At 40.6% G+C, this 288,358-nt stretch overlaps 1 protein-coding gene across 2 annotated transcripts; it reads right to left on the reverse strand.

The window, feature by feature from the left end:
• Positions 1 to 85,969: 85,969 nt before the first annotated feature.
• IRX5 (iroquois homeobox 5) lies at positions 85,970 to 88,858 on the reverse strand. Of its 2 annotated transcripts, none has more exons than XM_062500122.1 (3): positions 88,604 to 88,858; positions 86,964 to 87,369; positions 85,970 to 86,736 (listed from the first exon to the last, which is right to left on the reverse strand). In XM_062500122.1, exons 1-3 carry the CDS (start codon positions 88,850 to 88,852, stop codon positions 85,970 to 85,972), a joined length of 1,422 nt encoding a protein of 473 aa, XP_062356106.1. In that variant the 5' UTR covers positions 88,853 to 88,858. The 2 variants fall into 2 exon arrangements, with proteins under 2 accessions (XP_062356106.1, XP_062356104.1); XM_062500120.1 differs by having other exon boundaries at positions 85,970 to 86,733; positions 88,604 to 88,852.
• Between the last annotated feature and the right edge of the window lie 199,500 nt (positions 88,859 to 288,358).

The following is a 288,358-nucleotide window of genomic DNA, read 5'->3' on the forward strand; positions in this document are numbered from 1 at the left end:
TGAGAAGGAAAGGTACAAGAGCTGGGCTTTCAGTGAGGTTGGTTGCTAAGACTTTGGCAAGTGCAGGCAAGCTGAGATCGTGTTATCGTTTCGCACAGTGTGGTAAATGTTTTAGGCTTAAATTGTAGAGATCATTATCTGCAAGTTGAAAATACTTGTTGATATGCCCTCACTGAATGGACATGTCTGCATTGAAGTACAAAACAACCCTCCTGTATTATCTCCAACTTTGAAGGTGAATGAAAAGGTGAATAATCTATTGGACTAGCAGTAGTTTAGAAACTATGATACATGTAGTTTATGGGAAATAAAAAGTGAGTTTCTTTGTGTGTAGTGACCTTGGACAATTAGGCAATTCAGTATGATTCATATTGTAATGGAGAATTTCTTAGTTTTTTGAGGAAATCAGGTATGGACATCTGCCATCCAGTAAAGGAACAGGAAAGGACATCAACCCATAGCTGTTGTTAATGAGTTTCACCCACTGGTATTTCAGAAAGTTCGTTTGACAGAACTTACAGAAGTCCAATGCTGGCAGTTTTCAGAGGCCTCTGTGAAGATGAGTCATGCACCACATTGGTGCTGGACTAGCATGAGCAAGCTTGCACTCAGCACAAGAGAGCAGGTGCAGAAATGTGAATCCAGGTGTCATTCCCCTCTCCATGTAGCAAAGGGACTTCTTTGGTGGACTAGGGAAAAAAACTGAGCTCTGTCTTCAGTGTCAGTTTGAATCCTATTTTTGTTTCCTGACATTTTGCTGTCGTGTTCTGTAGCATGCTGTGTGATTTTACTGGGCTCGTGAAATGTACATACTCCGACTTAAAAATCTGCATGTTTCCATCTGTACCCTGAGGATATTTCAAAAGGGGGGATTCAGAAACTGGGGAAGAAAGGTTTCATGAATTTTGAAAACTTTTTCCTTTAAGTGCTTTTTTTACACTTGAGTGACACTTACGAATTACTTACACCATCCACTGTAATTTAATGTGTTACACAATAAAGAGTATCTGCTGTTCTTTGTGTATTACAGTACCAATGCTTTCCTTATCTATTTTTCCCAGCTTGCCATTTAGTGCAGTAGAGGTTCTGTCATGTGATATTGCTCTGCACAGAGGGAAGTTGGAGAGCCCTGCACACTGCTTTACTCCACTGGTAAGCACTCAGAGGATTTGCTTTGGTCATAAATGCAGTTTCACAATGTGCCTCTCTCCTCTCTCCTGCATGTTGAACATGGCATTTCAACAACTGAAAATTCAGTGGTTGGCAGCTGAATCAGAATTCGAATTAATAGCTTGTGTATTTGTTTGGAATATTTTCAGCCCCAATGCTGATTTGTAGGCATTTCAAACTACACTCACTTGTAAATGCATGTGTGCAATTTTTGTTAACATCAGGGACGGCATCATTTGCATGCTGAGTGAATGGGTAGATTGTATTTCTTGTTTTCTAGATTTTACTGTCTTCACACAAGCTTGGTGTAGTATTTTTCACACTCTCAGAAACCTTTGCAAAATTAGGAGCAGTTGCTCCATAAATATTCATGTTTTATACTGCTGTATGTGTACTATGAAAACACCCAAACTGTTGTATTACAGACCATACCTGCATACATCAGTTACCTAACTCCTACCCTGTGGCTCTGTACCTGTTTTTCTATTCTTCTGTAATACTCTGCAAGGGGAAAGTAAAGTAAGGAATATCTCAGGGTAGATTCAGGCTACAGGGCAGAGTCATTGTTAAGAGATTAAGAGATTGATTTTGATTTGTCCTTTATCTTTGCTTTTGCTCGGTGGTTCATTCCATCTTCATATAGTTAGCTAAAACAGTTTTCTATCTGTATTTGGAAAGGAGTCGAGGCACACAATTTTTTAGTGGTGTGATATAATAAAAATCCATTTCTTATGTCCTTGCAATACTTGAGCAATTAAATTTTCCTTCTGCCCTCTCACCCTGTAATTTTCCAGTGCCTTTAACTTCAGGTATAGGTTTGGGCCCCTTTCCAGGACCTGGACTCCTCAGTAATGGGTGTGATTTGTCTTATGTGGGAATCCTGAATAAAATTACCAATAACATACTTACATTCAATTAAATGTTTCAACATACACATCATTTAGCCTCTCAGTAGGGAAATGCTCTCTGCCACGTTCAAGGGATGGTAATCAATACATGCTCACTAGTAACATGCCTGAAAATATCAAAACACTATAAGGAGCTAGGTGATGTAGATGACTTTGTCTTAGTAAATTGTAGTCTGAGAGCTTCACTTAGCCCTAATCAATTCCTGTCCCTGCTGTTCAAAGGCAGACTGTTGAGTGCTTTAGTTGCTTCTGACTCAGTGTCAGAAATCAAGAAGTGCAGCTTTTTTGGGAGAAAAGCAATCCGGATGCAATCAGAAATGAGCAGGACACTTTGTCCCATTGAGACAGCATTGAGAATAAAAGTTCCACTGAGAGAAAAAGAATCACAGTCAGGTCCAGGGGTGAACTAAATGGGTGTTTTTACCTCCTGAAATGTCATACACTGACACGGTAACACTCAAAACAAGCAACTCAATCAGCCTTTTCACAGAAGGGAAGCTTCAGATCTGTACATGCCTATCAAGGAGATGTGTAAGGTGACCTGTGATTCTGGCAAGTTGTTCTGTGCAGGAAAACACTGAGCTTAGGCTGTGGAAAAGTTGTGAGTGCCAGGGGAGCCCGGACAGGGCCTACAGGGCATCCCTCGAGCCCCTTCACTCTGCAGAAGGGTAGGCAGGTGGGAAAAAGGGAAAATGTCTCATCTATGTGTGTTTACAGTCGACGTGCTGAAGGCAGCATGGAGCAATAGGCAGCTAAGAGAGGTGACAGCAGCATTTGTCCAGTCTTTAACCAGTCTGACCCATTAATGCTGCATGTAGGCACCCTTTAGCTTTTGTGTGATTTTCTTTTAGATTTGGAGGTAAGGCTGCACTTGCATTTGAACACTGGATATATTTGAGTTGAAACATGGGTATAGGCCAGCCTACAAAATACCAGATAGATATTGCCCAGTCAATGTCATGTGAATAATTTGATTAATGCCTGCTTCTTTCCCTAATAAATTGGTCTCCTGCCTCCCAGTGAGCAGGTAAGGAGTGAACATAAAGTTGCTTTTATGGCTGGAATAAAATGACTAAGATGACAAATGTGGGTGAGGATCTGCCAGAGTTCACAAAAGAGACAGAGCCTACCAACCTGATTTCCTTAGTTGTGAATACTGAAGTCAGACAAATGTATAATGCATCCAGCTCTCTCTAACATTTATGTGCATCCTCTGTGCTGGGACTACACTCCAGGATTTTGAAGCTTATCCAGTAGCTGCTCTATTTCTGTTTGTTTAGCACTTGCTAAAGAGGAGCTCAGTAGCAACAGGATGAATTACAACTTTTGCCCTGGGAAAGAAACAGAAAAAACAAAAACATAACCAAATCAGTAGAAAGCCTTTTGTAATAAACATTATTTTATTAAGGAAAGATCAAAAAATATCAGATCTGGGTATCTTGTTCTGTACAAATTGAAGTGTGACCTGAGAAAAGTGCAGTTTTGTAAAAGTTTGTTAAAGTTTTGTAAAAGTTTGTTAAAGTAGATGCGTGCAGGAATGGCTTGAAACAAATTAATGGATGGAAAACTAAGCATGTAGAGAAATAAAAAACAAAACAAAGGTTTAAACATTGTGTATGACAAATACTACTACTGCAGAATGAAGCAGACTTTGCAGACTTTAGTGTTTTATAATATGTCCAACTATAAATCTCTAAGAAAATATATAATTTCTCCTTTCATGCCCTCCCTTCATTTTCCTCTTTTCTTTCCCTAGATCTCAGTGATACTTACTTTGGGGGAAGAGCCCGGATTTAGACCCATTAATTAAGGGTTTCACAGTTTGCTCCACTTGCCATTTCAGGAGGCTGCATTAACATCCCACCTGGCAGTGTTGTTTACAAGCAATTTTGCAACCTTTCCATTCTGCTCCCTTATTTTTGTTAGGCGTAGTGTAATGATGCCATATGACATTTTGAGTCTGAATTGATATTCTCTGTGGTATCTCCTCAGGCCTGTTATGCTTTGGGTGTTTGCATTGCCTGTTCAGACACCCACGCACAGTGTGGTTATTTTCATTTGTGACTGAATGCAAGCTGTACGCCAGATGTCACAGGAATATGTTTAGAGCTTCCATTGATCTCTTAACTACAAATAATCATTATAGCTGCAAAACAAATAGTGGATCAAAACTGTGGGAACGTGGCCCAGAAGATGCTGCTCACTTTTCCTTCTGAAATGCATGATGTGCAGGCTGAAGGTATAATATATAAATGTCTGGAAGGATTCTAGCAAGAAGTCAAGACAGGAAAACATTAGGCAAGAACTGATTGGGAAAAATTAGCTTCCTGTCTTTCTTTTAAAGAAAAGGATAAGAGAAAGGCATAGGCAGCCATGGGAAAGTTGGTTGGCTTGTGGGAGTCCTCAGTGCTCTCTAAATCCCCTACTGTAGCTTTGACTAAACACAAGGGTTTGCTTCTCAGTGCTGCTGCTTTGCAAAAATTGCACAGTTTGCCTGTTCTACTCCAGAGATGGTTGCATCCCATGTAAAGAGTTTGAGGAATTTATAGACCTGTCCCATGTTCTGTGGGAATTACATGTAAAACTTGTTCTTAGGCAGTTGCGTAATTGCAGGTACTGGTGAGCAAGGCATGGTTTGGAAGCAGAGAAGTAAATGAGATATCGAGATGAGTTAGCTATTTGCTGGGAGAAAAATGGGCTTGGGAGGAAAGTTATTTGAATTTTTTAATCAAAATTATATTAGATTGCAGCACCCAGGTTGCAACGTCTTGCATCTCTGCACTCCTTGGCCTTACTTAGACAAAAGGAAAATTTACAAGATCTTGTCAAGTTTGAATGCTGTTTTTGTGGGAAGAAAGGTAATCCAATGCTTCCATGAAAATTCTGGTTCACCTCTTTTCCTTGCACAGCTTCCTTGGGTGTAATCCTGGGCAAGTCACTGGGGGCTCGTCTGTGCCCATAGTGGGGATGGAGCTGTCTCTTGCACTGCTCCTCAGCATGGAGTCAAGCCCTGCTGAGAGTCTGATTTCATAAAGAGCCCATCTTGAACCCAGCCAGGCTCGTGTCTGTGAGCATGAGCTGTCACAGCTGCGTGTTGCCACAGAGGATGGGGTTAGGTCAGTGTCAGCTTGGGGAGTCTGCCCTTGTGCTGCTTCAAACAATTCACTCCATCTTTAATGTCTCCCTGCTTTGGTCTTCCCTCTGAAAAATAAAAAATTGCACTTCTTCCAGGAGGTCTGGATAAATGCATTGACAGGTTATGGTGCAGGTAGCCACTGCAGTACTGGGCAATTATTTATATATCTAAGGGTTTTAGATGTAGGCAATTGCTCACTGGAACTTGTCCCTTACAGAAATGCTTTCAGGTCCTTCCTAGCAGAAGATCTGATGTTCCTTAGTGGTGGTTTATGTGTTTTAAATAATTGTTCACAATGATTCCTATCCAGAAGAAATATGTGGGCTATAAGCAGCCTTATCTGGCAGCAGTGTGCAGGGGAGCACACAGTCCTTGACCCTGCCAGCTCTGTGCTGCTGGCCAAGCCCTTTCTGCAGCAGTGGTGTGACTGCTAATGGTGACAGTGGTGTATCAGTAGCACTGCTCTGTCTTTGAAAAGTGGGGGAAGTGTTTATTCTGGAGTTCATTCTATCATATCATAATTGGTTTGGGATAATTATTGAATGTGCACAAGAGCAGCCCTTTTTTTTCCCACTGCAAATGAACTGTGGTTGGTGTCGCGCTATTTTGGTTTTGTTTTCTGCTTAACATTCCTCTGTAAGTGCAGCTCCTCTGAGGCTTGAAGTGAGACAAAACTGAACCAAAGTGACTTTGTTTTCTCTGTGTAAGAGGATGGACACTGAGTGATAATGACATATTTTGCATGTGAGCAGCAGGTGCGAGACCAAGTGTCTACTGTGGATTAAAGTAAATATGGGTTTTTTTTCTATATTTAACTGATATGTGACAAAGAAACAATGTTTAAATGTCACTTTCCATGGGCTTTTTGTGTGTCTGTAATTATACATTCTAATGTGCCAAGTAGCTACTCACTGAAGTTCAAATTTACATAGTAAAGTTGTGCATAACAAGGCAAACAAGATACAGTCTAGCATTCATCTCCATGCATCTGGGCTGCCTCCACCCAGCAGTTACACTACCAACAAATGAATGTTTTCTGCTTTCTTGAGTTCACATAAATAGCTGTAAATTCCTATAATTAACTATGATAAGTCACTCCCCACTATTAAAACAAAGACGTGTTTGTTTATCAGTCATACTTGCATCCACCACTCTTAACATTACAGTGTGGACTGATGTTTTTTCACTGTGTTAAACAAAGCAGAAATATTCCTGTTGGGCAATGCCAGAGTCCCAGGAGCAGCCTCAAAAGCAGCAGCAGCAGGCTGTTGCCTGCTGAATGCTCCATTTCTCTGCTGAAGGCTGTTTCCTTTCCTTTCTGCTCCAAAGACTGGAGGGTTAGGTGGAGAGTTGTGGCTTTGGGAAGCAAGGCACAGCTTGGAAACAGTGAAGTAAAGGCAACTGAGATATAGAGTTAGGTCCTAAGACTGTCTGATTTTCCACGTAACAGGCCTACATTTAGTCATAGGTGTTTTGTAGCAGAGCTGCTCCCAACTTTGCTGCCTAAATTATTTTTTTTTCTGATATTCAACTAGATTGTGATTTATCACAACTAAGTAGGGATATAAAAAATACTTGTGACACTTTTCCTCTGAAATCTGAATTGGGTTTTGGGCAGGATTTTGAGGTGGTTTTGTGAGCTATTTTGTTTGGATTTTTGGGGGGTTTTTGAGGCTAGAGACACCACATGTTCCCCAAAAACTCAATTTTCTTCCCACTTCTATTTTTGTTTTTTAAGCCTGCTCTCAGGGCCCAGTGGAAAGTCTGCTTCACTTAATTCTTATAGACATGAGAACACCTGCTGCATTTTGGGGCTGTGCTCAGGGTGCCTCTCCTATGACAAGATTTTTTTTTTTTTCCACAGCTCTCAATGTCTCAGAAGCAAGACATTGTAAGACATGCTGACCACAGAATTAAATTATGTACCCAAATAACAACTTCCATGATATACTAAAAAGGCAGAGCTAAGACAGTAGGAAATATAACAGTGACAGTTTTGTTTTGTCTAAATTTTCCATGAACAAGTATTTAATAAGTTATGTCAAATTGGGATGCTGTTCATAGATCTCTCTCTGCATGGAAATAAGATCCATGGGCCACAGATTACATGGGAGTGGATGTGCAGTAGTGGCAGGATGCTGGTAGTCAGAAATTGAGGTCATTCTGTGCTCTGGCATCTCTATACCATCTTCTTCCAGCATGTGGGCCTGTAAGTTGTATTATGAATACAGTAAAAGATTTGCTCTCTAAAGACAACAGCTATAACCCAGAACTTTGTGTCTGCTGGATGGAAGAGGTTAATAATTGACCATCTCAAATAGGAAGGGTACTCGGAAAGTGCCTTGTGAAATTTGGGGCCACTAATGGCTTAGTGGCTGCTAATCATGAAAAAAGTACCGAAAAAATTTCCTTTTGGCTGGTTTCTTTGGATAGTAAAAATAAGTATTTCCCTTCATACTTTAAAGCAGACTATGTGTAGCTGCTTCTTTTCTTATGGATTTTGTTATACATAATTACCATGCATGAACAGCACGGCACATGGATTATACAGCAAATTCTGTTTTAGCCATGCAAACTCCCAGTGACACTGTGGGCTCTAACAGCTGGGAAGATGTGATTACAGACTTTCATGTTACTATTGGGTGCCTTAAAGACTGCTAAAGCTTGTTCCCAGGTCAGCAGAGCTAGCACATACTAGCTAAGGCTTCACTAAAACAAAGAAATAGAAGATTTTCTGTGAAAAATAGAGGAAAAAAAAAAACCCATCAAGTTTATTATAATGCTGAAAAAGTTAATTCTTTAATCTTCACCCCAAACCAAGGCACAAGCCACTCCTAGATTCCCAGACTGTCCTTATTGCTTGGCCTCTTGTGAAGTTATTAGTATCATGTTTACACTGATATTTACAGGCTCCAGAACTAGTCCTGGCCTCACTGTATTTGTTAAGTACTGTGTATAATGTGTGGCAAGAGACGTAACATGTTGTAGCATTTTGAATACAGACAAAAGGGTAGAAGATGATTCCTCATTTCACATTGAGAAACTGAGGCACAGGGAGATGTGGTGACTTGCCCCAAAAAGACTCCATCCACCAGGGATTGTTGCTTCTCATGCTGGAAGGGTGTCTGGGGTGCAATCACTTGTTGCTGGGCTTTTACATCCTGTAATGGGCAGAGTCAGTGTGTGGAGCTCAGCCTCGAGCTGACTACTTTGTTTTTAAATAGAGCTTATCTTCCTGAAATAAATGCAGTCTCCTCTCTCACTTTTCTCTAAGCAACATGTTGATGGATCAATGGAACATCTCAGCTCAAAACTCTGTCCTTGGATAAAAGCAGCCAAAGGGGTTGTTTAGAATTTCTGCCTTTTATTTTAAGTCCTGGTTTCATATTCTTTCCTGGAGGGAGGATGGAAACAAAACAGTTTGGGAACATGAGATTTTTTCTCCTCTGAACTCTAAGTTTGCCCTGAGACCAGCCTATTTTGCATGAGCTCAGTGCAGCTGTAAAAGGAAGAACTAAGGAAAAGGCCAACAAATATAGCAAGTATAGCAAAAACCCACTTAAAATCTTACAACTCAGAATACCACAGAGCCTTATTTGTCTGTATTCGTGTTCTTTTTAATGGAACCCCTTGCATCCAATTCTCCTTGCATTTCTATTAATCTTTGTGATTTTCCCTAATGATCTTGTTATAAAGACATCACATCACATGGCACAAGGACAATGCACATAAAAAGTTAAGAATGCATTTAACTACCAGCCATTGATTAGTGTGCTTGATGAGCTTAAATACTACCTGGGAAAGGCTTTCTATCAAATACAATTGGCTGCAAATGCATTAAGCTTAATGAAAGTCAAGATTTGGGTTTATATGAATATTTTTTTCTAAGAGGAGGTGCCCTTGCCATGACAATATGAGCACTTGCTATCCAGCCTCCTGCCTCAGTGGGAAGGGGTGGCAAATGGCAATGTGTGTGACTCCCCCCTCCCCCCCGAGCTCAGCCCCAATTCCCATTCCACTTAGTTTGCTATAAATCAGTAGAAATACCACTGGTGTCAGTGAAATTAAACAGGTCCTGATAGTTCTTGTGATCTGCTGATGCAGAGGAAATGAAAGATACCTGTTGTTGAGGTCTGGGAAAATGTGAATCTGAAGGACCAGCCGGAGATTTTGGGAAGGGAAAGCTGCCTGGTATTCTGTAGATCATTGGGTTCAGCAGCAGAATCAGGAACAGAGACTGAGTGCTAATAAAAAGCTTCACCAGACCTTCCCAGGAGTTCAGGAGAGATGTGTGTAGAGTGTCAGATGCTCCATGCTAAGCACAGAGAGCACTGTGTGCTGAGAGAAGGATTTTGTCCTTCCCATGACCACTCTGTTGTGACAGGGAGATAAGCTACAGCCTGCTAAGAGTGCATATGAAACCTTGGTGCAGAGTAGGAGCGTGCTGCAAACCCAGATACTGGCCTGCCATGGGCAGGCTCCAAGTACACAGAGCCAACCCCGTAGCTGCAGTTTAGCCACCAGAGCCTGCTCCTTTCCCTGTCTTTAGAGACACAATTCCAGAAGGGCTCCAGAAGCTGCAACATGTGAATCCACTGTCACCTCTTCCTGACTGTAGTGCTGTCTTTGTCTTCCAAACTTGTTCTTTTCTACTCTGCAGACTCATTTAATTTACGGTAGTTTGAATACTGGTTACCACATGTATTTTGTTTGGCACAGTTTTTTCCAAAACTTTTCCATAAAACTAAAAATATAACACACTGAATAAACCACTCCATTACCCAAAGAGAAGAACTTATTACTGAAACTCAGGAAGGTATATTGAGAGGTATTAATTTTAACTTCAGCTTCTGTCATAAAATTCTGAAAAACAAAAAAATCTGGAACATGCAATTAAAATAATTGTAGGTGTGTGGATGCCTGCCTCCAAGCAAAGAATTTAATAATACATTAAAACCCTTATTTTTGATTCTAGCAAAATATACAATTATAGCCATACAAGCTGCCATTGCATCACTTCTTGGCTTCGTGGAGGAAACTTCACCTACTGCTATTTCTACTACATGCCAAGATATTATTACAATTCTTACTTATTTTAACAGGGCAATGTGTTCTCCAGTACACTGAACTGAAAATGACACACACTTTCCTAGTAAGATGGTATTTACTATTGATTTATCTTGCCCTAGAGAGTTCTGGTTAGCATTCCAGTGATAATTGACCCTACTTTATTTAACTCTTTCAGAAGTGCATTTTTATTCCCAGTAGTGCCTTGATACTAGAAGGCATTGAAATGCTAGTTCAGACAATAAATTTGCAAATGTCTGATTCACACTGTATTCATAATTTTCAAGATTTATAAGAAAAAAGAGAAGTCTTGGGATATGATTAATTAGCTCATTAAAGTAACAGGGATTGTTCAGATCTAGATTAGGAAGAATTGTCGTCTAAGCTTTCTTAGTACCACCTTTGTTATACTGCAAGCTTACAATTAGTGAGCTTTTCAAATTAATAATCTTCCAGAAGGATGCTAACAGGCATCTTTCAAACTATACCTCTTCCAGTGTAAACAGTTACCACTGCCTACTCCAGAAGAGGTATTGTTCTTCATATTCCAACAGATGCTGTGTAAATGAACAGTCTCGTACTACTCTCTTCCATGGAAGGTTCTTCTGCCATCTCACCAAGATCCCTGCTTGCCCTGAAGCCATTTAGATTGCATCAGACAGAGACATGAAAGACAGCACCTCTGCCTACAAACTGTGCTTTGCCAAGAAGACTTGAAACTCTTAAAATACAATTTGAAATATTCCCATTTCAAAAACATGAGTTAAGAAGAGCTTCCAAAACAATAACAGTCTTGTGATGGTAACTCAGTGTGCTTGGTCTTTATTGTGGAACGACCACCAGTTTGGGTAATTTACTGCAGAGATGGGACAATATGCATCCCCTGCTTTGACCTAAAGGATGTTAGGAAGATGAAATAGAAAATACAGCATTTACTTGTGGCATCAAAAAAAGCCTTTATTGTTTAATATTTTTTTTGGATATGACAGTTCTTAATGTTGTTCTTTCTCTGAACTTCCTTTTTACAAGGACTGTATAACCATTTCTGAGCATTTGAGCGTCCTAGAAACAATGCCACAAGTGATGTTGCAACCTCAGGGCCTCCCTCTATAATTTTGTCCTCACAAGTGGACATGTGTAGGGTTCAGAACTCCCTAAGAGTCTTTCTTGGTTGACTTAGTCTGGAGAGAAGTACCTATAAGACTTGATCTGTAAATGTGTGTGAATACAGGTAGTTGTGCACATCTTCACCTCTAGTCATCTGTGTGTGGGCAAGTAACTCAGAAAACTCTTCCCCTGGGCTTGGGGCTGAGGAGTGCACCACAGCCCAGCTGAGTGCTCAGGCCTGGCACCAGTACCTGGCATCCAGGAATGCCCATCCCTGCAGTGCAGCTCCTGTTCTCTGCTCCAACCACTCTCCCCACCTTTCCTTGAATACTTTGGTATCTCCTGCTTCTGGCACGCAAAAAATCGCATCCACATCCTCCTTTAACTTGCCCCATTGCCACTGCTCCTTGCTAGGTTTTGGAAATGCTGACTTCCAAATTATTTAGATTATTGATTCCTTTAGAAATCGCCCTGGTAAAGGTGATGTTTCTGTCACAGTTGTTTCTGTTTTGTATGTTGGCAGATCAAGGCATGAGTGTGATTTTATTCCTGCTGTGCCCTTCCACACCTGGAACCACATCTGGATGAGTTTGGATGAGCACTAAAAACTTAGAGGATTTTACTCTTTATATGAATATGCTGGTCCCAGGCTCTTAAACACTGTAGAAGTAAGTCTAGGTCTTGACTCCCAACAGAAAGATTAGACATATGTATGTACTTACTTGTATGTAAGTCATTTGAGTGTGGAATATTTATACACAGACCACTTTTTTCAAAGGTCTAGTATCATCCCATTCTTTGGAGACTGTGGAGCATTCACCCTGCTTGAGTGAAATCTAAATATTACAGATATCTCAGCCAAGTTATTTTCTACTCAGTGCTGTTGACATACAGAGCTGCAAAGTGTTGCTTTGCCAGAGAGGAACGGGAGGTGGATGACTCCTGGAAGATACTTGTGATTATCCCCTGGCTCTGCTGTTGCCCCAAGGAACATGATTCCACTTCCCTCAGCAATGCCCTTCTTCATCATACTCTGCTTACTTGGCTAATCCCAGAAGTGGCAGACATAAATACCTGTAATTAACACTGACAGTTAATGCTTGTGATGTGACAAATGATTCCTCCTGCCTCCCTCTTGAAGCAATCCAGTAATTATCCTGATCCCTACTTTGCGTAATCGCAGTATGTGCCACTCATTTGCCCTCCTAACCAACAGCAGCCTTCAGCAGTGGTAATGCACACAGGGTTGCATCCATGCTCAGATCAACCAGCTGCCAATATACAGCTTCTGTGTGGTAGCACTGTGGTGCTGGCATTTCAAACATAAAACCATGGTCTGCCAGGTGGGACAAAGCAAAGGCATGAAGGTTTGCTGCTGTCCTTAGCAGAGGACATTATGCAACATTACTGACCCAAAAAACTGCCATGAGTGGTCTCTAGCCCACTGGGTTCTCCTTCCCATTCATTCCCACCCCAGTTTCCTGACTCATTGTCCACAGTGTGCCCACACTGCAGCCTCCATCTTCAAAATGGTGCTGCTTGATAATTGCCCTTGTTTGAAGAGGAGGGAGCAGTGACAGACAACAGCTACTGAACCTGACACATCTTGCAGCTACACCCCAAGTTCTGCCTCTCTCATCCTCACCTTAACTTTCAGGAGGAGGTGGGTCAGGCAGTGAAGGGTTAATGTGGAAAAGCAAAGAGCAGCATTGCTCCCAGGAGCTCACCAGAGGTGACAGAGTAGCTTGCTGCACTTCCTTCAAATATTGGCGAGATGGACTTTTTAAATGCAGGTTATGTAATGTGTTTGGGGACTATTTAAAGTAAATGTTATTGACAGCCATTACATCTGGTAGTATTAGTAAGTATTTAGGGAATTTTTTTAAAGGTGAAGTATTGACAGGAAAGGCTGTAACAGCTACTTCTGGGCCATTACAATTTATCTTCTAAATCAGTCTGGGTTTATGGTTCACTGACATGTTTCACCCTATTACCTACTAAAGGGTGGGTAATGACAATATGTGGCTACACATGATACTAGAGCATGTGTGACCCAGCACGTCTAGGATGCAAAGGCCTTGCAGGGAAGTGCTCCTCTGAGGGAAGCTGTTCACAGCAGATCCTTGCAGGGCTGTGTCTTAATAGTTACATAATAGAATAGAAAGTTGAATTTCACCTCTCACGATGATGTCTTAACTTGAAAACGGATCAAACTATGATGAATAATGTGTTTAGGACAAACCTGGGCATTACAAACTTCCATACAGTACTTGGAGGCAGGAGCTGCAGTGCTGTGAGTGGCCTGACCATCCTGACTGGGGGGGAAGCACAGGCTGGCACTGCCTGTTGCTATGAGATGCAGAGGTTTCTCTCAAGGGCAGTCCTTTCAATTCAGCCCTAGATTAGTCATGAATAGAGGTCATTTTAGGGTTATTTGAGTGTATGGGTAAAAGCAGTTGGTTATAAACAGTGAAGTCCCAAATAGCATTCATTTTGACAGGAGTCCTTATGCACAGCCTTGTTGGAAATGTTTTTTGGAAGGAAGAGAAAATAAGGACACAGCACTGCCAAAAATAACTTTGGTCTGTAAATAATCTAAGCTTGGTGACTTGATCCTCACTGGTCATATTCTGCTTACCAATACTATTGTGAGATATTTTCTTCTTTTGCATTTTTTGTTATTGGCGTTAAAAGCAATTAATATATAACTGAATTCATCTATTTCCTGCTGAAAGGTATTTTCTTCTTTATCCATAAGGTTTTTTGAACTGGGATTTCCTTCTCCCTTCCCAATTCCAAACTTCTCCAGAAGCAAAGCAGATGTGGATTCACTTGCCCATATAGAAGCCCCATCTTTCCAAAATGAACACCATAGACGTTTCCACACATATAGTGGTTGGCCCAGGTGTTTACAACAGAGAGGTTTTGCCATGAAAACAACATTTCATTCCCAAGGTACAGATGTGCCTTTCCATCTCTTTTAACTTCTGACCACCAATTCTAAGGACTTTTTCTGGAGGCCAGCAGCAAAGAGACAGATTTGTGTCCAGTCCTGTCTCTTGCTCTTTCAGCACTGAGCTACTTTTTCACAGCCATCTTTTAAATTGCCAGATTCCTCCCTTTAATCCTGCTCTTGCTGCCCTCCACTCCTGTAGTGTGGTGGAGTTGTTTTCCAGTAAAAGCCAGCCTGCTGTTGGGATGCAGGGCTGCTTTGGGCAGCATGACTGTTTTCTCCTCCTTCTGTTTGCCCTCGGTTTTCCGCAGCACAGCGAGAGCCGTGCAGTCCCTCAGTTAACATTTACACTGCAGGCAGCATCCTGTGCCCTGGTCTATTTTCTGCAGACATGTAAATAGAAGCCTTTTGTAAACTTCGTTTAATGATAGTGCTGTATTATGGGTTGTCTAAGACAGTGTCAAGGGATCCTGTTTTCTTTTAACTTCACCGTTTGGGTAAGGTATAATCTACAGTACATCAACACAACACATCTCTCTATTGAGTGTTGAGGTGAGATACAAAGCTTTCAAAGCAGGCAGATTCTTTTACTGTTTCTTGGTTTCCTCAAGCACTTTGTACATGAAAGATTGTTTCCTTATCTCTTGGAAAAGCTTTTGGATGAAATTAACCCCAGTGTAGAGGGTCAGCCTAACGGCCTCTATACTACTTAAGTCCTACTTAGACCTTATTCTCAGAGCTTAAATTGGATTTGTATGGTGCACAAGGTGCATTTCCCTCTGTGAATAGGTAAAAATGAGAGATAAAATAATTTATACTTAGTAATGATTTCAGTTCTTGGCTGAATCTATTTTACATGGCTTTCTGTTGGGGGAATTCTTAAGAAATAAGTCACTAACTGCATACAGTTAGCTTTGAGAAGCTCTCCAGTAAACCTGGGGAAGCTGGACCTGTCTGTCTGAACAGGAGCTGGTCCCCCTGCTGCTGCTGCTGCTGCTGTGCTTGGTGCCACGGAAGCACTTGTGTTATCACAGGTGCTGATAGCAAATAGGGAGCAGGAGGAAGAGGACGTGCCACCAAAGGCTCTGACCCCATGTAGCTTGTCTAGGGGAGTGCAGCCTTCACCCCTCATGCCTCACTTGGCTTCCTTGGAAGCGACACACCCTGGGGCAGTTGACAAAATCCTCAATTTCTGACAAAATTCAGGGAAGCAACTGCAGCTTCTCTCTGAACACTTCTCAGAGAGAAATACTGATGGCTTCTCACATTGCCTTTTCCCTTTCAACCCCTGCTATTGAATTATACCACTTGTATGTCAAACTAGAAGAAATTTAGGAGAAATCTTTTGGGAACTGTATCAATGTGCAATAAGTGGTTTTGATGTTGCAGGAATAGTCTCAAACTATAGTCTCTTATTTTCTTTTTTGAGAAGTCTAGGTAGGACTGTTCATTGTTTGATATCAGGGAAAAATAAATCCAAAATGCTACCCTAATGTGGACATTACCGGTTACACACAGGTATATATGGGAGAATCATGCCCCACATGAGCACCAGAGGGACTTAATAAGGCATTTCTCCATCCTGACTTTGTCCACCCAGTGCTACAGTCAGTTGGGGGCAGGTTGCCTGACAGCTGCCTGTGCTGTCTGTACATCTCAGCTAAGAATATGGTCCTTCTGTTACCAATTAGGTCAGCCTGGCACTGGTCAAGTCAGGCGCTTGTCTAAATTCAGGTTGTCATTTTGGACATTTATAAATAGAAACAAAGCTGTGTTTCTCCATCATGCATCTAAATAAGTTCAAAACCAATGCTAAGTCCATTTTAAGCATCGAGTCCACCCAGTAATCTTATTTCCCTTTTTTGGTAAATTATCTTTCTATTATAATGTGTGACCTCAGAAGCTTCAATGACAGTAAATCACTTTCTCTCCCACCTTAGGATCTGTGGAGCTAACCTGGCTTGACCATCTAGTTCAGGAAGTTAATTTGAATGTACTCTTATAACAGAGGTTGGGTGAGGAATTATTCCATTGTAAGCAGTGAGAGTTATGTCTCCATATACCTGAGCTTCAGTTCAAGTGTGAGCTATGGAATTAGGGGTCTCATCTCTGAAAGGATCCACGGGCATCCTCAAATCATGATGCTATGGGACTTTTCAAATCATATCTGTCTCAGTGTGGCGAAGAATTTGTAAGACCAAATTCCAATACTTATTTCTTGGCAAATCCTTTTCTAAGAATTCAAAGTCCAAGGCTGAGTGTTTTATAGGTCCCAAATAAAATTGTAGAGATCTGGGCAGCTAGCACATCTGGGAAGGTGTGCTTGCTTTTTGAAAGATCTGGTTCTTGAAATGTCCTTCTGTTTGTATCTAGACTCTTTTGAGTCTCCTGCGCTCAAGGTAGTGCACAAAAGCTCAGCTCATAGGAGCAAGTAGGAAAGGTTTGCAGAAGCAGCATCTGGCACTGGTAAAATATAAAAACAGGTTAGTGAATGTTGGTTTTCTTTTTGTAATTCAGGTATTTGAGTGTCATTTCTGTCTCATCAACTCAGCTTATGAAGTACACATAAGGGGTCTCTTTCCAGTAAATCACAGCAACAGTTGCAATATGTACAAGCCTGCTCAGATACTGGTGGGAAACAAGCCATGGAGGAGTGGAGATCCACACTGACTAATTTGCTGAGAGTGAACCCCACCCTCAGCTGGAATCCCTGTTAATGTAATAATCATCCAGAACTGGGAGTGTTAATGGCAAAAAAAAAAAAAAAAAGCCCTGGGAGAACAAGCGCTACAGGAGGAGGTGAAAGATGTGGGCAGATTAAAAAATAGAGCGCCAAATTCTTGGCTAGAGTAAATAAATAAAGCTCTTTTGAAGCTACTGGCGAGACACCAGGTAACCTGACCCAAAATTTGTACAGGTGGGTGAGCCCTTGCAGGACAAACTTCCATATGTTTGTCATTACTTTTAGATATCTCACAGCTGCTCAAGTCCTGCTCTTCCAGAACCTTCCTCCTCTGTTGTGCAGAAAAAGGACTAAAGTGGAGAAGGGTTCTTCTTTGAGATAGTGGCGTTGGTTGGTGAGGAACATCCCATCTCGTTTTCCTAGCAGGTTTTTGTAAGCCAGACCAGGTGGCTGGCACACAGCAAAGCCCCCGAGGGTGGGGCTGGCGTGGCCAAAGGCAGAGGAGCTGCTGGGGATGGGCAGTGCAGCCAGAGCACTCTGCTCCCTGCCCTGAGCTGTGCAGGCAGGAGGAGCCCGTGCACAAGGCACTTCACATAGGGGTGTCTGAAAGTTGGCCTGACGTGCAAAGAAATTACTTTCAGTGCCTCCATCCACCTTGCAGCAGTCCCTAAAAAGACCGTCCTCCAGTAATGAAAAGGAAAACAAGTGAACCACAAATCAATGCAATATTTGACTTGGCCTTGGGTCTATTTCTCTGAAAATGTTTAAGGCTCTTATGAGTAACGTGGTGTCTAGCTTACTGCTAATGTAACAGCTAAAGAAAAATGCATTTTGTGCTCCAACTTGCTTATTAGTCAATGGAAACTATAACCACAAACAGTATGACTCCATTTAACTACTGTATTAAATATTAAACCTGAAACTGTCATCACAAATTATTTTCAATAGGGCATAATGGTTTGAGGGTTAAGTAATATGGACTAGGAGCCAATGGATCAGTCTAATCAAATGAAAGTATTCCTAATGGGATAGTGCTGTATGGGAAGGTGCAGTGATGCTGAACCTTGGTTTCTAACACTGGGATGATTTGATGTTGAGCATTTTCCTCTTTTTTGTTCATTCATGGCTAACTTACTCTAATGCTGTTGATGAAGAAAGTGATTTGGGGAGGCAGAGAGACCCAAAGCCCATGAACTTCTAGATTTAGCATGTATACCTTCTGACAGAGCTGAAGGCCAGCATATCACCCCTTTCACTCTGCAAAATGCTTGAGCAAGATTAGAACTTCTCTACCTAAAGAGACATAATCAAATTGAAACAAATGCTGTGATGCCTGTACTTAAGGGTAAAAGGCTAAATGCCCTTTTTGAAGGTTATAGATAAAAAGATGCTATTAATAAAAGTGATCATTTACAACAATTTATATTGATAAATATTTGTGAAAAGAAACTTACATGTTTAATAAAATCCTACCCAGATTAGAATAATGCTGTGCTGATGGTCAGACACAGCAGGCTGCATTTTTATGGCCAGGTTAGCAATCTGCTAGGGAAGGTTTTCCAGTGCTCTGTATCTACAAGTGTAAGTAAAAACATTTAGTGTCCAACTCCACCCATGGCAGCAGGAGGCCATGCAGACCTGCATCCTTCTGCAAACCCTGTGACTCTAGACCTGCTCCTGTGTGCTTCAAAAGCTCCTTGGCATGAGCTGAAGTTCTCCTCCAATTCAGACAGAAATTAGCTTACATCTTGGGCCTGGCCCGGCTTTGTCCATAGGCTGTTGGACCTTGGATTTGTGGGAGCCTTGGTCATTCCCTGAGAGTTGCCCGGGGTGGGCAGGGAGGGCCCTGCTGGGCTGGCTGGAACAACCAGAGCCTGCTGGTGATTGTCCAGATCTCTGCATGCAGCAAATGTCTGTGAAACATGTTAGGTTCTCATCTGCCTCTTCTAGTGAAACCAGGTTTTGTCAGAAGATTCCTGACCAGGGCCAGCCTTATTGTTCTCATGGTTCAGCTGAGGTCAGTAATGTATGTAATCTGTACCAGGGTGTGGATGCATCTGGCAAGTAATGGCAATACCCCAGCCTGTGAAGACTTCCCTCTGAATGACAGTGCTATAATTAAATCTCCAAATTCAGGACTCTGAGCCAGAATTGAAGTTTGGGAACTTCATAGAGGTAGGGGCCAGCTGTGAAGCTCATCTGGGGATGTGGATTGCAATTTCCCAAAGCCCTGGGGTGGTTTAGTTCTGGGGGAAGATGCTCAGGAGCTGTATAAAGAGATTGAGCAAAGATAGCGAGTTCTCTTCCACAGCACTAGTCTGAATAAACACGTTTGCAATAATCAGCTGTTGACAGATGGCAGCAAAACACCTGTGAGTGACTAAACTTTTCAGCCGCTTAGTCAGAGCTCCAGGAAAACTTGGTGCTGATTCTCAGAAATGGGAAGCATACCTTCTAATACTTTCTGTATCTCTTGCAACTTTCTTCTTTAGCCACAATAAAATGCCTATGGATGAAGCTCATGGAAGTTCATCAAATTCATTTGGCACTGGTTTATGCGTACTTCTAAAATATGTCAGATGTAGCGCTAATCCTGGTGCAACCGCACTGTAATTAGTGTTTGGCTCACCCCACTTTAGTAAATGCACCTGACTCAGCTCTTTCACAGTTAGATATCATTATGCTTTGAAGCTGTATTTACCATCTGCAGCTGAAATATTTGCCTAAAAGTATCCCATAGACAATAAGGCATTGGCCCCATTGTGTTGCTTGTGCTCTGTGTAATGACCCAGATGCATACCCAAAAGACAACCATTTGCTTGCTGGTATTAGAGCCTCACACATTGTGGCATATGTTTCTTGACTTTTTGAAAGGATGGTTTAACAGGACAACAAAGAGGAGTTCTTAACTGGGCCTTTTGATAAATTACAGGCTCCATTACAGAGCAATTTTAAAATCAGAGTAGTGGGAGGGTTTTTCTCAATCGCATGAGAACAAGATGAAGGGAGGGTAGACAAAATAACCACGATATGCTTCACAAAGGGATATGTGTCAAAGCTTGGCTGACCTCCAGACTAGACCCTCTGGGCTAGTGCTGGGTGTCAAGTGCAGATGCAATGTTCAGACTCGTACTTTTGGTGGTGCACACAAACCCCAGCATAAAGGAGATTTCAGGTCTGCTCCCCAAAGGACATCACAGGGCTTCACACCTGGTCTCTCCCACAGGCTGCCAGAAACCACTGCACAATCAACAGAGTGTCATCAGCCTTCAAGAGTTCATCCCCAGTATTACACTATTTGCCTAACATTCTAGCTTCTGGATTCCAATGGTGAGAAAAGTATCTGAATTTTCTTGTAGAAAGAGAAGTTTTCATATTTATGGTTATGGAGAAGAGCCTGAAAAGGGAACTTTAAAGGCTCAGCCCCCAGAAGGCATTTAGGTGTGATTTATGTATGTGACTCCTGTTTTATGGTTTTTCAATGCTGAGGGTTGGGAACACAACCAGCTTTGTTTCATGAGGTAAAGCAGAGCTGGAGCTCTGCAGATAATGGAAAGTCCCTGGTAACACCGATACATCTGGTTTCTGCCTGTCTCCCTGCTGCAGCTGTTTGCAGAAGGGCTCTTATCTGGGGCACAGCCTCGGGCATGCCCCAGTCTAGCCTGGAGATGGAGTGCCTGTGGGCAGTATGCGCACAAAAACCCTTTGGAAGTGGGGACAGAAGCATCCCAGGGGTTGCACCAGAAGCCTGGATCTGGCAGAGGCGAGTGGGACCACGGGCAGCCCCTGCCTCCGGGCTCGGGTGGTTTGCACAGAGCTGCTCGGGGTGCCTGTACTTGTGCTGCCTGCACACCACACTGCCTGGCCCTGGAGAATGTGCTGATCACATGCTGATGACTGTATAGAGAAAAAAAATAAAATCGTGCTTTTCCGACAGAGGTCAGGTATTCTGACTGGACATCATTTATCCCCTAATCTGTGGATCTGGGCTGCAGGCTGGGTAAATGGTTTGCTCACTGGCAGAGCCTTCTGCAGATGTGTCCACTCATCAGCTGGAGTTTACAAGAAAATATGACCCTTGTGCCTCGATCCCTGGTCTGAGTGGAGTTGAATTTCATTCACTGCATGCAGAGGGGTGATGGACATATGATTATTAGGGCTAAATTAACCCTTCAGCACTCCGTTTTGTTTTGTTGTATGTCCTTGGCACATATTTGGAGGGTAAACTGTAGATCAGCTTTTTCTTTATTATGATTTCAAGAGCTTGAAGAACCTGTTTCATGTTCCTACTGCAAGCTGATTTTTTGTCTGTGATTTTTTTTCCTGCTACCCTCTCAGCACTTCTGTGTATTTATTAGCATCAGAATGCAGGTACAGTGCACCTGAAACCAGTTTTGAGCAGTCCATCATTTCTACCCTGGGTGCTCAACTTCATTCCTAATCCATTCTCAGGGGTATATGTCCACTTCAGGAACATGGCACAACTTGAGCAGTAAACCTGGCCCTACCACCTTTAAAATGTGCTTTAAAAGATATAACTAGATGCTTTGTTCTTGCAAATAAGGCTGAGATTACCATGTTTAAAGTAAACTTAATCAAGAGTATACTCAGTATACATAGGGTTTGATTTCTTGTGTAGAAGAATTAAGCCAAATTGCAACACCTTTACAATCATATCAATGACAGCATAGGTATAAAACTCAAGAGAATTATAACTTTAATATCTACTTTCATGTGGCAAAAAGAAAGAGAGATCAATTTATTTGAATTGGTACATTTGCTTTATTTGAAACTTTAAATTCATCACTTTTCCAGGAAAGTCTATAGTAGCATTTTACTGGGCTTTCTCTTTTAAACTGCCAGGGAGACCATCTTCCCTAATTCGCTTAAGCAAGAGTTCTTTTTTTATTATTATCTATTTCAATACCAGCCATTGCTATGACATCTGTGAAAGGAGCTTCTTTGTTATTAAACTTCTTAATAAAAATGTAGCTCCCTCTTCTGCTGACCCAGATAATTAGTTGTTGATTTTTCAAAGAATAGGATTTACAAATATGTGTTCAGAACTGCAGCTGATTTCTTTTGATTTTTCTCTTGGTGCATGGATTTGTGAATATCTGACCAAAACTCTTTGTATGTTTCAGTGCTCAGAATTAGAGCTAACAGCATTAACTGGGTGAGCATTTCATAAACATGAAGGGTTTGCATGTTCCAAAATAAAAACATGTTCTAATCACGATGCTTCAATAAATGCAAGGCATTATTAAGTTATCATTTATGTCTAAATTGCATTTATTTTGTTAGACAGGGAGAGTGTAGCCAGTTCTTTTCTCAGGCTTCAATGCAATAGTCCAAGCATCATTCAAAGGTGTTAATATATCTTGCAGTGTAACTTTGGAGATGACCCTTCTCTTCAAACTGCTCAGTCTTATCAGAGTTGTTAGTGAGTTCGGAGTAAGCAATCAAAAGTCACTCTGAATCCCTAAGATTCCCTTATTACTTTATATTTTAAATTACTCAAGGCCCCAAAAAAGGTGGGGGAAGGGGGGTGAGAGGGACTGACCCCTTCCATCAATAAACAGTCTTGGCTGTAAACTTCATATTTCAGGTAAAATTGCATGCTTTCACTGGTACAGAATCTGTCTTTTTTACAAGCATTGTTATAAAACGAACATACTCAGAGATGCACACAGCCTCTGAAGAAATCACTGTAATAAATGAGCTTTGCATTCACAAGATAAGTTCCCACATGTGTGAAAATGTTAATATTCCCGTGACTGAATTCAGTGACATAATGAATCTACAGTGGAAAATCAGTCTGCATCAAGCAAAGACAGGCGTAGCTGTTCTTGGCAGACAGGACATTTTGTATCTCAAGTCAGGAAAGGCAAATAATTGCAGTTAAGAGCCAGTGTATGCTAACTGGGCATAAAGAGCTAGATCCTGAGGTTATTTTATTCTACTTGTTGCTACAGCTGATTAAAAAAAATGATGCTTGAGAGTAAACAGAATAAGAAACCTACTTGAAAAGGGCTCTCAGATCTAGGATGAATACCCTTTTAACCTTGAGTCACATCAGGTGTGTTTATAAGATCATTTGTAACCAGATGTGAACAAACTCCTTCCATTCTTGCTGCCTTTGGGACTGAACCCAGCTGGAAGATAAGGACAATGCACTGGCAGCGTGATCTCGTGTGTGCGTACATTGGAACTATTACTCCATGGAGCAGACACAGAATTGTTGCTTTCACGTGTTTCAGGTATAAGTGAATCCCTAATAATATGCAGGTGATGAGAAAATTCAGTGAAAGTCTTTCTGGTACTAAAAGTTGCAAGTGTAAGAATTGTGTTGGACACCATGTTAGAAAAAATTGGTTCGTGCATTTAGAAGCAAAGGAGAGGTCCTGAAGCTGTTAGCACTAAATCTTGAGTGCTGTTCCATTTGAGAGAATGATCATTTAGCTATAAATTCACAACAGACTTATTGCCTGCTAAGTATAGGACTTGCCAAACTGTTTCAAAAGCTGAATGACACCAATCTTGTGTGCAATTGTAATTCTTTTGTGAAAGGGCTAGAGGAGGAGAAGTAGGTCTGAAATAAGAGAAGTTTGTCATCCATAGGCATCTTTTCTTCTAATCCAAGATAATAAGGAAGGGAATTACCATATGCTGAATTTAGGAAAGAAAAAAATACACAATCCAGTGCAACTTTTTAGGAGATGAAATATCCTGCTTCTCTAGAGAATGTCTCCAGGATCAGTTTGGGAGATTTAGTTTAGTTCAGTCTGGGGGTCTAGCCTGCAGCTCCTTAAGTTCAGGAGAATTAGATTGATCAAAACTTATGAGAGAAGAAATCTGAGAGCTCCAGTGAGCATATCCACTTTGTTGTATATAATGCCTGAGAAAACTAACCCTACAAAATATAATGTATCTGAAAGAATGCTTTAATTGTTTGTGAGTCAAGTACTTCAGTGCTTTGGCACATAATTTTGTTGTTGGTCCTTTAAGTCCAACAAGTATGTGTGTTTTGAAGTTCTGAATGTGTGTTGCTGGAGCATGTTCCTTAGCTTTCAAGTTTTGTGCTGGTACCTCTCAGGAACTGGTTGATGAACTTTCTTACAGAATTAATCACATACCTTCTTACGGGTATGATTGGTGAATCAGCTTCAAATCTGGGTTTTATAATGTGCACCAATCATATTATTCCTTGATGTAAAGAAGCAAGTAGACTTCTTTTGTGGTAGAGGAGAAGAAAATTAATATATTGTCAGTAGTTTCATCATTTGATACCTTGGCTGTCAGGAGGAAAGTTTTGGACCTATTGTTGCTATCAGGTGGGAGACATGTCATGTTTTGACAAGCAGCAGTCATGGATGAGTAGATCTAGAGATCCCGATTCTTGTCTCATCTTTGTCGCCCCTTCCTCTAAGCTGCCATTTATTCTGAGAAAGAATCCTTTTCCCTCCATCTCTCTCTGAAGAAATGTGGGGTGAACTAGGGGCACCCAGTGGGGGTGATGGCTGGGTAGAATTCAGAGCAGTGGTCTCAAATGCTGAGTGCCTGAACAGAGATACACCAAGCCTTCTTGATGTGTGGATGCAACTCATTCATGTTTCACATGACCTACTTAAAAAAAAAAAATGCAGCCACTCTGAGCCATAAAAATGTCAGAGTCTAATTGTGAAGGGGGCTGAACAAGCTATCATAAGATAAAAGCAAATGAAAAGATGTCTCTCAAATTCTTGAAACCTTCTGTGAAAACAAGATCAGGAGCCTGAGCCAAGTTGTCTCTGAAGCAGTGTTGCATGTCAAGAGGACACTGAAATCCATTGGCTTCCTGCTGCTTTCACTTGGTCTTAGGGGCATGGACATTTGTTAAGGTAAATCATGACCTGGATAAGACAGGAGAAGTAAACCTGGAGCTGAGGTATTGTGCCAGCATATGATGAAAGATCCTGGCATTTCTTATAAAAGATGGCACGGGATTATATTTAACTGCTAAAGCACAATGCTTTGAAGTGCAAATACGAATAGCACATTACACTCGATGATCTGAACGTTCCTATCACATTGGCCATAGTGATCCTCTTCATGACATTTCACAAGGGGATGAAATAGGAGAGGAAAACTTCAGAGGGTAAAACTGAAGCATATTCAGGAAGCAATATGGGCTCAAAATAAAGTAGTGGTGGTAAAGAGATCTCTAATTGTGTTCAGGTAACTGTTAGGTTAAAATAAACACACCATCTACTGGCACACAGCTTAGGTGCAGCTTGTTCATAGCTGAATAGAGCTGGTCATGTTGTTGGTCTGCCCAAGGTCTTCTGTTTGCACCTTGTAGCAGCTGGTGTGTGTTAGTTGTTACAGCTGAGATCGCTTAAAAGTGTACTTGTTTTTTTCCTGAATGTTCTGGTTTTAACATTCTACCTCTCCTCTTTGGTTTACTCTCAATGATTCTGCCATAAACCAGAATTATTCATTTTGTTCAGGTTTGCTGCAATTCTGTAATGACCTGCTTTACTGAAACTTCTGCTGTGTGAGATGTCAGTCCAATGTGGAGCTCAATAGAGGGTGAAGTGCCCTTTGTGTTCACAGCACCCATCTGCAGGAGGAGATGCAGCATCTTGCTGCAGGATTTCCCAAGACAGTCTGTGATATTAGTGTCCCATTTTCTGCCTCTTTAACGAGCCCAGTTCACTCAGCCCTTCAGAGGGACCTGTCCACTATTTTGCATCTTCAATTTCTGCTTTGCATTGGTTTCACTGAATGGAACCACAGCTGATTTAAAGGGTGCAGGATCAGACCCTTAATGCAGGTTTGATTCACATTCAAACTGTAACCTGAAAACAAAACAAAACAAAAATCTTGTTAATATTATTCCAGCATCATTTAAGCAGGCAAATAATTTCAGAAGGATGGTGATTGGGTGCTGAGAATGGATATGAGATGGAATAAGTTGAAAATTTGTTGGGTGAGAGAGAGAAGGAAATTGTGAAAAATGGAAAATGTGTACGATTGTATTTCAAACATATGCTTTTAACCTCTTTGTAAGGGAAGGTTTTTCTCAGAGAAAAGTTGTAAACAGTTCAGAGCAGCTCTGTGCTAAGTTATGGGTGTTACAAATGGATTTGAGCTTAAAATGACCTCTAGCACTGTCTGTGTACCACACAGTGGGGTGTGGAGAGCACAGAGCCCATCTCATGAAATGCATGGCCCGTATTAATCTGGCTTTTCTGAGACATAAACATACCAGGTCAGCCAGAGGCAAGCCTGGAGCCAAGGCCTAGCTCACATTGCAGCTCTACAATTGTTCAGCATTGCCAGCTGTGGTGATCTTAATGGAAATCTGTGAAGACTTGGCGCTTTTCTTAATACTTCTATTTCTGAAAATAGGTAAAAATGTGATAGACTCTCCATTTATAAAATAAACTTATTAGATTTCATGGTTGCAGAAAGAGATTTCGGATTTTGGTTTGGGTGAACACTAAGGGTTTTGCAAAAGCAGTCAGTGAGAATGCAGAAATAAATGTCAAATTGGTAGTTATCATTATCAGAGGCTTTTGAAAATTTGTGTTTGGACATTCCGGTTACCTAAGTGTTGATTTATGTTCAGACTTTGTGCTCAGAACTGGCATTGTATAACAGTCAAGGACCAGCAGACATCAAAACTCAGCCTTCTGTGAACCAAAACCACGCGTGTGAAGAGGCACAGTGTGCACAGGCTGAGTTCCACATGGGCCTTGTTGCTGGGCCATCTGCTGAATGGCTGATAATTCCGATAATTCTGCAGGGAACACACACTGGGAAAGGATAGAAATGTCTTTGGTAGGCCCTCCTTTGGAGGGGGGCACTAAACAGCCCTTACACCCTGACCACCCATGTGGGCTCCCCACTGGATCTGAAAAATCTCAAAGTTGCTGTCACCAGGTTCAGGGGAGAGGGGCCCATGGGAGGTGTGGGTGGCACTGCGCTGGTGATAAAGGCTGGCATGACAGAAAAGCCCAGGGCCCCAGCTCCCTTTCTCTTTATATGTTTTCTGGCAGGCATCATCATCATTCACTCTCTAATACAGGCCTTGAAACATTGAAAGGATTCCTGTTCATAAATGTATTCAAAGCCCATTTGTTACTGGGTCTGTACTCACCACTTTCAGAGCTGTTGCCATCTGATGCACACACTGTTTTTTGGTTCAAAACAGAAATAGCCCGATGAAATTTCTTGCTAAAAGGAAAGTTATTGCACATATGCATTTGTTATTTTTCATTGCCTTAAGGGGAACCACAAATGCGTGTTGTTTCTAATTAATTGCTGGGTTATGTAAAGAGTCCTCCATGTAGTGCAGTGGAGCAGGATGCTTGACAGAGCAACCACATTCCTTCCCTTACCCTGCTGAGCTTTCCACATTTTTCTCCCTTTTTCAAGTAGCTGAGCCCTGGTTGCAATAGATGGTTATATTTCTTGAGAGTGCAGATGTCTGTAAACAGACACTGATTTCCACAACATGAGCCCTTCAAGACCTCATTGCAGGATGAGCTTGGAGACTTCTCCTGAAATAATGAGAGAGACCTACTGGTAATCTGTTTATTTTCACACAGTCCATTTTTGCCTTTGTTTCTTTTTTTTTTTTTGTAAGACCCATACTCAAGTTGTGTTCTTCCAGTCCTGAATCCATTTAGCATCCAGTGCCACTTATGCCTGGGAAAAGTAAAAATTAAGTGTGAGTCTATGCACTACAAACAATGGCTCTTTCTTTAAAGCACCTTGTGCAGGGGCAGAGGTAACAGTCCCAGGTGGAATGACACAGCTTCTTGTGCACTGGCCATCCAGCTGTCCAAAGCATTCTGGTCTCCATGTCATGACTTTAACTCAGGTAGTGATGTTGGGGTGTCAGAGGTAAGAGTAAGTGCAGAATGAAGTCCTGGATCTGCTAAATTATGGAATTAATGTGTGTAGCGTGCTATGCTGGAGGAGATCAGGCGGTGAAAACAGAGCAGGTACAGCATGGGAGCAACAGGGTGGAGAGGGGCCAGGAAAATGGTTTTCAAGGGTATCCCAGGTGAACTCATATCCCCACTTGCTAAGCTAATGCATCTAAAGGGCTCATCCTCTGCAAACTGCAGGGGGGCAAATATGCACCCCTCTGTGGAAGAGGGTGGCAGCAGTGGGAGTTGATCAGAGCTGGGTCAGATACTTAGGATTAAGGGTGCTTGTTTTTTCATGGCCCAAACCCTCCCTGCACTCCTGGAGAAGAATGTCAGGAGATGTTTGATTGTCTTTTCTTTCTGCTTTTCACTGTTTGCAAAAGGGCTCTGGTGTGACTGGATTTCTAGTCACTCTCATGATGCCAATAATATTAACTTTAAGTGGTGTTAAACCTCTGGTCAATTATTGTCTCTTTTGTCCTTATGTTTAAATCTCTAACCCCCTCCCAAATGTTTATGGACTCGCTATTGCCTTTGCTAAGCAGTATATTGTGTGTGTGATAGCCACTTCATATACCTTGGGCATACATGAAAAACTGTTTTAAATGCTATGTGGAAATCCATATGCTGTCTGGAACCCTGATTTGCTCTTCATGCAGAAAGAGAACAGAAGAAACAGCATGTATTTATTAAAGCCATATTTCTTCAGATAGCTTAACCTCTGTTTTATAAATTGTATTTAACATCAGTATCATATTCTGTCTTAATCTACTGTTGCATTTTAAAGCCTGTTCCCATGTCAGCCTGGAGTGCTCCATGCAAATCAGTCCAATGGAGAGAAAACAGGATAGTATTATATAGTGTCTCTTTAGTGTTATATCCAATTTTATGCTTTGTTGAGAGCAGAAGTCACAGCATAACAATCCCTCAAAGGCTTGAAGATAAAGGAACATTAATCAACAGCAAGAGTAAGTGACTATAAGGTCCATGTTGGAGGAAAGGAGTTTGTATCTGGTTCCATGCACTCCATCTGATGCCTGGGAGTTTTATCAACTAAGGCTGAGGGGGAATCTTTAAAAAGAAATATTTGAGTAAGAATGATTTATCATGTGACTGAGATGAGTCCACTGGGAAAGGTGACTGGTCTAGTCCATGTTGACTAAGTAGATCAAGAAGGAGTACCACAGATATGTCTCAGTTTTAAATGCCTGTTGGCTGGTCTCATTAATCTGCTAAATTACCCAGCTCAAATTGCTTATGTGTAAGTGTTACATCAAGGTACACTATTTTGTATTAGCTGCCATATAAAAAGGAAACAGCCACCGAAGGTAGGAGAGAGCGAGGGTGAGTTATTGGTTGTTAAATAATCCAGCAACAAAGTACTTACTCAGGGGGAACAAAAATTGCCGAGAAATATTCACAGGGGTATCTGAAAATGTCTTATTTGTTCCCAGAATCACACATCATTGTTTCTGCATACTCCAGAGAGCCAAAAACAGCACAAGAGAGAAACAAATGTACACAGAGATACACAAATAATTAACAGCCACGGGATCATAGAGTCCAGTATTAGATCTAGAATACAGTGAAGACACAGCATAAGAAATGTTTATTATGAGTAAAGATGAAAAAACTTGACATTAGGGCTGGCTGATTGCAGTTACGAATAACAATTCTTAAATCATCCATGGCAAACCCTTCCTACAAAGGAAATGAATTGTTGCAACACAATACATCCTTGTTGTATCGATATGATTATCTAGTTATCCATAACATGTTGTAATTTGTTTTGATTTTTAAGTGTTCTTTAGCTGCAAAGCCTTAATGAGGCTTCTCTAAATTGATTAGGAACTGCGAGATACAGCATGGTTCACAGATTATTTCAGAGAGCTGTCAACATCCTGTGACTTTCATTTCATTGGATTTAATGATCGTTGGAAAAGGTGTGCATTACACCCAGATACAATCACATTTGTCAGCATGATCCTTTTAAGTGCAATTCAATTAAAGTGTTATTCTCTAATTTTATTATTGCTCAAGCTGAGTGCTAATGCTAGCTACCAATAAAACTACAGGTAGATAATGGTATACAATTTAATTTAACTAATTGGAGTTTAGTGATCTAACATGCTTTTCATATCTTAATTCTTTGAATAATCTTTGATTTTAGCATCTGGTACAATTCTTTTAATGGAAAAGGGCAACTGAAAACATCAGTTACATTTGAGATTAAATTATCTAGTAACATCTGCCTTTAACAGTGTATCAGTATGCATGCGAATATTCCTCTATTACCTGCCACTTGTATCCATTTTCCATTGTCAGTGTACTTGACCTTGAAATTAATTTATCTAACTGTGCTTACATTCCTTATTAAGTTAACTGCAGACTTGGAGTGCCAGAAACATTCTCACCGAGGGGAAGCTGGCTAGATGACAAATTAAAGGGTCAGGAGCAGAGATAAACCAGTCCCTTCAACTAGACAAAGCCTACACTTTTTCCTGATTGTGAAGAGTTACAGATAAATAAAGCACAGATGCATGAGCACATAAGTACACCAGGGAAAGGTTATTTGATTTACTTGTGAACTCCTTATTGCTGCCTGTCTATATCAGTGGTTTTTAGCTGGTTTCTTGTATTTGCTTTATTTTGGGACATGGATATTAAGACTTGTAAACTTGGGGAGGTTAAGTTATCTTCACTGCAAATTTATAACAGAAAATTATATGATTGCAGTGCCTCAAGCTCTCTCAGCCAGTTCAGGCATTTTGCTGTGAATTGAATGAACTTAAAGTATTTCACCAAGACACAATGAGAGCTGAGCTCCAGGATGGTGGTGCTGCCTCACCTGTCCTAGGGACTGTGTGATGTGATCCCTTGATGTGACTGTAACGTTTTGCATTAGGCAAACTTTTCTGGTTTATTTCTATCAAGAAAATGCAAGAAAAATTTAGGCCACATCCCCTTTGTGCAGCAGGATTACTTTATTTTGGACTCTCTCTGCTTTTTCTTTCCCACAGAGCCCTGATATTAGTGCAGAAAAAAAAGGTTTCACTGTGTTCTCACTTTCTGACAGTGACTAAGCCATTAAGTCACTTTGTCCTAGAGTCACTGTAAGTGACTGCAGGGGCACAATGTCCACAGAGCACTGAATTTTTTTGATGACCTCTCTCAGGTACTTGCAGCAAACCCATTGCTCCAATAGACAAATCCATGTCTAACTTTAAAGGATTTGTGACATCTCTGTGACAAAGCAAAGTGCTATCGTTCTCAAGATATAGATGGCAGTAAAGGCACAGGGGAGCACAAGGAGTTGCCTAAGGCTGTGCAGAAAACTTGAGTGCAGGTTGTGCTGTAACAACAGAAGAGTAATGGCACAGGAAAGTAACCCAATAACCCAGGTCTCCTCCTAATGGCCCCATCACCAGGCTTCTCCTGCAGCAGTGTCAGCAATAACCAAAAAGTGAATTCTGCTTTTTCTGCTCTACTGTGTATGGCTTCATGTTCTTCCCTTGGAGCAGCTTTTAAAAAGAAATCAAATGTACCTATAAAGCCCCTTTCTGAATGCCATGGACTGTTTTTTACCAAATGCAAAGAGATTCCACTTTAAAGAAAGCATCATCTCTTTCTCCTCCATGTTATTCTGCTATGATATTTCCAGAAAGAATGAGCACAGAGAGCTTTTCCATATGTCCTTACTCAACTGTGTCCTCAGTTTCTAGCTACACTTGGTTATGGCACACTTTCAAAAGTATATAATCCAATATCTAACATCAATCATTTGCCTAAAACCATAGTTGATCAGATAGTTGGGAAATCACAGTGTTCTTCCTGGTGTGAGTCATTGCCTGCACTTGACATGGTCTTTCACACTACAGATTAATTGAATCCAGATTTCAACAGCTGGCTTCTACTTTAGGAAAAAAAAAAAAAAAAAGAAAGGGCATAATATGTAAGAAAAGTAGCATTGATGTCAGAGCCAGAGTAAAGGGCTCACTCTGCATTGGCCTTTGGTTTATATCTGGAAGAAAGAATACTGCCTGCCATTGAGACTTGGCATTGGGATAAGCATGAGAAAAGTCTTGCATATACTGAGGCTGCTGATTATTGATGCTGAAAACTCACTGATTATTGCCAAATGTGTTGTGTTCAAAGAGTCTTGACAAGAGATTAATTTTGTTCCTATATCTCACAAAGTCATGACACTGCTGATGTGACATCACTGCTCACATGTATGCAATTAGCTGACTTAATTATCATAATGCATTATTTAAATTTTCCTGCTTTTCCTGCTATGATTTTGAATTCCTAGGACAACAGAAATTGTCCATTCTGTCATTTTTACATCGTTGCTACTGTATGTGATGTTAGTTTTTTGATTGAATAGAAACATTTTTAAACTATGCACACTTACAGGCAATAGTTTCATAACTAGCTTAGCAGCAGATCATTTGGTGATGCTGAGCTTAGCAGGTACTATACCTCAACTATATTCTTAAAACTAAAATTAATCAAGACATATGTTTCCTTAAAAGGCCAAGCTGCATTCTACATTTATAGGACTTTAAAGACAACAAATTCAAACAGAAAGGTTGATAGGCCTTTATGTGCTTTGGACTTAACTTAGAAATTAAGAGCTGTGCTGGGCTCACTCTGGGATGTGCTTTTCTGGGTGGAAATAAAGATCCTACTAATGAGATTCACTTTCCTTCATCCAACACCAGCCTTGTCCATGAAAAGACACTTTTAAAATGAAATGAACCATTTAACTACCCCAGTGCTGGATGCTTTGGTGTTTTCTACAAAACCTGAAGAGAAAGATATGCCATTAAAATGATGCATCCTCCTGTTTTGTGTTGGGGGTTTTTTTGTTTGGTTAATTTTTTGTTTTGTTTTGTTTTTTGTTTTTGTTTTTTTGTGGTTGTTTGTTTGTTTTTTTTTTAATGAGGATTGCAGAAGGATCCTGCAGAAAAACTTGAACTTTGATTTAAGAAGTTAAGAAACTGATAATTTCACTTTTGCTATACCCAGGATTTCTGTTCAGGCCACTTGAACTGTGGGTAATGCTGAAATATTACAACAGATAATAATATATACTTGTATTATAATTCCAACCATAAGTCCTTTTTTAATTGAGATGTGTCTTACTGAAATATTTTTCTTTATTTTATGTAACAGTCCAGGTTTATGCTCTTGAGAAACAAGAATATACAAGTTCTGTAAACTAAACAGTGATATAGTCATTCTCACTCAAAAAGCTCCATTTAGATTTTCCACCAGGGATAAATAGGGAAAATCTATTTAGATCTAAGTATTTTGTCATGATGCAATGAAGTGTAGTCTGTACACCAGACCTAGCAAACTGTTAAATGATGCCATGGTTGCAGTGCTAGTGGAATTTCAGATGAGGTTTTATTTCATGTGTATTAGTTTTTTGTTTCTTCTATATTTTTCAGAAATGTGTTATTGCTTCCATCAGTTGCAAGGGTACATAAAACATTAATGATGAAGCAGTAAAAGAAATTATCTCCAAATATTACTGCAGATCCCTTGATAGATTTCTGTGCACTCTGCAACCTTTGTCTGAGCTAATTAAATAACCAGCAAAATAATTCTGGGGATGCTTACAGATAGTACTGCTGTGATGCTATTTGCTGAATGGATTTTTTTTTTTTCCTTAAACCTCCTTGTCTAGGAAGCAACCCCAGAGCCATTTAACCAGGAAGATACCAGGCCTAAAACTGCCTACCATGATTAAAAGGGTAACAGAACAGGGAACAGAAATGGGTGTGAAGGCAAAAAATAATCAAGAATATAGCAAGCCATCATTAAAACTGAGTAAAAATGAACAGAAGTGAAACTAAACTAGTTTGATGGGTTCTGGAACATCTGTTTTTATAAATCATTATTAATATGATAAAGGCAATCTATTTTTCCATTCAATGGGTTATGTATATTTTCTTTTACAACTTGTGGTTGGGGAAGTTTCTGTTTTCCATCTGAGTCTTAAATATACTATTCAACAGCCTTACTCCTAGTGTCTGACTAAACTCTGCAGTCTGAAAAACATGTGTTTTCAGAACCCAGCATTTTTGTTTCTAATCTGGCTGGTTTGTGTTACATTAGTGCAGCAAGGTCCCAAATGGATTTGGTACTTTGTTGAACTGAGCTCCAGTGCAAAGTAAAAGAGTCTTTTACTGAGAAGTGTAACCTTAAAGGGAGAAAAAAATAATTTAATAGTGTTAAAAAATAGAGGAAACTGAAACACTAACTGGTAAAATGACTGCCCACAACTTCACTATCAGCCAAACATCTGCTGAGCAGAAAATAAGATCCAAAATTCTTGCTGCTCAGTGCATCCCGTGTACCCATGCAGTAGCTCTCCAACAAAATGGAGCTTTGCTGTCTTTGCTGCCCTATCAGGAAAAAAAGACCATTATACATAGACTTGAGTCTTGTCACCATTTTAAATGCTCCAAAGATGGGTAGAATATCTAAATATTCCTGAGGTAGTGGTTAGCTTTTGTGAAATATTAATGTGTTTCCAACCACAGTCTAATAGCATATCCACAACTATGACAGAGCATTTTCAAGCCCCTGATAGCATTTTAGCTGTTTCAAGATGCAAATACCAAATGCTTGCAGGAATTAATTAACAGGAATATGCAATTCGTAAGGGCGCTGCTACAGCCACATCAGAGACAGAAGGTCAAAGCCCCATTAAATTGTCCAGATGATCCTGAGAAGGGTGCTTAGTCTCTCAGACTGCTTGGCTGAGAGCAAAGGCCAGGCAATCTGTGTTGAGAAAAGTGATCTCCAGCCTTTGTGTGCTGTCCTTCAGCCCCGGGTTGCTGCCCTGTGCTGTTAACAGCAGTATCGTGGCTCATTGCAAGGATGCAGCACTGATCTCAGCTTTGAGCAGATCAGACTCGGAGAGAGCCAGGAGGACCTGGAGGGGTTTGCAGATGAAAGCCACTGGGTTGAATTGCCTTCAGAAGCAAACGGCTCCATGCTGGGCTCAGCTGCAACCTGCTTAGCGAATCTTGTAGCTCTGCTCACTACAAACTGCTTCCTCTGGGAGGCAGGAATTGCTCTTTGCTCTAGGGTAGGAGACCTGTGTCACCTGCACTGGTGGGAGCAGAAAATGCGTTTTTGGGAAACGTGAGTGTAGGTGAGCTGTCTCAGCTCCGGGCTCGTTCTCTCTGGGTCCTGGCAGTCCCCATGGCTTGAGCTGCCTCAGGTCATGCTAAGTTATTCCACTGGGCTGTGTTCACACAGATCTGCAGAGCATGGGGGGCCCAACTTTGTGTGCATGCTCTCTAGAGCAGGAACTTGGCCAGGACAACCCTTGTGTCCCTCTGTGCACACGGGCTGAAGCAAGAGAGCAATTGGCTTTTTACAGTGAGCATTCATTCTTTGTATTAACGATTAGTAGAGTTAAGTGAGCAATTGTTTCCTTCTTGGAACATATAAGGATGCTCTTGAAGTAGAGCCCTTGTATACTAATGTAGTACTTGGGGTAGACTCTGTCATCGCAAGGACATTTTTCCACTATGATCAGTGTTTATTTTAATGCTGAACTTTTACCACAGCAGGGTAAGAAAAGATGCAAACACTTTCTTGCATGAAGGGATTTGCTGCAGCTGAGACATTGAAGTTTTCCTGCAGCCAATACAACTTCTGTCCTGCCCTGATGATGAGAGTCTTGCAAAGCTTCCCAGAAGCACAGACCTCTCCCTCTGAAATGCAGCTATTTCTGGAATGGTGATACTCTAAAGTGGTTTCTGGAGGTATCCAGAGTGATGCAGGTGTATTTTAGGGCAGTGGTAAGCTGGCTTTTTTCTGAATTGTGGTATTGTATATTTTTGTTTCTATTTTTAATCACTGTGGTGGTTTGCAGAAGTTTTTCATAATGTCAATGTCTACTCCAACACAAGCTGCCTGAATCAGTCAGCGGAGCCAGTATTGCTTTTGAAAACTGTGTCAAGTCTGGGTAAAATGTGAAATTATGAGTAGTAGTGACCAGAAAAGAGCTGTACCCTTGATACTGTTTCCATTTTGGTTCGGTCTCTTCCGCTTTTTAATTTACTGATTAGATTAGGAAATTCCCAATAACCTTGGAAGAGTGGCAGGTTCTCTCCTCTCCTCTCCCCTGATGCTGAGGCAGCTGGGAGCCAGCCCTGGGCAGAGTTTGGAGTAATCTCAGGGCTGTTGTAGCTGCTGCTTTCAGGAAAGATTCCAGAGGGGTTGCTTTTTTGGTCTTAGGTTGCCAGAACATCGGAAGCCTGTGTGTGTGCCCTGACATCCCTTGCTGCCCTGGGCTGGGGAGGCTCACTGCCTGCATGGGCTTTAGTGCATGGAGCAATGCTGCCAGCAGAGCAGCATTTCCAGGTCCCCCACTGGCAACAACCTGGAGCACCTCTGTGTGCTGACTCAACCATGCCTCCTCAGGTGGGCTCTCTCTGAAGTGCCTCTGCCACATTGCTAAACACTAAGTAATTTGAAGTGAGCTTGCTTTCTTTTCTTTCTTTTCTTTCTTTTCTTTCTTTTCTTTCTTTCTTTTCTTTCTTTTCTTTCTTTCTTCCTTCCTCCTTTCCTTTCCTTTCCTTTCCTTTCCTTTCCTTTCCTTTCCTTTCCTTTCCTTTCCTTTCCTTTCCTTTCCTTTCCTTTCCTTTCCTTTCCTTTCCTTTCCTTTCCTTTCCTTTCCTTTCCTTTCCTTTCCTTTCCTTTCCTTTCCTTTCCTTTCCTTTCCTTTCCTTTCCTTTCTCTCTTTCTTTCTTTCTTTCTTTCTTTCTTTCTTTCTTTCTTTCTTTCTTTCTTTCTTTCTTTCTTTCTTTCTTTCTTTCTTTCTTTCTTTCTTTCTTTCTTTCTTTCTTTCTTTCTTTCTTTCTTTCTTTCTCTCTTTCTTTCTTTCTCTCTTTCTCTCTTTCTCTCTTTCTCTCTTTCTTTCTCTCTTTCTTCCCTAGGTCATTAGTGTAAAATTCAAATAGGTTAAAATATTATTCGTCTCTAACACTGTGAGGGGACAGAGGCCTGGCTAGCCCAGGTAATCAGAGCAGAATTCAAAGCCCATGGTTGTGCTTTCAAGCAGCAATAGGTTACTCATTACTGCAGCTTTGAACAGCTTCCCTGTGGGTTGTGTGCATCTCTGCCACCAGCACTACTGGCACCGATCAATTAGTGTCACAAGCAGTTTTAGAAAGGACCAAGCAGGGAACGTGTGTGGAGCTATTCTCCCACCTGCTGTTCTTACTGGTGAAGCTGGAGGGATCTGGCCTGCCGGCATGGTATCTCTTTGGGAGCTAATTAGTTTGGAAGATTACAGAAAGCAGGATATATAAGCTGCCTGATCAATCTCCTCCACAGCCCTGTAAAGGGAATAGGTAAATGTCATTTTCATAACAGTGGCATAAAAATTGAGGAGTAGAGGCCAGATGTGCTCCCTGCCACAGTTCGCAGCCATCAGATGCAGGAGCATGGGGATTGGAGCAGATTCCTCTCTGGGAATATCTGGGGTCGGGGAAACTGCTCCTTTTGGAGGGAATCCTGAGACAGCACCAGTGGCAGGTGACTGCAGTGAGCACAGGAGCAGAGTCTGTACTTTGAGCCCACTGGAGCCAGTGTTGTCCAGAGGGCCCCATCATGAATCCCCAAGCTTTGTCCCTATCTAGCTCTAGCTGCAGTCACATTACACCCCTCACTTTTCCAAATGTTTCTCTCCCATTCTGCTTTTTCCTAGTCTGTGCTGTTTGGCTGCTGGAGGGGAGCTCAGTGTGCTTTGTGCAGCACCTCTCGCCAGTTGGGAGGCAGGGGGTTTGTGCTCCTGCCTCATTACTCAGGTCAGTGGAAATAATGACAAGGTTTTTCTTAGATGTGCATTCAGACAAGTCTGCAGTTAAGATTCTATCAAAAATGAAAAACAGTGTGCAGCAAAATAATTATTTTTGTAAGGCTTTTCGGATTTTACCAATGATGAGGGAAACAGCGGGAGTTCACAAAGGGAATATATTTTATTGATGCCAAGGAATTATTGCGTCAGTATTACAACTTCAGGGGCATGTAAATGACCAGGACAGTGAAACATTGCAGTATTATGGAAATTTTTTTCCTTTCAATGAAAGAGAAAAACACGTCGAAGTGTTGCAAGAGAGTTATTTCTGTAACTATACGGGTAATTTGGAAATGTGCTGTTGCTGAAGTGGGTTGTGGACAATCCTTCTGTTCCTTCCATTTGTGTCGTTCAACTATATCTCCGCAATAGCTCTTAATAAAAAAGATAATTTTTCACCCACATTTAAAAAACATCCAGCAAGATTCAGTGATCATTGAAGAATGAGTGATTAAAGATGAGATTTACTTGAAGTTGTTGTCTGGGATTCGGGATGTTCTAAAATATTCCAAAGTTGGGTTTTTTTAAAGGAGAAAGAAGAATTCTTTCTTTTCCTTTGCCAGTGTCCCATTTCAGTCTTTCAGTCTAATAAGCGAAAGCCAAATTTTGTTTCCTGATGGATCAAAGAGAGAATGCCCAGAGAAAGCCTGTGTGAAATACACAAACCCAGTGCCTTGCTTTGCAACCAGCAGCACAAATTCTTCCCTTAAGGGCAGCATTAGACAGTGCAGGTCTGTGCAGGGACCCCAGCACAGTAACCAAAAGGTTGCTGTCTGCACAGGGAATTCCTTACTCAGGTACCTGTGTAGTAGCTGCTGTGCTGTGCAGGTGTCAGGGCTGCTGCAAGGCCAGTGAGAGCCATCTCTGAGGTACCTTTCACATCCCCAGCTGCCCTCTGCAGGTGCACTTCTCTTTTTCTCTTTCTCTCTCAGCATTTGAAATGCACATCTTGTTCACTTAAACTTGCTGCTCATCTCTGGAAATGCAGGCTGGGTTTTCTCTAGGGGAGAATTGGACAGTTAGAAGTTAAGTTCCACTTTTTCCTCTTTCTTAAAGCCTTTTTTCTCTGTACTGGTAAGATGATGCCAGTTATAAATATGTTTTCTGTTTTGGTTTTAATGCCATCTCAATGCTGGCCAAAACCTTGTTAGGAAAAGTCTAATTGAAGCTGCAATTATCCTCACATAACTTGCTTAATTAGAGGACCATTGTATACTCTACCACCAAACATATTTTGCAAGATGAAAATTGCTACAACAAATTTTTCTGGAATAGTTACAGTAGCAGAGCTTTTTCAACACCAGCTCCAGCCTTGAGCAGCTGCTGAAGAAATCCAGTACCCCGAGGAATAGGCTTTGAGGAGTACAGTCATTCACTGCCTCACAGCCGAGCATTGCTCTTGAGTCTGGAGCTTTGAACCTGCTAAGAAGTTAAGTGAAAAAGCCCCTGGAAGCACTCTGGATGTGGAATTGAAGAGGATGTGTTTTACAGCTCTCCTGCCCAAGCTCAGTCCTGCCCTTGCATTCATCTTTTAAAGAGATACCATGCTCCCACATTTACATGCCCACCTTCCCCCCTTCAACACTGCATGGCTCCTTGACCTACTATTCTTAACCTTAACTGACAAAAAGATTGTAATATAAATAGGACATTTATAACCAGCGTTGGAAATCTCTTCTGTTGTGTGATTATCTACAAAGTGTTATTACCCCCTTTTTGCACAGGAAAATATGCCTAGATTCTCATTGATCCACCTTGAATCAATGCTTTTAAAAATCTTAGACACATTTTACTTAAGAGCAAAAGCATGCATTTTATGTTTTGACATGGTATTATTGATTGGAAAGGAGAGAGCAGTGCTCTCCACCTGACTGTCTCCTCAGTTTCCTAGTCTGGCAGTGTCTGGTAGCACAACATCCTTAATGGCTTTGCTCCTGTTTTCTCTGCTTGTTGCCTCTCCTCTTTATCCTCCCAGTCCTCAGCACGGTGCCTTTCTCAGTTTTTTAAAGTAATCAATATTGTGCTCAAGCCTCCCGCTGTTCGCTGTCACTCATATTTGGCACAGCCATAAATTATGGATGGGTCTTTCTCAGCCTATATAAAATTTCTATTGCATTTGTCAATTGCTAATCAATAGTTCACTTTTCTTATCCTCAAAGACACACACGTGTCTGAAGTTTTAACGCAAGCAGACCTACCCCTTTACATGCAGATAAGGAGAGCAGTGAGACTTCAGCTGGTGAGAAGCTGCAGAGGTACATATCTAGACCTGGTGGTCTATTTGAGAAGACATTAATATAAATCTTCTATCTTCAGGGCTTTGGTTTCTTCATTTCACTGTGGAGCTACATGTTTCACAGCCATAGTAGGCAGTGTTTTAGCGTGGCTTTGCTTACCTGTGACCCTTTCAACCTCCACTGCACAAGATGCTCACAGTGGTAGACTGTTTGAACTTCCAGAGATAATGGCATCTGACATTTAAGTCAACCTTAAAGAAATCTCAGCAAACCCAGTCACTTAAACTAATATGTCAGTGTCTCTTTAAGGAGGCATATTGACAGTCTTTGTAAAATGTCATGTTATGTTGATGTCCCAATCAAGTGCACAACTCTCCCTCCCCCTGCCCAAGCTTTCACAGGCTTTGAAATTGGGTTGTAAACCAAAAAAAGGAACAAATAATTCCTTTGTATAAAAAGTGCATTTTTAAAAAGTTGGATTGCTGACTATCTGAAATAAGTGAGCAAGCCCTGTAGCATCAACTTCTGCTGCAGCATCTTTAATACATACACAAGTGCTGTTAGCTGAGGCAAGGAGAAAGTACCAGTGGAGTGAGACTGCTTGAAACCATATTTTGCTTTAGGCAAAACAGTGTGCTAAAAGAGCTGAAAACAAGAAAAGCTGCCTACTGCTATCCCTGCAACATTAAACATCAAAACTTGAGTCATTTGCTAGTGAAGGATGGTTGTTTGAATAAGCGCTTGAGATTTGGGATACTACTGGTCACGATGGGGAGAAGAGAGAAGAGAAAAGAGAGCTTATTCCTTCAAAAAGCTGACACCTCTCATCCCTGTACAAGACCAGTTGCTGCCTAAGTAAATCCTCAGTTAGGGCTGTTGGCTGCAGATCCTGGAGTGGTGCTCGACTGAGGGATTTGCTAGAGCACTCTCCATTTACAGCTACAGGTGCTACAACACTTTCTGATTCGGAGTCCAGCAGGGTTCGACCTTCAGGCCATGCTGCAAAGGTCTCTTTGCTTTGGAACAGATGGTGCCACTTTTATTCACACTGAGCAGTGTTTTCCTCCTTAAAAGGACTGATATCTCAGCTAAATTACACTAAAGTAGGTCCAGCTGTCTGGCTCTTCCAAGCTACACTGATGGGAGAGTGGGTTTTCAAAAAGGCATCACTCTCCAAAAAGCAGAGTGCTCAGGGGCACATTTGAGTAGTCACTTGAGTGACTACTTGGTGTCCAGGCTTTTGCCTGCAAACTTGGGAGATGTGAGCCAGGTGTCATGGGGCAGGGAGTGACCAAAATGAAAAAAAGCTTGTCCAAAGGACTGTGCTGCTCATCTGGACTACAGCAAATGACTGTTTTTATCATAAGGGAATACAGAGGTAGATGACAGGTTGGTAATATAAGAGATAAAGACACTGTATTATTAATGGAATAAGAAATAATTTCATAGAAATTTGCTTCCCTTGCATAGGTTAAATCTCTTTCTCTGAGAAAGTGGAAGGTTTTGAGGTGGTTAAGCAGAGGAGTTTGGATGACTGGATGCTGAATCCAGATCACAGAAATCTAGAGATGGAGATCTAGATCATGGATGTCTAGATGTGGGAAGTCTAGAGATCTCAGCCTGAATCACGGAGACTTAATCTCCACTGGTCTTGGCTATTCTAGGCTCACACAGGTGTGACCAAGAATATTATGCAGAATGTCACCTTTCAGCCAGCCCAAAGGTCCCACCTGCCTGAATACCACTGGAGTCCCTTCCCTGGGAATGCTTGTTCCTGAGCCAAGAGAATAAATGTGGGAGGACTGGTAGCCAGAAGGGGTAAAGGAGAGACTCATCCAGTGCCATGGGGCATCAGAGAAGCAGATTTGGGTGGCAGGATCACCTCTGCTGCCTTCCTTCTGAAGCTTCTACCTATTAACAGAGCTCCATTAAGTACTTAATAAATTAATTAATTTCGTGCCCTATGTCCTGTGCTGATTAGCAGCATCACTTCCAGATGATCTGCTGGGTGCAGAAGCCCTGTGCCTGTGTGCCTCTCATTGTAGTTCTGGCAGGGTTTTATCCAGTCACTTCTATTACAACACATTAGATTTCAGGACTGAACTTAGATGGAAAAAAGAGAAAACATTGGGAAATATAAATTCAGAGTGTAAGTGAAACTTCTTTGCAATGAAAGAAATGGGTTGTGCATGTACCTCATAGCAAACACTCAGGCATGATCTGTGCTGTTTGGCTTCAGTAGCTTCTCCTCTGCCAAAGGCTGAGCTATGTGACAAGTCAGGCAATTCGGCAAGAGTGTGGGCTTTCAGTTCAGAGTCACAGCAAAACACTTCAGTAAAGGAACCCCAAGAGCTTACCAGGCTTACCTAAGAACCCAGAAATGCTTTTAAGTTTTGTGACTTTTAATTCATTTTCTGATTCTAGAGAGCTACTTTGGCATGTGTGATGCTGAATTGTAATGGACATCAGACAGTAGTCCTTTCTGTTTTGTGTTCTTTCTTTCTTGTCTCTGGCAAATGGGGACAGATTAGCTGAGGTTGAGTGACGAGGTCACTGCCCTCAGCTATCTGTGGTGTCCCCACTGCATGGTCAACTGAGCCATTTGTGAATTAGCTGCTGAGCCACTGATTCCTACAGCACAGAGGTTTAAAGTGGGCTGAAATTGTTTATGGTTAACCTGCACATTAGTTCAGAAGCTGAACCACGATGCAAAAATGGTTTGAATGCTGCTATATCAAGAGTGAGACAGACAGTATGGGACAGTAAATCCTCTTTACCTATCAAGCAGCGCTGGTGCTAGGTGTCTTTTTATTTAGGCAGTCTGAGGCAATGATCAAGGCTCTTGTTACAATTTGTATTTGTCTCTACAAAACCTATGTTCTCTCCCTTTCCTGAGAGAGGAAACCATTTGGTTCACTGCTTTTCCCTGGTGCCAGGAGGGTTGCTGTGTGAGTACAGCAGAGAAACTGAGAAATTTGACCATGTAGAGAAAGTTGCAAGATAATTTCTTTTTATTTTTTTTTCCTCTTTGAATTTCCAAGAGGGTATTTTTCTTAGTTCTGTTGATGCTTAGATCATCTCAGGGACACTTCTTTGTTAATACCACTCCTATATAGATATTTTTGAAGACTCTTGACAGAAAGAAGGCATACTTTCCTTGGATGCACTGGTCAGCTTTATGTCTGCCCACAGGCAGTATCCAGGAGGTGCTGTTTTGATAGACATACCAACCAACTTCCATGCATCTTTCAACCTTTATTGTTCCTATTTGTAGGCCACCATTTTATACTTGAAAGTGAGGGAAGAAGGATGAGTTTATCCACTGCACACCTTGCATGTTTTGCTTTTCTAGGGTTAGTGTTTTGCCCTAATATTGAACACTTCCATTTTAGAGCAGATGGTTAGGAAAGTTAGCAGGGGAAGAGCAACTGTTCTTGCTGAGACCCTAAGAACTTGTTTGGACTCTCTTTTCCCATGTCTGGGCTGGCCAGGCCATGCTCTCACGGTGCTGCAGAGGCCTCAGTGCCCAACAGCACAATTCCCTGGGTAACCAGATTGCTGGTCACTGTATGGTGTGAAACCTTTTCTTCAGTGGAAATCTCCCATGGTCTCTTCAAACCCTGTCTGGTGAGCCAACAAGCAAGACCAGAAGTGCTTCTCATTTCCTACAGGCTCTGGTTCTCATGGCGCCAATGGGAGCCGCTCGTGCCTTTGGGAAAGAATGGGAAACAGGAGGCCAGGAGCCCTGCTGGCGCCCGCTGCCAAAAGTCAGCAGAGGGGCTGGGTTTGTAGGATTGTAAATCATCTGAAGCAAGAGAGCTACGTTAGTTAATCCCAGATGAGGATCAGATCACCTGCCTTGCAGTCCAGACCATTTCCCCAGGACCACTGCATTGGCTCAGATCCTGTTGGCTCTAATTCCACCCTTTGTTCTATTTTTGTACAGTAGGTTTTTTAATTAGTAATTCTGCTGAATTTATAACACGTTGCGACTGCACGTCCCCTGAGCATAAATAGAGCACAGAGAAGAAAGGGGGCAGTCATTTAATGCCAGATCATCGTGGGCCCAATTCATAAAAATGTTATACTTTTTATGCAGGAGAAGGAGCATCCGTGTAGCATATTTGGAATTCATTGAATCTTCTTTCTTATGCATAAAAGTTGCCAACTGCTCATTACTCACTGAAGGGATTCATAACTCAAAAGAGGGCAGAAGCAGAAGAAAAATGAGCATGCCCTACTTAATGTATAAAATTCAAATATTAAAAAAAAAAAGAAAATCTGGCAGGGATACAGGGCAAGTAAATCATCTCTTTAAAAAATAAACCTTTAATAATTACCTAAGTACAAGATTCATGGCTGATAACTAGTCAGAGCAAAGATATGCGCATAACCTTGCTTTAGCTTTTAAACAGCACTTGTGATTATTTTTGTTTTAAACAATGGCAAGTCTGTTTTCCTAGCAAACTGTATAGTTCAAACAAAACTTTAATACATTTATTGGGGGAGCCACATGCAGGAAATAGATTATTAGGGGAGAAGATGTTCTTCCATTTACGGTGATCCTAGAGCAGAGTATACAGAGAAAACACATTAAGAAGCACTTCACATTTTTCCTTTGCTGTAACCCAACCCAGACTTGTGCCCAGAAGAGACAGTCTCCTTTGATCATTGCAGATCCATATTGACATGTCCCATGCCATCCTTCACTCTCTAATCTCTCTGCACTGTGCACATTGAACACATTGCTGTACACACACTCATTACCGTTCCGAACAAGAAACCACATATGCTGTACCAGAAACCAGAACTAGACAAAAGTCATTGGTCAAAGATCATTTACATTCCTTTTTAGTTGCTTCTCCCTCCAGAGAAGCTCTGATTTATCAGGAGATTTGTGCTGTAGTTTTTCCCAGCACAGTGCTTTTTTTACACTTGAGTGGGGACAGGAGAGGTGAGGGGAGATGCAGCAGTTTTAATTTGCTACTGCTTTTTCTTTTCAGTTCCCTGACTTCCCAGCTCTCTCTTTCACATCAAGTGTGAGAAACTTTGCTCTGCTGTCTCTTCTCACCTGTCTTGTCACCTCTCTTGGAGAGAAAGAAAGTGGAAGGAGAGATGGTGGCACATGTAGCTCCAAGTATAAGCTCTTGCAGCAGACAGAGGTGCAGCTGTGCCATAGGGAGTGCAGAGCTGCCGTGTTCTGAGAGCCAAGGCAGTGCCAGCTCAGTGCAGTACCTGCACAGGGGGGTGAGGTTTAGGGGTCAGAACACTTGGATGGGGAATAGTCTTGATTTCATACAGTGGGTGTGAAAAGAAAGGATGTTGTTCTGAAAGCAGCATCAGGCAATGGCCTAGCAGCCCGACCTGGTGTTTTTGCAATGCAGGGTTTCAGCTGGAGAGCAGAAACATTTTTTCAGCCATAGCACTGTTCTGGTGTGGGCTGGGCAGCCCCTGGGTCTGTGTTTGTGGTGGCTCATGGGGCACCAGGTCCCGTTTCACCCCTCCCCCAGGAGTGGGAGAGAACATGCACATCTTCTTGACATCTCCTGTTTACTGACAGCACCTTGGGGCACTCCCTGAAGCTACATCTGTGCTTGCAGAGACCTCAGCCCTCCCAAAAACACATCAAGAATTCTGGTGAAAGTGGCAGACAGAGAAACAACCAAGCATTTTTTGACTTTCAAGGCTGACTAGTACATAGACACCCCATAGAAAACTGTGGAAATCATTGCCATCAGTTTCAGTGGGAGCATGATAGAGCCTTTAATGAGGTCAGCTATAAGGACATAGATTTGACATCAGAAGCAATTCCTGACGTGCTTGTTATCTGCTCTTGGAGAAACCCTGGCTTGCTTTCACAGCTGGCAATATACCAAATCCAACAGCTTATTCTGGAGCTCTCTTTGTTTTTTTACTAATAGGCAGGATTCACAGACAGGCATAAATATTAGAGATGGGGGTCTAAGGTGTGTCTCGGTACTCATTTAATACTGCAGATCATAAGAGAACTGGAGGCAACTCTACCCACACCTCAGATGTTTTAAGGGGTTGATGGTTTTGGTTGGCAGAAGTCGCTGAGCTCCCAGTGGGTTGTTAGGTGAAGCATTTTGAAAGCATGTAGCAATCAGGTGCCATTCCCCGTCCTAAATCAGGCATGGCCAATTCCTTCCTCCCAGACAGTCTTTCCCCTGCACTTCCAAATGGATATGACATTTCCCTGCCCTGCCATTCCCAGATAGTTTGTACAGTTTCTCCAACTAGTCAAGAGCTGCTGAGTAGCGTCACAGAAGTGACCACATCTGAATGGACCCCCAAGCAATTCCTGTCCACATAAAGATCATTTTAAAAAATGCCTGCCATTTGAACATAAGATGCTTTATTATTTTATTGGGCATCTGATTTGTATCTCGCTTGCACAATTTTTTCACTGGATTGACCTTATTGCCCTCATTGAAGTTTACTAATAATTTATACAGATCAGAATCAGTCCATATAATTATATATCATAATTATTAGCTGCTATAAATTTGGGTTGGTCCACTGAAGCCTAATTACACCACCTAAGGAGCTGAGTCATTTGTTATGACTCTGTTATACAATAGATTGAAGCTAATTATACTGTATGTCTATGTGTGCATCTTGGTGTGTATTTTCCTCCTCTCTTTATCCTCTTTCATTCCCCATTGATTCTCCAGTGTTTCCAATTACATTAGTTATTTTGCTCCCTGTGGAAATAGTTTCCAAGAGACACTTTAGGAGCCTGGAATTAACTGACGGTCTGGAAGCTCAGTTTTATGGCCTTGTGTTTGCTGTGATCTAGAGGTGTCAAATTGCCTGCATTTTTACAAATCTAACCTTTCAACATGATTCAGAGTCGAATTTATAGCTGTGTATATGCTTGCTGTTGTCACTGTAACATCCCAAGCAAAGAGTATTTCCCCTTCTATTAAAAAATGAGCCTTTGATGAGAAATGCAAGGAAATGACATTTTTGTTAGTGCTGTCGCAACACTGAGAATGGGAAACCTTTGATGACACTTTTTTTTTGGTAAGGTAGGGGAGAAGCGACTATGGCCTGTGTTCATCCCAGCACTCTCTTAATCTGAAGTGATCCTTCATGTACCTGGGACTGTTCAGGTGGGCAGTGTTGTTCAGGGATGGGCAGTGCTGTTCAGGGATGGACAGTGCTGTTCAGAGATGGACGGTGTTGTTCAGGTGGGCAGTGCTGTTCAGGGAAGGGCAGTGCTGTTCAGGTGGGCAGTGCTGTTCAGGGCTGGGCAGTGCTGTTCAGGGCTGGGCAGTGCTGTTCAGGGATGGGAAATGCTGTCCAGGTAGGCAGTGCTGTTCAGGGATGGACAGTGCTGTTCAGAGATGGACGGTGTTGTTCAGGTGGGCAGTGCTGTTCAGGGAAGGGCAGTGCTGTTCAGGTGGGCAGTGCTGTTCAGGGCTGGGCAGTGCTGTTCAGGGCTGGGCAGTGCTGTTCAGGGATGGGAAATGCTGTCCAGGTAGGCAGTGCTGTTCAGGGATGGACAGTGCTGTTCAGAGATGGACGGTGTTGTTCAGGTGGGCAGTGCTGTTCAGGGAAGGGCAGTGCTGTTCAGGTGGGCAGTGCTGTTCAGGGCTGGGCAGTGCTGTTCAGGTGGGCAGTGCTGTTCAGGTGGGCAGTGTTATTCAGGGCTGGGCAGTGCTGTTCAGGTGGGCAGTGCTGTTCAGGTGGGCAGTGCTGTGCACAGGTCCCCAGTCCCTTTACTGGGATCTGGAGAAGCCTCCGCAGGCTCTATGCTCCCCAAACACATTCCAGCCATACTCTGCCATACAATCCAAACAAGCTTGTCTGATAACTGGTAGCAAGTTTCAACTGTTACTAAATCAACTGGGGAAAGCTTCCAGAGATGGTGTTGGGTACAAGAGATGGAAGTGTCCAGATAAGGAGAGCATGAAAAGGGTATATCCAGTGCTACCAAGAGCAGGTGACATATGGCTCGTTTGGATTTCCAGAGGCTGAGAAATATAAACAGGAGACATTTAGATGTATTAAGTATAGCAAACATTTTTCTTTTGCTCAAGTGTCCTGCAACCAGAGTGCCATCTTTTTTTACCTCGTTCTGCATTTTAGTGCCTGCAGTCATTTTATTCACTGATTTGTTCTGTATTAATTATAGTGGTATGGCTTGCTGAGTAACAGATACCTGACCATCCCAGCCCTGCTGTTGCTGCAGGATAATGGTGATCTAACAGGTTAGCAGGGATCACCACTCATATGCTGAGTCTTTGTGGGGTGAAACAATGGCGTTTCCACAGGGCAGGTCCCTGCACGCCGCAGGTCACACAAAGGGAGGGGCCACCTAACTGTAGTGCAGGGTGAAATATTCCAATGCAGTGGATGCAAAAGCAATATCAAAAAGCAATCTCATATTTAATGGAGTTCTGCATGGAATGCTGTGTTTTTACTGAGCAAATTTTCCATTGTGGTCACCTTCTCCATCCTTCCAATCAAGGCAAATGTCACACAGCCTCTATTACAGCATGGAGACACAAGCGTCAGGCACACAAACTGAAATCAAACGTACTGTGTTGTAACACCTGTAGGACTGAAGAATGCTCACTCTTAACCACTGCTCACACCTTGACCTGCCAACAGGACGAAAGAACAAATGCCTTGGCTCATGCCATAGCTGCTGCTCATAGATTTCCATAAGTGCTGTGGGAAGACAAAAACCTCAAACTCTCCAAAAGAAAAGTTAACCTTTTGCTTTTTTTATCTGTGCAACACCTTTCTAGTAAATAACCTCTCTCCTTAGGATCAGGCCATTTCTGCTTCCTTGCTGCTTCTGTGACTTACTGAGTTCAAGCTCTGTTTTTGTGAGGTGCAATTGTGGTATTAAAAAGAGGGACCTTCTGTCAGACACTTTTGGTGATGACAAACAGATTAAAATAAAACCTGCAAAGGAAAGTAGATTAGCAATTAAACCATCAACAGTCACCTACTGTAGATTTTGTTACATCCCTAGGTTTTAACCAGGTGGAACCCAATCACTTTAAGAAAGCCAATAAGTTTGTGGTTTTACGGGTGCAGCCAAGGCAAGGTTCTGCCCTCTGTGCAAAATGTTTGCAGTATCTATCTCTGGCTCTTCTCTAGTTTCAGCTGCTTATACTCATTGTGTGAATTTATTAGTCACTTGTAATTTCTTCATTGATTTTTGTTAAACTATTCCCTGGCTCATGATCTTGGCAACCTAGTTCTGTTGGTTAAACAAGCTTGCTTGTCAAGCAGGTTTTCCCAATGTCACAGTTCCACAATTAACTCTCTTTATTGAGTAATGCCACTTCTTATCCAGGATGAGATCAGACTTCATAACAAGTGGATCAAAGCCATCCAGTTGAGATCCAAAATTGGAGCTGAATCCAAGTATTCTTGAAATTTGAGGATGTTTGAGTTCTGGTTTGACCCTGCCATGGGGAAAGGTTCAAGCAGTGAAGTTCAGAGTTAGATTTGTATTATCTCATTAGTTAAAGGCATTTTTAGTCACACGTTTTGATGCTGGTCAATCTTTTATAACCAGTGGTCAAATATGATGATCTCCTAAAGTGTCCAATAAGGAGGTTTAATGCCTGCTGAGATGGACAGCACAAGATTTCCCCAGGAATGCTCTGTTGTACTTGAATAATGTAACTTGGGCTGGCAGCTGGAGAAACCTGGTCAGTTAATAGATGGAAACCTAAGAAGCAGCAAAAGGCCAAACTATTTTTTTATCAGAGTACTTTGATTCATACTAAATACTACACATTTCTGAACACTCTACTTGGATTTCTACCCAAATACCAAAGGGCTGTTACAGACATATCCATAACAAAGGCAGAATTACTGAAACGTCATGTGAGAAACACTGTTCTTAACATGCACTTCAGCTGAGTTTTGAAAATGAACTACTGCTGATTTGTTCAGGTATGGCCCAAATGTTCATATTGATTTTGTGGGCTGTTCACCCCAACATCTCAACTGTGGCAAAGGTTTGACCCATCACCCTCCCGACGCCTAGACCAAGATGCTATGGTGTGCAGTGATGCCTATAATATTGCATTTCCCAGGAGCTTTTAATGCTAAAGTGATGAATACATATCATGATACATGAGTTTCAAATCCAAAAATGTATATGTTACACCAGAATTTCAAAATAAATTCTTCAGAATGCTTTTTAATCATGAATTCATTATCATTATAAAATTCAGATTAATTATCAAATTCATAATCTTGTATTTCAGCTGTAAGCGAAGAATTGTACCATTATCAGTCTTAGGGGTTTTTTGTGTTGTTTGGGGTTTTTTGGTGTTTTTTTTTTCTGTTGTTGTGTTTTGTTTTCTATTTAATAATGAGAGTAGCTGTTTTTCTAGATAAACACACTTTTGCACCAGCAAATATTTGATATGTTTCAGCCAAAAAGAACCAAAGTGTAATAACTGTGTAACTAGGATCATCTTGGAAAGAGCCATGAGTTGTGTAATTGTGGCTTTGTAGTTTATATAATCTGGGAAACCTGATATAAACCTTTCAAGCATTCCAAAGTTAGTGCTATGCCAGAATTTGAATGAACTTTGTTCCTGTCCTCCATGCTCAGTTGCTGACGAAAAAGGAAACATCAATAGTCTCTTCATGAAGTATTTTTAAAATATTTATCTAACATGAAAATTTTGGAATTAAAATGCTTTTGCAAACTAGTAATGTCCTTGTTTCTGTCTGCAAATCACATTAAAAGCAGCTATATACATCATTCCTCCTCTAATACATATTTGTTGTAGAGATCTATATTCCTTTGTGGGCCCTTACTACATTAACCTCATGAACCCATTGCTACTTCTTATAATTTCTTTATTATGAAGGATTTTGTACCGAAAAACTTTGACAATGTTGACCTAAATGAAAGGGGGATTATTTTAGGAAATAAATATGGCTTGCTAATAGTGCAGCCAATGTTTTTAGAGACTTCTAGGTTTCACATTGACACATCTGGTCATTATAGTTCAACTGTTATATTTGAAGGGACATAAAAAAGAGAATCAATGCTATGTATTTACCAATTCTTTGATTTTAAGCCTTAAATGAAAAGAGAATTTTCTGGCATGTGCATTTGGTTACCACTAGCATGTACTTTGTCCATGTCACTTAAACTTTTTTCTCATCTGTAACTGGATCCAGTCACACTTATCTGTTGTAGAGAGATATAATGAAGATCCATTTCATGTTGTAAAGTTGTTCCGTCAAAAGGTAATTTCCAGGGCTTGATACCATCAATACCTCCTATTGATTTCAGTGAGCTATGCAGTGAAAAAAATCCAAAAAAAAAAAGCATTCAATAATAATGCGAGGTGCAAATGTCAAATTTAGCAGAAAAATTCCTGGGTTTCCATCTCCAGCGGGTCAGTTTCACCTTTATCAGCTTGTAATGATGATTTGTCTTTATTCACAATGATCTATGCCAAACACAAGTAAGGTGAGCATCAGGTGTAGGAATTTTCCACTCTTTCCTCTTTGCCTGGATACTTTTAAGATTATCTCAATGTGTTCGCCATTGCCAGTGCCATTTAAAATAAATAAAAAAAAAGAAAAAATATCTGATGAGCAGTATTTAGCTAATTTCCCATCTCTAAGCAGGGCTGTAAATTCCAGCAACTACAGCTACACATAAGGGTGACTTGGCATCTATCTGTAGTTTTCGTGTTGAGGCCAGTGCAGAGGTATTAGAAATAAATGTTAATACAATAAAATGTATTTTTTTCATTTTACTGTGTCTAAATTTGGATTAACATAAAGAGCCCTTTATTCTGTGAGCATGTACCGTGTGATTCTAGGATGGTTTATAGCCTAACTGTAGCTCTGCAGAATTATTTCTGGATCCCTGAACTTTCACACGGTAGCTTTGCAGTGGCACATCCAAAAGGATTGGGTGAGTCTCACAGAACGTGATGGAGATGTTGTCCTTGAAGCCTTTGTACAAAATACCTGACACCTTTCAGGGCCAATGAGGGAAGCTGTCTGTTTTCTCAGCGTGTTGTAACAACTCTCACTCTGCTGAGCCCCACTCTGGCTGCAGCAGGAAGTTCTAAACAAAACGTTCAAACATGTGTTTGTGCTCAGTGCCAGATTTCAAGCGCAGGAGAGAATCCCAGTGCCAATTTATTACTAATTGTCCCTCCTGGCATTGTCTGTTCAACTTCTTGGAACTGCCAACCCTACAGATCACTGTAAATACTAATCTTCTTATACTTGAGGTATCAGGTTTTCTTTGATGTTACCAAACATGTTGACTCTTATCTTGGTTGAATGCACAATCGAGACACAGTTATCATTAATAATGTTGTGTCTTCTGCTTCATTATGGAGAAAATAGCAAGATGCTTACTTTCAAAATGATAGCTTTTCAGCACTTTAATAATGATCAAGTCTATTTGATTTACACCCTATATAATGTTCAAAATGAGACACATTTACATGTCTGAATTTATAAAAGAAGCTAGGCCCTCATCCTGGTTACATGTGTTAGCTCAACACTCACAAGCCCCTTACAGTAATATGCCCAAATAAATATGTGCAGGACTGAGGTCCTGTGCTCCATTTGCTTGTATGGCTGTCCTGAAGGCAAGGATTTTTCTAATATATATAGTCAGCTTTCAACTCACAAAGGGTCTGAATCTGTTAGCTTTAACTGGCACAGGCAGATCCATTTAATTCTCTATTCATGTGATATTTTGCCAAGTCATTAGCTTAAGTAGAACAATTCATGCAAGCAAAGGCTTTTAGGCAGAATCTGAAGAGTTAAAAAAATTAGATGTACTAAATTTCATTATATAGAAGATTAAATGTCATTCACAAAATTCCACACTCTTGTAAACATAAGGCCTGATCTTCACCTGCAGTAAATTGGCATAGATCTATTGACTTCACTGGTGCCACTGCAATTAATATCAGCTGAGCACAAGTCAGTTTTCTATACAGTGACATTTTAGTCTCTTCATGACTCATTAACTTGACCACATACTCCCTGTGAACCTGGTCTAAAACCTGTATCTCAATTACTTGATCATCCTAAAGAATGGCTAATTAACAACGGCAGGTTTTAAAAAAACAGAGAATAAAGAAGGGGAAATATATTTTTATGTTTTCCATTTGGCAGAGTATTATGCTATGAATAATATAATATGCATTTCAAGATCTTGTTAATTTTGATGTGATAATAAATGGGAATTCCTAGTGGAATTTTTCATCCAGAAATATGAATGGTATTAGCTCAACAGTTATATGATTAAGCAATAAGACGTGCTGAGGCAGGCACTACTCGGGGATGATTGACTGCTTTAATTGATTGACATCCAGGGGTAAAGCCAAGGGCACCAATTTACAGATCAGGTCAATTATCTCTGGGTAATGCCCACTTGGTATGTCTTATTGCTATGCTAATATTAACTGTTATTGAAACATTTTAATGAGTTTTTAATTTTAAAGTGGTAAATTTAAAAAGAGTGAGCATTAAATTATTCAACTTGAAATAATAGGAACAGAAATACTCTACTTTACTAACGGTGATGTAAAAGTTTTGTTGTGCATACCAATACTTCTAGAGATCATTTTAGTTCATCTCCCAGGGAAAGCAAATTCTGTTTGGCATTTAATGAAAACCCGTAATGTGGCACACAAAATACCCAGAAATCACCAGAACAGCTCCCAGAGCCTGGGAAATAAACATGGACTGCCACATCTGAATATTAGGTGGAAAGTCACCCCACGGAGAGGATGCTTCCTAAGACAGTTCAAGGTTTAATGGAGGCAATGGCAAACACCCTGTGTGACCTCCCAAACTCTAAAAGACGCTCTGAAAGGGGGGAGCTGAGTGCAGGATTGAGTAGGTGTCTCACAGAGGGACGTGTCCCCAAAAGGGCACACCCAGCTCTGCCAGTCCCCACGCACCCACCCCTGCTTTCTCCACTTGCTCTAGAAGCACAGGCACAAAGTGCTGCAGGGGAACCCGGCTCTTGCCAAGGTCTCACTCCTGTAATTTAGCCCAAACTCTGTCAAGGAAGATTTCATTTCCAAGAGCGCTGTGTTTTTTACAGAGCAAGGGGTGTGAGTCCCCTGGCTGGCTTCCCCACACCTGTGAGCCCCAGTGCTTATGGCTGCTCCAGGTAACCCTGAGAGCTGGCAAGGGGCAGCACGTGTGGGCAGCAGCACAGGGAGATGGGGTGCGCTGGGTCTCGAGGATGTGCACAGCTGCTCTCAGGGCCATGTTAGAGAGAGTGAGAGACCTGTAAAAATTACCAGGGGAAAAATAATCTGAACGCAGTTGCCATGTGAGCTTGCAATGACAACAAGGAAGATGCAGGATATAAGGTTCTACATGAATAACCAATGAATACCTCTAGAGCACAGGCTCTGTTAGAAACAGAGGAGTAAGACACTTAGCCAGTAACTGGGAAAGAAAGGAAGCAGGTGGTTTAGGCAAGCAGTGAAATATGCTATAACTTCTTCTGTGCGTAAGACATGGAATAGAAAGGTACATGGGTTGTAGCTGAAAGACAGGAACTGTCTTTCCTTCATGCAGCCTCAAAGTAAAGTTTTAGGAAGGTAAATAACAGTGTGGTCATGAAATCTTGTCCAATGAAAAAGACAGATCTAGGAACTCCTCCAAGAACAGTATTAAGAGCACAAGTGCAAAGAGTTCCTGTGCAAACAAAAGAGAGGAAGGATAGTAAAAATCCATTTAGCTAAATCACAAATGTTTCTCTTCAAACACTGGGAAAAGGAGGGAAAATAGCCTTAAGATCAAAGATTTATGATTTGTAAGTGGAATGGAAGGCAGTTAGACAGACCAATGCAGAAAATGCAATGCAGCTGGGACATCAGTGGCCTAACAAATTTTCTTGTAGTTCTTGTAAGAAACTAGAGTAGTCACAGAGCTTCTGGTAATGAAGATCATGTCACTGGGCAACAACATAGCAAATATGGTGTCTTTCTCAAGAGCACTTGGTCTGAAGTGTTTCAGGAAGGCTTTTGACATCATCCCATGTGCTATTTATATCTGAAATCTAGGAAATTGGTTGAAAAATGTTGAAAAGCTATAGTTGCTAACAAAAAAAAAAAAGAAAAAGAAAAAAAAATTAGTGGGCGTTTGAGGGAGCCTGCTGCAGGCCCTGTACTTCTCAGTATTTGCATTAGCTGCGTGGATTGTGTTGTGTAGGCTGCAGTATCTCCAGCACTGGGGGTGTTTAAGACAATGTGAGACAAATCTGTCATGTGGGCACAACAGCTGATCCAGCCTACAGGCAGAAGTGTGAACTAGGTGACCTCCACAGTCCTTCCTGCCCCGTCCTTCTTTTCCTTCCATCAAAATATTTTAACTAACATGCCAGAATTTCAACTGGAATGGCCAAGACAAGAGGAAAATATTCTTTTCTGTCTATCCTGGTATGTAGGCTATAACCTTTAGCTGAAGTGGGAGGAGAGCAAGTGATGCAGTAACATCTTAGATCACCACTGTAAGACTCAACAGAGCTCATGTGTCAGCAAGTCTTGACAGGAGACTCCTGAAAAAAAAAAAAACTCAAACAAGACTATCAGGTCTGCAGACTAGGTGGGTTCTTTCCTCCTTTTTCCCTCCCCCACTTCTCCCTCCATTTACTCTCTCTATCAGCTTTTATTTAAGGGAAGACAAACTCAGTTATGCTCTAGTTCAAATGAAACTTTCTAACTTACAAAGTTTCATTGAGTACCAAATGATGCCAAACAAGCTTGCCTGTCTCTGGCTGACATAACACTGGGCCACTCCAGTCCCTGGGAGCAGCACAAACACCAGTTATCAGTCTCCCAGGCAAGAGAAAGTTAAAGGAAAGATTGAGGGGAACGTGCATGATGACAGACGAGCTTTGCGGGCCCCTGTTGGGTGTTGCAGGTTGCTCAGTCGTACTAAAAGTGTAGATGTAACATGAGATGTAAATAGCTTTTACATTATCAGTGTTTGGGGTCAGTACCTCAGACTGTCCATAAAAAAGTATGGTTTTGTAGACGTGGTGTGGAAGTCAGGGGACTTGGTTTCCCAACCACCTTTCTGCTCTTTGGTTTCCCTAAGTGAGGTGGTGAACATTTCCCTGCCCCTGTGAGTGCTCTGAGCTGAACAGATGGAAATAATTGTCTGAGAGCTAAGGATTTAGTGCTACAAGGGTTAAAAATGCTACTGGTAGTCTTATCCAATGCTTAACATATATTTTTATGCAATGTACAAAAAGTATTCATAGTTACAAAAGAGCTGAATTAAGCATCTAGCACTATGATGAGTGTGGATTGTATAAATAAAAGCTCCAAATAGTTTCAATTCTTTATGTACAATTTCAAAAATACCCTTCCTTAATGCTCTTGAGTTTGGAATAACTTTTATGGGCAAGGGACCAACAGTGAGGTGAAGATGAATTTTATGCCCCTCTTAATCCATGCCATGAAGTTATTCAAAAGTCAGTGAAAGATCAGTTCCAGTTCAAGCCACACTGATGCCCTAATCTGCATGCTGTCATCAGGCAATAGTGAGTTTGGAACTTGCCATATGGGAGCCTGGCAGATGTTGCACAAATGGCCTTTTCCTTCCTGCTCCCTGGATTTGCATCAGTCACAGGCTGTGTCATGGAAGCGTGCAGGAACAGGATCATATCAACCCCGCATCAATTGCTCTGACATTGCTCCATTTCGCTCATTGCACGCTCACGGGTCTCTGCCATGTTTGTTATTTTCCATAATTCAGCTACGTACCAGAAATTACATTGCAGTATTGTCCCCATTGCTTCTGTTTTTACAGGCAAGAGTTCACTGACAACAGCTATTGCCAGTGGCTTTGGGAACAGGTAATTTTTCACAACCTACAAAATCCCACCTGGGAGGTGGTTAAAACAGGATTCATCAAACCATACAGTATTTTGCCTTCTTTGACTGCTCATTGAAGGGGGAATGACTGGATGGTTCCAGGATCCCATGATCAAGCCATCCAGATGCTACAGCACTGTGCAGAAAGCCATGATCAGCATAAAATTGAGCATGAGCTCATAAACCCTGCCTAGACTATTATCATTAGCATGGCTACAGAGTGTTTATAATAGGTGGGGTGGCATGAGGATGAGCACAACAGGTACACATCCACCTGGAGACAAACACACAGACTTTACTGAGATCCCTGTTTTGGCTTTGCTTCTTACATTGTCAAGGATGTAATGTTTCCTCGAGGTGCAGCACTTCTTTACAAAGTCAATCTCTTTTGCTTACTAAGTTTACAGCTTTTGTGTTTCATCTCCTGAATGGCAGTAGACTTTCTATTTTGCCAAGCCTCTAAGTTAGGATGTCATCTTTGTTGCTGCTTTTCATTTGTACACAAACAGGCTTCAAATAGTATAAATGTAGCCCCTAACTGTATGTAACTGAGATCCCCAAAATATACAGCACATTGTGAGAACCAGGAAAAAGCTGCTGGATTATTTAAAGGAACATACCACCTTCCCCAATCCCGTCTTTCTAGTTTGCAACTGCAGGAGATCTTATTAGGTGCAAATCTGTACCAAAATGCATAAATATCCTGAGCTGGGTATCTTCTTTTAATAGTTATAAATAAAGCAATAAATAATATTAATCCATGATGAAACAGAGCTTTAGGTAAGCCCTTTAAATTTCTCTAACCTAAGTATTTTGGGCTGTCTGGGGCCTTGATCCTGTGGTAATTGCTTCCCTGATGCCTGTCTGAACTCCTCTGAACTCCCAGAACTCCTCTCTGGGTGGATTTTGTTACAATATCGGGTGTTTCTGCAGAACAAATAGTAGTCGATTACAGCAACAAGCAGATCTGGGTGAAGTTACATCCCATTTCAAAGTATTCATTTTCCAGATATGAAGAAATTAAGAAAATCATCCTTGTGATGTGTGTATTAGAAATGGAATAATGTAGTACAGTATTCATGAAATGCACATACATATATATCAAAATGATGTCAATCAGATAAACAGGGGGTCATGTCACTTCCTTTTAAAGGGCAGAAGAACAGTGTGTCCTACAAGAAGATGTGCACTGATGGTTTCTGCTAAATCTTGTCCTTTTGTAATGAACTGATTGATTTCATTTTCCTTGATCACTGAGGAGTTTGCCTTTCAAATCACTTGAGCTGTAAGAAAAAGGAGAAAATACACATCATGCATGTATAGGCAATTTGTGCCAAACTATTCCACAGCAATATAGGTTGTCAGCAAACAGGGCTATTTGCTGTGTGCTGGTATCTGCTATATGTCGCATATTATCTGTAACAACTCTGCAATTCATTCTTTCACTTGTGTTCTCTCTTTCATCACATTAGATTATGTAGAGGCACTTCAAGGTAAATTTTTAAAACTGTGTGGGAGATGCATGTTGGAGAAAAGCTAAGAAGCAAATATCTTGAATGTTTTTAAGCACAACTCCATCTGTCACCTGTTTTGACAACTTACCTGCACATGTCACCTCTGTCTCATGCTGCTGTGTTGAGTCATATTGTGTTATCTCAGAATAACATATTTTGGAGCCAGGGCTGCCTTAAAAATGCCATATGCTTGGTAATTAAAAGATAGGCTTCTGTGCTTAAAGAATATATAGGAAGGATTACTTCTGTTCAGCCACGTCCCAGCCCTGCTGGGTGTATGGTGCTACACTGTCATGAACCTACTCAGTGACACCACACACTTGGGGAAATTCAAGGTCAAGAGACTCATTTGCATCATGAGTGCAACACCTCTCGCTGAAGTGCTGTTCCACATTGCCCCCACTGATCTGTCTTATTGCCAAACTACTCCTTCCAGATTGTTCAAGATAGCAAGTCAGCCAAGAATGCTCAGCAATGACAGTGGTATCAAATATTAATATGGCCTTACAGAAAACAATCTATAGGCTCTTACAGCACCTGTGATTTCGTTTTGCAGTTTACTGCAATAAAAGAGTGCAGTCAATTTGCAATCCAGCCACTTACAAAAGCATGTTACTTGTAGGCTTCCTGATCATTGCCATTCACGGATTATTCTTTAAGGGTTTTCTGTCACTGTGTATGGGGGAAGAGCAGGAGAGAGAGAAGTAACAGAACCAAAGTGAAGGCAGACTGAAAATACAAGAGTGAACCTGCCAGCTGTACAAAATAACCCACCAGAAGGAAATCTTCCTTCCTGCTCTCTTTTCCTTTATGGCTACTACTTTGTGCTTCCATTTACACATAGAGATACACATCTCATGAGAAATGGAAAGCAGAGTGTGGCCCTTTAGAAAGTCAGTGGAGGAGGGAGAGCCTAAAGGGCTGGCTGATGCCTCCTTGTCCCAGCCACCAGGTAGCTCCAGCTGGTTTGGAGGGAGGTTTGGGGTGGGTCAGTACAGGAGATCCTCAGTAACTCACCAGGATGAGATGCACACCAGGTGGTGTTTTACAGAATGCATAATTCTTCTCTGATGGTGATGAATGCTAACGCCAGAGGGGTGATCTCTGCTAGGATGGCATTAAATCTGTGCCTCACAGACCCCCATTCTACAACTAGCTGTATTGAACAGAAGGAGTCTCTCTGACTCCACTCAGCTGTTGATCAGGCCATACCCATGTCCAAATGCCAGAGCTGTCTGGCCAACTCGCCTGCTCACATTCTTGAGGGAAGTGTGATACGTGAGACTTGTCGTGGAATTTGGAGCCCGAATGCTTGTTAAGTGCAGGAGAGCTGGCCCTGCACTTAAGAGCACGCCTCCCTGGTGCTCAGAGCACTGAGGACACTGACATTGCAATGTTTTTAAGCTGTGCAGAGAGCGAATGCAAATCCTGGAAAATGTTAGGAAAGGGAAAGCTTAGGAGTATTGATTAGCAGTCATCCCTGCCATAAAATTCATAGACCTTGTAAGGGTTACTCACAGAAATGATAAAACTGCTTTAGCTGGGTCTGCAGTATGGACCGGCAAAGAGGAAGGAGTGCTGGAGGACTGAGCTTTCTATTTGGGCTTGTAACACAAAAGCCCAGGCATTCCTGGCATTTAGGGATTTCCCCATCCTCTGGAGGCCTGGTGGACCTGAGAACAGGCTGTACAGTGCACAGGCATTGTGTAACTTCAGTTAGCAACCTCTGCAGGAGGTGTAGGCTGAGCCTGGCACACTTTGTGAGATTAGCTGGTGACACCACAGTCTTTTTGGCAAAATGAAATACACGCATCAAATCACATTTGTTCATCCAGTTTGTACCTGTCCTGCCAAATTTGTGTGATCTGCTAATAGGTTTGGGGACACCAAGTGGCAACGGAAATACACTGACTTATTATCCACTGATCAGCTCTGCAGAGACAAAACAGATTTGCTTTAAACCAGCTCTGTACTTATGTAAGATCATTTTGAAAGCCAATGCATTTCTGGAGTGGCTTCTGCTATGTTAGTTTAGGTGGATTTTTCTGACCTACATCTTTCCTGAAAGCTTTGGGAGACAGTACATGGTGTAAGAGGCAGCTCCTGAGCTGAAGAGCATCAGGCCTTTGAGTAATGAGCTAAGGAGATAATTATCTATTGTGAATGGTACATCTGATTAGGTGGGGAAGATTCCTCCTCTTCACTGCAAGAACCAAAATCCTTGAGAGAGAAGTTGCAAAAAAGCAATTGAATATGTGGCTTCCACCCATTTTTTCTAGCATTTCCCCCTCTTTCTGTAGGACAGTACTGAAGAGATACAGCATGGTGGAACTTGGGAGTTTGAACAATACTTGTGTAGCTCAATAGCAGATCATTGGCCTAGGAGGGTGAAGAGCTAGCCTGAAACAGATCAGATATAAAATTTATTCATTTGTTTATTCATTTGTTTATTCATTCATTTATTCCATCTAAGATTTATTCATTATGGCTGATTTCTTGTTTGTACATGGGCTTTGGATGGCAGAAAGTGACAAGGAAGCTGCTACTGTCAATCTTTTTTCTTTTTAAATATTTGTCTAGGTACACCTGAGCCACAGGTACAGAGTGGTCTCCCAAGTTTTGGGTTTTTTCCCATAGGCTGTCTAGACTTTTCTACACAGCTAAAGTTTTTGTTTCCATGCCTAGACCTTGTGAACCATGCAGAATGGGGTCTGTAAGGTAGAGTCCCATGAAATATAGCTTCAGTTTCAGGCAGGAAGGAGACACTGTCATTTTTTCCGGAGTTAAACCACACCAGGTTGGACGTGGTCAGACTCGTGGCCACACCCCAGAGGGACACACCTTGTTTGCAGCAGCCATCACAGCACAGTCCCAGCAGTCTTGGTTTGTGCCTCCTGGCATAACCTGCTCAGCTGTTGAAGGCTTAGCACTGGCAGTATGGTGGGTGCAGGCCAGCCCGTCTTCTCCCTGAGTGTGCCTGGACCACCTGGCACCTCCACCTGAGAAAACCTTCCCTGACTTCTCCTGACAGCACAAGAAGAGTTGAAGGGTTGATGATGCCCAAAGTTTATCTTGGGATCAAACACCAGATGTTATAAAGGTCATTAGTGTTTTCCAAGTAATGTTTTGTTTGCTTCTCAAAACTTCTGCCAAGTTTCTTAGAGGTGTGTTCATAAAATGCCCTGGATGTCTCATGCAACATAAAAGGTAGCAGGTTTCTAAACCAATTTGTCACACATCAGCAACAACTCAGAAGAATATGTTCTTATTACTTGGAGTTGTTCAGGTTGCCTTCCTCTGCAACTGAATGCTTACACTTGGAATAAAAAAAAATAAAATAAAATCCATATTGTTTATTTTAGCAGTTTTTCAGATTTAAAAGTGTTACATTAACCACAATGTGACCCAACTGTAAATTTAAGTTTCACAATCTATCCCCACTGATTCTTATTTTATTATATAGTGACCTTATGACGTGTAGCTCTCTTGGCTGGTGTTCTGCTGGCATTCAGTTCAACCAATTTAGAAATTCAGAATAAGGTGGAGGATTACTTGCAGAATGGATGCACTGAAAGACATTGTTCCAGTAACAGTTCATCATATGAGAAAAACAGGTCAGTTAGGGATGGTAAAGATACTGTTTCATTTCATTTTAAGATAGGTACCCAGGCTTGATGCGTTTTCCAAATTACCATATGTAAACAGGTCTTTGAGTGTTCAGTGACCCATATATTCACTGTTTTTAATTTCTGCTCTGCTAAGGACAATGGGAGATCTTTGTTTACGTACCCAAATCTATATATCTTTTTGTTTCTAATCAGCGTGTGCACACATGGTCTTTAGGTGCTGTCCTGTGCGTGCTCCCTCTCCCCCTCCCCAAGTTGTTGTCACCTCTAACATTTTGTCATCTGCCTTGACCTCTTTCAGTTGGAGCAGGTTACTTTACCAGTGCCAGTACTAGATCCTTATTAACATGGTTCCTTGTGGCAGAAATGAGGTGAGGAGCAATTATGTGAGCAGCAGCTGAGCAAGCAGATGAGAAGGGATAGCAACGTGCAGCAGAGGGAAGTGGTGAGCAGAGGGAGGATGGGGCAAGCACCTTTTCAGGTAGGGTACCTGTAATCAGACAGGCTTGATGAACACATCCTAATTGTTAGCTACTTCCTGTCAACAAGGAAAAGAGAGAGGTGCATTAGGTGTTCAGGGCATGGCATTTTTCTATCCGCGCAGAAGATCTTGGGAGTTCACTTTTCAATCCACTTAATTTTATTATTGCTGCAATTGAATCTGCTTATGCTAAATATTTATTTATGTACAGCCTAATTGCCTGCAGTATTATTTTTTGAGCTGCTTTAAAATTCTTCCTGCCTCTCTTATGCTGGGATTTCAGAAGTGAGTAGTGCGTCCCTTGGGAACACTCCTGCCATTGGAGCATGCAGGGAGGGTTTCGACATGCTTGGCCACTAACAGGGTGTTCTTTAAATAAAGGTCCAGGTTGCATTAGACTTCCATCATTCTAGATTTTGTTGCAAACCATTCTAATTAATCACTTACTATCATATTATCAGAAAAAAACTACTGAATTTCAACTGCAAATTACCTCTTTCTATCTATTTTGTAAAATAGGAACCAAGGACCATGTTCTGTAGTAGCAGTCTTAGGAACCTTATTTGTCCATGTCAAACAACTCTGCAAGATGTATTTTGCAATAAGAGCATCTGTCTTTAGAGAGAAAAAACAAAACAAAACAAAACAAAACAAAAAAACCACACAAAACCAAAACCAGTAGGATCCAAGCCTAAATAATTAAGGCCAGAGCCTTAGCTAGTGTGAACAGGAATATAGAAATCATGGGATACACAGCAGATGTTACCAGCTCAACATCAGCTTTTTTTTATATTACAGCTGTGACGGAAACACTGACCGTATGTTACAAGTAACAATTAGACTTTTCATATATTGTAGTTGGCTTACTCTTTCTTTTTTTTTTTTTTTTTTTTTTTTTTCTTTTCTACCCCTTTCCCCCCTTTTCTTTTCTTGCTCTGTTGAATTATTTTATGAGAGTTCAAGATCTGGACAAGTCAGGCATTCCTGATAAACCTCTGTTACCAGCACAGCACTTAGTCATAAAACTTCAGAACAAAGGGAATGAAAAACATATTCCACTATATTTATTTCCTTCAAGTCTTAGAATAGACCAATATTCTTCCTAAAGTTCTTTGCAAGCATTCAGGTATAATTTGGGTGAGTTAAGTATAGAGACAAAAGGGTATGTTTCAGCTACATGAAAGAGGTTTATATTGTTGTTTCAAAATGGAAAGTGGAGTATGCATAAAAAATATGTCTTGCAATTTAAAGACTGTGTTTTGGCTAAACCATTACTGGACTGCTCAAAATATTGGCTGACAGCACAGAGAAGGAAGGAGGTGACTTCAGCAAATGCAGTCTCTCTTACATGATATCTAAAATGAAATATAATAGATACCTTTCAGTACATAATAAGTCTCTCAGGTTAAACTCCTGCTCAGTTTCTACTTAACCTTTCAGCCCAATCAAGGAAACGTTAGGTTAAAGTAGTAGATTCATTTCTTTGAGTGAGAAGTTTTACCCTTAAACTGGGAGACTGAGTTTAAAGCAAAGTCCAGGAAACAAATCTGAGAGTCAGTGGCACATCTGGAGGGGGGTTGGCTCCCAGGATGTTGGCAGAGGGTGTTCTTACTGTGCCCACCTCCCCAGAGCTGCAAAGGGATGCTCACAGGAGGAGAGCACACCCTCCATGGACATACCTGAAGAGCAGAGCCTCCATGCCAGGGTATTTTCTGTATGCAGAGAGTTACTGGAATGACAGACAAAACATGGGTCAAAGAGGAAACTAGACTGAATAAATGACAGATGAAATTGAACTAAAGCAGTCATAGAGAAGAGCATCTTTTTCAGACACAGGAAAGAACAGTTAAACTTTAAGATAGGATTCCTTGCAATTGGCTGGAGCTCAGTATGGAAAATAGATTTAGTAAGTTAAAGAGGAATAGAGACATGGTATGTTCAGAAGAAATATATCCAATTTAAGACATAAGGCCTCTTTGCTATTCATTCCCACTGCACAGAGGTGAGCTCCACACAGTGCATGAGGGACCTGCTTGATCAATTTAGCTGCTCTGCAGGGGCAAAGCTACGAGAGAGATCCGAGCATAGCCATCTGTGCAAGGCACTGCTTTCAGCTTTCCTGGCTCTGAAAGTTACTCTAAAAGTAGAGCTGATGATACAAAGGTAAGGTAAAGTGACTTGCTCAGAACAGCAGGGTGCTGTGCATGCATTCTGAGCATTAAATCAGCGGTGTTTGGTCTTCCTGTGGCAGGACTTATGGGGATGCTGTACCAGGTATGTAGTGAGGAGTAGACTCTGTGACTGATTTTATGGTGTTGCATGATAATAAATTCAGGCACTGTGGACTGAGCTGGAGTGCTCTAACCTGCAGTGGTCATTCTTGCAGCTGCAAGGTTGAGTGCCTCCTGAGCCCTTGGGTTTTCTCTCATGGACACAACAAGCTGCAGCTACTTCTGATGGCCAAGGCTTTGTCCCATAATCCCAGTCTCTTTATGTTTGCTTTCGTGCAGATTCTAGGATGTGCATGTGTGTGAACGAGAGATTAAATTTTGCTGATAATTTTATCACACAAATTGTGTCTGTTTCCTACCCGATGGACTTTGAGACAAGGATAAACCATCTAATATAATCAGTTATGTAGATTCTCTGCACTTAGTTTGCTTCATGTGGGCTTTGGAAGTGGGTCTATTTCATTAAGAATAGTTTCCTTGATACACAGTTAAAATCAGCCACTTTTATAGTTTGCTGTTGCCTGTGTGAATCTGACTTGGCATAATTAGTTGTTAAGAGCCACAAAAGAACTGCCTATGTGTGACAGATATTTTTTTCCCTCCTAACTCATCAGCTCAGAGAGCCATAAAACTGTGGAAATGTAGGAGGCTTCATAGCCCTCCTGCTCCTCAGGACTTGGTCTGCAGTTGCCAGTAAGCACAAGTCAAAGTAGATTGCAACTGATTCATCAGCTTCATGAATGCTAGAAAAGAAGTAAAAATTGATAAAATAATGAATCTTCACTGGGCAAACAAGAAAGGAAAAGATTAATGAAATTTGTTGGCTGGAATTGAAGATTCAGCTACTCCTACTGACCTAAAGGTGACAGCCATATGGTGGAGGGAGTATGAAGCTTTTAGGAATGAGACTTCTTGGAGCAGAACTGCTTTCTGGACAGTGGCGTATTTATATTTCAGAAAGAACTGAAGGTGATTGAGGAACTTTCTCAACTCAGGCCACTCATTCTGCTCTGGGCTGTATTGTAGCATCTTCTCCAAAGGATAGACCTTTACAAAAGCTTCAGGGTGTCAGGGAGATACCTCTGGTCCTCCAACCTCAGCTCTAGCTGCTTTTCCTTGACCCTCTGAGCAGTGTAGGCATCATTTGCTTCCTGAGGAGGTGTCCCCGAGAGCTGTATCCCTGTCCTGGGCTGGGACAGCCGTGCTGGGGATAACGAGGTCTCCCTCTCTGTCCTCCCTCCAGGCACACAGGAGTCTCCCACTCATTCATTCATTCATTCATTCATTCATTCATTCAGTCAGTCAGTCAGTCAGTCAGTCAGTCAGTCAATCCACCTAACAAAAACATGGTGTGGGAGGCTGGGATCACACCAAGCTTGGCAGAATTACCGAGTTCTGAAGAAGAAATGAAGTTCACAAAGTGATTCCACATCACACCCGCAGCACCTGGCAATACCCATCTGAAGATGTGTTATTTTGGAGTAACATCCTAGCAACCGAGTCAAATAGAACATTAAACATGAGAACAAAGAGTGCATGTTAGAATTACCCTGAAGCATGCCTGAATTAATTATGCCTCTTAATTTTTTGGATAAAAATCAGGTGCTTATTTCATTATTTATAGCACAAAATCAAAACATTACTCTTTTGTTTATGATTATGATGATTCTGCCCAGATTGTGTTGGTTTTCCTGCTATCAACAGCAGTTCTGGAAAGCTTGACATCTTTCCATGCTTTTAGAGAGCCAGGAATGAAGCAGATTTTCCCTAGACTTAAACTGTAGTTTAGATATTTTAAAATAAGAATTTAATAAAAATTAATTTGAGTTTTGTATGACTGGTGGAAAGGGTATTTTAACCTTTTATCTAATGTGTGAAATAAGATGTAATAACCATGTGGATTGTGCACATCACAGAAGTGAAAACTATTTCAACATTAATCTTGAAAACACTTTTGTGAGATAAATATGTCGGCTACTCTGCTAACCAGTTACAGGAAATTTAGGTTTATCAAATGGCTACTTACCCTATGACCAAAAGAGGAGTTATGTGCTGTCATTTAAATTTCCTGAGACGATAAGTATACATTTAAAATACATTATTTGCCAGGCAAATATTATCTAGAGAATTAAAATTGGTATGGAAAGGTAGTGTATTGTCCAAGCATTTATGCAGGAGCCTGTGCACATTCTCACTTCAGAACAGCTCATTTAATTTCACAGTTAGCTCCCTTCAGCAAATAAAATGCCATCTGACAAACTGTAACACAAAACATTTCTGTCATCTGCATGTAACATAGAACAAAGAAATTTTTAAAAATGAGAAATCTGTCCCACAATTAGATCCCTTTGGCTTTTCTATCAGTAGAACTGTTCTGCAATCAAAGTTGTGCTGCTTTAAATCTGAAATATTGCAGTGATGGATGAGTCATGCCCCTAATTTAATGATATGAGCCAATGAAAATTGAAAGGAGGTGCTCCCTTCCAAAGCTTGTTTAATGCTTCCCAGCCTCCTCCTATTTAACCAGAATGTTTGCATTTATTATTATTTTCACCCATCTCTCAGTCCTCATTAATATTAATCCTTGCATCCACATTAGCATGAGCTGCAGGAACAGTAGCATGGTAATGCAGAGTAATTGTGTTTATAACTGCAAATACAATTGATTACCATGTGAGAATGAACTTCACATATAGGATCTATTACACTGGGAAGAAATGTTTTAAGTGAATTCCAGTGTCACCTAAATTGATAGTTAAAGGTATGAAATTCAGCACTGATAAATGGAAATGCTTTTTTACACAACACATGATTTAACTGTGGGCCCATCTGCCACAGCAAATTGTTCAGACCGAGATTCAGAATTCAGATTTAGATGTTTATATTGAAATCAGAAATACCTAGTGTTATATATAATACAACACATAGTGAAAAGGATATTGAACCACGTGTTCTAGGATGTAAATCAGTCTCTAACTGCTGGGGAGCAGGATATGAAAGCAAGCTGCTTACATCTGCCCAGTAATGAGCTTTTGCATATCTCCTGATATATTAAGTGCGGGCCAGCATCAGGCAAGAGCTGCTGCTTTGGTTCAGACACAGAACCAATTGTTTCCAAAGGTGCTTTCTTATACTCTTCCTAGCAGGAAGATGTTGTATCCCAATTCTTTAGTCCAGGCTTAGAAAAGCAAGGCAGAAAGATCTTCAAACATACATCATACCATTTTTCCCCCAAAGATCCTGTTTAACTTTCCTTACAGACAGACAGGATTCAAGATCAGTCCACTTCTTTTGTAAATTTAAGATTTGAAACTGGTCTGCAGAGCATGTTTACATTCCTCTGATTTACGAAGGCATGGAGTTGCAGGCCAACACCTTTGAGAGGGTAGGTTGCATGAAAAAGCTTTTGACCCAGTACTGTGTCACACCTATGGAGCACAGATGCTTAATAAAAAAATCCTATGATAGGTATGACAGAGAAAGTGTGCAATTTGGGCACCACTGAAGAAAGATTCTTTATTATTACCAGTTGCTACTCAGCGATTTATATAATGGAGAGATCTGATGGCACAAAACCTGCATGTGTTCCCTTTGTTTAAACCACAGGAGATAATGTTTTTCTGGGTTACACCTAATATGTTAATTTGGTTCACAGGACCAGAGTACAGCTAATCAGAATTAGATCAGCCCTGATATTGTGCACTTCAAGTGTCTGTAGACTGGCTACTGCTGGCCTCACTATCCTCTAAAAATGACTTGGCCTTCACAGACTTGCTGTTTTACAAAGTGGTCATCACCACTCCAGTGTAAATTGCCTGAGGCAGCTTTCATCTTTTTCTTTTAGCATCTTTCATTTTCAAGTGTTTTGCCTCCCTCTGCAAAGTCCTTAAGACGTTTTATGAATCTCTGGTACAAAAAGTAGCTTGAAAAAGATACTTTAAGTGGACTTCATAATTCACATGGACTATGAAGTCATAGCTTAAAAGTGATCTTAGGTGGTAGAGACAGGAAGAAAATGGAATTTATCTTCCTGAAAAGATGCCTGATTTTGAAATAATGAAAAATGTGATTATCTTGTAATTATCTACATTTACCATTATCCAAGTACTCTATGCTATTAACAGGTGGCCCTGGATGGTCCCAAATGTGCTGGGGAGGTGTGACCTCTTTTTCTGTTTTGAGTAAGTTACATAGCAAACACTTAGAGATGCTTTTCTTCTGCTGCTACAAGATACCTCTAAGAGTGCCGTGGAAGATGCCATGGCAGGTGTAATCCCAGCAGTTCCAGAAGTCTTTACCCATATCCCATCAAGTTCAAAGGGGTGGCTGAGCATCTCCACCCTCCCACAGTTGAAGGGGAAGATGTTGCTTTTACCCAGCTGACAATCAGTAGCAATGCAATTTGAAATAGTTACAGCCCCAGCACTCTCAAAGTCACCACCATTCCCGCATCATGGTGTTCTTTAAGAGTACAGATGCTGCAAGTCCTAGGAGACAAGTATTCTGGGCTGCTGGTAAAATTGGAAGAAGCTATGCAAAGCACAGATAGGACATTCCTAAACTGGAAATAAATAGTGCAGTGATTTGCAAAGCATTAGCAGCACAGCACTGTCCTGCAGTAGAGGGATAGAGGCTGAACGCTCACAAACCCCAGATATATCCTATAATAACAAATACAGAGCTAAAGGAAAAGGAGAGGGAGCAATATGGTTACTATCTGATAATATATCTACCCTCTAGCCACTGCTGAAAGACATTCTAGCCCACAGTAGATTTAAGATGGATGAGAAGTTTTCTGTCAAACAGGCAAGGCTTAAAAGAGTAGAGGAACTGAAGGTTTGATCTTTAACACCAGATGGAAAAGAGAAAGATGAAAGAAAAGTTAATCAGAGACTTTTCTTAAGCTCTACTGATTACTGGAAAGCTTTTGACATGGTCTGTAGTACGCAGAAGTGAGTGGTGAGCCTTGATATTAACCAGCTCACCTAACAGTTTTTTTTCCCCTGAGTTTAACAACTTGGTCAGTAGCCTGCTGGTGACTTACTACAGTTTCCAATGCTAAAACTGACAACTCTTTTTTTTTTTTTTTTCCTTCATGACCCTCCCAGATGGCACTAGCAAATTTTTCCTTTTAAAGTCAGTCTCATCCCTCGTGAAACCAGCAATGGAAGATCAGGAAAGGAAGTGATGATCATCTCCCAGGATGCAGAAACTGCTTTATGAGCAGGTGCTTTAGGTCAGTTATTTAAAGAATGAGGACCCAAGTGGCTTTTGAGCAGATGATCTCTGTAAAGCTTTAGTGCTTTTGGTCCATTCTGAAGAACTAGTTCCAGTCTTGTTCTTTAAGCCACACAGGGCAATACCCCATGTACAGGACTGTACAGGAGGAGACAGCTGCAGGGCTCATCCTGAAGTACTGAGCAGTCCTCAGGTACGGGCCAGTCCTTGGTTAAATGTTCCCCCTTCACCTGGAGGAGCCAGGAGCACATCAAGAATCTCAGTAGAAGTCGCTAGCGCAGAGATTCAGTGCCCTGTGTGGTGGAGACTGAGGTACCTTTTGAACCAGAACTACCCAGGCTGCTGGCAGTGAGTGATTGCACCCACCAGATCAGTAGCATTCACTGCAGTCTCTCCGAGACCTAAAGTGGTGACCCAACAGATCATCTCTCCAGCCAGCCCTATGACTTACAGCACCACAGAGCTGCTATTCATCCTCCCAGCTTCCTGCACAGGGGAAGATGAGAACGATGTTATCAGGAGTTTGCATATGGACAACGGATGCACAAAGGACAATGGGATTTGGTTCAAGGTCACGCTGTCTGTGTCTCAGAACTGAACCCCTTAAACACAAGACCTTTCTACCTCATTCTTATATCTAATGTCTATGAATATATTTTTCCCTTATGGTTTAAGCTGGTCTGTTGGCTCCCAACTTTGAAGCAGTTTCCTGCCTTTCTATGGCATGAATTTTGAACTCATCCATTGAAAGCATATGGGCTTTTCCTAGCAAGCAAGTGAAAATCTACAAACTTGGAAAGGCATGTGAAACAGAGTTTGAAGCTCAGCCAAACAATTTGTTCTGGCTTTAATCAAGATGTCTTCTTTTAACTTCAAATATCATTTTTTAAAATCCTATATCAAAACTTCTAGTGTCACACTATGAAATCAATAAATGCTACCAGTCATTCAACTCAGAAGTACTTCAAAGCAGCCTGAGTGATAACCATTATTTTATTTTTAAAAATATTCATCAAAGAGATGCAGTTAATATGAAGGCAAAACAAAATTAACGGCAACAAAGAAATGTGTCAGTTACATTTTGAACTTGCAGAATACCACAAATCCTGCTACTAGTTTTGCTTTTAAAGTTTCTTTTTTCATTCCTATATTGACACATTTTAATATTTCCTTTCTTTTCTTCTCATCTTATCTAGTAATTTAGTTATGCCAAAACTAGTTTTAATGCAGTCATTTGATTAATCATATATTTGATATTTCACACCTTAAAGAAACAGATTTTTTGAACCTGATTCTCCTACATAAAGTGTGTGAGGATCCAGTCCAGGCTGAACTGTGCAATTTAATTGTGTGTTGAAGTCTCATCAAGTTCAGTGGCTCTATGTTTAAAGCTAAGTATGTGATTATGAGCATTCCTGAGTAAGGGTCATGGATTTTTATCTTTACATTTACATTTTTTTCTAGACTGAGCAAGAACTCATGTACACTTTTACAGGAGTTAGGTCTGGGTTTGTTAGATTCAGATCACTGAGGTTGGGTAGCTAGCAGGGAGATGCACATCTGTACATAGCTTTGGGGAATTCCTCTCACCAGTGTTTGAATGTCCACAGCACAGGCACCTGCTTTAGTCCCCCTGGGCTCTCCTCACAGGCAGTAGAACAAGACCAGCACTTTCAGTGTGTCAGTCCTCTGATTTGTTTTAGACATTGATTTGGGGAGGAAATTAATTATGTTGTAAAGTGCCTTTTATTGCTGGGGACTAGGAAAGTGTTTAGGGCTGAGATGCAGTCACTCCCACCTTTTTCTTTTATATGAGGTGCCCTACAGTACCTCCATGGGCTCCCTGCTGCCCCAGTGCAGGCCTCTCAGAGATCCTGTGTCCCCTTGGCATAGCCTGGGTATCCCAGAGGAATCTAAGATGCCACAGAGGCCTCTTTTTAGGTGACTGAATCCCTGCCAGATGCCAACTCAGATGTAGGTGCTACCTCCAGGTTGGAGTATGTGTAGTGGGTCCATGAAAAAATGGAGCATATTCCACGCCTGGAGGTTTAGGCCAAACAAAACCTGGAAACATATTCCCCAGGAAAAAGATTCAGTGAAAACTACGGCACCAGCTCTTGTCTTTTAAACTGTAAATCTTGACACCTGACCTCAATAGCTGAAGAGTTTGAGCGAAGAACATCCAATGGCTTGATTCTCAGTTGAAGGTCAGGATTTCCACTGCACAGTGTTTAAAGTTTTTAAGATAAAAACTGAAGAGAGCTGTTTAACCGAGGTATGTGTCCCAGTTTTGTCCACAATTAAAAAAGGCAGAATGAGACTAATCAGCCAGTTTTCACCTCCTATCTCCCCATCCTGGGTGAGAACACAACATGAACATGTCTTGCTGTCCCATTACGTTCCACTCTGCCCTGTGGAGTTTTCCTGGCTTTTCTACTGATGGGGTTCAGTGGCAGAGAGTGAGGCCTCCCTTAGTGAGCCCCTGGGCTCTCTCTGCTGCTGGTGAGCACAGCTGTGCCAGCAGCCAGCAGGTTGCCCTGTGTGTGATTATCCACAGATGTATCTAGTACACAGTGGTGGCATAACACACAGCTGCTTGCAAACTCACAACTGCTTTGTGGGTGGTGGTTCCTGTTCAACCCAGCCCGGGCCAGTGCTGTGGGATTCCAGCCTTCTGTTGACCTTGTGCCCATGGCAGGAGTGCCCCCCAAGTCGTTCTGGCCATTGCTTTTCATGCCCAGTGGCTGGTCCCAGACTGCTGGGCTCTGTCCAGCTTCAGCACCACCCTTGTGCCTTCTGCAGCCCCATGCCAGCCTACTGCAGTTTGTGCTTGTTGCAGGTGCACTTCTGTCCCTCTCCAGCTCCTCCTCCTCCAACAGATTTATCTGGATGGGTTGAGTAGGGATACTTACTGACACTGCTCCTGTGCCTTGGTCTGCAGTTTTCACCTTCTCGTGTTGATTCCTCAAGGACCCTCTAATGAGATGATGGGTATCTCAGTCTTTGCACATTTTTAGAATAAGAATAGTAACATGTAATTCAAATACAGGACAAATCCACTCATCTGATAAAAAAAATTAAAAAGAAAAGAAGAGGTAGCCAAAGAAGAATTAGTTTCAGTGAAAAGTAATGCAAGTACATCTATCTGAGTACATTAAAGTTCTAGGAAAATTTCCAAAATGGAGCATGAACCGGTTTCTCAGCACCAAGAAGTTACCTTACCTGAGGCTTCTCATGTTTAACTGTTGATTAGTACTGCCACCACCAGTTTTCCATCCTTTTGTCCTCTTATCCAGTGATAATCACCAGCTAATTCAACCTGGGTCATCCAGAAATGGGACCAAAGGCTAGTGCACTAGTTGTATGGGAAGATGTTCAGAATTGGTTACTGCCAAGGGAATGATACCATGAATAAGAAAATGGAAATTTGAGTGTAAAATTATTTATTTAGCATTTATCCATGGCTGTGTCTTGTATTTGGGTTTTTTAATTGCAACTAAGAGTGACTATAGTATACTGTGTAGCCTTAACAGCTTTGGTCTGTAGGATTTCTTAAAAATGAAACATCTGGGGAACCTTGACCTCTGTGAGGGTCATTAAGACTCTGGAAGAAACCCAAAAGGAATGTTCAAAATCTAGGTACAAGATGGTTATGGTTTGGAGTGATACACTTCACTCTTGGCATGGGACTGGCATAGAGTTAGGGATGGGGAAGGGTGGGTTTTCAGATCAGTCCTGTTCATCCCAGAAAGTCTGTCTGTAGCTGGTGTCCAAGCATCATCTCTGGCTGGAAAGAAAAGGAATTTTACCAAGGATGCTTCAGCAGTGGCTGGTGAGCTCCAGGAGGGGCTGTCCTCTTAGGTCTGGCAAGCAGATTTACCTTCAGTTTTCCAACAAGTCAGCCCTTTGTCTGACTAAACTTTTTTCTAACCAGGAATTCCAACTGCTTTGTAGTTTAGTTCATTGTTCAGTACTGCTGTTTTGGGAAATTTATGAACTCTTTGATGCTCTCTTCTCCTTACAAAGAGGATTTAAGAGTGGAACATTGTGTAACAGTGTGTGTGCTTGGCACAACAGCCAGTAAATAGGATGTTTCTTGCTAGCTACATGATTTGTGGTATGTTTCATCTTCCATATCACCATTTTTAAGTGTTTCTGTCCTTCTAGTTCATTATACTGCCTTTGCCAGCAGCATGGAAGTGACCATGTTGTAGCCAAGGATCTGCTGTGTTCCAGCTACTTTCCTCACCCTGGCTGGGGCACGAGGCATTGGGAAGGCAGGAGCTGGGAGAAGGGGGAGGCTGAGCACAGCATGGGAGGTTGACGATGCCCCAGTTCTGGGTGGGAGAAGAACTGAAGTTTTAAGCCTGATCTGCACAGGCAACTGCAACTTTGCTCAGGTGTCTGGAACGTTCTGGTCATGGTGAGGGTAGCGTGTTGATGCTGGAGTGTTAGTGCAGGAAGAGTGATTGTACTGGGAAGGCTTGTCTCTGAGATGGAGTATGGAGACTAGGCTTCACACTGAACATGAACCAGCAGGGTACGACATGGCCAAGAAGGCTGATGACATCCTGGCCTGTACCAGGAATAGTGTGGCCAGCAGGATTATGGCAGTGGTTGGCACTGGTTAGGCTGTCCCTTGAGTGCTGTGTCCAGTTGTGGGTCCCTCAGTTTAGGAAGGACATTAAGGTGCTCAAACACATGCAGAGAAGGGCAGCAAGGCTGGTGAAGGGTCTAGAACACGAGTTCTGTGAGAAGCAGCTGAGGGAGCTGGGGCTGTTTATCCTGGAGAAGAGGAGGCTCAGGGGAGATCTCATCACTCTCTACAACTCCCTGACAGAAGGGTGCAGCCAGGTGAGGGGCAGTCTCTTCTCCCAAGAAACCAGCAACAGAACAAGAGGACAGACAAAGCCTTAGGCTGCTCCAGGAGAGGTTTAGGCTGGACATCAGGAAGGAGTTCTTCACTGCAAGAGTGATTGTGCATTGGAATGGGCTGCCCAGGGAGGTGGTGGAGTCACAGTGCCTGGAGGTGTTTAATAAAAGACCGGATGTGGCGCTCGGTGCCACGGTCTGGTTGGCAAGGTGGTGCTAGGTCATAGGCTGGACTCCATGATCTCAAACGTCTGTTCCAACCTAGTTGGTTCTGTGGTTCTGTGAACCTGTGCAACAGGACGTATCGCAGTGCACTGAATTTTGAACTAATTTGCAGCTGTGTACATTTAGGATGGCAATGGTAGCATGCAAGGAGGGTCCTCAGCTGTAACTAAGTTACTGTTCATCTGCTGATGTGTTTTCATGAACAGTGTTGGTTTGCTTTTTGTACCTGCTAATGTGATATAGTGAGGGCTATTTGGTACTGTGCATGCAAAGCTAAATTAAGCCTGGCAGACAGCCCAGGAAGCCCTGCCACGTGGCCCAGCTGCTCACTGCATTCACGGTGTGCTCCACTTCCCCAACTTTGCTACTACACTTTTTTCTCCAGCTGCTTGCAAACAACAGAGATCTTGTGGTCAAGAGCTTCCTTGTGATTTGGCATAGAGTAAACAGATAAAGTTTATGAAGAGGATTTCTTGCAGAGGTGGACTGAGTTTTCAGGTCCGTTTTTTTCCCTTTTTCTGCCTTGCTTCAAAGACAAATGTGCCAGACTCCTCCCTCCACAGGTGAAGTCAGCAAATTGGTGGAGACATACAGAGGCTGACTTTCAGGAAAAGGGGGAAAAATTATTTTATTTTTTTCTAATTCTGAGCACCATTACCCCTCACCTCTGAACCAAGGAAGACTTTACGTGGTGTCATAATTTAGCAAATTACTTCCTCAAAGGAAGGTCAAACATTTTACCATTCGATCAATAGGAAGCAACTTACAAATCATGTGTATTGATCATTGTAATCATTCAGAGGAATGTAGGGCAGACACTAAAATCACATGCACTTAGTCTTAATTGCCCACATTAAAGCAATTATGTCCCAAAACTGTCATTGTCTAATGCTATGCACACTACCCAGCATGGTAACTTTTAGCCATACATATTTAATCATAAATCAGCCTCTTAGGTCTATTGCACTAAAGACTTACAATATTGCTGTAATTATGCAAATATAACTATGTCTTTTTTCATCAACGTGTAAAATCATGTTGCTTTGGGGAGCCAAGTGGAGGAAAATAAACCCCTATATTAATGCAGCCAGTATTTAATACATGTATTTTATGACTGTGCTATGTGTTCATGACACAAGTACTTAAAGTGACCTTAAATTGCTAATGAACAGAGAGCCTTTGTAAAAGCAGTCACAGGTCAAGGACTTGTAGATAAAACTTGTTGAGAGGTACATCGCTGGTAGGCTTGTGTCAGGAGAGTGCTATTTGTTCCAGGATGTTTATAAATATTATTTTCCAGAGAATCATTTCAACTAAAAGTCTCTGACAAATACCAATTGGTAGAATTGAAATAAATGTTTTATGATCTTGTAAACATTAAGGTGGATGCCTTTTTCCTTTTGTTAAGGAAGCCAGTGTGTTGTCTTAGGAAAGTTTTGCTTTGATGAACTGAAAGATTGGTCAGGAGTATATTCCTTTCAGCATTCCAGAAACTATTTATAAACAGATCTGAAAAATTAATAATTCTTGGTATGTTACATACCTTGTATTTTGCAAACAAGTATGTTTGAAATCACAATTATTATCTAATATGGAACAGCCAAATTTAAGAATTTCTCAGAAAATATGAGCTCAAGTCCCTTAAAATTGAAATCAGTTCTCCTGCTTTCCTGGGCTGAGATCTAGACTTGTGTCAGTCAATACTCAAGCAGCTTTCCAGAGACATCATCTAATACAGCCCAGAACAGAACAAGTGATGGAAAGAAAAAATTACAGAAGAGACTGCACTGTAACACGAGAGAGCAAAAGGAGTTTCACACTACTTCATCTACAGCCTGCTTTCACTTCTTGCCTCCCCTGTGAAGGAGTGCAGGGCAAGCTGTGCTCTGGCTCTGCATGCAGAGGCACAAAGGCAAGGTGCAGAGAGGGAAGACAGGCTGCTGGGATTGCCAGGCACCTCCACGTTACCATTTCCTGCTCCTCCGAGCCTTACTGGAGCCTGAAACATCACATCATCTAGCAAGTGTTGATCACACCAGTAGTTCTGCAAAATGTTCTTGTACCTTCTCAGTCTTCAACACGGTGGGCTGCTGACTCACAGGCCTGAGGGTACTTCTGTGAAACCTCAAAAGGTAATGAGACATGCTGCCTTTTTGGCAACAGGCTCCAGATGAGGACATGTGCGTCTTCGCTGGGAGATGTGCAAGCAGCAGATCTCTCAACAAGCTTCAGAGCTGCAGGAACAGGGAACTGTGCATGGAAGCTAAGAGCTAAATTGATTCAATCCTAGGAAGATCTCTGATTCCAAATCTCAGGCAAACTTATTTTAACAAGTTTTTAAGAATGTCAGCACGATTTCTGATCTTCTGGGGGGTCTTAACCTGTTCAAAGCAGCAATGTATAGAGGATAAGATACCCTGTAGGTCAGATGTGTATCCAGGTGGGCACTGAATCAGAAGTAATTTAGTGTAGGCTTCTAAAAGAGAGAAAGTATGTAATTTCTCTCAGAAGCCCTTAGCCCCAAAAGAGTGATTCAAGCATTAAACACTGAGCAGAGGAAAAAACTGTTTCGGCGGAGGGAAAAGGACATAAAATGTATGGGCTCAAAATGGTTGTACCAAATCTGATTAGAGTACCAACCAGGTTACATGCTGACCCTGGACATGGCCAGTTTAGGGATATATTCCCTGTGTCTCCATGCACAGCTGGGTGGTGAGTTGCTGCAGCGTGCCTGATTGCTCAGGAATCCCAGCACTTCCCACACTCACTCGTTCTTTCAAGCAGCAATGAAGTTGTTTGGCTGGATCCTTTATGAAAGTTAAAATTGGTTTGTCATTTTCTTTTCGTTTCTCACACCTTATCTAGTTTCTACATTCTTCCCACTTCAGTAGTCAAAGTGATTGAAAGCCGAAAACTGAGCAGATCTGTCCCTGCAGCAACTTTCTTCGCATTTCTCATTTACTGTTTTATCAAACGGGCTCTTTGTCTTTGCAGTCCCCTGATGTTGCCTCTGTTACACAGTGATATTCTTCAGGTCATGGGGGTTAAAAGGGGGCTAAAAAGGAGATCATATTGGACTTGCTTTACACAGACATGTAGCATTAGACCCAACGCCCAATAGAGGAAAGATATACTACTCCTATTTGATGAGCAGCAGGCCAATAAATTCATTAATCATCATTTTATGCCTCATCAAACACTACCCAAGTTCCTCCATGGGAGTTATACAAATTAGCCACTGAAAAGGCAGTAATTTTAGTTTAGCTAGGTAAGTGCTTTTTGATTGCCTTCCTGAACAATGCTTCCCTTGACAAGCTAATAAATCAGCCCTTTCTGAATCAGAAGTGCAGCAAGTGCGAACAATAACTCCACATAGTTTCTCCGCTGATTTCAGCTGGAAGGCCTAAGAGGATGATCTGGGATCAAAGTCTCTTACTTTATTGCAGAGCAAAAGCTTTCTTTATGAAGAAGAGCTAGAGAGAAATGAGGGAAGGGGGATTTTTTTAATCAATTAATGAGAGAAAAAGTCTTGAAACAAAAAGGAGGCCTAAGTCTCCGATTGCAGGGATGCTGGGAGGCCGGCAGGGCAGCTCGGGCAGGAGCCGGCCCTGCCGCAGGTGAGACTGGAGGCATAAATCGAGGGGTTGCTCCTGCGGAGAGTTACAGATTACCAGGGCGAGTCAGAATACAGACTGTATTTAATCTGCAACCAATTGATTCCTTGAGTGTTTCAGGTATTTGTAGTGTAGGTTTAGATTTGTTGGGTGGCTTTACAGTGGGAAGCCTTGAGGCTGTACTGTCTTATCTTTTTTTCGAATTGCTGCCTTTGACAGTATCGGGTTTTTTTAACTTGGCCGTAAATCATTTCACTAATCAGCTGTCACCAGCCAACATGCATACATTGGCATTCAGCCGGAGAATTTGTTTTGGAAGGCCTTTAGCAACAAAAACTATGTTTGTATCAATAACCGTCTGTTAATGTCTCATGCATACGGATGTAGAACACGGGGAGGAACAAGGGGAGACGGCAGTAACGGAGACCAATTTTGGTGGAGGGAAGAGGGAAAGAGCGTTAATTGCCACGTGGGCGCAGCCTCCCCCCGCGGTTTGGGTGAGGAGCTCCGTGCGGCACCTGCGGCCCCGCCGAGCCCCCGCCGGTCCGCCACGGCAGAGTTCGGTGCTTCCCTCTCCCCGAGTCTAGACCTGAGGTATTTTAAGTACAGTGTGTCTCTTCTCCTCTTCATTAACTTTCCCTCCACACATCACTGCATGCCTCTGAAAATAACTTGGCAAACTGGGAGCCGTTTATCTCTTTTATCTTGGGACCTGATCCAATTAAATAAGTGCACATTTACATTTGCATCCATCAGCCATGAGCGTGGAGAGGTCTGTGGTTAGCTTTAGGCAAATAAGAGCCAATTTCGGGGGAAAAGAGGTATCAGGACGAAGCCGCTCCCTTCCCGTCGCGGACGCAGGGGCGAGCCGAGCCAGGACGGGCGCGGGGCAGGATGCGGCCCCGGGGCAGGATGCGGCCCCAGCCGGGCTGCCCGCGCAGCACCGCCGCGGCAGAAAGAGGTGGTTATTGCACGAGTGCCTACATCAACCCGAGCCGGGCTCCCGGCACGCTGCGAGTTCGCACATGCTCTAATTATAACAGATGAGTAACGCCGTGCGGAGGACATTTAGTTTATGGTAGTTGGAGGTGAAGAGATCCTCGGCCGAGGAGGGTGGAAGCGTCCCGCGGGGTACGACCCCGGGGAGTCGCTGAGCACCTCCGCACCAGCCTCAGCAGCCTCCCGCCGTGCTCGGCCTCGCCGGGGCGAACCGGTAGAGATTCCCCTGACAGAAAAGTGCAGGAGGAGGAGAGAGGGCCTCGGACAGCCCCACCAGCCGCGGGCGCCCCTCGCCTGCAAACTGTCCGTGAAAATAGCGCGGGTAGCTCCCGCTGAGCAGCGGGTGTTGAGCGAACGCAGCCGCCCCCAAAGGAGGGAGCGGGATGCAGGTGACCCGGCGGGCCCTGAAGCCGCACAGCCTGCGCGGGTCTCGGCGCCTTTGCGACCTCCGCTGCCTCCTGCCCCTTGCGGGGCTCGGCGCAGTCTTCCCGGGGGACTCTGCGGCCGCGCAGGAACGCGCTTCTGCCTTTGGAAGAAAAGTAGAAGCGCCCGTAGTGGGAGGCCCGTGCCCCTCGCGCCAGGGTTAGGTGGTCCCAGGGAGTTATCGCCGAAGGTGATGGGTGCAATGAGGGAAACCGACGAGGACTTAGGTGCCGGGGCTCCAGCCGCAGCCTCGGAGCAGGGGAAGGGACTGGGAACGGCGCTTTGGAACTGCCGGGGGCGGAGGAGGCGCCTGCGGAGCGCTCTCGGGCAAGAAAAGGCAGAGCCTGCGCAGGAGCCTCTCCCGCGGCCGCCCCGTCGGGCAGGGCCGGCACCTCGGCCAGGCACGGCCCGTTATCCCTCTCTGGTCCCGGACGAGCCCTGTCCCTGGCACAGAAAGGTCCCCGGTTTGAGTCGGGCCGCGCCGCCCGGCGACCGCTTCCGCGGCCGCGGAGGCGCGGTGGAGGAATGCGGGGACAATGCGCCATCTGTCACCGCCGGGTCGCGCCGCGGCCGGGAGCGCCGCCGAGGGCGCTGATTTATGCTGAATGCGCCTTAGAAGATCTCGATGTAGACTTTGTCTTTCTCTGTCAGAGCCAAGTAAAAAGAAACAGCTGGCCTGAATTTTTAGCACCCATAATTAATTAAGAGCTTCATTCCTGGGATTTGATGATTCAATAAAGCAAGACCCTTATTCCCCTATGTGATTCCAGTGAATATCTACTCCACTCCAATCCTTTTGGGTCCCAAGATAGGGCAGATTAGCACTCTTTTTCTGTGGGAGAGAAGGGAAAAAATGCCTCAAGATTGCATCTGAGGCACACACAAAAGGTAAATTCAAAACTGCCACTTGTTCTCTGCAAAGGCTCCTTATTCTCCGCCATTGATGTATTTGTGCCAGGTTTTAAAGAAACCAGAGGGGGGATGAGGAATTAACATATTGCTCATTTGGAAAAACAGCCGGTTCTGGTTTTGGTAACACTTGTTCCATTGCCAGCCACAGATGTCCTTACTAATAATCGTGGCAGGTCACAGAAAGAGAGGAGCGGGAGGGGAGTGGTGGTGGGGGGGGGGGCGGACGGGCGGGCTCCCCGGCACTCCCGTGCCGCTCCAAGCCTGCCCCGAGCCTGGCGGCTGCTGCTGGGGCGGACGGAACGCTGCGGAGCCGGGCGCACCGCACCACACCGCCGGCTGAGGAACACCCGCGGTTGCACAAGGGCGCTGGGCACCGGCCGGACCGGGCCACGGGGACGAGTTTTCCTTTGTTTTCCTTTGTTTTTTGGGTTTTTCTTTTTTTGTTTGTTTGTTTTGTTTTGTTTTTTTCCTAAACTCGTCTCGGTTTTGCGTTGAAGTTCCTGTACTTTTTCCTACTGCAAACCCCTGTGATATTTTTCATTCGCCTTCTTTAAACTTTGCTGACCGTGTGATTCCCCGTGTTTTCTTGACGGAGGGGCTTTCACGTAGCTCCTAGGCACGACAGGAGAAGATGCTGTTCAGAACCCCTTGCCGGGGCGGGGGAGGTGTGCGGGGGGAGGTCCAATAAGCCAATTAGACGCGACCGCGCCGTCCCGGCCGCCGCGGAGGCTCCGCGCCGAGCGGGAGCCCCGTAGGTTAATCGTGACAATTGGAAAGGCAACACTCGCGGGGAGAGCAGCAGGGGGGATGTAAACACGGTCCGGGGTGTTGAGGGTCTAAATTAGGATTTGTTTTGTTTTTAAGCGTGAAAGAGGAAGCAGCAGGGCTGCGTCAGGCTCCCCACGTCTCTCGCTCTCCGTCCCTGCAATTGAGAATCGGGGCTGGAGGTACGGGGGGCTCCCAGCCGAAGCTCGGGAGCTGTGCTGGCTGCGGACCGCACCCCCAATTCTGTCTCTTTGCTTCCAGGACTGAGAGAATTTTGCCGTGCATGGGATGGATGGAACCAATGGCTGCAGCCCTGGGCTCGCAGCCCCCCTGGGGTCCTATAATCCCGGGCGCGCTGAGGTGTCGGTAGGCCCATCGGAACGGGCACGGCTGACCTCGGGCATTTGCCCGGGTTTCTCCGGGGAAGCCTCATCCTTCCCCGGGGACAGGGCACTTGGCTTGGACGGGCGGGGAGGGGGATGTCGCCCCGGTTTCCCGAGGCGAGCTGCGCTTCCTGCCCGGCGAGCTGCCGCTTTCCTCCGGGAGCCCCCGCTTGTCTCCTCTAGGGTTCCGGATCCTGGGTCCGCGGACGTGTCGACCTGGAGACTGAGCTGTTCCTGCAGCCCCACGCGTGGGCTCTGCCGGGCCAGCCAGGCCAACGCGCTTGTCGGCCGCGCTGGAGGGTTTTGGGAGGGCTGTTGGAGTGTCACCTGCGGGACAGGGCGGCCCTTCTGCTGCACCCCGCTGCCACCTGCGCCGCTCGACCCGCGCCGTCGAGGTTGCGGCTCCCCCGCCCCATCAAGGGCCGTGCCGTGGGGTCCGGGACAGAAAGGGGAGGGAGTGGGCACGGAAAGGGGCGAGCGGTTTCGTCCGGGAGCGGAGCTGCGCCCCGCGGAGCCTGGGCCGTTCCCACCTGCGCCCCTGGGCAAGCACCTGCTACCAGGAGACCTGACGAAACCCCGGTCTGGAGGACCCCACTGCCAGCCCCGCTCTTCTTTCCTTCACCTCACATGCCCAAAAAGCGCTTCACAGCGGCAGCGGAGCCCTCCCGCCCCAAACCTCCGCGGGGCGACCCGCGGCCCTGCCCGTGCCCCGGGAGGGCTCCGCTCCCAGCGGGAGAGTCGCTCCCGGCCGCTCCGAGGGCTGCTCCTGAGTAACCTACGGCAGCTATAACTGGCAGCAGGCGTTATCTTTATTTTAAGATACCCTCACTTTTTTTTTTTTTTTTATAACAACAAATTAACATGCCAGAAGCAAAAAAGGCGAACGCTGCCCCCTGCCCCCTTACTCTGTTACGGAAAAGAAAATGGCAGATTCGTGCTTATGTTAAAGAATGGCTATACAGTATATCTCCTGTGGCAGGGGAAAAGGGTGATGAATAAAATTGTTGTATGAAATCGTTTGGGCTACAATAATAGTTATGGTTTAAAATAGGCGACAAGCTGCAACCTAAAGGAAACGGTTAATTCCCTTAGGAATTTATACATCAAACGAAAACCGTATTGAGATCGCTAATAGACCCATTCAGAATAGCCTTGAGTATAAGGAATAGGGCTTTTGAACGAGCGAAGCTCCTAAGCTGCTTTGCAAAATAGCTTTTTCAGAGATCGGAAGATCAGCTGTGGAAAGGTAGCACGACAATTAAAAAAAAATCCATAGCTGGATGAATAATTGAAACCTATTTATTTTGAGGGTAGTCGTTCCTTTGCGGAACCTGTTGTCTCGGGAGCGCGGTCCTGAGGGGCTTTGTCGCTCCCTCTAGCACAGGGCGCTAGGGAGTTTCCCCGAGTTCAGCCGGAGGCGATCCCCGCCGGGGGGACGGGGCGGGAGGGGCCCGAGGCGCTTTGCCTCCAGCCCCGCACATCGGGGCTGCTTCTACCCGGGCCAGCTTTACCGGGCCCCTCGGCGCGAGAACTTTATCCCGTTTTAAATAAGGCAGGTGAGTCCAGTAAAGCTCACTGCTGCATGAAAAATACGCCTTCCTGCGGATCTCACGGACTGGAAATGAAATATCCAAAGGAGGAATTCGAGCGTTTTTTTTAAAAATAATTTATCGTTAATAAAATGACAAAATAACATACTGTTATCCCAGGAATATTTGATTCTTTGAACATTCAGTTGAAACAACTTTGATTTTCAACCAGATCATCTACAAAAATAATAGTATGACCAAGCGAACATAGACTGTATATTTAAAACTCAAAATACAAACTAGTATTTAAATTCCCGTAAAATGTAAATATGCATGAATAAACCTGTTACAGCTAGTAAATGGCTCTGACAAAGTTGAAGAGATTACAAAATAATTATCTGGCTCGTAAAGAAAAAAAAAAATCCAGGCAAACGGAGGGGTGTCTCGGCACGAGCCCCAGAGGTCCCAGTCATACGCCCATCACATCAGCAGTGTCGATGTCAGCGTACAGCTGACACCCCCAAAATCCAAATCGAACGAGGAGACACCCGTCCCCGAAGCCGGGTGCTGGACCAGTCCTCGCCGTTATTTCTTTGCAGGGGACCTGGGCTGCTCGGGAAGCCGCACGAGCGAGAACCGGCTTTGGGTCGGAGGTTCCGCGCTGGGGAGCTCCTAATCCGCTCGGGGACCCGCTTCCCCCTGCCTTGGGCTGTGGAGCAGCAGAACGGCGCGGAGGGTGTTCAGGGCGCTCTCTGTCCCAGCACCCAAGGGACGTCTGGTGGCTGGGGACTGCCCCGGCGGCGCGGCCCCTGTCCCACCATCAGCCGCGGCTCCGCGGGTTTAGCGCGGAGCAGAGCGCGGCCCCGCGGGACTCCCGCACGGCCGAGCGGGCGGCGGGAGCCAAAGCCGGGCCGAGTGTGACACCTACCTGCCAGCGCCGGGAGCACCGCGCCCGCGGCCGGCCCTGCGCGGGGCTGCGCGCCCGCCCGGCCGGGGACAGCGGGGCGGGGGAAGGGAAAGGGCCCCCGCCGCACCGAGCGCCTCCGCCCGTGCAGTCGGCGGCCCCGGCTGCCGCCGCAGCTCCGCTGCTGCAGCGACGCGGGCTAAATCTGGCAGAAAATCGAACTCATTAGCAAAGTTCACCAGCTGATTGCTTTGCATAAAACACGACACTGATTGGAAGTAATTAGGTTAAAAGATGGGACTGTGCTTCGATTTGGTGTTTCTAACAAGTGCTTTTGTGCGTGGCCTGATTTAAGCCTTCACCTCTGGGAACAAGCGTTCCTCCCGCGCCCGGTCCCGTCCCGCTGCCGCCGCCGCTCGCCTCTCCTGGCCCCGCGGGCGGCTTTCGCCTCCGGAGCCCCCCCCGACCTGTTAAAAATTTCCTGCCACTTCCAAAAAGGCTTCAGGTACTACTGTGAGGTCCTAAATGGAGCCCCGCGTCTCATTTAAGACGTGCTTTTATTTTTCCGCAGCTCTGCACATATCTGCCCGTTGCAAAAAGAGAGTGGTTTTGATTCTGTTAAAAATCTCTTTTAATTAAATATTTGCATTTTACAAAGGCAGCTGCAGGTTTGGGGTTTCTTTTTGTTTTTTAATCTAGTAAGTATAATCTATTTCCTTTTATTTGTCTCGTTTTTGCATTATAGTTTAACTCACACCCAAGGAAAAAAAAACAATAGGCATAAAAATTAAATTAAACTTGTATATATATATTTTAAAACTATGAAACAATTCGGAAAAAGACACAGAAATGTATATATTTATATTACGAAAACAACATTAATGCCTGTACAGTTGTCTTGATTTCATAATTTACTTCAAAGATACTGTATTATCAATTTAAATACAAAAAAGCTACATTAAATATACAGAATAAGATTTAATACAAATCTTTCTTCTTTGTGTATGTGAGAGAGAACATGTCACTCGTTTGCTTTTCACTTGCTTAAGACATTTCTGGGCGGTTTCCACCCAGACATTTCAAATAGACTCTATAAACTTTTGTAGAGGGTGCTGGGAGGGAGGGGGGAGCTGGTCTTTTTCTGTTTGTTTTGTTTTTCTTTTGGTACTGGAAAAATAACTGCCAAAGCAATTTATTATTCTCTCAAATAAATTAAAAAATGAAAAAAGAAAAAAAAAAGGAACAAAACAACAGTCCCAGGAGGGGTTAGGGAGGAGAAGTCGATATTAAATGTTGGACATACCTTTCTTCAGTTCGTAAGGTGAGTCTTTGCAAAGGTCTACTTGGGACTGGCTCCTGATCATTTTAGTGTCTTTAGCCAAGCTCTCGGCTCTGCTGAGGACAGTCTGATTTAATCCATTGAAGTGGGCGCCGGGGGCGGCAGCGGCGGGGCCGCCGGCGGGGTGCCCGTGCAGGGCCCCGAAGGAGCCGTAGTTCGTGTAGCCGGGGTAAAAGGGCGCCGTGTAGTAGAGCGGCCGGGGCAGGACCGCCCCGTTGGGGAAGGGGCACTGCGCGCCCGGCGAGCGCGGCCGCGGCGGCGAGCGGGACGGGCCGCTGCCTCCCAGCACGGCGGGGCCGGGGGGTGCCGCCTCGCCTCCGGCTTCCTTAGCCTTGTCCGCCGAGGTGGCGATCTCGGCCAGCGACCAGAGCTTGGGTTTGGCGAGGGCCGCCTGCTGCGGCGAGTGGATGACGGAGGCGCCGGTGGCGGCGGGCAGCAGCGGGTGCAGGTCGGCGGCGTGCGGCGGCCCGGCGGCGGTGGAGGGCGGGCGGTACGGCGGGGGCTCCTCGCCGCCCGCCGGCGGCGGCCCCCGGCCCGCCGGGCACGGTCCCATCGGGGAAGCGCCGGGCGCCTTGTGGGGGACGGGCGGCCCGTCGAGCCGCTCCTCCGCTAGCTCTTTGCAATCCGAGTCGCTGAGGCCGCTCTCGGCCTCCCTGGGGCCGGGGGACTCCTGGAGGCGCTCGCAGCCCGGCGCTGCCTTGGGATCCGCCGCTCCTGGTTGGGGGAGAAAGGACAGGGGTGGGGGGGGCAGCTCTCGGGTTCGCCCTGCGCCCCCAAACCCGCCCACCCACTTCGCAGCCCACCCCTCGGTCCCCGCCATGGTCAGGTCCGCGCCGCTGCCCGCCGGCTCCCCCCGCCCCGGGGAACAGGCCGGACCGCACCGGGCCGGGGGCAGCCCCGAGGGCGCGGCCGCGGTGACCCGGCCGAGCCCGCTGTCCTACCTGTGTCCGGCGTCCCGGGGTCCCCTTTCTCCTCTAGTTTCTGGGGCTCGTCCTCGTCGTTTTTCTCCAGGTCGATGTTCTCCTCTTCCTCCTCGTCCTCGCTGCGGTTTCGTGGGGTCCAGGTCATCTTGTTCTCCTTCTTGAGCCGCCGCCGCGCGTTGGCGAACCAGGTGGAGACCTGGGTGAGGGTCATTTTGGTGATGATGGCCAGCATGATCTTCTCGCCCTTGGTGGGGTAGGGGTTTTTCCGGTGCTCGTTGAGCCAGGCCTTGAGGGTGGCCGTGGCGTCCCGCGTCGCGTTCTTGCGGTACGCAGGGTCCCCGTAGGGGTAGGAGCCGAGCGGCGCCGCGTACGGGTGGTACCCCAGGGAACCGGCCATGCCCGGCGTGTGGTCGTAGGGCGAGCCCTGGGGAAAGAGGGGAGAGCGGCCCGGCGGGGCGAGGTCAGCGGCCGCAGGAAGGCAATGACAGGGCAAAGGCAACGCTAGGGCCTGCCCGCAGCCCCTGCCCGCAGCCCCTGCCCGCGCCCCGCCGCCTCTCCCCCTGCGCCGGACCCTGCCCGGCTTCTTTCCCGGGAGGAAGGGCCTGGGGGCTCTCCGAGGCCCGTAGTCGCCAACCCCAGGAGAACACCGGCTGCCTGCAGCAATCCAGCGGTTCTCCCCCAAACGCAGGAGCGGAAAAGCAAGTGGGCAGCGCGGCGAGGGGGCGGACAGCAGCAGGGGGACCGGAGCCTTACCCCCGGCGCTACGATTGCGGCAGACAACCTGCCGGGCCCAGGCGGCAGGGCGGGCTGGGCCGCTCCTCCCTGCCCAGGGATCGGAGGAGGAAAAAATAAAGGGAAAAATAAAAGAGAGAAGAAAAGAAGATAAAAGAGGAAAAAAAAATAGAGAGAAGAGGGGCAAAAATAAAAAGGCAAAAGAAGAGAAAAGGATTCAGAAAAAGGAAAGGAGGAACTGTGAAACTCTGCCCTAAACGTAGAGGAGAAGCTGAGCCAAAGTCGCCGGTTTTTGGGGGCAGCTGCGGGGCGTTGGCTGTGGCCGCAGCTCTGCGGTGTGGATGTCCCGCACTCGGACTGGCCCCGCGGTGCCCCGCGGGCGCGCACGGCGGCGCAGTGCCCTACCTTCCCCTTCCCTTCCCTTGCCCGCGCAGCCCCGCGGAGCAGCTCGCGGCCATGGGATTAGAGCGCTGCAATATTTAAGCCTAATTATCGCCGTGCAGGGGAAAGTTGCCTGGATTTATCGCCCGGATTTCTCCCATCGCCGACCGGTCCTGATTTCATTCCCTTTTCAATCACAACAAGCTAATGGTTGCAGAACTATGATTGGGGGGTTTTATACGTTTAATTTTATTTTTTAAGGGAATGAAACCGGTCCCTGCCTGCCCTGGTCCTGCTCGCCCGGGCCGTGTCGGCGACTCCCCCCGCGCCCGGCCCTGCCCGCCGCTGCCGCCTGCAACAGTGTGAGGCAGGGCACGGCAGCGATGCGGGAAAGTTGGGCGGCGTGGCCGGGAGCCGAGCTCCCTTTTGTCCCCGAGATCTCAAAAATAAAATGGGAACAAAAAGCAGGCCCGGGAGAGGGGGGCAGGCGCCCGCGGGATGCCGTCGTGCCCGGCGCGGTGCCGGCTGCCCGCGGCTGCTCTTACCACGTAGGAAGTGAAGGCGGCGGCGGCGGCGGCGGCCGGGTCGGTGCCGTACTGGAGGTGGGAGTTGTAACCCGGGGAAGGGGCGGTAAAGGCGGTAGATCCGGCATAAGGGGAAAAAGCAGAGCCCGAAGAAGATCTCCCAAGTTCATCGGTCCTGGGTCCGGAGATCACGCTGGTGCTGTACGCCGGGCAGGAATAGAGAGCCAAGGACGCTGACGGCTGGTACAAGTAACCCTGAGGATACGACATGGCCAGGCGCACACATATACCCGGGAGCCCAAGGCGCCGGGAGGGAGCCGCCGCGCTGCCGGGCTGGGGCGGCTGCGGCCGGGGCTTCGCGGGAGCCTCTCTGCCCTCGCCAGCTGGGCAGCGGCGGCACCTTGCTCTGCGCCGGGGCTGCTGCTCCGCTTTCGCCTGCAGCCGGGCACCGCTTCCTCCTTTTTCTCCCCCCCTTGCTTTCCCGTCTTTCCCTCCCCCCCTCCTCTCTTTCTCTCTCTCTCTCTCTCCCCCTTGCACTGAGGGGCTTTTTTTTCCCCCCTTCCTCCTCGCTCTCGCTTTCCGAAGGGTCCTGCCAAGATGCTAAGTTGGAAATTGCAGCTCCTGACGCCTTCAGCACGGCCCGGCGAGGCTCCTCCTTCGCGGGGTGTTGTCAGTGGAAGGACTGGCAGGACCCCGCTGGGCTGCCGCGGCCGGGCCCAACCAGCGGGAGGGCTCCGCGCTTCCCTGGCCCTCCCCAGCGCTCAGAGGCTCAAGTGCGCCGGCTCCTGGATTGCAGTCACCTCCGAGCCATTTAAGATCAGCTCCAACTTTCTGCATGTGCTAAATACCGTGCGGAGCCGCGTTGCGCCGGAATGCAAGCCAATCAGTATATGAAAAAAAAAATAGATCTTTAATAAGATTTATTAGCCGCCCGGCTCCCCCTCTGCATAGCCACCCCTCCTCGTGCTCTCTTGCTCCTGCCCCTCCCTCCGCTAAATCATTGGAGGTGGGATGTACGGCGGACTGGTGGTGCTGTTAGTTTTGATTTTCTTAACAAAAAAAGGAGCTTTTCGTCGGGGAAGAGCCGCAGCCCTGGGCTGCTCGGCCGGTCACTCCCGCGGGTACGGGCCACCTCGCCACCGGACCTGTTGCGGCGGCTGTGCGGGCGGAGCGGCGGGGGTCCGGCCAGGAGCGGGGATCAGCTTCGCGGAGGGCTCGGATTTAGTCTTTCCCAGCGCCGGTCGAGGGAGAAGGGCGATCCGGAGGGGAGCGGAGGGGGCTGAGATGGGTCCGCAGACACCGCTCAGAGCGAGGGTTTGCCCGCGCATCTAAGGAGCACACCGGCTATCCTCCCCCCGCCCTCGGCTCTTTGAAGGGTCGAGGCGAAAGCAGATTAAAACCATATGAACCAGGATAAATCCCTGCCGATCAGAAGATGTAATCTCCTGTGCTTCCACCAGATATATTTGCCAATAGAAACATATCCCGATTTATTCCCTTCTTGCATTTTGTTTTCCCTTGGAGTTGAGGAAAGGAGCTGCTCCAGCGGCCGCGGACCACCGGCCATCGGGATCCGCCGTGCCTTCCTCGGTCGAGGGAGGGGGACCGATATAATAAAATTTATATTTTTAGAATTTATTTTATTTTGTAACTTTTGCATTTCCCGACCGTAATGCTCTCGTCGCGCTCTCCCCCGGGACGTACGCGGAGACGCGAGCAGCAGGGGTGTGTTTTAAAACGGGCAGGCCGGGGCAAGAGCTCCCCGTGTCGCCGTGGAGGCGACACCGACGCCGCCCCGCTCCCTCCGTCCCTCCCTCCCTCTCTCCCTCCCTCTGCGGGGCTCCGTCCCGGCGGCAGCATCCACAGCCCATCAGCTGGGCGCAGGCCCGAGCGGCCGAGCGGCCGCGCTGCAGGGCCGGGGCTGGGTGGGGAGGGCGCGCTGTCCCCGCTGCCTTCGGGGGGGGACGCGGCAGGAGAGGGGCGGGCGCTGCAGAGTAACCCCCGTACCCTGCCCTGCACTACAGTACCCATCAGGCCGCGGCCCCGCCAGTCCCGCCCCCGGCCGTCCCGGCGCATGACTGGCTGTTCCCCCGCCGGCGGCGGCCGCTCCGCTTCTTCCACGGGCCCGCGGAGCTGTCCCTCAGCGCGGGGTGTGGAGGGCGGTGGCGGCGCGGGCGCGGTTGCGGCGGAGTTCGGAGGCGGCGCTGACAGGACGGCGCGCGGAGGCGCTGCGGGCCGCGGCGGCTGTCCCCGGCCCGGAGCAGCCCGGCTTTGCTGAGCCCGGCCGTGCTAATCCCGGCCCGGCCCGGCCCGGCCCGAGGTGAGGGAGCGGCGGCGGCGCTGCCCCGGCGCGGGGCGCCCCCTGACGGGCGGCGCGGGTCGGCCCCGGCCCCGCTGGTCCCGGCAGCGCCGCGGGGCACGGCGGGGCCGTACCGGGCTCGGCTCCTCCTCGGCGCTGCTCCCGAGCCGCGCTCGGTCTGGCCCTTCCCTCCTCTGTCCTCTTGCACTTCCTCGCCCCCCGTTTCGTTTTTGTTTTTTTGTTTTGGTTTTTTTTTTTTTTTTTTTAATTTAATTTAAAAATGCGCGATGTGCGGAATTCAGTCTCTTTAAACTCCATGTGGTTCTGCCCCAGTGAACGGGATGGGTCCATCCCCGGCTCTCACTCTCCCTTACATGCTCAATCCACACAGGTGTGCACTTTCATCAGTTTTCGACTGTACAGTGTCACCGGTATTTGTCCCCGGTTTCATTATAACGATCGCTCTGGAGCACTGCATTTCTTTCTCCACTCGAAAGCTCTTCTGTCATAATCCTCTGACAATCCCCCTTGTTCGGGAAGTGAGATATCATGTGGTCAAGTTTTATACATTTAACATTCATTTTATATGTGAGTGGAATAACTAACTGCTTTTCCGTACTCCTTTCTTTGTAGGAAGAAGCAGAAGTTTTAACCATCTTCCCATGGCATCTGACTTTTTTGAAGAGGAGGTAAGGTTAACGTCATGTAAAATTACCCTCTTTATTTCTGATGTTCCACTAATCTTTCTTCTGTAGGCATACATTTTAGAAACTGGTGAGTTCATGCATACTTTCATGCCTTGCAAACATAATACCAGAGCTGATTAATAAATGGTAGTGATAGAACTCTTATGCCGTCAGGATTGTAAGTGCCTATCAAACTGACATTCTCACTACATTATGCCATTATTATGTTCTTTGCAGTTTTAAAAGAACTGTAGATAATTATTCAAGATATTGAAACATTCAGTTTATAGTTCTATTGCTGTGGTTGTCACCTTCACTTTGTAACAAATTTGAGACTCATTTCTTAAGGATGTCTCTATTTTCTGCTTTATTTGCACACTGATAGCTCTACTGAATGAATAGTCGCAGCAACTTTTTCCTCTGGTAGGAGCATATTAAAATGTGAAAGTCTGAGACTAATCTGCTTTGCAGGACTTTTCAGCCACTTGATTGAAGGGAAATAAGGTTTGTTTCAAGACTCTTACATTGTTCATCAGTTCTGTTAACAAACGTGGGGCTTGAGGATACATTTGCTGCTTCTTTGCATTTTTGCTGAAGGTATGTGCATTTGAAGGTATGGATGAGTTTTTGGTATCAGGAGTTCGTGGATTTTGCAGCTGCCAGTGAAACTATAACGGTGCAAGTTGATACTGACATTCTGGGCTTTGTATATTTTTCTCATAATTTTTTGGAAGATAAATTGTTAATGCAATAGGAAAAAAAACCTTGCCTTAAACATCTTATTTAACAATGGCTTGGATTTACAGGCTGGCTGTTCACTCTTGACTTTATTTAAATTTAGGCATGTGAATTTAGATTCAGCTTCTATAAATAAATAATTAAAATCCCTATTTTTATAGCCTTCAGTTTGATGGGCTGGTCCTGCAAAGCTGTTAGAAGGGTCTTTGGTTAGTTTAGTAGTGGGACTCCAGCAGGGTTTTTGGTATGATAGGAAATTGGATTTGAGATGACTGCACAAAACGTGACCCAAAATATAACGACATTTGAATCTGCATCTTTGTTTTCTCTACGCTGGTTTCTTTTGCATAATTTGATTTAGATTGTGCAAACGTTGTACAGCATAAAATGGCTTAATAAATTAGTGCATGAATGTACAGTAGGGATCGGCTGAAAATATTTTCTTTCTGGGAGAAACAAATGTGAAAAGAGGCAGAATGATCCTGAAAGTAACAGGAAACTGTTTTAAAAGTACAGCTATTGGTAGGCTCTAACTGTAAGTGCTTTGGTTTCAGGTGGCTTGTAGTGAATGAAGTTAAACTTGGCTATCTTGGATATGATGCACCTTAATTTAATTAATTTAATAGCTACTTTCTGTTGAAACTTTAAAATCTAACGATCCTGTTTTTATTGCACTCTTTAAAGATCTAATCGTTCTTCTGTGTGTCTGAGATGTAAAACTTAGTGCAAGGAGAGACAACAGATTGGTTCCGTCATATGATTTTGTTGGGTTTTTTTGAGAGTACTTAAAAGATTATGATGGATAATGCTGTCTTGCCAAAGAATGCCGACACAGGTGTTCATCATTATCTTAATTAAGATCCTGAGAAAATGTCATCTTTCGGCATGAATTATGAAGGGAGATGCATTAGGAGATCATTTCAACTTTTTTTTTTTCTTTTTACAGGGGTAGATGAGAAGGAGGCTGTTTTCTCAAAACCTTTTTGATATTTCTTTATCAGAATACCTGACCTTAGACCCTGAATTTGTTTTTCCAGTTCAATTTCTGACAGTATTACCAAAAGATCTGTATGTGATGCTAAAGGGAATCCTCTTAAAGAAAAAAAAAAATTAAAAAGTAATTCCCCTACAAGATGCCCTGTTTCATTTCAAGGTGTACTATTAAAAAAAATCCAAAACAAACCTGTGAGACTCAGAAGGTAGTGGAAATTGCTGCCAGAAACATCGGATAAGAGATGTTTTATACAGTATATTTAAAAGTATTAACAGCTCATAACAGTGAAAAATAAATACATGTGAATATTCATTTTTTTAATTAGGCATGAAGAGAAAAGAAAATTTTCCTTCTGATCTTTGCACTGCCATAGAAGTAAAACTAATTGGCATGCAAAGAGGAGGGAGGGGCCTGTGTCTTTCTGTGTTAAATCAATACATTATTAACTGGGCAAGAGCTAAAAAAATGCATGTAAAATACTGGCTTTAAAATTAGGGGCCCTTTCCTGCAGGTACGGCTGCCACTTCCCTCAGGTGCAGTGCTGGGAATTCCAGGGTCAGGCAGTGCACTGAAGTGCCTGTGTTTTGTGGCTCTCAGCCTAGGTAAAGTATCCTGGAAGGAGCTCTCTGGGCAAGATCCTCAGCTGCTCTGCTGTTTCTTCTGCCTGCACTTCCTTTGCCCGAGATTCTTATTGTTCACACTCTCTGTGTTTGTGGTCTGAGAGCGAGGTGTAAACTCGTGAACACCTAGAATAACTCTTCTGTGCCTAGTGTTTGGGTATTAGGTAGCTAGGAGTTTTGTTTTTCTCTCCAAGCCTTTCTATTTTAAATCACTTCTTGTCTGCTAAAAGAAATCTGATTATCAGTTCCAGTTTGGTTTTTTTTTTAATTGTTTCAGCAGCCTTTTTAGTGTGTGGAATAAAATACAGAAGTGCAGCTGACAAGCCTTTAAAGCACCCAGTTATTGTACTGAGCATGTAGCTCCAAAGATCTTGACAGTATCATGGGAGAACCTAAAACTGTATTTCAGTTTCCTTGAAGTTTCCTGTAATTAACTTAAATGGCATTATTTGCTTGTATTTGTTGGCATAGTATGGACTGAATTAAGAATGTCTTTGGGGTTTAGTTCCATGGACATATGCAGAAAATAGACTTTGAGTGAAAAATGAAAAACTGCTTTCTTTCATGTCTGAAACAAGTTTTTCACTTACAGTAAGCCACATCTACTGTTAGTTGGCTCTTATAGCAAATGAGGAGCAGCTCAGTGGGAAGGGTGGCTGTGGCTCCCTGTGCTGTTTTATGGGATGTAGGTGGCAAATTCCCTTTTGCCTGCAGATACTGCAGCATGGTGGGAACTCCTGTAGCTGGAATCTGGCCTCCAGTGTGGGTTAGAAGTGAGTGACTTAGTAGCAGTGTTGTGTTCCAAAGATTTTGTGCTTTATCTACTTTACTTACATATATTTGCAGTCCTTATGATGGTGTTTGCAAGAGCTCAGCAGTACTTCTCTGAGGAGAAACATAAAGCCAGGTAGCCTTTCTGGCCTTACACCCAAGGAATTCTTTTTAACAGTTAATAATTTCTGGGATTTTATTAACATTAGAGCTTTTTATTCTTCATCCCTTAATGTGGATAGCGCAGATGTAGATGTTTCTTGAAGCTGCTTTTTGCAGATTAAAATGAATCTATTTGTAGAACCAACATATTTTTTCTTTTTTTTTTAATTATGTAAATTATTGCTTGAGGAGAAAAACAAACCAGTTGGACCTTTCAAGGTGAATATGGATCACCATAACAGAGTTTGCTGTACTAATAAATGTGTGACTGGTGACTTTCCTGCTCTTCCTGAAGGAGATGCATCTTCCTGAGCAATTTCTTTTACTCAACATAGCAAAACCGAGCTTTTTCTTATCGTAAACACATATTTTTCACAGTATTTCTTAGCATTTCTAGCGCAAATCAAGAGCACAGCATTTACCTCTGAAATATTCTCTGCTGACATCTACAGAAATTTTCATGCCCTTCAGATTTAATTTTGGGTAGAATAATGCATGGTATAATATGTAGGTCCTGTGTTTTCAATTAAGCTGTATTAGGTAACTATGCTCTTCTTTCATATCCCATAGCAAAGTATCAATATCCAGATGGCAGTGTGCTGGGATAAAAGATAGCTACAGGCTTGGCTGCTACTGTAAAGCCAAGAACAAACATTTTAGCCTGTGTGATAAATAAAACTCAGGTCGAGACTCTCGGCATATTGGAGTTGCACTAAATAATTCTACAGTGCTGTTTATTACTGGTTTCATTGGATAATATGCAGCTGTAAAACCTGCTTGAAGCTTTTATTAAGAATACTCTGTCATTATAAAAAGGTGCCTACGACTTCTTTATGATACTGGCAGTGCGAGAATTACTTTGTTTGTGCTGACTTTCTGGCTTTTATGTAGGTAGGACCTTGCTGTCTCCCAGCTCCTGTGGGCATTGGGTTTCATGAATGTCTCTTGGGAAGAGGACAGCTTTGTAAAGCCTAAGTTTCAAAAGTAATTTTATAGGTATTCTTTTTCCTTTTTCTTTTTCTTAGGTTTATTTCAGTATTTAATTTCTTGCTTCACTTAAAAATTCAGCTGATATTCCTTGTAGTATACACTGTGCTACTGTGCCCCTAAGTAAAACTTGAGCTGAGGTCATCCAGGTAGTTCTTTGAGAGGAGGCTGCAGAAGGGTGGAGAGACTTTTAGACTGGCTGAGAAGGTATGGAAAAACTTGGTAGCAGGCAAGGGGCTAGACCTGGGTTTGTTTTCTCCTTGCATTTCTGGCACATCCTATGACCTAGATTTGTTCACATAACCTCAGCCTCAGTTTACTTAACAGGAGCTCTGCTTGTCTCAGAAATGTCCAGATGTAAATGGTGTCCATGCTCATATAATTGTTACACTGTTGTGCTTTTGAGCAGGAGCAAGTAATTAATGCTGTTACTGGTTCATTAGCAAAATGCTAATAATGTTCATTAAACTCTCCCTTTCCTCAGATCTTTGATTCCCATGGTTTGTGGTGCACCTCACGGAGCATACAGGATTGAACACCATCCACAGTGGGATGTGGCACTAACATAGTGTCTGTGGGATTTAACAAACATACTGGATCAATGGGTGAAGCAACCCTTGCATTGCTCAGTCTGTAATCCTTGTTTGTCAGAGGAACATGCTGTCTAATTTTGTGACAAATACTATATTTTTGTTCTATCTCTCATTCTCCTTTTTTTTTTATCTTTATAGATTGCACCCAAGGGAGAAGTAGTGAAATCCACAGTGGGGAAAATGAACCCAACAGTCCATCCTATCCTGTACCTGCCTGAATATGGGAAGAGACCTAGTACAAAGCCAGAGTGCAGCTGGGCTTGCAGTCTTTTTAACCATATTAAGTCCTGTTCAGAGTTAATGGTAAGTAATCTGCTATGAGTATGATATGATTCATTAAGCAAAGCATTACAGCAGGGGCACTTTCCTTTGTGGTGCTGGGTTCAGTCACTTCCAAAATGCAGAATTAATGTTTCCAGACATATCAACTTTATTCCCATTTCTGTTGAGAAAACCATGCAGTGCAGATGTCAAGAACTGTAATAAGTATGTTCTTCTTTTCTTTCTGTTTTTGTCCTCTCCAGTTGAGCTCAGTGAGATGGTCTCAGCAATGCTGAAGAAGGGAAGGACAGAATTGGAAGGCAGGAGCTATTTCAAAGGATTCTTCATCTTTCTGTAATGCCCAAACATGAAGACTTTACAAACTTCATTAGGTAGAGTATTGCTAATAGTGTCATATCAGTAATGTTGCATGATGTAATATGGCATTGCTGTATTGTTTGGGGATCATGTGGAGCTGCATTAAATAGATGAACATATGCCTGTGACTTAAATAAACATTGAGTGAGAGCAGTAAATGGAGAAAGTGGGTACTAGAGGAAATGCTAGTAGACTTTTTTAAGCCAGTGTCTTTCTTTTTCCAGCTCTTTCCATAACCAGTAGTTCTTTTGTTTCTTGATAAAGATGGAATAAAGAAAAATATATTTTAATTCAAGAAATTGAATCTAGTTTAACTTCTTAACAAGAAATACATCACAATCCTACTAGCTGTTAGAGCATCTTAATGCTTTGTCCAGCAGGAAATTGCACTCGTGGTGCTGACCCAGTAAGATCTGTAGTGCAGCAGCATGTGCTGCTCTTGCTCCTCAGGGCTTGTGAAATGTCTGCTGTGGCACAGCCCTCTGTGACCTCTTGCATTGAAGGATGGAATTCGTGAGTCCTTTTCTGTCTGGAGCTTGTGGGAGCTCCCTCCTGAGCCAGTAGTTCTGAAATACTGAAAAAAAAGATCTGACAATGTTGTCTGGGAGCTGTGACTGACTTAATTATTATTAACATTTATTAAGCGCCTTACAATGGAGTGGAAGAGCCGTTTTTACAAATAGGAGAACTGGCATGTGAGGAAGAATGAATCTCTTCTATCTTCTGCAATTCTTGACCCACCTAATTAGGTGATTGTCACAAGAAATGAGGAGCTGGCTCAGGGGAATGGCACTGGGGGAAGCTGCCGACACGTTCCGTATGCACCGTGCTTCTCCCTCGCACAATGGCTTAGCAGTGGTGAGCAGGGCTTCCCTCTGTGAGTGTGCTGGGCCAGGGGGGAGATTTAAAAGGCCTGAGGAGCCTCAGGCTGTCTATTGGATAGCTTCATTATAGATCCCATCCAGGGAAAAAGTGAGGAACTGCAGCTCATTTCTAGGAGCTACTCTGGTTTTTACCAATTCCTCACCCACTGCCTCTTCCCGCTTCCTTTTGCTGTGGAGTGGCCTTTCCCCACAATAAACTGATTCTCTTCATGGCTGATTTTTACACTTAAGTTTTCCTCTAAGGCACTAACTGCTTTTTCTGGTCTAAGACTTCAGTTTCTTTATTTTTTTTTTTTAATAATTTATTTTGCTAGAAAGGGAATATGTCCAGCTGTTACAAACAATAGTGGTTTTGATGTATATCAATAAAGAGTTAGAGATGTATGTTTTCCATTTCGAAGATAAAGAGACTTAAAGCCTGCTTTAAAGGAAGGCAAACCTTGGAGAGGTTTACTTAGATGTACAATATGCCCTATTCTTTAATTTTTAAAAACAGTATTAAGGGATTTTTTCCAAGAAAAGAAAAAATAATTTCATCTTTTTGGTTGCATTTTTTTCTTAGTCTCACAGTTGTAAGATAAATATTCAGAATTAGGAGTTGTTAAGTTAATGTGATTAAAATGAGTATGTGATAACGGGCTCTGCACATTAAAGATTAAGAGCTCAAATTATAGACTCCAGAGGGAAACACTCCATGAGCATTTGTAAATTTTGTTTGTGCAAGAAATGCAGCTTAGGCCTATGGTTGCAGTTGCACAGTTTTATCCTGTTGTATCTGCAGAGAATTATTTTATGTACTGTAGTGTTGGGGTGAAAATGTAGTGATGTGGGGGGAGAAATGAGGAAATAATTTTGGTCTTAGCATTAGTGTTACTCTGTAAAAATACATTAGTTTTACACAATTTATCCACATTTACAAAGGTCAACTTATAGCATTCTGAGTGCAGTAGTTCATTCTTTATGTATAAATTGATCCTTTATACAGATGTAATTCCATATAACACATTTAATCTTTGATTGCAAGTAGAAAATATATTAGCAATTAATTTATGCAGGTTATGACTTTCTTTCCCATGTACTTTGTAGTGGTTCCTACCCTAAAGTTGAGTCAGTGTGTGCTTAATGAAAATTAGATGTGAAATGTAATATGCAGAGGACAAAGAAGCATTGAAATCCTTACTGCTCTTAAAAAGAGAAAGGTACCTTAGATAATACTCCTTTCTTAAGCTCTTAAGAATTTGATGCATAATTCTGTTATGAGCAATTTGGAGCGAATAAAAATATTTTTAGAAGTAGTATTAATACCAGATATTATTTCTCACATTTTATGAATCATAACTTGGTTTTAAAATTTAAAATGCTTTGCATTTTGAGAGGCTAATTTATAGGCAGTCTTCCACTGAGAAGGAAAAGCACCTTGGACATTTGTGGAGAGGCAAGCCTTATTGCTGTATCTGTGAAATTTGCTAATGTTGCAACCATTGAAATAAAATGTTTGTTTACGTAACAGCGGTGGCATTTCTCCTCCTCTTCCTTGTGGTTTTGTCCAACTAGATGTTATGAGTGGCAGTTGCAGTGACTGCTAAGTGTTTAAATGATGACACCATTATGTGAAGTGATTTCAAAATGAGAGATTCCAGCCAAGAATTACATCTGCTCTCATCTCCTTCAAATCATACTCTCTGGCTGTGCAGATTATGATTGATTTGTTTGTGACAGATTGCAGGAAACAGTCATTGATTTTTCAATATTTTACCTTAAAATTATTTACAGTTGTAACCAAGGGGAGGTATTTCCATGGGCTGTCAGCCCCTGAAAGACTGGGATAATATTCCCTGCTCCCTGACAAGACAAATTACCCGTAATGAGTGCAGTAGCTGAAGGGTATACTTTTATTTTAAAATATGTCAATAACCCAGTGACTAAACGAATATTGATTCAGCATAATGAAGCCTGAGTAATGTGAAAATGAGCTCTTCAAGGAGCATGGTAAAGACTTTCTTTTTAGCTTCTAGCAAGAAGCTTTTCATTCTTTACTGTTAGGTAGTTGAAACGTGCAGTCTTAAGCAAGTCATCCTTAAATATTGGTAGTATGTGGAATAACGTAACAAAAGAACTTCAGGGTTTTTTTCTGGTTTTTTTTTTATTTTTTTATCTCCAAGTTCTTTTTTCTTCAATATATTTCAGTAGATCAAACGCTTAAAGAGGAAAATAAGTTATCCAGGGCAGAGGTAAAATTACTATTGGTGTAAATGTTTTTTTCAGTAGTGTTCTTCAGCTAGCCTAGTGGCATTTTTAGTGTGGATTCTGAATACGGGCATGGAAATATATCTAAATAAACTCTATATTTAATTTCATATTATTGACGACTTGACATACTGATGTGTGTTGTGTGTGATCAGTCTAATATTCTTGTCCTTCAACAGTTTAGAATGGCTGGTTTATGAGCACTTAGATATACTGTGGTATAAAACTTAGTTACCATAATGCACATTTTTCTTTCCATAGCAAATAACACTGCATGTTTCTTACCAAATGAGAATTCTCAAGCAGTAATTCATTTAAATTACAGTAATTTATGCAGTGCCATAGGTGTGGTGTGGAAAGCCATGTAATAGATTAATACGAATGTACTTCAATTATTCGGGGTAAGGATTAGATTAAGCACCATGTTGAGGTACAAATTATTTTTTTTTAACATTAGAAGTATTGAACGCTAAAAAACCAAACCCCACCCTGTCATGTGAAAGGATCAATTGGTTATTTGTATTCAAGAGCATCCTGCAGCATTGGGAAGGCTCTGCAGAAGCACTGGGTATAAATAGCTGTGTAATCCAGACATAGACAAGAAGATATTTTCTTGGGGTGTCTGTGTATAGTGTGTATAGTTATGAAATAATGTCATAGCCAGAAGCATTTAGTGAACATGTTTGGGCATGAAGATGACTTTTCTGAGGACTAACTTCAATTGCATCCAACTAGCTTGTGAAAATCTTCAGAAGAATGTTTTCCTATCAGCACACAGATGATTTTTTTCCAAATGTCATTCCTTTAGCACAGCTAGAAACTATTTCAGGAGGCACTTGAGAACCTGTGGCATTGAGAGTTAAATGGCAATCCTGGAATGTGAGATATGTTCCTGTTTTGAATTTGTTAGTTTTCAGAAAAAAAGCGTAATGTACATTTGAGTGGGTTACAAATGTAAATAATTGTAGTTTTGAGGGTCTGTTCATAGCACCTGGGATTTCCAAAATATTGGAGAATTATTAATTATGGGGCAGTAATAAACTGAAATAAATAGCTGTGACAACAGGAGAATTTAGGGTACCTTTTAATGTTACAAGATACATACAAATGTTACAGTGTTGAACCTTGTCTTCCTTCTCGGTGGCATTTTAGGCACCCCAGGTTCTCTGCCTGTTCTTTGTTTCTGTACCGTTTGTTTCTTTGGCCAGCAGCAGGAGACCAAGGAGAGGATTCTTGTTAGGTAGTTTTCCCACAGTAGCGAGGAAGAGGGGGACTGTTCAGGGCTGGGTGCCAGCGCTGGTGTAGACTGAAGGGCAAATAAATGTTTGTATTAACAACATCTCCTTTTCCTGAATAACACTACATGAATTCATGGTACCAAACTGAGTAACAGCAGATACTGCTGGAGGTACTGCTGGCAGTGAAACCAAAGTGGGCTCTGCTTGCAAGCCATTGGCGTTTTTCACTTGCGAGACAGGCAACAGCTCTGGCTTTGCTGCCTTTCCCAAAGATGAGTTTGTTTATTGAATATCTGGCATTCCAGCTCAGGCCTGAGCCGTGGGCTTGGCACTAAAGGCAAATGGTGCATTCTTGGCTTTTTATTTTAATTTGTGGGTGGTACTGGAGATGTCTGATAATGGTGTCTTGGAGGCTCTGAAGTTTATTCGTGCATCTTTGTGTTAGAAGTGTGACAATTGTTAGTCCATTTTCAGGTGGACTGTGGAGGAGAAAACAGAAACCTCAGGCAAAAAAAATCCCAAGTAGTTAATTAGTTCAAAGTTCTTGTGGCACTTGGGGTCTCCCAGGTGCAGAACATAAGCCCAATTGCTGTTCAGTTAGGTAAAAGTAGAAAACACCGTGAAATTAAGATCATGGGTAGAGAATGGAATAATATAATTTGTGGCAGAGATGAGGCTATTGGTCAGTCATGAAGGGCTAATATTTAGGGGCTGTATGTCCCTCAGCACGTGGCAACTTGTAAATTTTGACCCATTTCAGTTAACTTCACAGTGAAGAGAGTGCATCAGTATGTACTTGTAGTGGGTGGTTTTGTGTAACAATTCAGATCTTGATTCCATTATGAATAAAGTAGCAACCAAAAGCAATGGTGGATTTTAAAATATTTTTTTCTGTTTACTCAGCCTCTGTGTTATCTATCTGCTCTACAGACCAGCCAACTAAAACAAGTTTAGTTTAAAGTGAGAGAGGAGAGCATGTTGATATAGGTGATGGAAACTGTGCTTACTGGCTAAGCCTTCTCCATGCTGCCTCCTGCCCATTGCCAAATTACTTATTTGAAATCTAAGAAATAATATGTGATGGAACTCAAATCAGAGCAGTCTACAAGTGGGCAGACAGCACTATGTAGAATTCGCTCATCTAAATGTCGTGATTACTTAAAACCAATTCTTTGTGCCCTAAAGTACACTTTGAAGGTGTTGTTTCTTTTTGTTTAAATTTGTGGACAAATCCTTCCTTTCCCAAAAGCAATTCCATATATGCAAATATTCTATTATTTTGTAATGATCATTTTATGTACTAAAAGCTGTCAGTAGTGCTGATAGTCTTTGGTGTTGGCATATGGTTTATGGTGAACTGTAAGATAATCCTATAAAATAACTGAGATAATCCTATAAAAATGTGTGAGGGATCCAAGATGCTGTGAGAGTCTTGCTTAACTGCAATGGTTAAAAAGGCATTGCTGACTTAATGCATGAGTGTTGAAATCTGTGTCTGGAATTATGGAAACAAGTTGAGAAACATGAACAGAATTGATTGTTGATTGTTTTCCTTTGTAGGAGCTAGGAAAAGATGCATTGTGCTTTTCTGTGATCTTTAAAGACCTGCAGTGTCCTTTTTTTGTTGTTGTTGTTTGTTTTTTTTTATTTCTTTTGTTAACTTGTATTTTAATATGAAGTGTCATTCCCAAAATAAAGTAGTGTCCTTGGGCTGGTGACAACAGCTGGAGCTACAGAATTCATAAATAATTCAGAGAGGGATAAAGGGTAGGGGAATTTTTTTGTCATTTGAATCTTTATTATGTGCACACGTTTCATTTTAGATATGGCATCATTTGAATTCATTCAGTATGATGATTGCACTGACCTGTCATATTTATTTTGATGTCCCTTCGAAGGACCATATGCTCTGTCCTCGGCATGAGAATGATGCAAGTTGCAAACTGAAAGGCAGCTCTGTTCCTGTAGGGATGAAGCCCCTCACATCCCGTTGTCACATCAGTGGATGTACAGCTGCACTGCAGTAGAGAAGGTGGAGTTGTTATGTCAGTGCAGTGACTAAGTGGCAGTGTAGCCTAGCAAAAGGTGGAAAAAAGGGCAAAACCCATTTGCATCAAGGTATTGTATGGCATTGAAAACTCAGCTGTCACTGAGGGCCAGTTGGTGTGAGGAGCCTGGCATGTGGAAGGTGGAAAGGATTAAAGCCAACTAAAAATCTGCCAAGGTGGAGGTGTGCCATGGTAGCTTTAATGTGGGAATACAATTAATTACTCTGTATGTTGGAAGTGGGGTTGCCATGAACACAACCTCCTGGGGTTGCACAGGACTTTGTCTGGATGTGCAAGGCTCAGAGCTTTTTCTTTGCCCAGTCCATGTCCTCCTTTCTTGAAGCTGCTTGCTTAGTCAGACTAAATCTTGGGTAATGTTTTCTGGGGGGGAACAGGGGGAGGAAATAGGCAGTTGTAGTTTGCCTCTTAGCTAATTCTGCTGTAGCCATTGCATCTGGTCCTTCATTTACTTTGTTGGTATGTTCCTGTGGACGAGTGGTACATTTTCCAGAAGTTACAGGCTCAAGTTCAACCATGTCCCTTAAGTAATGAACTGCATGATAATGAGTAATATCTGGTCCCTATGGCTAAAGCACTGGCTGGTAGTAGCAATTCAGTTGGTAGATAACAGAACCCTGTTACCAGGACTTTGTTACTGTTACCTTTGTATGTAATATTAACACCATAGGTTTGCAACCACCTGGATATTTTCATGGTGTAAGGTGTGACTGTGAGCAGTGATTTCTATGAAGAGCATGGTCCACTGTGCTCATGCCAGGGGCAGAAGGAAGCCAATTAAGTGCAGGTTAGTGAAATACAAGAACTAGAAGCTGTGAATAACTGTATGCAAAATTGTTTCTTTTCTAGATCCTGCCATCAATGACTGAGCCTCCCTGAAATCTTCTTATCAGTTACTGCCAAGATGAGAAGGATAACAGGAAGGAGGAGTGCTTAAGTGACTTTAATGACAGTTAATTTCCTCTATTTATCAAATGACAGGTTGTTTTTTTCCTCAAAACTCAATTGTCATGACAAGATACTTTTGGAAGTCATCTTTGTAAAATAAAACTGACAATTTTTAGGCTACAAAGAGCTACTGTAGCCTTCTACAGAATGTTGTAATTATGGTAAACTGCTGGAAAGTTGTTTTTTTAAAAGTAATTTTACTTGCATATTTCATTAATTTATTTGAATGTCTGTTGAATGCCATGTGAAAAATTTCTTGCCAGAGTTCTTTTATTCAATGGAATAGTTATTGTTCCAATATTCAATTTATTATTGGCTAAATTACTGTTGCCCTAGCTTCCTGTAAAAAATATTTCTTTACAGTAATTCTTATAATAAAGAATGAATGAGGTCTTGTCCCCTTTGTGCTTTGACCAGCATATTTTGCTTTTCAGTGCAAGTGTTTTCAGTTTTCAGAATGACAAAACACAAAGAAAGGTGTTTTGGTTTTGTTTTTTTTTTCCCAACAGCACAGGTCTTTTGTGCAATGATTTTTTAATATGTACATTGCCAAGATACAGTTACTGGAAGGAGAGAGAGAAGCTGTTGGGAATGTCATGTTATGCCAAATTAAGAATTATTAGCTCTTAGTTTCTGTGCAGTCTCTTCGACTAGAAGTCAACCTATTGCGTCTGGCGTTACTTTGACTCTAGTGGAACTAATGTGTCCTTGGAGTAGCATTTCAGACTAACTTCAGATTCATGGTTTTTTCACAGGTCTGCTTTAAACTGCTGGGATTAACTTCAGAGAAGGCGAGAGATACAGGCTCCTTTGTCAGCAGCTGTGCTGGTTAAAGAAGGAGGCTTCATGCACGCTTGCTTGCTCATTCTCTCTCTTCTAGGGAAGCAAACTGAACTGTTTCCCTGAGCACACCCGGACTTACCTCAGCCAAAGTTAATCGAGTTATCAAATATTAGTTATCCGGACCCAGTGTCCTAGGTCACTTTGATGAAAGGACAGGGCGTACATAGAGCAGCTTTGCAGACATCATGTCTGGGAAGGGTGGCATGTTGACAAGGGTGTTGCTGAGGACTGGCCCGGTGTGTTGCCTTTTCAGCAAGTGCAGTTTCATCTCTTGGATGTGGTAGAAGTTGCACATATTAGAAAGCTGGGCAGATCTGTCATGCGTAATATTCACGTTCCAGGGACATCCTGGATATTACAAAATAAACCTGTGCTCTTTTGACTTACTCCTTATGTGTGCCAGTATGAGGGGAGAGAACTGGCGTGTGTGTGTGTGTGTGTGTGTGTGTGTGTGTGTGTGTGTGTGTGTACACGACAGACACCTATTTCAGGAAAATCTATCTGGGCAAGGTGTGGGAATGGTACAAGTGTTTCCGTTATCTAGAGAACACACTTTTTACTTTACTCATCAAAAAGGCTGCTTCAGCCACCATGTGCCTCAGGAGAACTGCTTTTGACACAAGCTATCTTGAGTGGAGAAGGGAGAACACCTCCAGCAGGAGTGGCTGCTGTTACTTCGCTGCGGTGTTGAATCAGTAGATGCTGGAGTCTGGTGAGGTATCCAAGCTCTTGATATTCCCTGTGCCAAAAATAGAGTGGTATGGATAGTCTTTAGTACTCAAAGGCATTCTGAGTAAAAGCAGTGCACTGAACAGCTCCTTCAACACTGACCCTTCTTGTGCAAAGGCTGTGGAGTGTAGGTGCCTTCCTAGAGCTGGCTTGGGCACACAAAGAACCAGAGGCTTTCTGATCTCTCAGAAGTCTGAGAGCAGCAGCACTGCTTGCATCTCCTCTTGGGGCACTGCCAGGTGAAAAGAACATAGTCACAGAAAGGACTGAGCCTCCAGCTCAGGTTGTGTGTTATCTGTTATCTTTTATTTGTCCTTAAGGGTAAAGAATGAGGAATATGCAGTGGCCATACTGTACTTATGGAAGGGAGGAAAATAATGTGCCAGGTGTGTAAGGAAGGGACAGGTATGGCTCCAGCTATGAGAGCTGTGCCCTGTTCCAGGGTTGAACCATGGCTGAGCTCTCAGTGCTGGCTTCAGGAGTGATGTGCCTCCCCCATATGACTGTCACATGTCTCCCCTGACCATGAACTAAGTGCAAATGAGCCTCCACAGCTCTCTGAGACTGCCCATTATTCATAGAAGTCTTTTTATCTTAAAATGGACTATTGTAGTACCAGGACTGAAATGTTTAATGAAATGCTTGTGATTGCCTAGGAATCTACCTGCCTAAGTGGTAGTACACAGTTAAACAAGTACTGCAGAATAACATCTTACATGGAGCACTGTCATGGATGTTAAGCTGGTGAGTAAAATTTTACATCCAAGCACTTAAAATGATCAAATACTACAGTTAAACTTCCATACTGTTTATGTAGTGCTAAAAAGACAACAAAATAAAACTTCAGGGAATGCAGATTTTCTTCATATAAATATTCCAAATAATAGGTTGGTTTTGAGTAGACTTCCTGGCTCTTTGGTGATTGCTGCATTTGGTCTGAATCTATCAGGAATCCCAATCATAATGGTGTGTTTATTATTATAAACACATGATTTCTATATATGTTCTCCACAAATATGTTGGACAAAACATAGTTTACCTTCTTAACTGGTACTCTATGGTTATTTTCTAACTCCTTTAATTTCAGTTCTAACTTGACTGAATAAAAGGTGCATTCCTGAAAATAATCTTTACATCTGCAATGGGACACTTGATTTTGTACGACTGCATACTGCAGACATAGCACAACATTTTTAAAGCAATATGTGTTGACAATACACAGAGATAAAAATCGGTTTATGACAAACTAAGGAGCAAACTTTTAATAAGAACGATGAATCATTAGAAATTATTAGAAAGGGAATGTTAGATTTTCTATCTTTTGAATGGGGATGAATTATTTTTATAGAGGTATATGCTTGAACAGATGGCTGGGTGTGGTAGAGGAATTCCTCACAGGAATTTTGCAACTCCTGGGGTCAGACTGGGTCATTGTAGACGTCCTTCTGGCTTGGGAGGGAGTGAGAAGTCTCAGTGTAGCAAATATCTCTATAGAATAGCAGCTTCCACTAAAAAGTTACTCAATGTAAATTGTTTATCTTCAAAAAATGGATTGGGAGGGGCACTGGGAATGTTCCTGTTGCCTGGTGCCATGGCTTTTTCAAAGATGCTCTTTCAGCTGACCGCTTGCTCCTGTAGGGTGTTTCTTTGGCTTAGGTGGGTTTCTCTGGTTCATCCATCCTCCCCCCATACTCATTAATCAAACAGCACATGAGCATCTTTTTTCAGAGCAAATGTCTTCTACAGAGTGTCTACTTCTACAAAGTGTAAAAATGCCCTTCTGCTAGAGATAATTATTAGGTTGAAAATAATCTGACAACATCCTGCTGTGGATAAATTAGTTTTGTTCTCTACTAAGATTAGTTAGCTGGCACCCATTCACTAACACATTACAAGAAAATGATTGCAACTTGATTGTATCCAGTTATCTGCCTTTTTTCTTTTTAATGGGGTTTTTGTTGCCATGCTGTCACCAAATGTGTGCAAGTCATACTTTTCCAAGCGCCCTACAGCCTGGGGAGATGGTGTTTGCTGTCCTGTACCATGAAAAGGCTTGTGGACAGAAGTGTTTGGAGAAGGGGAGAGGTTGTCTCCATGTGGATTTCTGAATCATGTGCATCTTTGGTTTTGGCCCAAAATACCAGGTATAATTAGCTCATGAGTTTAAGTAGGTGTTATTTTTCAGCTTGTATATTTGAGCCTGTTTTCATGCAGAAGTCCGTATTTTACTTGGGAAGAATCAGAAAAAGCAGAAAAATAATTTAAAGTTATGTGCTAGTGTTTAAGATTTTAAAAATAACTGTGAGATCTTTATTTCTTTGTTTACAATTGATTAGGGTTAGAGTTTTAAAAGCTCAGTGCTGACTCTAAGTGCTTTACAGTCAGTCACTGAGAAATATGGGCTTGGCACAACTCACGTTTCTGTCCTTCAGTATATCCATTATTGTTAGATGCTGAGTGGTCATTGCACATAGATGACTGGTTTTTTGGGTATTTTACATTTTTACATGTTCAGAAAAATACTTTGTCAAAGCAGCTGCTGGGTGAATGGACTAATTAAAGAACTGTACTGCTTTTATTGAAGCTGACATATGCTGCACATTCCTTAAAACTCAGTATGTGAGCAGAATGTTTCCAGGATTTATTGAAGGCAGACGTCTAGAGATACTGGGGAGCTTTTAATAGTAGTAAAGATAACTTCCAAGTTTTATGCTGTTATATAAATCTGTCTTTAAAAAGAGAGCTGTTATTGCAATACATTGCTCGTTCTTCATATTTTGTCCATGTGGTTGTTTTATGTATGCACTTGTACACCTACACGCAAATGTTTGACCTGAGCACTTTTATTTGACAGTGATTGTATATTCTATTTAGTATTTTTTGGGGAAAAAATAGTGTTCTAATGCTGACTGAGAATATCAATTTGCTTGGTACCAAAAGTAATCTGCAGTGTAGTGTGGGGGTTTTATTTTTTTTTTTTTAAAGAGAGAAATACAGCCCTGCTTAGTTTGAATTACAGCTCTTATTGTGTGAGTGTCATGGTAGCAAGCAAGGAATCTTACTCAGCATAAACTGAGGCTGGGTTTCATTTTAACTAGTATGATGAGTGCAATGTTCCACATGTGTGATACTTTTGCAAGTTGTGAAAAAATAGACTTGTTTACCTATCATCTGTATTTTGTATTTCAGAGTCAAATGTTCTCATTACTGTTAAATTACTTGGCTAAAACTAGCAAACTTTCACCTGTATATTTTGTAATGTTTAGACCTTTAAGCATTTTTCAAGCAATGTTTGACTTACCATTGTTGCACACTGTAAAATAAAATACAATATTAAAATACATGCTGATAGGACATTCTTCATCAGCTATGAATAAACATGTGGAAAAGCTATTTTCAAAATTTCAGAGTTTTTGCTAGATTTTTCCCAGTTGATTTAGTATTATCTTTAATGTGGGACTTGGAAAGGAGGTTAGTTTCCCTTACCAGGATACATAAGGTGCTGTTCTGTGTCAGTGTTCTCAACTTCTAGGACTGTGTAAATGGAAAACACACTTTATAATTTTAGCAATGTGTTAGGTGTGCAGTAGAAGTTAGTTTTACGCTTGGTTGTTTGCATGAGCAAGCTAGGTATTTTTAAGTGTATTTGTAGTCCAATAAACTCATTTTATGGACAATCTTTTCATACTGGGTTCTACAAGCTGAAAACAAAAACATTTCTAAACTACTCATGTGTTTTAATAAATATTGTGAGTCAATTCCCATGTGTTAAAGTGTAAACTACTAACTAATCCATAGGAGTTTATGCAGCAGAAAGTCATTTAATTAACACTTTTAATTTCAGCTATGAAAGAAGGTGAAAATGAGGTCTGGAGAATGGAGTGAAGCTTTGCTTTTCATTGCTGAAGTTTCCCTGCACTGTAAGTCTACTGATGCCCGTGGTGCATAGACCATCTCCTGCCTGCTAATTAGGCCTCTCCAGTGTGCTCTCTAGAAATGTGCTGGAGAAGTTTTTTTTTTTTCAAAATACCACCACGCCATCATAAATAAGGGAACGTTACAGTATGTAACTATTATACACCACTCACTTGGCAGACTATAATTTAATAGAACAACAATGATCAGACCAGTATATCAGTTAATTTTCAAAACATTTTATTCCACGCAAATTAGCTCAGGTCCTGGAGGGCAAAATGACAAGAGGTTACTCGTACACTATGTATTTAATTAATTGAAAAATGCTCAAATTGCTTTTACAGTTGTTATTAAAAAGTAGAATCAGTGTTGCCAGTGCTCAACCATAATTAGAACCCCGGGGAATTAAATATTTAGCATTAGTAATGTAACAGCACTTAGGACACAAATTTCTATTTTTGTAATGAAAGCAATACAGTGTAAGTGCAAATGGCTGAAACGACAGCTGTGACAAGCAAACCAGCCTGGGATATTTCAATAAGACACCTCGTTGGACAGCAAGTCTTACTGCATTACTCGTTTGTAAGACTCTAAATCCCAATAGCCAGGCATTACACCCAGTATTTAGATTTCTAATTGCTCACAGGATGAACGGTCGGGCAAATGTCAACCGTGGGGTGGGAAGGACCCGGCGTTTTCCCAAAAAACACGGCAGAGGTGGGTGCCTTTGGCGGGGTGGGCAGGGCTGGGGCACGTCCCAGGGCAGCCTAGGGGGGAACCAGCCCTTGTTTGTTTTAAGTTTAATTACATTTTAAGCATAAGTGCTCTCAGTGATACAACGTGGAAAGTCGGATATTGGGCTCTAATGAGCTGTAGTGGTAGATGGCTGGAGACCCTGAGGGATTCATTCACTAAATTAACTGGATAACAGTACTTGGTTTGGGCATGGTAGGATGGCTGAGCTGTGCTTAAAGTCTCCCTTTCAGGGCTGTCTCTCATTGCTGCTTTGGTTCTAAACAGTGTAGTGACTTCCACAGCCGCCTACTACAACTGTTCAGCTTGTCACAAGTGCTACATTACCAGCTAATAAGGAAGAGAGCATATTTGACATCATTTCTCTTCTGTTTTGCTGGTATTTTCCCCCTGGAATGGCAGGGTAAAGAGGAAAGTTTGAAGGCACTTGTGTATCTTCTGAATAGAAAAAAAAAAAAAGCTGTATTTGGGCACAGCATGCTTTGGCCTTCTTAAAGCACTGATTTGTTTCCCAGAAATAGGACAATCAGGCAGAGGGATGGAATACTTGTTTTTGAAGATGCTTTTGTTCCAGCTGGCACCTGCTTGCAGGACAGAGTTCGTGTTGGAGCTGAACACGTAGCAAGGACGTGCTGTCTGGGTGGCACTAGCCCAGGACTGCCTGTTTCTTGGGAGAAGCAAGCAGGGACTGCACAGTGCCACATCCAGCACCAGCAGCAATGCCCCAGCTCTTGCTCTTCTGCTTTGCAACCACTTTTTTTTCTGCTGCAGAGAACTCTGTAGACAATCAGGAGCTTCAGTTCTGTTTGTTTCCTGAGCAAGTGAAAAATTCTGAGAAAACCTACTTTTCTCTAACAGGTTTATGAATTTTGGGCTCAGAGTGCAGGAAGGAGTGCTTTTTGAGTACTGAAACCTTGCGGGGTATCTCTGAACTTCCTTGGGTGCTTTCATTCTGCCTACTTTGATCCAGCTCCCTGAGCTTTTTCCTGGCTACCAGAGACTTGCAATAAGAAACCCTTTGTGGCTCTGTAATTTATGTGTGTGATGCACAGAATTAAGGTACCCAAGGTTTTGATGTAATTGTGAATTACTGCTGTGTGTAAATAATCCTCATCAGCTCTTACTTTCAGAAATAAAATTGTGACATTTTCCCACTCTCCTTGCCTTTGATGCAATTAGAAGTCCTGGGAATAGAGCTGGGTCTTGCCAGCAGCCCTGACTCACAGCAGGATGAGCTGCACCTGGGCTGAGCTTTCTGTCCTGGAATCAAAGCTGTGCTGAGCCTCTCCTGTGGATGAGCCAACAGCTGCACTGACATAACAGTAGCACCACTGCTGGCTGTCTTGTCAGTGATCTGGGGTCTAAGAAGTCTCTATTCTGGCCTGGGACAAGATATTTATTTATTTATTTATGTAAAGTGTGTGTCTACAGAGCTGTTCTTTCCTAAGGCTTTTGAGGTTTGGGTCATGTCTGTCATTGCCAGGATCAGTTCCTCTAAGTCCTGCAGCAGTTGGTCTGTCTTTCCCTGAGGATGGGGAAGGAGGGGGGCTGTGGGCTTTAGTTGCCTGGAGATTGGCAGCTGGAAAGGCGTTTCTCCCTTCTGTATCTTCTGTTCTTTGGCATCTCTTCTTCCAGTCTCTGTACCCCTTGTGCCCAGGGCTGTAAACCACACAATGACAGTCTCAGACTTTTGCTGGTTTCTCATCCTTTGAGATAAAATTCCCTTTTTGGCTCCAAATCTACCAGCATTGCCTCTTCAGAGGCATGTTAAAAGCTACTCCATCACCAGCTTCTACCTTAAAGAATGGACTAAAAATACAAACATTAGAGAAGGTTTATCCTGCCAAAGGCCATTAAAGTTACTGCTGAGGCTCTCCATAACCTTGGCTGCTGCCTGGCGAGTACAACAGTGTTCTCTGAGCTCTCTGGAAGGCAGGAAGAAAGTAGACAAGCAGAGATGAAACAAAAGCTTTCCTTGGGATCTTCCTCCAGTCCAACCTTGGCCATTCTGACAGCCCCCGATGCCTAACGTAGGGTTAAGTTTTAGCACATTTTATTACATTTCACCAATTAAGATAATTTTTTCAGGGAATAAAAATGTTCAAAGTGTGGTTTTTCATATGAACTCGGACTAACACCCTCTTTAAAGCAGCTCTAAGTCCCAGTGGTATTGGTAAGTGTGGTATTGGTCATAGCCAAGTTTTTGAAGACACCTAACTGACCAAACATCCAGCATTGTATTGATGGATGTTTCTGTTGTTTAAACAAGTAAACCTAGTGTGAAAAATCAGATTTACCTGTGAAAATGTCTGGGCTCTGCTGCAAGTTTTCCTGCAGCCCTGACTGAATAACTCTGCAAAGGCCTGTTGATTTTACCAAGGTAATGGAACAGTTCTCCGTTTATGCTAAGCTAACAGAGAGCAAATGAGCTGAAGGCGAAGTACAGCTGTGCACAGGAGTCCTGCTGGTTGTTTCTCCTTACATTGTAGCTTCTGCTGATACTGATGCTCTTCTTTCAGTAATTGTCTAGCATAAAGAGGAAATAACTGGACAAGAGTTTTTCTATGTTTCTGTTTATAAGCATATGTTGAGGCACAATTAACTTCTTTTCTATGTCCCTTTTAGATACTGCCTCTTATTTAATGGCTTAAACTTCTAAAACTGCTCAGAAAAAGTCTGCTTTGCTTTTTGTGACTTGTTGCTCATATCCTTTGTTGTATTTATATTACTGAAATTATATTTTATACACACACCCCTGCAGTATTTTAGATCTCTGATTATCTCCTAAGGCTTTCATTGTGTGACTTTTGTTGTTTGCTTTTTAATTTTTTGGGGGGGGGGGGGGGGCGGTGAGGAGGTTTCTTCTTGTGATGTTTGGGCTTTTTGTTTGGTAGATTTTTTCTGTTGTTGCTTTTCTTTTTAATAATCCCATCCTCAGGTAGTTGCTAGTGGTATTAGAGTCACCCTGCCACTGTAATGTGACAATTCAAGTCATCCTCAAGCTTTTGCAATCTTTAGGACCCAGTTCTGAGGCTGCTTCTGGGTTTCCAGCTAAAATCCATGAGCCTGCCAGTGCTGCAGGGATGGGAGCTGCCAGGTGTCCTGCTTGCAGCAATGACCCTACCAGTGCTGTGGCAGTGTCAGCCCATCTAACAGTGCTTGCAGGCTGGGACCCAAGGGCTTTGTTACTGCTTTGTTATAAATACAGAAGCTAGTCCCTGAAATAATTAAAAAACTTACATCCAACTGCTCAAAAAGCTCTGAAATTGGGTTCCCGCTGCGTTGTGTTGCTGACCTACATGTTCCCAGATGGCTGGAAAAGTTAAACTCATGTTACTGACCTGGGCCATATTAAATGAGCAAGGGGCAGGTTTTGGGTCTCAGTTGTGGGGGTGGAAGCTGAGTTCTGAGGCTCTCAGAGTTACACTCCCATTTGTGTGCGTGACGATGAAATGAATTGGTTAATGAGTGCCTAAGCATCTGTTCAGCCTCTGGTAGATGCTTTGCCAAGGTTCAAGTTCCCTGAGGAGGATTAGCCACCTGGTCTGGTTTTCATGATATAGTGACAAAGGGGACACCCACCTTTCGTTTTTCTGCTGAGGATGGCCAAATGCACCGAGTCCCGGGGAGGTCTGCGAGTTTGATGTCTTTCTGTAATTTAACAATTACTTTTGTAATTGTTACAATTTAGGTTACAGCAGAACCAGCAGTCACTGTGTGTTTTTGTAGGAAGAGTGACATGTACTCACCCAGTGTGTCTCAGTCTTGCCAAATAGACTTATTTATTTCCCTTTTTCTCAAATGACACACAGCTCTTTTCACAAAATTATCTCTTGCTGTATAATATATATAATCAATATACACCACAGGGCAGCAAGAAGTGGTGATAAAAAGAGGTTTAAAGAGAAAAATGAGCATTTCATACCCTGAACTTACAATTAGGCTCTCCGAAGTGTCTAGATGTTGCTGCATGGACAGCATTATGACTTGATGAAAGGCCTGCACTAAAAGGCTTAAATTTATGTGTGGCAGTGTTGCTTTACGAGGAGCTTGATTTAGTAGGGGTTTGACCCATCAGACACAGTACAGCAAAGGAACAGCAAAGCAACTTAGTATTCTTGATAGACAGAAACATCACGCATTTGTTGCTGAACTTTGAAAAAGCTGAAATCACATAACCAGGTTGGATTAAGGCAATGAAATGGATGAAGTCCTGGCAAACTGCAAGGAAGGCTTGGCTGGATTTTTGCATCTGGGTTACCTGCTGAGACCATGCAGAATCTCTTTGTGATGTTGGATTGTTTTGGGGTGGGAGGAAATGAAGGAGGTGTGGGTTTTTATTAACCTGTGGCTAGTTGGACAGGTATAAACCCTGCAGTGAGCTCCATGGCAAAGAGGAGCTGGAGCAGCTGGTACAAGTGCTGAGCTCTCTGGAGGAGAAAAGTCTGAATTACAATGAGATACCTTCACTTGGGCTGCATTTAGGCCCTGATGCTGCAAGACCCTGTGCTCAGGGGGAGCCCATGGACAGGCAGATCTGCCCCACACTGGGGATGATGCAGGTGCCACCATGGGGGGAATGGCTGAGGCATGGCAGTGCTACAAGAGGAGCTGCTCCTCCTTGCCCCTGACCTTTGTGCAGACACCATGGATGTAGCCCATTGGCAGGGAGGTGAGAAAGGATGGGTAGGAACTTCAGAGCCCTGATTGCTGGATTTGGCAGTGGTTTAGGTGCCCATGGGGGAAAGGAGACAATATGACCATTTGGGCTGATCATTTATCTGAGTGTTCAGCTTTGAGCAGCTCACAAGTAATCCCAGAATGGTTTGGGTTGGAAAAGACCTCAAAGACCATCTAGTTCTGACTCCCCTGCCATGGGCAGGGACACCTTCCACTAGACCAGGATGCTCAGACACCCATTCAACCTGGCCTGGAAGACTTCCAGGGATGGGGCAGTCACATCTCTGGGCAACTGTGTCAGGTCCTCACCACCCTCATGGTAATTTTTCCTAATATCTAATCTAAATGATATCCTAATATCCTAATCTAAACATCTCTATATACATTTTTCCTCATATCTAATTTAATCCTGCCCTATGTCAGTTTGAAGCCATTCCTTCCTGTCCCATCACTCCATGCCCTTGCCAAAAGTCCCTCTCCAGCTCTCTTGGAGCCCCTTCAGGTACTAGAAGGTGCTATAAGGGTTCCCCAAATCAGTCTCTGAGATCTGAGAAGCCACATCTCTCTCACAGGTGTGCTCCAGCCCTCTGATCATCTTCATGACCCTCATCTGGACTCACTCCAACAAGTCCATGTCCTTCTCATGCTATGGGTCCCAAAGCTGGACACAGCGCTTCAGGTGGGGTCTCCTGAGAACATGGAGAGGGGAACAATCACTTCCCCTGAGAATTTGCTGTGCTTAGGTGCCACTAAGTGTGCTGCTGCAACCTGCCATCTTTAGACAGCCTGCACGTGAAGGACACATTTACAGCCTGTGCTGCCAAAGCTGATGGTTGCCCTTCCCGGACTGACTGAAGTTATTTGTAGTCCCAGCTTCTGGTCCCACATTTTATTTGGCTTTATGTAGTGAGTGTTATTTAGCCAGAAGAAAAGGTGATGTTTTCTGCCAGTTGGGCTGGACACAACACAGCACAGGATGCTCTATAATTTTTAGCTTTAGCTTCTGAACTTTTCTGCCATTTAACAGTGGTTTTACTTTTTTTTTTTTTTTTTTTTTTTTTTAGGTAAAATAATGACTGAGTAGGTAATCTGTGGAATATGACCAAGGACAACATGGTAGAAAATTATTCTAAGTCTCACAGTTGGTCTTATTGCACTGTTTCCTCTCCATACAGTCCCCAAACAAGACTTACCTCTGCAGGAGCTTGCACATGGGAATGCAGGCAGTCCATGCCTCTCCAGCAAAGGCTTGCTTTGCTGCAAGGGTCCCTGTGGCTTTGGAATAAGGGGTGTAACAAAACTTGCTGATGAAAAGGCAGAGGAAAATAATGCACAGGGACTGTTTTTAAGTTCAGACAAACAACCAAGTATCACCGTGCAAATGATTGCTTTCCCTTCTTTTCCTTTCCAGTGAAAACTTTTGTTGGAAAAAGCATCTGAGAAATTTTTTCAGGTTTCTAAAATCTTGTACATGACCAAAGATCTGAAGCCCCAAGCTTTCAGCTGGGTGTAACAGGACCCATGCTGCCTGGTGGGGTTTAGTGCTGCAGCTGGGTCCCTGAGATTCTTGAGATCAGTTTACTAAGGCTGGTTTTGGCAGATCGTACCAGTCTCCCAGTATGTCTTTTACATATTGCAAAACCATTCATTTGATATTCACCAGCAGCAGCTCAAACCCACTTTGTGAGTAGTTCTGAATTTCTGCATGTGTTTTAAATATATTGGGTTTGCCAGGAGTGAGAATAGGCAGCACTGTTTTTTTTTTTTCCTTCTTATTTTGAAACTTTTCCTGCTGGTTTGCTTGCTGTAGCAGATCACAAGTAGATTTCTGAGCTTTCAAACTGAAATATAAGTCTAAACTGGCCTTTCTGAGGTAATGGATAGTTTAATGAAACTGGATGAATGAAAGCTTTTTTAATTTAATATGGCAAGAATAGTAAATAAAAATTGTGTAAAATAACCTCACTTGGCTGTGTGCATGCAGTCACAGAGGCAGTTAACAGATGATCCTCTTCACTTATGTGGATTTCCTGTACTTCTTTAGTCAATTCTGTTACTGACCAATTTGTCCCACCTCCCCAGTGTGTGAACCCACCTGCTTCTTGTAAGGGCTGGGGTGGGTGTGCTGGGAAAGCTCATAGGATCCTTGCTGGCTGCTCTGTCTCCTTTCCACTGTCTGTGCCTTTTCATCTTTGTAAGTGTACAAAGGGGAAAAAAAATCCTATCTTGGTAAAGGCTGAGCTTGTCTGCTGGAAAAATGCCCATTTGCAGGTGAGAAATTGTCTGTCTCAGGACAAGGGAACTGATTGTTTGGCTCTCTCTGTCTCTAAGCACTCTGAGCAATCTGGGCTCTGCTGCTTCCTCTGGGAGATTACGTTGCTTAATACATCAGAGTACCAGGAAGTTGGTTTCTTGCCCTGGGTATTCAATTTAAAATTTTCTTTAATTTAATCTCATTACTGAAGCTGGCGAGAAAAACAAAATATTTTTAAGAACAGGGGTTTCCTGGTTTCTCAGAATCCTCTCTGCAGCCTGAAGCCCTGTGAGTCTCCAAGGGAATTTTCTGCAGGTGACAGCCAGGTTGTAAAGGTTCTGATGGATCTTCTTCCAGCTCCCTAAAGACTCCCCACCAGTTTGGCCTTCAAGAGTCCTGACTGGTTTCTGTAGGATGATATAACACATATGACACATTTACATGTAATTACTTTGACCTTTCTAAGCCTAGTAAAACTTTGTCATGGAAAAAAGCATGTAAAAATGTGAATTTTTCTAAAATATGAGTAATTAGGGGAAGATGGGAAATGTATGTGTGAGAGGTTCTGTCTCAAACACCTGGTGACTCCAGCAGCAGCCCTCTGTGGCTGAGGTGGAGATGAGGAATGGCCTCACACCAAAGCTCGTGACTTGGAGGCAGCATACACGAGTTCTGCTGTGCCTTACACAGATTTATTTGGTGACCCTGCTCAAATCACTTAACCTCCTTGTGCCCACAGTCCGTACAAGAAGGATGGTGTTTCCCTATCTCACAGAAGTGCTGGACACTTAATTCATTAGTGCTTATAAAGCGTTTTCAGGTCTTTTAGAGGAAAATGCTGCATGTCCATGAAGACTTAATGTTGATTCATGTGCAGATTCCGAGGTCTGGACCTTGGCTCCCCAGTGCCAGGATAAAAACTGTGGCTGATGAGTTCATTTTTATCATGAACCTAAATCTTCTCTGTGCTATTCCAGGACTTGCATAAAATAAATTCACAAAGAATATTGAAAATAAATATTGAAATGTTTCTATTTTATGATGAATTTTATATGTTTACTTTAAAAATATCTCCCAATGCCTTTTCAGAGTGTCTTGACCCCATCTGCTGAGCCCTGTGCTGATTTTGAAGAGAGTCAAGTGAGATGTTGAGAAAATAATTTTTTTTTCAATCCATAGTTTACCTTCTTATGTTTTCTGGCTAAATTTAGAATCGTTCAGAGATTGAAAAAAAGCATCATAGATATTCAGATAAATGTTATCATATTCAGCATGGTGGGACATGTCATTGGCATCATGTCATAGGCCAGTGTAATATGTCAGAAGCATTTTATTGCATTGGCTTCATCACGTAAATGAGATGAGACGGGTTGCAAATCAAATTTACTATACCTACTTTTAGTATATACTAAACAAGCTAGAAGCATAGATCTGGCTAATACACAGTGTGGCTGCAGCAGCAAAGGCCTAGCCTTAAATGTTGCTACAGGTTATGTGGGACAGGCAGTTTGTTACCTCTTCCTGTGTGCCTTGCAATATCCTTTACTATCCACAATTAGAATTGTGTTTCATTTCAAAGATAAGTGCTGAAACAGGCAGCCTGATGCAGATTTGGACAAGGCAGGGCAGAAGTAGAAGTGCATTTGATAACAGTCCCTTGTTGCCTTTTGCCTTGTTAGGGCTGTGACTTCTCCTCTTCAGCCACACAAAGTATGGCAGACCTGCTCACTTCCAATCTCTTGGCTTCAGTCCACGTTTATAGGAGGAACTCCTCATGTCTACCAGTAATGCCTTGGAAGAGAATAGGTTTCAACCATTATCAGATTAATTTGAAACCTTGAAAGTAAAAATGAAGAGCTGTTAGCTTCCCGTGGAAATCAATATTTGCTCCCTTGAAGTCGAGATACGCAGGGAAGAGTGCCCTCAGCTTCAAATGCTGAATTGCTGCTGTTGGCTGCATGGTGAGCTTGGGTAACTCCATGTAAAGACATCATTCAGTCATACTTGTTTGGATGACTTGCTGTTGAGGAATAGCAATGAAGCCAAAATAATTACCACAATTAAATATATTAGCATTTATTTCAACAACTCGGTTTAATCTTAATTTACAGTAAAGCTTCATATCTAATTATGACAATTAAGTAATTTGGTAATTGTTGGTTGAAATAAGTTTGTAATAGAAATGTTACAAACTTCTTTGGATGGCTGAGGTTGCTATTATGTTTCTTTGGGGATGGAAAAGGAGAGGCACATTACCTGTGCAAGGCTGAGCTGCACAGATTATTCTCTATAGAAATTCAGGGTTGAAGCCAGAGAGAGCTGTAGAAATAAATGTTATCTATATCTTGAAAATATCAATTTCTAAGCATTGAGGTGTGATTCTTTAAAATGAAAAAAAAAAATCCATGTCCTGAAAAATATGATAATTTGGGATTCTTTTGTTTGCAGCATTCAGATGAGTTAAAATTACCCAGAACAACACTGAGAAACCTTAGATTGGGTAGAAAGAGAAAAGGTGGTGGAGAGAGAGAAAGAAGGGGACAAAGGAAGGTGATTACATGGCCACTAGGAAAATATGTTCTCAGGGTACAAATTTTGCTGTCCTGGCACAACTGCTGAAGCTGGCAAGGATGTTTTCACAGGAGGTGACTGCACAGCCTTCCTTAAACTTGGCCTTGGGCTTCCATTGTAATGCAATCCCATGGATATGGAAATCTCACAGTAGTGCTACTGTCTTGAACATGAAATTAAGACAATGATGCTATGAACAAATAGATAAAAGGGACACAAAATTTATTTACTGCTTGCTTCAAGAGAGAGTATTTCAGCCTCTAGTTAGCACACAAAGACTGCTGGTGGCTGCCTGGCTGCAGCAAGTTCCCCTCCTTCTCCTACAGAGTGAACGCTTCTGGCTGATAATCTTAGCAGTTTGTCACTGCAGGAAAGCTTTGAAATATCCTTTTTTTCCTCCCTTAAAACAATAGATGTTATCGGAATTTTGTTGTATGTGCTATTCTACCTTTGCTAGATTTTGACAAGCATGTGTCCATGCAAACTGTAAGTTGGAAAAGTTCTTTCTGCATTTCAGAAGGTTGTTGTGTTTCTATAAATAGTAATTTAAGTGGGGGTTGTTCACCTTCCCCTATGTGACACTCATTGGTAAAGAAACTCACAGTTATATGTTTCTTCTTGTTTAAAAACACTTTTTAAAAAAAATTATCAGAATACATTCTTTAGTTGTTTCAGAATTTCTTATACCACAACTTGAATTATTGGCAATATCTTCCAAATACTTTGTTACTATTTTTTCACTGATGTTCTGATCCAAATATAAAGGGTAATTTTAACTGGGATATAACTCAGAAGATATTACCTACAAATGGGGAAGGGACCTTTTCTGGGACTTTAATTAAAAGAACATTATTCTTGTAATTCCCAACCATAACCTGCAGATCAACCACATTTGTTTACAATGTGCTAGGCAGAAAAACCCCTATTAGTTTTGTCGAGAAACATTAGCATTGAGCACTGTGTTTCCAGAATGCTCTAGGCACTATGGGCATGTGGGGATAGGGGAGGGTTGGTCTGGATCTGATTGGGTCCAGACCAGGATTCTGGATATCTGGGAACTCTGGAGAAAACTGGAAAGCACAGAAACTCTGCCTGGATGAAAATTTCTGGTGAAGGAAAAGGAAGACCATCCAGGGAACCCCACATGTCAGGAAGTTCCTCAGAGCTGCAATGGTGTTTTCAGTCATAACATGAAAGATATTTGATGGCTTCAGAAGGATTTTGAGAGTTGCCAGCGTTCTGCTTTCCAGGGCAATTCGGGTATTGGGTTATGCCTTTAGTTGTGCATTATTTTCGTTGTCCTTAGAAAACTCAGTCCAATGTAGATGTAGTATCTCAGGCACGTGGAGGACAATGGGAGATTCTGTTTGCTCTCCCTGCTTTAACAGGGTTTAAGTGATGGGCACAGTTGACAAACCCACAACAGAGGAAGGTGCTTAGGCCACTTCTGTCAGGGCAGGGAGGCTGTGGTTGTGTGCCCCGGGATGGGCTCAGCTGTGGGACAGTGCAGGGAGGGGTAGGCAGAGGAGGGCAGAGCTCACCTGGGGTGGGACAGAGGAGGGAAGGAGAGGTGCCTGTGGCAAGGCTCTGAAGTTCAACACGGCTGCGGTGAAAGGGGAAACAGGGCGTGTTTGATTCCCTTGAGAAAAAGCTTTTATTTTTTTAAATGTTTCTTTTCTTTGACAAGTCAGGTCATGTATGCTGATCCTCAGGTATAAGAAGCTTGCATGCTTGTGTTGATCTTGGAAGGATCAGACCTGTGAGAGCCGGGGTAAAGTGCATCTTGACTGGAAAAATGGAATCCCGTTTTCATTTTTACCCTGTTTCTCCACTGTTTTTTCCCTTCCCCAAGTAAATGTCTTCTCCTTATTCCTGTCTCATTCCATTGTGCACAGTCAGACACCAGGGTTTAGAATATCTATTTAAAAGCAAAAGTGGTTATATTTTATTTATTTTTGGTTAGCATAAATAGAAATGTCCAGACCTGCACTGTTTCTTCTTTATCCTGGTATTGCCAACAAAAGGGAAATAACTATTCTGGGAGGCATAAGAGAATGAAAACCCCTTCAGCTGCTCCCCAAGCCACAGTGTCACCCATGTGCTGTCAGCAGCATCCCACTCAGACAGGGTTCCTTAGTCATTTGGATTGCAAAGGGAGACAGGCTTCACCTTTTGTAATTAGGTTGGGTATTAGAAAAAGGTTCTTTTCCCGGAGGCCAGTCAGCACTGGAACAAACTCCCCAGGGTAGTGGTCACAACACCAGCCTGACATAGTTCAAGAAAAGTTTGTATAATGCTGTCAGGCAAATAGTGTGACCCTGGGGGATGGTCCTGTGCAGGCCCAGGAGCTGGACTCAACAATGATCCTTGGGGGTCCCTTCCAACTCAGCATATTCTGTGATGTTGTAATTAATTGGTGGACTCCCTTCTATTCATAGTTTTGTGCTCAACCACTTTTCCTTCAACATTAATGCTTTCAATACAGTGTAATTTTTTTTTTTTTCTGTGAATTAGTTAATGTGGCAGCAGTGGAACTTGGACACCTGGCCCTGTCCTGGGGCAAGCATGAGGATCTGCCCCCCTGGCTGCCTTGCTGGGGAAGCAAAGCAGCTGCAGGTGGGGATCTGTGCAGTGCAGAAGCCAAGGGCAAGGCCAGGTGCTTGGTTGTAAAGTCAGGCTGTTTCTGGTCAGGCTACAGGATGGTTAGTCAGGAATGAGAATGAGCTCCCAACACACAGTCTCCTGGAAACAGTGATATGGAAACACTGGCACCAATCTGTTGTGGGTGAGGCCCTGGGAATGGTGTGAATAGGAGTTCAAGAAGATGCTCAATGTAAAATTTAATCAGCTTAGATGGATTTGTTACTAGAGATAGCAGGAAGAGATAGGTCCTTTCAAGGTTTTATTTGTTCTTGGGTGTGAGTGGGTGTTAAACTTCCAAGATCCTCCTTTTAGTTTGACTTCAGCTTGAAAGTTTGGCTCCATTTGTTTTTGAGTAACTAGAGTGTTTGGAAGCTTAGGGTGGATAGAGAGAGATAGACTACAGCTGGTAATAGTAGTAGTGTCTTTTATGCTGTCAGTTTAACGTTGTTAAACAATTAGGGAGAATTATGTTAATAGCAGGCTTTGTTCACACTTTCTTTGCCCAATTTTCCTTTTTTTTTTTTTTTTTTTTTGGTGACGTGCCTTTCCTGCCATGCTCTGAGAACATGTAAACAGTAGGGCTCTCTGTGTTTGTATTGTATATGGTCAGTGTTATCCATTAAACCATGGCTGGATGTAGATCTTCTAAAATTTTCACAAATCAATTTTCCAGTGCTTTGGCTATTGCATTTTAACGTGGCTGCTCCTAAACAAACAAAATCATGTTTTCAGGAAGCTAAGACAGGATAAGAAGTGATTTGTATGGGAAATGGTGGCTGATTTGCTCAGGCTGCTGCAGCTGTTTCCTTCTGTGGTACGAACAAAACCCCTTCAAATCAATCAGATCCATGTTGGCTGAGCCCTGCTCCCCATGCAGAGGGGCAGCCCAGCCTGTCCCTGCTCTGCTGGGAAAGTGCTTGTGCCAAGGCAGGCTGACCCACGCTGAGATGCTGCTTTGTCTTGCTCAGCTCCTCCCAGCTCTAGACCATGGGTTAGTACTGCCCAGCACTACTGAGACTAATCTGGATGATGTCTCTCTTGCAGATAATGCAGACCACGGGAAGGGCATCGCTTGCTGCTCTCCCATACCACATCATAGCATGGTTTGCCTTCTCTCCCTTCCCACATGCAAGGCACCTTCATCCCTACAGCCTCACCCGTGCTCAAGACTCTTCCTGGTATTGATGACATGGGAAGGGCTTAGCACTGTACAAGATCTGAAATGAAGGAAGTAAATGCTTTTCTATCTTTTCCAGTCAAAAAACAGAATTATTATGCTGAAATCAAGGACATCATTAATTATTTTTTTTCTCCTGGGTCCCAAGGGAGGGAATAGGTGCGAAAATCTCCACCCTTAATTCTTCCCTCCCCCCAAAATAACATATACATGCAGATGATCCTTTAAGAAAGGCTTCCCAAACTCCATTTACCTTGACAGCTGTCACTTGGCACTTGTAGCTGTCATGGCAGTGCGTAGTTTTTCGTGAATTACCAGTACTGGTGGTTTTTTTCTCTTTATCTGCCCTCAGCCCATCAGCTGGGCCTTTCATAACATCTTCTGGCACCTGGCTGGGGAGATCCGTGCTGCTGAATCGCGCCCGCAGCTCCCCCGCCTCGCTGGGCAACTCTGTTTACTGATGTGCCTTTTCCTGTAAATATTACAAGCAGCACTCATGGAAGGGATGTGTGGCAATGAAATGGCTTCACCTTGTAACAGTTAGCTGGGGTGGCAGCTCTGCCTTGACTGATAATCCGCGAGTCCTCGTGTTCCAGTTACTTTGCTAAATAACATGTAGACATCCCACTCTGAAGGCTTGTATATGATAGTTAATTAGACAACATTTAATTTGGCTTAACATTTGTGTCAGTTTTGTGGAAGTGAGCCTCCATAATTAGGGAATACAGATCAGATTTCTGTCAGACTTATAACCTCTCACTCTAATTTAATGCTCGCTCCTCTGGTGCTGTGTCACACTGGGTGTGCAGGATTACCCCTCCCCACCCCATCTTTTCTGCTTGACTAGTAAGAAAGTTGCCCATTTAACACAACTGACAGTAAATGGGATTGTTCATGGAGATGTAAGGGCAGGAACTGAGCGGGACCTGTTTCTGAGAAGTTGAGCTGGTCCTGCAATTTGTCTGTTGGTTTTCTGAAACTGTTGGAAGCGTTTGGGCACCTGCAGTAGTCTCAGAAAATACTGAATGGAGTATCTGAGCTCCTGCTCCATTTGTGGGTCAAGATATGATGTAATTGCAAGTTTTGCCATGAAAATATGCAGTAGTAACTCAGTGGTACCCGGTGCTCAGATTTTAATCAACACAGCTGCTTTCTGCCCAGGAACCTCAATGCTGGACTGCACATATGAAAGAGTGAACATATATACCCTGTGAAGTTGCTGTTATGAAAGGCTACTTCATATATTGTGGTGGTGCTCCTCCAGGATGGGTTTTGTGTGCATTTGAGGCTATATTTTCCCCAAATGTAGATATCAATTTTGGTGTCTAAATGAGCAGGGATCATCATGGCTTCACTGGGGTGTAAATGGCTGGTGTAAATCGGCTACACAGATTTATTAAGTGAAACTCTAGACTTATATGTGCTCATTCTTGTCTTATCTGTAAATCCTCAAGACCATGCTTTGCATGGAAATCAACATTATGTCATTTTAGTCACAGAACATTTCCCTTTTGTAGTAAATTATGTCATGTGTCATTTGGAAAGTGATACTCTGCCAATTTTTTTTGGGGGGGGGTGGAAGTAAGGTCAAGTTATGTTTATTCAGAGACCAAAGTAAAAACTATTAGAATAATAATTGTAAATTAAATATTTGTTTTCTTTATAATGCTATGTTGCATAGCATATGTTTGTGGATAGCTTTAAAAAGGAATGGTTTTGTATTCTCACATCAGCCATAAGTGCTTGCAGGCTGCAGAGATGTGTACTGCATGCTCTAGATGAGAATCCTACCAATGCTGAAACTTGGAATTCAGTGGGAGATAGAATAACACCTATGTGGGAAAGGAAGGAGTTCAACAAAAACTGCCCCGAGCTTAAATTACTTGGATGTGTAATGTGTCATATTTTGCATATAAACACATTGCTAATAAGAGAAGTTTAAGTGTAGTGCCAATACCAGTCTGGCATCCCTCCTGGAGAGCTGCACTCAGTTCCCTGATGGGTTCCAGAGCTGCAGAGTTCAGTGGGCTGCTGGGAGCCTGCACCAGGTGTTTGGGAGAGGGACAAAACCTCACAGTGCTCTGACTTGGGAGTGTAGTCTGAGTGTTGTGGTAGCAGTGAGTGCATTCAAAAAAAAACTCTTCCTCTTGCTGAGACTTGCTTGTTTATTTGATGCAGAATGTGTGCAGGTGTCTTTTTGTGTGCATGAAGGATTTCTCTGTGAAGCAGAAGAACGTTGCTTTAATAAATTTTGTTTTGTAGAATCCTTCCCTGAGAAAGATACTGTACAGGCTTTAAAATGTTACAGTCTGGGGCATCACAAATGCTTAGGATCCCTTTTGTATCAAATACAGTTCAAGGCAAAGCTAAGGAAGTCAGTGTCCTACTGAAAGGGCCTTCATGTCTTGTCTTTTCTTTGTTCAGCAGGGAACAAAGTTTGTCATGGTGAGACACCAGACCTGTGCCGAGCTCAGGTGCCCCTCGCAGTGTGCACAGAGCCAACAAAGGGGCCCTGGCAGCCTTTGTACAAGGCACTGAGACTTCAGGCAGCACTGACTCTGCAGAAGATGAGGACTGTGTTGGTGAAGTGCTAGATTGGATCTTTGGATCTCTTGGCTCATGGAGGAACAGAAGAAGCTTGGCATGAAGATGAAAAGCTGACAACAGCAGCAGCATCCCGGAGGTTGTGATCACACAGGCTGATGAGGTGGGTGATAGACAATACTTCATGTAAAATTCTCTTTTGTCTTACCTGGTTTGTATTCTTGGCTGCGTTCAGAAATACGGCTTGTTGTTTCTAATTAATTCTTTAATTTTCTTTTATTTGCATTTTGAATTTAGCAAAATTCTATTTCACATTGGAAATGTTTTCCATCTCACCCAAAATGCATTAAAAAGGCTATTTGTTTAATCAGCAGGATTTTTAAATCTTATTATATGCTGCTCAAAAATGAATATTTCTTTGTATTGTACAGTACACATTTACATAAATTAGTGTTATCCTTGGTTATTTTGCAACCCATAATTTATACGCTTTTTAGTTTTATCATAAAATAAAATCTTGGCTCTAATGTTATGGGAACATTTTTAGCATCATAGCAAATTACCTTGGGAGGAACTATTACACAGTCAGTGAACTATCCTAGTTGAGTTTAAAAAAAAAAAAGAAGAGGAACTTCAATGTGTATCAAATGCTCAGCTTTCACCATTCTTTCATTTTTGCAGGCTTTTGAAAACTGTAAATTTGTAAAAAATCTAGTGAAATTTATCTGGAGCAAAAATATTTCCAACATGTTTGGTTGTTTGAAAAAGGTCTAAGATTTATGGCCTCATTTAATTATTTTTTAAGTGTTAAGAGAAGTGTTCTCCTTCTACCAGGCTTCTTTGTTTATATATCATTTCTACAGAGAGTGAATTTTGGATATTGTATTCAGAAATGTTGACAAAACATTTGTCAAGAATTTCTTTGAAATAATTTTGCAAGTACCTAATCTTGCAAAGAACTGCTAAATGGAGCTCTTGTCTCTGGGACAATCAAGGCCCAAAACCCAAATGAGTTGCATAAACTCTCCATTTCATCACCATAAAATTGAAATATAAAAATGCTATGAAAATATTTGCTATACCTGCCTTGGGATAACTTTCCTTTTTGTTCTCTGTAATTTTATGTTTGGGTAGCTTTGCTGTTATTGACCAGCTCTGTGTACCTTGTGGGGTTTGTAAATTCCTCATCTAGTACTGCCTTTGCTCTTTGTGTGTGCTGATAGCTGCAGGTTAGGATCAGGGAGTGTGGAGCCATGTGCATCTGAGACAGAGGATTCTGGCCCCAAAAAGCACTGATTAAATAGGAGTCAAGTACAGATACAGACAGTTGAAAATAATTTTTGTGGGGTTTTTTTATGTGGCCTCTAGCGGTATTTAAAGACTACGAAGATCCTTGATATCTTATCATTTTGACTCCTATTATTGTTGAACTCTGTGGTTATACATATTTCAGCATCTTCTTTTCATGTCTCCCTACTTCTTTATAAATGTTGGACAAGTTAGTACGTGAGATGCCTCCTTTTATGTGTGCTAGATATTGTAGATCCTCCTAGGGAGAGAGTAATTAAATTATGTTTCAAAGGAGCTCTCCACCACACTAATAACTTCTCTGTAAGCTTATTAAAGTAGTTGTTTGTACTCTAGAATGGCTAAATAACTGTTGTATAATCTCAAAATTACAATAAATCATAATTCGTCCTGGATGGCAGCAACTATGACGTCTGGATATGCCTAACTGCTGATGTCTGACAGTTTTAAAAACTATGCCTGCATGTACCTGGAGGAGGGCACAGGAAAATATCTGCAATTCCTGCTATTGTTCATTCTGCATATTCACACCTTGGCTACCTGTGTTCCTGGTGCTGGGCCATCAGCTGTGCTCGAGCAGCAGCCTCAACTAAGGGCTGGGTGGAGGCAAACAGCAGCATTAGCTGCCTGGAAGATTTTGTTAGCTTTTAAAATCAAAGGTAAAAGCCTCTTATTCCACTTGGACTGCAAAGATGAAGTATATCTTTTATTTTCACCACCACCACCTATTTGTGCATGAAGGAGGGAGGAGGACTGGCCTGGGGTCAACTTCTGCTGCCTCAGTGCATTCTGCCAGTCATTGTAAGTCCTTAAAGAAAATAAATTCACACAAGTCTTTAGAGACCTAACTGCTATGATAAAAGGCAGGCAAACATGTGTGTGTTTGGACAGAGAACTTTTCTCTGCTTCCAGGGACAAGACCTGTGTAGTGAGGGAGAAGAGGAGAGGGGAATACAAGTTTCAGTCCTGCAGCATAAATACATGTGTGCCTGATAAAATTATTCCTGCTAATGGAGTTCAGCCTTTCTTTTTCATACTGTTGGATCAATGAAATGTTTCTAAAATAAGCTCCAATGGCTGGTTTTTTATTACAGCCTTAAGGAATAGTTTAATTTTGCCTTAGAAATGCATCTGATATGGCCATTTGCTCCTGGGATCTGTAAGGTTTTTACCTTCCCTTCAACAAATGACTACTGCTGATCTTTGGTGGCCAGCAGCTGTGTGTACACTGTGTGTATGTCCTAGAGGAGTTGGAAGCAGGGTAACTGGCCCAGGCAGAATCAAGTATTTCTAGTAAAATGAAAGGTTTAAAAATAGATTTAATTATGCCATCTCTTAATGAATCTACATATTAAGAGATTACTTGGGGGAAAAAAGTATCCAGGTTAAAAGTGTTATGCATAACTGCTTAGAGTGACATGTTCCTTAGCCTTGGAAAAAAAACATGTTTTGGGATGAAATGAGAAACTTTTTAATGACAGCAATATGAGTATCCTATCCTGACTGAAATAAAGGCATAGGAAATGGGGCAGAATGTGCCTCTGCAGTTCTCCTCTGCCACTGGATATGTATGCACTGAGGGACACTAGCACCTGAAGGAACATGACAGAAAAAATAGGAGGACATTTTGTCCCTTTAGCAGGGCATATGGAACACCTTTTCCTGTTGCTCACTGTGTTATCATTTCTTCAGGGCTGTGACTGAACTCCAAGTGCCTCGTGAGCCAGATGTGCCAGCTCACTCATCTCTAATGAGCCTGCTTAACTCCAGTTTGCACTTGTGCTGACCATTCTCTGTCCCAAAGCAGCAGGGTCACTGCAGGCACACAACAGCATTGGTTTTGGAAGAAGGCTGAGCCATAATAAATTGTAACTGAGAATCAGGGGCTCCTTCTTCATTTACTGTTTTACTTACAGAGAGTAGACCCAGAGCATTTCTTTTGGGAGTGACTGCTTCTAAGGGAATTAAGAAACTGTGGTGCCCAGTGCTCCTGGGTTCACTGAGAAGTGACTTTAACTCCCCTAAACTGCCCTGCAGGTGCTGCCATAGCTCATGGTCCTGCTCCTCAGAATGGGAAAGACCAAGAGCTGTGGAATCATCCAGCACACTCCATGTGCTGGCAATTAGCATAAAAATTCCATATTGGGGAACACCTTTATGGCATTCAAGGTATTGCTCCCAGGCTGCATTCCTAGGAGAATAACTTTCCATCTGCCTAAGATTTCACCATCAGCACTGACACTTTGGTTTATTAAAATTAGCCATTTTGCATTGAATTGAGGTGGTATAATGAATTAAAAATTAATAGTTATATTTTAAAAATGTTCCCTTTTTCAATGACTTGAAACAGAGCCCCATGAAACTGATTTCTGATTCTCTGATTTTATTTCAGTTAAGTATATTTATCTTGCTGGTGGATGTGGTATGGATTACCATACCATATTTTAACATGCCCCAACAACATATCAGCAGATATGTAAAAAAGTGAGTTAATAACATAAATGTCTGCTATCATGCTGCTTTGTAAAACCATTCTTAATTTAATCCATACACTAAATGTGCTTTCCAGTTACAAAAATTCATTATAAGCATCAGGCAGAAGTGAAACCGTGATCCAGAATTGTGACTGATGTAAAACAGACACACAAAATGAGTAGCATTAGGACACTTACTTTGAAGTTTGTTAAAACTAGTAAAGTGATAGCCACTTTAAGTGAAACCTGCTGTTACAGATACCTACTGGATTTTGGGAACATTTCACTTTTGAACTTACTCCTTGCAGTCTGCTTTAGTGTTTAATATGTTGTAGTTGCGTTTTTGTTTTTTTTTTTTTTCTTTTTCCCCTTAATGTAGCAGGGAAAAGTAAAATAGCTGATCTACTCAGATATCTTATTATCTTTGCTCAAAGACAACTGAGTATATTTGGGAAAAGAATATTTATTCAAATACCTATGTGACCTTACCAGGCTATAACAAGTGCAAATTAAAAAAAAATAAGTGTACTCCCATTGAGTACCCATTATAACATTGCCAAATGGGAATCATGGCAAAAATAGCAAGTCATTTGAGCAGGAATTTGAGAATGACAAAGTAAAAGAGAGCAGTTAGGTTGGTCACTCCAAATAAATTTTCAGCATCTTGTTGCTGTTGGTGATAATTTGAATGTAAGGATTGATTGCAGACTTTGTAAACCTTTCCAGTTAAATGGACAGCTGGAAGGAAGCAGGTGTCCCCTCTGATTCATGCCCATTTATCTACAGAGAATGGGCAAAGTTCCTGAGCATAGCGGAGATTCCACAAAGAAACAGTTCAGCATCTCAGTATCTAATATTTATCCAGATAATAACCATATATGAATTCATGTTGCATAAAGATGTGTTTCTAGTTGAAGTGTAAAAGTGATTAATGAGCTTGGGCTGTGAATTACAGGACTGTGATTAAACAGAGTGCTTCTTGGTCACTGGCACTGTGTTATATATATATATATGTATATATATAAGCATTAAGATGGCCATCTGAAATGGGCTGACAGTGCTCATTTTTTGGAGAGGTCAAAGTGGGCCACATTCTATGCAATATGTTTATTTCTCAGACAATATATCCTTACTGACCATAAGTTGGTTTGCATGTAAACTGATAGATAAAAAGCCTGGATGATGATTTTGCTCGTAAGAAAGACCATTCTAATAATTTTTGTTGTTTGAGGCACATGTGTGAGTGTGTTAATTATACATGTTCTGATTCATGGCAAATAAATAACATTTCTCCCATCATAAACTACCAGAGTTGTTCAGGGTTTTTCCTAGGGAGGATTTTTTAATGTTGATTTAATAAGCTAAAGTAACTCTCTTTGGATAAACCCCATGATTTCTGGGAAGACCATATCCAGTGGATGGAGCATCTTCCGTTTGCCAATAAAGCAATACCTGAACTTTGCAGTTCTGTGAGTGTTTGGATGTTACAGGGACTAGAACCTCCTGCTTCAGCTGATGCACAGAGGCAGCTTGGTGGTATCTGATGTGGATTCTTATCATGACAATTTACCACAGGCTAGCCATGATTTATACATATTTCTGTGGCATTGATTAGAGCTGTGGTATTGCAGGTAAAAAAGAGAAAACAAAAACAATATGCTTTTTGCAAATAAAATTTGCAAAGCAATACACTGGGATGAGTACCACACAAATAAATGAACATCCCCTTGGATTTTCTCCTGAAGTTAAGAATGCTTCTGCTTTGGCTGTGCTTGTGAACACATGAGAACTCTGTTCCCAGGGCTGCAGGCCAGGACTGCATGCACTCCTCTGCCCTGGGCAGTTCGTACTGGGGTTAGCTGGGCTCTGTAGGGATGCTCCCTGACACAGAGGGTCAGAGTCTGCAAGGCTCCTGCCCTGCTCCCTGCCAGGAAGCAGTTAAATAAACAGGGGAAAATGTCATACCTTGCAGCCAGAACTATGTCTGCACACACTCACTGTGCTGTCATAGAGGTAACAAGAAATTAAAGTATAATTTCCACTTAATTGTCCAAGGAATGTCTCACGAATTGGGTGTGCCCACTCTTGTCCAAGAGAAGAAGGTTTAACAGCATTAAACACGTCTTTGTCAGGTCTTGGTTCCTTCTTGCTGAGAGTTTTCAATAGCTCTCATGACTTTTCCTTTTGTATCTTCCAATCAAGAGGGAAGTTTTAGAAAACCAATGTAATATCATCTACAAGGCCATTCTATGGGTGTGTATTTCTGAAATACATATAATTAACCATGTTCAGATGGCTTGAGAAATGTAATTTGCAAAGTTAATTATTTTAGAAGGAAATTTAGAGACAGTGTCTAACTCATTGTGTCAGAAGATAAAGACAGCTAATTTCTTGAGTTAAAAACTTGCCATATATAATTTTGTTGATTGCAGTAGGCTGTGTGTGCAATTATCTGTGTGGTGTTTGTGTGTGCTCTCTTCTACTGTATTGTCCTGCATGCAGTGATCTAGTCCAGTGAATCTGGGAGAGGTGACTTGGGAATAAGATGAATCTGACTTGGTGATGCAGCTTGAATTGTTTTTTGTGTAGTGATGTTTATTTTTTGAGGACAGTTGGCTGAAAGGAAATGGGCAAATCGTAACCGACAGAGTGGAAGAGAGTTTGCTGTACTCTGATTGACGTGGGATTTGATCCCTTTCTACCAAGAACAGCACCCCGTTTGGTTTGCTTTAGATCACACATTTCTTTTCAGAACCCATTGTCAGGAAGCTGCTGAAAGCTTCTTTTCAGGAAGAGTGTATGACAAGGAGCGTGGTAGCAGGGACAAAGGCACCTATCCATTTTCCTGCCACTTTCTTGGGATGCCTGACTTAAAATTGTGCATCATTTCCCATGTGACAAGGGAGATTTGGGCTGAACCTCCTTTAGCTGCTTTGCCTTAGAGAAAGGCAAGGGTGGGAATAAATTTGGCCTCATCTATTACCCCAAAAGCCTTGGTTTGAAGAAGTGGAATCTCTGCTGGTACAGGGACCGGCTGAGACACAGAACAGCTTCAGCTCTGGCTCTCTACAATAGGATTCCATTGCAGTTCCGTTTTGTGTGCATGGGGGTTCAGAACGTTTCCATTCTGTTGTCTAAAGTAGCTTAATTAATGTTTCCTTTCACTTATCAATTTTTTACATATTCCTTCAGCTTGATATAATTTTTCAGGGCTTCCTAGTAACATTTCTTTCTCTGTACTTTGAAAAATATTAATGCACGGTGTTCTTCCTAGATATCTTTTCACCCCAAACATCATTTACTGAACTGACATAACACAATGGATGATCAAAATGGAGAAGGATTTTTTTTTTCTTCTAAAGTCTCCCTTCACCTACACCCAATTAGTTTTCTCCCTAATGACCTCATTGGACTCTTTCGGCTCATGTCGGTCTGTCAAAGATTTACATAGATGGTTGGAATGCTACTGTCTTTGTTGTTCCACTTCTTTTGTATTTTTCATTATTGTTTGTAGCGAATAAAAGTTGGAAAAAATAGTTATAACTTTAGGGTTGTATAGTTTGTAGAACAACTTTTTGTTTTCAAAAGTTTGTTCAATGATGAAGAGAAAATGCACTCTGCATCTTGAAAGGACTATTTTCACAGGAAGCAGAAGGACTAATATCCTCAGAAGATGGGAATCACATTTGTATTTTGTGCCCAAGCAGAGGTGCTGTAGATGGAGGTCTTTGCTCCAAGGGTCCAGTACAGCCAATTGAGGTGAAATGCACATTTCTCATTTATTTTTAAAACCTTTGGTATTTATTTCTAGGCTAGCATATTATTTTTTTTTCCTCAACAAAAACAACCCTCTTTTTTGCTGGTTCCCTGTCCTAAAAATGTGGTTTGTATTTTTCCTTTTCTCTGCTGTCCAGACCATGTTCTTGGTTTGGGGAAGCAGATCGATCTGGCAGCATGATACATTCTGACTAATTTTTCTGGCATCTCTATGATCTTGATTCTCTAATGTTATCCTTGACTTGTCGTCAGTGACAGAAATTTGAAGGCAACTTGTTCTTGAAAGTGTTCTACATGCGAAAAATATATTTTGGTCTGTTTTTAAATCTCTAAAGCTCTCATTAGAGTTAGACTCTTAAAATGGATTTGACTCTATGCAAGGCTGTATATAAAAGACCTTCCCTTTTGCTTATCTGTTCCTCAGCATTTCTCACACGTGTTGTTTGGGATTTTGATCCTAAAAAGATTAGACTGGATTAATATTTTGTTTTCCTTTCAATCATGTAAATATTGAGCAGCAAAAATGAAACAAAATCCTCATTTCTATTAAAATACAGCAGGACTTAATAGAATCTTAGAAAATAACCTTAAGTTGTTTTTTTTTTTTCCCCTGCAAAAGGTTAACTAAACATGGCCCCAGTTCTGCAAAGGATTACTCTTGTTTAATTTTACATACTGTGCATTGACTTTCAATGGCACTCCGCATAAAATACCCTCGCTCAGCCTTTGGAGATCGTGGTCTGAATGACCATACAACATAATGCTCCATATTCCACTAAACTCAAAGCAGTTTTGGCGGAGAGTTTCCTCTCAGCCCTCTGGTTGTGTGGATCTCTGCCACTTTCAAATCCTCCTCTTCTTCTGTGGTCAGCTGATGGCACCGCCTTTATTTTTCCCCTGTGTGAAAGCTGACACCTCCTTCTCCATCACCCAGTTTGAAAGAGATGTTATACTTTTTGGCTAAAATAAGCAACCATCTCCCAGGATTGTAGAGCGTGCCCCAAATATTAGGAATGTGGAGGAAGAAAATACATAAGAAATGTTAATGCTGAAGGTACTTTTCCTCACCCAGTTAGAAAGAAAAGTAGAATATTAAGTAAGCATTGAAGAGTGTCACTTTTAAAGTTGCTTTGCTGCTTTTTCATAGATAAGAGTAACTCTAAGGATACTCTAATTCTGGATCATAAAGGTAGATCAATCCCCAGATATATCAACCATCAGTATACCTGGAAAACCCTAAAAACTCTACCAAACTTTGTTGGCAGAGTAACTTCCTTATATCTTTGGTCTCAGTCTAAGTGTTATTTTAAATTGTTTTCTTTCAAAAAGATCTTCTCAGTTTTCAAATTTCAATACTGAAGTCATAAACAGTTAACTAATCAGATTGCTTCAGTGCCATCCAGAAAGCAAGTAGAGAACAGCCATGCCATGAACTCCATCTCCTGGTTCCCTTGGGATAACTGTCCTTGTTCAAGCAGTGAGAGAGCAGATACAAATACATCTGTGACTGCCCTGACACTCCTGAAGGAGCAGAGTTGTTTTCAGCAATGTGAATGGACATTAGCATTGCCAGGGTTTCAGTCTTTATCTCTGTCTGCTCTGGCTCTCTTTTTGAGTCTTCTGGGATGACATAACAGCAGCACGAATGGCTCTGGCTGTGTGAGAGTGGTGCACCAGCAGTGCCTCGTGTGTGGAAATGGAAACACATAAAACTGCAAATAAAAAGGGAAGCTGCCCCTGCCTCTGGAGCCAGCAGCTCCAGTGATGCAACCACTGTATCTGGTGTCATAGCAGTCCCAGCCTTCCAGTGTCCTCTGCTTCCAGTTACCCTTTCCTGTTCCTGGCTCCAGAATGGCATGGGTGCTCTGCGCAGCAGCCAGCTCTGATCTGATGGTAAACTGAAGCCAAACTGTGAGTAGTTCTTCAGTTGCTCATGACATCACAATATTTGTTGTTTTTCTATGCCAGAAGCCTATTTAAATGCTGGTGTTCTGTGCTAACATACATGAGTATGGAATTTTGTGAGTGAAGAATATATGAAAATATGTGAATCTATGCCAGTAGGGTTTTGTGTTCTGTGTAAAGGTCTGCAATGCTGCTTCACACTCACAGAGTGCACTAAACTCTGGGTCATGTAGTCAGGAGGTACCAAAAATGGCTTTATTAGAAGTAAGAGTATCCCCTTAGGTTTCCTGTCAGCACAAGGACTGATGCCCCTGCAGTGCTCACACCTGCTTGGAGTCATCCCTGCATGCATGGGTGGAATTGGCAATGCACAAAGAGGCAAAATAAGTATCTTGATGGTACAACATCCTGAAGGGGAGGCCTCTTACTCCATTTTGTAAGGAAGTTTCTACATTTTTCTGAGTCTAGAGCCCTGATCTCTTTCCTGAAGTCAGTCACCTCTGAGCTTTCTGCACCACAGGAATTCTTGCTCTGGTGAAGCTGGGCAGTGTATTTTGAGAGGTCAGGGTTAAGGCTGGTTGGTTGCATTTTGTTTTTGTCCCTAGGGCACAAGGTGATGGCCACTTTTCTTAACCAAGCATTGGGCTTCTAAAAGTGCTGGGCATTGGTTCCCATGGAACAGGAGTGCCCTTAGCCTGGTATTGGGTGCTTTTGAAAGTGTTAACATGGTTCAGACTGTGAGAACAAGGGAATGGTCTCACAAATGTCTTCACAGCTCTTTCTGCACTTGGTCATTTGGATGATGAACATTTTGGTACACTGCTGTCATTTAACAACTTGCATTGATGGGAAGAGGCCTCTTTGAGACACTGCACTGAAGTGTACTCATTTCTGACTGTGTTCTCCCTCCCTTGTTTGGGGATACTCTGATAATGTAATTTTTTTCCAACAAACTTTTTTTTTACATCTGGCCCTTTAATTTTGGCAAATCTGTTTTCTGCAGCCCTAATATCTCTCCCTTTTTCATTTTTTTTTCCATTTGACAGATTGCAGCATTTTTCTTTCCCAGCTGGTCAATGACCGTTACATTTTCATTTGCTTTTTATTGTTATTTTTTAAGAAACAAACATTCTTTGAGGTTGCTGTCAGTAATGAATAAGGTTTATACTGATGTAGTGATGGGTGAGAAGTGTTGAGGGTGGGACCATACTTAAAACTTATTTAATATTGAACTGATTAACACAGAGTATTTTATTTTTTCTTTTTATTTTCCCAAGTGGAACCTGGGTTACAGTAGTTTTCTTTGTTTGGCAAAAAGATGCAAAAATTACCTGATTGTTTTATGTACTGTGTATGTAATACAAGGTAGTTTTCATTAAGGAATATCAAAGGATCATAGGATGGCTTCAGTTGGACAGGACCTAAAAAAATCATCTGTTTATGAAAAAGCACCAGAGGGCTTAATGTGAAGAGAACAACTTTATAAAGACATATTGTACTCTAAATTCTCATTTCTGTCTTGATCCAAATTAATTTTCAAGTGTAGACAAGCCCTTGGAGCTGCTTGCTAAACTCTGTTTATAAAGTATCTATGGCATCTGGAAGAAAATAATACACTTGGAGACAGGCAATGTTTTCCAAAGCAGCCTTACTACATATTTTTTCTACTTTGACTTTTAAAAAATTCTCCCATGTTTGTGCCTGGCTGGACAATACTTTAAAAGCAGTGAAATGATAGTGACATATCCAAAATGAAAAGCCTTTCCATTAGCACTGCAACACTGAAGACTCTCTACTGCCCCCCAAACATTCTCGGAGTTTGTAGAGCCTTACAGACTCAACATAAATACGTTTAATTCCATCCAGCAGTGCATGTTTGAACCCTGGTTTATGAAATCAATCAAATGAAGTAGCTATACCTGATGGTAGTGACAGAGGCACTTTGAACAGCTGACAGGGATCATTATAAAAAAGCTACAAGAAAAACATGGATTCAAAGCCTCAAAATCATTTATAATGTAAGCCTCAGTTTGCTTTCCCCACAGTGCAACTCAGAATAAATTTGATTAGAGGTGGAATGGCTGGAGAGGCTCTTACACAAGTTTGTAGTACCAGGCACAATCAAGCTTCTAATAGCCTAAGGGATAGCTGTGTTTGAAAGCTAATTTGGATTAATGCAGGGTCTGAATTTAAAGTAGGGCTAGGTATTTCTGAAGAACTGTATTCTTATTCCAGAATAAAAGTGTCCACACGTGAAGTTATTTAGAAACAGCTATTTTGGCATAATCTGTTTGTATCCGAGCCTGAAATCTCTGCCTGTAGGCTGCTAATGGAGAAATAAAGAATAATATCAGCTAATAGGATCTCTCACAAAATCTCTTCCTTCCAAAACCTGTAAAAAAACTCCCCAAAATGTAACACTTTAATTTAACTGTGTATATCTTGATTTTTTTTTCCTCAAATGGAAAGTCTTTTTAATTAAGAACAGGATTAGCCCAGACAGCTTAAATGATAACTTCAATGTTCTCATCATTTTGTTAACCTTGATTAAAAACAAGTCTTTCATTTTCAAGGCTTGTATGCAATATTGACTTTTAAGTATCTTTGGATATAGAGTAAAAAAGTATGGAAGTCTAGCTAAGACAGAGAAAGGGCTATGGTGCTCCACTGATAGAACTGGGCAAAGATTTTGCAGTGAAGCCCTGGAAGAAACTTGGTCGTCTCCTTGCCTTTGTGTTTTGTGCCAGCATATGAATCCTCAGACATGGGGAATCTGCTTTGGATTTGGAGGTAGGGTTTCTGCACTCTCTGCAAAGAGTAATGGGTGTGTGTGAGGGCCTTCCTGACCTGCCCTTGTGGGTGTGATTTTTGGAAGTGCTGAGTTGCTTCCTCTTGGTCTAAGTTGCAAGAGGCTGGTGTGAGGCTGGTTGTTGCCATCACTGCTGGATGTAATGCCTCTGCAGGGCAGTGCTCCCTGCCACTGCCACAGCACTGGCAGGCTGGGACTTGGTGTTTAATTTTCATGATTTTTGTTCCTTCTCTTTGCATGAAGCATTTAAAATTTGTGATTGGGCTGATGTATTCAAGCTGAACTAAGGTAGGCCAGCATAACAAAATATCAACCTCCAAATTTTCAGCCTCTGTGCAGGAATGTTTGATAGCATTTATAGATAGAAAAGTAACAAGATATTTGATTTTTTATTTTTTAGGGGTTTTTTTTATTTTTTTTTTTTACATAGGAAATCAAGCCACATTCATTGAAAAATATCGTCACTACATGCTAGTAGGTTTCAGAATTTTCAGGGTAACCTGTCTATTTTCACTCAGAATAAACAGCAGTAGGATTTAGAAGGCACATTGATACTGCTGGTGTAATGAGCTATTACAGCACCAATGGTGCAGTTTGGGTTGATGGAAGTCTATTCCCAGCTCCCACATACACTCTGAGATGTGCTTGGCCATGTGTTGCACAGGCATTCAGTGATGCAACCATGTGGAGCCTCCTTGAAATCACAGCACCTCGGGAAGGAGTTAGTGGCCTGCTGCATCCTCTGCTCAGTGTCTGATTCTGGAATGCCATTGGATTGGGATTGGGAATCACATCCAGCCCTTGGTTGTGTCTTGCAACTATAACACCTTCTTTTCAGCTGTGCCAGCTGCTGCATGTGTCAGATTTATTATCCATGTATTTTCTTTTTCCTTTTTTAGCAAATATATAAAAATGTGCTTTATAAGATGCCAATAAATGAAATGTTTTGCATAGGTCTCTGCATCATCTCCAATCCTGCAAAACTTACTTTTATATCCTGAAAAATATTAGGATGTTACCTTATTACCCTGAAGACCACCTGCTTATTTTGCTAAAATAGTGGCAAAAAATGCATTACAATGCACACAATAATTTCAAAAGCACTGTAGTCAGCATGGTTGTGTTTGTGATACCTGAAAGTGACAGTGCTCTGAAATGCAGAGAGCAAGGTAAGGGCTATACAACACACAATTCCCTGAATATATCTGTGAACTGACTCTCTAAGTGGAAATAAGTTTCTTTGTTAGCTTGAAGTTTTAATTGTTTCCCTTTTTAAGATTCCATCTACGATTAGATTAGGTTGTTTATTATGGGTAGGGTATGATGGCTATTTTTGCTTTACCAAAAGCCAATTACATAAGCTGGTTCCAGTCCCTCGCTAAATAGCTTTTTTCTTTGGGCATTAATTTTAATGTTTAAATAGCAAGTGCATTTTCTTACAGCTGCATAAAGATATGTATAAGTAGAAGGCTACTTTAGTTGGGAAGATCCAATGCTCAGTGAAGCCTTTCGCATATATAGAATACTGAATATCTAAACCATTATTTAGCATCAGAATCAGTTATGGTTGTCTGACTGATGGACAATCTTTTCCTGACCCAGTCTCTTTGCAAGTGACCTATACTGTCTAGACAGTTGCATATTATTTATACATTCATTTCAGATTTATAGTTCTTTTAACTAAAGTTGAGGATGCTAGTTTGCCACTGACTCCATATCCATATCAGTGCTGGAAACAGGCTGGAGCAAACCCAGATGCTTAAAACTAGCAATACAGGCTCTTTTCATTGCTGCCCGTTGTGTGCCAGTTTGCTCTTCATCACTCCTCCTCTTCACCTCCCTCCCTACCCAAAAAAAAGAGGAACAAAAAAAAAGAAAAACTCTGACACAGAGGGGAAGGTTATGTAAGACCTGCTAATTTCAAAGAGCAGAGATCAATTCTGGTTGATCCCGTTGGGTGATTGGGGAATCGCTAAAACAATATTTGCATCCAGTTTTCAAGTCTCTTTTTTTTCAGCCCTGGCTGAAATAAAAGAACTGCTCTGCAGAGCTTTCCTAAAGGGTGGGTAGAAGGGAAGTCACATTAAACCAGCTCTGGATGGATCATATGGGAGAGACCATTCCACCTGCAAGAACCCTCCTTAATGTATGATTTGCTTTTGAAAATCATGTTCTTGACTCTTTTAGGGGTGAGGCAAAAAAGCACATGAAAAAAAAGGACATGCAGTGCTGCTGGCATTAAATGCAGTTTCTGAGACTTGCAGCTGTTTGCCATGTCCTTGCCACTACTGATGGTATGTGTGCCCTTTCTTTTGAAGATAACGAGATATCATGTGAATTTCACATCTACTTTTAGACTATTCACTCATTTATTAAAAGTTTATCATCCGTACTCTTCTAGGCAGCGTGATCTTTTTTTTTTTTTTAAGTGTACAGAAATAGAAGCACACACACATCTGTGAGTGGCAACAGATTATGTCAGAGAAATATATACTGGCTTGTCTTGAGCTCTGGTTGTGCTGGCAAAATTTAGAGCTAGAGGAGCAATAAATCCTCACAACTTTCTCTTTTCTTTTGCAAATGGCTATTTATTTTAGAAAGGGCATAAGGAATCTGAGAATACTTGTCTTCAACATGTTCCCAACATCTTTTTATGCATGAATAATCACAGTAACAGTTTTAAAGGCATTGTTACCAAATGGCATCGACAAGCAAGACGGGCAAGGCAGAAAGAGGCATGTAAGAGAGGCTCCAAAAGTCAGAGGAAAGACAGGGCATGCTAGGAAGTCCATGTAAATACAGGATAGTGGGTAAAATACACTGGTGCTTGGGCATAGGAGCTTGGGGTCTGGGAAGAAGAAAGGAAGGAGTATAAGATGAAAAAAAGGGAGTCTGAAGGCAGTAGATGGACTTAACCTAGGGGAAAAAAGCAGAAATGTATTATTCACCAGCCTCTGGGAACACGTCAACAGGGGTTGAAAATTCATTTTACTGACCATTTTAGAAAAGGTTTTCAAAATTGATCTCTTCCTCCATGCTTGAATTTTGTTGTTTTGTATTGAATTATAAAATGAAAGAAATAGCCAAAAAGGAATTAGCAGTTACTGCACACAATCCATATCAAGTCCTTCTACTCCATAAGTGTCCTACTCAAGTGTATCTGAAGACTTTCTCATACAAATTGCTTGTGTTTCATCTCTCTTAGAAAAGAAAAAAATCCCTCTAATTCCAGATAATTTCATTGAGAAGAATATTCTTGACTCTGGTGTATATATATTTGTAGGAAGTGCAAGTAGATGATAGACTTTTAAATAAAATGGTAGTTTTGTGCTGTTGTTCAGAATTAAGGTGATAGATGAGAGGAAGGTAGTCAAAATTAGCAATCTGTAAAATTCATTAGGGCTATTTATGAAATACCTTTGTTGCAAATTTTGAAATGAGTAAGGTAAGAAAATATTAATTTAATTACTCGGTGGAAAAAAAAAAGGCTTGGATTTTTAAAATCATAATCCTAAAAAATACACATTTTCTAGGTAATAGGAGGAAAACATCTGGACATTTTCCATGCTTGTTACTCGGAGTCCCAGAATCTTTCTGTTTAGTTAATACAGTATAAGATTAATTCTCTCACAGCACATTGCCTGGAGTTCAGTGCACATGTTTACTGATGTGTACAGCTCTCAAATAAGTTTAGTGCTTCTTTCACCCACTGTTAAGAAGTATATTTAAAAGAAATTGCCTTTTATAGATTTAAATTACAAAAGTACTGATATCATGCAAAAAGCACTTCAACTCATGCAAGCATACAAATGTGTAAATCTTAGGGAAAAAGATACCCAGGGCTAATATGAATGTAAATAGGATTAGCTGCTTGCATTAGTGTCTGAAATACAATTTTAAATGCTTACTGCCTGGTTATTCTTACACATATATATATATATGCATACATGTCTATATATGTGTGTGTATGGATTTTTTCCCCAGAAATATATTTTACTAGTACTTGAAAAAAAATTGTTTCTTCTTCTAAGCAGGAAGACTTTAAAAGAGGTTACTTAATGACAGCTGCGCTAGTGATGGAATCTAATATTATTATATATTGAAGGTTTATATTTTTTGTTATATTAAATATTAACACAAAATGAGGGCAGACTTCCATCCTTCATATATCCACCCAAATGCAGCAGTAATTTTAGACACAGTATTCTCACTGAATCATGAACAATGACAGCCACCAGATTCTCTATAAGCCTGTGAAAAGAACAATTTTCAGTTAATGGTACCACTAAAGCTGCATAAATCAACATACACAGCATTTCATTAGAGATTTCAGTCCCCTATGCCATGGCTTCCACAGCAAAGCAAGTCCTTTAAGCAGCCTTAGTGGTAGTAGAGGGAATTTAGTTTTGTTATTACTTATGTTAAACTGATAAAAGCATGGGGACTATAAGAAGCTGAAAAAATATTTATTTATCTGACACACTCTTGACCTTGAAGCAGGGTAGATGCCTAAGGAATAGGGCAGATTTTGTGTTTGTCAAAATGTTTAATCTTCTTGCTGTTTTTCTGCTTGCTAATAGAAATGGTAATCCTTTTTGCAGCAATAACCATATATACCTGTGAATTGTTTAGTTTAAGTGACAGCTAAAAAGCGATAATGTCATTTTCTCTCCTGTGTGTAGTAAATATGTTAGAATGATGCCATAATAATTGTACATGAGCTTGTAGAGAAGAAAGAGTCCTAATTTGCCCTGTCAAAGTGGGCAAACAGTTGTCAAATGACACAACATTGCATACCTGGAGTGTGATGTCAGACTGATAATTGCTCAAGCAGAAAAGTTTGGGTTTTTTTCTAAAATATCAGCTTTCTCAAAGTGAGCTGTTCTGTAGAGGGGCCTGTGATGAATGGTGCTGTGGTTCCTGCTAGGCAAGCATGTTGCTATGGGCTGTGTGTAGAACATGGGAAATCAAAATAATTATAAAGACTAAAAAATTTGGCAAAAGTTAAAACCCCTGTTTTCAGTTAGATGTGATTCATTTTAATGTTTGTTGTTTTTTTTTTAAGTAAAACACTTCAACTTTTTTGTTTGGTGAGAATATTTTTCATTTACAAAGCTGTTTCATTTATGTATGAACCTCCAGGCCCTTCCCAATGCTCAGCTTTTCAAATCACTGCAGCATGGAAGGCAGTGGGAGCACACCAGTGACACCAGAATGGGGTCCCCATGCACAGGCACGTGGCTTCAGCAAGCAGGGCTTGCCCTTTGTTGTGGGCTACCAGCTTCCTTCTGTCTCAGGTCCATTTTTTCTGGGTAATGTGCCCCATTGTAAATAGATCAATTGCCAGCATTATGTAACATAAAGAAAGAGAGCTCACTACATCATTTTTTCATAATTATACAAAAAAATAAAACGAGTGCATAAACAAGACCAGAAAAGAGCTCTGAGTGTTTACAGAAATAAAAATAAATGAGTGTGTTTTGAATTAATATTTTCAAATGTTCAGGTTGAATTAATTTGGGAAATATGAATATGTATTGGTAGTGTTAATTCTTTGGGGTTTTGAAAATTCTTACAACCACATAATTAAATGAGTGCCTTTAGAAATACTGATAAAACCCATTGCCATTCAAATATCCATACAAGACAACAGGGGCTGTAAGCTGTAGGCTTTAGAGATTAGTTTGGCCATGGGCCAGTATTTATCACAACATTTCCATCTTAGAAGATAAAATTTAATCATTTTTATTTAAATAGAAATCAAAATTAATGCAGGTTTAAAAAAAAAAGAGTGTATAACCTAATCACAGTATCTTTATTTTAGAGATGCTTGCCTCTATTGTTTCTATTCAAAGGACCAGTTCTGTCTTTGTTGTGCTGCTCTTCCTTCAGCATTTTTTTTTCTTCTGCAAGGGTGCAAAAGGAAGGGGCGGTTGACCCAAATACAGTCCTATCTCCTAATTTTGCCAAGATCAAAGGCATTTCTAGCGTTTTATGTGCTGCCTATTGGTGAAGTCTAAAAAAATACAGTGTTTAGGCATGTCTCCACTTCCCAGACACAAACACAGCCAGCCCAGAATGAATGCTTCGTTCTGTCAGTGCCTTCTCCCCAGCAGGGCTCTCCCTGCCTGCACACCCTCGTGGGGGCTGCAAGAAGAACACATGCCCCAGGTGCAGGGAGTTCTGCTGAACTTGTGTTGAACATGAGCATTCACTTACTCTTTTACTTATGTGGAAAAGATATATAATAGGCTGATAGTTTTGAGACTAATTTTGGAGGGAAAAAAGTTAGCTGTCTGTTTTGCTGCAGGATTGCGGCCAGCGTGCTCAGGAGGCAGCAGGAATTTCTGGAGGACATGGTTGTATTCATACAGGTAGCTGGATGAAGGGCAGTTCTCCTCTTACATAATAGAAAAGTCAATGCCTGGGTGTTATTTGCAGCAGTCACATATGAAGCTTTCTCAACAACACGTGTATGTTATACCCACCTGGGGAGCAGCACATGCTCAGTCTTCTAGTTTCCCACCACCACATTGCAGTTCTCCTGGTGTTACACTGACTTTTACAGTCCTGATGTTAGAAATGAGCTGTCCTATCTCTCTTTTGTTGCCTTGGGGTGATGATATGGCTTTGTAGAGCAAATACAACTTTTTTTTTCTTTTTTTTTTTTTTTTAATTGAACTATTGAAATGGTGTTTGTTAAAGTGGAGTTAATCAGTTCTGAGAAAAGCCTGGTTGTCCTCACCTCTTGCTCCAAATTGCAAAATGCAATGAGGAAGAACATTTCACAACACAGGAGGGTTGAGGAAACCTCCAACCAACTTTCTGGGATTGTTCTGGTTATGCTAATTCTGCTAACAAACAACTTGCAGCTTGTGTAGGGATCAGTGGGAACACTGCCTCAGGATCCCTGCTTACTCCATACCTTCAGATTGAACAAGTGATCACACATGATTTCCTACACAGCAAGCTTTAAAAGCAGCTTTTTATATCAGCTTGTGATATGAATGGATATGCATGTGAAAAATGATAAGTGGATACCTAATTACATGTAAATATCTTCTGTAGTGGGGGAGCCCTCATGTTGGGTAACAAAAAACCAAAACTGGTCCTGCAGTATCTCTCATCAGCTAGAGATGACTGCTAGCAACTTTCTCTGGGAGAAAGAAACAGAACTGTTCTTCTTTCTTCATGATATTTCTTGTATAAGGAAGGCTTACTGCTTCTGACACTTAATGCAAAAGCAAGTTCAGTGCTATTGAGTGCCCAGCTTCATATTGTAATAACATACTAACATCTTGAAAATGTGAACTGCATGTGATTTTTGTAGTCAGAATGTTCTTCTGTATGTGTCTACTTACTTGTTTTGCTTCTTCATGATAATATCCAGGTCATCTAATGGAAAAATATATTTGGAAAATTGTTAGGCTCCTTAATATTAGTACTATATATACATATCTATATATCTATATATCTAGGTATATATATGCATAGGTATGCTCACATAGTTAAAATCTCAAACATTATTTACATATCTCAGCACCACCTGCTTAAATAAGTGGATAATTCATACCTTCCACTCTCTTCTGTTTCTTCAGTAAATAGGGCCAAATTCAAAGTGGAACTGAAGGTGGATCTATTTCTTCAGCTTCAATGGATTTCAGTGCTTGTTTAGCAGCAGCTCTTGAATACTAAAAGGTGGTTGCTGAGCTCAGGATTCTTTACCTAAGGCTATGTTGGTATTAGTTGTTCTAACCCGTTAGCAATTCAGAATAAGTGGGGCACTTCATTAGCTCCAGTTAAAGACAAAACAAAAATGTTTATTTAAACTGGCAGATCTTAAAGCTGTGTTCCTTTCACACTATTTAGGAGATTTCCCACAAGTTTTACCCTTGGGGTTATCTTCAAAAAACAACATTTTTTCAGGTGCTCTACAAACTCTGACCAGCTTGCTGTAGCCCCTTCCTCGCTCTTAACCCACAGTGTGTGCTCACATTGTGTCCAAAACACCTTCACTACATGGCATTTATTTCTCAGACTTCCTGGGGGCAGTATCCTACTGCACAAAGTATATTTCACTCACCATCAAGTGAGGTTAATTACCAGTTAAGTACTGATATCAGTATAAACCAGGAACTCAGAATGGCACTTCGTAGATCTTTTTTACTGAATTTAAACACAATGACAATTGTGTTCTCCCTGTTGTTGAACAGAAAGCGACCCTTGTGAAAACAGCAAGCAAGTAGGGTCAGACTAGAAGAGTTTTTTAGGTGATGTTTATCCATGACATCCCTGTTTGACTGTATTTGTAGGTACTTCACCTTGGCACCCAGACGTGGGACTCTTTATACATATCAAGACTGGCTTTGAGAAAAAGTTGCCCTTTATGAAACATTTTAGTGGCCAAATAGTGACTTTGAGGGAGAGCAGAGGACTGAGAAGCTTATCAAGCAAAGCCAAGCAGAAATATTCCATGGAAAGATCTTCCCTAGAACAGGGGAGGGGCTGATAGCTGGTTGGTGAGTAACTGAGAAACTCATGAAACTTGGGGACTGCTCCTGTTTGAGGGTCCCAGTGCTGCCAGCAGGAGCTCACTGAGGAGAAGGGGCTGCCTGTAGATATGAAACACTCAAAACTGAGTACAAGACAGAAACAAGGCATGTGTAGTTGGATGGACATGGCTAGTTCAGGGTATGTGGCAGAAAAGTGGTGATTTGGTTTGCTGGTTTTGTTTTTCCCTGATAATTGACTTCAGCATCCTGAAAACAAATTTCTGGACTATAGTCTTTGGTGCCCACTAAAGATTAATCAATCAAGATGTTTGTGTTTCAACATATTGTAAAATGAGGTGCTCCATCAAGGCTGGAAATAGCTATTGTTTAAACAGCTCCTCCAACACCCTGCTGTTTGATTCTCAGATAACAGTGTTGTGGGATTTTGGAAAAGCCTTTGCCTATCAGGTTAGCTGGGGAGTGTAGTTTAAAGGAGCAAATTAGAATCTTAAACAGCCATGGAAGTGGGAAAACAGGTTTATATTTTAGTACAACCAAGCCCTAAGAGTATATAAAAATGCCAATTCTTCTGTATGTGATTTGCATTGAATGTAGGGAAGTCACTTAAAAACTTTGCTGCCCGTTTCATGCCTCACGCTGAACTGAGGCTCCAGTGCAGTGCCCCGTCCTGTCAGGTACATTGGGGGATTTGCAGCATTGTGGACATCATTGATTTGTTTTTGATCTTGAGGCACTCTTCAGGGGTGCTATTTCCTATGCAGCTGCCCGTCAGCAAGCAGATAACATGTAGGCAATGGTTCCACACATAGTCCTGGATCACTTGCTGCAGTTGGTAAAGAGTCAGTGCAAATGTTCACATAAGCATCTTGTTTTTTCTTCATTCTTAGGAAACACTGCTGGTTCAAAGGAGCTGCTGTATGGATAGAGGTGTGAGGAAGATTTATATTGTAAGCATTCTTTTGATGACAATTGCTAAGTTGCTGTTTCTATACCCCACCAAGATGTGTGTGAAGTCTGTGCTTCTGCATGTCTAAGCATGTATGTGCATTTCATGGATATGTTCCATGTCTAAGGATGTACTGAAAGAGTCAAGTCTGAAATGAAAAGTAGGAAAACGCTGAGGTCTTTTGTTTCTGATCCTTTGGGGATACACTGTGGTCACATTTAGGTTTTTGTTCAGAAGATTAGGCTTTTTTCCTTTTTTTTTTTTGTTTCTTTTTTTTTTTTTAAACAAACAAACACCTCCCACCTCCTGAAAAACATACCAAAACAAAAATCTCTTATCTAATCACATGCTTCCAAGAACTGGGCTCTTAAATTAAACCCCAGCTATCTCCAGATTGGTCCTAAGAGCACAGTTGCCAGCAGCACCAGGTGGTGTTGTAGCAATCAACATTATTATTAAAAAAATATTGGCCAGAACATACACAGAAATGTACTGAATTGTAATAAAAAAGTGAATAATAGTTTGAATGCTTTTCAGCTGTTCAATAAGGCAAACAGATGTAGTAATGCATACTTGAGAGCATGCCATGTACTTTAATCAGAGAAGTTTAGAGTATCATTTCATCATGGACAACAAGAAAGAGCCAGAATAATAGGTTTATTTCAAAAGGCAAAACTTTAAGGAGGAGAGCAAGAACTTCCCTGACTTTTGTATCAGACCAAGTCCTGGGACCTACTTGACTGGAGAAGACCTACTGCAGCAAGCTAAGCAGTTTCATGAAACAGAGAGTCACGAAATGCAGTTAAGTAGAAGACTTTTTTAGAAGCTGCCAAACTGTTAAAGACACCTAGTGCTGGAGTATTTGAGCAAGCAATAGTGCAAATATTAATGAAAGATGAGATGTTTAATAGAGAGTGCTTTGTAAATTTTCATATGACATCCAAACCTGTGAGGCATCCTGGTTGAAATATATGTGAGCACAGCTTGGAACTGCTGCAAAGGCTGAAGCTTTGGTGTGAGAAATCATAACTGACTTAGTTTCAGTCAAATGGGAAAGCAAAAAAAAAAAAAAAAAAAAAACCTAAATACTTGTGTTAAGACATGGGGGCTACCATTGTTTTGGTAGAGAATTAAAGAAAAATTCAGGGAAAGGATTTGCTGGAATCGCAGCTATTTGTACAGATAAATATCAAGTAAATATCTTCTTGCGTGTGTTAATTTTACATAGTCATTGTTATCAGCAGCAGTCTTTCCAGCATTGTTTCAGAGGCCTGGGGTCCCAAGTGGGAGGAGTTTGTGGCACTGCACAGAAAGAATTTTGTCTGAAGAGTGGTTGCATTGGAGCTTTCTCAGGTCCCTTCTGCATTTTGCTTGTCACTGTGTTTCTTACCGTCCCTGGCTTTTTGTTTTCATCCAGAGCTCTTCCTCGGCCAGTCCCATAATCCCTGAGCCTGCCCTGTGTCCCTCCCTCCTTCCTCTGTGTGCTCCTCTGAGATGGTGTCTGCCACCTGGCTTTGCTGTTTCTGATTTGGTGATTTTTCCTGGCCATGTTTCAAGGGCAGAATCCCCCAGGTTCTCTCCTCCATGGCTAGTGTGAGGCTGGAGTCTGGCTGGTGAGGTTACCAACCTGTGTTATTGCTGCCCCATCTTCTCCCAGCAGTGAGAAGGGATAAGGACAGCTGTGAACAGGCTCCCAAGAGCCTAAAGCCTCTAATGATACTGCAGGACTACAGAGCAATCTAGAATTCATGGTGTACCAAGTCTAGATAAGACTTTAAGCCACCCAGTGGAGCTTCGGAATTGTTTGTGGCTGCTTGGTTTCCCTTTTCTTCTCAGAACAATGTGGTGCTGTCTGTTCTGAGATCAGGAGCAAAGAGCTTTGACAAAAGGACAAACAGCTTGAAATCAGTGAAATAACTCGGGGTAGGTTGCAGTGAGAATATTGGAGTCTGCCCCTGAATGACAGCAGAAATGCAGATACTCACAAAGATATCTTCAACCACACACTTAAGATTTCATTCCAGGTGTTTGCTTACCCAGATGTGCAGTATTTGTAGCAGTGAAATCCTGTGCACCCTAGCCGCATACAAAATTTTCAGAAAATACAGAAGGCAGTAACATAGTTTTAATAACAAGTTTTTACATATATAGTTGCCTAGAAAATCTATGCACTTCCCATGCCAGTTAGATGTATATCCAGGAAATGGTCCTGTAATTCTACCTGCAAGAGTAAAAATTCTCAAAGTTAATGCCAGTAAACCACAGATGCTGCCTTTTAACCATCATTTTCCTCATTCCCTGGAAAGGGATGAGTTCAGGCTGAAACAGCAGCACTGATTTTCTGCCCTGACTTTAAATTCCTGTACATTTTGAATTTGTCATACATTTAGCATTACTTCAGTGCATTTCTTGTGTGTAGTTGAATACAAAGAGCAGGAGGTCATGAGAGGCATCACCTTGTTTTATCCAGAGGTCAAAGCTAAGAGAGTGTCAGTTTCCATTTTAGGCTTTTGTGGCATAGTTGACATTATATATACTCTTAGGTATGCAATGCAAATCACATTCCTGCAAGCTAATTATAGGATAAATGTAGCCACTTAACTAGGCAGCAGGCATGTCATCTCAGCATGGAGCTATCATATTATGTACATTTGCTGTCTCCTGTATAATTAACAGGATAAAAATATTACTGCCAGATACCATAAAAAAAATTAACACTATCTTAATTGTCTTTTCAGCTCAGGTATAGCCTATTACCATTTCAAAAAAGACCTTCCCTAATACGCTAGAATTTTAAACTTCATTTGCTGAAGCTGCCATTAATCCCCTTTCACACTTTGATCTGCCATTGTGATACCTTTGGACTTTGACTTCTCTGTTTTGCTTTTGAACTGTCCTTAAAAACTATTACTGAGATTTAGTGTTTTAAAATTTGAGGTTGCTCAGGACTCTGTGTTTGATTTTTAAAAACTTGGTGACAGTGCATTTGGGTTTCACCATAACAGAGATGTATGCAGCCTGCAATAAACTTTTGTGTAGGGTGCCTTGCTTCCAAGCTTTGCCCATTGTTCTTGTTTAATCCAAATTTTCTGTGTTTCTAATCTCTCATTTCTAATGTGTATCCTACAGCATTCATTGCTGTCTTGTATGTGGCTATGAATGAGTGGAGTCTTTGAAAATTTAATCCTAATTCTTACTAGAATATGACTTCATCAGTATTTGTGTAATGTTTTGAAAAGTGGCTGATCCCTCTTCCTCCCTGTAAAATTGCTGTAATCTCCCCGTGATCTGAATACCACATCACTGCTGATGTCATCTGCATTTTGTAACTCTCATTTTCTGAAACTGCACTAGGAATCTCAAGACTCTGAATGCTGCTTTTGCCACTTGAAATTAATTATGTGACGGCTCACACTTAGAAAATACTTGGAATACATGTTTATTTTTGAGCGTTTTTGGGAGTAATTAGAGCTGAAAACTTCCATTAATGTAGCAAATTTCTCTGGAATTCTTTGCCACAGCAGTTTTCAAATTGCCCCTAGAAAACACACCTGTGCTACAGGCATGTAAAACCCAGTAACTGGAGAAAAGATTGAGATAAACGTGGCACCGTTTAATCTGGCAAAGCTCTCTCAGTTATTTCTGTTGCAGTAGGTCTGTAGGAACCTTAGGTAGTTCTTGCATATTTACTTAAATGTTGACATCAGTAATGACACACATGGCTAACAGATTTTCCACATGTTTTCCTCCCTGGATGACATCTTCCTACTCCATCAGGACTCAAAGTCTGATTGTGGAGGCTGTTGATTGATAGCTTAGAGCACATGAGGTTTGAGCAAAACACAAGAATGACAGTTTATATAAATATCCTAATATGGCACTTTTTTCTAGGTTTACCCTAACTTTTATTTTTCTCTGACCTAGAAATGATTTTTAGGTGTACAAAAACCCACAGATACTTTAGAAACACAGTTGACTCACTCAGACATCTTGTTAGCATTTTGTACTTAATTGCTTCTTTCTCTGCTTACCCGGGGGGAATTATACATGCCAAGATGGAGCTCTACTAGATCTAATAGGAGAAAAAAACAAAAGGAAATAATGACTAGTCTTCCAAATCATTCTAAGTGGTCCAGGAGATGAGAGGGATTGCTTTTTCCTGGCAGCAAAACCCCAAAACATGTAACTGGCTCATCCAGTGTCTCTTAGATTTTCAGATTAGGAATGGTATTTTTATTACACTCCATCTTTCTTCATAAAGAACCCATTTTAAGCACTGTATAAGCTACTTGTGGAAAAAGTAGCTACTATCTGTGGAAGTCTCTTTAAAAGGAATATTGTTACCCCTGGAAGTGTTGCTGCTTTGTGTAAGCCTCTGGAAAAAGGAAGATAGCTTTATGACAGCCTCTTTTTTTCTGTGAAGACCAAAGGGCAGCCTAATACTGTATGTATGGATGCAGCTTTAATAGCAAATTGCCAAAAGGATTCTTTAGAAAATAAGAGACCTTCGAGAAGATGTTTGCATATTTACATATAAATCCACAGAGGGATATATGAATATGCCATGCTGATACCTGTCTTGCTAAAGCTATGGAAGGGAGTAATAGTAATTTTTTCATGCTGAGCTACTCACACACAGAAGTGATTAGTGAATTTCCAGATATATGCAGGCTCAAAATGATCATATTTTAAAGGATATTTTTCTCAGGACCAAAGAAGGAGTGCCAGTCTTGGCTCTCCATCTCCTACAAATGTAGGTTTTTTTCATAAATGGTTATGTGCTGGAATTTTTGCCCTGTATTCAAGACAGAAAGCATTTTCCTTTTGTCAATAGAATTGAAACATAGCACAAATTTGGAGTTTTAGTATTTTATACTTGCGCGTTCTAAAATAAATAATAATTAAAAAAAAAACATTCAGACAACTACATTCTCTTATGTAGTCCTTTCAACACTCCTGTCTACAAAATTTTATGCTGATTTTGGTGATAATGGCAAAACTGATCTCTGGAGACAAAAAATAATAATTCTGAACCTGAACCACAGACTACTCAGACTACAGTAATTTTAAAAAGCAGGACCATGCCAAGAGTGTTTCTCCAGACCATTTACAGTCACCCTGCCTCCTGACTATCATGGTGCCAAATTGAAAGATTTGGTTGCAGCACTTCCAGGGCTCTCAGACCAGAGTTGTCATGACATTTCCTCACTTCAGGCACGCTCTTCCTCTTTCATTTCACTGAATACATTAGGGGGGTTTTAAAGGACAGAGCAACATTAATCGTAATAGCCTTAGGTCTGTGACTCCATGCTGTTGGCTGATAAAACCAGCCTGTCTCCTTCCACACCCTGAACGTTTATTCACTTTACTGGCTTTATCTTCCCCAACATCCTCAGTGATTTATCCTTTTAATCTCTCCAAATCAGTTATAGCTACTATTCTTTTAACTATGGCTAAGTGTTGGAAAATTCTTTTTGAATGGATGCAGTTCCAGAAAGGTTTTTCCAATCAGTTGTGTGATGCCTTGTTCGCAGGATTAAAAAAATGACCTTGCCTGGAGCATATTAGCAGATTAAACCACAGTTCTTGGTGCTCCAGGGAGCTGACAGCGGTGTCCAGCTCCTCATTCAACAGTTCTGAGGAGAGTTCCTCAGTTTAACCCACAGCTCTGAGGAGCAATCCATTCCTTGACTGGGCTTGCATGGCAAGGGAGGAGGAAAGTAACAGTGCTGCTCTGAGCACTCAGCTTTCAGCAAAAGATGCCACTCACTGGGGCTTGTGCAGATGATTCTGGTGACACGGGCTCTGTTTGACTCTGCCTTGCCAAGAATCAACCCAAGGCCCTGGAGAGCTGGGATTCATTTGCTTGAGGTTCTGTCTTTCAGAGGCTTGTAGTGACATATGAATATATTTTCTTGATTCATAGAAAATGTTCCTGGCTTATGGGTAGAAGTTCCCTTGGTGTAGCTTGTAGGTGCTTTCAAAACACTTGGAGGAGCCTGTGAACTGAAGAGAATTAAATAGAGCTCTGCCCACAGGTGCACTTTGGCTTGATACCCCAGTTTTTACAGACAGAGATGCTCATTGTTCTGGACATCAGGGATGTCCAGACATGAGCTTAGAGATTTCTGTTTCATTCATCTGTGGTTGAATTTTCTATCCCTCACACAGAGCCATATGATGAACAACAAATTATGCAAAAGCTAAGTGTATTTCTTCAGGAGGTGTATAGTCCATTTAGTCACCTGCTTTTACTGCTTGGTCCCATAATCCAGGCTTCTCCCTGTGCTTTTATAAGAGATGGATCTTGCTTCAATTGCAGCAACACTTGAAAAGCAGTATTATCGTGATAATAAATGCATTTTTGGTACCTCTTCAATTAATTTTACACAATCTGAAGTGGTCATTTACATTTTAAAACCTATCCTATATATTTTTGTAAAGGAAGCTAGATAGGCTTAATCCAGCTCTGGTGACCCCAAAAGGAGTGACAAGCTCTGCTTTATTAGTCATGACTACAAGCATAGTTCTTTCTTATCATGACTTCTAACTGTCTGGTACAATGAAGATTTACAGAAATACATGATCTGCTAATCCTCTGTTTTTAAAGGAAGAGTACAGGGATTATGTGGTCATTTTCTTACTGTCATGACCAGGTATCATGGTGGGGGTTATGACAGTTGATTTTTGGAACATCTTTGGAAACACTGGAAGCTGTTTTAATAGCACCTTAGCTGTGAATTAAGCTGTCATCACTCAGTGATCACTCCTGTCTTATGGCTATTTTCCAGACAGTCTCTGCCTGTAGATAAGGATGCTCAGCTCTTCATTTTGATGAGGGCTGTGTGTTAGAATGTGTGATCAGAATTAGTAGGTAAATGGCAATGGAGAGATGGTTTGAGAACAGAGAATTTTGAAACTCTTTCACTACTCCAAAAGAAGCTCCCATCTTGACTTTTTTTTCCCCCTTTGGCTATATTGCTTCAATAACTCCCTTTTTCCTCAGGTGCTTTCTAAGATACTTATGCAAGTGGGGAACAGACATTTTCCAGTATCTGTTGTTTTAAATGCTCACCACTAAATAAACTTACAAGGTTCTGTGATAATTTAAGAAGAATTAAGGTAGTGGCTGCCAGTATACAGATTTCTGGAATCAGATAAGGCTTTTTGGTTGGGTAACCTCGGTGCTTTGATGTCAGCTTTAGGAGAACTAATAGCCTCACTTGAAACTGCTTCATCATAGCCATTTCCTTCTGCCTGATGTTCACATTGCAGATACCTTCTCAATTCTTAGTGTTTCTTCTAGCAACTGCAAACCACTGTGAGTAGCTATTGACTAAATTGTTGGGCTTTGTATCTCTTGACAAGCCTTTGAAGCATAATGTGGTTAGAAAGGAAACATACTGGTACCAAATGTTACTCATGTCTTTTAGGATTATTAATATGGTGAGTCCACAAGGACACAGAGGATTTAGGAACTGGCAGGTGGAGGTGGAAGGAAAAGAAGACATGCTTTGAAAGACTGAAAAATAAACAAGTAGTTGTAAGAGTGTCTTGTACACATCTGGGTGTATAGATAGAGGTGGGGTTGAGGCTGTGACACCTTCATTAGCATTAGTGAAGAGGTGGCACAGCTCAGTCTCCATTGCAGCATCAGCAGAGCCCTGACACATGGGTGATCTGTGACCTGCTGAGCTCCCTGGGTCCATTCCCATCAAGGGTGGTGAGGGTTAAGGGTGTTACATCTTGGGATCTACTTTGTTCCTCACTTATGGCAGTGGTAACCACAGAGACTTGTTCCTCAGCTCACCCAGCTCAAAAAGGGTTTATTGCAAGCAGCAACTCTACAGACTAATTTCCAGCATGGAAGACTGCCTCAAATGGCATTACTGCACACTCTTTTGGGGTAGGAAAAGAGTGGACATCACAGGCATGGTTCAGTCTCAGACATGGCTTCTTTTTCTCACTTCACAAAGCATAAAATTGCAATGAATGCTCATCCCCAATTTAACTTAAACCTTACATGAAAATCAGTAAAATATAGGGAAAAGTTGCTTAGTTAGTAAAAACTGGATGGGTTTTGGTTTCTTGTTTTCTTGTTTTGTATCTGGGTGTTTTTTAAATCATGTTAAAATGCAGCAAACTGGTTGCAGCAGTATTTTTGCAAAATACCAAGGCCAGTTGGAGTATGTGGAAGGGGAATTGATTTCCTCTGGCAGAAAGTTATTTTGTTTTTAGTTCAGATACACAAAATAATTGCCATTTATGTCTTGATTCATTGTTGATTCCCAGATATTCACTCTGGAGTAATTCTGATTTGCTCCTTTATAAATGTTACAAGAGTGGGTAATTAAATGTTATTTTGTGACCTTTATGTGCCTTAAGGAAAAAGACTTGATTATCTTATCTCAAGTCACTTTTGGGCCTTCATAGCCATCTAACTTGAAAAATAACCTGCAACTTGGTGCACTGGATCAGTGCCTGACCCATTAAATGGAAGGCCTGGCTAAAAATGCATCATGGAACCAGATTCTCAGACTAGTGCTATATCTTGTATACATTATGTCCATTCCCATAGAGATCCCCTTTTCACATTTGATTAATTGTTGTGAATAATAATATGAAAGTTCTTATATATCCAATGAACTCTATTTCCTTCTGTACCAATTTTGCACTAGAACCTGTTTATAAATTCATGTTTAATTAGTGTAATTTTTAACAAGCTACTTGCTCCTTCAGATTTGAATTCTAAAAATGCAAATTCTTCACCTACACATTATAGCAAGGAATCGTGATAGATTTTCTCTTAACAGACGAGCATAAGAAACACCTTTGTTTTTGTTGTATCAAGGATGCTTATTCTCAAATTCTCCTTAGTGCTTTTTTGGGAAATTGCTGTCAAAAATTAACTTCTGCTAATTGTAGCAACTAAATCACAGAAACTGAATGCATATTTCCTATATATTGCCAAAACATACCTCATGCATAACAAAGATAAGTCAGTGCAAAAAAATACAAAATGCATGTCTTTCCCATATAGAAGGTGACGGGCTCTCATTGAGACAACCTTGTCTTGGGTGAATTAGTAATTTTTAATTGTACACAATAGGCTTCAAATACTAACATCAGTTTATTTGTAGGAAAGGCACAATTCTCATATATACAAAAGCCAGTTTACACACTGTTCTTTTCATGCATTTATTTGCAAAAGGTGTCTCAGATTGAGTTGAACTATAATTTTCATTATTTTTTTCTGGGGTTATGCATATGTTTGTAGGTAATGTGAATCAAGTTGTGGATTTCTAGAGCAAAGCAGTTGGAGCTGTGGTCACCCAGTCCATGCTGTACATTTTGGTGGGTTCCTGTGGACTGAGTACCCATGGGCTGGAGGGCTTTGGGGTGGTGCTGTGTGGAACCTTCTGGTTTGGTTTCATCCAGAAGGGGTCTGGCTCACACAACTCTGTGACGTGATCCTGCACGTGGACTGTGGGTCAGCTCCTAAAGCACACTGGTGATTTGAGACGTTTGTATCCATGCATACAATACCTGAGGGTACTACAATTTTACACTGAGTGTTGCTGGTGGCATTTTTGAAAAAAAAAAAAAAAAAAGAAATGAGGCTTTTATTTCTCTGTGTGAAAGAGCCTGTGACATCATCTGCTGGCAAGATGGAATGTAACCATCAGGATTTTGGTGGAGCCTGCTGAGGGAACTGCTTTAAGAGCAGTTTCCTATTGTTCACATAAGCGTTAGCCTCTTCCAGTGATGTCATGTCCACTACTCACTTTCTGTGTCACCTTAGGTTCAGTATCAAGTATTCTCCAGCACATGGTCAGAACAGATGATTTTAGAGTTAATACCCTCAGAAGACAAACATCAAAATAATTGTGGAGCTAAGGCTGTTACATATAAGGAGTCAGATAGGACAGATCCTCAGCTAATTTATGCTAATGTCTATGCATTACCCACAGCAAAGCTATAAGGATTTATTTCAGCTAGAGATTTGGCCCACACATCCAAGCTATTCTTGAATATTGTAGCAGTAATAACCAGGGTTTATATAATTATTTCCACATGCATGAGATAGATTTTTAGCTCAAATGCTTGTGGAAAGTGGTCTGCCAGTGCACTGTTCTGCCCTGGTGCTGGTTACTGTGAGCACCACTGGTGACCCAGGCAGTGCCCACCTCTGCCCTGACTGCATGCACAGAGCTTGAGCTGTGAAACTGGGGCTCAGACCTCCTTACAGGCTCTGTGGTTGGAAAATGAGTGAACATTAGCCGTGGATCAGTCTCTGTTTTTTTCACTAATGTGAGGTCAGACACTTGCTCAAAATGACTTTCAGAAACTTTTTCTTATATGTGATGAGGCTTGGTAGTAGTTCTGCTTACTGAGTTCTTTAGTCTACAGATATTTCTGTAAAAAAATAATTATGAGGATGGGGACATGATCAAATTAATCTATCACTTCTGCTACTTGCTAGAAAAATTATATCCTATTAATGAATGCAGAATTTCTGTAAGCCTCTCCTAAAACAAGCTCTGTGTGTGTCAAGGGTTGAATATTGGAAAGGTTTTACCCAATCAGCTCTGCAGTTTTTGGTTTATCAATGTGATGACTTTGTTAGTGAGGTATGTGGGGTAAAATTAATCTCTGAGGATGATACAGAAATCTGGGCTGGATTTTGGTTTTATCAAATAAGATGATATTTCTTAAAGTAAGCCTAGGAAACCTGGTCTTTAAAGATCACACCTCAAATTATTCCAAGATGAAGAACTGATACAGGGATTAACATAGCATTTAGACTTCAAGTATTTGCAATATGGGCAGCTTCTGTCAAAATGCAGATTTAAACCTTGGTAAGTCTCTCATCTCACTTCTGTGATGTAATCAAGACTTTTACTCTTCAAATTTTTGACATCTTAGTTAAATGCACATGCTCATTTTTTTTCCTAGTCATGAAATCCTGAAGGTTGAGGGCTTGTAGGTTTCTTTTCCAGATTTTCACACTCTTCCTGTTTCTTCTCATTAGTGACTAGAAGCTTGATCACATATTTAAACATATTCTCTTAATTGAAATAAAGCCTAAGTAATTACCTTGATAGAGACGTTGACTTGGCCCAAGAGTTTGTTAAACAATCCCAATTACCAGGACTTCTTTACACTTTTGGCAATTTATAAAAGGTTTTGTAACTTGTTGTTAAATGAAACCTTGCAAAGTGATTCTGCACCTGAGAGTACTGTATGGTGCCACATCAAAAGTAAGTTTGCAGATAATTCACTGTATTCCCATTTTTTTCTCCTTCACAATTAGGGGTGCTTAACGAAATTAAGAGAAGACAACTTTGTTTTTCATGTTCAGTCTTGAAACTGCAGGTCATCATGACAGGGATGGCTGTCTGACAGGTATTCAGAGTATGTACCCTCTGCTTGATCTCCTCTAGTCACTTCCTTTTGCTGCAGTGCAAAAGAGTTAGAGTGTGGAGAAATCTATGATCTCTAGCTTTTAAGCCTTACATTTTCTTCTTGAAAAATATATCTGAGGTTAAAATTTCTTTGCGGCTGCCAGTATTTCTTATTGTTTCTCTTTCTGTTTGACGTGGTTTCCCAGAGACTTGCTTGGGTCTTGAGGTAGAATAGATTCAGATTAAGGTTGGATTTGTTCAAATAGAATGTGCAGAAACATAATTTGTGACAGATTCTGTCTTAAAGATTTATCAGCCCCATTAACTGCTTATGCTCACTGACACAACCATCTCAAGCACTTAGAGACAAGGGGTAAGCTTCGAAGGACTCTGTTACTACATTTGCCTGCCCTTATCATCATCCAGCCTTCCTGTGCATAAAGGTTGTTCTGAGCACAGAATAAGTAGAAATGCCTGAGAGTCTGGCCTCAGCAATGGCTTTAAGCTAATCCATGCCATGGATCTGGGATCTGTCTTACCATACAGCAGTGTATAACATTCCTGCCTATCTTTCAACAGCTTGGTATGGAAGGATATAAATTTTGGTTCTGTTACTACTGAAACGTAAGAAGTCCTTAAAAGTCTTGTGGCCACATTCCTTTCTCCAGCTACTGCTTTTCTAGGGAGATGCTTGTGCCCTTAATATATATATATTTTCTTCTCAATCCTCTCCTTCTTTTCTCCTTCATCTCTCTTTTTTCTCTCTCTTTCTTTGTAATATACATGGAAGATGCTTCAAGGGCATCTGTTACTTTGCTTTTGACATACACAAAAGAACTTCACGGTAACTTGCCTGAAACAAAAAGAAAATAGGAATGTGAGTAAATTTGAGATGGAAGATTGAGAGAAGAGTATATATTTGTACCAAAAATGAGAACACCATCTGGGGTATGGGGGGAATGGTTTATGAGTGTCAGTAGTTCTTTTTGTCCCAGTCCCAATCTGCTGACTACAGAAATTTGCTTCAGATAAGAACTTTTGCTTTAAGGCCACCATTGCCACATCTGTAAGGATCCCGCAGAAGTTTTGCATTGTAAGTTCTTATTTCATTCTGATATCTGCTGACATGCATAGGAATAACTGCCCCAGCATCAATGAGTTTTGAATGAGACCCTTACAACATCAGTCTCTAAAAATGTGACAAGAGCTACCAAGGGACCCTCTAGGATGTTTTATTCTCTTTCCCATGACTTTATATCTTGAAAATGAATGTCTTTTCACTGGTCTGCAAGATGGGTTTGTTTCTGAGAGGTTAGTTCTGTAATTGCATATGACTATGATATCTAGAAATATTTGCAAATGGGAATCATCTAAATCCTGAAGATGCTTCCCGTGTACCCTACAGAAAATCAATGATGAGAAATTAAAGCAGCCTGTGAGATTACCTATCATCTTCTATATAAAACTGTGTTGATACTTGTGTCTGACACAGGAGGAACAGGCCCACAGAAATTGTATTTTTAGATAAGCAACCTGCATTACTGAGGCTTGACATTTAACACAGAACGTAACTTCCATTTTTTTCACAATTAGATGACATCATTCCTAGTTCATCAGCACACTTTTAATGCAGTTGCCAATAGCCAGGCATGTAATTAATTTACACTTAAATTTTAATTGTCACTTGGATTTTATTTGGTCCTCCTAATAACCAAGTCATGTCATTTTGGCATTCAAAAAATAAGCCTTGATGAGAATAGAAGACTGCAATTATGGGAATGCATATGGATAGAAATGTACTGCTCGTGGTCTCACTGTATGTTCTGTTGGAATCAATCTCAAAAGTCCAATTAGACCAAGCTTATGAGTTCCCAGCAGCACTTCTACTGACTGACAAACACCACAACCTCTCAATCAGATTAAAAGTCAATGCAATTGTTAAGTTTTCATGGACTGTGTTTTTTAATTAAATAAATATTTGTTATCTGGGCTCAAATTAACCAAATGACAGGATTTCCAATCTCCACAATTTTAATTTTACCCACTTTCCTGACTAGACTTTTGCACTGTGCCTTTTGCTAGGTTCTGTTTGTGCTTAGATTTTTAGTGAATGATGAATGCGCTAAGCAGATGTAGAAGTGTGTTCTGGGATATTAAGTGGTGTTAAGTCTGCTTTGAACACTTCCACATACTTTTTTAAAAAATTAGAATATTGTTAATAAGTCATAATATATCTTATAACAATATATACTATAATATTAAAAAGGGAACACATTTTAATGCTAATAGTTCTAATTTTAATATTAGTCAGTGAAAACTACTGTGGGCAGCACAGGCACCATATCTGAGTATCTCTACAGACAGATATGCAAAATGTTTAGCAAAAAGAATCTCAGAAACTTTAATTTTGTATATGTGCAACCATTTTAAAAGAAAAAAAAAAACCCAGAAATTGCTGTAGAGATGTTCTGTGCAGGGTCTTCACCAAAAGGGGGAAACATCTATAGGGATGTTTCATATAGACAAAAAGTTGATGTAAAAGTGAGCCTTTCCTGTATGTTTAAATTTATTTGCCATGCTAAATATTAGAAATTAAACAGAATTTTAAGGGGAGTCATCTCTTCAGTCTGAAACTCCCAAACAGACTGTTTTGCTTTTCAGTGAAGGAAATGTGTTGTTTTTGTGACATAATCACACTAAATTCTTCAAATAAGTTTTCTCTTTCATTGCCTCACCACAAGTCCCTTGCAAGAGATAGAGGAAATTAAAATATATTTGGTATGGGTTTTTATTTTTCCTTGGATTATGAATCATTTGGATTAATGTAAAATCTTCTGTTAGGTAAAAGTAAATGTCTCCCATACTTTTTTCAGTGGTATATTGCATTAGTATTCCTTTACAGGGGGTGGAGGAGGGAACTTTTCCAGCTCATACTTTAGTGGTTTTTTGTTTGTTTGTTTTGTTTTGGGTTATTTATTTATTTATTTGTTTATTTATTTACTTATTTTCTTTTGCCTGTACTCTGCAGATCGTGGGAATAATAAATTTCAAAATTACTCGTGTATCACTTTCTGTTCATCTCTGCTGCTGTGTTTGTTCAATCCTTTGGTAGCCTTTGCATACTCTTAAAGTACTTCCTTTTCCATACAATTCTCTACCTTTATTTCCATCTTTTTCTTTATCTACCCAAAGCATCCATCCTATTGCACCCCTTCTCTCTGCTTGACTGTGCCTTGCCATTGTACCAGTAGTGGTCTGTATCTGACATTTTCAGATTGCAGTTTATCCTTCCTTTTAAAGATAGCTGCTTGGCAGAGACTACAAAGAGCTCCCCAGGTGTTCTAGGTTCACTGTGGAAAATGGTTTCACACGGTTGTTGTAGATTCCCATGATGTTGAAGCAGTTGAGTGAATGAGTAGGAAACCGAATATTTCATGGCTGATGAAGCTTTCAGAGCTGCTCTGGCTGCTCTGTCCTGCGGTACCTGGTAACGTGAGATCCCTTGCTCAATGAGTTTAGGGTGATTTATTGTTTCAGACACACCACTCTGCTTCCTTCTGCAGGGCTTTTGAGTAGAAACTTGGGTTTAACCCACAATGGGAATGGCTTTAGTGCATGACGCTGTATTAGGACTGGACAAGCATTCCCAGTGGAATGTGTGGGTACTCCAGCCTTCTGTAAACCATCCCATCAGGTCTGGTTTATGTGCAAATCACAAGCTTTTCTTTTGCAAATGGTTCCAATTTTTGTGTGAGTGATCAAAGGGTTGAGGCACAACAGGATCACTTATTCCAGAGATGTGTCTGGATCAAAGGTTAACATTTTTTGCATGGAATATTCATTTTTAGCTTTGGTTGAACAATGTGCGGCTTAGCTGGGAGCAGTGGTCAGGGTTGTGTTATCATTTAAGAAATGAACAAGCAGAGAATCGTGGTACATGTCTTATCAAGGGCAAATGGAAAAGGTGGTGAAACAAAACTGGACATAAAGGAAGCTGGTTCAAAGAGATGATGCAGTAAATGTGCTGGACGCACAGAAATCTTGCTAACTGGGAGAAGAGAAGAGAAGAGAAGAGAAGAGAAGAGAAGAGAAGAGAAGAGAAGAGAAGAGAAGAGAAGAGAAGAGAAGAGAAGAGAAGAGAAGAGAAGAGAAGAGAAGAGAAGAGGTGTCTCTGTCCAAGAGGCACAAGCCATAAGGCCAGAGCTTTGCACAGCCCAGAGCGCGGCTCACGCCGACCTAGGGAGGCTGTGCTCGTGTTTCACCTGGGCAGGGATCTGCCCCTCCATCAACCCCTGCAGCGTGAGCTCACACAGGTCAGCAGGTGGAGGGGGCAGGCAGCTTCCCTGGGCAGCTGGAGCAGCGGCCACTGCCTGCCTGGGCCTTGGCAGCCTTGCCTAGCGCTGGTCCCTGCAGCCTTCAGGGGCTCTCTCTCACAACTGGGACACCTTTTTGGCCTTCTTAGGTTGACACTGAGGTCTTTGCCCAAGCACAGGCTCACCAGCCTTTCTTTGAGAGCTCTGTGGTTCCTCCCTTGCATCTCAAGTGACTTGTTTGAATAAGTGGTTTTAATACTGAGTTAAAATACAAATTTTGACAGTTTAGTGATCTGAACCACACCACTTAATTATTATTTTTTTTTATCTGCTGGGAGTGTTTAGCCCTGGAGAGCACATTGCTACACCATGCAGAGTTATTAGCTTAAACTGCACTAATTTCTAGTTTGACTTCGTAGGGATTTTGACATTAGATGGTATCCCTATGTGCTACAGAAGAAGCAGTCTCTACTTCTTTTCTCAAGCATATCCTGATGTTGTTGCTGGGCAATCATTAGCTTAAATTTCATTTGCAAATTAATAAATAAATAAATAAATAAATCCTACCTCTCATTAATAGTAAATTGGTGTGTGTTCAAATCTGTTCTTTTAAACCCTCATAACTCAGCCAAATAGAAACAGATTTTCACTGGACTACCAAAAGGCACATGTCCAACTTAGAAAGTGCATTTAATAACTTCCCCCCTTCTGCTGCTTTTTTCTTTCTTTCTTTTTTTTTTTTTTTTTTTTTACATTGACATTAATCTCCTGTGCACATTTGGAATTTGGAATGGAGTCATTTTCTAGCTGCAGTGCTTCCAATTTTAAATATTCTGTTTCCTTTCAGTTTTTCCAAGCAATTCAAAGATTAGTAACACTGTAAAACATCTAAAAGCGTGCTGGAAGTTTCCTGCTGCTTCAAGTGTTGTGTTATGTTATCTTTGGAATAATTTTAAGGTCCCACTGGTGTAGTATAACAAGTTATTATGTCATGGAGCTTATTAGTATGCCTATGGGAAACATTAATTCACACTGACATCATACTACGTTTTTCAATAAATCAGGGGTATTTTTTTTTATTTTTGGTTTTAAGAAACAGTGCTTTTTTTTTTTCTTTAATGAAAAAAAGAGTGTTCAGATTATTTTTCATCTGTGTTGGGAAACAAACTGCATGGCTTGGAGGATGTGTGTCATTATCTCAGCAATGACCTCTGCATTGTTGCAGGGAACGGAAAGAGCAGGGTTTTGGGTGGCTCGAAATCTTTATTTTTCTAGCATATAGATGTTATTATAAAAGACTTTCTACTCTGCGATTAGCACAGCAGGCTTAAATTGCCTGGGCTCTGGTCATTATTATTTCTGTAATTCCAAAAGTTTATGATATTATTCAGGATCTAAAAAATTACAAAGTAGGCTTAAATTTGGTAAGGATTTAATGTCTGATGCATTTCTTTTGGAGCTGAAAAGTCTGTTTTTGTTGACACAGAGAGTGAAAAATGACCACAGACCACAAAAGTCCCGAAGCATTGCCAGGGAAAATGTATAAAAAGGGAAATGCCCTTACTGAGCTGTCTGTATGCAATTGATTTTACTCCCGTTTCCCAGATATACTGTTACTTAGAAAAACAAAAACAAACTATTTAAGCCGTTGATTTGCCCATGAATCATGAATTAAACTAAGAATTGAATATAACTTCTATAGGATGGTTAAATTATTATTATTCTATTAAGACATCTGCATTTTACAGGCATTAATTGACTGCCCAGATACATAACTGCAATTACAGTTGCAGAGGTGGAGAGCAAGAGGCAGAGATTTTCTTATGGGTACCACACAGGCTTCTGCAGTTGCAGAATGACCAGAGTTCACTCCCCCTTGGGCTCAGATTGCCTGTGAAGGTACAGGCAGTTTTGCTGTTGTCAGTGCATCACAGGGAGAGGGCACATGCTGGAAATTTGGGCCTCCACACCAGGGGCGTTTCAGATGGAATAAATTCACTGTAGAGCAATATTTTGTATGTGGGATACAATTCTTGGTAAGTGCTGCTAGCCACAGATCGTGAAAGCCCTCAGTGTTTCTAAATATAAGGCCAGTTGTGACAAGTGTGAGCATGTTCCATGAATAATGTTGATCCATGCTTTAAAAAATAATTTATGGGAAAGGTTTTTGGCATATCAGCCTTTCACTGCGGCAGGGCCAGGGGCGTTCCTTCAGATTAGCAGAACCCTGGTGGGGTTAAAAGACTCCAGTTTTGGTTTCAGGGCTTTTGGATCAGGTGGCTGGATGGGTGGCTGGTGTGATATGATATCTGATGTCTTATAAATTTAGCTAATAGTGTGGAAGTCAATCTAAAGTAATGAAATTAGGCAAGATATACCCCCACTGTTAACTTTTTCTGAAAGAAGTCACACTGTGGTAGTAAGAGTAACCTCACACTCATGTGACAAAGCAAAATCTGAGTGACTGTGTAAAGGCACTCACATGAAACTGCTGGGTGAAAATTCAATAGGAAGCTGGAAATCTCTAGATTTTTGGCAGCAGGTGTTTAAAGCAAGGCACAGAAACCTGAAATTGTTATGAGGAGCCTTCAGAGAGAGCAATTTTGCATACGCTGAGGTATTTTTCTCTTGGTGATGAACTCTGTGCTGGGCATCATGCACCAATATGTCCCTTACCTAGGATGACCAACTGTGTTTACTTTCAGTTCTTTTCCATTTAATTAACACTGAATAAAGTTCAGACATTTGAAAGCATGTACAGTGATCCTGATCCCTTCCTTTGCTCTGTGAATTGTTCAGGCTCAAGGGTATTCTATATTTAATTCTCCTATCTGGAAGAGGGAGTTTGCACACAAGCAGTTTCTGTAGTCTTTGCTGGCTAAACCTAGGAGAAAAAAAGTAATGCTGGATGTCTCTACCAAATTACATAAATTATAACTACTCTCTTAAGTAGTTAGTTCCAAATATTTTTTTATTATTCCTTGTTATGCCCACCAAAAAATAAATGGTTAATATATTTCCTAATATGATGCCTTTTGATCATTTTCACTAGGATGTGGCAATTTCTGATATCAAAGTTAAGAAAGGCTTAACGAATAAAATAAATCATTAAAAAATGCAGACATTAGCTATAAAAGTGACAAGCATATTATCTTAGTGTAGTTTCTGAGTCACTGGGAGCAGAAAGGCAGTGATTTATATTCTGGGCTTAATTGCTGGTCTTGTCCATAAATGCAAGGGGTGCCAAAAATCCCACAGCCATTCCCTGGCAGCAGCCCCAGAGCCATCCCAGCTGAAGGAGCAGGGTGGTGCTCACAGAAATACAGTGTGGGAAATCACCTCCATGGCCCAGGGTCTGGGCAGGGGAGGGGGCACCCAAAGGCTCCTTTCCACCACCTGGAGAAGGGCATCGATTGTTGTCAGCAGGATCTCCTGGGAGGAAAAGAGCAGCATGAAAGTGCATTAGGGCTGCAAAGGAACCTTAGAGAGGCACCTTCTATTTTTCTATTTTTGTGGATTTACTTGGTGCCATTTCCCAATACTCTTCTGTTTTCCATCCATATATTTTTATGGAAGACTTTCAGTCTCCTGCTGGAATTCACTCTGTTTTCTTTGGGTGAAGCAGTCTCTAAAACCTCACTCCTCAAATCATGAGAGTGCTCAGGTGCTGGGGGATACTGAGCACCCAAATACTGTACCAAGGAGAAGGAACAATTATAAATGTTAGGTTATATAAATGCAGTGCTTGTGGAAGTGTCTACTTCAGCAGCAGTAGTAGAAGATAAACAGCCAGCACTAAAATACTAAAGAAAGATGATGAATATACATGTATCTGACAGGAATATCCACGAAAGTACAAAGCAACTCAGTTTTATGAAAATATAAAGATGCATCTCTTTTACTAACCTAGATCAGAAGAATTACCATGCATGATATTAAGCAATTTATACCAAAATTTGCCAGTCAGTTTGGAAGCAAGTTTAAACACAAGTCAGCATCAAGCTATGATGTCTTTTAATGTATGTCAGCCTTACTCTATACTGAAAAATTAACTGGCTATATAATGATTTACATAGTTTAAAAGCAATTGCAACACTGCACATGAATAAAAGGCATCAAATATAGTTTTACTGAGGTTTTCTCTTGTAAACAACAATGCAAAGAAAGAACAATGTGAATGATACAAAAGAGTGTTACTTTTCTAAAAATAAGGTAACATGAAATATCGTACTTCTGATTTGTGTCTATCATTTCTGATACATACTAGAAGCCCAGAGGAACAGTGGTCAAAATAAATGGTCAGTGTCAGACCCTAACTACCGCACACTAAATCTGCACACATGGGTCACAGTGTTAGTTTTTTTTATTTTCCTAGGGATATATCTGTATGTGGCAAAGAAGTAAAGATCAAATCCCATAAAATACATCATTTATATTCCACTGCATTATAGAACGGCATGGACAAAATCCTTAATGAGAACTGCTGCTATAAGAATATTTCCATGAGTTTGTTTCCAGGCACACTGTGGTAAAAAGGAGTTGTCCTCTGGGATTTAGATAGTAATAAAAATGTTGGGGGGAGGTGGGCAGCAGAGGTTAAGAACAAAAAATAGAACAAACGTGGTACTTAAATTTTTTCCCTTCTACTAGTTCATCATCCTTTGCAACAGATTGAGGTACAGAATTTGCAAAATGTACGTGCAGAGCTTTTTACTGCTTATTTTTTTTTAATCTCTGAAGTCCAACGGTGATGATGAAGGTAGCTGTGACATTTGCAATTTTCCATGCACCAGCCCATTCCATTTTCTTCCCTGGTGCCACTTACATGGTACAGTAAGCCTCCAGCACTGACAATAATTATAGCCTGAATAAAATGAAGAAGGTAATATGAACAAAGCTCTGCTGTAATTGCCTTTTCATTATTTGCTAACAGTTAGTTATTCAGTCACAGGGAAAAAATTACACAGTAATTGGTTGACAATAGGAAGCTAAAGCTAAATTCCAAAACTATGATATTTTTGCGTGTTGGTCTTTTAGACCTTTTATTCATATTTTGATTAAACAGCTAGAGCATTAAAGTGAAATATAAATGTAGCCTTGGTTCAGATTCCATAACATTAGTTTCCACCCCACACAATTTTCATTCAGTTTTGAATTTTAAGCAATCACATATGGCAGCCCTGTAAATATTGTAGGCTATTGACTTTGAAATACAGATTTACAGCTCTCATTCATTTAGTTTAACAGCAGCAAAGAATCCCTTTCACCTTAATGCTTCAAAAAGGTGTCCAGTGTGACTATGTGCAAACAATTTAATAGTGCAGTTCTGCCTTATTCGAGATACTGAGGTAGAGGAATGCCAGTTTGAATGGATATTTTGTTTTGGGGAGGATTTAACCAACAAAAAATCTTTAACAACTCACGTGATTTTGTAGACGTGGGTGTGCAAAGTGTGATCAGTCCCTACATGGTGGGCTGAGCAGGGGCACCCTCTCAAGGAGATGCACAGGTTTTGTGACCCTACAATGAGAAACTGTTGCTGATTCGTCTCAAAGATCCATGGGAAAATTTGCTTCTGATATTTGTTTTTCTAGCTTTTATCTTTTTTTATTTTCTTTATTCTTGGGTTTTATGTGAACTCAAGTTGCAGCTCAAACTTCTTAATTTAGTCTTTAATTAGTTTAAAATATCGGGAGTTTATCTCTACTTTTGCCCCAAATTGGCAAAGAACCACTGAGTGCATTCTACTGAAGCTGGTTCACCTGCCTAAAGTTCAGCATTTGTTTAAATTTCAGTTATTTAATGCCACCATGCATTCCTCAGAAATGCGGGTGTTACATATGATAACGATGAAAATGACAGGTCAAGTTCTGCATTTTTTGTATTTATTTTAATGCATACAATGGATTAGTAGTACTACTCTGGTTGGTGTGAGATGTGCACAGCTGGAACTTAGTGAAAAATTTTAATTTCTAATTTTTTGCTCCTGCACTTGGGTTGTCACTTGCAATGAATTGCTACCTGTAGATGTGCCAATGGGCTTTAAAAGACTTTTTTTTCCCCTTGTATCTGTTAAAAGAGAGAAGAAAGTAAGGGCTGGACAGATAACTGAACTCAGTATATTTACTTCATCAGATATTTAATTAGAACAGTGTTTTCTTATAAAGCATAATTATTAGTGTTTCATCAAGCAAAATTTTGCCAATCTTCGGTATAAACTGCAGTGGATTAATTAAGAGCTTCAGATGAGTCAGAAACTAGAGCAATTATTGTACCTTTTTTTCTTGGTCATGCACCTTTATAAATGCTCAGATTCCAGCAAACCAATTGCTGGAGAAAGAAAAAATCCTGTAGAAGCCGAAACCAAGCAAAATGTGAGTTAAAGCGCATTTACAATGGAGCCTTTGAAGAGTTCCACTCTTATCAGAGTTGGCTGCCTGTCTCTGGCCCTGGAGGATGGGCTGTGAGAGCCTGGCCCAGGGCAGTGGTGGGGATGGGCTCCACCACCCACTCCTCTGGCTGGCTGGGACCGTGGCTCTCGCCCGACCAAAAACGAGCAACCAGAGCTGCTTCCTGGGCACTTCATGAGTGTAATCTGAAAGGCAAAGCCATGCCTTGTTATTCTGGGCCTGATCCAAATGGCAGTGGTATCAATGGAAATCTTCCTGCTGGGTTCAGCAAACTCTGGATGGGGCTTTCCAAAGCGAAGAGCCGAAGGAAGCGTCGGCAATAAACAAACATACCCCACCAGCCCCATCATCTGATGTATATTTCATACTTTGCCCTTACTTTTATTTCGAGTCCTAGATCTTCATTATAATCAGTCAGAGTTCTGGCTTTCAAGTTGTGAATGGGCATCATAATTATCTAATGCAACTACTCCAGAAATCAGATTAGTAATTAGCTGAACCAAACTGATTGGTGTGACTTCCTGAATGCATCTCTTTAATGTTGAACATTTGCTTTGTGCTTGAAGGATTTGTTTGTGTGTTTCTTGTATGTGATGAGAGCTTTTCTGTAATTAGCTCCTGGGGGACAGCATATTCTAACAGTTAAAGAATAATTGCAGCCCTATGAAATGTGAAATGGCTTGGGCTGGCTTTTGTTGCAGCTTAATTGTATGCAACAAGTACAGGAGGCTTTTCATTTCACATCATGATAGTAAAGATGTAGCTTTCATAAATAAAGAAAGGAATTTTGTACAGTGGTAAATAGTCTCTAATGTGTTAATTTTGCAGAAAAAACAAAACAAACAAAGCACATTTGAGAATTCTTGGTGTTATTGAAGTAGATGTTCATCATTGTTTCATTAGCTTGTAGTTTCCATTTATGACTTTAATGAAAAGGAAAAAGAAAGAGAAAAAAAGTGTGGCAATAAAAGACAAATTACTTGGTGGTCAGTCTGAAGCATTTCATCTTCCTATGAAATAAAAATGTAAATGCTTTTTTCCTTCTAAAATTTTATAGGAAGAAAAACTGAGTTTTTTGGATAGCAGTTACAGCAGTGTTCTGGTAAAACTATTTTAATGGAAAAAGAAACCTAGTATTTAGCATATTTTCATTGGAAAAAAGGGAGAGAAAAAGTGTTTTTTATTTTCCTCTGTTCATACATAGGCATATTCTTGCCTTGCCTCTAGGATATTGCTGTTGACTGTTCCTAATAATTGCAGCTGTCCCTCTTACCTTGCTGTCTGCTCACAGTCACCAGTGCCACTTGCCTTATTGCTCAGTGTCTGTCAGAGAAGTGATTTGGGGGTACCACACTGTGTGTAGCAGAGCCCTTGTGTGCTTGCCCTTGCACGTAGCCTGAGTTTGCTGACTGTTAATGTGTCTGGTGCCTAATGCCTACAGATAGGATTGCTGGATGCTACTCACAGGAGGGCATTTGGAATGCAGAAGGTTTTCCATCCGGTACCCAATTTACTAGCCTGATGCATCCATCCTTGCCATTCTGCACATCAGAATGATGAGTACTAACTCAATATTTATTGATACCTAATTGATATTGTTCCATTATCAGCACTTTGCTCTGTGATTGTAAGATGAATTATCCTTAGATTAATCATAGTATTCATGCATATATTTTTCGCTTTAATGAAAAAGACAAAATTTTGCAAGTTTAAGTTAATTATCAAAGCTCTTGAACCATCCTTGCCATAGACAGCATTGCTGCAGCATATCTATAATGCCTTTCCATTTCTGTGGCTAGTGGCATGTAGCATTTATTTATTTTTTCAGTACAGATGACAGTGATGCCAGAGTCTCATTGTCATCTAGATCTGATAACTACGAGTCATTTTGATATGGTTCTGGGCTAATCTGCAGTGTCAGACTCTCAATGTCATCTTGTCACTACCACTTCTTTCCATAGCATCGCCATAGGCAATAGCTCTGCTGCTGCATTTCCTTCAGGGTTTTCCCTGCGAGGCAGGATCCTGTGAGGAGCTGTGCATGCCCAGCAATGGGAGCAGAGCAGAGCAGAGCTGTGTCCCCCACAGAGCCCCTGCAATCTCTTCTCTGGCTGGGCCTGGCCATGGCTGAGATTCACAGCGCTGCTCGGTGGGACGCACGCCCAGGGGATGCTGCTGGTTTTCCTTTGGCAGCATATCAGGAATTTGATGTGCAATCCTCAGCCTCGGCATTCCTCTGAGCAGGGAAAGGGAGGGTGTCCCACTCTGCCTGCACTTCCCTTGGGTGCTGAAACAATTCTGATAAGAAACAAAGCATTTATTTGTCCAACCTTGTGTTTTTACACTGCTCCCCACAACACAAGACCTCAATATAGCTGTTGAATGGCTGTCACTTTTGCCATGGAAAGTTCTTTGACGGAGGAAGAGAGAGCAGTAGGTGACCTAGTAATGAGATTGAAATTCTGCTTGTGCTAAAGGCTTGTAGGAAATGGCAGTGAAAAGCTCTGAATATGTGCTTGCTCTGCACTGTGACCTTGTGTGCTGCTACCTTACTTACTTTGTATTCTTCTGTGCAACAGCTGGCCAAAATGGGTTCGAACAGTGCAGCTTTTGTCTGTATCTGACAAGTAGGAATGGCTCAGGAGACAGATTAATTCAATGAAGAAGCTATTTTTGTTTAGCCACTACTGTTATCAAAACAATGTTTTGCAGATAATGTTAACTTAATCATTTGTGGGATTTCTACATCTGTTTGAAAATATCAAAATTATTTCTTAAAAATTATCAACATTTTCTAAGTACAAGCCTAATGTTTGGTGAATGGAAATGTTTAACTTCTTGAAAACTTTTTGCAGAAATTCTGGAGAATGTTGCTATGAAAGTGGTTGAAAGTGATCTGGTGTCAACAAGTTTTATATTGTGCTTAGGATGCTAAAAGTAAATGGGAGAGATTATTGTCTTAAAGTACCTCTAAGCTATGTGCTTCCTAGCTGTTTCTCATCCTGAAGGATAAGAATATTAACTCTTTTCCTCAAAGGAGTGGGAGGAAAACACTCACAAGGAAAGTTAAATGTCTGCAGTATGTTGAGTCTATAGGTGAAATTAATTTTTGTTAAATACTGATTGCTATAATTTCCAGTGAATGTTCATCTTGGTCGGTAGAACCATGCTCGTCTTGATTTCCTTGTGGAAAATTGACCCAAGACTGTACCTAATTCTTTAAAAAAAACCCCAATTCTTCTTATAATGTGATAGGTGACTTCTCATCAAACAATCTGTAAGAACGAAGTATAAACTAAAAGGGAAATTTTCCCCCATTAAGTGTCTTCATGACAAAAGGTTACTGACTTGACAGCCCTTAATTGCTTGTCATACTATTTTTTCCTTCTGAAACACTGTGGTTTATTAGTTTCCACAGAGGAGATGCTCTGAGGGCACGGTTCAGATGTGGTGGAATCTGCCGAGCCCTTTGCCTCTGGATCAGCTCTAAAACCCTTATCCACTTCTCAGCTGGGTTCAAAAGGGACCACTTGGCAAGTGACTTTTTTAATGTCAGGGAGTATTTTGGTTGACTAAGTGCTTGTAAACGCATGGGGATGTCCCAGATCCCTAATTTCCTATTTGTATTTAAATAAATAGATATTTGAGAGATTCAGCAGAGGCTTTTTGACTCCTACAGGACAAAGGTGCAAGTGTTAATTTTAATGAATAGAATAATCTGAAAATTTCATGTTTGGTATGTTAGTCCAAACTTGTCTTACTGAGTTGGATTGGAATAGAGGAACTGGATAACGTAAGTGCTCAGTAATGCCACAAGTCAGTGATCACTTCCAGCAAGTATGAAACAAGAAAATGAATGAAATTTTTCCAAACTTGAATTCTTCAATTAAATAATAACTTCTTGAAGTAGTGCTCACTGGTGGAAAGCTGGTCAGCCCATACATCATGGGTATTACTTTTCTTTCCACATAGTTAGGAGCATAAACAATTGTATCACTACTATTTTTAAATATTCCCTGACACGAAAATGAATACAGAATTTGGAGCACATACTAAAATTACACTTGACATCTCATAAAGTCAAGACATGACCATTACAGTTCAAACTTGTAGAATAATATCCAGAACTAATGTCATCCTTTAAAAAGCACCACACTTTGCCCTGCTAACATAAATGCAGCATAAATGCAAATATGACCAAGAGACTCGTATCATAACTAGCATAAACTGTTTCTGAGTGTTTACCCATAGAGAAAGCCTTTGTTGCACTGTGGCTGGGTTGATAAGTGTGTTACTGAAGTCACTCAAGTAGGTACAGTGAGCTGAGAGCAGCAGTTTTACTGCCCTCCCCTAAGAAGAATAGTTTTATTTGTCTTCTACTTAATCTTTCTAAGCAGAGAGACTTGGCTAAGTGAAGTCAATACAAATCTTACCATTGACTTCAATAGGTTTTGAGTCGGTTCTTTAAGCCTTTAATATTTGTTACATTTTGACATGAGTATATTTGCACTCAAAAAGTGGCAAGCAAACCTGGATTTTTCCCTGTGTTATGTAGTGCTCATGTTACTGTGCTCTTAAGACATCCTAACAATTATTCCTTCCTGTGCAAGGAGCATCCATATGATTTGTGTTTCTTTTCAGTACTTAAAACTAATCTTTGTTTTCTCAGGCTTTTAGGTGGGACACTTACCTTAATCCTCTTATGTTTGTATGCCTTGAAGTGATGGCGCTTTGTATGATTTAGGATTTCAAGAGCCTGACTTAGAATCTTGAGGTCAGATTGACCTTCTTTGTTGGGTGGTAATTTTTTTTTGCTACCACAATTGAGAGTAATTCTCAGAAGTTTTCAGCCCTAGTTTGCTTTCTTTTCCTCCCCCCACCCCCAACATGCGCACAATTATTTCTTTTTCATTTCCTTTTCTTGGCCTTATTATTTGCCCGTGATCTGAGGTTTTTCAGCAATTAAAAATAGCCATCCTTTCTTAACATCATCTTACTTGGAATCTTTATCCTTTTCCTTGTTAAGGACTAAAATTTCACTGTGCTAAGCAAGGACATAATATTTGCATTTTGTAATTCCTTAGTATTGGGCTCTTGCTGTTTTGTTGCTTTCTTGAATTTGCTTTTAGTGCATAAATTTTTTCTTTCATTCAATCCTTTTAAGGAAAAATAGCATTTTCATTGGAAGTTAAGGAAGCAGAAGGCATTGATCATTTCCTAAATCAACTACAACATCATAATTTTTTTTGTGTGTGTTAGATTTGTGCAACTTCTTAGTTATGACTTTACTCAAATTTTTACCTTTTGGCTGATTACGAGGTCTTAGGTTTTTATAATACCAGAATATAGTCAGCTAAGACAAATTGATTCAGACAGTTGTCACAGAAGTATTTAGCTAAAATTACTTCAAAAGTTTTACACTGCTTGACATTGCAGTGCTGTCTTTGAAGTGTGTACCCTGAAAATATTTGTTATTAACAATTCCAGACAGGTGTTTCACCAAAGACATGTGAAGATGTGTAGAAGAGAAGATTAATATTTTGCAGTAGGTTTAGCCTCCGGAGGGAATATTTGTCTTACTCGTTTGGAATTCCACTTGTCACTTCACCAAAAGCTTTGTTCCCCATCAGGGTTTGTTCTGAACAAGTGAAATGAAACTGTATTTGGTCATAAGAATTAGCACAACATACGCTTGGGTGATATTTAAGTAGCTGCTGTGAGATAATTGTAAGGCAATCTTTTGCTGGCTGTGGTTCTGCTTTTACGATACTTAAAGCAGGGGTACCTGATAGTCGTGTTGGGATTAAATGCATTTCAAGCACTGTAAGAAAGAGCCTACACTAATGCTGCTGTGGCTGTGGGAGCGATCCATCCCAGCTGCCAGAAACCTTGGAGTCTGAAAGGGGTGGGACTGGTGATGTGACATCCAGGCTGGCTCTGGGGTGGGTCAGTGGCTGGGGACACCCTCTGCTCCCTGCTCGGTGTCCCCCAGCAGTGCTGAGGGTGGTGGCTGCAGGGGACTCACTGTCTGGGAGCATGCTGCTGTGCTGTAGAACAGAGTCAGGACCCTTAGCAGCTCTGGGCTGTGCTGGGGAGGGCAGGTGGGAGCCAGTCGTGGGCTCGTGGTGCTGCAGCGTGCAGCTGCAGAGAGGAATAAACCCACGTGCTGCTTGTCCACACTGCTGCACCGTGGTGGGCTGAGGCTAACCTGACCAAGTTCCTGCCAGCCTTAGATAAGCATTTAAGGACACGGCTGAATCCCAGCCTTGCTACCTGATACTTTCTGTGATCACGAGCAAGGAAATTAGGATACTGGAAGGGAAATTATGAAATAAATCTATTTTAATTTGGACACCAATATAAGCTATTCTGGTAAATGGGTGTCAAACAAATTGCTGCGTGCTTTTAGGAGGTCAAATTAAAAGTTAATTGAGTGTGAGCTAGCAGTCATAAAGGTGAGACAGGTTTGAATACCTGTCTTTTGGGTACCTCCTTAAAATTTGAGTTTCCCGTGCAGAGGTGTTAGCCATGTGGGAACACTGCCCACTGATACCACATTTGCTGGTGATGGGAAGCACAGAGCTCACAGGAGAGCTGCTGAGATCGACAGAAGCAGGGGTTTAGATTTTTCTCCCGAGCAAAATGTGTACCATTTAGAGGCGTTATTTAATTTCTGCCATGCCCTGCCGTGTGGGGGAGGATGTCCTCTGATTCCCATCGGTGAGCAGTCCTCATCCTCTCTCTCCTTCGACAGGCTTTGTGCTGGGTGAAGAGCCTGCTCCTGCACGGGGACAAGGTGTGGCTGATGCGTCCCAGATAAACCCTCACACAAAAAGGCACTGTGTCACTGAATGGGATTCCAGTGTAGCTCTTTAATTTCATCTCTTGGAAATGTTTCTCCTCTTTCATCCAACTGCCTTTATCTTAACTTCTGATCTGAGGAAAGCAGCAGCCTTTCAAATTGAACAAACCGTGTTTCAAATAGGCTCTTCTGCTTGTGACAAGATGTACCTCATTTTCTCTGCAAGCCCTCAGCAAGGTCACACCTTTTTAATTTATTTTCTGTAAGAAAAATCTAGTTGCATGATAGAACAAGGCCAGATCTAGCTAGAGGTCATTTCTTGAACTAGTCATAAAGTAGAATAGAATTAGAGCCATTTAATATCCCACAACTTTGCAACAATAGATCTATTAAAATACAGATTTTGTATTTACAAATCAACATAAATAGCCGTTTAAAGTTGGGGCAAATTCAATTATAATAATGGGAATATTTTAGATTTTTCCCTGTTTTTGCTGTCAGAGTGACCTTTCTTTTCCTTTCTTCTTTTTTGTTTTTGTTTTGATATCTCCTAGACACAAAATCCCTAGTACAACCAGATAATGTCATAACGTGAATTAAGATTTTGTGTTTCTGAAATTAAATAACTGTTTCTTGTAGAAACACTCATTTTTTGTGCAAATATATATTTCATTAATATGTATTAATACAGGATTAACACACATTTAATAGATTTGTTATTTGCTCAGCAGCAGGAAAGTACCAGTCTGGATGCCATCTGTATGTTGTCCTAGAAATTGGCACAGGTGTATTTCTGAAAGGCATTAGTTTCTGGCCTCATCCTTAGACACATTGCTTTTTTTGAGGAGCATGTATTCAACCAAAATTTCGCAGCCACTTTTTGTTAGATTGCCCATGTTTCCCAGAGAGCCATTTCCCATAAGACTCTTCCATACTCTCAAGTACCAGCTGTTGGTTTGCAGCATCAGCTTTCCATAGGCTGGCGTTGTTTCAATGAGCAGAGTATGGAAGCCAGAGACATTTTGCTGGCAGAGGTGCTGGGAACCCTTGCAGTGGTGATAGGCAGAGCTTAGGACCTGCTCAGGTTTGGGTATGGAAATGTCATGGGGCTGCCAGGGCTGTTGGGAGCTCTCCAAGTGCCCTCTCTGCTCAGGTTTTCTTCTCGTCAAGTCCATTATGTCAAAGGCCTATCGAAACTTCTTAGTTTTATATCACAGGTGCAACAGACCATAGCATCTCCTCCTAAGTGCTTCCAACCCGTTTGACTGACGTGTATGCTTCACTATATGTCTGTGTGCCCAAAGTTTTGATGAAGAATATTGAAAAAGGCTATGTGTACATGTGATGTAGCTGGTTTTCTTAAAGACTTTTTTTTTTATATAATTGATAATGTCACGATTACACTGCGACCTAGTGCAGCTCAGTCATTCATTCTGGATAGGTGTTGAAGTATTCATGCACCACATTTGAATGCTGTGCAAAAGGGTGACCCAAATGCTCTGAAACTCAGGTAGGGATCAAAGGCATTCTTGAGCTCTGACAATACCGTGCTGTGTATGATGATTAACTTGCGTACCACTGTGCAGTTCTACCTTACTAAACTCCTCCTATATGGGTAAAATAATAGTGCTGATTGACATCACCGTATGAGCTGAGGATTATTTATTAATGGCTACTAACAGTTTTTGACCACTCAATAGATATCATTATTTCAGTTGAACATAACTCACATTTTGATTTGTTTGACTAAATTTACACTTACATGGAGGCTGCTTGGAAAAATTGCTATGGGCCCACAGTAATTTATCAGCATTCAGTCATACTTCAGGGCAAATGGAAGCTTTTTCTAATAAAATTTATGTATTAAAATAACATGGAGAATTTTTGAATTATGGGAAAAACGCTGAGAGTGTATGTTGAAATAACAAGCCCTCAAATATTAAAGGACTACAGAAAAGGAGATGGAACATTGCTGTTTTACCCATTCAAAATTCAAGTGATATAGGGTATGTCTTCATATTTTCCTATAAACGTAGTTCTGTTCTTAACAGAGCATAATCAAAGATAAATTTGTTCTTGAGGTTTTAATTCTTCCACATGTGAGAAATCAGGCTTAAAATGAAGTGGCCAGAATGTCAACTAAGCAGAAGGAGTTTAATCTTTTTTTGTGAGACTAGGTTTTGTATTTCAATTCCAGGTCAATAAGATTACTAATAAAATCTGTGGTCATCTTTCTTGGGATAGCCTAAGGGACTCCCACTGCCAGGCAAAGTGCAGTGACTTTGCAGGAATGTCACTGTGACTGGGCTCACATGAGCAGTCCAGCTGATCAAAATGAGGAGATTCACCTCTGAGGCTGAATAAGTAAAATTGCAGCTGCAAAAAAAGTCTTTGCAGAATTTTGGCATAGAGGAAATAACTACAGGATTCCACCACTGTTTCAGAACTTCAATTCAGAGTGCAATGGCATCAAGTTAGAGATGTTTGAAAAATGATTGTTTAAAAATCTGTCTCTAAAATACTTTTACCCTTCTCTTTCCAGAAAGAGCATGTTTTTATTCACTGTCTTCACTGCTTGAGCTTCTCACTCCATGCTTGTTCTACACATCAGATGTCTCTAGGTTGGTCTTTTTAGTAATCTGAAAGTCAAGTGGCTGCACAGGCGTTATTAGAGACAGATGATATATGATCCACTTTTTTATTATTTCTTACACTGAGACAAGACCATCTGTTGTCTTAAAACTGCCCACATTTCTTAAGAAATGTCTTTATAAATTACTGTATCGAGGAAAAGAGAAGATTCTTGCTGTGTACAGACTGACCCTTCTTGTTTAATGTAACATTAAAATATGTTCAATGCATCTTGAAAATATAAATTCAAAGTTACCTGAAATGTGTTGAATGGTAGATGCTTCTTTTTTTATCTTTTAAAAAATAAGTGTGAAAATAACTTTAATGAAAAGCCCTCTAGAAAGGGGGTTGAAAAGGACATTATAAGTATAACTTAATTGGTTCAATGAAATTGTTTCACAGTATCCTGTACAGCTGGTAAAACTACCACGCATTTCTCTTGGTTAATAAAACTAGTGACATATTTATGATAGAAATAACAGTTGCACAGAGCAACAGTGGTATTAGGAATTCCTAATGGCCTCTTTAAACACAAATGTCTTGCTTGGGAACAATGTCAGTTTTTATTTTTTTTAATCAGAAACTCTTCTTCCTTAAAACAGTGCTATTTGGAATTGCAAAAGATAGAATTATTTGTACAAGCTGCTCTATATTATTTGGGTAGACTATGAAAAAAACATGAAAGCCTAAAAAAGATCAAAAGTTTGTTCATAACACCAGCTTATTTCTAGTGAAAAATTCTTTGACAGATCTCTGTCAACTGAAAATTGCTTTAGCCAAACTCATCCCCCTTTCTACAGTACTTTAGATATTATAGTCAGATTAATGACTGATGTATTTCATAATTTATTCCTGTTTCCTGGTAATGCAATATTTTGACACTGTAGTAATTGGTACTTGAATAATTGTTAGTAAGAGGTGGCATGAGAATATGGGCTATTTCTTCCAACAGAAACTTCAATATTTTCCAACTTAATTCAGGATAAAGGAAGTTCAGGAAACTAAATGCTAACATTTACAGTATGTGCAGGAACAAACAACTTTTCATTGTAGGTACAAGGCAATAATAAAATAAGAATTACATGAGAGTAGCATTATTTACCTTGCTTAATATTATTTACCTTAAAATTGAGTCTGTAAGCAATGATAGAAGGCTTCCTTTACAGTCAAGCAATCAAAAGACTTACTTCCACAGGTTAAAATACTCCATTTCAGGTGTCTCAGACACATTACAGCTCAATTTTACAGAATCTTGTCTTTGTTGACTTGGCTGTCAGAGGGACTGGTAAGGCTAGTTGCTTAAATTTTAGATTACTAACATAACTGAGATTAATCCTATTTGCTATTTATGATGTAATAACAACAACATAGGTTAATTAATGTTTGTTATGATTAATTTGTTTGTTATGATGATCTGTGAAAAGCAGAAATAAAATGCAGGGAGGCTGTTCTGCAGAAAATGGCAGAAATAGGAGCACAGGCTAGAAAATTTTGTAATTACATAGATAAGAATAGAAAGGGTTTTGAAAGGGAAAAGAAAAAACATTGAACACGAATGGAGATAAGCTGTTGTGTTCTCAGATTTGTGTCCAACTTTAAATTTGCCAAATTTATGATGAGAGAGATTAATCATTTTGAAATGTATAGGAAAATTGCTTCAGGATCTCATTGTACCATCCAAAGGCAATGTCTTAGGCTAATAGAAGATGGCAGAGTTCATTGGGCTGGGCTAATTTTACCCTCAGAACATCTGTTGATTTCTGCTGGAAGTGGGATACTTGCTCCAAGACACCTGCACTGGGCATAGAGCAGGATGAGGAATGTTTGCTGTGGCCTTTCAAGTCCTGTGGAAGGATTGTATGTAGGTTAACAGGTGAGTCTGAAGAAATCTGTGCTATAATATTGATCAAGGTAATTTACATTTCATGGACTTTTTCATAATACGAAGGGTAAGGTGGGTAGAATTGAAGTGTTAATAGATGAAGCCAAATAGTCTTGTGAATCCTAAATATACTAGTTGCAGGCCCTGCAACTAGTTTCAGAACTAGTTAATGCCACTGCCTAGAGAGTTTGGGTAGTCTTCATTACTGTCCCTCAAGAGTATGGGTTTGAGATAGGATCCAACTCAGACCTTGATTTCTAATCAATACCAGACAATAGGAGCAACATCTCAGACTGATGCTGCTTATCTGAAGGGTGTCACTCATCGTGTATTTGTGATGTACATTGTAAGTATTGGTTTCCCCAGTGCAGTAAGAAGTCTTCTAAAAAATCAAGGTAATGAATCATGCAATTTCCTTGTTGCAGCCTGTATCACAACATATTGAAGTATATTTCTGTACATTCCCCTACACCCCTTAAACAAAGTAACAGAACCTACATGGACATCCTACAGGACTCTTCCTGGTCATCATGATGGTTTTAACTGACCCAAAGAAAGAACTATTCTGGCTATTAAGATAGTGTGGGAAATCCAGTAGTTATCATTTTTGCAAGGGTGGGGATTGGAAAATGAAGAACTACCCTGTGGTATTTCATCAATGTTTTATATAGTAACATATTTCACAAGAAAGTTGTATTTACTTAGGCAATTAAGAAGCAAACCTTCCTGTTCTGTATTTGGCATTCTGTCCTGGAACCAAACGCCCATGGCAAGTTATGGTCTGTTTTAAAATACAGAATGTAAATTGGAATAGAGTGCAGCACACACCTGCTCATCTCCAATCAGATAGGCAAGCAGTATGCAAACTGCAAGCAGCTGTAGTGAAGAAAAAAACAAATCAGGACATTCTCTACTTCCATACAGAGAAGGAACTAAAGCAAATAGAGGAAAGGCACAAAGGCCCTTGTATTTCATCCTTTTTCACACAGAAGACACCCTTTTCTCATTACAGTGGTTGTAAAAATAAGCATAGTAACTGATTCTCAGAGTCTGTGTGGCAGTGCTGGGACACAGAGAGAGTTCACAATTTTAGGATCCTGGTCCATTTGCTGGTGCTTCCTGAAAGGTCATTTCTTTCAAAGTTCAGATAGTGAGAAGGATTGGTACTGTTTGATAATTACATTGTACAGAAAAACTTGAGTTTCTTGATAGCTTATTTCTTTGACGTGCAGGCATTGTGATTATTGCATTTTGGCTGTGATCCAGTCTTTTCATGCAGCTTTAGAACCACTGGAATTAAAGCTCCAAATTACCTATTTGTTATTGATGAAGAGACTCAGCTTCACCATTGCTTTCTTTGGAATGTTTATTCCTTTTCATGATGGTAAATGCTGTGCTCTGGTTGCAGCATTGGTGAATACTAAGCTCCAGTTGCTGCTTATTTAGTGAGTGCAAAGAAATGTTTATGTTCATTGTTAATTCTAGATAATTATTGCTATTAGCTTGTTTCATGTGTTCTGCTGGCAGTTAGTACTCTAACAGACAGACACAGACATTCATACAAACAGTTACTTGCCTGCCTTGTAAAATGAAAAGGGTTTTCCTCCCATTCTAGTATTATCTGTAGTCTATTGATTTATACATCTTAAAAAAACTTTATGCAACTGCTTTGCTTACTCATTTATTTAATGCAATACAGGCAGATGCCAAATCTGCTTTGCTAATTTTGGAGTTCTGCAGTTGTTTTATATAGCAAAATGTATAAATTTTTTTTGCAAGTTGTTCATTGTCAATAACATTTGCAGAAGAAACATCCATCCATGCAGTTTTCTTTAAATCACATTTATGCTCCCGAAATTTTTTTCTCACAGAAGTTATTCCAAATAAATACTTTGTTGTAACTGAACTGTGTGGGAAAACTGATGCTCTCCTGTTCTTTTCTCCAAGCAGTTGAAAGGTTTTGCAATGATAATTTTGCTTACAGACTCCTTTGTTACATCCAGTAAAACACAACAGTCTGGGAGGGATCAGTGTACCAGGTTGCACCAGGTGCGAAAATGAAACCGTTGCATTTCTTCAGGCATTCTGTATTTTACGTTGGTAATTAATCTCTACACATGTTAGTAAAGAGAATGAAATTACTTTGGCAGTGTTCAGTAAGAGCCAAACCTACACCTCCAAATATTTCTTGTAATGCAGTGATGATCTATTGTCAAAGATCAGCCTGGGAGTGTTGTTCACCTGTGTGCTCTTGGGAGAAGTTTGTAACTCTTGGCACCCTTGTCTTCGCTTTGCTTGTAGAGCAGCACTTGCTTGGTCCTTGGTATGCACTCATCCCAGCTCCTCTGCTTCCCCACTGTGACCCTCTGCTGTGGATTGCAGCCATGCCTCTGCCACTACAGGTTAAATTCAATGGTTTTCATCATTTCTCCTTCCCAGCAAGCTCCAAACTGGCCTCCTTCTTGTTCCTTCATCCAGAATTTATGAAACTCTTTCCAAAGCTAAATTCATTTATGTAGGCTTGTGCAATACACTTAGGCTGCTCCAGATGTGAGGTTAACTTTTAATTCATTTCAAACATGCTACAACTAACACATACTTGTCTGAAGCTGTAGGAGCTGTTAACACTTTATGCCTTGAAAAACTCTCTAGGTTACTCCTGGAATCACAGCAGAAGTACAAGGGGCCCTACTCTATTCTGTCTCTCTGCCATTCCTCCCAAGCTAGGACAGAAGGTTTTGTCTTGATATTTATGTTGAAGACTAACAACTGATTTGTAGTTCTGGCTGAAAAGACTTAATTTTTCATTGTGTTTTGGACATTGCTTAGTCAAGTATTTTGAAGTGAGTAAATGAAGGATGTGTTTGCTTATTCTTTTTGAAGGGAAGGGATACAGGAGAAAAAAAATCTTTTTAAAAGATCGTAAATACTAGGACTTGACAGAAACATACACTCGTTAATGGTATTCCCTCTCCTTCTCTCTTGAACTCTGTCACAGATGGATCAAATGAGCAACATTATAAATACAGTCATGTTTCTTTAGTGGCATGGATCCTGAGGAACTCAAAAGTTCCTCTGAAGAAACAAGCGAGTAAAAGAACATAACCAATGTTATAACAGGGTCACTCTAAAAATCCCCACAAAAACCCAAACCTGACATGTTTTATGCATTTAGTTATTGACTAAATTAATTTATTATTTCATTTCCAATTTAAATAAAATACCTAAATGCATAGCAATTCATGGTAAGCTGAGAAAGGCAAATAAAATGGATTGATTAGTAAGAGGTGGGGTTTTTAAAATAAAGTTTGTTAAGGCAGGTCCAGTACAACTATGCAATATTAATTCATATTTCAGCAGTAAGCTCTCATTACGTGGTGTAAGCTAATCTAGATCTTTCCATTGGCAGTTGTGAGGAGAAGGAGACAAGTAGTCAAGAACATGATCAATCAGCTGCAGCCCAGTTAAGTACTTCACTGTAATTAAACTTGAACAGCATTAAAAATTACATGCAGTAATTGAAGAGAGGTGATTTCCAGTGTAGTACCTTTAGCTTGTTTGGTAAGTATGTACTTTTATTAATATATAAATATTGCTTTTGGGCTTAATGCCCACATAGGAGTTGATATGCCGAGTAGGTCATTGGATCACTCAGTGGTGTAAATCTGCCCAGTTGCTGTGATTTCAGTGGTGATACATTAGTGCAGGATGGCTCGGGACCTTGCCAAGTCCATAAATATGAATGCCATTCTGTATGTTACACCAGCTGTGTAAATCCAGACTGTTAACATCATTACTGTGTATTTATCACTGCCAGACTAAGAAAGCTGTGAAGAAACAGTTATGGTTGAAAGCAGTTAATTAATTAGCTTAAAGGCAAGATTGTGGCTTGGCTTAATGCAGCTATGTAGGCAGGCACAGGCTGCAATGCACCTTTTTCCCTCTGTCCTTGCTGTCCTTGGGTGTCCCCATGTTTACTTCATTGTGGCTATGAAATGTGAAAAAAATCTTGTAGTTCATGCTTATTAAAAAGAAGACATTTTTAAAATTAATTATTGCCTAAAATATGTAAGGGGAGCATGTATGTAGAGATATTTCCTCAGGAATCAATTTTTTTTTTTCAGACCAGTCATCAAAAATAACTTTTCTTACGTCTGTGGGCTGGGGGCAAGGGTAGGGAGGTGAATCCTGGAACACAAGATTTTGTGGGGAGTTATTGGGTTATATTCCCTGTCTAGAAAGTTCCTTAAAGATGGATAAGAAGGAGAAATTGGGTAGTATCTACCCAGGCACGGAAAGCTGAAGAGGCCACATTTCTGTTTTCTCACAAGTGGTATGGAGCTGAAGTGTCTGTGCAGCAGCTGAGGACAGCCACTCTTGTGACTGGAGCATCCACGTAGCTATCTAATTTTAGTTTCCCATATAAGCATTCAGTAAAATGTCAAAAAGTTTGGGTTGCTGTATTCCACTGGAATAGTTTTAGACATCTGGGCTAAAGGGCATCCATAAATGACTGCAGTGTTTTATGTATGTATCTCTTGCGTGGAACTAGCCTTTGAGCCCTACATGGAGGTTATGATTTCAGGCATCACAAATGGCCGCTTTGATATTATCTTCTGTCTGGAAATCCATGTTTCAGCACTAAGCGATCACATTTTGTATTAAAAAAAAATAGCATTTTGCCACCAGAGTTAGGTTCAAAATGGCACCATCGGATGAGTGCTAAGGTTGTATCTTTGCCTGTCATACCAGATGTAACACTTGTCAAATAACACAGATGACCCTTAAGTATCTTCCATGTATCTCGGGTCTAGAGGGCAGGTTAAAGCACTGAATATCTCTTCAGAAGAAGTATTTTCCACTTAATGTTTTTTACTGAACCCATCAACCTACTATCAGAACAACCTACAGACAGAACAAAAGGAAACCCCAGAAAAAGACGCTACTTCTGTTCTTTTTTTAAAAAATAAATTCAAGACACATGCTTTTGTCTTGGCAGGTTTATTTCAAGAGTAATACCATGCTGTCATTGTGCTTGCTATCCATTAAAAAAATAAAGGCAAATAAAGTGTCAGACAAAAGAGAAATGTTAATTAGGAAGTTCTATTTATATATATCATGTTTAACTTCTAGGGCTGCTAAATATTTTCAGACTGAAACAGACCCTGATCTTGCAGTATTATGGTGTCTGAATCACAAAATGAACAACAATCTGTTTACAAAGCACCCTTAATCATAGGCAAGCAGAGATCATATTGCTTTAGTATTTTTATGAGGAAAGCAATTTAGACTTCATTATTATGATTATTTCCAATAGTAAATATAAGCTTTTCAGTATAACAAGGCTATTTCCCCCTTTGGTCATAAGTAAATATTTTTCTTTTACAATATGTGTATTCACTTGCGGGGTCACAGAGGAGAAGAGAGGATGCTAAGCTACAAAGCAGCAATCTGAGCATTTGGCAGAAAACTATCAATGCAGAGAATAATAATATCTAGCCCTAGGTATTTGTAAATTATACACAAGCAATTTACATATAATTTATGATTCTAAGTCTCATTTTATTACAAAATTTTCAGTTGTGATTGTAGAAACAGCGCAGTTGCACTGGTGGGAGAAGGATATTTTGTGTCTCCATTTGAACTGCATTGCTGTGCAGTTTCCCCCCCTCCTCACCACAGCACAAGATAAATGTGTTTGCCTCAGCGGTGTTTCTCCTGTATGGGCAAGGGAGAGCCTCTCCTTGGGACCCTTTTATTGACATAACTTCACAGTCTGCTTTTCCTGCTGGGATGTTCCTCTCCGGATTGGTCAGTGCTGCTCCTTCATTAGGAGATCACATTTGAATCGCATGTGTTTCCCCCCGCCCCTTCATTCCCAAAGGTCATGGAAGGGCAAAGGTGGGAACTGCACTGTACACAGGTATTTTTCAGAGCAGGTGTGCATGCACGGTTCTGTGTTCTAAGACCAGGAGTGGTGGCTGGCAGTGGGCAGGGGAGGAGCTGGAGGGACAGCCTGCTCCGCCTGCTCTCCTTCTGCCAGGTTTGGGAATCTTCAGGCCTTGCTGCTCAGCTTCAGTCATCCCTGCTCTTCGGCCTTTTATACTTTTACACTTAGAACTGCAATATTTTTAACTTTTACTCTAGTTGAGGAAGGGATGGAAATATCTGTAAAGATTGTCACAGGCAGCGTGAAGCCTTGAGGCAGTTCAGATTTGTTTGATTTTTGTCTTTCTCTGTTTGGTCACTGTCCTTTTCAGTTGCATTCTCTTCCATAGGCTATTTGTGTTCCTCTTTCACACATGCGAATAGAGCAACAAGTTTAAGGGGGTGGCACAGCTATGCCTGGAAGGTGTGTGCTGTTGACTGCTGTGCTTGGCGCTTGTTTGCTCCAGGGAGTGCCACCATCACCTGGACACACGATCTGCTGGTGTCCCTGAGCAGGAGCCCTGTGGCTGCCTCTGCTGACACTTCAGGGCTCTCAGGCCTTGCTGGAAGGAGTTGGGCAAATGTGGTTTGCTGAGGATAGTGACTCTGGGCTCCATGCTGTTCCTGAGGCCACGAATCTTTCTGGATTGTGCAGACAGCAATGATGCAAGGCCCTGGAAGGATCCAGGGTTCCATGGAGGGCTCCAGTGTTCCATGGATCCAAACGATCCAGGGTTCCATGGAGGGCTCCAGTGTTCCATGGATCCAAACGATCCAGGGTTCCATGGAGGGCTCCAGGGTTCCATGGAGGGCTCCAGTGTTCCATGGATCCAAACGATCCAGGGTTCCATGGAGGGCTCGGTGAGTGGGAGGAGTGCTTCCCCCTGTCCTTGCCTGTACTCCAGCAGCTCAAACCCTTTTCCTCACAGGTTAGGAAGGCTCATGCAGCCATAACAGGGAGAGAGCATTTCCTTGCCTTGCAACATGGTGCAACCTCTCTGTGGTGGTGCCACATGCATTGTTCTCCACACTGGCTGACATTTAGCATTAGTGATTTAAACCCTTAGGGAGGCTGGCAGAGAGAGACAAGTGAGATACTCAAACATGCCAACCTAGTCTGATCGAAGTCGAAAGTTATTGTTTGGTAAATAAACAGATCAAATCCAAGCAATTGGCCTTGAACTGATGCCTCTGTAGATGTTTTTTTAAGCAAACAAATAAAAATTGAAATTAAGATATGGTTCATAGGTTTGATTAAATTATTATCTAGTAAATACTTTGTAAATGGAATGTTTGGTGTATGTAACAAAGGTTACATATTGAAGATTAAAGTCCATAGATAAAGACTAAAGCATCTGTTAGTGCTGCCATTACTGCTCCTGAGCTCCATCTTTGCATCCATCCCAGCAAAGCTTCTCACTACAAAATTGCGTTCTAAGGGAACATTTCAGCTGTGTCCTCTTTGGTGTTCACTTCTTTCAATTGACACAACACTCCTTGGTCAAGCTATTCAGAATTGAACTTTGTCTTAATAGCTATCTAACTGCTTTTCATGTTAGGATTATTTCTTTGCAAGCCTGAAAACCCAGGGCTGTGTTAAGACACGTTCCACTGGAGGCATGTCATGACTGTTACTTGCCTGGGGTTGATTCCTCTGCAGGAGTTTGCCAGGACTGTGATAGGGATTTCATTGTGTGCACTTAAGAACCAGTAATGCCATAAATCCATGAATGGTCTGTTGGAGGACCATGTCTGGGATCAGAGTTGCCCTAACTGTCTTTTCATTGTAGGCTTCTTCTCAGGTAAAAAAAACTCCTTTATACCTGCTCTGTAGTAGCCTGCTGGAAAATTTGCTTTGTTGAAAAGCCTGACTAAGTATTCATGCTTCTGGCAAGATAATCAAAACTTCAGGCATCAGGACAAGTGGTGTCATTGTAGAACTTCCTGCCATAGACTATGGGAATTATTAGGCTGTTCCATTTACCATCAAACCATTTTTTCACATTCCTAAAGACTCCAAAGATGAAGACTTTGTCTTAATCACCTTTCATTTTTCCATATGAAAGGTCTAGTATTCTGTCATGGATTGCTCATTAAAATCTTACAATCATGTTACTTACTCAAAATCTTACAAAAACCTGTGTCATGGTCATATTGACTCATGATTTGTATTCTGGGATGCAATTTGCTGGGATTGGCTCTTATAAGAATCAAACCAAAGGAACAGTTGCTGAGGGAGCTAATTAAGTTATTGGGTGACTTATAGTGAGTAACAGATGCCTTCAGATTTCAGGGGTTTTTAAAACAAACCTTTGAATGCTGTGTTTTAGAGGGCCATTGGAGGGTGATATTTTTTGCCACCTTTTTGCAAGGCAGCTGGAGACAAAGAGCAGAAGTCATCTGCTGAGCACTCGGGAGCAGCCAGGTGCTTGGGGCAGTGAGATCCTGGCCTTCCCAAGGACATTGCCAGTGAGGTGACATGGGAATGAGGATTATTGTACCATGAAATTCTGAATGGATTCTATGCTTGAACAACTTACCACAAAACATACCACCTTGGTATAATCAACATTCACTTTCACACCAGTGCTTGACCTCACCTAAAGTAGGTGAATAAAATAAAGGTAATTTATTTTGACCATGTTTTTACACTGACTTACAGTGTGTTAAGTTTCCCTAAATGAAGAAGTACAGTAGTTTTTTATCAATCTCTGTGTTAGGAATATATTATTAATATACAGTGTATAATATATATTAACATATATCTATGTTAATATATTGTTAATAACATACACTTTGGGAAATTTAGAGCACAGAGTTCTACTGTCTTAGGTTGTAGTAATAAGATGTTAACCATATCTATGCTGTTCAAACTATCACACCATAAACTAGAGGGAGACATAGCTGCATGGTTTTAGACTCTTTGCTGTTTCAACAAGAGAAAAATCTGAAATGAAAACAGTTCTGACAGCCTGGAAACTCGTGCTGTTGTTATTAATGGGCTCTTTGGTAATAGAAGCAGAATTTAGTGTGCCAGATGCACAACAGCCACAGAGGGAGGATGCAGGTCTGGGCTTCTAAAGGGGACAGAAAAAGTGCACGGGAGGTTAGTAGCACAATGAAAAAAAACCCACAGCCTAAGAGCTCAGCTGCTAAAATGAGTGTAATTTAAGTTTTGGTTTTGCTTTTTATGTTAAAAACTGCCTCTACTGCTTTATCTTTTCAGTTTCTCAAAATATATCCATCCAACCAGTTCCTATTCTTATTTATCCTTTTGCCTTCCAACTCTACTTACCTTGTGGTTAGCTCTCCTGCCAAGAGCCTTAGACTGTGGGAATTAAAAATGGCCTCAGAGTAGCCTGAAATCAAACAGGTCCTTTTGTCTGGAGTGCTTGGAAAGGTAGAGCTGGTTCTTTTGTGATGGAAGTCTCTTGATTCAGGAGTTCCTCTGGGGATGAAGCTAAAACACAAAATAAGATTTTAAAAAACCCAAACACATCGAACCAAAACCTTTGTCTTAAAACTGTGCAGACTTAAGTGAATGAATGAGTAAGAAGTTTAGTTTTCAGAGTCAATACTCTAATAATAATGTTAGGAGGTTTGCTGTTGTAGCAAAAATATGGTGGTGTCCTGACATTGTGTATGTTTAAAAGCAAGTGTTTACTTTTAACTGTCATTTCCCCGTTCTATAAAGGGGAATGCCAGTGCTTTGTACTCACTGCAAGCCATGCAAAGAGAAACAAAAAGGTCTAGTCATTAGAACAAGTAGAGACAGTTTCACTTTGCAGTGTTTATTGCAGCTTTCTTTTTTCTTATTTTCTTTCTTCCCCTTGCTCTTTGATGAGTCCCAGTGGGGACAGCAGACCATTTGCTGCCTGTAGTCTTGGCCAAGGACAAAAGGAGTGAATATTATAGTGCAGTTGCTTGTGTGCCCACCTCTTCTGCTTGTAACCAGGTTCATCACTTCTCTCTACTGAGGGGTTTCCTCCAGTGTAGACTAGTTATCAGCATGAATAAGGGATGCTTATTCCAACCTAGTTGCAGATTCACATCTTGCTGCTAGCTGATCCACCCTTTCATTATATTTTTTCCTTTTTCTTATTTTTTCTTTTCCTTTTTTTTTTTTAATACTTAATACTATCAAAGCATGAGCAGCTGTTATACTCAGCCTTGTCTCAGGTAAAGGCAAACCTTCCACATGTTACTGTCTAATTATAGCAACCTCATCACTAACACACAGCAGTCACTGCCATGTTGCTCCTACCACATAGGAGCATTTATCCCACAGAACTTAGTTTGAGAATTTACCATAATAAACCACCTAGATATAATTGCATTTTTACTTCTGCAAAGATGGTCAAAATCAGAATGTAATTGAGCACCTAAAGCTTGGCACATGATGTGATTACAGTCCAGTAAGTGTTATTACCTTCATTTTATAATTTGGAAATGGAAAAATGGTGCATCTATCCCAACTTTAGCCTCCTGCATCACCACACTCACAAAACTAGTCTTCCTCATGTGTTGTAATGTTTTGTTGCTATGTCAGACACCCTGACTATGCTGCTAGTTTGTGCCAGTTGTCTGAGACACTGTCTCTTGGCTTCTCTTCTCTCCAGAATTGTTTCTTTTGGCAATGGAGAAGAGAGATGGAGCTGCAGTGGGTCAAAGAGCTGGGAATATGAATTGCTGACCTGCCAAGGCAGGAGGCAAGAAGGAAGAAAACAGTAGGTCTTCTTGGAGATCAGCAGATACTGCGGGGCTGAAGCAGACAGGGTCCAGTCTCCAGAGAAGCTAACAAAAAGAGGTGATAGCAGAGAAGCTAACAAAAAGAGGTGATAGCAGAGAAGGCCAGTGGTTCTGGAAGGGAGATGATGGCAGTTGTCAGCATGGACAAGACCTGAGTGATTTGCCTGAAGTGGTGCAACAGCTTCATGGCAAAGAGGATTGAACCTATTTCTGAAGTGTGCAGTGGCATGCTGGCACAATCATTTGTGTGTGTATTTGTGCAGCACATCTAAACTTTGTGCTGCTAAAAATCCCATTTAACTTGATTAAATGAGCATGTGTTCTTCAATTTTAGAACCAAGTGGGTCAGGCGGATGACTTAAGGCTGGAGATGAAGCATATTTTTCAGGGTATCTTTAGCACAGGAAAATTTCAGTTTGTGTTAATAATGATTTCAGCCACATGGGCAATGGAACATTCTTTTACTAGAAAGGAAAGTCACCTTTATTTTGTGAAGGGGCTCAGTTGATCTGTGGCACAGTGGATCACAAAAACTCACAGCCTACCTTGGGAACATTAGGATCTTTCAAGGTAAGACAAGCGGTTCCACAGACACTGACAGGAGCAGCACTGACAATAGTCAGGACTTTGGTTAATAATCAAATCTTGCACTCAGGCTTTTGTAGACTTTAACTCAGTGACGATCTCTCTGGGACTCTGGGTGATGGAGGAGTGCTGGGGCTACGGAACAAAACATTGTAGATGAACATTACTCTGTTCTTCATGGGACAACTTTCTTATGTGTTCATTTGCATTTAAAATTGGAGTTGAAAATAAGGCTTTTAGAAACTTTTAATTTGTATTTAATTATGAGAATTTAACTTCAGGGTCTCTATCTGATTTTAAAGAATAATTAAAATTAAGTATGGCTGGAGTGATTTTTCACAGTTTTTCTGCCTGTCCTTTAGGACTTAAAGTAACAGTAAATTATTTGTGGCTGGGGGTGATCTATATGTAAATTCCATTAAGAATGGAATTTTGTTATAGAGAAATTCAGATTATGAAAATGACATTGCTGCCTTGAACGTCAGTAGCTAATAAATGCATTGGTTGTTACCATTACTTCTCCTAATGTCCTCAATTAAAATGATTTAAAATAGTACAATAGATAAGCAAGATCAATTAATTTTATAAGATGATCAAAGGAATGTAGTTCTGCATTGTAAACGCTCTAATGTGATAATGGCTTTATCAGGCGGGAAAATAATTTGAAGTAGCTTAAACCTTATTCATTTTAGCTCAAGGGGCTTTTATTTGTAGTTAATCAAATGGTCTTTTGTATTTGCTAAGGTAGAATTTTCAGATTCTGTGCATTAATTTTACAGAGTACATTTTCATACTTTTTTGAAAGTAGCCAAAATAATTCTCAAAGGGTTGTGATTACAGGATCTCTTATAATCAAAGAGAACTTGATTATATTGATGTTCTAAGTAGGATTGGGTTGTTGGGTTGTTTGCATTTGCAGTTTTGGAGAAGGTTATTTTTAGATTTTTAGGTTGCTTTGTGCATTGACATTTGTTTTACCAAGCTGTATGGTCTAACTTCCCTGTGAAATTCCACATAAAAGGTTAATTATATGGATGATTTTTTTTTTCTTTTGTGTTTGGTGTTTAATGTTAAGTCTGTAGATTTGGTAATTAAATATCTGAATTACATGATGAGAATACATTTGTGGATGACACATCTAAGAGTGGCTTTGAAAACGTGGGTGAGGGAAGTGTCATGTTGGTCAACCTAAGGGGGAGAGAGGGTCACAATTCTCCATCCTTTCTTAATGAGCATCTGTTTGCCATTAGTCAAATGACTTTCTCCTCACTGTGCCTCATGCTACATACTTAAAAACTTTTTGACTAAAAGAAAGTGCATGAGAGATTATCTAAGGTACCAAGAAACCCTTGTAGGTGACAACAGGCAGTGGTCATCTTGCTGTGTTTGGGTACTGTGGAGTCTTGCCTCATAGACATTTTGTTGAGAAGCGTCCAGTGGAAATGTTTTGGCTGCTCTGTATAATAGTAATCATTGATATTGCATCAACTCTTCCTCTAGATTTCATCAAGGCTGGCCAGGCATTGGAACAGGCTGCCCAGGGAAGTGGTTAAGTTACCAGTCTCTGGAAGTATTTAAAAGACATAAAAAGTGGGCACTTAAGGACATAGTTTAGTGGTGGAACTGGGAGTGCTGTGCTAGTGGTTAGACTCAACAATATCAAAGGCCTTTTCTAACCTGAACAAATGTATGATCTTTCTAGTACCTGATCTGAAGATCCTAGAGGGGAGAAAATCAGGTCTACATCATGGAGATGTTACTTCCTCCTCATGGGATAGAAAAAACATCTGAGGAGAAAGGGAGCCAGCCTACTCTGCTGTCTGTTAGAGAATGTGTTTTAGTTTAATAACTTACAGTTCAGAATCCTGAATGCATGGGCTGTGCTTGGATGTGTGTCATATTTTTCAGTTATCTAAATGAGTTTTGTGCATGTTTAGCTGTCCTCTCTGTAGAAAGAGAAATAGGAAATGCTGGTGGGGAAAGAACAGATCAGATGATGCAGTAAAGTTATTGCACAGAGGTAAAACAGGGCAGAAGGAAACGTGGGATTGAGAATGAGGGGCAGTGGTGTGGGACAAGGAGGATGGATAGGAGGTTTATCTTCAGTGCATGGTGCTAGGAAAGAGACAGGAGAGTAACAGAGATGGTGTGGAATGAGAAAAGGAAGACAAGGGGAGCACAGTCTGTTGATCTGCACCTAAAGCCCTGGCAGGGGGGACATAAAGAAAAGGTGTATTGACATAGCTGCAAGAAACAGAAGTAATAACTGGTGTTACACAGATGCATTCTACTGTGAAAACAAAAAAATGTGCAATCTAAAAAAATACTTTTCAATCTTAGATTCACTTCTAAATTGCAATAGATGTAAAAGACCTTTATCTATAGAAGTTGAATAATTATATTGAAAGGAGCTTTTCCTAAAATCAAGGACAGAGCCAAAAATAAAATCCATATTTCAAAATTTCAAGATGAGGAGACAGAAAAAGTATGAAAGCCTTAGCATGATGTAATCCTCTCCTCTAATTTTCAAGTTCTGCTTGAACCTCAGATTGGATTCTTGTCCCAACTCCCTTCATTGGCAGCTGTTTCAGGATCTCACCACTTTGCTGGTTAATGACCTTTTTCTAATTTCCAATTTCCTGGTATTTCTAGTTGCTGATTGGTACTTGGTTCTCTCAATTAAGTGATTCTTTTTCCTCCCTAGAGCCTAATTTCTTTCACACCTCTATCCCCACTAGTATTTACAGATGTTATCCACCCTGCTTTGTTTTGGTAGGCTATAGAAGGAGAACGTTGTTCTTCTCTGGCTTGGGGCTTTTTCCTTGATCTTCCTCAGCTGTTGTAGTTAGAGCCCATTTCTGCAGCAGGTGAGTGACTCAGTGATGATAGAGTTGCCATGCCCCGTACATTGAGATCTGTACTGTGCTGTCTGTGTGAGAGGTACCTTTCTTTATACAGTGTAGAATCATGTTTGCAATCTAAATCTTCTGCTGCTTTGTCTTCCACTTTAATGTGGTTACCAGGAATGCTTATGCAAGCTATGATGTACACGTACATCACAAAAGCCTAATAAGACTACGTTCTTAATTTTTTAATAATAACAATTAGATACAACAGCTATAGTTGCTTTCTAAACAAAAGCAAAGAGTTGTTGGTGTAATGTACCCTAACAGGGTGTACATATGTTCCATCCTCACTTATTCTCTTAGGCCTCTCAGCTCAACCAAGTCCTTGAACTCTGAAACTTCGCATCCTCCTTCTTCTACCAGACTGGGAAATGGATCAGCCCATCCCTTCTCCTTACCTGCAGTTTTTGCAGGCCTCTAGCAGAGCCAGTTGGAGGGGAAGGGAGGATCCAGTATGGACAGGTGGGGAACGTGCCCATTGTTGCAGCACAGAAAGTATACAAGTCTTGAGGAATGAGATAGTTAGGATTTGAGCTCCCAGTCTGTTGAAAGAGAAAATTCTTGTTTTTCCAATTGCTCCCCAAGACATTACTATAACTATCTGCCACTTAAAGAAAACATACACACACAAACACACACACACACACACACAAAAGTACTTACATGGGAAAAAGATGAATCTGCATTTTTAAGCAGACACACACACACATATATGGCAAATAAAACAGTTCAAGAAACATACTTGTTAATATCACATTATCATAATCATTTCAAGCTGCCTGACAAATTATCTTCATAACCTGGCCCAGCCTGTATTAAAATTTGGATCAAGAGGAGGAGGTATTGCATTGAAATTGTTGTTTGCTATGTGTGCTTGCATCCAGATGTAGCCCTCTAATACAATGGCCAAATGAAATAAGCTTGGGTCAGTCACACAGCTCCAGTGAGTGTTTGAGCTGAAATACTGCACTTCATCTACAGTGTAATTCCATTTGTGCTATTACATAATTAAATTGAGACTTGAATCGTGTGTTTTAAAAGATTATGTGACCATATGCAGCTTGAACAAGGGCCAACTTTTGAAATAGTGCTCTTTCTACCATGTCTTTCTCTTATATTTGTTGAAGGTTGGTTTATTTGTTAAGGGGTATTTTTAGGGACTTAAGAATTTGGGGGGGGGGTTGTTGTTATTTGGGTTTTTTTGTGAGTTTTTGTTTGTTTTTAGGGGTGTGTCTTTTGGTTTTGGCTCTGTTTTTTTTTAATCAGGAATGAATGCTGCCAGCATTTAATGAATTGGTGTGATCTAAGCTTGGAATACTTCTTCATATAATTCAAAATCACCTTTGGGAAAGGAAAGGTGAAAAAAACAAAACCCCAAACAAACAAAAAAAACCTAACAACCCTGTGAAGCCCCAAATGTGTAAAGCATGAAATAATGACACTCCCACTCATACGGGAATGTAAACTAAAACTGCAGAATGTGCTTTTATCAAATCATACTGTTAATTAGGTTTTAGGAGAATGCTTTATAGTCAAGGTTTTGTTGAATAATTTAATTATGAAACAGTACACCTGATTTTCAAACTAAGCCAAATGATACTGCCTGAGATAATCAGCGTGAACAACTGAGTTTTACATACTCCTGTGAAGTCAATGTTTTTGGGGAAAAAAAGAAACAATCCCCTCAAACAAAACTAAAACTTTTTTTTGTTTTGTTTTTTTGTTTACAAATAACTTTGCCTTACAAACTTACTTTTAACCAGGTGAGTCTCTATTCCCAGGCATGATTAAAGGGTAATGGAGTTTGTGTCATGACTCGAAGGCAAATAATCAGGTGGTTGAAGTTTAATCAATACTGTTTTTTCCTAAAAAGACAATATCCCTAATAAACCAAAATTCAGTACTAAAATACTTGCAAAGAATAGTACAAGGCCATATGTATTTTTAGTTCACCTGTCCTTTCTCAAAAAAAGTCTTCTAACTTAAAAAGTTTGGTTATTCCTAAAATTCCATTCTGTTCTGGTTCAGTTGTTGATTTTTGTGTTGTTTCTCCTAAATATGGAACAATATTTTTTTAAAAAGTCCAATTATAGTTTCATTAATCCTTCCAATATTTCTCTTTTGTGTATAGGATAGTTGTAAGCCTCTTATAACCTGATGCAGTTGAGTTGCACTCTAGGTTATTCCAAAAGTTTCATAGCTGTATTTTCAACACTTTTCCACCATATTAAATACACAAAACCATCACATTTTTCCATGCTTTGCTTGAGCTAGTTAGATTTCAGAGGTTTATCTAGTCATTATTGGTCTTTAAATATAGTCATCATCATAAATGCCCCTCTGTTTCCGTTTGCTCTGCAGAGGTCAAAAGATGAGGTTGGTTTATGAGCTTATTCTGCCATGTGTCACTATCGGCAGCACAATAGAACAGCAGGATGGAGAGGCAGCTCTCACCTCTCCATTTATTACTCTTGTCAACTTGGAAAGGATTTTTTACCTTGTGAAAGGCCCATCAGCAATGAATCAGTGAAGTGAAGACGACAGTTGATTTGTGAATTCAGATTATATAAAGTGACTAGGCTTCAGTGGACTGTGTAGATAAAGCAACTGTCATGATAAGGTGGCATGTGCAATTCCACAAAACCAAATTTATTGCACATTTAAGGAAATCATCCTATTTTAAAATGCCATAAATTTGAAATTGAATATAAGTTATACCCTTGAATTTTGATTTATATTTTGAATATTTTTAATGTGATGCTAAGTAGCATAAATTTAATTCTAGGAGTTTATGCATTCCTTATTTAAGGGTCATTTTGACTTTTCTTCTGAATATGTTATCACATTCGTGATATTTTATTCCAAGCAGAAAAATCACTTTATTTGATATTTAAACTTAATAAACATCAGCAAAGATCAAACTATGATGGCTAGAAAAAGGCAAAGTTTATGGAGAAAAGACAGAGGCCTCAATTTTCCTCCTATAGACCCAAACACACACCTATTAGTAGCAAACGCTGTGTTTGTGTCAATATGGGTTTACAGATCATTAGTGATATAAATGTCTCTCAGGTGTTTAACAGATGCAAGTGGATAATTTCATGGCCTCACAGCACTCATTCATTTGACCTTTTCTGCAGTGTCGATCCTTAGCACTTGTTAGGCTTTGCTTACAACTGCAGATTCCTTCAGCACTCCCAGTTTCTGGACTCTGTTGGGATTTGGGAGTGCATCTCATGCACCTAATCATGGGGTTTTTAGTGGTGTTGTGAAACTCCAGAGGTTTTGTAGAACAGTGTTTTGATTGGGGTGGAATGTCCATATGGGCTCATGCAGTCTGATGCCACATAAAGGGGAAAAGGTCCTGGCACAAGACATGAGAAAATATTGCAAACAACTGCCCTCTTCTTGTGGATATACAAAGTACTGTGGAATATCCATTACCCTTTTTAAGAGCTGCCAAATGCTAAAGGATTAGGCAAGGAATAAGCAGTCTTTTCAAAATATTTCATGACAGCTTTACATAATAAAGAGTTTTATGTTTTGAACGTAACACCTGCTGGACTGGCTCAGATTTGGATGGTCCCTCTGACATTGGTGTGCACCAGATGCTCACAAAAAGGTGCAAAGAAACAGACAGCTATGGAAAAAGTGTCAATTGGGGATTTTTTTTTCCCCCTAAACCAATACATCTAACAATTGGCTTAGGCCCTCAACTCTGAGTTTTAGTGTCACTTATAAATGTCTTTTTCCTTTCTGGTCTAACTGTAGATGTTCTTATTATTCACATAAACGTCTAAGCCTTTTTGAATCCTACTAAGCTCTTGGCTTTAATAATATATTGTGGCAATGAGTTCCACATGTAAATTTGGTAGTATATAAAAATGCAGTTCAGTGTAGATTTGCTGCCTTTAATTTCACTGAGCACTTTTTTCAAAGGTTTGAGCTTTTAAAAACCCAAACCTTCAGAAGGCACACAAAGCAACAATAATTACTTTAATATGTTTCATTATTTATTTTTCTTCTTGCTTTAAAGTCACAAAACAAGGAAGTTCACAGGGTCTACAGGCCATCGTAAGACAGACTCTTATTCTCTTACAACACATCTGGGCCGATAATGTCACTTCAGAGAGACGCCTCCTCTCATATCCCAGTCCTGCAGAGTTTAGCAGAGAGTTTCTGCCTTAGCTCTGCCTGTTTTGTTGATTATTAAATTTAAGTTTCAGCCTGGACTGTAGAAAGCAGCATACTTCAAAGAATTGTTGGTTTGCATAAGCGTCCACATGTTTGGACTCTTACCAAACATATGGGATTTTCTGAATCTCCTTTGCCCATAAAATGAGATGGACATCTTGAGCAATTAGATTTTTCCTCTGAAATTCTTGATACCATCAAGTCAAAATCTTTAGGTAAATGTGAAGAAAGATTAGTTTAAAAGTGGTGTTATTTACTCGACAGCTAATTTGAAAGTGTTATTTAATTGCTTGACTGCCTTTACAGGTTAACTACATCTTTAGTGGCAAGGATATGACCTGTCATATTTTATTTTTGTATCATTTGGATGTTGAACTAATGTATGTGAATCTGAAAATGAGTCCTTTGGCAAGAATTTCTTAAGAGCTATTGCGGCCAGAAATCCCTCCTGGCATGAACCAAATCAACATTTCCTAAGTATGTTCTAGGCAGAGCTGGGCTCTCTGATGTGGTACAGGCTTCTGACCTTCCAAACAAGGCTCTGCTTCCACAGGTTTCCACACTCCAGATGGCAATAAAACCTGGGGTGAAACTCTGCCTCCATAGTTTAATGGGAACATTCATACTGCCTTCTAATTTCTCTGTGGTACCTATGAAAGCATTTAGAAAATCCCACAGTGTCCCAAAACTTCTGTAGATGCCTGTTCTTGTGTGGCAGCACCAGCTGGAAGGGATCTGGCAGATGTGCTGTGGTTGGCAGTTTGGTTGCACTTGTACCTGAGATGGATGCTCCTGTCATCATCCCCATGCTCCAACTCTTAACTGCACATGCTGGAAAACTGCAGCACAGGAACAGAAGTATGGGTTAGAAAGAAGCTTCAAACACTTGAAAAGCAACCCTAATAATCCACAGGACTATGAGTGCTCTGTTATTAGAGACAAGGACACAACTGAAGTGGGAAGAAGGAGCGTAGAATGAGTTAGGGTCCCTCATACTAAACCAAGGATGTTAGTTTATCTGAAAAAAACAAACCTGTACATTAGATTAGAATGAATTGTTGTGTGGCTTGTTTGCTGAACTTGCTAGGCTGTAAATGAGTACTGGAGGGACTGCTTATCATTTGCATGGTTTTGAAAAGCAAAAAGGATGAGATTAATAGACATCTTTGCACAAACTGTTGTATTAATTAGAAAATTTACAAAGCAAGTCAGCCCTTTTCCCTAGTTTTTCCTGGTTTTGCAGTGAATGGTGGTTATTAAAAGAGAGAAAGGAAAAACAATGACTGGTCTGCTTTGTGAAGGACAGTCTCTGAACTTGCCCTTAAAGCTCAAAGCATGCAAGGGTACAAGTGTTCCAAAGAGCTCAGCATCCTTCCATGTTTGCTCCTTGTGCTTGCACTACTTGGGTTCTCTCCCTCTGAAATACAAGAGCGACTCACAGGGGACCACAGAGCTGCTCTTTGGCCCCAGAGGTTTGCAGCTGGAGTGGCACAGAGACAGCATGAGAGGGGAGGTGAGGAAAATGAAACTGTACTGGTCAGGCTAAAAAGCTGGAGTAATTGTTCTCTTCCTGTTGGCATTTTGACAAATCACTTGACAAAAATCTTTGTTTCGTCAAACAAAGTGTGTCTTTTTATTTCCTTTCCTTTAAATCTCATCTTATGTTAGAACTGCTCTTCAGCTGAAGCACAGTCCTGTGCTGGAGAGGATAGATAGGGCAGCAGGCTGGACATTGCCACTAGAATGTAGGTAAATGAGAAAACACTTGCTTCTCTTTTTAGGGGCTGGCAGCTTTGAAAACTGGCTTTCATGTGAATATCAGAAACTTTATTGCCTTGACTTGGGTGACCTCATCTACTAGAATGAAGTCATTCATTGAGCCAAGAAAGACAAACCTTCGTTCCAGAGAATTAATCAAGTCCATCAAGTGCTCGGCTTACATCTTATCTCCAGCCAGTGAGAGAGCAAGCAGTTAAAAACTTGACAGCCACCAGATAGCCTCCTGTTCTTCATGTTATGCTAACATCAAAAAGCAGCAAAGAGGCTTCCAAAAGCTCAAACTTGCTACTGGATAAGCACAGCTTGACATAATTTCTGACTTGGGGATTACATTGTTTCAAATCAAGGTATTTCTTAGAGAACAAAAACATGGCATTCCAGTGAACTTTAGCTTTTTTTAAAAAAAAACTATTAACTCTGCCAGATAGGAATGCTGAGCACATAATTGCTCACCCTGCCTTTTCATCCCAAGCTATCGCAGAACCCATAAACATTCCAATTAGGCAGCCAATTAAAATGAGAAAGAGCCCTCCTGAATTATACAGCAGTTGGAGGCTGTTCTGCCTTTCTAGTTGTCAGCCAGTGAAAGGTTTTTATTGCATTTGAACTGAAGGAGGTGAAAGAATTAAGTGAAACAGTGATGTTTGAAAGGCCCATGTGAAGGGGCAGTGCAGTGATAATAGTTCTCAGCACTAGTGACAGGGAGCCATTAGTAAGCTATGAAAAGCTTTGTTATGCTAAGAGGTGGACATTATAAAAGGTAGAAGAAAGCAGTTACTTATAAATAAAAAAGCCCCTTAATTTTGCTATTTTATTACTTTTATGGCATGAACTGTATAATTTCAAAATCTGCTTATTTCACATGATGTGGGATTTTTTAAGGGGTTATTTTTCAGCTCAGCTAATGCTGGTGCAAAATTTTTTCAGAGTAAATTATTTTCTGCCAAAATGGCATCCATTAAGGTATCAAAGAGTGATGGTATGACACACAGATCCAAAAGGCAAAGGGAAAAGCTAAATATTTTGGATGCTGGATTGAAAACATGCCATTTTGCAAAGGCTGATTATAGCATAAAACTTCCTCTTTCTTATTCTCCATGAGGAGGCATGGAATCTTACTCATTCTCTTTTTGAACCATAAAAGTCGTCCTTGCTGTGCTGGCTTATGCCCTTGATTGTACTGTTAATTAACATGAAAATTAATAGTGTGAATTTACCAGGAAACTTATCTTTTCTGAAGCCCAGCCCACACCAAATCATGGAGAAAGAGCTGGATTTTCCTAATACCACTTTGCTGTGTTAATATGCCTCTTTCTCCCCTTATTCTTCACCTGTTACTGCTTTTGGCAAGGTCTTTCTCTCCATTAGCAGGACCATCGTGGTTGTTTAAGGAGAAATTGAGCAGAGGGGATAGGGGGTAGTACTTGGACAGATCCTTCCTCTGCTTCAGATGTGTTTGAACAGAGCTGCCCCAGACTGAATAATTTCTATTTTCCTTAGGGAAGGAACAACTTATTCTATATTCTTCTGTATTTGAATGTTCTTATGTTGCTTGGCCTCAAACAGTATTCCCTTGTCTGTAAAATGTCTGTTTAGTGGTAGATTATATCCATTTATACCATTGATACACCTCTCCCTTGACCTTTTTTTTTTCAATGTGGAATAGTTTCCATGTCCTGTGTTTCCTTTTTCAGTCAAGCTTCAGCTCTCTGACCCCTCTACTTCTCCTCCTCTCCACATTTGTGTCATCTCCTGTTCCTTCTTGCATTGCCTGCCTCCATTGCTTCCAAGTCCCTATATTTTCTGTTCTCACCATCAGTATTTACTATTCAGCCTACATTTTGTCTACATAGACGGATTGCCTACATAGAGGGATGTGTGCTGGAGCTGTTGTCTGAGCAGAGCTCAGTTGGGTTTGTTGCCTCCTTCTCACCCTTTCTGTTCTCCATTTGTCACCACTCTGCCACAAATGGGTTTGTTGGTTCACCATTACTTCTCAGCAAATGCACTTGTCCAGTGCTTCCAGAGCTGTCTGACCAGAGGGATTCACAGCCCTGGGGCAGGAAGGACACTGCTTTTGTATCCTGGAGAGAGAGAAGTAGCAGCAATGACATCAAAGACAGAGACTGGGTAGGAACTACAGCCATGAAACTATGAAATACATCCATCCTACAGCTTCTCCATAGGCAGAATATTTATTGTTAGAAATACGATTTCTGTCAGCTTGGGAAGTGTGACGTTTTCTTGTAGAGACAACTCTGTATGTTGAAAGAGCATAAAAAGCAGGAGTCATTCTGTGCATAACATGTCCTAAAGCTTATATGTAAGTGTTTTCCCATTTGGATTTGTACATGCATCTCATCAAAGCAGGGCACGAGGAAGCTGGATGATGTTTTATAGTCTCTGTGGTGCAGAAGGTCAGACTAGGTCTAACATTCCCTTATGGCATGTGCGTCTGTGCAAGACATTTAGTTCCCATGCTCAAACATGGCAGCATTCCTTTCCCTGTATTTCCCTCTCGTCAAGTTGCCATGTGCACAACAGTATGGCCAGGAGGATGGTTGGGCTCTGCAAAAGCTGCATGTGTTGCTCTCTGAGGAAGCTTTTACTGCAAGAGAGAATAAAGATAGGCTTATTTGGGTTGTTTCTGAAAGCTTACTCCTCAGCCACCTCATTAATTTCTAGAAATTGATTTCTAGTTTGACCCATAGCTCCTGGAAGGTAATAGAAAAGCTTCTGGGCCTTCAGTGGATCTGGTGAATATGCAGCCACAGCTTTGTTTCTTTGTCCCTGCTTCGTGTTCAGTGGAGAGTGTTCACAGGATTTCCATGGGTAGATGGAAGAGTATCTGTGTGCAGGCACTGCCCGCTGTCACTGTGAGAAGGGAGGTGGTGAGTGGTGTAGCTGTGTATGTTCCACACTGCTCCTGATGAAGTGGCGGGGTACAGCAGAGATGCAGAATCTGGACTTTACTTAAAATAGAAGCTTTGGATTTCAGGAGCACCTTACCTTTGTATAAGGACAGCACAACACTATTTTCAGTTTTTAGAAAGTACTCAAATACAGATTGACAGAATCTCCTGCATTAAAAATGGAATGTTTCTCATGCAAGACCCAGACTAAGGAATGTTTTGTAGACCAATATTACCAAGATGACCACCACTGTGGCTGGAGACAACAGCCAACTTCGCAACCACCAGGAGAGAGAATCATGGTGAAAAGAGACCATGTGGTTAAAAAAGATGGTGGTAGAAGGTACCCAGATCTGGAAGGCTGAAAAATTATATTGTTAGTTTTGAGATGTAAAATAAGTTTAATCCAAGAAAAATGCCGAGTACTTTTTCACTAGGTAGGAAACACAGTGACTGGCAGCTGTATGTGAAGCTTCAGACAAAAGGACAAATCCTGCTTGAGCTAGTCAACAGTGAAGAAGAAATTGGCTTATAGTGTTGACATGAGCTTCTAACATGTTATCAAAACAGAGTATTCCTGGCAGTAATCAGATACTTCTGCTACTAATGGACAAGCAGGAGAGGAATTTTACCAGACAAATGGTAACCTGGAATGTAGTTGTAAATTAAGGGAAACAGGAGGGATAAAACAAAGATGAGAATGACCATGCAATAATGATACCAAAGACTGAGGCTGTGCAAGGTGACAGTGTCAAATCAGGAGCACAGCTTTCTCTGGCTCCTGCTTCAAGGACAAATAGAAGGTGAACAAAGAAATGACCAGTGCTGAGGAGCAGCTTCCCCTAATAGAAAATAATAGGTAGCGACAGCAGCAGAAAAGTTGATTCCTCAGAACTTCCCACACAGGCAGGGAATGGGACTCGGAAAATGACTATGTGAGACAGTCTCTGGACCTCTACATTGTGGCACTTGATAAACTAATTTTGTAAAAATTCTGAAAAAGGTTGGTGAGTGTTGCTAGAAGAAAAAAAATCAAGAAGGAAAATATTTGAGGAGCTGTGTTTTAATTACAGAGCTGTGGACATGCTGCATACATGTAACTTTAAATATTTTCTGATTTTTGGGCAAAATTGTTCAAATATATTTCAGTAGTTAATTGCATCCAAATTTAAAATTTACCTTTTTCTCTGAAATTAATTTTTAATGGCATGAAACATGGAAAATCTTGATTATTTTGACTATTTAGCCTTGCTTGCTTCTTAATCCTCTAAATTTACTGCAGAGATAATGGGCAGCAGGGATGACATCATGCATATACAGCTGGCTTTTTAAGTGCCAGGGCCAGAGGAACCACTTATAGTAATTAGGAAATCCTTAAACAAGTGTTTGTGAAGTATTGGCTAACCCTCACTGTTTGCTTTTTTCTGGCACCACACTAGAAAGGTTTGACCTTGAATAATTATCTGCTTACTCACTTTCTATCTTTTTCCAGTTACTGGAGCACACAGGCTACTGGTTGATTCCTTTATTCTGGTGTGATATTTTGAAATATAAATAAAATAAAAAGGCCACACTCTGTCTTAGTCAAATAAGGAGGTGACTGATGTACTGTACTGAGCAGGCCCTAAGGAATATTTCAGAAGGATCAAAGATAAATCGAGTAATATTTGATAAGCTTTCTATAATATTGTGTAAATTACCAGTGTTTTCATATGCTGTACTTCAAATCTTCTTCCCATTAATTTTCACTCTTTCTATCTTGTCATTAATTAGGAATCTTCCTACAGTATGTTTAGATATATTTTGACCTTAATTATCATCACCCACTTTTTAGTGTTTTCAGTTCAAGACCCAGGAAAAATTGAACAGCTCAAAGAGAATTGTAAGCCACTTGTGAATATTCTGTTCAGCTAACTAAAAAGAAGGTAGTCTAAAGCTAGGGGGGCAAAGTGTTAAACATAGCATCTTTTGTCTGATTCAGTCAAGTTTCAAACTTGTCATTTACACATTTTAAATTCATCTCCTTATTCAGTCTGCATAGCACTCAGACTGTGGACCAGTGGATGCAGAAACCCTTGTTCACTAGTGCAGTGAGGCACTACACCAATTGGTCAAAGTCATTCTTCTCAGAATTATATTAAATCACATAAGAGATACTTTTTTTTATCAGAAAGGTTATCATATTTTTATGTGGGATGCAAAAATACATTTGAACATAGGTATAGGGGAAAATTCAAATGAAAACAAAACCAAAAAAAAAAAAAAAAAATCCAGACCAAAAAATGTGTGGATGAGCATTCCTTTGCAGTGAATAACATTTGTATTCTCTCATCACTGAATGCTAATCTTTTAGGCTAAAATCTATGGTGGTATCCTCATAGAAAAGAGAATGTCATTATTTTTCTAATAAATTTAACTTTAAAATAAACCCTTTGCTTTCTTTCTGACTTGTTTTTAATTGCCGCTCTACCTCCCATGCTACTAAATGAATGCTTATGGTTGTCATTTTTCATAAAAAACCCTTATCTTTTAGCCAAATTAAACTGTGTCACATGCGATATCTTTAAAGGTCTTTCATCTGCTGTATTATATCTAAGAAGCAGCACCACTGTCAAAAAAATCAACTAATTAAGAATGCAATGCTGAGACATCACCTTAGAGGCAGTGTCTTTTAGGAACAATGCTGCCAACAGAAGGGTCAAGGAAGATGACACCAGCTGCTGTCTGTGTGCTGGGGCTCTCACAGAGCCCTGCACACCTCTGGTAGCTGTTCCACAGTCTCTGCAATGACTCCATGGCCTTTGGAAACACTAGCAGGATTAAAACTCTACAGCTTCCCCTCCTGAACTGCCAGTTTCTGCTCCTGGAAATGTGTGAGATGTTGTTGTAGTTCTTGTGTACACAATTATAGATGACAGCCCTGCATTACTGGGAAGATGAAGTGGCACATATACTGTGAGGTTCCTAAGGAGACTTGCAGTAAGTTTGGAGAGACACTGCTATGTTTCCTTGTCTGATCTGATTACTCAGTCCAGTGGAAGGTGAGCTTGAACTGTTCTGAATTATACTTTGTCAAATCTCAAGACTGACAAAGTGAATCTGACTTACATATGAAAAATGGATAAACCCATGCTTTATCCCTAATGGCAGTTCTTTCTCCAGTGCTGACCGTAAGTTCCACTTACTTTGGTTTAGAACAGTTGTAATGTAGCTGAAAACAATTTTTAACACATTAAACTGTTTAAAATAGAGCCAGTTCTGTCTCAAAAAAAAAGGCCTTGCCTCATCAAAGAACAAGAAAAACCATGTTTCACGCAAATGTAGTTAAAGGGAATGTCGGTAGCACAATCTGAAACTTGCTAACCTTGGGCAATAGCTTGCCAGAGAGGAGATGCAGGTGTGGTGTGGAAAACTGCTGTTGGATGTGGGAGACCAGCTGGGAAAAACTCTCCTGCTGTCTGAGGTGATGGTGGAAAGTTCTCAAATACAAATCCCTAAATCCCAGGACATTTCACAATTTTCATGTAGCTTTCTAGGTGAAATTAATTAAAATTTTAAGGTCTCTGAATTGCTAAATCTGTGGGTGCATTTATGAATGTGTCTTAGTTTGGAAATTAAACCCTTCAGTAAATGGTATCTGTTTTTTTTTTTCTGCTGCTTCTATTTAATATATTACTGAATTTATTTTTATCATTATCTAGTTCTGGGTTTTGTGTTTTGCACAAAAACAACCTTAGCAAACGGTACTCAGCTTGGGATTTTCTAAAGATTGCAATGCTCCTGTGTGAACCCCAAGCAAACAATTCTTCTGGCAGATAATAGCCTAATTAGAAAATAAAGATTATTTCAATTAAAAGTGAAGTCAATCTATTTCTGAGTTTTAAATTGCTGTTTCATAATGTACATCACAACACATAACAGCGGGGACAGGAAATGAGTAATACTTTATCCAATTTAATTTATATCAGTGCAAGCTTAACCTTGATGCCTTGGCCATAATTCAAGTGGAGTTAACACCCTTATTTATCCCAAATTGCAGTGAGCTGCTGGGCAGCACGCCCTGCGCTCCGGGGACACTGAGTCAGGGCTCTGAGAGCCAGCCCTGAGTCACATCCCTGCTCCCAGGACACCCAGGACCCCTCGCTGAACAGCCCCAGCCCTGCACATCCCAGCCTGCGCCTCTGCCGGCATCATCCCTCCTCAGCCCCTTGTGCTGTCTCTTTTTATAGGTGCTGGGAGGTGCCACTTGGGGCTTTGCAGTTCTAGCTCTGGTCATCCTCTTCCCCAGGAGAGCTTGTGGTGCCTCTTCCAGCTGCCTGGAAGTAGAGAAAATCAAAATTGCTCTTTGGAGGGTTTTTGATGCAGGCTCAGGGACCTGACTCAACATTAAAAAGGCTCGAGTGTTTGCCAGAATGTTAATGTAAGTAATTGGAATAGCTCCTAAATGGCTTCAAAGTGCAAATATTTTTAATTACTCGTTGTAAAAATATAATGTACCAAAGGTAAATGGTGCAGAAGTACGATGTTGTGCATAGAAACTCAAGTTCTTTAAACAGGATCGTTGCTCTGCCCAGAGCAAGCTCATCCCAGGAAGCAGCAGTAGCTTTCAGGCTTCTCAGAGTCCATGACAGTTTCAGTGCTGAAAAGAGCAGCTGTCCAGATTGTTTTCGTTTGGTTGTTTTTCTGTCTTTTTCTCACAAGATCGTGAACAAATTGTCTTTTTAGATCAATCAATCAATCAATCAATCAATTTTAACAACAATGGGACCCCTCTTGCCATCTCCCTGATGCATTGAAGGCACACACATGCTCAGACATGGGTGCCAGTGTGATGGTAGAGGGTGCTCAGGGCTGGAATGGTTTCCTTTGGGATGTGGGTTAAATCCAGTGATGAAATTTTATTTGGTCACGAGGCTCTGCAGTCTAATTGCATTGCTAGGTTAAGTTTATATCTCTTAATCTTAGGTTTGCTTTGTTCCTTCAGAGAAGGAAGGAGTATATAAGAAGAGGAAATTAAAAATAATTTCAGTAGAATAGTATGCATAAATTGCAGTTTATGCTTTGTGATCTCACTAGATACTAGCTGCCACCTGTACATGCTTAAATATGGTGTATTTCTTAAACCCTCAGCCTCAAATATTCTCTTACTTGCATTGAAATGTTCTTGTGCTGAATTTATCAGCTTATTAAGCAGTTGTGTGTATTTATCTTATTTTGAGGTTATTTAACCATAAGCATGTGTGCACAAACACCCCCTCCCCATATTGTGTGCTACTGGGAGTGAGCAATTGCTCCTTTTTATGGATGAACGGGTGCTGGATGTTTGAGGAAGTCTGGATTTCTCTGTCATCCAGCTGCATGTTCTTTTAAATTGCTCCGTGCAGCTCCAGCAAAGTGATCCTAGGGCAGACTCGAGGCTGAGCTTGATGGCTTTGACTTGCTGACAGCACCTGGCACGTCTCTCCCTCTACCCACACCCTGCGAGGAGGAGACACGTGTTGAGATGTGGGGGGGCTCTGTGTGCAGAGGGCTGAGCTCTGTGCCAAGAACCACTGTAACCTGCCGTAAATTACAGCATCCCTGAAATTACTCTAATTTGTGCCAGGGTGCATCAGCTGTGTAAGAGCTCTGTGCATCCACAGCCTCGCTCCCTCCACCTCCCTGCGCCCGTGGCCCTGCTCTGGTTGCAGGCAGAACGTTCACCTTCCTACAAACACATCTCCTACAGACTGTCCCCCTTCTGCTGCTGCTTTCTGTGCTCATCTCCTGCAGTTACAGCAGAAGCTGCTGGTTGAGTTGTGTTTTTACATGGAAGGCCTACAACAGAGTACGACTACACAGAAAGCATCTTAAGTTTGAGCATCCTTCTTTTAATCAATAACCCCGAGTCATTTGAAACTAGGGTGCAAGAAATGATCTATCAGATGCCTTTGCCTTTTCCACCATCTGAGGAGAGCATCGGGCCATCCACGAGGGTGTAGGAATTGTCAGGTGGCCCTGCAGCGAGGAACCCACTGGCCAAGGGCTGGAACTCCTTTTTGGCCTTGTTTAATTTTTCCTTTCCACGAGATGAAATTATTTTGTCTTTAAAGAGTTATCCTCTCCTGATTTTTGTGTTAGGTGTTTGTTTTTATTGGTCCCTTGCCCCCTTTTATTCTATAAATTATGGATGGTATTGAAGAGCAAGTAGCTTTAGTAGCCTTGCTGCTGTTTGCCTTCGCAGTCCCCAGCCAGTCCCAGCTGCAGGCTGCTCCTCACCTGGGTCCCAGCACCTAGGACATCCCTGACATTTATTTCGCATTCCAAATTCCAAAGCATTTTATACCTCTAGATATTTTCATAAATTTCCATAAAATACACCAGGCAAAACACCTAAAGTGTTGTTCCTTGAGAAATTATTTTGCATTTGGTTTATCCTCTAAAAAAGACCTTTTCCTCCACATCCGTACGGTATCATTGATACAATGTACATCACATCCCTCATATTAATACTCTGATCAATCACTGCTGACAATACAGTGTCTTTGTGAGAGAGGCTGTAGGACAAATGTTTTAGCTTGTGAGAAGAAAATTGTTAGCCTTTGAATAGAGAAGAGCGTGGGGGAAGGATTAATAGCCTACTTTGATGGATTAGAATGTAGGGAAATTGCTCAATATTAATATGAAAATGTTTGTGAATTGGCTGTGTGGGGCTGTCAATGGAAAATGAGGGGCAGTGATTATGTCTCCAAGGCCTTATCAGTTCAGACTTGACTCTCACCAAAGACTTTCACACAAAAGACTGATGAGAGCACTAGAAAATAGCTGAATAAGAACCACTACAATAAGCGAGCCATTCAGCCACCAGTGTCACAATGTCAGGTTTTGTGCCCTTTATGTAATATTGTACATCTTTATATTAACATATCTGAATATGGATTTGTAATAAAAGAGGCAAATGAAACTACCTGCTAGACATTTCTATTCCTATAATTTTTTCTTATCTCTGAAATATGACTGGAAAATGAACTAGGGTTAGCCTTAATAAACAACTGTCTACAAGGGAGATTTCTTTGTGAGCATTAGGTTAAGGGTTTCAAATATGGCTCTGTATTTATTCTTAGGAAAAAAAAAACCTGTTTGATGGTCCTGAGAGATGGCACAGGGAAACTTGTTTCCTATTACCATAGCTTCAAAATAGATCAAACAGACTGTTTCTTCTGTGTCCTGTGCTCTTAATAAGGTTTTAAATGCAGAAGTATGCCTAGTTATAAATGTATTTAACATAATTGGTGTATCTCAAGTAACTTTACATATTAAATTACACATCCTCTTTTTGTTTTATATTTTCTACGTACTTTGTCTACCCAGGGGCTGAAATAAAGCTATGCATGTCTTGGTTGTTGACATGTAACTTGTGGAGCTGGACTTCCGAAAGACACACCCATACACTGTTAGTGAGCTACAACACTAGTAGTTAGTTAGATATAACTTTTTTCTATTGCATTAAAATACAATAATTCAAAATGCTATTTTGACTATGATTTTTTCTTGATTTTGGTTTCTTATGTCCCTTTTTTTGCTACTCATTTTCTGATTTGGCTTTGCACATCTTGTGAAACGATGGCAGGCATCAGTTTCTGTGTGGTGACAGTGACACTGGACCCAAAGTGGCTGAAGTGTCAGTAGGTGTTTCTGGAAGAGCTTGCTGCTCTCAATCACATGTTTGTTACCACCCCATGTTGTGGTAAATCCCTTATAAATTAACAGAATAAACCCTGGGAACTTTGCTTGTTCCAGTGATGAAATCACAAGTGTTCGTGGTCGGGTTGAGCCTGCTCACTGGTGGCATGAGGTTGTGGCTAACAGATGTCACCCTCTGAGCTCTCGTACTGCTAGCTTATCCAGACTAATTTCATTTGATGCAAGTGGCCTTCATTACGTTTAAGAGTTGTATCGTGTGTCCCACAAATCCCTGGACCAGTTCTGCTTCGCTTTTGCAGTTCAGATGTCTGTCTTTGTGTTTACCTGTGACCTAGCCCAAGCATCTATTTGAAAGATAAAAGATAACTCCTGAGAGTTACACCACAGTGCCATAATACTCTTATATGCCTTATGAGCACTTGACCTCATGGATAAATGCAAAGAAATATGGAAAAAATTAAAAGAAAATCAGAACAGACCATTTAGTAAATCTTTTGCAAAATAAAAGTCATACAGAACAAGATTTTATTGAATTTAAGTTTTTCTAAATACTTAAATTTAAAAATTGCTTTTTTTCATGGTGGTGGTGGTTTTGGAGAGTGGTGACACTTTCCAATTCAGGAATTTTCTTTAAATTTGAGCTCAGCATTCTGTTTGAGAAAATAGTATGTGTGTATCTATATTAGAGAAAAGATTTTGGTATAAAAGCCTGTCTCAATTAGAGAAAGACTATTTATTTTGCAGGACCTTCATTATAAGTACACAACTTGTTAAAGCTTAGAGTTTTGCACATGATTAGTAATGCACTTTCCTCTCCTCACTTGTAAATCACAGTCTGGTGCAAAGCAACTGTTTGGCACTTGGGTACTTGTAATGTACTCTAGTTAGTACTAGATCAATAAATCCTTATAATGTGTACTAAGTCTCCTCAGTGGCTAAAAAAGGAATTTTGTGCACATATAAATAAAGCAAAAATATCAGACTGTTTTTGTGTTAAATATAGTTGTGTGTTAAACAGAGAAAGTTCATAACACCAGCAGTTGTAGAAATGTAATCCACTTTTCAGACAATAACAGCCAACCAAAAAGAAAAAGTAAAAATTTAAGTACCATAATGTTTTCAAGTCTAACTTGCATGAAACTCAATGAGGATTCCTAATAGACACAGAAAGTTCACTTGCCCAACTTGTAAGAGCTTGTTTTAAATTATATGTGTGCCACGTGAAATAATTAAACTACAATGCATCATTGCTAACTTAATTTAAGCAGATTCTAGTATTTTACAAAAAAAAAAAAAAAAAGAAAAAAAAAGGACTGTCTGAGTCATTTAATTACATGATTTGTGGCAAATGGGCCTTCAGAAGAAAATGGATACTCTTAGCGGGGAAGAACACCAATCTTACTACAGCAATTTCAGGCTCTGATTTGAAGCTGTGCTAGTGTTGTCATAGTTTAATAAATTCATTCCATTATTACATGTTTTAGCAATTTTATCCACAACATTTTTCTTAGAAATTTTTAAAATCTGATTTACTGTGTTTGGCTGTTATAATTATTTGAGATTCACTTAGAACCTTGTATAAATTATATCACCCATTAATTAAAATATCCCACGTATAATTTCACAGAAGAAATGACACCTAGTACTTTATTTTCATCTCCTGTTTCTCTGCTGCTTTGTCTCCATAGTAGCAATTAGGAACTGCATTTTTCTGTGTGTTTGATACTATATTTGGTAGTGATAAAAATGATTAATGGTACTTCGTGAGTAATCCCCTTAGTATATATAACTAAGAATGTATCTTTGTGGACAGATGCAAGTAAACATTAATTTTGCTGCCTGTGCTCATGAGCAGCTTGTGCCAAGCTGGCTGGACCCAAACCAGTGCTAATCTGGAAGCCTTATCACCACTCTCATGTCATGTTATACCTGAACTGCTTTCAGTGTGGGAAAGTCAGTAAAGATTATGGATAAGCAAATAAAATTGGAGATAAAGTAAATAAATTAGAAAGCAGGTTATTGCCATTATTTAGGACCAGCCCTGAGGTCTCTCTCAAGCTGTCATTCGGGTGTGATGCTTCTTTTTGCAGCCATATTGGATGGAAAAAAGTTCTTTTTTAACACAGCTAAGGTCTAGGAGGTAAGCTGCAGGTGGCTGTTCCCTGCTTCCAGGTTTGTCTTTCCTTCCAGTTGTAGAGGGGGGAAAGGAAGCTGTAAGAAGAACAAATGCAGGACTTTGCCTGGGAGCTGGGCAGGTTGGATGCCTTCTGGGGGATTTCTAGCAGAGGCGTGTGAAGTGCAGGTAATCAATCACCACGTCTGGCCACATCTGCTGCGAGGAGACTGGAAAACATGAGCACCCAGTGTTCAATGATTTGTTTGTATTTCATCTCTGGTAATTGGAGCAGGATTTCCAGGCTCCCCTGGACTTGTTGAAGGTCAGGCTGGCCGTGCTGACCCTGCTCATGCAGCAGGAGCTGTGCAGCGTGGCAGGAGCGGGGTGCCTGCTTGGCTAACCCTGGCAGCTGGACGCACGGCAGTAGGAAACAGGTCACGGCTGGGCTCTGGGAGCATCCTTGCTTTCCCCAAAGACTCCTTAGAGCGATGGACCATGAGGTGCCCATCAGAACAGCTGACTCAGCACACCCTGGCCGTGGCCAGGTCACAGACGAGTTTGTTCTTTATAATGAAGAGTGACAATTCCAAAGTTGTGCTGTTGCTTTACCCAGGGCTGGGGGGGTGCTTGTATATCCCTGTTTTCTGTAACATGGGGTTTCTTTTCTTGTTTTGCCAAAGGCACCACATCAAGTGTTTGAAGTTTATAGCAAAATAGGTGTAATGTGAAATTAAAATAGGTGTAGGTTAATTTTGTGGGAAGTATGGTTTTTTCAGTTTGCTCTCTCATTGCACTGCTTACTTCCATTTATGGAATGACTCTTCAAGAGAGAAGTGATGACCTTAAAAAAAATGTAAGGTGATATGTAGATACTGTTTTCCACAGTTAAAGGTCACCTTGACTTTTAATCTTGACTTTTCTTCTCATTAAAATATTTGACAAGAATTCTTTGCATGAATGAGCAGCACAGAACACCTTAAGACTACTCAATTTTCACTAGACGTTGCATTTTCATAATAAATAATTATACTGGCAGTTAAAAATCATTATCTGGTACACATATTAACAAATAAAATGCTCTTTTATGCATTTAGTACCTTGAAAAACCTGTTTTTTCTCATGAAGGGATTAAACAAGAGCACCAAGCATGCTTAAGTTTTTCAGGTTTGAATATCAAATTCCCTTCAATAGTACAGAAAAAAAAAATTGCTGAACACTTTGATTCCAAACAATTGAATATTTTTCATTATTGACTCTAATGATTAATTTCCTATTATGCAATTCTACTCCCATTCTAGTTTGTCAGCACTTAAAGTGAAATATATTTCTGAACATCTGTTCAAGTATCTCTTGGTCTGATTTGTTTTATAGGAGCCAACCTAAAAATATGGGGCTATTTTAACATAGAAGCTTTGTTATTCACTTTACCCAGATGTCATTCTGAAACAGAACAAACTCAGCTTTAACTGTCATGAAATCTGACATCATAAATTTTATACCACTGAATAATAAGCCAAAATGGAAATCACTATGCATAATGCAGAAAGTCTTGTAACTTGACCTTTATGTAAAAGGAATGATTATATGTAAAAAGAGCTTTGTGAATTAAAAATGTAATTCTTTTCACCCTTTGTAGCTTGAGGGTTGCTATAGGCACTGAGTTTTTATTGTTATTTTTATCCCACTTAAATGAATGCAGGTTCCAGCACTCAGTTGAGAGGACATGCTGAAGTGGAACAAGGCAAAAATAGGTCAGAAAGTGATAGGCCAAGCCACCTTCCTTGGAAAACCACATGTAATCCCAGGCACACTGATGAATTTTTTTAATTGTGCACATTTGCCTACAGATTGTTAGTCTGTTTCAGGAACATAAGGAACTGGCTGACACTGAGCACCAAAGACCAAAATACCAAGTTACTGTGAAAAGCCTCAGTTCTGAAATTTGTTTAACATCTCTTGACAAGTGCTATTGTTTGTGAAGTCAGTGTTGAAGATGCTCTTTGCCAGAAAGATTCATTACTGAAAAGACTTTTGTGTTTTAATTAGACTGTGGTTTAATTGCAATACATTTAGGATGCTGATTGCATGAAGGCAAATATGAGGAATAGATCACACTCATCTCTACTGAGACCTGGGGTCAGTTAGTATATTGAAAATTGTTACCTAATTTTTTATTTTTTTTTCAGTTCAGTAATTTTCTTTGAAGACACTAATTTCATTGTATTGAACACTGACGGTAATTGAATAAATGTTTGAATATTGCCACCAAGCTGTGAGACTTAAAGATATTAATTTCTAAACCCATGCAGGGAATTTGTTTGACATAATCAGTGCCTTTAGATTCATGATTCCAGGGAAAAGAGAACTGGTGTTGACTATCAGAAATCACAAGAGAAAAAGAAATGTTTTTTTATTGCATGTCTGTGTAACATATCACTCAGATTACTTCTTGACATTGTACATTTCTTCCTAATCTGAAATTTAAAAAGCATGCTTCCTAAAGTCTCAGTCATCTAAACTGACATTAATATTGGAAATCCCAATCAGCTTTCTGAAGGAACAAGAGTAGGAAAGTAGACTATGTAACTTCTAAGTTACTTAGATGTAATGCTGATTGTTTTCATAAACACTGTCCACTTTGACACATCTTTGTCTAATCGGCTCCCCCTTACACTTTTCCTGAAGGGAGCCTTTTCTTTCCCTCCTGAATAGCTTTGCTCCTTTTTAAATTAGAAACATATCATAACACTGCTGTTCTGTTGAATGGCTTTCTGATTTATCAAATAAAACAAAACAAAAAAAAATTAATATGAAACCTGCAAGGCACTGTCTGACAACACAGAGAGAAGTTAAATCTAAATCAGGTTTTCAAGAAAATCGCCAGGGAATCTCTCAATTTAAATTTCACTCACAACAAATATGAGCTACCTACTCATAGCTAGTTAGCATTTTGACTGGTGCAGATGTTTGCAAGGACAATTGTGCACCGAAAGTGCTGCATTTTATTTCTGGTTGCATTTTCAGAAACTCTGTAGTTGTTTCGGATTAAAACATCCCCAAAATTTCTATTTGGGAAGAGATCATGCTTTAAAAACTGCAGATCCTACAGCTGCCAGGATTTCTGGGTCTGTTGACTGAAGGAAGCTATGCATGTCTGTAGTACATATCTGCAGCTTTTTTTCTGAGCAAAGTGTTTTTGCATATATGTAATTTTAAGTCCTTGAGCAGGCTGATTAACATTTATTTGTGTGCTTGAAATTACACCCATGCTTATGGGCTTTTTGAATGAAAATGCAAATGTGATTTCTATGATGTGAAGTGTTTTTATTTTATTTTGTTTTATTTTATTTTATCTTAATTGCAAGTAAAAATGTCTCATTTTTAAATTTCTGAGCGAAGCATGTAAATAAATTTGTTGGAAGGGGCCCAGAGAAACTCTTCACCAGCCTTTTCCTGCTGAAGCCCAGCAGCAATCCCTGTGCTGTGCCACGCTCTGCGATCCTGGCTGGCAGCCGAAGGGGCTGTGACAGTGATCCCCAAACTACCACATATGGCACACAGGCTAAATGAAGTACTGTACATCTTTGTCCTGTCAGATGCTTTCCTTCAGAAACATGTCACCGGATCAAAGTCACATATGTACTCTTAAGAAGGTTTTTTTTTCTTTCCCCTGAATAGAACACCATATCGTGTTAAGGAGCTCTGTAAGTTAAGGGATGATGACAGAGTTTAGCAGTTCGTACCCTTAGAGCAGCCTTGTGAGTAAAGCTAAGCTTTGGGACCTCTCCTATTCTATATGCCTGATCCTATACCTGTCAAATATGTTATGTTAAGGGTGTGTGCAATTGGCCATGCCTCACTGCCATTAAGCAAAGCTAACCTAAGGAGATGTTAACGTTTTGTATCTGTTTGAGAAGATTTAAATCTTCTCACTGGCGAGGGAGCTTACTAAACTAGAAATGGATTTATTAGTTAGTATCAGAGAGGTAAAGTAAACTAATGGGTCTGCACACTTGTTCTAGCAGCCACCGGTTGTCATATTTTTTAAAAAAATATATCACAAGCAGATATCTTTAATAATTTTACTTTTCCACTGGGCACTGTACTGCTTTCATCTCCATCTGCCAATTCGCTGGGGTCAGTCTAAAATTAATCCAAGTCAGCTTTATCGCCATCTTGAACAATACTAGCGAATTTTCCATTAGTAAGATTGCTACCAAAATACTACTGGTGAATGTTTTCTACATCGCAAGACAGTCTGGAGGGAGATATATATTCATCACCGTGGAAACATGAGGTTCATTTTAAGTAGTTTTGAGTTTATTATTAAACCAGCTTCAGTCACGGCTGTTGGTTCTGTTGTGCAACTTGCTTTTCTTAACTGAAGGCACTTTGGACACAATCATGGCTGGTTCTAAACACTGAACCAAATGTGTCATTTAGCTCTGAAAAAATTCTCACATCTAGAAACAGCATCCTACTTGTTGAGCTCACTCCTTTTACTCCAAGACAGGACCCTGCATGTGTGGCTGATTTGCTTCTCAAACACTTTGCCAACTCTGTTTCCTTTGCCTTGGGAAAAATAAGATCATTTCTCTGTAATCTCTGAGGCTGAAGAAGTGAGCTGTGTCGTAAGGGACAGATGGAAGTTTATGTGCATACACTGTCACTTTTAGCCATTGGTAATACCATAATGATCTACTCTAACATGATTTCACCAAAATAATGGAGTAGTGAAGTTCAATTTTAGCATTACTACAGGAACAGCTCTTGGCAGATTCAGATTGTTCTACTTTTTTTAAGATTTTATTTTCCCTGTAGATTATTGCTTGTAGGAAGTTTAACTTGGTGCTTGAAAAACAATCAGTTGACTTACAGTCAGGTCTATGAGAAGTTGTGTATAGGGATGAGTATTTTTGATAAGTGAAGTCACAGGAAAACAAAATGTACCTCAAAAATTTGAATTTAATTTTGAAGAGTATCATGAGGAGTGTTTTTTTTAACTGAAAAGCCATCTTGGTGTGTTTATAACCATTAAGAATATAAGAAACAATTAAGATAGTACAAGAAACAGAAAGGTAGGTATGGGGTTTGATAATGAGGCAGCCTCAGTAAACATCTTTAAAATATTCAGACTCTTTTTAATGACCCCTTAGTATGACTGCTAGATACTGAAGGAGAGATTTCCATGCAGCCACAGGTCCTTGATGGTTACACTGCTTGCTCACTGCTGACATCAGACAAATTCAGAGCAGAAACCTGAAAGCCTTCATACTCTTCTCCCTAATATTTTAATCCATTTATATCATTTGACCCCCTGTATTAGGGCTCCATTGTTAAATCTACCTGGGCATGGTAGATTGCTTTCTTCCCCAGAACAAAAGAGAAGAGCTGTTTATGAAAGTAAAGGTGAAGAGGACTGGTAAAAGAAAATTAATGTTGTGTGTAAAACTCTATAGAAGTTTCTTTGATAGTCTGGGGCTCTTATTTGGGGGGAGGTTGAGGGGTGGATTCTGCATATGAAGTTGTATTTTCTTTTCAAATATTTTGTTTTGTCTGTTTCTTTGTTGTGACTATTGATGGTTAGCAGCAAGGTCCCCTACAGGCTGAAATGTAGTATTTTCCTTTTGGGGATTGCTTGGGGCTTCAGTAGAAAATTGCAGCAGAAGATTTAATTTGACCACCAACAAATAGATGTTGAGAGAGAGGCCCCACCAAAAGGGGCCCATCCTTTGCCAGGTAGAGTTATCTGTGATCATGGGCTGTCTTGATTTGATGCAACAAACCAATGAGAAAAACTTTATGCAAAATACATATTTTGGAAAAATTCATTTCAGAATACACTCATGAATGGCTTTTCCCTAGAAGGGAGCACTTGAATAATGGCACTACACAGTGGCAGACATTAAATAGAAATATATGTTTGTTAACTTTTTACTTGAGTTTACTTACTCCAGTCAACAATAGACTGGGATTTTGGTAGATGCAGGACAGGATGTAAGCACTTCTCATTCTGTTTGTAATAAAAGAGAGTATGTATCAATTTTTGGGTACGTTTTAGATGCTGAGGTGACCACTTAAGGTTTTTGACTGACCTCCTTTTAATATGGCTTAAAAGGATAAAGGAAAATTGTATACATTTTGTTTAAATGTTGTTCACACATGCTCACCCCCCAAACTCTGCACCTTTCTTTAGCCCCTGCATGTTTTGTACAGCTGCTTCCCCTCCAGCAGGATGAGTGTGCAGCGCCTCTCCTACAGATACCTGTCCAACATGGCAGCATTCCCTCATCTCCCATTGTTGGAGACCACTCCCCTTCTGCTCAGTGATTCCATGCTTCTCCTGTGTGAAGTGCTCAGGGCAATCAGGATCCTCTTTGACACTTTGTTCCCCCTGTGCCACAGCCCTGAGGCTGCTGCAGTGTTTGTTGACCCCTCGCATTTGTGGCTGCTTCACACAGTGGAAATTTCTTACTCTTACTTGTGGATTGCTTCTGGGTGGTGCTTTGGGCCAACAGCACGGAGCAGTGAAAGGCACAGAACCAAGGGCAGGCACAATTTGAGGTGCTGGAGGCAGTGTTGTTGCCCACGGGGAAGGCAGGGGGGGCAGGCTGGGCCATAATGTGGGCACTGTAGGACAATCAAGGGCAGGCTGTCCCGCGTGGGGTGTCCCTGCAGGCTGGTGAACATCACCTGGTCAGGTTCATGCCTTGTCCTTAGGATGAGAAGTGTGCATGTTCCCATCAGTGCATTTATGGTGAGTGGTAGCAAGGGCTACTCGGCCTAAGGCTGAACAGATGATGGCATGGTTCACATGAGTGCCCAGTGTCAACACAGGAGATTTCTAGGAAATGAAAAACATAGAAATAAACAAGTACTAAGTATGTGGCTGGCACTCCTAATGGGGGGAGCCAATCTACATTAAAAAAGGGCTTTTCTGCTTGTTTAGACAACATCACTTAACCCTGAACAAGTATTTAGATACATTATATTCAGTGCTATTTATTTTTTTTTCTTTTTTTTTTTTTTTTTTTTTTTTTAATGAATGGCGTTATTTGCATATCTATTTTGCTGAAGCTTGAGATCCTCTTCTGTGGAAACATTCCCTTCTGCCATGAGTGAAATGCCTTTCACTGAGGCAGCAGCAGTACGGAACTGCTTTTTGTCCTAGGGTTCCTTTCCTGAAATTTTCCAGGTCGAGTTTGGAGTCTCCCCTACAAAGCTCGGTGCCAATAAATCTAATCCTTATTTCATTTGATAAACAGAAGCTGTAGTGCTACACATCTCTGTATTTTGCACTTGGCTGGGAATCCGCCTTGCATTTCTCCCACTCTCACCCCTCCCTTCTGCAACTGTCGGGTTATATTTGAATGCCAAAAAAACAGAATTAGTTTTGCACATCAACACTGACTTATAAGGGTATTTGAAGTTAAAGCTCTTTGCCAGTTTCCATTTTCTTCACAGTGTTCCCTTCCGCTTTGGGTTTGAAGAAGGAGGAAAAAAAAGAGAAAAAGTTATTTAACAAAACTTGATCTGTTTGAAACTGCAAAGCCCAGGCTGTCCTTCCTGTGCTACCACAGACAGCATGAGAAATGAAGGCTGAAGGGCTCGGCCGATTTCAGGAAAAAAATGCCCCAAAAAGGTCAGGAAGAAATGGGAGCCTTTTCATTTTGTGCTCCCCGGGTGATATTCAATAACTCTTTTGGTCTTTATACTGTAGGACGTAGGCTCATTTGCTCAATTTGGGGTGACAGCAGTGTGTTTTGTCAGAACATAGCTGGAGTTTTAAATGAGGACGGCATTCTGAGGCAGTAGGAAACATCCTTTATCTTAGCAACAGGAGGGCATGGAAATGCAAGTTTTTTGGCAGCAGTCGTATAAATCTAGTGTTTTGGAGGGGCTGACCCGGGCTGTGTGGAAGGAGCCCTCAGCTTTCCTTTGACGGTGTGATTTCCTGCTCCACGGTGGAGAGCTTGTCTGGATGGGGTCCTGAAGAAAGCCTACATCAATTACTTGAAAGGAAATCAACTCTGTCTCCAAATGCTTGGCAGCAGGAATATTCATTGTTAAGGGGGCTATAAATATATATATGTATACACGCACACAGCCGAACAAACACTCTTCCATTTTCAAGCATTTGCTGTTACAGAGACACTACCCCTTGTACTTAAACTTCTGTCAGTGCTGCCTTTGTGTAAAGCTTTTTCCAAGGGCCTTATAGCTTTTCTAAAAAAAGAATTATTGGACTTTCAGAAATAAAGAATATTCAGAAATAAAGAAATAAACAGAAAATAAAGGATCTTAGCTTAGAAGGCATATTTTCAGGTAAAATAAGTTTAGTTTTGTTTTTCAACACTTTCACATTGTCAGAAATAAGTGAGAAGAAACTTGTTCTGAGCTGATAAAGTTTAATTTTTCTTTCCTGGTTCACTGAGGTCAAGTATATTCTAATTTATTTCCCTTTGAATTTTTTTTTCTTTCAAGGCACAGCCATGAACTTCAGCATCTTTGGGTAGTTTAGAAAATATAAAAATGATGAAGTGATATCTCTTCGGAAAGCTGCTGCTGTGTAGTAACTCTTGAGCAGCTGTTACATCTTTTGTGTCAATAATCCTTAAATTAAAGAGTCATTAAGCACTCAGTTACATGATAGATCGTAATGGCTCAGTGTAAACCTATTGTGTAAATCTGTGCCTTTTGTTTGCATAAAGCGTAATTCTGAGCCAGAGGAGTGTCTAAATATGTATGTACATGGCACTTTCTAATACCTCATCGTGACTCATTAGAATTTGTTTTATAGAAAATTGATGCATTTCTGCTATTTATTCTTTTCTATTTAAGCAAAAAATTCCACATACAGTTTTAATGATTTTTGTGGTGCTTTGACACTTTTGAATCAAAGCCCTGCAACATTTTTACTTTTTATTCTTCTTTCCATAATGCCCAGTGTTGTTGTATAATGCCCCTCCAGCACAGGGGGCTGAGACCTGGCTGTACTTTGTTGTATGGCCATGCAAATGAAATATGCCCCACCACCTAAAGAAGAAATGGGGGTGAAGTTGCCCTGAAAGGGGGAAGGAGTGGAGTAGGCAGTGCTCATAAGGGATGTTTTGAAATCACATGTGAGATGGTGGCAGACATTTGAGGTGTGTGTTGGTGAGAGGTCCCTCCTGTGCTGGCAGGGTGGTGGCTCCGTGCTCCCTTGGAGGGGACGGATGACTCAGGGCACACGTTGTGACACGCTGTGTAGATCAGTGCTTGTGTGCCTCAGCCTCGTGCAGCAACCCGTCCTTGGCCTGGACAGCCCAGCAGGAGTGTGGGGAGGTGTGTGCTGTGGCTGGCCAGGCTGTGGCAGGGCTGTGGGAACATGCCAGATAACTCTGACTGCCCCATCAAGTGGCCTCATTTCAGTGCATTCCCTCCCATCTCCATCCTCTCATACGTATTTCAAAACTGTCCCAGACTGTATATGCCTTGGAGAAAGATTAATTTTCAATGTAACACCCACAGAGAAATTCATGTCCAAAATATGTTCTTCTTGTGCCAAAAGAAGAACAATAAATGACTGGGAAGAATGAAAAATACATTTCCAGACTAGACACAACCCACCTCCTGTCCTCCTAAGCAAAACCACATTGCTGTTGCTGTTTGGTTCCTGCAGATTTTAGGAAGAGAAAATGTCAACAAGGAGTGGGTTTCACCAGTGTGGAGAGTGGTGGTGGAGTGGGGGAAATTATGCATTGCTCTTCTACAGGAACTTTTGAGTGATCTGAAGACACCTTGTCACAAGGGGTCAGTGCCTCAAGCGAAGAGCAGAGAACCACCCAAATAGGTTCAAGTTCAAGTCCTGTTGGTTGTTGGTCTTGAGAGTCAAAGATGTGCTGTAGCAGAAGCCAATTTCAACACTTGGTGGAGAAAGGCACAGGATGTGACTGTGGCAGGGCACAGAGCCTGGCACCAGGAAGGTGTGTAGGAGTGATCTGGCTGCTGGGAAGGGCAGGGTCTTCCTGGCTCCTGCATTTTCACAGTGCTTTCTGCTTTGGGGGCTGTCCTGGCAGGGGCAGATCCTCTGGAGGATGGGCAAGGTTTGCAGGAGCTGTCAGAAGAGAACCACGCTAGTTTGCAGAAAAGACAGGAGGGGTGTGTCTGAAACTGGTTTCACTCTTCCAGTTGTATAAAAAGGTACGGTTCCTGACTGCCTCCACTTTAAAATTGGATATTAAGGAAGAAGAAGCCGGGGAAGAAAGCTCTGGAGGTTTCAAAGTGGCAGAGCCGGGAATGCCAGCCACTCATCCTGACTGGAAGTCAGGATGTCCCTGCTTTCTTCTTGCTTTCTTCTTCTTCCTTCCCAGAGCACTGGTGAAGGCAGCTCCACCAGTGCTGCTTAGACAGAATTCTACAGAATAGATCCAAAACTCATTTTTGGCCAGAATTGTTTAATGACAGCCTATCTGTAATACTAACATTTTGCAGCTATATCCATGTTCATAACAGGATCACCATGGGACACTCATGGGATGCTATTTTCTAGTATTTTCTTTTTTTTTTTTATTTTCTTTTTTTTTAAAAAAAACAAACTGGAAAAGGAAAACTCATTTGGTTTTTCTGTTTTACAAGAAGGCTTTTAACTGGTGGTTGGGACTTAACTTGGTGGTAGTTCTTATTTTTTTCCAATATGCAGAGAAATGTTTTTTTTACCCAGGCATCTGTTTTAAGTTAGGTCTTGACCTAGTAAAAAAACTTCATTCATTACATGGACAAATTGCTGATATCCAAATATTTTATTTGATTAATTGACTGAAGGCAAACATTTTCTTCAAAATACCATAGTTTTACTTTAAAAGGAGCACTACAAATTGTGAGTGAATTTTGAGCAATCAGAACGTTTAGCCAAGCAAAGTTTCCATACTTTTTATTAATATATTTATCACATGCATAGTTCAGCTTACAGAGACTCTCTGTAATCATAATTTATGTAAATATGAATTTTATTTTCTGTAACACCTCTAAAGTAATCACTTTCCTTGCCATTCGATGCTCTCTCCATTGGACACTTAATTTCCACTTTGTTTTTCAATAGGAGTTGTTGTGACTCCTTGAAAAGCATGAAATCTCTAAATTATGAAATCCAAGCACTCTGCTTTGAGCCCCTGATGCCGAGGAAACTATTTGAATACACAAAATTAGAAAAACATACACAGAATAGTTGTTTAAAATTCACAGCTGTCAACATGGCGTGTTTTGTGTAACAGAAAGAATGCAGGGAAGGCTGAGTTCCCCAACTCTCCACAGATGGGTTGGCCCTCCCTGCCTTCTCCCTGGGCATTGTCTGGGGGCTGCTGCAGGGATGCATTTGCATGGCAGCACAAAGGTCCTCTGTTGGAGCCCCTGCCCAGCATCTCCCCAGGCTTTCCCTTTAAAGGGGCCTTCCTGGCCACCGTGGCACGGTTTTTCCTGTGCTGCTCTTTAGGAACAGACAGAAATCTGGTGTTTTCAGAGGCTGCAGCACAGAGTGCAGGTTTCAGTTAGAATAAGCTGCTGGAAGATATGGGGGTTCTGACTTTAAAGAGTTTTATTGAAGATAAGCTATGTTGGAGCAACAGTGGTTGCTTATAAGAATGAAGTTATTGGGGGTATTGGGATTGGCAGCTTTTTTGTTTATGCTGTGTGACATGATGGAAACGGTATCACTGAACATCAAGTATCAGAATATGTAATTTTGTATGCTAATTATAGCCTGAGTTTTCCCACTAACACTGAGGAAAATGCATTATTTATAATTTTATTCTGCTTCAAAAGTCATAAAGCACCTTTAAAAACAAACAACTGAATAAACCTGATTACAAATGTCTCTGAGAATATGATCTATTATAACTAAAATTTTAGGTTTAGGTATATTTTTTAATAAATATTATCTTCTAATCATAACTAATTATATTCAATTTTACTTCCTCCTGTCTATTTCAATAATATTCTGTGACTTGTATAGCAAAAGGAATTCCGCACAGATTAAATCTAGGGCACTGGAATTATGTTCTGCAAATTTTAGGGTAGCAATTTGTAGAGAAACTGAGCTCTGCCTTCTCCTTTTTTTTTTTGCAGAGACGCCAACTTCTGTTACAATAGCCAAAGGTTTGTCAGCATTTCCAAAGGGCTGTTTTCAGAGATTTACACCTTGTTGTAGGCTGAAACTTGGCAAACAGGCTTGCATGCCTGAAGGGATTTAGTGTTTAACATGTCTGAATATTAACATGATTAAGCAAAAATTGGATGACTTTATTAACCATAACTTGATTAAAGGGTGATTAGTCATTTTTATATTTGAGAATAGCAGCCTTCTGCATTTGGTGCAGCAGAAAGGTTTTGCTGCTCAAGGTTCTTTTGCTTTTGTTCAGAGCACATTTACTTTCCAGCAGTGCATCCTGCATGCAGGGAGCAAAGCTTGAGCTCAGATTAAAACCTGACACATGTATTTTTTACATGTATATCACCCCACCCACATGAAACCGATCCAAAGAAATTTTTCACATTTTCAAGCCACAAGACATGCCTAATTTAGATACATTTTCTCAAAAAGGAAAAGCGTTTGCATGAGCAAAGTATTTTCCTCAGCTTGCAAATGCTTATGCAAATACCCATAAACATCCACAGCGGTCACTTTGAGAAGTGCAGCATTGGAGAGAGCTGAAGAAAGAGCCCAGGCTGCTGCCTTCACCTCGGTACTGGATAGGTTTTTCACTAAATAATGTAAATTGTATCTTGCTGCAGCAATTGACTTTACTAGTGAGGGTGCAAAAAAATAGCTGTGTTCTCATGTAAAAGGTTTGGGTTTTTTATCTGATGGCAAATTTGATCTATTTTAACTATATTATATTTTGCTCAAGATACCTGTGGACTGCTTGGCTCCTAGCTCAGTGGTGGGAAGGGATGTTTTGCCATTAGCTTCAAGAGCACCAATCGTGCCCGGAGACAGAGGTTAATAAAGATCTTCAGAGACATAGCAGAGCAACAACAAGTCAATACAAAACTTTAAAGACACTTACTCCCCTAAAATATGAAGTAAAAACTGAAGCAGTTAAAAGCCTAGTGAAATTATTGTTTCAGTGGTTAAAACCAGCTTAATTTAGAGTCTCAATCTCAAGAAATAAACAATGAAGCTAAGTAATTTAATAAAAGTAACTGCTGAGAAAGACACTATTGATAAATTTTATCATTACATGTGCCATTGAATTTTAATTAGAATTTAGCTATCTTACATAGCAATTAACTCAAATGAGAATTCTACACAAACTGCTCTAGAAAGGAGTGTTCATATATGCTAATGACTACTATGCGTGATTAAACATTGAGAAAATAAACTCCAAATGTATGCTAATAAATGGCAAAATTTGCTGTGTAGAATTAATATCTAACAGAGGAGTGGAGATCTGTTTCAAAGCATGTGTGTATATTGTTCAAGTCAGCACATTAAATTTCAAAATTTAGGGCCCTGCTAATGGTGCTGCTGCAGCTGCTCCCCCCCATTGGAGGAGCTCTGCTGGGATAATGGAGCTGCCTACAAAAGCACCTTCCTACCCTCAGTTTGGAAAGCTGAGCTCTTATGAAATTACTTGACCTTGGAAAACACAGTTTTGTTTTGTATTTCCCACTTAAAGACTGCGTCCACTGTTACAATTAAAAAAAAAAAAGTATCTGCGGTTTTATTCCTGAATCTTTGTTGCGTTTCAGATGGATTCTAAGAAATGTAAAGTAAGAACTAATTTATTGACATCCTGGTTTATTATTATAGGTGGCACTATCAGATTCTGATTAATTAAATGGTGGTTGCTTAGCCATGTCTGTCAAGAGCTGATACCAGACCTCATTTTTTGGTTTGTGTGTGGAGGTTTTTGTTTGCTGCAGGCTCTCACCAAGGATGTTAAAATGTGATGGGAGAGAGAATTATACCCAAAAATCTGCTCTGTTCTTGCTCAGCAATAACCACATTCTACTCTGTTCAACAGGCAGAAAAAAAATTGCTGTGCAGCTCTGTCATATATTTGCTTGAAGGAAGAGTTTTGTGAAGTGAAGCAAGGCTGGAATGACTGTCTTCTGATGTATGTTGGACAAGAAAAAATAATCTGTGCATGGTACTTGTTTTGGCTGTGCTTCAGAAGCCATCTCTTGTGATGTCACCTGTAAATAGCCAAGAACTTTGACATCGACTCTGTGTGAAGCTGTTTAAATAAGTGCCTCATTTATAGAATCCTGCTGCCTGCAAAATGGCTCCAATAGTGTTATCCCCACGCCTGAGGGGAAAGTTAAATAATGAAACCCCAAAGAGTTTCTAAGTGGGGAGAAGGGGCACAGGAGGAAGGAGGAAAAGAAAGCTAATCTGTAACAGTACAATCTCATCTCCTGATTGAGTAGGACTCAGTAGCTAGAAAATCATAGCATAAAGCCAAAGAGACACAAAATCATTAAATGAATAGTTTCTGCTTGAAACAAAGCATGTGATTCTTTGTTGCTGAACACCTTCAGTATTCTGAAAGAAATTGAAATGTCAGTTCTGGCTTTCTTAATTATTTGTGGTGAGATTTTTATAGGCTCTGAAGATCTAGAAATGCAAAGTTGTGCCATGCTGAGGCCTTGCCTAATGCTTGCATATCTAGTCTAGGTCAGGCTCGTGTCTGAAATATTACCCCTGTTTGAGTGCCCTGAGAACCAGTGGTGCTGATCCAACAATATTTGCTGTCATATTGTGGAAAAGGGCTTTTGAGGACTTTTTTGAAAAACATAGCCCAGCAGAAATTGGGGCTTACACATATTGCAGTACATGTTTTTGTGTGTGGTCTTGCTCCTTTTTCTTGCCTGGCAAAGTATCCATTTGGAACCATTCTTCTCAGTTATTCACTCTGGTGCATCTGAAGGTGTGTACTCACCATTTCTGAGTTAATGTGCATGTTTAAGTTGGTAGTTATACTTGAAACCTGAGACAGCTCAAAATGAATGGATTGAGAAATACAGGTATAGTGCTCTGTATTCATGGAATGGTTTAAGCCAACTTTTCTGCAAAATGGTCTCAAGGGTTGTTAGATTTGAAGGAGTATTTTTCTAAAGAGATATTTATAAATACAGTACCTCTAAAGAGATATTTATAAATATATGTGCATATAAATTTTACTCCAAGGCCAGTGCCTTTCTTTTCGTTTGCAGTTGTCAAAATTCTCACTGTAGCTCATCTACATTCATCCCAAGGAAGTTTTGGCCACAAACTCTGCTGTACAGATGCTCTTACACAATCCTACTGTTAATGTGCAGAAAAATAATAATTGCGTGTGACTAAGAATAGTATCTTTTTGATCCTGTATACTACAGCACTAACATTTACTTACCTTAGCACCACTTTTATGTGTATTATTTAACAAAATCCCAGTTCACTTAATTTGTTCAGAAAGTCTGGGGGAAAAAAGAAGTGGATCTTCCTTATTTTGTTGTACAAAGCTTCTGGTTAGATCAAGTCGTCCTTTGGGATAGGTTTTTGCCCTAATATGGGCAGCTTACTTAAATCTGTATGCTTTAAATAGACATGTCCAAAACAATGAATTAATTGCTAAACTGTATTTTCTATCGATTAAATAAGAATCCATGGAAATTTTGTCAGTATTTCTATTGTCTTGATACAATTTCTGGTGGACTTTGTCAGTGGTTTCCAATAAAGTCTTAAGGACTAATGCTAAATTCCTAAATGTGTCAAATAACCATTGTGGAAGATGAACTTTTTTGTTATTATGGAACACATTCTGCTGTTGTGGTTTCAGAATGTTATCCCTTCAGTTTTAATTTATTAATATGTTAAGAAAGTGTTTATTTGCCCCAGTTTGCTTCATCAAGAACACAAAAGGTTCGCCAGAGCAAGACCATAGCAGCCTGTTATCTAAAGTTTCGTGCTCTGTAAGCAATAGAATTACCAGTGTGTACTTGCCAAGTAGCTTCAGAATGACAGTTTACAAGCATCAGGTCAAGTAATCAAAATGTTATAGTGGATATTTGCTACAAATGTAAATATATCAAGTATCTTTAATTGCGTTGTTTGCAGTTAAAGTAACCCAATGCCATCTTATCTGGAGGTTATCATCTGAACATTTTGAGTAAAGCTATAATAATATTTATTTTTGTTTTATGTGATGAGCAAGTCTTAAAACTAAATCTGGTGAATTAAGAGTTGTATTTCTGAGGAGCTAACTACCACTACTTGACTGCTGTTGTAAAACTTTATTAGGCAATACATCTGACCTCAAATTGGAAATTTGTGTTGGAACCAGTTTAGGGAATCATTATAGCTCTGTTGTTAATTTTATATTTGTCTAATAAAACACAGCAGGAAGTACACGACATGTGCTAAAGTAACTGATGGTAGCTGCTAGTCCTGGTTTTAACTACTGTTTCCTACCATGTACAGGCACAGGATAGGAGGAAAATAAATAGAACTTAGTAAGAGAGACTACTTTTTTTGCTGGGTTTGTTGTTGTTGTTCTTTACTTTTTCTTGTTTGTTTGTTTTGTTGGTTTTTTTTTTCCCCTAGCAAATAGGTACTCAATACTTTGTGGCTAATTCTAAGGAGGATGTAAATATCATTGTTACCAAATATATATTTGTAATGAAAAATATGTATCACCACAATTTTAAAGATAAAGATGGGGTGGATATATTGTGTCATTTTCCAGACTGCATTAGGAGCACCATTCAGTTCTTAATGATGTTACCTGACCAAGCTTAATTTTGGGAATGAACATGTTAAAAATGGTATAAAGGAAGATAAAGAAAGATTGGTTAATAATGTAGTTGCAGAAATGACAGAATTTGAAGAGGAAGATTTGAAGGCTGAATATTAAGCATGCCAGAGAAATCCCATGTCAAAGCACAGAATGAACTGGTAAATCATTTTGGAGATCTGGTAACATAGGCTTGTTAATTATAGTATGTGGTAAGAGGACTATTGTTAATCCAGTATAAGACATACAGCACCAGTATTTAAAAACACAGGAGAGGAGTAGAAGGGATTTGAGAAACTGCAGGGTTTTGAGTCAGATCTCGGTTGTAAACCAGTTTTAAAAAAAAATTGTAAAGAAAACATGGTTGAAGGCATTGAATTAAAGGCAAATTAGGAAGTGTGAGTTTACCCATGGTAGAGCAAGCCAATTTAACCTGTTTGTTTTTATTTTTGTGAAGCTACTGTTTTTTAGTATTTCCTTTTGTACACAAAGGAAATGTATTGGATCTAATCTCTTTGTAATTTAGTAAAGCATGATATGTTGCCCCTTGAGAAGCATGGAGTGAAACTGGTGAGGATGAAAATTGGTACAGGCTTTGTAAAGTGAGCAAAGGCATCTGTTAATGACAGGTGTGGAGAACATCACCCAGTATCAATGATCTCTAGCCATGTGATGACTGGAATGGGAGGAAATAACACTGCAGGGCATATTTGGCCCTGTGCTGTACATGCACTGAAGCTCTCCCCAGTACTGGCTTGAGATGGATGTTTCTGTTTTGGGCTTCCTGGTCTTAGATAGCTTGGCTTGATTTTGGGAGGCTTCATCAGCCTGCTCCAAGCTGAGACAGGTCGGTTTCAAGGAAGTGATTCTTCTACAGAATTTTGTAACCTCCACCCAATTAATCTTTTTCTCTCAAATTGTCAGTATTGACTACATTTGCCCTTTTCTTTAGAATGGTGTCCAGCCCTGCTCAGTTAGAGCAGTGAACCATGATTTTTCTCTTTTGTGGGTGCTAAAAAAGAGTTACTATACATTAGTCAGCTCTGGTTATGGCTTACCCTGAGCCATCTCTACATCAGTTCTTGTCCAGATTATCATCACTCTCATTTTAACAGCCCTTTGGCTCTTGTGGCATGAGTGCTGTTTGGCTGCCATATTGATCACTAGAAAGAACCTCTCCATTCACACATTCACAGTTTGCTGCCTGCTTTATCTGCATTTCCACTTTGTGCATGCTCAGCAGTCCTAAATACCAAGGCTGTCTTCATTCATTAACTCCTTCGTTCAGTCATTCATTCTTGCAGACCCAGAAGTGTAACTGGAGGTGCCAAGCCATTCTGCATATGTTCTTCATAGAACCTCAGTCCATTTGAAATTACGAATTTTTATCAAGTGAATCAATGCACAAACTTGGCAGTAGAAGAAATGTGGACTCTATTCTCACTTTAACCTTTCTGAGGTCAGCAGGCAACATTAACAGGGCTGGTTTAATTTATGTTATATATTAGGAGGCTTTCTTGTCCTTGTTGCTGTTTAGAAAATGGAGACACAGAGAGACAAATTAAGAGTGTTGGAAAGAATGCTTCATAAATTTTTCAGCTATTTTTGAGACTTTTGAGTAATTTCTTTTTCATTTGTTCATATTTACTTCTATTTTTAAAAAGCTTGGTCTTTACACAAAGGAAAAAAAAAAGAAAGGGAGGAGGGAGAAGTGTACATTGACATACTAAGTGAAAAACCTCAAGAAAAATTACAGTAAATTAAAATTTATTTCCCGTGGGACAGAACATATTTCAGTGGGATGAAGGAAGAAACTAATAGACTTTCTATGAACAGCCATTTTTATTTAAAGAATAAGCTTTCAGGCAAATATAATTCTGCAGCCTCCTGAGGATAGCCTTTTTTCTTGTTAGGAATAATACCAATTAAAAAGTGCACAATTAAAAGCACTGAAAGTTTGTCAGTGTACATTTTCCATGGAGCTATGCTTTCTATTATGCTGTTGCTTGCTTAGCATGCTTTGTGGTGCTGGTTTTAGCAGCAGCTGCATCTGTGCTGCCAGTCTGCAGACTGTAATTAGTTAATGCTGCCAAACATAAGTGAATTGTGTCTGCTAATCTAAAGCACTTCCTAACAAATCAAACATTTTTGGGGTATTTCACAATTTTCAAAGTATAAAATTTGACATTCTGGGATTTTCTCACCTATTGCTTTCTCCTAAGGATCTGTTTTGGAGGGGGTAAAAGGTTGTTTTTTATTTTTTTTTTTATTTAAGTCCAGATCACATCCATGATCTTGCACAGCCTACTCAGACCAACAACACAACTGAGAAGGCAGTGCTGCAGAGGATGTGTGAGAGTGAGCAGGCAAATGAAGAGAAGAACTTAAAACAGCTGTGCTGCCAAAGATGTAGAAGCAAATATTACACCCAGGAAAGGGTTTGCAGGTTTGCATGTTCATCATGGACTGAGGAACAGTTTGGTTTTGTTTGTTTTTTTTTTTTTTTCCAGATGTTACAAATTCACCCTCAGCTTTTGTGTAGGTCCTGTCTTTCTTCAGCTCAGCTCTGTTCAGCATGGCTTGGCTGCCACCTTGTCCCTTCAGCCTCTTTCCTTGCTTCACAGTTCATAGTTACTTTTCATCCCTCATACTTTTTGAGTTGGCAGCAGCCATATTGGTATTAGATGAGTTCTTAATCCACCCTAAGATCCATGTCTGTTGTATTTCTTGGCCCTAATAAAGGGGGTCTATCCTTGAAAAATCAGGGAATTTAATTTAGAGTACAGGTAATATGAAATATGGTACAGGTAAATAAGAAATTTACTTCAGTATTTAATTGTTATTCCTAAAGTTCCTTCCATTTTTCAAAGCAAAGCTACTTGGTCTGATTTATGACAGCAGAGTCAAGCTGTGAGGACAAAAAAAAGACATTTTTGTTTATTCTGACCAAATGGTTCTCAATTGCTGAAAACTTCAGTTGCATTAACACTGAGGGTACCATCATTTTTTCATAGATCTCCTTGAAAATCCATTTCTCGCACACACATACACACAAAAGATGATTTCAACAAAGTTACAGGTTTAGAAAGTTGAATGAAAATACTCCATAGCTAATCTTGACAGTTCCAAGCTGGAGAACAGCCAGGGTGCCAGAATAACGCACAGCGAGTGCATGTGTAATAGAATCCAGAAATCAATACACATGACCAGATTTTCCAGTCCACCACGCTTATTTTGCAAAGGCAGCAGAGGTCTGGACGGGAGCATTCCCCATGTCAAGGAGATTCTGATGGCCAGAAGCTGTTGATGATGCTGTAGCTGCCTCACATGCCAGTTGTCTTATGTCCTCACAGGGGAATGAGGGACAGCAGCAGGAGAGGAAAAGCCCTTGTGTCTTGTTTAAGTGGAGAAGTCCCCCATAGGAAGGGGAGTGATGGAGAAGCAATCCCTGTATTAGGAAGATTCACAGAAAGCTTGAGCTCCTCAGAAATCTTTGCGAGGCTGTAGCTAGCATTCCTCCATGCTGGAATAACCCATGTGGATCCTTGCTTCCACATTGTTTTCCAAAGCTGACACATTTTGGCAGTAAAATCTGCTGACTTTTCTGTACATCCAGCAGCCGAGATATGGAAGAGCTGCAAGCTGTGCATGCACTGACACAGTGTTATGTGAATTTGGAGAACACAGGATTTGGCAGACTCATGAGGGTCAAGTGCTCACAAGGACTGGGATGCACCTTTAGACTGACCAAAGTCTGAAGGGTCCCTGGGCTGGCTCCCCTCCCTGCTCATAGGCTGCCTAAAGGTCTTGGGGAATGTTCTGTTGAAGGTGAAGCATTCAAGAAAGAGAAGAAATTTTATACAATGACAAGAGTTTGGGAAAAACACTCTTGCAGAATGTAGCTCTTCTTTTGCATTTACTTGTCTAGACAGCCAGGATGCTTTGCTTTGGACAGTGCGGTTTTGATGGATTTTAATCCCCAAGCTATTTTTGATTCCTGGTCACATTTATGACATATACAGTCAGCTTTTTTTTCTCCTTCAAGATGCATGCATCCGTAGACATGAATGGGTGTAGGAAAGATAAATGGCTAAGGGAAAAGGAAATTAGCCTGAATGTTCTTAGAGCAGGAGCAAGGAGACTATATAAAGGCAGACTGTGTGACAGAGATAAAAACTAAATGAAAATTAAGGCTCAAGAGGAGGCCTGGCTGATGGGGGGAGGAAGTCCAAATATTTTCAGATAATACCCAAAAGATGAAATGCAAAAAATGCTCCATTAAATCCCATTTCCCCCTTACTTTGATATTTTAATTTCCCATTTCACTTTTTTTCATAATTTCCTTCTACCATTCCAATGCTGCTCACTCTGAAGTGGAAACCTACTGTTGCAAATCATTTTCCCACAGACCCATCCTTTAGCCCAGTAATATTCGGTGTCTGTCCAGTTAGATTTTGATACCTATCAGAATATAGAGCTGGCAGAAGGGTTCACTTCCCTTTCTAAGATTGTAGCTGAAAGTTCACATGCGGGAAGTTAAAACAGTGAGAAGCAGGTTCTTCAGAAAAAAAATGGCAAAACTGGGATGTGCAAAATGCACACATACTTTATATCATCGTGCAGCACTTAAATATCTCTACAAACAGCTTCACTTGTTTAATTACGTTCAGTTTGTTGCAAGTTTCTTATGCATAATGATAATTTGTCCACTCAGTTTTATGTTACTGCAGGCTTCAGTCCAGCAAAGCACTTAAGCACTCGATTAACTTTAAGCACATAAGTAGTCCCATTGCTGGATTGGGGCCATAATAGAGGGAAAAAATGTTTCAGGAGAAATTCTGCTTTTCAGGGGGTAGGTGGGTGTGTTTTTTGTTTTGTTTAAAGTGTCAACGGCACAGTTTATGTAGCTGCCTTTTAGGTGGCAATCTTTTTAGCAAAATTGGCAGGATTAAGAGGCTATTAAACAAAATCCGTGTGTTTTCACATCAGTTAAAATCTGTACCTTATTTCCTTGGAATACAACAACTCTGTTGTGCAATAACTGGATTTTAATGTAACTGCGTCACTTAAGATTACATTAAAATATGTTTATTAAATCATTTGGCTGCTCTAGAGCAGTGGGTTGGAAGTTCAAAATGCAGAGAGGCTTTTCTGACTTTGAAAGAGTATTTTGTGTGATTTCTTGCAGTTTTCCTTCATCAATCAAACCGCATTTGTTTACCAAGGAACATGTAGTCAATGTTAATTTTATGGACATTCTGCTGGGTCCAGAACAGAGCCATCTGTCCCCAAAGGTGGCTGGGGTGAGCAGTCTGTCCATCATGTTGGTGTACTCCAGACGGTGAGGACAATAGACGTCGTCAGAGTTTGGCTTCTTTGTTTTCTTATTGCAGTAAACTCACCACAGCAGTTCTGCCCCTCTATTTCCTGCATCTTATCACTTTCAGATACTCATTTTTACCATGAAAAAGACAGTAATCAGTAAGATTAATTTTATTTTTATGTGACAACCTCAGTGCTTTTAAATGAAAAAAAAAAAAAACTTTGTTAAAAAAATTAAAAATCTGGCAGCAAACAAAGCAGACACCAGAGTTTTAAAACTAAGAATAATATAGTCTGCTCTGACCCCTTAAAAATAAGCAAAATCAAATCTCCCCGAGGAAGAAAGAGTGTCTTTAACTATGTCATAGACTTATTTGATAGAAAGGTTTCTGGTACTAATAGAATAAATAACCTGTTTGCTCAGAATTCACTTGTATTAACATTTCTGGCAGTGATTTCCTTTTCATGTTTGTTAAAATACAAAGCTTTATATAGGTGCTGCTATGTTTGTGCTAGAGATTCACTTACTCTGACAGCTGATATATTTGTAATTGTGGTAGAATACTGGCTTCAGTGCTTGGCCCTGCTCCTTTGATATAAACAGGTGACTCCTAACATTTATTGATGGTTTGGGGGATGGTTGGATGGAAAAGGTTGAATCGTTGCAAAGTAATTCCTCAGGTCTTCTGAAGTTTATTATTGACTGCTTTGATCTTTATTCTGCAGAGGTAGAAATAACATTGCCTACAATCTGTAGGTGTTCTCTGCACTTTTTCAACTAATTGTTTTGTGCACCTGACAAGATGCAAATTTACCCAGATCTGTCTACAAAGAGGCTTCTCTTCTGCCTGCTCTTTTTTGTAGAGAATAAAAAAACCGCTATTTTTATCTACTTCTAAAAATTGATTCTGAGTGTGTCTTTTGACATGCCTGCCTGCCTGTGCTGCAGCCATCCTGGCTGGCACGTGGGACTGAGCCAGGAAGGAGAACAGCTCAGGATGGAAAAGAGAATTCCAAAGTGGGGAATTCCCCTGGCTGTATGGCAGACATGGAGTGTCACATACTGATAGTGCATTTCTTACTCAGTGATTTACAGGCTGGCGGGCACAGCCTTGTGATTCCTTAGACACACTCACTCCACCTTTTAAACCAGACAAACCTGGGCATCAGTAGCAGAGTAGCTGCAGTGACCTGGAAGCTGGGGAAATATGCAGGTGGTCAGCTTGAGGTGAGTTCTGCCATACAACAACCCTTACCTGAACTACTTAATTTTAAAAAGTGCCAGTGTCTTGATACTGGACAATGCAACTGATGAGTTTTGAAAGCTAAGGACATTGGAAGCTTCTTCCTTACATATGGCTTAATAGGTAAATAGCTTCTCAGCCTCCTCAAGTATCATTTTACCTTTTTATAGGCTTCTCCTCATACCCTAATACATTTATACAACTCTTATTTGTGAGGAGAATGTTTCCGAATCCTCAGAAGAACCAGAACATCTCATCACTTTTTCATCCAAATTTAATTTAATTGTGTTGCTTAAGTTTTTTGACGTTGGATCTTTTTCAGCAATCCTCTCTCTTAACAAAGCTGAATTTTCACTTGAATTTGAGGTGAAAAATGCTTGAATAAGGAGTACCATGAATACTCAGTTTTCATCCTTCTAAGTCATTAACAGTTATTAAGTTGATTTCCAAAAGTGCTGAACACCTAAAGCTCTTAGAAGAGATTAGCACAGGAACTGCTGATACTAAATTCCTCCTCTGGAAAGTACACACTCCCTCAAAGTCATTGAGAGGGGCTGGGCACAAGAAAACCACTTCCACTCCACTGCTTTCCAAACGGCTCAGTGGCATGAGGAAGAGAGATAGGAGGATTGCCAGCAGAATGGGGGTGATTTCTTCATCCTGGGAATCTGTGAGGGGCTGTCCCTCAGGCAGGGACTCTGGTACCACTGGTGGCACTGGTGGCACTGCACGGCTCCCTGCACACTGCTCGGAACCTGGCGCCTCCTCATCCTGTATTCATGGCAGATCATAGCACAGCTCCAGTCTTAGGGGCTAAGATGCATCTGTTCCTTTAAAAATAGGAAATACCAGCCCCTAATGTGACATTGAGAAAATTTATGAATGTTTAGCATTTTGTGTTGGTACATTCTTCATTAAATATAAATTTCAAAACTACTGGGTTTGGATATAATAATGGTTATTGCTGCTTATAGCCTGTATATAGCCTGTGTTAGGGTTCAGAATTCTTTTCTGGTAATTCAGTGACATGACAAAATAGTGGTACTTCTGGCATCCTGACTCCGGTGAAACAAATGAACAAAACTCACATTGATTTTGTTTAGATCACAAAATTCATTTTGTATTCAGCAGTGGCAGAAATTTAGTGCATGTCACAGGCTAGCTAAAATAGAAAAGCCAACATTTTTTTGTTTATGTAACTGTAAATTCCAGGATGGATTTCCCTCCTTTTTTTGTTGCTTGTTAGTAATAAATTGGACCCAGAAGTAACTGCACCCCAAATTAGGTTAACTTCCAAAGGATTTAAATATAACTTTCATCAGAAATTTAGTTTTCAGAAGCTTGTTATAATGTAAAATATGTTTACCTAAATAAACATGAACAGATATGTTCATAGGTATGTCTGTGCATATATATGTGCATAAAAGTACATCATGAATCTAGACATTAGGGCTTTTTCTTAGAAAAGAATGTCACGATATATTCAAGGTGCAGTAATGTATTACTTTTTTTTATTGCTTTAAAAAGCCTTGAATTCTTGTAGAATATGGTTTAGTGGGTCAAACATCCCCTTTCCTCTCATTTATCAGGCTTTGATCTTGTGTCAGGTCTAAATGTTGGCATGCTCAGGCCATAACAGTGTGCTTGCAAGATCACAAAAAGGCACACTTATATCTTTAAAAACTTATGGGCATCCTGGTGCTACATCCCAGCATAGCTAAGCAGATGTGGTATTGAGTTCCCCCAAGTCTTCACTACCCCTTTGTCTATTATTTTTTTATAGTTTTGTTCTGCATTCCTTCCACTCAACCTCAAGTGGATGGAAGCCTGTTAGTTTATTACTTACATATGTCTGCACCCTTTTACCTCAGCAGGGAAAGACAAAATATCGAGGAGGACTGTAGGTTTGGGATGGTCAACTAATCCTTCCCCACCTTGAACTAATCGGCAGGCTGATGTGTTATTGTGCTGAGCTCTGTTCTTCAGCCATTGCCAGTGGGGTTTCAATTTGTAGAAGCATAAACAGATACTAAAGTAAAAAGAATGGTGCAGTGATTTGTTAGCGGAGTTCAGATCAAATTATCACAGTGGTCCCCTGCTGACAGTCCTAACAATTACCTCCTTTTTCTTGGTCTTTCAAATGTTTTCTGTTTCACTTAGGTCTTGGTAAATAGAGTGCTTCTCACTGTGCTTTATTTATTTACCTACAAAAGGAAAAGAAATTGAAACTTCAGCTTTCATTCAAATGTCTGTATGTCTATATATTTTGTTCCAACTTAGATGTGGTAATAACTTTTTGTTTTCTTTTTTTAAAAAAAATAAGTATATAGGTAAGTTAACTAAAGATGCCTTCAGCTTTCTAGTGCATACCTGCTTTTATAACATTTTCTACCTCTTTTATAACTTTGATCATGGCAGTACAGATCTTGAAATTTAAAAACTTTTGATAAGAGCAGCTACTAAATAGGAAATGAATAGAATGTTGTATACATTAAGTCAATATTAAGAGTTTAAAGCATTTGAGTCCTATTTTGAAATCAAATTGGGTGCATGTCACTGGATATCATTCCCTTTACATGGAATATAGTCAGCTGGTGTTCTGTACAAGTTGTCTAGAATTAACTTAAACATTTGTTTCCACTCTTTTTTTTCTCTTTTCTATTTTCAACTCTTGACTTTCACTCTTGCAGTTACATTTGTCTGCTTCTTACAATTCTAGTGGGACTGATTTATCATCATTTGCTAGCATATCTGTCTCAAAATCTGAGCTTTGATCAGCTTGTATTTTATAACTTACATCTGTTCTATGTTTAACCTTTTGTAATGCTGTTTCTCAAAAATATTATCTAGTTTAACGAATCATGTTAGTCTAAGCATTTTGTTAAACCTACCTAAAGGAAAAAAAATCTTACATACTGCTCTATTTTGTTGTATTTTTTGTTACTATTTCATAATCTCTTTTTCATTAAATCTATAAATCTGTCACACTAACTTTTTCCAGTGGTTGCTGCTGAATTATAAACTTCACCTTCCTGTTCCTTCTCTACCTCCTTTTTTTCCCACAGTTCCAGCTTGTGCTTCACAGCAACCCCACCGGCAGCATTGCTGCTCTGGCCTGTTTGCTGCTGCAGGATCCACCTCCAGCTTATAAAAAAGTAAATGTAGTGATTAAAAGTACTCCCACAGTGGGCTGCAGGGACAGCAGGAAGCTTCTTGGTTTTCAATAAAATGACTAAAACTAAAAATTCCGCCTGGGACTAACTGACATTAATCCTCCCGCCACGATGAGTCCTTGCAGTGAGATAGATGAAAAGTGGGTTTGGTGAAGCAGGGAGACACATCTGCATGTTCTGTTGGTGACAAATCTGTCTTCAAGAAAGGAGGTTTCATTTAAAAGTCTCGGTTTTGGGTGAGACTGGGTAATACTGGGACAAGAGTGAGAGATGTGTGAAGACTTTAGAAAGTTGTCAGCTGTTCTCCAGCTCCTAAAGAAATGAACCTTTAAAAGCCTAGCACTGAGCAGGCTACTAAAACTGAAGAAATAATGAAATGGTTTTCCTTGGTATTTTTTGTCAACCTCTGGCATAAGGGAGAAAGTCAGCCCTGCTCTGCCTGGCTTCTGTGGGAAGCACAGCCATTGTGTAAGGGCCATCAGCAAGGTGACACTGCCCAGGGGCCTCAGGGAGAAATGCTCTTGGTGCCAGAGCACCCTCTGACTTGTTCTGTGCACTAATGTGGCCACACCAGTTGCCTGAAAATAGCCTCAGCCATTCTTCAGCAGTAAGAAGCTTTTGAACCCTTTCTGGCTAAGTCCACAGCCACAGACAGTAAATGCACAAACAGCTTGATCCTGACTCTATTGGTGTCTGGATGAATCTAGCCTGAGGGCCCAATCAGAGAAGAAATACCCACAAGTAATTCCAACTCACATGTCTTTCCAATGCAGTAGACAATTTTAATACAAATGGAAATTTTATTGGCATAGGGGCTAAAATCAGTCTTGGCATAAATGGATTCAGGGGAGCTATACTTGCTTGTAGCAGAGCAAATTTTGGCTTCAGGAGTGAAGATATAAAACACTGAGAAGCTATATATTTTGAGCCAGCAAGGACATTACAAAAGGCAGAAGGATAACTGGTATGACATCACTTCCTTCTAAAAGATTATAAACCATGGGAAAAGATTAGTTACTTTTGCTGCAAATAGCTTAGAAAACTTGGGCAGCTATGTTGAATGTATTGAGTGGATCAGTGACAACAAATACATCTGTGCAGTGATTAATTAGAAACAAAAAACAAAGCATGGCCTGTCAGAAAGTAACATATATAGTATAACCAGTGTATTTGGAGTATGTTTGGATAAAAGGAAAAAAAAAAAAAGGTAGGATGACAGTCAGTAACAGGAGCAGTTAATGAATGAAAAGCACGCTAGAATCGAATAATAACATTTACTGCTCTTTGTCACTTGAGCCATTTCTCAAGAAAGGCATGCAGCACTGCCCCTGCTTGTAAGTAGGGAGATGAAGTGGCAAACCCAGGAACTGAACTTATTTTTTCTGGAACCCTTCCAGTACTGTAAATATAAGACCAAAGAGATGGCAGTTGACTATTCTCCTATACCCAAATTCCCCTGTTTCAAGTCTGCATAGAAGATATTAATCCTATTTCATTGGTTTTTATCCTGGGAACCTGCAAGATTTTGCATGATTTAATATCAGAAATCATCCACTCTTGCCAAAATATTAAAATTTATACAGGGAAATTCTTCTATGGAGCTCCTGTTTACTTCTCCATTCTATCTAAGACATAAATATTGAGATAATTATACAAGAATTATACCCACAGAATAGAAACATCCGGTTTTCCATTATCAAATTGGCATTTAAAGGTGTTGAACATTTTACCTTATCTCTAGTAAATTGCCTGCGTTAATTATTTTTTTGTTTTGAATGTGCACCAGGTACAGGCAGACCAGAACCACATGTTCCTCAGCAACAACCACAGCTGACTTGTGGTTTGCATGTTGATTTTTAATTTGGTAGCATACCTTCATATACAACTCATTTGAAAAAGGCAATACAGAAGTACTGGCTAAAAGTTACAGAATATATTTTTTGCTCAAAGGATCTCACAAGACATTAATCTTTGAAAAATGCAGAAGCCTATTAAAGATAAAAACATAAACAAGTGTAAGGCACTTCTTAAAGTCTTTGACAAAGGTCTCAGGTGTAGAGGGGTTAAAGCGATATCTTGTTCCTCTAAATATTTCGACAGACAGACTTTTGATTGCATTATCTATTAAAAAAAATTGCTTTGAACCTTCCGCCAATGCAGACCACTTGTGCTTTCTCAAACTAACAAAGGTTTGGTCAACAGATAAGAATTTCTGACCGTGGAAGGGCAGCTGCTTTCCTTTCATCTTTCTCCTGGTGTGTATATGAAATGTTTGCTTAGCCTGGCCCTGCTATCATGAGGAGGTTTTTTTTCCTTAATCCTTCCTCTAATTTGAATCCTACACCCAGTCTGCAAATAAGACATGAAGAAAATTTAGATTTCAGCAGTGCAGGGTAATCCTGCTGGATGCTGAGTACTTCAGCCCCAGTTCAGCACAATACCTAGTCTTATCTGACTATACATATGCTTATCTGTAAGCCTAAACTTAAGCATATGATTAAATGCTCTGATTGATTAGGACTAATGATCCTCGATGAAGTACTAAGCCCTGTGAGAGAAGTTTGTTTTACAGGCAATTTTGCTGTTGTTTTTCTTCTATTGTTACTTCTCACCAGAGGAGGTAATTAAGGAAGTGTTTGTTTTAAAAGCAACAGAGCAATTTCTCTAATTTTTTTATCTGATTCTTGAAAATTCACTTGTGACCAGTCTTGTGTTTATTAGTCTTTTATTATATATTTTTCTGCAAAAGCAAACACAATCTCTAGAAATTATGCCAACGATATCCAGGTATGTTTCTTCCTTCTCAAGAAGCCTAATCTATGTGCAATGTTAATGAGAAAAATATTAAGACAAAATGCGTAAAATTGCTTTCTAGAAAGGTTCAATCTATATGTAAATGTAGGGTTGAATACAAGAGAAGTGGCTAACAGTATCCTGAAGGAAAGATGGCATTCATGTAGACTGGATCATTATAAATGTATGCTTTCAGATGCTGCCTGCTTTAACATTATATGGCATCCTAATGAGACAAAAATTTGTGGGTTTTTTTTTTTTTTTTTGCTTCCTTCTTGCCTCTTCCAGCCTGTCTTTCTCTCTCACACACTTTTCATTTTAGCCAGCTAGGCCTGGTGGAGTGAGTGCTGTTGTTAAATCGGGAAGTTTTAGTTGTTGATTTTTGTGTGACGCCTGGAAAGGATGAGTGTAAGGTCAGCTAATGATTTATGAGATTTTGACTTCCAAAGGTGTTTAATAAGGATCACTTGTCATGCCATATTGCTTGAGAAAATATGCTTGAAATATGCATGTCATATTGCTTGAAACAGTGTGGAAACCAAGCTCAAAGGATATGTTTGAACAGGGAAAAAGCTGTCTTTCCTGCATGTTGCCTTCGCAAGCGAGTTTCCCCAGCAGCCTCTGGGCAGGAGACTCCCAGGTTCCTCTGTGTGTGCCTTGCAATGACAGTGCACTGGCTCGTGCTTTGAGCACCAATTCCTGAATATAGTTCTATAGCATCAGACTAGGAGACAGTAATGAAGGATAACAGCTTCTCACGTTTTATCCACAAGGAAAGGGAATTCTTCTGGATGGATTTGTTATGGGCAAAGTGTCTCACCGTCTTGCCTGTGTCATCCTGACCAGTGAAGTACCAGCACAGTAAAGCTTACAAAGAAAGGAATGGAGGGAGTTCGGAGACATGTGGAGGACAAGGCAGCAGTCAAACCTTACATTTTCTGAGGACTGAGGGGATCTATTTTCCCTCGCAGGATTCCATTAAATTTTCTTAGCATTAAACTGCAAGTATTTTAAGCTACTGCCCTCTGGAAGAGAAGCCATGTGCTTTGATGACACTCAAACTTTGATCCTAAGTTGCTGTAAAGCTCCAGTTCAGCAAAATGCTTGTGTGTGCTTGATTTTAAATACATGAATACTTACAGTGACAGAATGGTCAAGAGCAGCATGAAGTCTACTTTGCTTCACAGCTAAGCCAGTATGTAACTTATGAGTAGGTTGTATTATCAGTCTAGGGCACCTATTTCTATACAACTCTGCCTTGGAAATGCCTTCCTTGGAACTGGTGGGATTTAAGTGCATACTTAATTTAGAAAGAGCGGGGGGGAAATGAATATGCTTGATTTATATGCAGTTTATCTTCTGGTGGCCTAAATAACTTCTGCCATCCTTATTCAAATTCTTAGGCCATTTAAATGTTTTTTTTTCCTTGCCAAGACTTTTCTGGAAACACTCTGCTGTTTCTTTCAAAAAGACATTCTGCTGTGCCTTTCAGATTTTTTTAACATTTATGCAATTAATGAATAATGGCTGAGGTCCTCTTTTCTCATCTTTTATTGGTTGAGGAATTTTTCTACATCTTGTGTAAAAACACTAATCTCTTCCTACAGGTTTTTGCTCCAATGAATTGCACTATGTGTGGCTATTTCCCATATTTTCGTAAATAATGAAATCTGAGCTCGTTCTTGCAATACTGAAAGTTTGTATTACTCAAAGACAAAATCACTAGCTGGGAGTTCAGAGGGAATGCAGGTCATCTTGTGCTGCTGACTGACATCTCTGGATGGCCACTTCTGTGACAGATAGGCCTGGATTTTTTCACAGGGGTAAATTTTGAATAGTAGTCTTGATCTGGTACCAGTGGAACCAACAAGAGCTTGGTAATTCATTTCAGACCATGCGGAATCACGAACAATTGAAAAAAATAAATTAAGAAACCCAAATATTTTAGAATTAAGCCTCCACAAAAGAAAATTATTTCACTATTTGTTTGGGTTTTTTATTTGTTTTGTTTTGTTGTTTTTTTTTGTTTTGTTTTTGTTTTTTGTTTTTTTTAGTTTTTTAATTATTCTTTGGTACTGCTAAACTTTCTCTGTAAGGAAGATTAAAGATCTGCCACAGCTTTCTTTGCTTATTTTCCTTAACAGTGAATTTTTCATAGAAAAAATTAATGTTTTTATATTAGATTTATCTGTTGTCAAAGCTACTGTTGATGATACAGAATGGTTGCTATCTGCTATGTAAGGGGATTCTGCTGTTTATGTGTCAACAACAACTGTAAACCCTGTAGCCTGATTTCCTGTATTACACAGGTCACAGAATTTGATGAGGGTCACAGGAGGGACTTCATAATATCTGTATGTATACAGAAGCAAAATACCAAGAAGAAAAATTATCATGGAGAGTATTAGTCAAGAGTGTGTTGAGCTCATGCTGTTGTTTCGATTACTTAACGCATGGCTGTACCAGCAGGTCTGTAGTTCCAGGGATGGTAAACCTTTAGGAAAAGGATTGGGTTGGGGGTGCTGTCTCTCTAGGGTTTCTAACCCTCTTTACAAATCCCCACCCACACAGTGGGACATGGTCCATTTAATCAGTGGGAAAATGTGAAATGCTGCCATTATTACCTCCAGACTTGTTGCACTTACCGAGTCGTGCATGCTCTCCCTAAGTGTTAGTGTTTGAAATAAGTTTAATTTCCACAATCGCAAGACAGCAGTTTGTTACTTTTGCAACATTTCAGTTGCTGAGATGCATTTTGATTATACTGATCAAAGACTCATTGAGCATTGGAAGTTCATATTGGCTGTGATTCTGCCTGACGTATTTTGCACTATGTCATGTCTAACTCTTTGTGATGATTAAGCATTCATTTGCACCCGACCTGGGGTGCCTGACAATCTTACATCATAAAGCACTTTATTCAGTGCAAATTAGGATTCAGTACACTCCTCTGTGGGGGATTTTCCCACTAATGACATATGTAAATAGCACTCATTCATTCTAATATTAAGAGGAAAGGTACAGAAGCATGCAGATCTCCTAATGAATCTGTGTTATACCTCAGATGAAAGGAAAACAAAGTGTTTTTCAGATGTTAATTTTGTTATCTGCACACACTGTGCTCTCCTCTACTCCCCCAAAGTTGAAATACACAGAATCAGATTTATAGAGCCTTTATGTTCACAAAGCCGGTTTGTCAGAGGGGTACCCATGCATGCACACTTGCCGTGACAATATGGAATCCCTTCCTTCCATGAAGAAAAGGAAGAAATACAGCCATATTATTCAAATACAAACCCTAATATATTGGGCCCTTCTTTGTCTGCATGTAAAACTTTTTGCCTGCTCTGGCTCTAGCAGCATAACGCACAGTTTTAGGTAACAAAGCCTGCTGGCTTCTGTCACTGTGCTATACTGGTATTTTTATGGCAGCATGCTCCTATGCAATGTAAGAGGAGGACTTTGCTTGAGTGGATAGCTCATGTCCTCTACCCTGCCTTGGATTCATTTCATAACATTAATGTGCTTGGTTTTAAGACAGCCACAGAAGAAATATGTGTCTTAACGTTTTGTGACCGAGTTTGGTTCATTTTCTTTGGCCTTTCTTCAGGTTTGTTTTCCTGTGGGTTTCCACAGAGCAGGGACCCCACAGCAGCAGCTCCCAGCTCTCTGCTCAGCCCCATCCGTGCCTGGGCAGCTTCAGGTCAGGCCCTCATCTCATCAGGACTTAACAATGTGTCTGTCCAAGTCAGCAGCAAAACTCTTTTGGCTGCACTGAGCAAAAATAAACCCCGATCCCCCTAATGACTGCATTGCTCCCCAGCTGTGCTGAGGCAGCTGATCAGTGAGAGGAGGGGACACTCCAGAGAGAGGGGGACACTCCTGACTCTATTTCACCTTAAAAGGGTTTGAGTTGTCTGTGTGAGCTTTTTCATTTCCTTCTTGTAAGTTGGAGAAAAGCAATAATTTCACTTTGAATAAAAGATTTTTTTTTTACTTTGTCTTTTAGCCAAGGCTTAAGGAACAAGGAACAACCAGCAGTTTAGTGCTGTTTAACCACTATAGGCAGAGTAGTTGTGAATGATACCCTTTTATTTTTTGCTGTGAGGAATGAGTGGTCCTTCAAATCTGTGTTGAGCTAAACTCGATGCAGACCTTGGCTGTAAATGGGTCAGGCAGTCATTGAAGTGAGCAGTTGGCCACATTTGTGCTAACTCTAGTATTTTTGGTGTTTGCCAGAGGAAAAAGAATTCTAATTTCTATCAGTCTAAATTGTGCTGGGCAGCATTATCAGCTGGAAAGACCCCTCTGATTTGACAGGCACCACTGTATGATGATTAATTACTACTCAGCTTCATTGGACTTTTCTAATTTCCTTTTGCCACTAGCTGTAGGCAACAAGCGATAAGTACTGCTCTTATTATTTTGTGCAAAGGAAAATGTCTATTACTGCTCTGTCCTACAAGTAATCAGAATAAAAAGACAGCTGATCAGAAAACCTGTGAGGATCATTCTGTCTTTATTTATCTTACCCTTGCTTTATTCCTGTGCTGCTTCAACACAGAAGTTGTTTTACACAGTTGCCTGTCAAAATAAGAAGATAAAATCATAAGCTCTATCAAAGTAGTTGACATTTTGAAATTTGTATAATGATTTCATGGGAATTAATCCTCAATCTCCAAATAAATCCTTCTCAAAAATGCTAATATAACTAGGAATCTTATACCACAGAGTGTAAAACAATTCTTAATCTTCCTTTACTATTTTACCATAAATTTATCACATTAGTAGGCTGTCTTGTTGAGAAAAATTATAGCATTATTGCCAAGTGCAAGAAGAGTAAGTACTTTACATAACACATTATAATAATGATTTTATTGAGACACTGAATGCTCTGAAGTATACCAAGTAGAAGGTATGCTACTAAGAACTTGTCAAGGACTTCACTGCTAGAGATAAAAATCGATGCTGGCAACTCTTAAATCTTTGTTCTAAAGAATCTTTTCAAATCATTAGGCAAATTCCAGTAAAATTAATTCCAGAAGAGCCATCTGAGTTGCTTCCGGGCATTTAAGAGCTGCTGTAGAATTTACTTTCAGGGTGAGGATATGAAATGCACACTGGCCAGCAGCAAAGCATGTCTGCACAGTGTGTGGGAATGATGTGCCAGGTTAGAGGTGTGTAGAATTGTAGTCAAGGTATGCACTGTCTGGACAAATTACCTAAATATGCAACTTCTTACCTGTAGGTTTGGCCAGAACCTCAATTTAAATGTCGACTCGGTCACATCTGACAGGGCTGGATGTCCTTACCTGCAGCAGGTCTATTTTCAGAATGTTTTCCCACTTAGGGATTTAGAAATAAATGGAGCCCTTGATTCTAAAAGTCTGCATCACTCTAGAAAAGGGACCTAGCTAATCTGTTTCAGATGCAGCTGAATGTTACTCTACTTTTTATACTACTTCTGTGAAAGAATGTTGATACACAAGAGAAGGTGCCTGAAAAATCTTCCAGGGAATTGCATTTATCTTGTTTCTGTAAGACTTGTTGTTCTGGATGATTAGAAAAGTTTTAGGCCTCATCAAGAGTGCACAGCATTTATCAACCCATCCTTCTTGAGGATATAAATTCCAGGCCTAATGCAGTCTTTGTAAATATGGATGGCCTTTGTGTGGAAGATGTATACTGCTAGCAAGGGGGAGAGAAGGCATATTTACATGCAACTTTCACATCTGCTGCTGAACCCAAGAGCCTGATTAGAATCTGCATTCCTTTCCCCAAATAAACAGAGAACCAAATGGCTTGCAGATCTCCCAAAATGCCTCTTCCTCAGTCCACAGCCCATTCTAGCCTCTTCCTTAGGCCTCTGCAGGGTGACATGCAATGAATTCTGAGAAGACACCATGTACATCTGCTTTTCCCTGGTCACTACAAGGACGGAAGCTGAGCTCTGGGCAGAAGGGCTGGGAAATGATGTCAAGGTGGCTGATCCAGAGCAAAGATTCCAGACCACTGACAGTGAGCTGTTGTGGCTAGCACATGCTCAGCATACCATGATTCAGGACATTGAGCAGAGTTATGTTTTTCCCAGATGTAATTACTTTCGGTTTTGTTTTGCAGCCAGCAAAAGTAAATGTATTGGCAATGTATGGGCAGGATAGATGCCAGTGCTGTTTTGCTTGACACAACCACAGCATTGTTGTTCACCATAAAGCACTTGTGATATTGTTACTAAACTGGTAGCACTGCTGTAATAGGGACTTCATGTAGTTAATCTAAAAAGGACTGGGTTATATTCTTTCCTCCCACTTTATCCCCTTCAGAATCTGGTGGTTATTGTTCTCTTGGTTTAGGGTAGCTCACTCTCTACAGGACGAAACAAGGAGCTGATTGTTTCACTTGAGAAAGGTATTGTACTTCAGTACTACAGTGAAAAATACCTTTTATGACTGTGGAAATTATATATTCTTACTGGTAGCAAATCAGAGGTTAATGAATATCTCAACAGGTATTGTGAAGCACTCTTTAGCTGCTGATGTTTCCAGTGGAAATACCATATTCTGGACCTGGCTGCAGTATAAAGAAGAGCATACTCCTCCAGCAGCTGTAATTGTGGTATCCTGTTCCATCATTATAATCTGAATAGGATAGCATACTCAGAGTTTGTTCATTCATTTAAAACGGTAATAACTGCTTTGTAGAGATCTGGATGACTGAGGTACATATATACATTAAAGAGCTTATCTTGGGGTCATCAACAGCTATTAAGCAAACTATCTTCTTTTTAGCAAATAAGATGGAACATTCATCTACTGTTGACAGACACAAATTTTCTCCTGTGTTCATGGATGAGTCACTGTGCAGTTTTGTTTTGCCATCTGTATCTTTGTATACTTAAACAAGGTTGGGTGTGTTCCAGAGAAGTGTCAGAAAACACCACCAAGCACAGTGATAACAAGACAGGCAAAATTTCTGCATCCCTTTGACAAAAGGGTCTGCCCCAAGTCCTAACAGCTCCCACAGGGGGTGAGAAGGAGCTGTAAGCTGTCCTGCCTGCATAGCAGGGCTCTGCAGCTGCAGGAAAGATGTGCTGCTCTAACAGCTCGGGAGCCCCAGGGAGGTTATGGCTCCTGCAGGCACAAGGACTTGTGCTTCTTCAAGTGCAGCGTTGGTCTTGGCACCACCAGGACCTGCTACTGCTGCTGTTAAAACATCCTCCTGAGGTTCAATGAGTTCATAGTGTTCAAGGTCAGGCAGAGAATAACTCCATGTAAGAAATAACAAAAAGAAGGTAGGCTCTATTCCTGGTGATGCCTTCCAGGCTGCTTTGCTGTTCTATCAGTTTTTTAGTAGATTAAAAAATATTCTCTTTTACTACCTATAAAAGTAGGATCTTCCAGCTCTTTCTAGGATATTGCTTCTACTTTTCTACACAGCTATTTGCCACAAACCTTATTTTCCTGGTGATAGTAAAATAGTGGATATTATTGACACAAAGGGATAAAAAACATCCTCAAATTAACTGCTCTTTTGGGGACAAAAATAAAACCACATCTTGGTAGCTGTGTTGGAGAAACAGGAATTCCCAATATTATTCTTTATTTGAAGTGAATTACTTCTGAAATACATGGTACTTCAGTAAAACCTATGCAACATTTTTTGCTATGTGCATGCCAGATAATTATAAGTATAGAGTTTATTCATTTAATTTGGACTGCTTCAGAAAGTGAAATATATAATGGTGCAATGCTTTGTTCTTTTTCTAATAAAAGGTAGGAGCTTTTGAGTGTTATTAGACTGAGATAAGCTAGGCTTCTGTATAGCACAATTTTGTATGTCTCAACTAGCAAAAGCCTTTGAAGTCCTATGAATCTTTCTGCTTGTTAATTCTTCCATTTGTTTGATTTTTGGTACAAAGAAAATGAAAGAATATGATGAGATTATGGCATTTTAAGTCAATATTTATTAAAAAATCAATCTCGATGAAAATCTGCCCATCCCTCTAATTAGATGAGGCAACTTGAGGTTGATTTTTAATTGCAAAAGTAATTACACGGAGCAGATAGCCAGTGACATTTGATTATCTAGGTGATTGATTAAAAAGCCTAGCTCACAGAGCAGATTGTCAGCCAGGGGAATCGAGACAAAAGAGCAAATTAAAAAAGTTGTCCTGTTAGTAATCACAAAATTCAAGGATGAAATTACAAAGCTAAACACCTCCAATCCACGTCATCTTTGTCACTCAACTGGCTGCAGCATGCCTGAGCTCAAAAAGGGGTGATAATGAAATGGATTACTTCTAAAAGGATGAAGTATTTAGGAAATATATATAAAAAAAAAGCGCTGTTGAGAATAGGGACTTCAACCACACAAGCAAAGAAATAAAAATGTCTCTAAACTGTGACAGTTCAATTTCCCTATGCTCTTATGAAAGCTCATTAAAACCAAGCAGAGTTGGTTGAATTAAATTCTTTTGGGTAGAAAAAAATGTGTGTAGAGACAAATCTTAATGATTATTTAAGAATCTAACCAAGGTGATCCTTTTTCTCCAATATCTATTTACAGTGGATAGTCACATAGTTTATTAATATTTTTAATCTATTTAATATCACTTTAATTGATTGTGGATTGTATCAGGAATGGGTACCACTGATACCTTTAAGTAATGAACATTATAAAATGTTCATTAAATTTGTATATAAGACAATCTGAATAAGGCAGGAAACAGAATGAAAATTGTGTTTTCTTATAATATCCCATTTTGTATTTAGTTTTATGATGCTTGCCTCCTTGGGCTGTGCTGCTCTTGTAAGTTGACCCAATGAGTTGATGAGCTACAAGTGCAGTGTGTGACATCCCTGTGCATGTTGGGAGGGTGAAACTAGATGGTCTTTAAGGTCCCTTCTAACCCAAGCCTTTTTATGACTCTGTGACTCTAAGAAATTGTGGAACAGATCCTTACATCAGGTTTTTCTATCTGTAGCATGATGTACAGAGTGCTTCCATTGACTCTGGAGGTTTTTGTACCAAGTTCAGTGTGTGACTTTTTTTTTTTTCCTAGCCTGTGAAGTACTGTTGCGTTTTATCTGAATGATCAGATTGTTTTGGTCAAATAGTCTTCAGCAGAATAATTCCAGGCAGCTCAAAATGGTATTAAAGCCTGAAGCTCATTCATGAACAATAACTGCATTTTCTGAAACACCACAGGACTTCTTGGTATCATTTTCCTGTCATTAATACAAATGTCTGGTATTTTCTATACCTCTGATACCTGAAAAGTTGTGCTACAGCAAGGACTGAGATTGAACAGCAATTAATTTCTGTTAGTGAAACCGGGAAATATGCAGATTATTTTAGAATCTATCCTATTAGAATAAACCCAGTAGAGAGGAGAAAGGCAGTGAAATTTTCAAAGCATCCTATATAAAGTCAAATAATGTAAAGTCTATTGGCCCTCAGAGTCCTTGAGAGTTCAGCTGCATGGGTTCACCATTGTTGGTGTCAGCATCAGCCCCTTCATCTGCTGTCCATAAGTCAGTCAGTGAAATCTTTGTGATCCAGTTATTAATTCCATGGAAACAGCCAGATTTCCTTCTTCTTCTTTAGTGTTGTCACTGAGAAGAAGGCATGCTTTCTAGACTGTTGGATTTGTTGAATGCCAGCTCAGTATTGTTCTTTTTTGAGGTTCTACTACCTGTCACCCATCAAAATGTAATCTGTCAGAGTAAAAAAAAATCATTTTTTTATCTACTTGGATATTACAACAGTGTGTAGGTTTCCAGGTTCCTGATAGGCCTTTTGCATAAAAGCATATGAACATTGAAAGACAGATGGATATAGACCTTGATGTGTTTCTAGATCCCTGACTTAAAAAAAACCCAACCAACAAACCAAAAACACACCAAAGACTCAAAACCACACAAAAATGTCAAAACAAAACCCCCACCAAAAGAAAAAAAAAAAAAAAAAAGCAGCAACAATGGAAGCCCTGTAAAAATTCAGGAAAGTCAAATTATTAAACAACAACAGGGTTGAATGCTTTGGAAATACATAACTGCTCAAGAGAATAATTTGAACAGGGAAGTGCCAAAGAAAGCTGGTCTCCATTTCAACAAAAGGTGTGAGGATGTGTTGGTTTGTAAACATTGCTACAATTGCCTTGGTTTCTCTTTCAGCATTTCAAGGAGTTGGAGTGAAAACAGCAGATATAATATTCTACAAGAGCAAATGACTTTTCATTTAACAAAGAAAATATAAAAAGTTACTGATTTTGGTAATTTGAATGCTTTCTGCAGACAATCTCATCTCCCTTCTATTTCTGAGACTCAAAGCATAATCACTAAATAAACTCAGGCTTGCTTTCAGGGCTCTGTTAAGTGTAATACTGATACCTTGATTTATGATATTTAGAGTTCATGGATCACTGAAGAGGTAGTGTCTTTCTTTGCAAGCTTAATGCTCCTTACATGATTATATTTCGAGTTGTCCCTTTTTCTCACATGGAAGCCACCTCATGAAAATGGAGTATTGCATTTTATGATCATGGAACCCTCATCCCAGTTTTCCAAAATAGCTGCTTTGGGTGATCCAGTAACTTTGTTTTTTCAGATCAGATTTCAGTCCTTCTGAGTCTGAGTATTTCTATTTTTGCCTTTGCCTGCATTAAGCAAGAAATTCAGATGTTGGTAATTAACTGGAGTTCCCCTGCTGCCAGACCAAATTCAGTTCCAAAAAGCCCTGTATATTGCTACTTCTGCATTTGTTAACAATGTCCAGACAACAGGTCTGCAATTAGATTCCCATCTGTTAGGCTGAGCATTTAGCATAGCCAATGGATGCAAATGAACTTGGGTCCCTCAGTGGAGTGGATCCTTAACTAGCAGTATTATATTTGAAAAGAAATTTAGCAGCTCGTGATAGGGAGGAAGATGAGACTTTTAATAATACAACAGCTCTAAAATATTTAAATGAAAAAATAAAATAGCGTTTCCACATATGATGAAATAGTGTTTCCACTTATGATGGTTTCTCCAACATATCAGAAAATATATTAAAATATTCCACTGTTTTCCTCATTGTATTGAATGCTGCATTAGATTGAGGGGGAAAATGGTAACTTGAAATATTAGGTAGAGTGCTTACTGCATAAAGTAATGCTGCATGATTACATAGGTGTTAGAACTCTGCACCAATTATTTTTTGTGACTTAAAGGAATGCTTCAAATGTTAAATATTTTTGCAGGATAAAATAGAGGAGACAGAAGGATGCATTTTTAGAAATTCTTGTGTTTAATCTCAGACTGCAATTTTGTATCAGTTCTAATGTCGTTATAATAAGGGATAATCCTACCAAGTCCATAGGCTGTGTGTTGGAGGATTAGCTAAAGCTTGCATATTTAAATGTTTCATTTTCTAATGGTATGTCTGTAAAATAGACAGTAAAACCCACTTAAACTAATACCTGTTGAAGGGCTAAAACAGTATGGAAAAAAAAACCTTTGTGCAAACCCAGATTTTCTTTGAGTATTAATTGTATTACACTCTTGTCTTTTAAGAATTTGTAAATTAAGACATGGATGTTATATACATGAATATAAAGTTAAAAGGACATTTTTTCTTATACATTAAAAATATAATAATTCTGACATTAAATGATTTTGCATGCTATATTAATTTATTTAAATTAATTTATTTATGGCTCAAAACAAATAAAATTCTAAACCAATAATAAAAGATAACTTTGTAAATAATACTTACAATTATTCTGGTGCCTTAATAAAGGAGGAGAATGGGTTTTGGTGGAGTTTATTACGTATAGAATTCAAATTTACACAGATTAGTTTTTATTAAAGCTTCTTCTCTTTGGGTGGTGGTAATGAGCATTTCAAATGGTGGTAGGACCTTTTTCAGAGTTTTGTCATAGCTGTAAATGGGATCTCCGATTTTTTTAGCAGAGCAAGCACTAGAGTGACAGAGAGAATCCCAAAGGTACAAAAACAAACGTTGATATTACAATTTAAGTTTTTTAAAAAAAGTTTCTAAAGTAATCACCAACATATTGTTTTTTGGGATTTCCTTGTTCTCCACGACACGTGTAATGAGATGGTTCATCGTTGTATCCAAAGGGCTGAGGAGATCTGTTTAAGAGCACAGAGCACCAGCCTGGCAGAGTCACAGTGGGTGTGTTCATATTTCATCTAAGTGTACAGCAATGCACAGGCCACCAGTTGCACCACTGAAGCACATTCTTCCTTCATAAAACAACCTGGATTTCCCAGTATACCTTTCTCCCAGAAAAGTTTTGAGCAATCAGTGTCCCGTTGTTTCACAGCTAGAGCGTTCCCTTACCAGGGGAGTCTGATAAGTCTCTTTATGGCTAAAGGTTCTGCCAATGGCACTGCTGTGGGGGCGAGATGGAGTTTTGGTTGTTGCTGGTGGACTAAGGAGCAGTGTCAGCAGGGCAGTGCTCACTCCCTGTGTGAGCACAGCTCTCTTTGCTTCTGTATTAGGGGGGAGATGGAAACGTGCCTTCTGGAAGGATGTGCCCTGCACTGCAGAACCAGCTATGACTTTTGCATTGAATAGAAGGGAATGGATTTAGAGATCATTTTGAGGGGGTTGTCTTCGAGAAACATTATATCCATTACATAACATTACATTACAGTTTGTTTCAATTTAGCCAGCAGTGTGTGATTGCTCAGGATGATGCTGCTTGTCACCATGACAAAAGTGCAGATCTTTGCCTCTGTGGGATTTGACTTTTCAGGGTCTGACAGAAGATGTGCAGGATCAGAATTTCCTGCCAGCCAAACTGTTGCTTCAAGTGTACTACAGACAGGTTGGGAGCTTGTGATTGCCTGGTCCATAGCCTGCTAATCTTCTGGATTAGTCTATGCTTTCTGCCCAGGGGACTAGCAGGCCATCAGCAGAAAGCAAGAGCAATCCCTTGCTCTGTCACTGACAATGAAGAGAGACTGACAGCAGCTAGAAACCTTGTGGCAGTGCTATAGACATCTGGGAGTATGTGTGGGTATGATGATTTAGTCAGTCACATTTTCTTGCTCTTCTTAAACAGAAAATTATTCATATACACAGGTGATGGACAAACTGTGTATGGGAAGGTGGGACTGCAACAGCATAGGTGCTGGAAGAGGTTCTCCTGAAAGGAAAATTCTGGTCCGCTGCTTCTTTGCTTGGCTTATGCTTGTTCTGTGATACCATTAGTACCTCCCCCTAGCAGCAAACTGGGACCATCCTCTGGTTCTGGTGTCTTAAGGAAGCTTTAGTTTAGGTGGACACGTGGTAAGGCACAGCTCTCAGGGCTCAAGGCAGCTGCTGAGGTGCTCAGACAGCTGGTGGTGGAGAGGTGCAAGCATGGGGAGCCTCTACTGTCAGCTGGTGCAAAAGACCAGGGCGGGAGAGAAGGCTTGGCTCTGATGGTGGCTGTAGGATTGGGGCAGGAGGGAAGGCTTGTCTCTGATGGTGGCTGTAGGATTGGGGCAGGAGGGAAGGCTTGGCTCTGATGGTGGCTGTAGGATTGGGACAGGAGGGAAGGCTTGTCTCTGATGGTGGCTGTAGGATTGGGACAGGAGGGAAGGCTTGGCTCTGATGGTGGCTGTAGGATTGGGACAGGAGGGAAGGCTTGGCTCTGATGGTGGCTGTAGGATTGGGACAGGAGGGAAGGCTTGTCTCTGATGGTGGCTGTAGGATTGGGGCAGGAGGGAAGGCTTGGCTCTGATGGTGGCTGTAGGATTGGGACAGGAGGGAAGGCTTGTCTCTGATGGTGGCTGTAGGATTGGGGCAGGAGGGAAGGCTTGGCTCTGATGGTGGCTGTAGGATTGGGGCAGGAGGGAAGGCTTGTCTCTGATGGTGGCTGTAGGATTGGGACAGGAGGGAAGGCTTGGCTCTGATGGTGGCTGTAGGATTGGGACAGGAGGGAAGGCTTGGCTCTGATGGTGGCTGTAGGATTGGGACAGGAGGGAAGGCTTGGCTCTGATGGTGGCTGTAGGCCATGAAGGGCAGCAAGTTTCTCCTCTAGCCCACTTGCTCCTCCATTAGCCAGTGGTGAGGGGTGTGAGCATGGCTGGGAGCTTGGGCCCCTCTGGGCTTGCAATGGGAACCTTGCTGCACCTATTAACTTTCAAGTGATATGTCACTGCTTTTGCCTTCTAAATCAGAACCAGGCAGTTCCTCACCATGCTAAACATTCTCCATTTCTCTATCTGTGCATCACTTTGCTTGTTTTTAAGATTGGTCTTAAGTGGAGAAGCCTCTTCTACTGAGAGTAGTTTATGCCTGGGACTGCCTCAGTGACAATTAGCTACTTAATCTGCATGTTTTCCAAATAATGTTTTCTTACCACACATGACCACTAGTTTCACATTCTTGATTGCTTATTTTTTAATTAGTCTTCCACAGATTCTTCTTCGATAATGTTATTTAATGATTGTGGGGTTTTTTTTTAATTTATAGGGCCTTTAACCTTTGAAAATAAGCACCTCAAGCTTTCCATTGCAATGCCCACCAGCTACCTTCTTACTTATTTCACTTGCATTGTTACTACCTGGAGGTAAGTCTAATAACAGGAGCATAGCATCAATGTCAGCATTCAAGTAAGGAAATTAACCTAATAATTGTCTCTTAAATGTGTTCTTTCATTACTCAACTAGCAACTAGTGGGGGTGAGGGGCAGAGGTCATTTAACTTGCACGGTGATCACATTTGCATTAGCACAGAAAACCATTACCTCAGTAGATTACAGACAGTCCTACAGATAACATTTAACCAGCCTAATTTTTCTAATAAAGAAAAATAGTGACGAGATAACAAAAATTGGTCAACAGAACTTATTTAATGAACACTAACTAATCAGCCTGGCTAGAGTTTCTTGGAAGAAGTGCCGACAATTTTCACTCCACTCCCACTGGAGATATACCTGCCAGACCTTTGGAATCTGTTCTTTACATTTATTCTTTTGCTTGTTTTGTGGCATGGAAGACAGCTTGGCTTTTAGTATTAATTTGTTATTGCATATCCTCCTGATTGCTTTCTGACATAAGGGTTATGTCCACAATGATGGCAAAAAAAATGATTGCAGCCTTTTTAGATGTGGCTGAGTAACATTTGGATGGGCAGATCAAAGACTGGTAGCAATCCAGCTATATTGGTGTGAGGTGTAGGTTACAAACTGTGCACACCTGAGGAAGTGCTGGAGTGCTGAGCTGTGCTGGGTTCTGTGCGCTGCTCACCACGGGCTGCCCTTGGGCCAGCAAATGTGCAGCTGGCCCAGGTGTAGCCAAACACCTTTGTGCGTGCTCTGGCTGCCATGTAAACACACTCTTGGTGAGCTGAGCTGCTCTGTTTCTGGCACGCAGCCTGGCCCACTACAGACTGATCCTAACGGAGCTGACTTTTGTGCATTTGAAGTCTGCTTTGCGGCTTCCTAGGGCAAAGGCTTTAGCTGTCATCTTGGTCATCCCAGACAGCTCTGCCTTGTCTGTCGCTCCTCTGGAAAACAGTCTGAGACCCTTTGTTAATACATTGTTTCCTTTTTTTTTCCTCTCTGAGCATGAGCTGCTGACATTTTTGAGGCTATTTAGTGTTGTGGAGGCAGGAGCAGAGACCATGGGATACATTAGTTATACCTCCAAATAGCTTGATAGCAAAACTTCCATTCTGAATGGGCTATGCCTTGACACAGCAAACATTTCCAGTATCAAGCATAGCTTTGGGGGTGCTTCAGGCTCTATTGGATCAACACTGTTTTCATTGGGTAGGAGGTTGTCTCCAAACACCCATTTTCTGTTGGATTTGCTCAGTCTTTACAAAGTCAGCATTTTTCTCTGCTGTGGGAGGTTTCTTCAGAACAAACTGTGTGGTGTTTTGATGGTCTGCTCACTCCATGATCTCCATTTGTGTCCATGTGGCTGCACACCAAGTGGAGAGGGGAAGGCTGATGGTAGCATTTGGCTCTCTCCACTCTCTGCGGCCCCATTTCAGACTGTCCAGGGAGCCTGAAAAACAACATAAATGCTGCTGCACGTTGGTCACCTGTATTAAAGGTCCTACTGTGATCCTTGCCCTGCAGGTACTGCAGCATTCCTACACATTGGAGTGTGCTATAACTGCAGCATATTATCATGCTAATCATTATTATTATCCTCTGTATAGTCAAAAATAATCTAATTGTTATAAAATTGTCAAGCTAAACAGAGGAAATTTTTCATAAGAGCCATAAGAATAATGCTTGTTCCTGGCCTCAACAAAAAAAAGGGGGGGGGCGGGGAGTGAATATTTTTGCTTTTCTAATATTGCCCTTTGATAGCCCATAACTTGTCAGCAAAGAGGAAGAAAGCTTCTGCCTCACTAGTTGCTTATTATTGCTAAACTGCTAAACTGCTGTTGAAGCACACTTGAAATTCATTTAATATCTCTTTCACATTTTCTGTCCCATAGGGAATCAATATTCAAGTGAGATTGTCACCTCCACAAGTAACCCACAGAACCACCTTCCCTCAAATATTTTTCACGTTAAGCGTTGCCCCCTGACACGAACCCTTTCCCCAGCCCCACCCCGCCCCGGCTCCGCTAGTCTGTGGTCAAAGTGTTAGGCAACAGTTTTTATTAACTGTAATAACAATATTGCAGGGATGGCCAATTTAAACTGAAGTCCAAGCACAGCCCTGCATTTCACAGCTGATTCATATTGACGAGCTCTGCTTACCCTGTGAACTGTGAGCTGCTGGAATGAGCAACGCAGCTGCGGTTTTCTTTCAAGTTCCAGGATCCAAAGGCAGCAGTAATTGTTTTTGAAATGTTTCCTTTTATTCTTATTAAATAAGTCCATTGTATACGTTGAAACCTGGATCATTCCTGCTCTGATTAGCTTCCCTTTTCACTGCCAGGCTGCAAGCGCAGAAGCAGTGTGTATGTGTTTTGGATTGCTTCTAAGCCATAATAAAAATATCCTTTCTGCAGGGAACGGGTGCCATCTCTGCCATTTCCTTAGAAATGTGTAGTCCATAATTAGTCGGGATTTCCAACGCAGAATGCTAAATGCAAGAGACAGGATGAACAAGAAAACCAACAAAATAACTCGATTTTTATTTAAGCTAACGTAAAATTTCAGAAATATGTTAGTCATATATCATGACAGATTCTAGCCCAGACTAATTCAGTTCCTCATGTGTGTATTGGCATAGGGAATCAAAGAGTGTTTGAAAAGATGTGCTTACAAAGTAAGGCACTTTACCAACTGTCAGGAACTGCTTTGAAACGCATCCTTACCTCCAGATATTATTTACCTTGAGGATGTACACTGTATATGCTCTCTTCAGCTTAAAGGCCCCAGGCTTGAGTAGCAGCAGTTACTGTATCTTCCAAAAACCCCTTGTAAATTATCACATATGTGCCTTGCAGCACCAGGCTGTTTGCTCAGCAGGCAAACACAATGCAGCAGCATTATTAAATTTCCATGAAGTTTACCAAATTTGCAGGATCAGTAGGGTGGACCCAACAGGGAAGCTTTCCTACTGCCTACAGCACCTTTAAAGCAGCTGATGGTGCTGCTGATACTTTGCATTCTGCTGTTACTCTACTGCTGTAGCCATCTACTTAATCTCCACAGCAAAGATTAGTTTATTCGATTAAGTCTGTTCCCTATAGACCATTCCTGTAGCTCCTTGGAAGGCATCAAGACTGTGTGTCTCCAACCTTTTACCAGCTAAAAAGATTCAATAAAGTAATCTTTTCCCCCTCCTTTTATATGATTGGAAAATAAATTGAAAATGAATTTCAGTTATTGCTTGTGTTTTAAATATGAGATAAAGGTCAGCCCCCTCGAGCTATCTCCATAGATGGAGATTAACAAGAGCATGTTCCATTATAAAATCATATAGCAGTTTTGTAAATCTGTCAAGTCATCTACAAATATATAATTAGTCTGTTAGATTTTGAAATCAATAAACAATGACTTTTTAGTGCTGTGCCTAGAAAGCTTTGCTAGAGAGTGCTTTAGGCACAGGAGTCTCCAAATAGCAAAATGTTTGCACTCTATACATTATGCTGCTCTCTGGATGTTTAGAAGCTGAAGGTTAATTGAAAATTAGGTGAATGTGTGCTCTTTCTTATTACATTTTTTAACTGTTCTTAAGAAAACAAAGCAATTTTGAAGTTGAATTTTTTTTCTTTTTTTTTTTTTTTTTTGGTTAAAGCAGCATGTGAGACAGTAGATGTTCAAAGTGTAAACTTCCCATTTTTCTTTTCATAGTTGGCTCCAGTGAGATGGTCGCCGTGAATGTTTATAAGGCAACATTCATAGATATATTTATACAAGGCATGTGTTCACCGTTTGTCATCACTGTCACAGAACATGATTTCCCGGGTCAGAAAATTGACTTCAAAGCTTGACCCTGAAGATTTGACTTGCCTGTTTGCTTATTCTGGTTCAAGATGTGATGTCAAAAGCTGTCCTATTAGTGGCACCTTTTCACATTTAGTTTGCTCAGGTTGATAATAATGATACTGGAAGGACCACATTTTGATGTTGAAAGAGGGGAAGGAGCACTGCTGAAATTGATGGTGTTGACAGTAGGAGGTGAGATTGGGAAAAGATGTATTAAAATGCGGATATTATTTTAAATTTAAAAATTCCTTTGTTAGAATGCTGTGTCTCATCATGAAATTAAATTTAATGGCGTATCTTGTTCCTAAACTAAGATTATATTTTTCATACCATATAGGTACTGTTATATACCAGTTGCAAATATATACGTATGTATGGTTCAAATGCAATTTTTGAAGTGGATTAATTAGAATATCCTTATTAGAATGGATGACACTGTTTCTTTTAGCAATTTTAGTGCTGGATTTTAATATGCAGAAATTCATTATTTCTAAAGCCTATTTGCTTTAGAAATAGGCTCATATAATTTTATCTCCAGTTCCTAAAATCAGAACTGCTATAATTTACCTCCTAATTATGTTAGTGTGGCATTGTTACAACTTGCTGAATATACATAGGACCCTGTCAGAATTCAGGGATCTCAAAGAATAAAAAAAAAAATTCAAAATTAGATTATTGAAACACTTAGCAAGAAGACACTGTGGCAGGATAAATGTCAAATCAATAACTTAATGTTCATGATTGAGTATCCTGGGTTTTTACTAATGATTACCTGTTTATTGATCTACCTTTTGACACCAAAGTCAGAAATACCGTGATACTCTTTATTTAAAATAGAAAGACAAGGAAAAGGAATATAACATCTACATCAGTGACAATTTCTGTAGCATGCTGATAGCTTGACATGGTTCAATTTATTTGTGTTGTTTGCAGCTGGTGAAGTTAAAATAGATGGGCCTCCTGTTTTAATATGACCTCATAACAGTTAATTTATATTAGGTCATATCTCAAAGTTTCCAAGGTACTTAGCTAGCATAGACCTCAGTGGAATGTAAAGTAGACAGTGTGTAAGGTCATCCCAGAGGAGAATTGCAGCCATGAGCCTTGCTTAGGGTGCACAGCCCGGAACTCCTTTGTTGGATGCTAATAGCTTTCACTTGTCAATTTAGAACACTTACTATTAATAATAATAATTTAATTTCCTGTGTTTGCTTGGTTTTTTTAATTTTACAGTGACTAGTACTCACTTTTGTTTCTTTTTTGTTTTTTCTTTCATCTCACCATTGTAGCTGATATAAAATCCCCATTCCATTAAGATCCAGTATTTATAGAGTTGTCCATTTCTTCCTTAAACATTTGTGGGTTGTGATCCCCTTGTGCTGTCAGATAAAAACTGCAGTTGCCTCTCTGTGTAGTGCTTGACACTTTTTTAGTTGTGAGGCAGTTTGGTTAGAGTTTTGCTGCTTTTGGGGGTTCTGCAAGCTTCTAAGGTCACAAGAGCAATTTCAGTCTTAAGAATCAAGTCATATTGATTTTTTGGCTATTTTGTTTTTTCATTTCTTGATGTTCTCATTGTGGTGTTTTGGTTTCTCTTTTGATTTTTTGTTGTTCATTTTATGTATTGTATTCTTGTGCAGTTTGTATAAGGACAGCTTTCTCTCTCTAAGCACCAGCAGTGACTGTTCAATTGTTGTGATTGCATTAATTTAAAAATTACCATTTGTGTAAGAATGTTATTCAAACTGCAGGCAGTAAATGCTCAATCTTCATGTTACTTGCTTCAGACATTTCCTTTCAAATTTATAAAATAATTCTGACACCTTTGCAATGAAGACAGGTTTGGGGCAGGGGAAAAGAGGAGAGAAAATACGTGGAACTAAACAAATAAAAAACTATTAGTGTGACATACATATATCAATGGTAATAAGAAAATTTTGTCTTCAAAAAAAGTCACCTTGACTATAAAAACTAAACAAGTCCTGAATGAACTGCTAATTATGATGCATCTCTGACTGAACGGTTGAGCACATTTTTAAGCACTCTTCTTGCTTATATATTGTTCACACGAAGTTCTTCTCCCCTTTTTTCTTTTTTTCCACTCCCCCTAAACAGAGTTGGTTGGTCAAGTTGATCTCTTGTTTGAAATTCAATCAAGGGCATTAAAGTGTAAACCAGTTGGAAAAACAAATTGCTTAGGGAAATAATTTGCTTAAACAACAACAAACAAGCACTGGTAATCTTCTTACAGAAATTAATGAAGGGAAAACCCCCTCAGCTTGGGTGGATAATGATTCTTAGCTATCATGTAACAAGCCTAGAAGGTTTAGGGAGAAGGTGAAAATTAAGGAAGCTGGATTAAACTGAACTTCCAAAGGAAAAAAAAGAAATTCAGGATAAAGATCAGTTCTTCCACTTTTAGATTGAAAAGTAGTTCTGGACTGGAAAGAGCTTAATCCTTTATGCAAATCTGGTTTAAAGTTAAGTTTTCATCTCAGAATGTTTTTTATTTCTACCTTATAGCTAATAAATTAAATACTTAATAATTCAGACAACTATCTTGTTAACAGTCACTTTACACAATGAAAGCTTTTTCATCAGGTAGAGCTATAAAACCGGTAAATGTAGAAAAAAATTACCTTTATCTTCTCATTATTGTCTTTAATGCTTATTCTTTACTAATTAATCTCTTCAAATTATTTAACCACAAAATTGAGATCTCTTCACATTAGGGCCTACCCCAGAGGATATTCATGAGGGACTTCCTGATAACTTACAAAATTTAATTAGTTTTCTCAGTACCTACATGTTTATCTTTTAATAATGATAGGAGCTACCTTCACTTCCACTGAGAAACTAAACTTCCATTTCAGTCAGTCCCGACTGAAACAAATAAAATGCTGATTTATTTCTTATGTTATATATATTTTACTTTGAAAATGTAAATATGTAAGTATTTCAGTAAAAGTTTTTAGTTGTCTTATTTCTATTTAGTTTTGGAAAAGATCATTGAACACTGCAGTTAATTATCTCTTTCTCCCCAAAAAGAACCAAAAAAGAAAAAAGAAAAAAGGCATCGAAGTTGTCTTCTGTCTTTTCCCTTATCTTAAGGCTTATCATTGCTCAAGGTTTGTTTTAAGTCAGTGGAAGTGCTGAAAAGCAAAGTGGTGGAAATAGGTGTTCTGTAACTGTTAGCACAGGTGGAACAATTCTGTCAAAATATCACATGAAAGCTTTACTAATTAAATGAAAAAGAGGTATTTGGGGCTCTGTGCTGTGTCTCTAGGTGGACCCTGGGGGAAGCCAGTTGGCAGTCGTCACCCACCTCAGCTCAATCCTAATGCAGTGGAGGCTGTAGGTGGATGTTCATTTAGGCTCCAAGCCCACAAACACTTATGGGCACACTCAGATTTATGGGACAATTTGTAGTGCATCAAGTTAACTGCATACTCAGGCATGCCTTTGCAAGAGTGGGGCAGTGCTTTGTCTAGCCACACATTTTCAGAGGAATGGTGACATCAGGAGGTGTAAGAATTTCAGGGTACCTACTCAGCAGGTCTGAAATGTATTGCACGTGGTGTGAAGCCTGCTGAAAAATGTTATTTAATCTTGAGTGACAAGGGGGAGAGTGCAGGGGCAAATTGCCTTTAAAATCAGAGCAGTAATAATTACTTTAAAGTTTTTTACTGTGACATCACCTTGCCATTAAGCCTGATGTCCGGGGAATTTATCCTGGCCTATTCTCAAATACATTTAAAGTGTTAAGTAATATGAAGTCAATGAAGCTCGTGATACTTTAAAGTTCTTAATCTACATTTCAGTGTAGATTAGATCAGACTGAGCAGAAGTCACTTCATATGAAATATCCTCGAGTGTGTAATCATTTGATTTAATTTTGTAGTCTCAATCTATAATTTAAGTGAGAAGAGTGAAATAAGAAGACCTTCACATTCACTTCATTGAATCTCTTTTCATGGCTTGTCAATAATTCCTTGTAAGAAGAGATGTACAAGAAATTGTACACATTTTGAAAGCTTGAGTAGCTCTCTAATATATTCTAGTTAAAATCTCTTTTTTTATTTTCTTTCTAAAAGAACTTTAAAAAGTGTCAGAAGGAATTTTTAAAATCATGCTTAAAATAATGATAATATCAGTGTTTACAGAGTTTTTGAAAAAAAGTCAAGCTTTCAAAGGCAGATCTCTCAAGTATGAAAAAATACGCCTTCAACATAGCATTTTTAAAAAGCTGTTTCCATTTCAACCATATTAATAGAGGAATAGAATTATACTAAATCATGTTTCTTTAAAATTTTCATATTTGCAGTCCTTATCTGGTTCCTGTATCTATAACCTTGAACATTTCCAAGACTGCAGGGCAGATACAGAATATCTGTACCCAGTAGGGCAATGCAGTCATCTTTGTTTCAAAGTCAGGAGCCTGGAGCTCAGAGAGTCTCAAGTCCTGATCCTCAAAGATTTTTTTAGGTGCTTAATACATTTCTTACAAAAAAATTAGAATTCTTACTTATTTTCATTGAGAGAAGCTCCACAGGATTATGTTTTCTAACCACATTTGAGTATTTTGACCTAAATGATCAAGATATTTTCATAGAAGAGGGATTTAAATTTGATTTCCCAAAGCTTAGGCTGGATGCTTTAGTTACTGGGCCCCTCTTTCCTGTAGCCATGCTCCTGCAGATTAAGCCCAAAATTCTACTGCAAAGTAGATAAAACTAAGATATGAAATATGTTCATGTTTAGTGGTACAAATGTCCCTTGTACCCATAAAATGGTATACCTCATATTTTCTGATTTGTCTCAGTGTCTAAAAAAATCTAGGCATGAAGCAAGAGGCCATCTGAATAAATATGAATACATCCATCCAAATAATGGCCAGCCAAGTCCAATTCCTAGTAATTTTGAATTCAGTGTGAGATTCATGTAGAGTAGCCTAAGTCAAGCAGCTTTGAATATAAAAATAAATAATAGTTTAAAGATTTTTGGACACAAAGATGAAGTAAATGTAATGGCATCTATTCATCTTAGAAGTTTTCTAGTGCAACTGTCTATGATTTTTAAGTGTCAAGTAAAGTTAACAGGGAGCCTATTCTACATTTGTAGAAATAATTGCAAGCCAAGAGAAAGTGTGAGGAAAGGAAAAAATCTGTGGATTCTTTCTGGAGAAGAGACCTAGTCTAAGATGCTTGTAAGTTAAAGATAGGAAGGACTCTATGTAGCAGCCCACATCACTAAGATGCTGCTAGCTACATCTTTCAGCTTATTCTTTGCCAGCTTAAAGTTCTGCTTTAAAAATGCATGTGTGCATATGTCAGATCTAGGAACTGTTGCAATAAAATTGGCATAGTGGGGACTCTATTTACAAAAGTTCAGAGTTTCCCACCCACTAAAGGAAGGAGTTATAGTGCATCCATGGAGCTTGGGTTGTTCTTCAGCAGCCAAGACTTACTGATAAGTGGGAAATGTTGGCTCTTGCAATTCACTCACAGCAGGGAATATTTTCATGCTCATTTTATTGATCTACAAAAGCACAAGGGGGGCTTGGCTTTGAGAAACAATCCCAGTACTCCAGAGGTCCAAAAGTAGGAGTGATAGCAAGAAATAACATATGTTCTAATAAATGTTTTGTATGCTGGCTCAAGTTTGGGAGGAGTTAAAATCATCAAAGATCATTTAACAAGTCCTGCTTCAAATTGTGAGATTCTCACCAAAAGGCCATCAGCTTTCCATGAGAAACTTCTGTCTCGTTTAGCAGGAGCTCCTGGATGACTCCTGAAGGTGCCTGTAGAGTTCTAACTGACAGGTTTTTTGCTGATTCCAGTGTAGTGCTGTGGTTTGTGTGCTACTCCATGCTGGAGATTTTCTAAATTCCTTACTACTGCAGAACTGGCTATTCTGGCTGAGAAAAAGCTTGAAAGAATATCCTAAATTTGATGTTGCATTGAGGTCAGGTAGAGCTGTATAATGGACCACAGAGGAACATAATTTAAATAAAATGTCTTATATCTCTGTTTTCTCACCACTATCTGAATACTTTATTGCAGGACTGAGAAAGCACCATTCCGATAATATCTTGTTTTAGGCAGAATTCTTCTCAGAGACTTAAAATTATTCATGGGCATTTGTGGAATCTAGGTACCCTTCTGCAGATAAGGACCAGTGGTGTGAGCCTTGAGTAAACGGGAAATAAACAGCAAAAAGAAATACAAATATATATATGCTTTTGGTATAATTGCATGTGTAATATACTCATAATGTGTAATTGTTTCCATTTTATCGGTGAGGGAACTAAGACACAGAAAGTTAGGTATGTCATGTGAGATATCACAAGAGTTTAGAAACAAAATTGCTTTATTCTGCTTTTGAAAGCTGTAAGAAAGTTGCCCTATTTTTCTTTTTTGCTCGTAATATTAGATATATTAGAATATAAGATAACTAAAATATTTTCCTGGCATGAATTTTATGTACCTTCATTATCCAGTTAAACAGAATTTAAAATCACCCATCGTCTGTGTATACTGCAAATCCATAGTTTGGGAGGCAGTTTTGAAATATCTCATATATCTGATTTTTATTTAAAATATAATTATCAGTTAATTCACTACCACATTTAATAACCTATACAATGCATAACTATAACTGCAGACTGTAACCTCAATTTTTCACATTTATGGGCTTTTGTGTATACTAATCTAAGGAAAAGTAAAGATAGGGCAGTTGCATGTAGAATTTCATAAATAATAGCGCCTGAGGCTTCTGCCCAAGTTGTGAAAGTGACATGAAGCTTTAAGGACTTTATGTCCTGATCAAGAAGGAATGCTTTAATAAGCATCCATGTTAGATGGTTTGTGCTGTGTAAGCTTGGTACAGACCATATGGGCAAAAAGGCACATTGTGTGGCGACAACTGCCCTGCTTGTCATCCCCAATCATACTTGCTCTAATCCTTGTTTTAATTTACTCTGCTTGTACAGCACCAATCCTGCCAGTGCGGTCCTTAGGGTCCCTTCATTCCTGCCATATATGACAAGGAATATGCAAAGGCACAATTATTCATCCACTAAGGTGACAGAGAAGGGCTCTGCTTGGGAATATGTTCCCAGACTTGCAGCATCATAATGTCAGTTGTTAAAGCACTTTGCAGTTGCAAACAATTCTTGAGAGACCTTTTTTTTAATATAAAAATTTTGAATGCAGAAGTGCTAAGACAAAATGAATCCTTATTGATTAAGCAGTGTGATGCTGGAAAGTTTCAATAAATAACATTCTTTGTATTTTGTCTTTTATTCAGATGAGATAAATGGGATGTTTTTTGTCTTTCCCCTTCCACTTCATTATTGTGCTCTTATAATTTGTTTAACTACAGACAAAGGATAGTATGTTGAGCCACCCTTGTTAAGTCTTACATACTGTATATTGTTTATATTCTGCTGTACACCACATTTCTAAATGGACAAAAAAAAAAAAAAAGCCAACAAAAAACCCTCAAGTGAAGCATTCAGCCTCTCAAGTCCATGATGTATTTCATTTGCTACGGTCAGAGCAATTTTAACAATGCCTTTCATTTTCTTATAGCCTAAAATGATTTTCTTTCTGTGAGGCCATTCTCCAAAACTTCTCTTCCCTTTTCAGGGTATCATTTGCAATTTAAAGCTAACCTGGTGAGTGTACTCACAATAGGCTTGCCCATAAAATGGTTCAAGGCCTGCCTGCATGCCTAATGAGGTTGATGTTGAGCTATTTAGCTCTTTGTCCTTCCATAATATCTACTTAATGCAGTTCAATGGGAGTGGATTGTTAGAAGCATTAAAGATTCTATTAAGTCTTTACTAAAGCCACTCTATTCTGGTCCAGCTGTATAGTGGCAAGAGCATTAAATTTGAGAATGTAGTGAGAACAAGGGGCCTGAAAAAGCATCTATAAAAAAAGGACAAATTTCCTAACCAAGTAAGACCACACTCAATTTAAGACCTGCTACTTTTGTATCTAGATCTAAAGACTTTCTCAATGTGCATCTCCCAGTGTTCTGAATTAACTCTAGTTTCCTTTAATGGATGAACAAGGTACAATTTAAATCTTCATTTATTTTGAAAGCACGTGAGTAGATTTTTGCTTCACTGCACTATTGAAAACAAATAGCATCATGACTTTAATCTCAGAGTTATCAAAATCTTGCAAAGGTCACCTTTCAGATAACATTTAAATGCAATAGATTTTCCCACTTGTTAAATACTGTAGTAAGATTGGTTCAGGAATTCAGAAATCTCTGCACTTTGAGGGAAAGATAAACAATGCTTCTGACAAAAAATATTCATTCAATGCCTTGTTTTGCTTAAGGGTTTGGTTTTTTTTGTCAGGTCTGTATGGTGCTAGCCACCAGCACTGAGATGAGTGGAAAAAAAAAGAAGGGGTAGAATGGCCAGGATTTCACACAGTTGGCATTGACTTGGCTTGAAGAGGCAAGCACTAAGCTGTCTTTTCAACCATAGTAAAAACCCTCCATCTGGCCACCCTGAAACTCTGTTAGCTTGTTCAACTCGCTGTCGGCTGATTGGGCTTTGTGAAGCAGAAGTAACAACATCAATAGTATAAACCCTTGCCACTTGAGAGTATTACATTTCATTTCATGCTTGACTTAATCAAAACTGGGGAAATGAAATTTACACCTTTTTGATGTTCTTTTCCCTGCTGTTTAAGGAGAAGAATCTTAACCCATTTGATCTTCACATGCACCCAATAAATGACCAAATATGCCAAGCTGCCAAAAGCAGACGGCTGCCAGTTGCCAGTTTATGTCAGGTCACTGTGAGAGAGCTGAATGCAGAAGGTCTTGAGTTTCATACCAAATACTTTGGTTTACAGCACAGTATTTTGCTTGCAGTGTCAACAATTTAGCTCCCCTCCCTATTAATATTAAACTATTGTAAAGAAAGCAGAAATGTCTTTTTTTTTTTTTTTTTTTTTTTTTTTTTTTGTGGAAGGAAATGTGTTAGCAGCCGGCTGTTGCGTGACAGTCAGGAGAGAGTGACAGAGATGAAATGAAGCTGGGTTGGAATTGCTTCTTCAAACCCTTGACATTTGTTCTTTTCTTTCCTGGCTCTGATCTACACGATATACATAGTTGTTGTTGTTTTTCCTGCTAATAACAAGACAGTGTACTGCTGGATTAGAGATTGAGTGAAAAATGGGACTGGTGATAAGGTTTTCCCTGTGCCTGGGGGGAGGCTCATTAAGTGGGAGATCAGATCACTACAAAATACATACATGAATAAAACCAAAGACTAACAAAGTTCTCTCTGCAACTTGCTGACGGAGAAAGCTTTTGATTCAACATGCTAGGGCCCGGGAGGAGGCTTTGCTGCTCACTTTGCCGCCGAGTTTGGATGTGTCACTTGGCCTCGGTGCCCAGCATGGTTTTGGGGCTGGTGGGAGGTGTGCTGTCCCCACCTGCATGGGGCTGGGTCCGCATGGAAAAACACACACACAGGCACAGTGCAACAGGTCCTTGCCTTTCCCGCCGCAGCCCTGCTCCCTCCAGGCACCTCTCGCCTTTTGTCAAGGGGCCACATTTATGACTTGATGAAAACATTTGTAATAGATCATCAAATGCTGATACATTCTGCGGGACAATATCCCGTTTGTTAAATATAAATTAACATTAACACAGATCCCCCGTTGCAGAAAGGCAAAGGGTTTTGACACCTTTTCAGCGGGACAGGCTGGGCCCCAGTGAAGAAAGCAGAGGGCCTGTAAAGGAACTTGTCCCGAATGGTGATCCTCAGGCTCTTGTGTGACAAGGTACATAGTTTCTATTCAGGAACAGGCAGATTATCGGTTACTATAGTTTCCCTAATGCTCAAATGGAGCTGAGGCCTAAGCTGAACAGAATAGGTTAAAAGGTGCCGATGTTTGGGCCTGCGAAACCACATGTTGAGAGTCAGAGACCAAACAACACAAAGAGCACATCTCTCCGGTCTTTGATGTCTTCTCTGAGGGACACAGAGTGAGAAAAATGCGACCGTGCCCCCTGGCCCAGCGGTCGGACAATGCAGCGGTGTGGGAGTGTGGGTGTCCGCAGCACAGACACAGCGGCCTGCTCAGAGCCCCACTCCACAGCACGGCTCCCGCCCTGCTCCTGTGGGTGTCCAGCAGAGCTGGGCCTTTTCTGGGCAGCATGGACACCGCTCAGAGCCCCACTCCACTGCACGGCTCCCGCCCTGCTCCTGTGGGTGTCCAGCAGAGCTGGGCCTTTTCTGGGCAGCATGGACACCGCTCAGAGCCCCACTCCACAGCACGGCTCCCGCCCTGCTCCTGTGGGTGTCCAGCAGAGCTGGGCCTTTTCTGGGCAGCATGGACACCGCTCAGAGCCCACTCCACAGCACGGCTCCCGCCCTGCTCCTGTGGGTGTCCAGCAGAGCTGGGCCTTTTCTGGGCAGCATGGACACCGCTCAGAGCCCCACTCCACAGCACGGCTCCCCGCTTTTCTCCCCTGTGAGCCATGTGCTCCGGTCTTCAATGCACTCAAACTTAGGAACTTGAAGCACTAAGTTTAACTAGACTTAATTATCTGTTCTCTGCATTTGTTTCCATTTATCCTGTTCCTTAGCATTTCCTTTGTGTTGTATGCTTTAAAAACTCTTTACAGCACTTCAGCTAGCAGCTTTTTATTTGCCTGTGTGCCTCAGTGTCTGCTCTGAATCCACTATGGAGTTGGTGCAGCGGCTGCTCTGTGCTTCCTGCATGAATCACTGATTCTGCTCTTTTTTCCATTTGTGTGTATACAGTGTTTTTAAGCAATTCATATTCACCATAAAAATGTTCCATGTAGGATATCCCCTGATAGCATAAGTGATGCTTTTGCATTTTTCATAAGCAAGATTAAAATACCCACTCCTTGTGCTCATGTTGTAGGTCTCCTCTGTTCTGCTGCAACTCAGTTTAGTATTTTAATTTTTTATTAAAACTCTCATGAGCAAGATAAATGTGCTTTGGCACTAAAGGGAGACTGCCAGCTTTGATAGGTTATATTGCCTCAATTTGCTGCTGCTCTTTAAGTATTCCAGCACTCAATGTCCAAGTATTATGCAAAGCAAAATTAATCAGCACCTGCATCTTTTAAAATAATAGAATTCATGAATTCTAGTTTTATCAGCGTTATTGTAATTCTGATTGTCGTCAGTTCTTTATACCATTATAGAAAAATATCTAATTGTAACAACTGTATTCCTATAGTGAACATATTACTTGAATTCAAACCCTAACAATGGCAATAGGATAACTGTCCTTGAATTTGAGCCTTTTGTGATACATCAATAGGCTTACAATGTGCTGAATTAGCAGGCATATTAATGGGCAGATGCAGCACCAGCCCATTCTTTTTACCCAAATCTTCTTATGCAAATACCCCATGAATCCAGTTCAAAGAGCTAGCTTTAAAATGAGCTTCTACACACATTCAGATGGGTCCTTTCACAACTGCAATGGGACTTAGATAGAAAGTGACATGAGAAAAGTTTAGACACTTGTTTTTATAACTGAACATGATCTTGTTATCATAATCTGATACTGGTAACTGGCATGGTCTGGTTGTAGAATTTTAAGCCTTTAACAGAGGGAGATAATCTAGGCCTTTGTGCTACAATGTACTGAATCCTGCACTTGGTGAAAGCTATCAATGAGAATCACAGTTCATGCTTTTTCAAACAAAACTTTTTCATGGTAAAAGCTTTTATCCTATGATAATTACTTAACTGATTGTAGTGGTGCCTTCAACATCAGTGAGCTCATAACAAGGACACATAAAAAAGGCTGCGTTGTTTTAGAATAAATAAATTATCAAATAAACAGTTTTTGTTTGCTTGTTGAATATGGTAATGAGGTCATTATTAAAAATGCTAATGCACAGCATCATGGCTAGTAAAAGTTAATGTATTTTATGATCTTTCTTTTGTTTGCTCTGTTTCTTGTGATTGTTTCTCATCAACAGCATCTGGACAAGAATGGTTTAAATGATTTAATTGCAAATTTAGGAAAACCTGCCAAAGGAAAAGAAGGATAATAGTTTTATTAGATTGATAATGTTGAAGCCTCTTCCTTTAGAGTTAATTTTAAATTTGTCTGCAATTTCAATCAAAGCCTATGGTTTTCTAGGTGGTAGATTGGATTTTTTAAAACCTGTTTATTTTAAGAAGTCCAAAAGCTGGTGAGAAGGAATTTCGTGTTGATTTTTCCCATACATGCTGAGCAAGCTTCATTAAAGCAATGCTTTCCACAGAATATTCTATAGGAAGCGTAAAGACAACCGAGAATCGATTCTCAGCTGGAGCAAATTGGCATTACTAATTGACTTCTGTGGATCTGGTCAACACTGTTTCAACCTTGGCCAGTTTGTGGAGTTGATAGATGTAGCTAATTTAAACTACATGAGATTATTGCAAAAAAAAATGAGAGGGGAAATAATCTGCTCTTTCATCATTGCATTTAGGTAATCATAATATATATTAGACTAGTCATGTACAGCATTATCACTTGGTTTATTCCTTATAAATTTTTTTTCTGAAATGAGTATTTATACTGTGTTCTGAAGCATTAATGAGGTGATTCTTATACCAAGAACTTTGGTGCAATAGATAAACATAAAAGCCAGCATATCTCAAGTAATTATTTTTAGATTAATGCAAGGACTTCATGTAGATGCATACTGGTAAAAATATTATGGGTAGTGCTTAATAGCCTTCATGGAGGAATGCTTTATTACATGAGAGATCCAGATACTTCTGGACATTTTGTGTTTCAGTGTTAATTAGCAACATTATTTTGGGACATAAAACATTTGGCCAAAGCTTTGGTTTTTTTAGTATTGTTTTCTATTTTCTGTAAACCTGCAAGAGGAAACTTATGTGCTGAAAGGACATGTCAAGTTAATAATGTATGAGTACACAGAGGGCCTTATTCTGAATTCTGATACATGTAAATCATCTCTGTCTCAGAAATCTGTCCATCACCATTGATTTGGCTTTATCACACTTAGACTTTGATATTTAACTGATAATTTTGTTTGTCTGTTTGTTTTAGTGGTTTTATTTGTTTGTTTGGGTTTTTTTGGGTTTGGTTTGGCTTGGTTTTGGTTTTGGTTTTGTTGGGCTATTTTTGGTTTGTGGATGAAGCTGAAGTGATCAAATGAAGTTATATTTTCATATCTTTTTTGCTGTATCTGGTATTTATCATGTATGGTTTAATCACAGCTTGGAAAAAGATGTGGAAGGAAATCAGTGAAGGAGAACCACTGAAGGGGTGAAGTGTCAGAGGTCATGCAGGAGAGAAGCATAAAAGGGCTAGAACAATAAAAACCTGGAGGGCAAACTGCATGGTAGAGCAGTGGAAGGAGAAAAAGATGGGGAATCATCTAGAACATCAGTATCAGACTGTCAAACTGTTTGTTATGTAAGAGAGGAAAGGAACTTATTCATAAATTAATGGCAGATAGCATCATCTAGTGAGCAGAACAAATGAAAGGAAACTTGGAAATTCTCAAGAACATGTAACTTATCTGTTATTTTCCTGTAATTCACCAACACAGAGTTCATGTTTCACAATGTCAACAGTAACGAAAGACAAGGTAAAGCAGATTGTACAAGCAAAATTCAATCTTATTAATGTGTCTGTTGGGCTTCAATAATAGAGAATAAAACAGGAGAAGACAAATGTGAAGTGTGTTGTTTTAAGAATATATCTTTTGAGGACTGGCTGTGAGCATGGTTTTTTTAAGAAAGCTGAATTTTGATATTCTGGCATGAAAATAAGTCCTTGAGTCCTTTTACTAATGGAACAGATATTCTCTGAAAAAGGAATTTCATGATGGCAAAGTCTGTCTGAAATTTTATGTCAAATTTTCAGAACATGTTTTAAAAGATGTGCACTGTTTCTGCAAATGAAAACTGGCTGAAGTATTTGCAGCCACATCGTATTTGGATATTTTGCAAACTAAATTGAATGTTTTGACAGTTTCAAATAAAACCCTTTCATTTCTAGATGGCATTTTTCCATAAAAGTGAAATTAATGTATCTCAGAGAAGAGGGTTTCAGTATCATTCCTTGCACTGCTCGTTGACTTTATGCATTTTTGTAGTTTGAGAAACTAGGATAAGTATGTATTTTGGTGCTTTGAGGAACAGGATCCTACAATGTTTGAGATAAGCCTTAGTTTGTCCTACAGACAAAGCTGAAATTCATCCCCAAGAGATTCAAATTCTTGATTTTGTCTTTTTGACATCTGGCGCTGAAAGAATAGTTTCATGCCTGCTTTTCTATTTCTTTTTGTGCACAGGAGGATTAATTTTTTTTTTTTTTTTTTAATGCTCATTTTTCAAATCTCCTTCCAGGGAACAGTTTGGCATGCTTTGGGCCCTCTGAGCAAACCTGTGTTTTCTAACTACAGGTGTTCACCCAGCAGTAACATTGCACTGCACTGCGTTCCAACCAGAACAAAAAAATGAATTATACTCACAAAATATGCCAATGTTCCCAGTCTTGTGCCTTCATCAGGGACGAAATGTTAGTATACTCTGCTAAATCCAAGTCAATGATAAAAGAATCATGAGAAATGCGAATGGAATTGTTTTTCTGCCAAGTGGAGTGCAATGAGGCTTTACTGTTTGATGAACATCTGTAAATACCCTGGATTCCCCTGCTACCTTTGTGCTGTGCAGGTGGTAATGCTGGTGCTTTCTCTCAAACATCACCTGAGTTGTTATTACACTCAGTTTGCTGCAGTCTTATAACTTCTCTCAGCTTTTCTTACCTTCCAGGTAATAGATGTGCAATACCCTATAGCAAATACAACTACAGAGTAAGTAAATCTCACCTTTTCTCTGTAATTTCAGAGCAGAATTTTATAGCAAAGCCAGTATTCCTCCCATTAAAATGCCATCGGGGGGATTTCTGTATGTAGGGAACACTTCAGAACTGACTGGCCTCTTCCAAGTCATACAAGAAGTTGGTGATAAGTTTGACAATGCAACCCAAATCATCTTATTCAGCATGTGGTTAAGCTTCTGTCTTTCCCTTATACCTGACAGGTGGAACAGAAAAGAATTATTTACTTAGAAATAAATAACTTCCCTTTTCTGAGATGTTTATCCTAGCAGCACTAGGGATTCACACGGAAATGTTAAGCATTGGATCAGATTAAAAGCTATCATGTAACAGTATGGGTTTTTTGCATGGATATTGGTGTAACTTTTGAGTCTGCATGTAAGCACAGTGCTATTTGTGCCTGAGGGATAAAGTAGTAGCAGAGGAGAAGTTCCCTGGATACACTAGCCATTTTCCCTGAGAAATACTTGGCACACTAGGAGAGGAGTTCAGTCATTGATTTAAATATAAGGAAGGTATGATTTAGTGAGATCACCATTACTTTCTTTGCCTTTTTCCATGCTCTGGTTTAGTTTGAAATAAGGGTGAAGGTATTCATAACAGTAGGTCTGTGTTAGACCAACATCATGATCAGATGTGAGGTCTGGTGCATGAATGCCAGAGTCAGAAAATACCTTGGGTTGGACAGGACCTTAAAGATCACCCCGTTCCAGCACAGTTAGCTCAGAAGGTTTAAGGAAATAATTGCATCACTGCTTGTGATAGCCCTACAGATGCATGGCTGCTAGGGTTAGGCTTAGTCTACAACTACAAATGCAGAGTGACAGGGAGAAGAAGGGAGATTGGCTTCTTAATCCCGTGTCTCTAAAAGAGGATGGAAAATAAATTTGAACATGTTAAAATAATTCAAATTACTGAAAACTCTGTTGAGTACTGAAAAACATGTAAAATTATTATTGCTCCCGAGGCAACCTATAAATAACATTACTGTATTGGCTGAATCCAAACAAAATATTTTTCTCCTTGGTTTTTAAAGCCATTGACAGATACAATAGACACCACATGCCAACTCTTAATCTTGGGTTTAAGATTTAGATTTGTTCTAGATGTTAGAATTAACCCTGGTTAGAATACATGATAGATTTCTATTCTAACAGAGAAATATCCCCTCTTCAGAAGAAATCCCCTTCTTAAATCATCTAGTCTGTGACATCCCCTTAATCCCTTTATTTTTCTCGAATTTAGCATAAATACTTCCCTTTCTTCCACATCCATCTGTTTGTTCTACTTTTTTGCCTTGGTTCCTGTCAATGATGCATGGAGCTCTGTTTTCAGTCAGAAGGGCATTAGCTAAAGCAGTAGTTTCCCAGAGTTGGTGCCAGAGAAGTAGACTGAATGTCTTGAGAATGGTGAAAGACATAAATATACAGGGACACATATTGATCTGTATGCATGCAGGAGTGGAGACGGATGGGTGGGTAGATGTACACTCACACAGATAAATAATACAGCCAGTGAATGTACATACACAGCTATTGGAAAAGTCAGAGAATTCTAAAATGCTCTCACTAATAGTCTGGTTAATGAATACAAATGCAGTGCAAACTCAAGCAAGCTTAATGCTTAAAATGGTTTGTTCCCAGGCATCCACGGAGTGGTAAGGAGGAGAATTAACATAGGATTATCATATTTTACACATAGACATACTTGGCAATCCTTTTAAGAATACTTTAAGGACAGATCTAGCGTCTAAGTATTTGGAAGCAAGAATCACTAAATATAGACTGTGCAAACCACTTAGCCATAATTCTTCTGTATGACAGAACTGTGTGTTCAGTTGTTTTCTGCGTAATGAAATAAGCCATTTTAATTTTTAAATGTGGGGAGAGATCAGTCTACAAGCTATCCTAAATATTTAAGAACATTTCATTTCATTAACTGAGCCATATTTGCCATTATGAGGAGCTATCCACAACTTTAATACTATCAAAAATTGGTTCTGAAAGTGAATGACAAAAGTGATGTGTGTTTATCTGAGTTTCTGGATTCAGCACATTTGTAAGGCACATTCCACAGATCTTGGAGGTTTTATGCAGGTACAATCATGTATCTATAAAATCACCCAGCTGCATTATGTAGCTGTCTGACAATGTGGGCTGTGGTTTCACCATCGTTAATATCCGATCTATGTGCTATCAAAGCACTCAGGGTAAATTTGATCTGGCTAAAGGATACTTGGGTTAGCTCACAATATGCAGTTTGTGCTGGCTGTGGTAGGACAAGTACTGTTTAATCTGGCATTAAAGCTGCTGACACATTTTTTTAAAGATGGCAGAGTGAGATTTTTCCATAATGTGTCTTTGCATCTTGTGACCGCAGTGGTTTTATTTGATATTAATGATCTAAAACCATGCCTTTAGCAATTGTAAAATATATTCTCATACAGCTCCTGTTAAAAATATATTTTGACAGCCCTGTTTAAATGTGCTTACTATTTCTTACTATTTTGTTGACTTGGGGAACATAGTTGCTTTCTTTCTTTACTTATATTACCCAAATTGCTTATTTGTATAATTTATGGGAATATATCTTTTCAGATATGTTTCACAGTAGCTTTTGGCATAGGAAAAATTAGATTTAGAAGATGCAGGTGAGTAGAGAAGTCTTATTTCTTCAAAGTTTTTAAACTCTATTATGGATAAAAGGCTGCTTATTGATGCTGTGTCATTTCTCACCTTTCTACCTCTTCAATGTGAAGGAGAGCAAGAAGGGTAATTAGGAAAGGGCTGAGCCAAAGTATTCAGTGATTATCTAGCAAGAGGCAACAACCACAAGAGGTACCTTGAGAAGATTCAAAGAGCATGTTAGGAGAAATGTTTCTCTTATGAAGGTATGGTAATAATGGAACAGGTTGGCCAGAGGTTCCTGGAACTTTTCAAGATCTGGTTAGAATCATGGTTTGTTTATTATTCATGACAGTTCTGGGGGGAAGCAGAACCCTTAAATTCACTTTTACTAATATTTCTATGATTGGATTATACTGTACCTACACTGCAGAGGTATCAAGGTAATTTATTCAGGTGGGATTTTCACTACAGATGAGTTTTCTTTGTGGGTGAAATTCTTCAGTAGAATTTCAGTGATTTTGCACTGGGGCCATAATTCAGCTGTGAAAAACTGAGTGGATCTAATACAAAAGCTGTATATTGTATAACAATAACACTTACCACAACACAGGGATCATACTAAGTATTAAAAATCCTGCTTTCTTGCTGAAAGGAAAAAAAAACTAAAACCAATTGTATATATATGCTTGAAAGTCCCTTTTTATTATGGACATCCTATGAGCCTTATTAAGCAAAACAAAACAAACCCTGAAAGCACAGAAGAGTGGTTCCTACCCTTTCAGCAACAGGACCAGTCTGAAATTTGGTATTGTTTCCCAGTTAATCCTCAGTGTTTAGCTTTAAAATTCTTCATTTATAAATTCAAAATATTTTGAAAGGTGATGAATACCATATAGGGGCAGACCAGATGTCCTTCTGTTGTGTCCTGCTATCTGACTCCAGCTAGCAGTGGCTGCTTATCAGTGTAGGACTGGTGTGTCATCATTTCCTTGGTTTATCTTTTCAACAATCAGTGGCTCACTCTTCGCTGAACTAGGTGTGATCTGAGAAAGCATCTCACAGCAGCATTCAGCACTTTTCATGTTTAAACTCATCGAAACATAGTATTAATTATGGTGGTGCATCTAATGCTGTTGGCATTATCCTCTGGTGGATTTTTCCAGAAGACTCAGCCACCAGATGTTCATTTGGTCAGTTTCCAAGAGAAATATGCTCCTCTATACATCTTTCATTTGGTATTTAGTGATGTACTCACAGCAATGTTCATGCAATTAAAAATATTTTGGTTGTGTTTTTTATTTTGGGGGGGTTTTTTTAGGATTTTTTTTGTGTTTGTTTTGTTCCATTTTGGTTTTGGGGTTTTTTTGGGGGGTAGGTGGTGTTAACACAACAATGACGTCTACTGTGTTTACAGAAATTGCATCAGGCAATGACTCGGTCTCTCTTCAGCTGTTCTGAGTTCTCACCCAAATGTTTTTTAATAGTTTTGGTCACTTTTGATTTATGAAGACATGATGAAATAAGGAAACTGCAGCAGCAGAAAGTGTCTGCTGCTATTGGGGAAGCAAAAGCCCTGGAAGCTGGCGGATGTTGGCTCTGCAGCAGATCAACCTAACTGTAGCAAAGGTCATCCTCTAATGGAAAGGAAAACAAAAATAAAACACTCCCATTCCACCATGAAGAGCTACCAGGGGGAGGGAGAGCTCCTGTAATATACTGCTGTGCCACTTGTGCTGTACAGATCTTTATGTCCCTTTACTTCTCTTTCCTCCCACAGACAAATTACAGTCGTTTGGTCCTGTGATGGCCTGAGCAATAATGAGATGAACTGTTGCTCAGCTTCTGTCCTCGGTGGGATCCGGGCGCTCAGTGGTGGATGCTCAGTGGTGGATCCACCAGCCCTTGTCTCCTTCTGTGATACCAGCTCATCCCCTGACCCACAATGGGCAACCTTTCGCCAGATCCTCTGCTCAATTCAGTCTGCAGAGCTCAAGAGAAGCTTTGTTGTGGACAGAGGTACAAGAATGGGGACACCTGCCCATCTCCAGCCATGTTTGATGGCACTGGTCTGTCACAGCCACTGATAAACTGAATGTTCCTGATTTCCAGGTATGGCAATGCTCTTCCTATACTGTTCCTCTATGGCAAGCAGACAGCTGAGTTCTGGGTAGTTGGCACCAGATGAAGCAATCCTTTCAGGAAATCCCCAGTTCAAATGACAGGAACAAATGGTTTGCAGTATGGAGGACCTGAACATCACACTTTTATTGTCAAGGAGACATCTCTTTTGAGATGTTACTTATTTTTCTCTTTTATTGTTCAATTAGCTTTCACTTTTTATAACCACTGTATTTAAATACAGGCCTTAAAATTCCCATTTTTCTGTGGCTATGGGCTTGTGAAGGTTTTTTTTCAGGCAGTCTTTGTCGAGAAGCTTTTTCTTTTTACTCAGTGAATACTTAGTCTTGGGCAGGTGAACCTTTGCTGTGTGGGTCCAGGATTTCTACTAAAGTTTTTCATTTCCTTTTTGTGGAAATTCTGTGGTCATACACACGTTATTTGCAGAGTAAGTCTGATGTGTATTTTTCTGTTGCATGGCCCCAGTATTGGGCAAGATTGCTGTTGCTCTTGTTTAAGACTGTAGTGCCTGTGTTCAACTCAGGGAAACAGAAAAAAGTGCTTGTGCATGTTTAGGAATGTGTGTACAGTGAAATTTCTCTGTGTAGTGAAATGAGAAACACCCCATTTTTAAGTTTGCATATACATTGCAGGGTACAGGAAAAAGGGACCTCTCACTTACTGATAACTGTGAGTTAACTGAGATAACTTTCATTGCTTGGTTAAAATAGAATACCAAATCACACTCCTTGTTCTCATTAAAAGGCTGTTGTTTCACCACCTCAGCCACAGTTGTTACTAATCTGGTGCAATTCCCTCATACTTCTCATCTTTGCTTTCTATAATTCTGCATCTTCCAAAACGCCGGTGATTAGTATGCAAATTTCTCTACCTTTGAAGCTAAAGACATAGTCCTGAGTATTGTCATCAGTTATAGCTTTTCTCTCTCTGTTCTCTTCAGTATCTTCAAAATAAAATCCTTAGCTAAATTCTTACCCTTTCATTAAGGGCCTAAAGTTAAAGAGATAACCAAAAGAAGCACATGAACTGTGAGACAGCATTTTTAAAAATATTTTTTTTGCCAATACCACTTACTTCAGTAAAGTGAGTGTCAGCTTTAAAACAAAAACAAGTTGTACAATATATGTGTGTATTTTCTCTCCACATAAATTTCACTTCTTTAAATTAAAACCCCCAAAAATGAAAACCATCCAGATTCATTGGTTATAAATGAGGAGCTGACTCAGTGTCTGCTATGGCCATTAATGGACCTCTCCTGCACTGCCTAATCATCTTGATTGCCTTATTGAATGAAACATGTGACACAAACCTTGTGCAAAATCTCAGTGCTGCTGAAGCACTCACTTTAGGTCTTTGTACTGTAAATGGTGATTTACTTCTGGACCCTCTTCAAATGGCAGCTCTTTACATTTGTGGTTTACAGTTGAATCTTCTACCTATACACTTAGTTTCTCAGAGCACTGATTATCTTCAAGTCTTTCATGTCCCAGCAGGTGTTAATACCAGGAAAGTCATGCCTTGGTCAGCATACTGTTTTACCTGTCCAACACGAAGTCAACATACTTCCCTCAAGAAAGAATTGGCTGAAGTGTAATGGTTCCTATTTCCATAGCATTCTGAAAAAAAGGATCAGCATGGTTCTAGCCAAAACAGTCATTATCTCTGCTTAATAAAGATTCTGGGTTTAATGGAAATGCAGAAGGCTACTTAAGAAAGGCTTTATTAGTAAACACTCCAGAATTTAATCATCTCATATTTAGTTTCTTAACCTGTTTAAACTTAGACTGTGGTCCTATTGTGCCTCTAGTGAAGATACAGTATTATCCTGCAGCCCTTCATACTGTGAGAGTACTATGGACTTCCTGTTGATGTTTGCAGTCTCAGGAAAAAGCTGAGGTTTACAATGGCAGTGGAAAGGGAAATGATTAAATAAGCTTTAGGAACTAAACTACTCTTCCTCCTTCAAATAGATCCTTCTGGGCATGGCTAGAAAGACATGGAGTACAATGGTGAGGAAGTCTACTAAACTTAAACTTCTGGTGTTCTCATACTTGTTACTGGCTATGGACATATTTAGTGGAACTTATTCATGCTTGTTAAAAATTGAGACTGTTAACTAGGAATTAACTACATTTTAACAACTTGTAGTTTCTAGTATTCTAGTTGGAGTTGATTTGCTTTGGTTTAAGGGACAGAATTTTGCAAATTAGCCTGTATTGATGAAGCACATTTGTCTGAAGATTATTCCTTTAATAGGCTAGGCAGTTAATGCTTTTAAATGGTAAACTTTGACTACAGGCTTTCAATGTTTTCAAATGTGTGCTGGTCCTTTTTGTTTCATTTTAGATCTTCTTGAAGAAGGTGGTAACTACTTTTGCAGATATGCATAAAAATAAGTGTTTGGCTTGGCTCTCCATCATAGTTCTGATTCCGTATCCCCATTTCCACACATTGTACACCTGATCACCCCATGAGGTGCTGATGTGGAGAGCTGTCATAGCTTATCTGATGTTTTGGAGAGGACAATCTATAAGAATGTTTTTTCCTATCAACAGTGTTCCTGTTTCCAAAGATCAACATATTTTGTAATGTAATGAACTCTAATATGTGGGCGAGAGGGTGTGTTGTGCATGGAAGCCCCAATTAGGAATTGGGCTTTGTACATACCTGTCATCCTTTAAGAGGCTGCAGTGTCAGTAAAGCATGGGGAGAGGAAAATAAGGGACCTTGGGTACAATGATGAGCCATGCAGAGCAGAGAAATGGTGTTAGAGAGACAGAAAATTAAGGGCAGTAAACAATACCAAACTCAAAAGCAATAGAAGGGAAAAAGAGAATGAGGGAAGGGAGAAGGCAGGCAAAAGAAAGTAAGATACAAAATGAAAACAGTAGGAGGAACAACATGAGCACCAAAAATAGGGGAATATAACACTGGACTAAAAACTGTATTATCTGGCGATACCCATGATACAGCTAGAACATAACTGAAACATTTGTATTCTTAAGTATTCTGGTAGATTTCTAATCTAATTCTACTAGATTTCTAATCTACTTCTGTAAATGCTTTAAAATGTTAAATATATTTGATGCAGTTGGATGAAAATGGGATTTTATTTTGATACACTTCTAGTTTTCTTTCCTAATGTTGTGATATACACAGAAGAAGAATAGGATGTGTATTAGTTCAACAGGAACTCAAGACTGCTTGTTTTATATGAACAAGAGTGTTAGGTATTGTGAACTATAAAAACATTCCATTGTTATACAAGAAGAGTTAAATGTATCGCTTTTAGCAATCTTCCAAATTAAACAGCCAGGCTTTGCTCTTCCCTGTCAATATGACATCATTTCATTTATACTTAAAAGACACTTTTAGAGGTACATCTTGAGTTGGAACACATTATGTAGTGTGGCAAGAATTCGCAAAATGTTCATAGAAGTTTTAACATTTGTCTCAGTAAGATAAAGTCAAAACAAACATTTTCAGGTATATAAACCATAGACTTCGAACATTGCTCCCGGTTTTGCATTTCGAGAGGGTTTTTTGTTTGTTTCATTTGGGGTTTATTTTGCTGAAAACACAAAAACATTAATCACATACATAAATACACAAGGGGAGAAATGAATGTGGAAGAAGGCATACATCTGTACAGGAGGGTTGTCTACATTCTGTTTATTCCAGTGAGGAACGTCTGTCACTCAGTACATCAGTATGTCCCATTTACTGCAGTTTCTTTAAAAAAAGCCTGTTAACAATCACAGTCACTTGAGGACTGGATAAAGTGGAGTACATTCTCATTTTGTTTCTTCCTGATAAAATTTTCTGATCATTTTTTCTTGTTCTGCTGGAACCCAAGTGCCCCAGAATGCTGCCCATTGGCGTTGGGACCAAGGAGAGCTGTCCATCTGGACATAGCTGCCATGACACCATTTTATAAGGTGCTCTACAGAGGTTAAAGCATAAACTACTCATGTAACTGGAGCTTTAGGTGGCATCTTTATATATTTGGGTAGCAGGCAAACCCAACTCCACACATGTGAGCTATAAAGGGGATGATGTGAGGATGATGTCGTGGTGTTTGCTAATGGTAACCAGTAAGGCAGTGAAGTCTTTTCTAAAAGTATCGCATTGCAGCGTGAAGCTTCCTGGCGTGATGTCAGGCAGCTCTCATGAACTCCGACCGCTCCACAGCAGCTATGGTTATTCTTAGAGACAGTCCCATTCCTTAGGAAAAGCTACTGTGTGAGGCTTAGTTGTCTTTTATCTTTAGAAGTGAGCATTTAAATGTTGGGCTAATTTGTAGCTCGTTCGCAGCTCAGCTGCAGCTCTGCCAGCTGCGCTGGGATCAGTGACAAGCCTTTCTTCCGCCTCCAAAGCACATTTGCAGACAGATCCAGGCCCTAGAAGCACATTGCCCCAGAGGCAACTCCACTTTTTCACAGGCATGTAGCTGCCTGAGGGAGTTTTCCAGAACAAGTAGTATATTAGGCGTTCCCTAGCAGAGGAAGACCTTACACGCAGGTAGTAACCTTGCTGGCTTCAGGAGTGTTGGATTGGCACTGCTGGGGACACGCTCTTGTGTTCAGAGATGGAGAGCAGCTGGTGACCATGATGTTAAATATTGCCCCACCCGGGCCATTCAGTTTAGAGACAGAAGTGTGAGGTGCCCAGTTAGATGGCAGAAGGGGATGAGGAAAAACCTCTATCCCATCAAGGGATGTTGATTCAGAATGGCAGGAGCAATATGTATTTAACTAAAGCATCTTTTCTCTTGGATTGTCACCCATGGTCCTATTGCAGCATTCTTGCAAGACTTAGCAGAACGGCTGAATTAGAGAGCTTCTCTTGTGTGTTGGATCACAAGGGAAAAAAAATGTTCATTTCTGGGTGGAGATCAGAAAATTAGTTAATGAGGTAGGAATTAGCAATAACTACACTGGGAGGCATCTGGCAGTGCAGCTTAGCAGTTGTTTGGAAGTATGTAGCATCATTCCCATGTTTTCAGAGGCCTGTTGTACTCTTCATTCTTGTCCCACCTATCTCTTCTGGTTTTGATTGCCCTCACATATTTGGAAAGCTAGACTGTCCATAGCTACAATCTCATAAATAGTACATACACTTAGTTGGAAGCCTAGCAGCCTCCTCTTGGTCAGGCTGGTTGCAAACTTGACCTCTATTTTGCAGAAGTGTGTGGTTGGCAGCTGGGCAAGCCCTGCAACAGCAATTCCAGGTGCAGGCCTTCACAGGCTGTGATACCTTGGCTGGCAGGGAGCAGGAGAAGACAGTGGGTTCATTCCTGACCTGTCAATGGGGCAAAATACCATAGTGTCAGTTCTACATCATTGCAAAAATAAATAAATCTTATTTTCATAGTTGCATGTTCATATGGGACTCTCCATCTGAGAGAAGAGAAATGAACTAACCCCTCGACACAATCCATTTAGCCTCAACAGTAAACAAAGATATATTTAAGAGAATACTTTTTTTTCCTCTTTCCTTTTTTCTTTTAGTTCAGGAGATTTCTCCTTGTTTATATCACTGTTAAATTTAGTCCATCTTGTAGACACAAAATGCTTCTTTTCAATGCCATTCTTCTTTTAAGATCCAAGGAAGTGTGAAGGAGTAAAAACAACCAATTGTTAACCACGGTTAACATGAGCTGCTGAAGTGATTCTATTAGCTCACGATAACTGCCCAGATGCTCAGAGTGCTGGGGTCTTGCTGCCGGCTGGCGATTCCCATAGCAGGCATCAGTAACAGATAGTGTGAGAAAAAGAAACATGAGCAGGGCTTCTCTAAAAGAGAGTAAAATATACACTCAGCAGGGATGAGAATATCCTAGAAACAAACAGCAGGGAGCTGAAATGAGGAAGAAACAGAGCAGGAAATGGAGCTACAATTCTGATTTCATCAGATTAGCGGAAGCTGAACAGAGGAGAAACCAAAGGATTTCTGTGAAAGTGGGAGTGCACTTCGTTGGATTCACCCTTGACCAGTAAACCCTGTTTTCACACTGGATCTGCATGAAAGAGCAGGAGAGGCATAGAAATTATGTGTGTGGTGTCAGCTCATCATGAAACAGTTGAGAATTATTTTATTTAATTTTTCTTTTCTAAACTTTCACCTTTTCAACTTCAGGTCAGTTTTTTTAAACTAAGAAACTGCTCTTTAGAACTGAACATGACCCAAAAAAAAAGTGGTTTGCTAAACGGATTCAGTTTTATTAATAGCTTTGTTCATTCCTATATAAAGTTTTCGAACAGTTTTTTAAAACTGAAATATGATTCTGGCATTTCTGTTGTGACTGTTTTTGGCTTTTATTGAACATTGCCATTCAAGTGCAACAAAACCAGAACTAACTGAATGAGTATTTAAAAGCATATTACTTTTAGTTATATGGAAACTTCAGAAACTTCAGGTTGAGC

This window comes from Cinclus cinclus, chromosome 11, assembly GCF_963662255.1.
Source record: "Cinclus cinclus chromosome 11, bCinCin1.1, whole genome shotgun sequence".
In the NCBI taxonomy this organism is placed as follows: Eukaryota; Metazoa; Chordata; class Aves; order Passeriformes; family Cinclidae; genus Cinclus; species Cinclus cinclus.

What these genes read in the sequence shown, in the direction of transcription:
- IRX5 (XM_062500122.1), bottom strand. Translation starts at nt 88,852, where the DNA reads ATGTCGTATCCTCAGGGTTACTTGTACCAGCCGTCAGCGTCCTTGGCT. An exon ending in CCGCCTTCACTTCCTACGTG is followed by an intron (nt 87,370 to 88,603) that starts GTAAGAGCAGCC and finishes CTCTTTCCCCAG; the next exon opens with GGCTCGCCCTACGACCACAC. An exon ending in CCCCGGGACGCCGGACACAG is followed by an intron (nt 86,737 to 86,963) that starts GTAGGACAGCGG and finishes TCCCCCAACCAG; the next exon opens with GAGCGGCGGATCCCAAGGCA.